The 288,358-nt window shown below is 42.2% G+C and overlaps 1 protein-coding gene across 1 annotated transcript; it reads left to right on the top strand.

Annotated features, from left to right (window-relative positions):
• The first annotated feature begins 45,081 nt into the window (after window positions 1-45,081).
• Window positions 45,082-45,711, top strand: LOC117423649 (small ribosomal subunit protein uS7-like). Its single transcript, XM_034039720.3, has one exon. It carries the CDS (start codon window positions 45,100-45,102, stop codon window positions 45,709-45,711), a length of 612 nt encoding a protein of 203 aa, XP_033895611.1. The 5' UTR covers window positions 45,082-45,099.
• Window positions 45,712-288,358: the final 242,647 nt, after the last annotated feature.

Here is a 288,358-nt window from a genome sequence, read left to right as displayed (position 1 = left end):
AGACTGCCCATGTTTTCATTCACGTCCCAAATTCTGGCCTGCTTTGCTTTTCGGATAACGTCCCAAATTCTGGACCGCTTTGGTTTTTAGATAACGTCCCAAATTCTGGGCCGCTTTGGTTTTTAGATAACGTCCCAAATTCTGGGCCGATTTGGTTTGCAGATAACGTCCCAAATTCTGGGCCGCTTTGGTTTTTAGATAACGTCCCAAAGTCTGCATTTTTGAATTCAGGCCAGTTTTTGAGATATTCTACTTAGCTGACAGCCGAGTTTCTAAGTCATGCATGCACAGTTTACCATAAACTGGACCGTTAATTCATTTAAGAGTAACCCTTAGTACATGAATCAAAGTTAATGTATTTTTTACTCTCCCCAGAAAACATTTAGGAACATGGTATACCAAAAAAAAAAAAAAAAGGACATCTCATTTGCTTATGTAATGTCCATCAATATATAGTGAGGCGTAGGGGTTTATCAGAACTTCTGGGGTTAAGAGACCAGTGCCCTTCAACAACTTCAAATAAATCCTATTGTATTGTATTAGTCAACATTTCCCTTATCTATTCCTGATAGTTTATACTGTAGGTCAGGGGTTTTCAACCTTTTTTTGAAACTGTACCCCTTTTATCTGGAGGTTTCAGGTCGAGTACCCCTTTACAATTTTTGCTCAACTGAACGGTACCTCAGTTACAATAAAATGGAGAATAATCTGATGACCCCCCCCCCCCCCCCCCGTTTATTTAATAAATTTGGGTGACAAACTGCTGGTTTAGGACAGAACAACAAACAGTAGGCTCAATCCTTAAAACTTTTAACTAGAAGTATTTGGATGGGATGCACAGAATTAAAAAGACAAGTAGTGGGTTAGGAGCACACCTATTTTTTGGAACTTTGACGGCCTTTTTTAAATTTTGACAGCCTTTTGTAAAAGTGAAGGCCTTTTGATACCCAGCATACACTGCAATACCCAGCAAAGTTATTGTGGCAATGCGCCCCGCCCCTGTGTGCAATTGTGTGTTATGTGTTGCGTGTGTTAATGTTGGTGTATAGTCATTGGTACACGGGATATAAACGGGTCTGTGCTTCACGTGTATTTAAAAAGTGTAGATTTGTATTTAGGCACGAGGAGAGCACAAATCACTTCACGTGCTGGTTAAATGTAATATGTGAGCACGGGGTTGCACAGAATTAATTCACGTGCTGGGATTCAAGTGAATAATTAATTAGTAATTGAATCCCAGCACAACAGTATATATAGATGCACATTTCTTTCAGTCGGGGTTGGGTGTTCGGTGAGTGGAGAACGGGATTGGAGACTGAGGTAATTGTAAATTATAAAAGCGAATAGTTAAAGTGTTTTCACTCACCGTGTTTGTTCGTCTGTCTGTTGTGCACTGTCTAGTCCGTTTTGTTTGTCTATTTATTTTGGCGCAAGTGCCGTGTCCAGTGTTTTTGTGGTTCAAACCTTTTATTTTTCTGTTCTGTTATTAAATGCTGAGCGCGGTCACGCCCAGTCTCTGCCCATAGTCGTCCGGGCTCTGTGGATGATGGACAGTGAGAGATGGGAGGCATATCAGGAGGAACACACCCCAAACACCTTGGAGGAAGGTGTGGAGTTTGTCCTCAGCTACCTGGAGGCAACCATAAACGGAACAGCAGCCCAGGTAGCAGGACCACCAGCAGAGGAGTACCTGCTGTCCCCATCTCCACCAGCAGAGGGTGAATGCCTGCTGGTTTTGCCTCCACAGCCCAAGCGGGAGGCAGAGACAGATAAAGAGGTGAAGGACAGGGAGGAGGAGTGCCGCCTAAGGGCCAGGCATCCACGGCGATGTAACAAGCCATCGCCGGGGTGCCTCCTCTGCGACCAGGATCACCTGTTCGCCCACTGTCCCTTCCGCAGTTATGGGGAGGAGCCTGAGCGTCCACAGCCCAAGCGGGAGGAGCCTGAGCGTCCACAGCCCGAGCGGGAGGAGCCTGAGCGTCCACAGCCCGAGCGGGAGGAGCCTGAGCGTCCACAGCCCAAATGGGAGGAGCCTGAGCGTCCACAGCCCAAATGGGAGGAGCCTGAGCGTCCACAGCCCAAACGGGAGGAGCCTGAGCGTCCACAGCCCAAGCGGAAGGAGCCTGAACGTCCTACGCCTGAGTGGAAGGAGCCCGAACATCCTACGCCTGAGTGGGAGGAGCCCGAACGTCCTACGCCTGAGTGGGAGGAGCCCGAACGTCCTACGCCTGAGTGGGAGGAGCCCGAATGTCCTACGCCTGAGTGGGAGGAGCCCGAACGTCCTACGCCTGAGTGGGGGGAGCCCGAACGTCCACAGCCCAAGAGGGGGGAGTCGGTGCGTCCACAGCCCAAAAGGGAGGAGTCGGTGCGTCCACAGCCCAAAAGGGAGGAGTCGGTGCGTCCACAGCCCAAAAGGGAGGAGTCGGTGCGTCCACAGCCCAAAGGGAGGCAAGTCGGGGCTTCCACAGCTCTGGGACCCAAGCCACCAGCAGAGGGAAAATGCCTGCTGGTTCAGCCCCAAGAGCCGGAAGGGGAGGAGTTACAGGCCCAACCCCCTGAAAATTTTTGGGGGGGAGAGGGGCAGGAGGCTGGTGTCCCCCAGCAGCCTCTATTCATGCTGCTGAAGGCAGCACGGCGCGCACCAGCCCAGTCGCCACAGCGGAGGGAGCCAGCGCCGCCAGGAGCAGAGGAGCTGCCTCTGCCTCCGCCACCTCCACCGGCAGGAACAGAGCAGCAGGAGCTGCCTCTGTCTCCGCCACCTCCACCAGAAGGAGCAGAGGAGCAGGAGCTGCCTCTGCCTCCGCCACCTCCACCGCTTCCTCCACTAGGAGCAGAGGAGCAGGAGCTGCCTCTGCCTCCACCACCACCAGGAGCAGAGGAGCTGGAGCTGCCTCTGCTTCCGCCACCGCCCGGAGCAGAGGAGCAGGAGCTGCCTCTGCTGCCCGTACCTCCACAGGGAGTACGGTGGTCGGAGCCCCAGAAAGGGGAGCTGCCGGCCACGAAGAAGGGGGACGAGGTCTGGAGACCACTTTCCTCAGCAGCAGTTTCGCTGCAGGAGTTCTTGTGGCCGGAGCCCCACAGGAGGGAGCTGCCGGCTACGAAGAAGGGGGAGGTCGGGGGACCACCTGCCCCCACAGCTTTTTCGCTGCAGGACGGGACCAGCATGCTGTCAGCCGTGCCACTACCGGCAGGGGTGCTGACAGCATGGCCAGCCATGGGCCCACTGAAGCCTCCCTTCCCAGCCCGAGACTTTGTCCTGGACTGCTGGGTTTTTAAGGGGGGAGGTGGCCGTTGAGGCCATGTGTGCTGCGCACAAGGGGGGGTATATGTGGCAATGCGCCCCGCCCCTGTGTGCAATTGTGTGTTATGTGTTGCGTGTGTTAATGTTGGTGTATAGTCATTGGTACATAGGATATAAACGGGTCTGTGTTTCACGTGTATTTAAAAAGTGTAGATTTGTATTTAGGCACGAGGAGAGCACAAATCACTTCACATGCTGGTTAAATGTAATATGTGAGCACGGGGTTGCACAGAATTAATTCACGTGCTGGGATTCAAGTGAATAATTAATTAGTAATTGAATCCCAGCACAACAGTATATATAGATGCACATTTCTTTCAGTCGGGGTTGGGTGTTCGGTGAGTGGAGAACGGGATTGGAGACGGAGGTAATTGTAAATTATAAAAGCGAATAGTTAAAGTGTTTTCACTCACCGTGTTTGTTCGTCTGTCTGTTGTGCACTGTCTAGTCCGTTTTGTTTGTCTATTTATTTTGGCGCAAGTGCCGTGTCCAGTGTTTTTGTGGTTCAAACCTTTTATTTTTCTGTTCTGTTATTAAATGCTGAGCGCGGTCACGCCCAGTCTCTGCCCATAGTCGTCCGGGCTCTGTGGATGATGGACAGTGAGAGATGGGAGGCATATCAGGAGGAACACACCCCAAACACCTTGGAGGAAGGTGTGGAGTTTGTCCTCAGCTACCTGGAGGCAACCATAAACGGAACAGCAGCCCAGGTAGCAGGACCACCAGCAGAGGAGTACCTGCTGTCCCCATCTCCACCAGCAGAGGGTGAATGCCTGCAGCTTAACCAAAACCCCAAATCTCTGTCTGTGTATTTCCTGCATCTGGTCTGACGCCACCCACTCCGGCCGTCTTTGTGACAGTTATACACTGATATTCTGACAGCACAGCAATTCAAATGAAGTTTGTAATTGGTTGTGTTCCTCAAATACACAATAAAAAGTGATATTTATAGGGTATACAGTTATACAGCGATACAGTGATTTCGGACATCTAAGAACAGGTACTGCGAGCATCTGGATTCATACCCAGAGCTACTCTGTAGCCTCCTAGGACATTCACAGATTGTTTGACACCCTCTTGTAGTTGCCCGTTTCTGCATATAAAGCAAAATGCTGTTTGTCAATCTCTCTTTTTTCTTATAAATCAGTCTTTGCAGGAATCATTCCAAAAACACTTGAATCAGTTAGGGACTACCAGTCTGACACTACAGGCCTTTAAATTGCAGTACCAATTTGCAAGTTGCTAAGTGGTTGCGTTCCTCAAATTTGCACTGCAAAGTGATATTTTAAAGAATAGGGTATATAGTGCTTTTTTTCGCCTCTGCTCGCTTTTGGTGCAAAACTATGCTCCGTTACACTCAAGCTGATACTGTGATCACAAAACACTTGGAATGGACTTAAACTGGTGCTTATGTTGCATAAATACACTACAAAATGTGCACATTTCAGGTCTTATATATAATGGACATTTTTTGGATGTATTTTGCTATAGGAAATCACGGTCGGTGGGGCGGTCCTCCTGTCATACCCCATGAGTCCACAAATCCTGGGCCAACAAACTCGCTAGTACTCTCTTTAGATGCACAACAGTCTTAGCTAAAGAAAATGGGTTCCTTCGAGTTCGTACGACCCACGACCGCCATTGGCCGAGCCTTACCCCGATGGTGTTTTTATAATGAGATTTGCCATAGGGAAGGGGGTGGTCTCCACGACCCCTGGGCCAACGAACTCAGACGGGCACTCGTTGCGTGCACAAGAGTCTTAGCTAAAGAAAGACATCGGCCATAGGTTCATACGCCACCCCACCGCCAGATGGTGGGCGTTGCCCCAAAGGGGTTTTATAATGGGCTTTCCCATAGACATTTTTCAGGGTGCTATATCTCGGGTTCCGGGGGTCGCCGAGACTTGAAAATCGGTACGGGGGTCCACCCCGGGGCCCCTGTCGATCCCTCCAATTGACATGTCCCCAGCTAGAAAGGACACCAGTTTAGACTTTTTTTGCCAAACTGGAGCTCAAAAGCTATTGGAAATGCAACCTTGACATGCCATCATGCTGAAAATGTGTACATTTGTTGAAAATGTAGCATTTGAAAACGGGTGGCTCCCTGTGAAAGAGGGCCCCCAGACATGACCCTAGGAAGTTCAACCCGGTTTCTAGGCCCCGGAGTCATGGAGATATGACCTTGAAAAGGGTCGTTTTTGGACATTTTTGACAGGGCGTATCTCGGGTTCTGTGGGGGTTAGGAACTTTTTTTTTTTGCGGCGGGGCCCCATAGGGCCCCGCACAAGAAGTCTCCATTTTCATGGTTCAGATGTCAGGATGGCTTGGCAAAGTGAATTTTTTCGTCATGACATGAGTTTTTGGGTGAACCACCACACCTGCCATAGACATGAATGAAGCTGAACATCCTGAAAATATTTTTTGCAAAGAATTGCTACTAAACTGGGCATGTTACATTCAGGCTGGTCTAGAACCCTTCGATCGGTGGTTGTAGGTGCTCTGGTTCAAGAGATATGACTAAAAATGTGTTTTTTAACACTGCCTTAGACATGAATGGGGCTGAATACCCGAAAATATATTTTGCAAAGAATTGCTACGGTGGGTGTATGCGTGCAGGGGTTGCATGGTGGTGTGTGCGTGCAGGGGTTGCATGTTGGTGTGTGCGTGCAGGGGTTGCATGTTGGTATGTGCATGTAGGGGTTGCATGGTAGTGTGTGCATGGTGGTGTGTGCATGTAGGGGTTGCATGTTGGTGTGTGCGTGCAGGGGTTGCATGGTGGTGTGTGCATGTAGGGGTTGCATGGTGGTGTGTGCATGCAGGGGTTGCATGGTGATGTGCATGCAGGGGTTGCATGGTGGGTGTATGTGTGCAGGGGTTGCATGGTGGTGTGTGCGTGCCAGGGTTGCATGGTGGTACACGTGTGTGGAGGGGAATTGGAGTGCAGGTTTTGCGCAAAAGAGGGGGGGGTGAAACGACTGGGAATGGTAGGGTAAAAGAAAAATTACTACAATCATTTATTTTCACTTTCGACTCCCAGTCTCCTTTCCCTCACTTTATGATTTTATTTTGTGATTATTTAATTATTGTCAAAATAAAGGCCTTCATCTACTCACAGTTGCAGTCTCATTTCTGTCCAAAAAGAACCTGAAACACTACAATATATTGATGGACGTTACAAAAGAAAATGAGATGTCCTTTTTTCGGAATACCATGTTCCTTCCCAAAAATGTGTTTTAATATTAGCCTTTAATAAAGGAAAACGACTGCTTTAATTAATTTTCATGTATCTATTTCAGTGCAATGTAGTTTCTTCATGTAATAAGAAATACGTTTTTTTTAACATTTACATTTTATTTCTGTTTTTTCATAAAAAAAAAATAAAAAAAAAGATTTTTGGGGAAAGTAAAAAATACTTTAACTTTGATTCATGTACTAAGGGTTATTCTCAAATAAATTCACAATCCAGTTTATGGTAAACTGCATGGATGACTTAGAAACTCGGCTGTCAGCTGAGTCCCCAAAACTGGGCTGAATTCGAAAATGCAAAGCGGCCCAGAATTTGGGACGTTATCTAAAAACCAAGGCGGCCCAGAATTTGGGACGTTATCTAAAAACCAAAGCGGCCCAGAATTTGGGACATTATCTGAAAAGCAAAGCGGCCCAGAATTTGCGACGTAAATGAAAACAGGGGCAGTCTGTATGTAAAACTGTGATTACATTAAAGATAAACTAATGTATCCTCTAACAAAACTGCAATAGTGTATACATTTTATATTAAAATATATCGCAAAAACGATTATAGATATATGCTACTTGAAAGAAAAAAGTACACCACCACAGAAAGCCAATTCTGACATTTGTGCATAACATGATAATTCATATAAAGTAATTATCCATAGTTTGTTATATCAGTACAGCGTAATACCACATTATATTTTAATGGTAAGGTTGTGGAAAGCAGATCACTCTCTCTCTTTGATCACAATGTTAAAAATGCCTGCACGCTTTTCCACTCGTGTGACGACGTATTCATGTGACAGACATGGACCAATCAAAACGCGAGACTGTTATGTGGTTCCATCCCAAAAACCGGGCCTGTGTCATACCTCTTAGTAAAAGCTAACCTAAATGAAGTATGCAAACTTGGGCTTATACCTCTCACTGAAAACAAAAAACAAAATGTCAAGAGCTGAAACAGATAAAAGGAGGATTTAAAAGAAACATTTACTAGGCAGGACTGATCCAGGTGAGCACATCACAATGTGCTACAGCTTTCCGAGGTTAATAGCGCCATTTATTTACCTGACAGAATCTTAAAGGTTGTTTAAAGGGAGGAGCAGGGAGGGGGTGTCAGTGAAGATGACAGATGAGGTTAATTAACTATACAACTGCACGGATTATAGGCAATCAGAGTCAAACACATCAGACTTTGAGGCATTCAGAGGGTGCTCAGGATTTGACAGGAAGCTTTGTGTTCGTATACTTAAACACAGGGCCACACCACGCCCTCAAGGCCTCTTTCTGGCACACAGAGCTAGGGAAATAAATTTATACCGCCCCCCCCTTAAAAAAAATAAAATTAAAAAAAAGTTAAAAGTTTGGTTGCCGGGAAACGGATTTCCACATTCCTCCGACTGAGGGGTGCTGGCAAACACCTGTGCACAGACCCTGGAGGCTTTTGGGCCTGGCAGAGACTGGTGGATTAGGTTGTTTGTTTCACCACTCAGCTGCACACAGGCATGCAATGTGTGGAGAGAAAGAGCCTAAGCAAATGATCTTCACCAACAGTGGCACTACAATGTAGTCAGCGGTAGCTGCCATTGGTGGAACATTTGTATATTCAGCCGTAATAATGCAATCACAATAGTATGCACCAATGAACATACCTCAGAACTCTAATGCACCAATGAGGAAGCTCCATTTAAGTAATCAGGTAGATCATTCAGATAGAACGTCTAGCTTTAAAAAAGCGAAATAGAAAGCAAGCAACACATTAAACAGGTAGATAAACCTGTAAATTAGAGATCGGAAATGTTCAAAATGACAATAAAGACTGTAATGCCCTCTATAGGGTTCCATTATCCAGATATACTAGCTCTACCACCGCTACGCTCCCCTGCCTCCAAAGCCCGCTCCTTCTCCACCCTTGCTCCGCAGTGGTGGAATGACCTTCCTACAGATGTCAGGACTGCCCAGTCCCTGACCACATTCCGGCGCCTCCTTAAGACTCACCTCTTCAAAGAGCACCTGTAGAACTCCTCTGTTTGTATCTTGGGACACTATCACCCTTCATGTAAATGTGCTTTATTTTGCTCTTATCAGCCCCTATTTTACTGCATTTAATCCTGTACTTCAGAATACTGTAATCTGCCAAGTTTTTAACCTGTAGTACTTTGTATTTAATCACATCCTGATGTAACTATCACTATTTAATCATATCCTGATGTAACTATCACTATTACCTGCTGTATTATTGAATTGTGGTTTGTCATACTTGAACCAAAGTTATTGTATTCCTTGCTCTTATTGTATTACTTGTATTGTAACGCTTGAAATGTTTTTGCTTACGATTGTAAGTCGCCCTGGATAAGGGCGTCTGCTAAGAAATAAATAATAATAATAATAATAATAATATGCAAAACAGAGATGGATGGGTGAATTGACAGACACCCCCCTCTATCCTCGGAAGCTGATACTCTCAATAACTAGAAATAATGCTAATACCAAGCTTCATGACAGTAGGACAAAACTTTATTATTGATATTTTTTAGTTCCTTTTAGTATTTCTTGACCTTTCAACTGGCCTATCTAAGATCCCATAATTAATGGGATAAGGCAGTCTGGTCAGCAGTGGCAGGTTCAACAGGTAAATTCAAAGCCAGCTCGGAGCCAGGTAAAGACATAGAGAAATGAAGACGACTCGATACTGAAGCAGCAGAACCGTTTACAATGATTTTATTCATCATCAAAAGTGACAGAGAATTCAAATTATAGTTAAAGCTACTCACTCTTAAATGCTTGGTCAAAATTATAGAACAACAGGGAAAAAAATGTGATAAACTTAAGAAACGTCAATACCAGGAGAAATACCAAAAATACATCTTCTTTTAACATGTAATTACTTTTAATAAAGATACTGAGATGTATAGCATATTATAAAAGACAGTTACAGATTATGAGTGTAGGCTTGGAATTTAACTTGGAATTTAACAAACCTGCACAGACTTCCAAAGAAAAAAAACAAGCAAGGGAGAAGGTTGATTCTGGGTCTCCACATTATAGCACAAATAACTGGTATTATCAGCTCCAGACATACATGTAAGAAATGTCTTTAGTCTTAAAGGGCTACATTTTCAAAGCTATTTACTCCAAATCGTCATTACCGCAATTTTAATTGAAATGTTTGAGTGGTTTATTTCAGGTTTTGTGTTTTTCGTTTCTGAAAAAAAAGAGCCAATGGGAATTTGAATTAAAGAGCTTTGGGAATCAATCCAACAATATTGAAATGAAGTGATACATAACCCTGACAAAACGTCTTGTATAAGACTGTTCCTTATAACATGTTTCCATGGTAAAAGCTGAGAACAGTGTAATAAAGTTCAGTGACAGCATGGTAAAGCATAGGTAAGCATTGTAAGATGTGGTAAAGTATATTAAAAAAATAAAAACATGGCACACTATGGTAAATGCATTGTATTACCATGGGAAAATTGCAAAATGTGGTAAGCTTTTATCTGGGTTGATTTCATCACAGGCTTCTGTTAACATTGATAAACCATTTGTGTGAATGCTCTCCTGGTTTATATCTCACCAGAAACATGTAATTGCAGCCTTATTCTGTACAGCATGGTGTACATTATTATTATTATTATTATTATTATTATTATTATTATTATTATTTAGTTGTAATTACCAGTTCCCCCACAAAAGTGGATTGTGTGACTGAGTGGAGGTATGTGCGGCTACAATTAATTCTTGTAGTGTAATTAAAACTCTTGAGTGCTTAAGGATAACCGGCTCTTAATGAACCATGACATTGTCTTAATTGTGTGTACATGAAACAGTTTATTAAACCAAGAGCCCACTTCCATCAAACATGGCTTAAAGGTCTAATGTAAAAAAGGAAACCGCGGCCCTCTCTGTCTGCCCAAGAAAAAAAAAAAAATCATGAAAGATTACTGCTTTGTGGAATATGAAACAAAATTAAAGAGGGGAGTGGGGGAGGAATTGTATCTGAAACACTTTCAATGACCTCCTCTCTGCCCCATCCATCAGCCGAACAAGCTCATTATTCTAACTAGCAAATTCTTTTCTTCCGCATTGCAACGCCATCAGCGGCAATCTGCATGCCAATTATCGGACCAGACCCCCTGATACCGCGAAATGGAAATGATCTGTCAAGGAAAAAAAAAGCAAGGCTTGCGCACCATAGCCCCAATCTCTCTCTCTCGCTCTCCCTCTCTCTCTCTCGCTTCTCCACACAGCAGTGACAAGGCCGCTTGGAAAATTAATCTACAGCAATATATATATATATATATATATATATATATATATATATAAAATAAAAGATTATAAATGTAGCTTTTCCTCCTGCTCAGTTCTAATGCTCCAGAGGGCAGGTGAAGCGCAGTTTGTGATAATTGCCAGGGAAAGGGTTTGATAACAAAGGGACACGCTCACTGAATGTTAGACTAAGGGCGAAGGGAATGGCAAAGCCGGTGCCTCTGTGCTAAAGTGCTTTCAGAGGATAGTCAAGAGCCAGGAGTAGCTATGGTGGCTACCTACGCTTTGTAGCATGAAGCGGTGCTTAGTTGCTTTTGTTTTTTTTCTAAAAGAGAGTCGTAGTGTTCTTGAATTAATTGTTTCTCAGCAAAGGGGCTGGCTAGGGGGCACACCAGGCTAATTTCTATCTACAATTAAATTCCATTTATCAAACTAGGGCTTCCCTTATAAAAGTTTCCCATAGTCCAATCATAGTAAAATATAATAAAGCATAGTGAAAGCATGGTAAAACATACTGTAGGTAAGCATTATAAAGCCCAGGGAGGTTTTGAAAAGAGATGGAATTCTCTCAGCCCGAAATCCTAACTGTGGCTGACAGAGTCCCAGTTGAAATGGATCTGATCTTGATCACCGGCTGATGGAAACGAACAAGCCTGATTTCAAATCAATGCTTTCAAGTCTATGCCAGTGGCAGATGGAAACGTGGCTCATTTCTTCAATTCAGGTGTGATGAGTTTGGTGGGCTCAACTTCCAGTGGCCATTAGGCCACACCATTTCTAGTAGACTTTCGACGGCTCTCCGGTAGTAACATACTTTTTAACGCTGCGATTCATTCAAAACTGCACACTTGCGAACTATGTAGCTAAAGGCCTCTAAATGAGATGTCAGAGTTGTTTTATTCTGGTTTGGTAACAGCATTGGGTGGGTGTTAACTTTTAAATGAAATGCTAATGACAATTTGGAGTAAATAGCTTTGAGAATCTTGTCTTAAATCTTTTAAATGCAGAACTAAAGCCTTAATTATAACTAATGAATTCCCACTGAGGTGTCAGCGTTGTTTTATTAGTTCCATGTAACCACTCAACTGTGTTCATCTCTTGTAAGAAAATGAAGGCTGTCCTAAATTCCTGTTTGCTGTAATTAAGATTATAATTCAAGCCTCATTGAAATGAATTTCATTGTCACAGTACAGCTGCTGTAATTTACCTGAGGGGGGCTGATCGTGCAGCTAGAAAAAAAAGAGATTAAATATAGGTTAAGATGTAATAAATTAAGCTTTAAAAATACATTTAGCTTTGCTACCCCTTTAAAAAACATATTTTCTTTGTTTAGAACTTGACTTGTCTGAATGTACAGCTGGTTGTTTAATGACAGGGATAAAAAGCCATTAAAGGGATGAGGACAATGTCACCCTCCAGGAAAACATGCAGAGATTAACCTGGTGCCACATATGATATTTTAAAATAAAAATATGTTTACTATAACATTTATTTAAAAATCGCAGATTTGACAACAATTTAAACGTGGCTTAGTGAAACTGTGGGACAGGATAATTGTATATTGCCCTTAGTGAAACTGTCAGACAGGTGAATTGTATATTGCCCTTAGTGAAACTGTGGGACAGGTGAATTGTATATTGCCCTTAGTGAAACTGTCGGACAGGTGAATTGTATATTGCCCCTAGTGAAACTGTGGGACAGGTGAATTGTATATTGCCCTTAGTGAAACTGTCGGACAGGTGAATTGTATATTGCCCTTAGTGAAACTGTCGGACAGGTGAATTGTATATTGCCCCTAGTGAAACTGTGGGACAGGTGAATTGTATATTGCCCTTAGTGAAACTGTGGGACAGGTGAATTGTATATTGCCTCAGAACTAGCAAGGACTTGAATAGGAAGTGGCCTTTTCAGAGATGTACTGTATATTTGGATAGACATTGTTAGTATGTGTTCTTAGTAGACATTGAAATAAACTCTCTCTGGTATGGCTGTGTAATATAAAGACGAGTCTGGTCCCCAGTGGCTCAGCTAGTAAATGCAGGGTGAGTCATGCAGTCGGGAGCCCTTGACGACTGGCGAAGCTACTGTAGGCCTTGTCTCCAGGGTCCAGTAGCTCATTAAAATATGTTGCTTAAGTTTGGAGGGTGACAGGGAGACTGGCAGTGGAAATGGAGTTCTCCCATTTACTTTCGTCTTCCGGACTGGTAAGTAGGTTGCAGTGGTGAGACAAGATAGAAAAACAGGGGTAACATAAATGGAAACTGCATTGAAAAAGGAAGCTTAACTCTTTTAGCAAAGCAGACCGTCAGGTCTCCAAACCTGGAGACAGGATTCGATCCTCATTGAAAACCTTTTAGATTATATTTAGGACGCTTAACAGATCTTTTCATCCCCTGTAAAATATTTTCCTCAATCCAATTGGTGACACAAAATATACCAGTTTCCCTGACGCAGGTGAGTAGAAGGTGTTTCTGTTGTTTGCTTTTGTTGTGTTTGTTTTTATTTAAGGATGAAGAGGCGGCAAGCGCTTTTACAGACCATTCTTCTGCCTTTTTTGTTACCGCCCCGCCCCCGTATCCTCCCCTGGGTTGTCACACTATCTACACACAAATACGCTGTATGTATGCATTTTGGATTTGAACTGTAGGTTGGCATGATGCTTCAGTATCCTGAGTCATTCATCAGCCTAGCACTTTTGTGTTCAGTATGCCTGAATGAGAGATACAGGATCAGGACAGATTCTAATTTTTAGGGAGGTCCCAGGGCTTACAAAATATAAGTACAAAACCAACAATTGACCTTTTGATCTGGAACTCATAAAAGTTCTTGCCAGTGCTTTAAAATCTGTTTTTATTATCTCTAATTAGCACTAGCAACATTATCTTGGGTCCCCTTTTTCTTGGGCAGAAGATCTATTGATTCTTGTTTGTTTTATTTCAGATAAATTCCCATACTGTAGTTCAGTTTCTCCACATGACTGCCCAAGAGGTACTTCAAATAAAAGGGGAAGAAGCTAACACCATGAATAGAGAAGGCTGACGCACTATGTGTATAATTATATCATGTTTGGGGTAGGTGTCTGTTATGAAACCATTGGGGTAGTAGGGTCAGTCCAGTTTAGTCTCTGCCATTGGCCATGTGGTTGATTGAGCTTGCTTGTTCTTTGAAAGTACTGTCCATAACATATATGCTAATTTATGCTTTAGTCATTACAGAGCAGAATACATGGCACCTCTGAGTTTCAGTGTATTCAGGCTACTGAAGACAGAATGCAGACCATTTTAATATCTGCGCTTAAATGGAGAGTTGACTTTATTAGGGCTTCACCAGCAACCTGCCACACAAATATAATGCAATACAATAGTGTTTATTAATACTGTTAAATGAGGGGTGTCCTGGTGAAACCTGATATTATTTATTTATTTATTTATTTATTTATTTATTTATTAGCAGACGCCCTTATCCAGGGCGACTTACAATTGTTACAAAATATCACAGTACAAAATATCGCATTATAAAATATCACATAACAAGTTTCAGATTCACCTCATTTTGCTTAACATTACCATCAAAAATACTTTCTTTAAAACTAAAAAAAGACCTTGAACATTTCAGTTGTCTGAAAAATGTATTCAGGTAATATGAAGTAAATCTAAAAACAATTATAATTTTGGGTTCTCAAGTTTTTCCATTATGCCCTTCATCAAATGTTGTTTTAATTTGTAGCCAGTTACACAGTACTGTGCATGTACAACAAAACAAAGCTGCTGACGTATTTCTGTTTTGCTGCATTGTGCTATATTATGCTATATTGTGCTACTGTGTGTTTTTTTCGAACATTTCAGTACTGTATTGCAACTAACTTCTCATATTAGGATTTTTTCCAATTATGTGGGGTGGAAATCAGTTGTTTGACTGTTTAATGTGTGATATTGATAATATGAAGCATGACTCCCATTATCAGGAGCTTGTCCTCAATTGACTCTCATTATCAGGAGCTTGTCTTGCATTGACTCCCATTATCAGGAACCTGTCCTCCATTGACTCCCATTATCAGGAGCTTATCTTGCATTGACTCCCATTATCAGGAGCTTGTCTTGCATTGACTCCCATTATCAGGAGCCTGTCCTCCATTGACTCTTAAATATCAGGAGCCTGTCCTCCATTGACTCCCATTATCTTCTGGACATTTCAATGTAGTGATAATAATCAAAACGTGACATTAACAGGTAGGATATTAGGTATGTTTGACTGTTTTTAAATAAACTGCAGGAAAATTGCTAAAAAATCTGTAAAAATATAAATATTGTAAAAACAGTAATATTTGCATATGAGAGACTTCAATGTACCTTATATCATTATTTACTGCAGGGTTTGTTTCTTTGTTTTAAAGGTATTGTACTGCATGTTACTTCATTGTTGTATAAATGGGTTTTCTATTTTTTCAGTCGGTTACAGTTTTTACAAAATAAGGGAGGAGGATTGGTGACTTTTTAGAACTAGACAGCTCTTCAATAAAAATCCCATTAAACCTATTGGTAGCCAATTGCACCGAATGGTTCCAGTCGGCACTGGGGCTCGTTCTACGAATGGTTCCAGTCGGCACTGGGGGCTCGTTCTACGAATGGTTCCAGTCAGCACTGGGGCTCGTTCTACGAATGGTTCAGAGACGGCACTGGGGCTCGTTCTGCAAATGGTTCTAGTCGGCACTGGGGCTCGTTCTACGAATGGTTCTAGTCGGCACTGGGGCTCGTTCTACAAATGGTTCCAGTCGGCACTGGGGGCTCGTTCTATGAATGATTCCAGTCGGCACTGGGGCTCGTTCTGCGAATGGTTCCAGTCGGCACTGGGGCTCGTTCTATGAATGGTTCAGAGACGGCACTGGGGCTCGTTCTACGAATGGTTCTAGTTGGCACTGGGGCTCGTTCTACAAATGGTTCCAGACGGCATTGGGGCTCGTTCTACGAATGGTTCCAGTTTAAGGACAGTTCACACGCATCAAGAAAATTAAGAAACAGAAAAATTTGTTTTGAATTGAGCAGCTGGTGTCAGAAGGTGACAGTTAGATGTATGCAAATGAAAAGCCCCCCTAAAAGAAGCCATTACGATGGATTATTCAAAAAGGGGAACTTCAGCGGGGCATTAATTGAAGCCTTGGCATGCATTGCTTTCCAATTACTTTTATGTTAGCCTATGGTTAATGCTATAACAATTGGTAGCACAGATGACACTATTCAACACACAGACCTGTAACAGGATCATGGAGCAAGCAAATTCAGTACAGAAAACTGAGCCCTGAGGGTGTGCAAGCCAGCATATTCAATATGTACAACACTGCATGACTAACAATTTAGTAAGATATAGAGAAAGTAGTACAGTGCCAGCAAATGTATTGCAAGCAATTCAGTACCAGGGTTCCTGTAGAATCTGTAGCAATGACAGGTAACTTTGCACAGCCAGGACCCAGACCTACGCTCCCCTGACTGTATGACGGACCCTGCATATCACACAGCTGTACCTTTACCAGGTGAACCACTCCCCATATTACTTTCTTTTTATATGTTTTTTTTTTTTTTTGCTTCCTTTCCTATGCCTGACGTTAATTCAATGCCGACTGCGTTCTTTTTTGCACCCTTTTGCAGTTGACCAGTGTACCATTTAGGCATCTACAAAAACTGATCGTTAAATTTGCTTCACTGATAGTGTCAAATAAAATACCATTAAAAAAGTCCTATAAAATGATGCTAATACATATTAGGTGCAATTTACAGTTATTCTTGTATAAAAAAAGAGTTATGTTCACTAAAGACATGTTTATGATTCACAAAAAATATTATTATTATTATTATTATTATTATTATTATTATTATTATTATTATTATTATTATTATTATTATAAAAAAAATAAACACGTTTACTATTTTAACTTACACTTTCCTTTAATCTTTTGGGTCACTCGGCTAAACTGCCATCTTTCTGCTACAGTAGGTTAGCTCTGTTTAGCCCAGGAAAGCAAAGCAACAATTTGGAAATAAAACAAAAAAGTGCTTGTTTAAATGTTTGTGCTGTACTCTGTTTTAACTGTTACAAACAGAATGCACAGCAGTTTCAGTTTATTCAGTGGGGATTGGTTTTTAAATGAGCTTTTCTCCTCCTCCAGTTGGTTCTGGGAAGTTTGAGAGGAAGTCAGGAGTCGTAAGATTCAGTACTACCCTGCAGGGAGGTTAGTGTGATTGACTTTCCCAGGAGGTATCAGGAAACAGCCGCATCCATTCAGCTAGTGTTATCTTTGAGATATCTGTGTATTCCAAATAGAAGTAAAAAATACAAGCAAAGAACCAAATCTTATAAAACAGAATGAAAGGAATTTTGTTAAAATCTAGGGTTAAAAAATAGTAAGAAAAGAAATGTTCAGGCCCTTTAAAAAAATCACACCTATATATGGCTTGTGTTCTAATATTATAATGTATCTATTTCTGTACTTGTGAAATGGTAGTTGTGGTGGGAAAATCCTAGATTTGCACCAATACTTTTAGACTAATATCCAGACATACAGGTCTAATCATTAGAAAAGATCATCCCTTTTTTTGCAGAGAAATGCTCTGAAGAGACTCACATGCATTGTTAAATGTTTGAATAATTGTACACACATTTCATTTATCTCAGTAGCAGTATTTAGATACTACTTGCCTCCTGACTGCAGAGCTTGCGCGTTAGTTGAATGGTAAGACGTTCCTCTTTGAACCGTGTGGTTTCCTGTTCGTGTCCAGCCCTTGCCATTCCATTCAATTCAATTCAATTCAATTGGATGAAATGCCAATTTATTATATTCTGTCAATATATATATATATATATATATATATATATATATATATATATATATATATATATATATATATAGTGTGTTTAAGCATAATATTAATACTAAACCAGATAACATTTAAGGGAGTTCAACAATTCAGCTTCTTTAGAAACAGGTGAGCTTTTCTTGATAATTAAGACTGTCGTAACAAAAACAGCAGCAGAATCGCATTGCACATTATGGATCTAATACTACTGTATGTAACTAAAATGTAAGCCATGTACATATTGGATAGTTTCACTAATACCTGAGAACAAGTGTTCTTAACTATTTTTAATAAATACTTCTATAATGGGAATTGTGAAATTTAACTGAATGTGAAAAATGTTTCCCCGCTTAGCTGCCGTCTGGTTTGATGGACAGCCAGCAATTTGTTGCTGAGATCTTTCAAGGTTATTGTGTGCTTGCACGAAGGAAAAACAAGCCTGCACAAAAAAATACCTTTCTATTAACAATGGGGTGCCTAGACACATGTCTTATGTGAAAATAAAAGTACTAAACTTTGTTTTCATGTTGAAATGTTGCAAAGTTCCAAAGATTATTTTTAAATATGTTACACACTGAGAAAAAAAAAAAGATTTCTAAACTATGAATTAAAGGTTGTGACAATCTGTGTAAATAAAATAACCCTTATGTTAAATACTTTTATAGTTAATCATGTTTTCCATTATTGTAACTGAAACACAGAATAAAATGAATCACAAGCAGAACATGTTTTAAACACTTACAGCTAATCACAGAGACCTGTGTGTTTCAAACTGAATTTGTTCAGGATCAGTGGATCCTCACAGTCTTCACACAGTTTGTGTGCAAAATGGGGGGAAAAAAAGGAATGTGATTTTTTTTTTTTTTTTTTTAATAATCCAATAATCCAAAACAACTGCACAATAATAACACAGCTAATGAATGCAAAATTGTGTGTAATTATTAAGTGCATTCATAGATTTGATAGTCTTTACTTTTGTTCTGTTAAATATTACAGAAAGTAATTTTCAGAAGAACATAAGAACATAAGAAAGTTTACAAACAAGAGGAGGCCATTTGGCCCATCTTGTTCGTTTGGTTGTTAGTAGCTTATTGATCCCAGAATCTCATCAAGCAGCTTCTTGAAGGATCCCAGGGTGTCAGCCTCAACAAAATTACTGGGGAGTTGGTTCCAGACCCTCACACCCTTTTTGGTTATATGTGCTTCATATTTACACTTTATTTACAATATTATTTACATTTTTTCATTAAGAAGGCTTTCCTACAGTAGACATAATCATGCAAAAAATAAATAAACAAATAAGCCTATTTGTACCTATCAATAGACCTACCGGCTTGGATATCAAGAAACATTTTTTATTTACAATACATATAGGTTTTTACAATACATCTGTGGGAGTTTTAGATGTATTTATGTATTAGTTGCTATTTATTCAGGAACACCATAGTCCACTGAGATGCAACCAGAAACACAACTAGAATTCTTTAAGGTTCTTGTTTTAAAGAAGTCAGTTGTTCCAAGCACATGCCAGTTTATGTTTGTCAAAGTCTGTTTGGGTTCAAGGAAGTAAAAGAACGATGTCTAGCACCCAGTAAAGTAAGGTGCAGTCAGGGATTTTACACTTTGGAACAGAATCTCTAGTGAATGTACATGCTGCCTTATTCTCAGAATAGGTAAGTTCCAGCACAATACAATGATGTGGATCAGAAGAACACCTAGCACAAAGCAGAGGGACCTTTGTAACAGTTATCAATTTATTTCATTTGTAATAAAATATCAGGATCTAAAAAAGAGCAGTTAATTCTGTATTCATGTAAGTATTTCACAGTGTAAAGTACTGTACCATATACTGCATGTAAGTGTATGTTAACGTACTACGTTATGCTAGAAGAAAAGGCCATTCTAAGGTATGCAGAATTCAACTGAATATACCTTTGCTCAGCATGTCTTCGTTAAAAGTAAGTTCAGATTTTTATCAGTAGATGAATTAAAGCTCAGTTTCTGTTTATTCAGCAAGACGGCAGCATGTCTTATAATATTCTACACAACACTGCTGTGTATATATATATATATATATATATATATATATATATATATATATATATATATATATATATAATGTATATGTGTGATGGCCTCATAATACAAAAAAAGTGGTTGACAATGATTTTTTTTTTCTTCTTTCAAACGCACTCTAGCTGGACCAAGTCTCCACGGATAGCAAGCCAGCTACTGAAAAAAGCAAATTAAAATCCATCCACTAATGTGTCGACTGGTAATGAAATAAGAATCTGACACTTACTTGCATTGAAATGCAAAGGAGGTGTCCCCCCTGTTACCCTAGCAATTTATCATAAAGGCCTGTGCATTTCTACTTATTATACATGAGGTACAGTGAATTATTACCAGGCTAGTCATTATAACAAACTTCTCAAAATACATACACAAAAGGGTCAAGTATATTATTTTTGCTTGCGTCTGTCTAATGGATTATCTAAATTGCCTCGAGGAGTCTTGAAAGCTGTGCTTCGCTTTGAACTTCTTTTAGTATAGAGCCTTTCGCTCAGTACATTTCTCTCTCCTTCTCGCTTGCTCTTTTTTCTTTTGGAAAAGATAGAGGTTCAGAATGATTGTAAAAAAAAAAAGCAGCTATGGAAAGTGAACTGGATATATCAGAAGGTAGGCTATTTCCAGGACTAATTCATCTCTGCCAGTGAATTCTCTAGCTTTCTTTTTCCCCTCTGTCTCCCTAATGTGGCCTAGCTCCAGCTCTGCCATGTTCACCTTGATGGAACAGAAAAAAGGGTGACTTCTTGCCAATGGGGTGCAATGAATTAGAATATGAACAGCATGGATTTTGTTTCAGCCCTCTTGCTATTGATAGTACTTTGTATATAAACTCAGGAAGGAGGTTCAGAAAGTTTTAAAGCTGAAATTCAGACTCCTCATTTGGTTCTCCAATCCTTTTAATATAAATGCGTATATATATATATATATATATATATATATATATATATAGATATATATATATATATATATATATAAAAATTATTGTTTTTAATCTTGACATTTTTTATTGATTGATTAATTGTCCAATCTACGAATCTACGATCGATTAATTGATTAATCACACCTGTTTGCCAGGGATATGAAGTAATCACTTTTAGTGACATAATCTGACATTTTCTTTTGAGCTGTACTGCCCGTCTGTGTTTCCTTCAGCCAAAGTCATGTCTAATAGAAAAAGATTCAAAATACATCAAGAGTGTATATATTACTGCAAATTACCAGCTACACTACAACCTATAATACTGAATTTTGGCTTCAAAGATTTCCTGTGGGGTGTTTGTATGTCCTAGGTCCTTGTTGAATTTTCCTCTGTCCTCAGTTGACCATGGTACAAATGTTTCAGGTTGGTTAATCTCGTTATTTTTTTTTAGTTTTTTTTTTATGTGTGTGTGTGTGAATCGATTAATTCATATTCATTTAGTCACACCTGTGGGCTTTGATCAATTAAAAGGTAATTGACCGATTAATCTTGTTTACCTGAGTGCGGTATCAAAATACGGTGCACAAAAAACAAATCTTGAAAAAGGTCGGAGGGTACATACTTCTAAAGACATTGGCAAAAGGGCAAGTGGAAGATTGTGGCGAGGTGCCCGCCCATGTGCGTATTACTGTGTTTTATGTTGTATGTGGCGTGATAATATTGTCTGTTATATGTATTATTGTAGTGGTGCACAGAGTGTGGATTATGTGGCACAGGTGATGTAAAATATATAATTGTATTTAGGCACGGGGATTGCACAATCACTTCACTTGCAGATAAAAATGGGTGTTTGTATGGGGGCACGGGAAGTGCACAATTAGTCCACGTGCAGTCTGTGTTAAGATTCAAGTGAATGATTGATTACACTATGTAACACAATTTTTGTTCCTGGGTAGTAAGTGTTATTTCCTAATTGCTTATGCCTCAAAAGTACAGAAAATGGCTATTATTCCCCACAAACTTTGCTTTTGTGACCAGGACAGTGATATTTTGAAATTTACCTATTTCCAATGAGAAAACGGGCAAATTTGTGTCTTTTCGTTCACATAAAGTCAGAAAAAAACAACATATGAATCCAAATTAACATATATTTGTACTAAAGTAATACAAAAATGACTACAAAAGATTTAGAAGTGAGTAGTTTTTCGAGATTTACGATTATACTGTAAATCACTTTCACGAATCAGCCCCCAAATGTAGTCTCCCATCATGTTCTCGTTATACTGTCCTTGGTAGCGGCGTTCAAAGTCCAGTATATCCTGGTGGAAGCGCTCGCCTTGCTCCTCCGAGTACGCTCCCATGTTCTCCTTGAATTTATCAAGATGAGCATCAAGGATATGGACTTTGAGGGACATCCTACAGCCCATTGTGCCGTAGTTCTTCACCAGAGTCTCAACCAGCTCCACATAGTTTTCGGCCTTGTGATTGCCCAGGAAGCCCCGAACCACTGCGACAAAGCTGTTCCAAGCCACTTTCTCCTTACTAGTGAGCTTCTTGGGGAATTCATTGCACTCCAGGATCTTCTTTATCTGTGGTCCGACAAAGACACCGGCTTTGACCTTTGCCTCAGACAGCTTAAGGAAGAAGTCTTGAAGGTACTTTAAGGCTGCCGACTCTTTAGCTAGAGCTCTGACAAATTGTTTCATAAGGCCCAATTTGATGTGCAGTGGTGGCATCAGCACCTTCCGGGGTCCCAGCCGTACTCATCATACTTCAAAGCGTCCAGCAAGGTCTTGATGCTGTTGTAATCCTCTTTGAGGTGCACCAAGTGAGCCAGGGGAAGAGACGGGTACTTGTTACCATTATGGAGCAGCACGGCTTTGAGGCTCCTGGATGAGCTGTCAGTGAAGGACAGTATAACGAGAACATGATGGGAGACTACATTTGGGGGCTGATTCGTGAAAGTGATTTACAGTATAATCATAAATCTCGAAAAACTACTCACTTCTAAATCTTTTGTAGTCATTTTTGTATTACTTTAGTATAAATACATGTTAATTTGGATTCATATGTTTTTTTTTCTGACTTTATCTGAACGAAAAGACACAGTCTTTTTGTTAGTCTGTTAACTTGAAAGCTTACGATATACCAAAAACTAATCTGTTAAATACAGTATTCTAGGTTGTAGCGCAACTGGTAATTTGCAGTAATATATACGCTGATTATGTATTTTTAATATGTTTCTTTTAGACATTTGGCTGAAAGAAATGCAAACGATCACTACAGCTTAGAAGGAAAGTGATTTCTTGTTATTGTCTTTCAATACAATTCCATACCACTTGCAAACAGGTGTGATTAATCAATGATCGTACATTGGATGATCAACTGAACAATAGAAAATGTCAAGATTAAAAACCCTTTATGTCTATATATTTACAGTAAAACCTGTTATATACAATTTAATTGGTTCCAGGGGTCCATCGGATATGTAAAAATATTATCTCGGAGGGAGTTATACTACACTGAAGTTGCTTTATTAACATTGGGGCATTGTAAAATAACAATGCCAGGTACAACAGTGTATCTAAAACACCAAAGTATGGCACTATACATTTACTATACAAAGAAAATCTGTGAACATGATTGCAAAGCATTGTAATATATTTCTTGCTGTGCTTTCTGAGTCTTTGTCAAAGTAATCCGTTAAGGAAGTGCGCACACAAACTTGATCGAAATTCTTGAAAATAAGATTAAGATTTATGCAGACATGTTAGTGTTGTGTATGGTTTAGACAGGACAAGGTTATCAGGCAGTCAAGGTCAAGGCCCATGACTTTCTCTACTCAGAGGTGAGAATGTCATACCTTCTGAGCCACTGACTGTCACGATGGACTATTTGCATATTAAAAATGATTCTCAGTCTTGTGTTTGAGATATATGAGACTTGGCTGTAATTGTTTGCAACATGAATAGGCCTCTCCTCATTGACAAGATGTCCACAGTGGGAAACGGTTTAATATTCACTCAAGAGTCAATGCTGATTAAAATATTCGTCTAGCATTCAGAATACAATTTATAGGAAAGGGCTACTCAATTAAGTGCATTGCCCAAATGAATGAAGGTTAAGGAAATGGCAGGCGACAGAATTACTAATGCTCCCAGTCAGAATTGATTCTCTCGACTATTAGAAGTAATTTGTTTCATGTGGAACCTCAAGGGGTTGGGTGGCTCAGTAGGTTAGCACTGTAGGTAGCGGGTTTCCACATTTTGTATTTTTAATGTCAGCAGGTTCCCAGTATTGGTAACTGTTTAACAACATGACTTCTGTCATTTTATAAAACCAGAATTAACATTAAGCTGCTATGATTCAAGTAGCATCCCTAAATTCAAAGACCAAAAATACAAATAATATTGAACTCTTAATAACAGCACACAAGTATTGCCAGGATTAAATATGACATTAGCATAAGCAACAGGAACAAAGACAGTAAGATATGACCCCATTTAAAGTTATGGCCTGCTTAGATGCCACTTCAGAACACTGTACACAAGACCATGTCAAGATGGCTGCCTATGGACTCCCGAGTGGCGCATCCAGTAAAAGCACTTGCGTAGACTGCAGGATGCACCCTGTAGTCTGGACGTCGTGAGTTCGAGTCCAGCCTATTCCTTTGCCGACCGAGGACGGGATCTCCCAGGGGGCGGCGCTCAATTGGCCGAGCGTCACCCGGGGGGAGGGAGGTTTAGGTCGGCCAGGGTGTCCTCGGCTCACCGCGCACCAGCGACCCCTGTAGTCTGGCCGGGCGCCTGTGGGCTTGCCTGTAAGCTGCCCGAGAGCTGCGTTGTCCTCCGACACTGTAGCTCTTGGGTGGCTGCATGGTGAGTCCGCAGTGTGGAAAAAAAGCGGTCGGCTGACGGCACACGCTTCGGAGGATAGCGTGTGTTCATCTTCGCCCTCCCGAGTCAGCGCAGGGGTGGTAGCGGTGAGCTGTGCATAATAAAATAATTGGCCATTCCAAATTGGGAGAAAATAATAAAAAATAATTGGCAACGACTAAATTTATAAAAAAAAAAAAAATAGATGGCTGCCTACGCTAATTTTAATTCAATCCTGAACACATACAGTGCCTACCTCCACACACAAACTTTTTAAACACAAACACCATATTTATATTGCAGTGAAATGAAAATAACTAAATGGATGGTCAAAAACAGATGCCCAAAACAGAGCGAACCAGGGACAAAAACCAATAGAAGTGAGTGAGAGGTGCAGATACCTGCTTACAGTACATCTGTAAAAGGGTTGGATACAACTTTGGGTAAATCTTGGCCAAGCTCACAAACGGGGGTGCAGTGCAAAACCTTACATTGTGTACAGCCACAGGGGTGTTTATTATTTAAGTCCATTTAATGCTTATTCAAATAATTGCATTTAAAATGTCAGAATTATATGATCATTTTAAATAAATCTTATTTTAAAAAGGTAGACTGTAGGAACACTGATAGTTGCTGTTCTAGTCTTTATATATATATATATATATATATATATATATATATATATATATATATATATATATATATATATATACAGTACCAGTCAAAAGTTTGAGTACACTTGCTGGAAACTAGTTTTTTTTCATAATTGACAATGTTTTATGTCGTATACGTTTCTGTAAATACTTGAAAATGAAAACACATGTTACAAAATACAAAACAAAACATAAGGAGTATCAAAGCAATGTTCAAGAAAATTGAAATTGTCTCTAAATCTTGGATTCCTCAAAATAGTCACCCTTTGCCTTAAAAAAGCCAGACTGGAATTTGCTAAAATGCATATTGACAAGCCACAATCCTTCTGGGAGAATGTCCTTTGGACAGATGAGTCAAAACTGGAGCTTTTTGGCAAGTCACATCAGCTCTATGTTCACAGATGAAAAAACACACAGCTAAAAGCACCCAAGAATGGATAAGAACAAAACATTGGACTATTCTGAAGTGGCCTTCTACGAGTCCTGATCTGAATCCTATCGAACATCTATGGAAAGAGCTGAAACTTGCAGTCTGGAGAAGGCACCCATCAAACCTGAGACAGCTGGAGCAGTTTGCTGAGGAAGAGTGGGCCAAACTACCTGTTAACAGGTGCAGGTGTCTCATTGAGAGCTACAGAAAACGTTTGATTGCAGTGATTGCCTCTAAAGGTTGTGCAACAAAATATTAGGTTAGCGGTCCCATCATTTTTGTCCATGCCATTTTCATTTGTTTTATTATTTACAATATTATGTTGAATAAAAAATCAAAAGCAAAGTCTGATTTCTATTAAATATGGAATAAACAATGGTGGATGCCAATTACTTTTGTCAGTTTCAAGTTATTTCAGAGAAAATTGTGCATTCTTCGTTTTTTGTGGAGGGGTACCAACAAATTTGAGCATGTCTGTATTTCAAATTTTGACTCATCGGTCCATAAGACCGACTTCCACTTCTCAAATGTCCAGTTTCTGTGTTTTTTGGCCCAGGCAAGTCTCTTCCTCTTATTCTGCACTCTTAACAATGGTTTCTTTGCAGCAATTCTTCCAGTTAGGCCAGCTTCACGCAATCTCCTCTGAACAGTTGATGTTGAAACATCTGTACTTCTAGTAGCATTTAGCTGAGTTTGTACTTCAGGGGCAGTTAATCGCCGGTTTCACAGACTTGTGACTCGAATGAACTTGTTCTCTGATTCTGAGGTCACCCTTGGCCTGCCTGACCTTGTTCGGTCCTCATGAGTGCCAGTTTCTTCAAATCGTTTGATGGTCTTGGCCACAGCAGTTACAGACACTTGCAAAGTTCTTTCGATTTGTCTTAAAGATTGACCTTCATTTCTTAAAGTAATTACAGACTGTCTTTTTTCTTTGCTTAACTGAGCATATTTTGCCATTTTCTGCTCCCTTACATTCAGGAATGACAAACTTGTGCCTATGCTACCTATATTTATAGTAATCATGGACCCTCACCTGTTAACACTAATTGGTGACAAAAGGTTAATTAGGTAACATGCTAGTTAACTCGGAGAACATCTAACAAAGACACTCTTATACTTAGGCCAGTGTTCTAACACCGTGTTATACACATTTCAGACTTTTCACTGACTTGGGCTTCAGTCTGAAATCCCCTTGCTTTGGGTGAGCATTTCATTGAAATTGACAAGATTTACATTTTCATTTAAAAAAATTTTTTTTGAATGCAATTCACTTATGATTATCAGCTTATATAAGTACACATATCGTATAATGAAATATTAAGTGTTTATAGACAAGGTGTACTCAAACTTTTGACTGGTACTGTATATATATATATATATATATATATATATATATATATATATATATATATATATTATATATATATATTATTATTTATTTCTTAGCAGACGCCCTTATCCAGGGCGACTTACAATCGTAAGCAAATGCATTAAGTGTTACAATACAAGTAATACAATAAGCACAGAGAGGTAGGATAAATCACATTACAAAACATGGCAAACCAGAGTAAACAAATAGTTAAAAATATGTATGGAGCTGAAAAGGATACCTTCAATAGACTCCAATTTAATTTGAACTTTCTGAGTCCTTGGCAGGTTAATGCTTTATACGTAAGCACAGATTCCTCTCGTTTTTGTCAAACTACATGGTTGATCTTTTAACTAGTTAGTCCTAGAAAAATCAAATAGAGGGCTTACAGCTCTTGAGGAGGCAAATCTTTGTTCTGATGTAGAGCAGAAAACATTCTTTTTGAATGACAAGTTTTACCTGGGGCTGTTAAATGATTCTGGCAAACCCTCTTATTTAAATGTCAAGTTTGCTTTTAAAATCACATTTGTGGCATAACTTGTTTTCAAGCATGTCTATCTGTTGTAATGGTGCACCAACAATGTGGCAGCTGAGTAGCTTCCAGGGAAATTATATATATATATATATATATATATATATATATATATATATATATATATATATATATATACACACACATACATACAGTGCCTTGCAAAAGTATTCAGACCCCTCACCAATTCTCTCATATTACTGAATTACAAATACAAATGGTACATTGAAATTTCGTTCTGTTTGATATTTTATTTTAAAACACTGAAACTCAAAATCAATTATTGTAAGGTGACATTGGTTTTATGTTGGGAAATATTTTTAAGAAAAATAAAAAACTGAAATATCTTGCTTGCATAAGTATTCAACCCCTGTGCTGTGGAAGCTCCCAGTTTACACCGATGAAAGAAATTGCCCTAACAAGAACACAATTACCTTACCATTGGCCTCCACCTGTGAACCATTAAAGTTGCTGTCACATTTTCTGGATAAAAACCCCACTGTTGAAGGATCATTGGTCAGGCTGTGAATCTGAAGGAAAATGAAGACCAAAGAGCATTCTACAGGATATCCCAGTGAGCACAGTTGGATCAATAATCAGGAAGTGGAAGCTGCATCACACCACCCAGGCACTGCCAAGAAAAGGCTGTCTCTCAAAACTCAGCGCTCAAACAAGAAGGAGACTTGTGAGAGAAGCCACAGAGAGGCCAACAATCACTTTGAAGGAGCTACAGAGTTCAGTGGCTGGGAGTGGAGTAACGGTGCACCAGTCAACCATATCAAGAGCTCTGCATAACACTGGCCTGTATGGGAGGGTGGCAAGAAAGAAGCCGTTACTCAAAAAGTACCATCTGAAAGCACGTCTGGAGTTTGCCAGAAAGCATGAGAGTGACCCAGCTGCGATGTGGGAAAAGGTTTTGTGGTCAGATGAGACCAAGATAGAGCTTTTTGGCCAAAACTCAAAGCGCTATGTTGGGCGCAAACCTAACACTGCCCATGCCTCAAGACACACCATCCCTACAGTGAAGTATGGTGGTGGCAGCATCATGCTGTGGGGATGCTTCTCATCAGCAGGGACTGGGCATCTTGTTAAAATTGAAGGAAGCATGGATGGAGCAAAATACAGGGAAATACTGCAAGAGAACCTGCTTCAGTCCGCTAAAAAACTGAAGCTTGGGAGGAAATTCACCTTTCAGCAGGGCAATGATCCCAAGCACAAGGCCAAAGCAACATTGGAGTGGCTCAAGAACAAAAAGGTGAATGTCCTACAGTGGCCCAGTCAAAGTCCTGATCTCAATCCCATTGAGAATCTGTGGCACTATTTGAAAATTGCGGTCCACAAGCGTCGTCCAACCAACCGGAACAACCTGGAGCAAATCTGCAAGAAGAATGGGCCAAAATCACTCCGACACATACATACTTACCCCAAAAGACTTAAAGCTGTTATTGCAGCAAAAGGTGGCTCTACCAAATATTAATGTGTGGGGGTTGAATATTTATGCAAGCAAGATATTTCAGACCAATGATCCTTCAACAGTGGGGTTTTTATCCAGAAAATGTGACAGCAACTTTAATGGTTCACAGGTGGAGGCCAATGGTAAGGTAATTGTGTTCTTGTTAGGGCAATTTCTTTCATCGGTGTAAACTGGGAGCTTCCACAGCACAGGGGTTGAATACTTATGCAAGCAAGATATTTCAGTTTTTTATTTTTCTTAAAAATATTTCCTAACATAAAACCAATGTCATTTTACAATAATTGATTTTGAGTTTCGGTGTTTTAAAATAAAATATCAAACAGAACGAAATTTCAATGTACCATTTGTAATTCAGTAATATGAGAGAATTGGTCAGGGGTCTGAATAGTTTTGCAAGGCACTGTATATATTATATATGTATATGTGTATATATATATGGTGGTTAAAGTAAAGAAGTAAAGGTCTTCTAACCAGGAGGTCCCCGGTTCAAATCCCGGCTCACTCACTGACTCACTGTGACCTTGAGCAAGTCAGTTAACCTCCTTGTGCTCCGTGTTTTGGGTGAAACATAAGCGACTCTGCAGCTGATGCATTTTTCACACACCTTAGTCTCTGTAAGTCGCCTTGGGTAAATGCTAAATAAATAAATTATATATATATATATATATATATATATATATATATATATATATATATATACACACACACACACACGTTCACTGACATCCATTTGTTTTGTTTGTTTTTAATAAGTCACAATATGTATCTAACATTTAGCAGAGCTTTCAAATTTTAATAAGGTAGTAAATATAATTAAATAAAACACGATAATGGAACGCTGTTATTGGTGACTCCAGGCTCACTCAATTATGGAGGTGGCTATTGTCTTTAACCTACCTGTCAACTGGATATTAAGCTGTCTCCTATATAAAAGTATGCCTCATTGTTACCCTCTACATCAATTCGATTTGTGCAAAGATGTTAGGCGATTACAGTTACGTTTTGTATGCTCAAAGAGTACGCTGTGCCCGAATGATATCCAGATATTTCGATGTTTACAGAATCCATTTGTTACGTACAGTGAACAGGAGTTTAAAAGGTGATATCGTTTATCCAAAGCGGCAGTGTGGCAAAGTGCCCCGCCCCTGTGTGCATTTGTGTGATCTGTGTTGTGTGTATGTATGCGTGCGTATGTAAATGTTGGTGTATAGATTGGTACACGGGATATAAACGGGTCTGTGTTTCACGTGTATTTAAAAAGTGTAGATTTGTATTTAGGCACGAGGAGAGCACAAATCACTTCACGTGCTGGTTAAATGTAATATGTGAGCACGGGGTTGCACAGAATTAATTCACGTGCTGGGATTCAAGTGAGTAATTAATTAGTAATTGAATCCCAGCACAACAGTATAAATAGATGCACGTTTCTTGCACTCAGGGTTAGGTGTTCGGTGAGTGGAGAACGGGATTGGAGCGGAGGTAAAATGTTAATGAAAAGAGTAAGAATTAGTAGTTGTTTTCACTCACCGTGTTTGTCTGTTTGTCTGTCCGTGCACCGTTTGTTTAGTGGTAGTCCGTTTTGTTTATATGTTTCTTTTGGCTACAAGTGCCGTGTCCAGTGTTTTTGTCTGTTCCAACCTTTTATTTTCTGTTCTGTTTATTAAATGCTGAACGCGATCACGCGTTCAGCCTCACCAAAACCCCATCTCTCTGTCGTTTGTGTTCCTGTTTCTGGTCTGACGCCACCTACTCCGGCCGTCTTTGTGACAGGCAGTCAGAAGACTGATTGATTGGCTGAAACCACAGCTGCAAACTAGAGGAAGAGGAGGGCATCATACTGACCCAGCACTTCAGGTTTTAATAACTCTTCCATTTTATGCCACAGAATCCTTCTTGCATGTTGGGGGGATCTGATTGCCGTGTTGTTCTCAGGCTCTTGAAGCTGATAGCGGCACTTCATGAAAGCTGCGTTTGCCGTGTTGTTCACAGGATCTCAAAGCTGATAGCAGCACTTCATGAAAGCACTGTTTGCAGTGTTCTCAGGATCTCAAAGCTGATAGCGGCACTTCATGAAAGCACTGTTTGTCGTGTTGTTCTCAGGATCTCGAAGCTGATAGCAGCACTTCATGAAAGCACTGTTTGTCGTGTTGTTCTCAGGATCTCGAAGCTGATAGCAGCACTTCATGAAAGCACTGTTTGTCGTGTTGTTCTCAGGATCTCGAAGCTGATAGCAGCACTTCATGAAAGCACTGTTTGTCGTGTTGTTCACAGGATCTCGAAGCTGATAGCAGCACTTCATGAAAGCACTGTTTGTCGTGTTGTTCTCAGGATCTCGAAGCTGATAGCAGCACTTCATGAAAGCACTGTTTGTCGTGTTGTTCACAGGATCTCGAAGCTGATAGCAGCACTTCATGAAAGCACTGTTTGCAGTGTTCTCAGGATCTCAAAGCTGATAGCGGCACTTCATGAAAGCACTGTTTGTCGTGTTGTTCTCAGGATCTCGAAGCTGATAGCAGCACTTCATGAAAGCACTGTTTGCAGTGTTCTCAGGATCTCGAAGCTGATAGCAGCACTTCATGAAAGCACTGTTTGTCGTGTTGTTCACAGGATCTCGAAGCTGATAGCAGCACTTCATGAAAGCACTGTTTGTCGTGTTGTTCACAGGATCTCGAAGCTGATAGCGGCACTTCATGAAAGCACTGTTTGCCGTGTTGTTCACAGGATCTCAAAGCTGATAGTGGCACTTCATGAAAGCACTGTTTGTCGTGTTGTTCTCAGGATCTCGAAGCTGATAGCAGCACTTCATGAAAGCACTGTTTGTCGTGTTGTTCTCAGGATCTCGAAGCTGATAGCAGCACATCATGAAAGCACTGTTTGTCGTGTTGTTCACAGGATCTCGAAGCTGATAGCGGCTCTTCATGAAAGCACTGTTTTCCATGTTGTTCACAGGATCTCAAAGCTGATAGCGGCTCTTCATGAAAGCACTGTTTTCCATGTTGTTCACAGGATCTCAAAGCTGATAGCGGCTCTTCATGAAAGCACTGTTTGCCGTGTTGTTCACAGGATCTCAAAGCTGATAGCAGCACTTCATGAAAGCACTGTTTATCGTGGTGTTCACAGGATCTCGAAGCTGATAGCGGCACTTCATGAAAGCACTGTTTGCAGTGTTCTCAGGATCTCGAAGCTGATAGCGGCACTTCATGAAAGCACTGTTTATCGTGGTGTTCACAGGATCTCAAAGCTGATAGCGGCACTTCATGAAAGCACTGTTTGCAGTGTTCTCAGGATCTCAAAGCTGATAGCAGCACTTCATGAAAGCACTGTTTGCCGTGTTGTTCACAGGATCTCGAAGCTGATAGCGGCTCTTCATGAAAGCACTGTTTGCAGTGTTTTCAGGATCTCGAAGCTGATAGCAGCACTTCATGAAAGCACTGTTTGTCGTGTTGTTCACAGGATCTCGAAGCTGATAGCGGCACTTCATGAAAGCACTGTTTGCTGTGTTGTTCACAGGATCTCAAAGCTGATAGCAGCACTTCATGAAAGCACTGTTTGTCGTGTTGTTCACAGGATCTCAAAGCTGATAGCGGCACTTCATGAAAGCACTGTTTGCAGTGTTCTCAGGATCTTGAAGCTGATAGCAGCACTTCATGAAAGCACTGTTTGCAGTGTTGTTCACAGGATCTCGAAGCTGATAGCGGCATTCATGAAAGCTACGTTGTCATACCCAATGGAACAACGAGATATTTGTACCACATTTTATTCTACAGCTGGAGTTATTGAGCCATAGACTGCACACACATCCATATTCGATTTCATAGGCAATATAAGGATCCGAGCTTCATCAACAGGCATAGCTACATGTCAATCAGTTGCCAGATGGTGTGTGACCTTCATCTTTGAATACGTAGCGTGGTTGCATGATGAGCAGGCAGCACACATGATGCGCAGATTTTTGAGAACAGCCAATTGCAACAACAATTTCAAGAAGGCGTTTATCATGGTGTCCTGTTGGCTGACAAAAGCTACCCTTCCAGGAAATATCTTCTCACACCAGTGCTAAATCCCACATCGCCTGCAGAGCTGAAATACAATAGGAGTCAAGAGCGTGTATTGAGAGAACATTTGGAATATTAAAACAGCGTTTTGCCTGTCTCATTTGGTTTGTGTACCACACCCATGAGAGCAAGCCAAATAATCATTGCATGTGTGGTACTTCATAACTTGTCAATCGACTGGGATGACCCCGCCCCATGCCTTGCCCAGGGAGATACCAACCAAACCCTGAGAATTTCAACACCGTTGTGATTGGACCTCGACCAGAGGAAAGGGAAGGACAGGCATTTCGAAGGACTTCACCATTTTACATGACGTAAGTAGCCTACATTATTTTTATACTGTACATTAAACTGAACAGAAATTGCAATAATTCAAAGAAACTATCTCATACAATAACTCAAAATAAATAACTGTACATCAAATGGGAAGTTACAGAATATTTTGTCTCAAAACTTATAAAAAGTTAAAGTAAGACTGATTTTTAATTGTCGGAGCTACGAAACGCACTTTGTGTCCCAAGTAATTCTAATTTAACCCGATAATATCTCTCCTTTGATTTGTAAGCTTTCAGCTTTATCTTTTTCAGTTGCATCTTCTCATTGTGTAACTGTTGCGCTAATTTCATTTTTAAATTGAGCTCTTTCTTATTATTTTCTTATTATTTATTTCTTAGCAGACGCCCTTATCCAGGCCGACTTACAATTGATACAAGATATCAAATTATTTTTACATACAATTACATTATTTTTTACACATTATTTTTACATACAATTACCCATTTATACAGTTTTTTTTTTTTTTTACTGGAGCTCACTGACATACAGCACACCCCATGCGTCTTGGCTATCCTCCACCAGAACCTCGCCTCTGCCCTACCCCTCTCCCTGTCTGCACCCATGTTCACCTCGTCTAACCCGGTCTCCTCAGCTCCAAAACCCACTGGTGCTTCTTCTGGATCTGAAAACTGGATTTCCTGCTCAAGGGAAGCGTCACTGTCAACATGTGCTCAATGTGTAACCTGTTCAATGTTTAATTGTGACCGTACTGCACACTGTTTTGTGTATTACGGACCTGTATAGTAGTTTGATTTTCAATAAAGGCTTCATTGCTATTACGCCTGCAAAATCTCTTTTTGAAAGGCATAGTTCTTGGTTCTGAAGATGTGTGAGCCCGTTCCCCGTCTGGTACAGGTGATAATGCTGTCTCAGTAGATGAGCGGCAGATGGAGGGAAAGTTTCCACCAGACACAAGGGAACTGCACTCCACAGAATCGCCTCCTCCCCGTTTTTGAATTGCCTACAGTAAAGTGTAGAAAAATCTATAGGGAGCTGTGGCAAAGTGGTAAGTGGTAGCAGGTGTATAGCAGGTGCAGTGCGGATACAGTAATTCCAAGAACACACAGACACCAAAGTACGGGGGAAAATGATTGATTTAATGGTGTATAATCCAATGGTCTGATGACCCGCCAGTAAATAATAAAGAGCTGGCAATACACAGTAATGAAACAAAGGGTTGCAGTCCCGCAAATAATAGACACGGTACAAAACACACACAATTAGACACACACGATCACTGTTCCAAAGTGAGTGCTCTCAGTGCTTGTGGTGAAGTACTATATAATACATGCTATTAGTGAAACAAGTGCTGATAACAATGTTTATTCGTGACGGTAGTGCAGTGGTGATCCGGTTTCGTGCTGACCCTTGGAGACAGCTCTGGATCTGTGTTTAGCCGTCTAGTCATAACAAACACAGACAATTACTAAATAGACAAACAAACAAAACACTCACGAACTCCTTTCGTTAATTATTTTGGGCAATCTCCCGGTCCTTCCAGTTTCCTCGTAGCAAAACCCAAGCGAAGGAAAAGATTTACAATTCTCCAGCCCCTTTTATGCGATTATGCATGACCCCTTGGTAAACGATGCAGCTGATTCTATTGCCTGCAGCCGCTACCTCGTTTACCTTCCAGGTCAATACATTCTCGCACTGGAGTCTCGTCTTTTTCCAGGCTGATTGACTTCCCGACCCAGGGAATGAACTGTCAGGACAACCTGTCCAAAGCCTTTCCCTTTCGCTACTTCATGTCCTCACAGGTCGAGAGGGAGATTTACAACCAGAACTCATTATATTTCCGTCACAGGAGCTCAACCCAAATATTATAAATATACGGCAATATGTATTATTTACGTATTATGCACCTTATAAACAGTTTTCCTGACTTGTTATTTTGATCTATTTTAGAGGTCCACTAAGCATCAATCAGTATCACACTCAGCCTTTCACTATTGGACTGTTTTGTGCAAGAATAAATATACAATTATAATACATGTAGATATGAGATGATTATGAAAAATATTTGGAATGGTTACATTGGAATTGTCGGTGGGTATTTCCTCTTCACCTTTATATACTTGGATGACTCGATTTGCATATGTAATTAAATTGACAGCTTTGATACTTGCTCTAATTAACAGTCTTTGTTAATATAATTATGAGAAATAAATAAGTATATACTACACAAAACTTTTAAGCTAATTGAAAATTGTTTTTTTTAACAAGATCATCCCAAAGTATGAATGCGTTTTAATGCTATGACAATGAATTTGTAGGCCTATGCAGTTACTTTTTTGTATTATTACTTTTATGTTTTACATATGTACGACTTTTTAATTATTTTATTTTTTGCTGAAAACAATTTGCTTAATCACAAATCCTTTGAACTATCACAAACTGGAATCAGTCTGTTTGTGCGTATACGCACTTGAGGTTTAGAAATAGTCTTGTTCCTCTGCTGCGTACTAAACCTGAGGATCAGCTGATCCCCAACTCCTTTGTTGCAATTGGAACTAACTTAATCCGCAGCTGGGGATGATCCAAGTACTGCAACAGCTAGTCCGCAACTTGGTACGCTTGAAACGTACTAACTCTGAATGTCTTTTACAATTGACCCATTATATGTTTATTTAATGTTGCCCTTTTATAGATACAGTAACATATATTAATTTATATTCTTTGACTGGTCCCTTTATTCTAATTTGCTACTTTTGTACATGTAAAATGTATTTGGTCAAATCTCACTTTTTGTGAAGTGATTTATTTTTCAGTGTGTGTGTGCTTGAGTGACTTATTTGGATGTTGCAACTCCATAACCAAACATTCAGTTAAAAACATAGAAAAGAGGACTATATAGTTCAAAGTGCATTCCCTAATTCATCTCCGTGGCTATGTTTACAACAAAAAAAAAGGTATCATGCTGTGGTAACAGTGAAAAAAAATAAAAATCCACTTGGCCCAGCCCTTTTTGTATTATGGCGGGTGCATACTTGCCAACATTTGGAAACTGTTCAGTGGGACGCTCGTCTCCAGGGGAGGTCAAACGCAACTTGCACATGTGAGGTGTCATACGCAACAAACACTCGTTATCATATAATAGACGTATCCACCCCAACTCAACACGACACGACCATCATGAACAGTAAACATAGACATAATGAAGCGTTCTTACCTTTTGTATAAGTTAGTGATCAGCAGATGTGTCAGCCGCGCAAAGAGCACAGCGTGTGATTTTCACTAACTACTGTGCAGAATAAATGATTTTTTTTCCATGGTTTTTAAATGATTTTTCTTCCTATGCATCGTGACTGACCTGACCATATAGGGGCTGTTGGCATGTATGCCGGCGTCACAACAAACTCCACAGTGCTGTGTCAGTGGGGTCATTGTATGGTAATTAAGGAGCAGTGGTGGCTCTGGGCCTCCTGAACTGGTGTTCTTTATTTTTTACACACTGCGAGGGAGGGTTTATTGAAGAACATTTTGTAAAATGTGCATTGAAGTGCAGTGATCTGGTGCATTCTAGGTGTCAGTTACAGTAAGTGTGGGCTGTGGGCAATTTAAGAACAGTCCTATCTCTTAACTTGTATCAATTCAATGGTGTAGCACTGATAGTTTAATGATCATCCTCCCTGCTCACCTTAGTTACCCAGTTGACATTTTAATTTTGAGTATGTCTTCCTAACTGAAAAACTCTAATGCAGGCCACACACCCATATCCAGGTGCAGCACTGTTAAATAAACAAAGCTTTAATCTAGCACAACTTTGTACAGCTAGAGAAAGATATTAGCTCCAATAAATAAAATTATATTGTCCCTATCCCTTAAGCTGGTGTAGTCTACAAATATTCTTCTAGCTAAATCGGGGAAAAAAACAAACAAACTGGTGGATAAAAAAAGAAAAAAAAATACGAAAAGCCTGTTGCAAAGGACTATAACAATTTTATTTTTTATCGTAAACTCGACTGCAGCCTCTTCATTAAACTGCTACTGTATGTTAATCAAGTTGGGGCTATGCCAATAATACTTGTCTGGATATACCAAGATTGTTGTGTATTGCTCATGAATGGTGTTAAAACAACTTATTAGGAATTGTGCTGGATAATATATATTGTAAGATTATTATTATTATTATTATTATTATTATTATTATTATTATTATTATTATTATTATTTATTTATTAGCAGACGCCCTTATCCAGGGCGACTTACAATCGCAAGCAAATACAAATACATTCAAGATGTAGTCAAATGCAGGCACAGATAATTGCATGTGGGAGTAGTGGCAGCAGTGTGGAGTAGTGGTTAGGGCTCTGGACTTTTGACCGGAGGGTTGTGGGTTCAATCCCCAGTGGGGGACACTGCTGTTGTACCCTTGAACAAGGTACTTTACCTAGATTGCTCCAGTAAAAACCCAACTGTATAAATGGGTAATTGTGTGTAAAATAATGTGATATCTGTAAAATAATGTATAATGTGATATCTTGTAACAATTGTAAGTCTCCCTGGATAAGGGTGTCTGCTAAGAAATAAATAATAATAATAATGTGAAGAACAGTTCAGTTTTACACAGGGTTTTATTATTTGCTATTATCTGCTGGCACCACAGGACCCCCGACAATCATACATGCAAAGGAAAACAAAAAGGTTGAAATAAAACAATCCACAAAAAATACTCCTGTTTCCCCAAAGCCCTGATGCAAAACGCATTGCAATCCAACAACTAAAACAATTTCTCTTTCTCTTCGCTGCAACTGTCTCTCCCAGCACTTTTATGTCCCTCAGCTGGAGGAGACATTTGCTGGCTACATAGGCTACAGGTCCTGGGCAATTTAGGCAATCAGTTAAAGTAATGTTTTTCACTTAACTAATCCTACTAATCCTATCTGTTCACCTCGATATCCGTGACTCTTCAACCTCAGTGTACCCACAACAGTATTCTATGAACATCAATTTATTGAATGGCCATAGGATATTTATTTACAGCTTTTAATATTTAAAAAAAGAATAAATATGCATTTGTATTATTTTTAAAGACTTTTATGTCTAAAATTGTGTGCCATGTTAATCGTAATAATCCACTCCATCATACCGCACATCCTGCATTTATCATTTTTAATAAAACCACATTTTTTCTGCTGATAAACCAGGAATATATTTTTTTCATGGCCTAAGAGCTAAGTGTCTGGTTAATGTTTACAGTAATAAAAATAGAGAAAGGATTTTTACTCAGACTAAAATACCCCCACCCACATTTTCAGAGACAGTCACCAGCCACACTCTAACAATTGCTATTCACAATCCTATCCCTTAATGCTTAAGACCAACATAAAAGAAGAAAATTTAAGAATATACGGATAAGCCTTTTTAGCTCTCTAAGTCTTGAGACTGGTTTATGCTTCATGAATACTGAGCAACGGCAGCCAGTGCTGTTGCCACTCTAAATAGATATTACAATGATTTCTGAACAATGCTTTTGACTGAAATATATATTTGTATGTGTATATATTAAAAAGAAGCAAACATTAGCACTTGCTGACAATACAAGTATTTCTGAAGTAGAGGGGAGAGCAAGATTACTGTCCTGCATCCAGAATACAGAAATGCGACTTTAGTGTTTGATTTGAAAGCTGTGGCGAGGAGGCGATTGGAAAGCTGAAATCGCCTGACTACAATGGCATGCTGCTGTATGTGCAGTAACAAGAGCACAGGTTAGCACCCAAACTGGAACAAATCCTGTTATTAGACAATGGACATTTAACTGATTACAGCTAAGAAAAGAATTCCATAAATCTTACCTGTCTTTTACTTCCATCTTAGGTCTTAGGTTTCGAAAGTAATATGTTATAGCAAATGTATATTTTCATTTTAAAGCTGTTACTACTTTAGGTTAAAGAACATTCTCAGTTTCTACGCTTGCCTTTCTTGGGTCATTTCACCTCATCAGTGTTTTCTGGGTCATGTTACAGAGGCTGTGTCACTATATAATCACCTGTACTTGTTGACAGGGAGACTGATAATAAGATAAACCAAGATAAACATTAATGAAGAACATTTTAACCATGCTGCTACCATGTGTGTTCAGGTAAAATTGTGCCTTCATGTGCCTTCACAGTATTAACGATTTGTCCAGTGCTTCTATACACTCATTATGGTACCATTAAACGCACCAATTTATTTGTATGTATCCGGAAATTTGCTAGTTCTAATAAAACGTGAGAAACTGGATTTAAAGCCTTGGCACTTTTGAGGCCATATCTGGTATTTATTTTTCCCATGTACACTGTGTCCTTTATGACTAGCCAGACACACCTGATTCAGACCCTTAAGCTTGTCCACTTCAGACCCCGGGACCTTTAAGCACATCCTCTGATAGCAGTGCTTAACTCCCAATCCTGGATTAGCAGGGCCTCCTCTTAAATCCCGCTGAATCACTGCCTCCCTCTACAATTATTGTGTCATCTATAATCTCCTTCTTCCCATCCATTCTCCTCTCCTGTGCTTTAACGTGTCGGGTGCTTTCTATATTTGTATTAATATTCCAGGGGGTCAGAGGTCAGCCCTAATCCCCCTGATCGGTGCGACAAGCACAGTCCCTGCATGTGAACGGCTAACAGGAAGGCAGCTGGCCCCAGAGTGCAAGACTAGCAATCTTCTTTGAATTGTGCTTTAGTAGGAAGAGCACTGAGTTTAGAAAGAGAAAGGATGTGGATCAATTTAGGGACGTAAGAAAGGAGTCAGCCAGATGATATAGTGAGGAGGATTCCAAACATTGGTAGACAATTTGATGGAAATCCAAGGGATTACGTAGGGGGTCATTTATTTCATGAAATGCTGGCCAGTTTGTTTTATTAAATATGACACTGCCCAAGTTGCACTGAATTTGAACCCTTCGTTTTCCAAGTGGAAATGCATATGTAACAGGGTGGAGGCTGGGTGCAAACTGGTGACCACAAACATGACCACAAATGTCTTAACCATTATGTAAAAGAGCTGGGCTCATCTGCATTTTTCACCTCACCAACATTTTCTAAACAAGAGTTGCTGATGACATAGGCAGCTCTGCAGGTGTCTACCTCAGCTCATCAGACACCTGGCCACCAGGGTCCACGGTAGCAGGATGAGAAGAAACACTTCCTGATGGTTTTGCACAGCCAGGACGCAAACCCGTGCTCCCTGATCGCCTGGCTTATCCTGCACACCACACAGGCATACCTATACCAGGTAAACTATTCGGGAATCTAAATACTGTATTAGTGTAATCAGTGTAGGGACAAAATATTAAAAATATTTGAACAAACACTGCTTGAAATTATTCAGAGGCAAAACTGACCATGTTCATATTCATTCATATAAAATGATTTATGATGACTATCAAAAAGATATCATGTTAAGGAATCCCATGCATATCGTCAGATTTAAATAACACACATTATTCTGCTGTACTAAGAGGAGTACAACAGCAAAAAGCTCTGGCTTCAGCTGATTTAAGAAGATTTTTTGAAACAACTAAAAGGTCTGCATTTTCTGATAGGATGGCCCTAATCCATGAAGGACCTTATAAGTTATTACAGAAACTTTTATTCTAAATTAAATATGAGCGCAGCAGCGCCGTTTTGCCCATACCATTTGTGTTTGTTTTATTTGCTGGTTTGACGGCACCACCCACACACACCACTCAAGCAACCTGATCACACCTGGCCTCATCAGATCAGTCACTCTCTCAGAGGGTGCTGGCTTCCTTCTCCCTTTGAGATCAGCGACCAAATCTAAATGCACTTTAAAAAACTGCAAAAAAAAAAAAAAAACAGCCATGATCCAGACACTGAATTAAAGGCATTCTATCTGAGTGTTCCATGGTCATCTACCGTGTGGGGCCATGGAGCTTCCTGATTGGTGGATGAAAGTTCTGAGGTCTCTAATTCTGTACTATTACATTCTCCACTCTGGTTGTGCTAAAAACAAAGTTCCACTACAGAAGTGGAGAATAATCTCAGAGCGGCATGTTTTCAACAATAGCCTTGCGAAATGACAAGCTGTCTGCTGAGAATCACATCATTGGCTGACAGCATTACCAGCAATGGAGACGCTGTGGATTTGGAACAAATATTGCACAGTGGCTCAGATACAGTGGTGGATCTTCATAACAGCACAATTTATAAACCTGATTTCTCACATGCATCAGTCCATTGCATTGCTATTGTATGTAGTAATGGTAATACTGTAAGCAGGTTAATAAATCCCCATCCAGCTGGATTAAAGCTGAGTTGAAGAGCGACGGTATTTAGACCCACCGCTGTTTAGATCATTAACATAGACTTCTCACTTGAAAAACAAGAAAGCTAAAAGTATTCTGACTATTCTGACACAAAAAACAACATAATCCTAGAATCCTAATCTATTGTAATACTGTATTTAAAGTAAACTTATTATATGAATGTAACCCAGGCTATTCTATACAGTCTATTTAAAATATTTTACTTTTTATAGTAGTCTAGTATTATCATGGTATCAATATGTGTGTTTTATTTAATGATTGATTTATTTTTCAAAGTATGGTAATTTGTATTTTTTTTAAATATTGATATTGATATGTGCATTTTATTGATTTAACAAATAAAAAAAAATGATTATTAATTGCTAGAAGTTTGCTTGCATTCCTTCTAGTGGTTCCTGAGTGATATTCAATCCGTGATTATTTATTTTATTTGATATAATAAATTGATTTGTAAGTGTCCCTGTAGTGGTTCAATGAAACAGGCAAATGCTTATAGTCAATTTCACAGAATCTTCACAAAGCATAATAATTTACTGACTGGTTAATGACAGAAAATATGGTGTTTAATGGAGATCATTTCATTCTCTAGGTAGGAAGTGCATGTATAGCACACTACCTTAGTGTAAGACATACAAGCTATTACGCCTTTCAGAAAACAGCTCTAATTTAGGTCTATATTTAGTCTGCTTGATGCTGTCATCACCATTTCAAAAGAGTGCTATTGCCTAAGGGAGCATTTATTGTTTTATTTTTTCACCCACAGAAAAGACATTAGCGAATGCAAACCAAATGTTTTAGTTCACAACTAGTTAAACAGACTTTCCAAAATGGATCAATACATTCGCCTGAGTGTGACGGGAGCTGAATTGAGATGATAGTACTAAGAATCCAGCTTTTTAACACAATGGCAAAGAAAAATACATTTCAAAAGCTGTTCAAAATTGATTTTACTTAGTCCCTTGTTGTAAAAAACAGGGGTTGTCTTCACCAAAAGAGAGAAGATGGCAAGCTACACAAACACAACCACCCCCAATCTGACTAAGCCACCGCAGGCTTGTATAGCCATTGGAAGTGGATTTTTAAAAGATCACGCATTAACAGATTTTCTCAGCGGTTTTAGATGGAGCAATCATCACTTTTCAGGTTTATAATAGGCGTTGTGAAATGCACAGAAAAAAGCATTTTGTGCATGACAATCCTCTCATAATAAGCAGAATTTGGAACCATTTATTTACATTTGTAGCAACAGAAAGCACATATTAAAGGTGCAGTGCCCCGTACAGTTTTAAAGATATAATGGGGTTTATTCAGTTGATCTGTGCAGTGGACTATCGAAATACTGCCACTGAAATAATTTGATTTGTGGGCCACCACAGCTACTATGAGAATGCAGTGTTCTGGTAGAGGGAGACAGGGGGTTATTTTGATTATTCCTTATGTCTTACAGGATCAAGTGTAACCCAGGTTTACAATCAAATTCCAGCTGTAGCACCCTTTTATCTTGTGCAGAAGATCTCTTGAAGCTTTGCTTGTTTATTTTACCTTGGATTCTCAAACAAGGGATCACACAAATACATTGAAAAAAACACTTTAAATGTTTGTTTAAAAAAGTAGTTTTTTTCAGTAATACTACATATTCTACCACATTTTCATAAAGGTGTATTTCAAAAATATGACCTTAATTTTGTTGTTTTTGCACAGAAGGACCCACATCACTTTTAAGTTTGAGAACCACTAATAACATGCATTTAAAATGGCCTCTGTCATTACAATTACTCAACGAAAAAACAGGACCCCAGCTGACCAGAAAAAGGAGTGTTCAAAATGGTAAATAAAAATAAAAATGCTAAACTGTATAGCGCTTTACTAAACTGAAAATGTACTGTTTTATACAGATCTTGCTTTGGTTTTCAAATTAAAAAAAAAAAAAAAGTTTAATTATTTTTCATCACTGTGGTGAAAAACTGGATTTGGAAACCAATGTAACATTTGATATAAATACAAAAGTAATGTATAAATATTACTATGTGTAAACAACGGTTTACAAAGAAGGTTTAAACATTGAATCTATTAAACTTAGATTTATGGGCATTTCTTGTACTGCTTCTACAACTTTACTCATTGGCTGTTGATTTCGCTGTGCTACAAAACTTTATTGTTAGGGTTAAACCTGATCCCTTCATTAATGTTGTGTAGTTTTTATATCTAAGGGACACCTTATTCATCAATGATCATAAACCTTTTAGTCAGGACTTCCCATTTAAAAACAACATTTTAATCACAGCATTTGGTATGTAGTTTGGTTGCTCGGCAGGGATTTCTGGCGAGGCCAGAAATTAGGTTGAGGTTTGGAAGGAGGTGGTAAACTGAAATGCACAGCACAGACTGACAAGAGAGGCGGTTTAAGTTTACCTGGCTTGAATACTACTGGAGGCTGACACTGATTGAAGGCTTACATGAATGTGGGAGTCACCTTAGTCCAATGTTGGCTTGACCTTTTAATTGGGTGTATTAAGTCTCCTATCTGAATGTTGCATAGCTTTGCATTTTGTAAAAATAAGAAAAGTTATTTCCTTTATTAGTAAGTGCTTTAAATGACAATATATCAGGGTTAAGAGTGTGATAAAAAAAGGACAGCTGTATATTGTATGTGTGGAATTAAAGTCTGATTAAAAATTAATTTAACCAACTTATTTTCAATCAATACTCAGAAAAAAAAAATTGAAAACCCCTCAAATAATTATTGCCACTCAAAGACGCTGAAATACACTGAAGCAACCACGTCTTTGATCATGGACACCAAACAGTCATAATGGTAAAAAATGCACTGAATTGTTTTTTAATAGTGGGTTAAAATACCTAATCACAGAAAAGGAGAGACGGCTCACTATGGTGTATTGTTTGGAGCTTTACAGAGACAGAGAACAAAACGCAATTGCAGCAGGAGAACCTTCTAAATCAGTCATTAGCACTACTTGATGAGAGTGCTATCTGTCTCAGCATTAACTGCTGCTAACGACCGCTTGTTCATCATCATCATAAACCAGTCAAAACAGAATCCTATCAGTGTCTGTGCTCTGCCCAGCTGGGGAATTGAACACATTTATGAAATAAAGCAAAGCTGTTTACAGAGGTTGTCAGGTGTGCTGCTGTGCATGGTGAGCCTATTATTTATTTATTTATTTATTTATCTTCTCCTGTTGCCCTGGAAGAGTTTAGTTCAATTAGGGGATTGCTGTGGCATGGTGAGGCAAACCTTGCTCATGGGAGCACAAAGGCCAATCCAGCTCTCTCTGTGGGATATCAGCCATGATTGTCAACTCAGTGCAGCCAGGATTTGAACCTAAAAACTCTCAATCACCTGACTCACCCTGCTATCCAAACTACAGCGTCTCAAAGTGGTTGTAGCCACAAAGATACTAATACTACATTGTAGAGACAGACAGTGTTCACAAGATGATCGAGTGGGAGAATGCCCCAGCTGCTGTGGCTGAATCACCCGAGATCAAGCTCTTTGGGAAAAGGAGCACTGATGTGCAGATCAATGACATCTCTCTTCAGGACTACATTGCCTGCAAGGTGAAATATGCCAAGTACCTCCCTCACAGCAGGGGGCGCTACGCTGCCAAGCGGTTCTGCAAAGCCCAGTGCCCCATTGTGGAGAGGCTGACCAACTCCATGATGATGCACAGCCACAACAACGGTAAGAAGCTACTGACCTGCCGCATCATGAAGCACACCTTCGGATTCATCCACCTGCTCACCGGAGAGAAACCCCTGCAAGTTCTGGTGAATGCCATCATTAACAGCGGACCCTGTGAGGACTCAACCCGTATTGGACAGGCCAGGACAGTGAGGAGACAGGCTGAGTACATGTGCCCCCTGCATAGAGTCAACCAGGCTATCTGGCTGCAGTCCACCGGTGCCAGGGAAGCTGCATTCAGAAACATCAAGACCATTGCAAAGTGTCTGGCTGACAAGCTGATCAATGCTGCTAAGGCTTCATCCAACTCCTACGCCATCAAGAATAAGGATGAGCTGGAACGTGTGGCCACGTCCAACCATTAAAACAGTTTTGTGTTCACCTGTTGTGGGTATACGATGTACAATAAAAACAGAAAAAAACTACTACTACTACGACTACGACTACTACTACTACTAATAATAATAATAATAATAACAATAATTATGGTACTACACTAGATTAAAGAAACTCTGTTTGCTTGCCATGCCTTACAGAAGGAAGTATGTTACATTTTGACTTCCTAGGTAATTTCCAGAAACATCTGATTGGGCTGCTGCTTCAATTCATCTTTCACCAGTTCCTGGCCTCATAGCAGGATAAAGGTATAACTTTGGCAAACCCTACTCCTTAACTAATCAAGACAGTGAAGATTTTCTTCTAAAGCAGGTAAGACTGGGGCAATTTCCATGGAAAAAGAAAAATACAACTCACCTTTTTCTCACTATTTTGGTAGTACTTTCGGGTTATACGGTATACCAGTGCTGCTGATGCAGTCGGTGGAAAATTTGAGCTTGCTTTGCAAAAACACTGCAAGATCAGTGTTCGAAAGGGAGTCTTTTTTTTTTTTTGAGCACCACAAAACGATCCATTTTGTGTACAGTGTGCAATACACCATGAAACTTTCACTGATTCATAAACATAAACTCGCCCGATTGATTCCCTGCTTTAAGCGAGGTTTATTATTATTATTATTATTATTATTATTATTATTATTATTATTATTATTATTATTATTCAAACATCCTCTTACAGTGCTTTTTGTTTATTTATTTTATTTATTTATTTTTTGGTCCTGCAGTTAAGAATGGAAATCTTATGCATATGCGTATGGAAATGTGTTTACCAGCGTTGCCAAACAAAACAAACATACAAAGTATTTTTTTCGAAATTATGACATGTCCTGAATTTTTGGCAGACGAGATAGTGGCATCGGAATCAGGTTTTGCAAACTGCTTGTGACTGGCAGCTGCAGACTTGGATTTCGGTAGTAGGCTACTGTCCATTTTTCTTTTTGCAACAGCTACCGACAGCACCCAGGGAACATTAACAATGCTGATGATGTCATCAAAAAGAGTCAGATTTTTGTTCTTCAACGACTCTATACCCATTCATAAAGTGCTTTTCGACAGTTGCCCGTTTTCTCAGATTATTTTATGAATAGCAATATGGACGACTTTCATTAGTTTTAAACAAAGCTCGTTTTAAGGCAGTTGGCAAGTACTTTTATGAATAGGGCCCAAAGTGTTCACAGTTAGACTTTTTTTCCCGATAGTTTTCCAGTACAGTTTCCAACTGTATGGATTGCATGTCCACATTTCCTCCAACTTCATGTTTGACTTATGTAAATTCTTGTCATTGACATTGGTCTAGAGTTTTGTTTCAAGATATTAAAAAAAAGGGGTGATGTTATAAAAAATGGTATAAAAAAAACCAACAACTGTGCTATGAAAAAATGATACAAAAAGGTCCAAGTCAAACAATGCACAATATGGGGCTAAAATACCCCTGAAATGTATTATGTAACAGGCACTACTATTACTAATGATGTACTTGGCCATTTTAATCTCCATAGTATTCTCTGAAATTATCCCCATACTTTCCAGACCCTGGGTACTCACCTACAACAGGACCTGGCCATGCTACAATAATAGCCTTGGATTAAAACATATATCCCTGTTTCTTATATTTATTCTGTACTTATTACTTATCTTACAATAATATGTTCTGTGTGCTTCTCTGTTGCGTTTCTGTGTAGATTAATTACCATGATCTATTCCACAAAAATATTTTTCAGGCAGAAACAGTATAAAAGTAGACTCTTTTTTTTTATTTTTATTTTTGTTATCCCTGGTATTGTGGTTTCTGCACAAGAAACAAAGTGGCAAAAGACACATTTTCATAAAGTAATATCATTCCTGTGGTTTACTTCTGCCTTTTATTTTAGATGTGCACGCAAGTGAAAACTCACATTTAACTTAAATAAACTCTTCAAAATGTTTTAGAAAAGGGGGCATTGTACAAAGAAAAACCACCTCACCATTTTGGTTTTCATTTATTACAGTCCCCATAACAGAAAATACTAGGATCACAACAAAACAAAACGTTGATCGCTATGCTTGACATGTACCTTGCGAGTTGGGCCTGTGTTTGAAGTGTGAAGCACACCTCCATCTGTATCCCGATTCTGACTGGCTCACCAAATCTGAAGCTGCACTTTGATCCTGTTTTTTTATGTTGTTGCTAATCCCTACGTCCCTCACATGACGTGGATTTTTGCCTTCAAATTCATTTGCAGCAATGGTCGTTATGAATATTTCTGATACTTTCTCCGCCACGCTAAAGAAAATAATTATTACTTCATAATAATGGTAATTACTCCACATTGCACTGCTAAAGTCTTCTCTAGATCAACGAATGAGCACTGACAACGTGAAATGGGTGGATATTTGTGACATGCCAAAATGAAATCTGATCAGAATGAAAGCTCAACCAATCAACATGCAGTGATTGTGCTAGTGGACCGTGTGAGTGGATGGAATACATCCCCATTGGCCAAAAAGCAGATTAAATAAATCCCGGTACCCAGTAACACACTCAAAATAAATCTTCGTACAGAGTACCGGCGAGTACCGGCAGGATTTCACCCCTGGCACCTTTCAATAGTGCAAAACAGGTTGGAATATAAAGATAGGTCAGAAAGTGAGTGGTGTTTTATTTTTACAAAACTCAAGTTGCCACAAGAGGGCTTTCTTACCCACTCTGTCCTCAAGTGGTGCTCTCCAGCTTGTATTCAGTTATTTTTCACAATGTATATGGATTAAGGGAAAACCACCACCGGAAACAGAATACAATACAACACAATACTATACAATTCACATTTCTATAGTGGCTTTGTGAACAGGATGGCTGCAGTGGTTACGTCAGACCAGAAAGGAACAAGCAGGTACTGGCGGGGCAAAGCTGAAACGCTACGGCATTCAGTTACTTTATTTAAATTATAAAACAAAAGATTTAAACAACACAACTACACAAAAGAAAAGGCACGTTGCCCAAACAAACAATAAACACTAACAAGTACCGTACTAGCACGTTTAGCAGTCGCTATTGCTTTGTGTTTACTACTATTACCTTCGTTCCACACTCGGAACCCCCTTCACCGAGTGCAGCCAAACGGCAGCTCTTTTATAATTTGTGACCGAGGGACTAACTAACGATCAATTATTATATTATCCCTCGGTCACATTCTGCACGGGTCTACAGAGTCTGCGTGACTGTCAGCCAGTTAAACAAAAATCAGTAGCTGACAGTCGCGCATTCTCACAAGGTATTTAAAATAATAATAAATACAAAACAATACCAAGGCGACGGCATCTCGCTCGTCATTGCCAAACAATAAATAATCTAATATATTATCTGTGATAAACTCAATAACTTTCTAATTATTGACTCAGAGAAACGGCACGCGTACACTTACTCTAATTAAGTGTTCCTTTATTTTTTCTGTACAAGAAGGTGCTCACGCTAGCCTGGGCGGGAACTAGAATCTGAGCAGGACGTGGCTCCCCATGACCCATGACCCCTTCAGCTATTGGAGCTGTACCAGGGATCATGTTACAATAACTCAACTGGAATAAAACGTAACTAAAACCCAGGGGACTAACTATCAATATTCCACATCCCTCCACCTCAGATTAAAACTGGTCTTGTTTTTATCTTACATTCACTTTCAACACTTACGTAGCTAGGAACAACTAAACTAACAGTCCAGTTTCTGTGGAGCTCTACGCACTCTTTGTGAACGGCGCAACTCTGGTGCCGGGGCTAATGTTGGTTCTGGCCCTGGATCTACTGCTGGCTCTGGGTCTACTGGAACCCCCTCTGTTGAAAACTCTAACTGCACTGGGTTAGGGCTGTAGTCATCTCCCAAAGGAACTTGGACATCCTCTGGTCTTTCAGATTGTGGAACGGTCGCTGCCTGATATTTCCTTAGGTGGTCTTGATGACGGCGAATCACTCTCCCATCCGTCAGTTCCACTTGGAATGACACTGGACCCACTTTCTCCAGTATGGTTCCTTGTGTCCACTTATCCTCCACTCCAAACATTCGAACATAAACAGTATCTCCTACATTCAATAAGCGAACTTTGGCGTGTTGATCATGTTGAAACTTCTGCCTAGCTTGCGCAGCTCTCACTCTCCCTCCCACTGCTGGTCTCAGCACATCAAAACACGATCGTGGTCTACGTCCCATCAGTAATTCTGCCGGCGATGACCCAGTTGTGGTTTGAGGTGTGATTCTGTAATGGAACAAAAACCTGGCCAACTTGGTTTCAATTGTGCCAGTCCTCATTTTCTTTAACCCCTCCTTTACCGTCTGCACGGCTCTTTCGGCTAGCCCATTGGATGCAGGGTGGTAAGGTGATGTTCTGACATGCTTAATGCTATTTTTCTTACAAAACTGCTGGAACTCTTCGCTAGTAAATGCTGTTCCATTATCTGTCACTAGCATCTCGGGCAGCCCATGCGTTGCAAATGTAACCCGCAGTTGACTTATGGTAGCTTGAGAAGTAGCAGAAGACATAACATGAACATCTATCCACTTGGAGTGGGCATCAATAAGGATCAAGAACATCTTCCCCATAAATGGACCTGCATAATCCACATGCAGGCGGGCCCACGGTCTGTCAGGCCACTCCCACGGGTGTAGCGGTGCCGGTGGCGGTGCATGGCGTGTGCTCTGGCAAATGGTACATTCTCTAACCTTTTTCTCCAAGGCTTGGTCCATGCAAGGCCACCACACCATACTTCTTGCTAGGCTCTTCATGCGAGATATGCCCGGGTGTGCTTCATGAAGTTCAGCAATAACTTTCTCCTGGCTTTGCGGAGGTACAATGACTCTGTTTCCCCAAAGTAAACAATTGTCTTGGATACTTAACTCCTCCTTCCTTCTAAAATACGGCCTCAGATCTTCCATCTCGGCTTCTGCTGGCCATCCACTTCTCACGTATGTCAGGACTCGCGACAAAATAGGGTCTCTTCTGGTTCCTGACTGTATTTGCCCTAGGTTGACAGGGAAAGTGGAGAGGTTTTCCAGTAACAAAACCACATCCCCTGGTGTTTGCACATGTGAGGGTGTATCCTTCAGTGGCAAACGACTCAGTCCATCAGCATTACTGTGTGTCTCTCCACTCTTGTAGCGTATCTCATACTCATAACCAGCAAGCAATAACGCCCACCGTTGAATTCTCCCTGAAGCCATCGGTGGAATCAACTTGCTCTCGCTGAAAAGGCTCATCAAGGGCTTGTGGTCCGAGCAAATAGTGAAATGGTGTCCATACAGGTACTGATGGAACTTTTTTACCCCAAACACAATGGCGAGGGCTTCTTTATCCAGCTGAGAATAGTTTTTTTCAGCTGGAGCCAAAGTGCGGGATGCAAAACTTATTGGTCTTTCACTTCCATCAGGCAGGGTGTGCGATAACACTGCTCCCACTCCATAGGGTGATGCATCGCATGCCAGGAGCAATGGTTTCTTGGAGTCGAAATGTACTAACAATTGTGATGTTAGCAAAAGCTTCTTTGCTGACTGGAAAGCTTTCTCCTGCTGTGGTTTCCAACACCATGGCACCTTCTTCTGTAGTAGATGATGCAATGGTGCCAACAGCGTTGATAAATTTGGCAGAAAACGATGGTAATAGTTTACCATCCCTAAAAATGACTTCAACTCTGTGGTATTCTTGGGCGTCGGAGCTTCCGCTATTGCCCGGACCTTCTCCTCTGCTGGGTGTATGCCCTCTGCGTCAATCTTGTGACCTAAATACTGCACCTCTGGCGCTAGGAAAATGCACTTTTGTTTTTTTAGTCTCAATCCTGCATCAGCAAGCCGCTTCAAAACTTCTTCCAAAACTTGCATGTGTTTTGACGGGTCAGGACCTGTTATGAGGATGTCATCCAGATACACGAGAACGTGGGGCAAACCTGCTAGCAGGCTTTCCAGGGTGCGTTGGAAAATACCTGGAGCTGATGACACCCCAAAAGGCAACCTGGTGTAGCGGAACAAACCCTTGTGCGTGTTGATGGTCAAAACTTCCTTAGAACTGTCCTCCAGGAGCAGCTGCTGGTAGGCATGGCTCAGGTCCAGCTTTGTAAAGGCTTGCCCCCCTGTAATGTTGGAGAATAAATCTTCCACTCGCGGAATTGGATAAGCATCCAGTCTGGAGGCCTGGTTCACTGTCAGTTTATAATCGCCACAAATACGTATTGACCCATCTGGCTTCATAATTGGCACAATAGGAGCAGCCCACTTCGAAAACTGAACAGGTTCAATGATGCCTGCCTTTTGCAATCTCTGCAGTTCAGCACTGACTTTTTCTTTTAATGCATACGGTACTGTACGGGCTTTGAAGAATCTGGGCTTAACGTTTCCGTCCACTTCAATGACAGCCTTAGTTCCTCTCAAAGTTCCCAGTTCATCCCGAAACACAACTGCATATCTGTTTAAAATGTCTTGCACACTAGTAGTTCCCATATGATACAAGTTAGACCAATCCAGCTTGAGCTTCTTCAGCCAGTTCCGTCCTAGCAAACTAGGTCCATTACCAAACACTATCAGTATTGGTAGCGTGCATGATTGCTGGTTATACTGTACTTCCACTGCAATGATGCCTATGACTTTAATTTCTTCTCCTGTATACGTGCGCAGCTTGATGGTAGACTTACTGAGTGGGGGTAACTGTTTGCCATGCCACGTGCCTCTGTACGTGCTCTCACTGATAACTGTGAATGACGCCCCTGTATCAACTTCCATTTGCAATTCTTCCCCTTGCGCCTTCACAGTCACATAAATAGGCTCTACTTTCTCTGTTTTTGCTTGGTGCATACTGTAAACAACTTCAGGTTCGTCTTCATCTACCTCCCCTTCTAAGCTATGCGTAGCTTTAGGCATCTTGGGTTGCCAGCCCCCTCTGTGTTGGCGTGGCTGATTTTTACTGCGACACACTTTTGCAATGTGACCCTTCTTATTGCAGTTATGGCAAACAGCGTCCTTGAATCTACAGTCTCTTGCAGCATGTGGCTGTCCACAGCGGTAACACATATTTTTCCCTTCACCCTGTCTGCAGTCTATCGCAGGACAACCAACTGCGATCGCCTTGTGAATCACAGGTGGTGTTGAGGCGGTCGGTTTAAGATCGTGAGCTTGTTGCGCAGCAGCCTCCATGGCTTGAGCAATCTCCACAGCCTTCTTAAAATCCAACGCGGTTTCCGATAACAAACGGCGCTGAATGCGGTCATCTTGCAAGCCGCATACCAACCTGTCACGCAGCATCCTATCCAGCATCTCCCCGAAAACACAATGTTCAGACAACCGTCTCAATTCGGCTACATAAGTTGCCACAGATTCCCCTGGCTGCCGAAACCTATTGTGAAATTTAAAAGTCTGCACAATCTCTGACGGTTTGGGGTTTTTATGCTGTTTAACAATTAAGCACAGTTCAGCAAAACTCTTATCAGTAGGTTTCAATGGCGATACCAAATTCCTGATGAGACTGTTTGTTTTCGAACCGCAAACACTTAGAAATATGGAGCGTTGTTTTCCTCCATCAGTAATATCATTTGCTGCGAAGTAGTGTCCAAGCCGTTCAACATACTCCGTCCAGTCAGTGCTCTCATCAAACTCTCCAATGCTTCCAAAAGTCGCCATTGCCGTCCGAAGTGTAGCCTGCTTCTAGGTTTTGTTTTTTTTTTGTTTTTTTTTTTTTTTTTTTTTTTTACTCCTCGTCGCCAAATGTGATAAACTCAATAACTTTCTAATTATTGACTCAGAGAAACGGCACGCGTACACTTACTCTAATTAAGTGTTCCTTTATTTTTTCTGTACAAGAAGGTGCTCACGCTAGCCTGGGCGGGAACTAGAATCTGAGCAGGACGTGGCTCCCCATGACCCATGACCCCTTCAGCTATTGGAGCTGTACCAGGGATCATGTTACAATAACTCAACTGGAATAAAACGTAACTAAAACCCAGGGGACTAACTATCAATATTCCACATTATCTAAATCATAATATAAATACAATAATAAACAAAAGGGCGGGACACTCCGCCACAGCCTTACATCCCAAGGATCCCAAACCGCTTCACACACGCAAAAAGAAACAAGAAAAACAACAAAACCATTAAATGAAAAAAAAAAACAACTCTACAACATTTAATAAAATTGAAATAATAAAGCGACAAAAGATTTTGTTTCAATTATAACATTTAAAAAAAAAAAATAAGATAAAAGGCTAGTTTTTATTAAAACGGGGGGGGGGGGGGGGGGGGGGGTGGATTGGGGGATTGAGAGACACACCCACCCCCCATCCCCCATCCCCGGTTTTAATAAACATTTATAATTTCAGTTGTAAGAATTGTGGTAAAAAAAAAAAGGTATTTCCTCACTGTTTAATTATATTATTTCTTACCTACTATAAATGTGATTATTAAAGTGTAGCTGTGCCCTACTAATTCACATTTTTTTTAAATTATTATTATTGATAGTATTATTATTATTATATTTTCACACAGGTTTACGTGGTCACCAAACAGGATTGTACATGTTCCTGTTCACATCAGTCTTCCACGAGGAAGGACCATGTAGCAATGTATAAAAACACCACCGCTACACATTTGAACTCATTACCTAATGTGACCTAATGTGCAAATACCTGTCTGCTTATATTGGATTGCATAAATAAAACACAATTTGAATACTGTATATATTTGTTGATCTAAGCAGGGGGGGGGGGATCGACATGAACACTAACTGGATTATTATGTCGTTAGAGAGCCTGTGTTTAGATCGGTAAAATAGCCCTTTGGAGCCTTCTCACTTAATAAATAAGCAAAACGTTTCTACATTTTCTATGGTCAATGAAACCTGTGAGTCCTTAACAAACAAACTTGATTTGCATAACTTTACAAATTACTCCTTATAAAAGTTACCACAGTTCATTTGCCATCATTTATCAGGCTTTACCTTACCTCCATGAGCTTTACAATGCCTGTGTATGCTTTACCATGATTTCACTGTGCTTTATTACACTTTGGTCTGTTTTTACTATGGGGAACTTTTAATTAAGGATAATTAAGCATTTTTAATATGAACTAGACAGTAATCTGATATGCTGTACATATTCACTGAGATTAGCAGACCACACATAACTGACACTATTATTATTATTATTATTATTATTATTATTATTATTATTATTATTATTATTTATTCCTTGGCAGACGCCTTATGCAGGGCGACTTACATTTGTTACAAAATATAGCATTAGAGATAAGAGCAATTATAAGATACAATACAATAAAGAATTCGAGAAAATATATATATCCAACACAATTTCAGAGATTGACCACCAGAGAGCGCTGAAGGCCCAGTTTCGTGCCCACTGTTTGTTGTGACTGTGTGAGGGAGTGTAACAGGCTGGGAGCTGATAAAGCAGGGCTCCTCGAAGGTAACATCAGATAAAGCAGTGTCTGCAACACGGGGTTTGAAGATTCCAAAACATTCTTTTATCATCTTAACTGATTCATTCTTAATTCATTCCTGATTGCCAAATAGTTTCAACAGCAAATCCTCCCTCAAGAGGCGAGACATCTGCCTTTTTTTAAAAAAAAAAATTTTTTTTTTAGTTGTTGCCAATTATTATTATTATTATTATTATTATTATTATTTATTTCTTAGCAGACGCCCTTATCCAGGGCGACTTACAATCGTAAGCAAAAACATTTCAAGCGTTACAATACAAGTAATACAATAAGAGCAAGAAATACAATAACTTTAGTTCAAGTAAAGTACAAGTTTGACAAACCACAATTCAATAATACAGCAGGTAATAGTGATAGTTACATCAGGATATGATTAAATAGTGATAGTTACATCAGGATGTGATTAAATACAAAGTACTACAGGTTAAAAACTTGGCAGATTACAGTATTCTGAAGTACTGGATTAAATGCAGTAAAATAGGGGCTGATAAGAGCAAAATAAAGCACATTTACATGAAGGGTGATAGTGTCCCAGGATACAAACAGAGGAGTTCTACAGGTGCTCTTTGAAGAGGTGAGTCTTAAGGAGGCGCCGGAATGTGGTCAGGGACTGGGCAGTCCTGACATCTGTAGGAATTAGTTTTTATTATTTTCTCCCCAATTTGAAATGCCTAATTATTTTGTTTAGCTCAGCTCACCGCTACCACCCCTGCGCTGACTCGGGAGGGGCGAAGATGAACACACGCTGTCCTCCGAAGCGTGTGCCGTCAGCCGCCCGCTTCTTTACACACTGCGAACTCACCGTGCAGCCGCTTCAGAGCTACAGCGTCGGAGGACAACGCAGCTCTGGGCAGCTTACAGGCAAGCCCGCAGGCGCCCGGCCAGACTAAAGGGGTTGCTGGTGCGCGGTGAGCCGAGGACACCCTGGCCGACCTAATCCTCCCTCCCCCCGGGCGACGCTCGGCCAATTGAGCGTTGCCCCCTGGAAGCTCCCGTCCACGGTCGGCTGTGGAATAGCCTGGACTCGAACTCGCGACGTCCAGGCTATAGAGCGCAACCTGCACTCTAGCGAGTGCTTTTACTGGATGCGCCACTCGGGAGCCCCCAAACATATTTTTTTAAAGTGTGCTCTTCACAGCATCAGTTTGTTGCAAGCCAACAGGTACTGAGTGCTGCAAGGAGCTGGATTTCATTGGTAACAACCTTCTCTCAGAGTGACCATATCAAAACCAGACTGCATTTATATGATTTATACTGTAGTGTATTTGGTATGTACAGCTTTAAACTTTTGTTTTGCAAAGAAGAATGATGGTTGTCAATATCAAACGTGTACAAGCTTCAGTTTACAACTACAGTAAAACCCTTATTATTACTTTAAAGGGGGCTCAGCATAAACAGTGACAATTAGCAGCGTACCAATAACCTGGCAAAATAAGGGTTAAAAACACTGAAGTGCTGGTATTGTTGCTGAAATCAAATGCACTACTAGGTATTGATTAAGAACATTTCCTTTCATTGTACAGTCCGTGTCACTGTCAATGTACAACACATTTCAATAACTGAAGACATAAGAAAGCATACAGATGTCCGAGTACACAACATTTAAATGCAAGACCTCTAATCTTTTATTTCCCAGTCTTATTAGGTGTGATGGAAATCACTTGTATGCTTGGGCAGTTTATTTGAGTACATTCTGTAATGTTTCCTACATGAGGAACACTGTCGTGATGCACGATTTCTGAAGTGTTTTATTTTACGTTGTGAATGTTGTTCAACAATAGTACCGTTTAGTTTACAGCAGTTAGAGTATATCTTTACACAGATTTGTAACTGTGGAACTCTAATGGGAATTTACAGCTTAGTAAGTAGCTGCATATTCCAGTTGTCATATTTTTTCTGTGTGGTTCTTGATGCAATTACTCAAATCTTGTGTGTGTGTGTGTGTGTTTTATTTGGATAAGTCTGTGTTAAAGGTGCTTTGACTATGAGTTCAGAAGCTGTTGTTTTGTTCTACTTGCCTGCCATAGACTGTAATGTAGGCTAGATCAGTCTTTATATTAGTAAGTAAACGCCATCACCACTAGTGCACAGCACTGTATTAACAGCAGAACTGGAGGATGCTGGATGGAGCTGGCTGTTTGGCTGATCTAGCCTAGTTACATTTGTATATGGCAGGCAGTTAAAATGAAGGGCAGCTCCTGAACTAAAAGCACTTTAACACAGGCTTACTTTAAAAAAAAAAAAAGCGCACAATAATTGCAAACATCATAAAAAAAGTAAGGGGGCAGTAAAACAAAGCAAAACAAAAAATAAATACTAATACCTAATAATTTGAAGCAACTTAAGCAAGTTAATACATATTGTAACAAGATTCAATTGATTGCTAATTTGGTAATTGGATTTGGTTTTTGCTCTTTTGTTATGCTTAATTCAAACAGTTAAAATGTTTATCTCTCATATTGTGGGGATGTTGTCATGAATTCCACTGAGTTTGAGTTTGAAATTCCACTTGCATAGACAAAAAGTGTCTGTTGTAAGAGAAGATGTTTTGAGAAGACTATGTTTTAGATGTAAAACATGAAAGTGCAGAACCTAAAGACCTAAATATCATTGCCAGCGATCGGTTTTCGAGAAGTACTCAAGCAAAATGTAAGTGGGCTGTAAGCTTGCCTGAACAATGGTTAAAGCCAGGAAAGAAATGCAAAAGCTGAATTTAAATCTAATGTCTGTGTAATTGATGGAGATTTACTAAGTGATGATGAAATTGCTATTGTAGGGCCCCGAATAGTATGCAGTCTTTACCTTAGAATGTAAGCTAGAAAAAATGTAGTTCTTGCTGTTTAAATGAGGAATGAAAAACTACATCTCTCAGAATCTCTCATAGCTATCCAAGATCACTGATTAACTGGCAGTCAGTTAAGCTAATACACCTGTTCGTAATTTAACAAGCCAGGTTAGTATAAAAGTGCAGGTGTCAAAGATATAGCTGCCTGTGTGAAGGTAAGGACCTGTGTATAACCCCTGAATACAGCCGTGAATACAGCCCTGTGTGCAGCTCTGAATACAACCCTGTGTACAGCCCTGAATACAACCCTGTGTACAGCCCTGAATACAGCCATGAATACAGCCCTGAATACAACCCTGAGTACAACCCTGAATACAGCCGTGAATACAACCCTGTGTACAGCCCTGAATACAACCCTGTGTACAGCCCTGTGTACAGCCCTGAATACAGCCCTGAATACAACCCTGAGTACAACCCTGAATACAGCCGTGAATACAGCCCTGAATACAACCCTGAATACAGCTCTGTGTACAGCCCTGAATACAACCCTGAATACAACCCTGAATACAACCCTGAGTACAACCCTGAATACAACCCTGAATACAACCCTGAATACAACCCTGAATACAGCCCTGAATACAGCCCTGAATACAACCCTAAATACAGCCATGAATACAGCCCTGTGTACAGCCCTGAATACAACCCTGAATACAGCCCTGTGTACAGCCCTGAATACAACCCTGATTACAGCCCTGTGTACGGCCCTGAATACAACCCTGAATACAGCACTGTGTACAGCCCTGAATATAACCCTGATTAAAGCCATATGTACAGCCCTGAATACAACCCTGAATACAGCCCTGTGTACAGCCCTGAATACAGCCGTGAATACAGCCCTGAATACAACACTGAATACAACCCTGAATACAGCCGTGAATATAGCCCTGTGTACAGCCGTGAATACAACCCTGTGTACAGGCCTGAATACAACCCTGAGTACAGCGTAAATGAAGTCTGTGATTTGTGAATAATATATTTAAAGTCAGTAAGCCGGATCAGTGGTCTGACTGAAACAGGGATCCTGTTAATGTTTAATACATCACTTACAGTAATTGATTATGTATTAGATATGTAGTTTGTAATTGATTATGTATTATGTAGTTTGTTAGGCTTATTTTCCTAAATATTCATTTCTGTTGAAATGATGTAGAAAATGTGTTACAGTATGTGAAGAATGAAGTATGGCGGTAGACTCCTTTTGTTTACCTCTCGCTGCAGTTTTGTCAATTCTATACATTTCCCTATGACTTCTGCATTTTGTGCAGCATGTGTCCCTGTTCTTACCTTTTCACTTGAAATGAAAAATTTTCTATGATAATATTTTCCTTTGGTTTGTGTATTAATCATCCTGCACACACAGTAATAAGACACTGATAACTATTGATTTCATGATACCATATTTATGTTGTATGTTGTTAAGTTGTATTTTACTGAAAACACACTGAATTAGTTATATGTTTGTTAATTGTCACATTAAAGTAAAAGAGGCTCTATTCATATAATTAAGAAATTATTTGTTCAGGCCTTTTTTACAGGTCATTTGAATTAAAGTGATTGTAGCATGCAGATTCATTTACTACATACAGTTCTCACATGTGCAGTATTGAAAAAAAGGCCCACATGTTTTAGAAACAGTTTTTTTTCATTTTATAACAGTAAATCTGGTACTACACCAGGTGAAGACATCTCTGATTGGAAACCAGGCTACACCTCCCGTGGCTATCCAACCAGCTGCTTCCCATAATGACTGACACATTTTGCATCCAGTGAAATGACCTAGAATGCAAGGCAAGCAAGCAAGTTGATAACTTTCTTTAACCTAGTGTAATACCAGGTGTCATGTTTAAAAATGAAAATACATGTCTGCTGTAATAGGTGTTTCTTTCAAAACTGCACATTTGAGACCTATATAGTGAATGAAAGGTAAGATGTATGTTTGTTTAAAGTTCATGAAACCTTTTCACAACTGTTTTGAGAGAGGATTAGAAGTATCATTTTCACTTTTCCATGCACAATTTAATTCTGTATGTGTATATGAATAGGGCCCTATGCCATCAGAAGCAAATTCTGGACTTTGAAACCCTGTACCCCTTTCAAATGTTCAATAGCAATGGTTAAGTCCAAAGAACCTAACAACCGAGAGAACTCTTTGTTTTGTGTGGAGTAATTAACATGTTTTTATTCCATTTCATTAATACCTAAGAACTTAAAATGTTAAAGGGAATTACTCAGAAAATATGAGTATATGCACAACCCTACTTTCCCATACCTCTCTGGGTTTTACAGTGCTTTCACTATGCTTTATAACAGTTTGCTAGGCTTTTACTATGGTAACCCTTTATAAGGTTACTGACTGTGCAAGGCTCCAAATCCATTATGATGTCATTGCTGGTCAATGGTTCTGGATAATAGGGTGTTTAGGGTAATACATTGTATAATGGTATTCCAGTTTTCTAGGTTTGTGTGGGAAATCCTACCTAAACGTATAGTTATTGTATTTACCAAAGTCATTGTATTTATCTTGCTCTTAATTGTATTATTACTTGTACTGTGATACTTGAAATGTATTTGCTTGCGATTGTAAGTCGCCCTGGATAAGGGCGTCTGCTAAAAAATAAATAATAATAATAATAAGTTATATATGAGCATATTGTCAGGGCAACCAAAGACAAGGTAGTGTATGGCAATATTAACTAACCTGTATAACAAAAAAAAAACTAATTTTCTAAAACGAAGGAAAACAGCAGATTGTTATCTCACAGAGATTAGTGCTGCTAAGTTTATCCTCTTAATAACCCTGAAATAAAAAAAACAACAAAAAAACAAACGTGGTTAGCTGTGACAGGTCCAATCCTTTTCAGCGCTGTGGCTCTGCTCTTCCCGTACAGAAAGCTCATGCAGATAATCTCGGGCAAAGCTTGTTTTCCTAGCCATGCTGCTCAGTTAATCTCAGCACCCCTGGCCTCTCTTTGTTTATGCTTGCATCCAGCCTTGTAGTCAGGTGAACTAATCTCTGAAAAGCATTGCGGATTATCATTTAATATTAACCATTTTCCCTCTGCCCACTCAGTGGCTTATTTTGGACAGACGGTTTTTTGTGTTCATGTCAAAATTGATCTTGCTGCTCAGCAAGCAAAGCATGCATTTGGCATCATAAGTGTGGGAGGTGGGGGTCTTCCAGGCCCAAGATAAGCCCATCCATTCTTGGCTAGTAGGAAGGCTGGCAGAATCCCCTGAGCAAGCCACCAGTTGCTTACCTGGGGCTCAGTAATCTTTTCTGGCTTGTAGGCTATGAGTATCTGCTCAACAGTAATCACATATGTGGAAGCAGTCAAGTACTTTAGTGAAGGGTTGACATTGGACTGGTATACTGAAGAATCGATTGACACTATCATACTAATATTGTTTATAATAAGCTGATTTAAAGAAACCACGGTCCCAGTCAGTCCCCATCCAGACAGAAAAACAACAAGGTGTGTGGTCTTTACCATTACCAAGGTCAGGGTCAGTAGATGTATCACTGTGGAAAATAAAAGAAACTGAACTGGTTGATATCCGGAACCTGAAATAAATTCTGGACATTAAATATATCGTGAGGTTGACTACAAATATATATTCCAGAATCTAGGCCCAGTTCACAAAGTGAATCTAGAGTAGACGCCAACAAGGCAACAAAAATGGAAAACTATGAATATTCTCATCAGTTATGGTGCTTCTAGCTTTTTTTTAAATTGCCAGCTGCAACCCAAGTTGCTATCTTCCCTATTCCTGGTAAGAAGTGTATAGACTGTCTCCATGGCTACCAGTCACATGCCCCATACTGCAAATCTATTAAAAAATCTAACTACAGCACTGTAATATCAGACACACAAAGCTCTAATGCATGAGTTGTTTAAATAATATGTTTTCAAAGTCTGTTTTTATGAATAAAAAGTAAAACTGTTCTTTACTGTTGTTAATGAAGCCATCCACAGTCCAGGAAATTTCCAGGAATATCAAACTTGATTTTATTCATAAAAAACCTCATGAGTTAAACTTTGTGAATAGAGCCCATGGTTGTATCAGTGTTACTATCACAGCGTACTGTGTTGTTGCATGGTGATATTATAATCTTAGCCCCCCAAGTCTTCCATTTGCACACATCTTCAATATAGGGTCAAATATATATATATTTTAAGAAAAGAACAAACACCCATGTATGTGTGATTTTATGATAATAGCCGCACTGACACTACTCAGTTGTATACGGAAGAGGGCAATTTTGGCAGAAGCACCTTACTCAGACCATACAAATCATTAAAACCCATGAAACCAAGTTATTTGAGTAATTTTTACATGGGGCAATGTGATCCAGACCCACCTTTACCAGATAGGTGATGTTTCCCTCTGGGGTTATTCAGATGGTACAGTGCCAGATAGGTGATGTTTCCCTATGGGGGTTATTCAGATTTCAGACATCATAAAAAGTAAGAGGATAGGCTACCAGTAACCTGGAGTGCAAAGGCTCAAGATCATCAGACCAAATGTGGCACTCCCTGGGGCAACTGGGCACACCCAGGTCTGACTGCATTCCTCACCATACATGCTACACAGTCGTCCCGTTACTAGGTTTTTTATTATTATTATTCATTTTTATGATCAATAAATCAATGGTGGAAAAGCCAGCAAGATTAACATTTAGTTAAATGACAATTACCTTTGACCAACCCAGTAGTTGCAGTACCCACAGTATTCCCCTTATAAAAGTGAAATCATGGCAAAGCATCAGTAAGCAATTTAAAGACCAGCGAGGTATGGTAAAGCATATTAATACAAATGGTAAACCAGGGTAAACTAAGGTAAATGCAAGTTCAATAAGTAGTAATCGTAAAAGACACAGTAGATAGTGTTATTTTGTGTGTTCAATCCCAGCAGACTAGACAAAAACACTGCCTGCTGGGCTTTTCAGGAATCTCTGGCACCACTGTTGGCAGGAGCAGAGGCTTCATCCTGGCAGGAAAACCTACAGACAAGGCCTTGCTGGAGCACATGCAGAGGCAGCAGTTGCACTAATGTTTCTTAGAGGGCGAATTAGACACAGAAACCAGAGACTTGGGTTGGTATGAATACTTGGAGCATTGACATTCTTTCCAAGATGGAATCTTGCTTGATCAGTTACAATAGTAATGCATCACTTCGCTGAATAGAAATAAGAAGAATTGGATTGATGTTTTATATATGTCTGTGGCAGGATGGCTCACAGTGGTGAGGTGTGGTGACGTCACGGACCAGGAAGTAACTGAATCAAAACAATGGATGGACGGGTGAAGCTGAATGCAACGGCGTTCAGCTGATTTATTAATAAACAAAACAAAATGAAAGATTTAAACAAACAACAAAACAGAAACAAAAGGGCACGATGGCCAAACGAATAAACAGACAAACAAGTAAGTAGATCTTGCTGCTCTGCTCCTGGTGGTGGAGGTGGCGGAGGCAGAGGCAGCAGGTATTCTTCCTCTGCTGCTGGAGGCCTGGGCGCTGGATGCACGGGCTCCCCCCCTCTGGGCGCTGGATGCACGGGCTCCCCCCCTCTGGGCGCTGGATGCACGGGCTTCCCCCCTCTGGGCGCTGGATGCACGGGCTCCCCCCTTCTGGGCGCTGGATGCTCGGGCTCCCCCCTTCTGGGCGCTGGATGCTCCCCCCCTCTGAGCGCTAGTTCCTCCTCTTCATAATAGCAGAAGGGACAGTTGGCAAATCGATGCTTCTGGTCGCAGAGGGGCACAACTCCGATGGCTGGCTATATCTCCCTGGGTTTCTGGCAATTAGGAGACACTCCTCCTCCCTGTCCTTCACCTCTTGGTCTTCCTTCCATCCCATTTTTTTTCCCCCTTCACAAAAAAACACTTTTTGAAAAAAAGAACACAAAAAGAGTCTCCTCTCTATCTCCCCATACCTCCTCTCTGTACACCCCAACCCTGCAGCACGGACAGCTGCAGGTTCTTATACTCTGGCCAAGGGGTTAACTAGCTGTTAATTATCATATTACCCCTCGGCCACAGTCTGCACGTGTTTGGTAAGGATGCATGACTGTCAGCTAGTTAAATAATCAGTAGCTGATCAGTCATGCATCCTCACTGGGTTTTTAAATTATAAATATAAAAAACAATAACAAAAGACGCAGCGCTTTTATCCGCGCCGCAAACAAAAATACAAATAATAATAAATAGGGGCGGGACACTCCGCCACAATGTTGAAAGAGGTGGGGGTGTCACGGGACAACCGTCACTTGGTGGTTGTGGGCACCAGGACCCAGTAGAACTGTTCTGTAGTAACCAAAATTTTACTCTGCACAGGTTTGTTTGTTATTGTGACAGTAGGATGCAGACCAGAGACCACCCTGCTCAGGGACAGACAACACAAGTACTTAATTAAAGTTAACAAGTTTTATTTTTATAATATGTAAAATAAAACCAGATAATCACCACCCACATTATAGCTAGGGTTCATAAGTAACAAATAAAATACAACCACTCCTTTGCTAGAGTGCAAAGTAGCAAGAAATAAAACACAAAAAGATAAAAAAAACGGATAGTTGTCTTTCCAGGACTAAGAGGAGGGAATCGCGTCAGTGTACTGCAACAGCCTGGACTGGTACTCTATGGAGACAAAAAGAAAAACGCTAATAAACAGTTTAAAAACACAAAAAATGCTTGCCTTCCATGGCTTTCCTTCCTCTAAATACAAGGTTAAAATTTACTGCGACTACTAATATTTATTACAAGACACCAAAACAGTACTGGCAAAATCACTACTAAAATCACATTGGCTTTAGTTATTTGTTGGAGCTCCTTACTATGCCAAACGTAGGGATAAAAAAAGGATAAACAAAATACACTAAAATAATAAAAGCACTCGGGGTAAAAACTGGATCATGAAACTAAAAATAGGGATGGTTTTTAGAGCAGCCGGATAAATGCCTCAGAATAAAAAAAAAATCCCACTGATCACTTCCCTGAACTCTGTGTTTGTCAAGCTCTCGTTGATGCTGCCCTGCAGCTTCTTCTGTCCTTTCAGACCTAGTTCCAAGCCATTCGTGTCTCGTCCCGCGGTTACTTGCAGTTTCGTTTTCATCCTTCCTCTCTCCCGCGGTTCTCTTCCATCCCTGTTCTTTTTCCAGCTCACCCGAATCGCAGCGTGTTCCTTCCCTTCTCTTCTCGTCTCGTCTAGTCTCGTCTCGTCTCCCCTCGTCTCGTCTCCCCGTCTGTTTTCACTCTGTTTTCGCTCCCCCTGCTGCTCTCCTTTTCCTGTCTAAATACAGGGATGCACCTCCCCTATTGCCCTGTTGACCTATCGTCAGCCAGCCCATATAATTCATATTGCATCCAATCCAATCACCAGTTTGCATTTAGCCATCTCAGTAAAATCTACATCACCCAGCAGCCTCTCTGCCGTCACATCTAAACTACTTCATACAGCCCTGTACCTGTACAAAAACAAACAATACTCTTTGTAAAACAAAAGCACCAATAATAATAAAGCAAAAACATATATTTATAAAACGTGCTCCAAATAATGTAAATCAAAAAGTGAATAAAAATACACACATACACAATTGGTAACATGCTCAAAAGAAAAGTGCTTAAAAAGTCTGCATGAGAGTGGCAAATTCAATCACCCTGTGACATATAACTAGCTCAAGGGAATTGGTATTTAATTATAAAACCATATATTATAAATACATTTGAAAACATTTCATTTAAAAGGGAGTTGATATTAAAAGCAGAACTTCCTCAAAACAGACTTGACATCAGAATCGTAAAACCAAGACCTTATTGTAAATAAGTGCTATTCCCTGGCAGTACCATTCTCACTTTACACAAAACTGCAAGGAAAAATATGAAAGAAAGTGTTGTACCCTGGTGTTTAATGATAGCCTAACATAAATGACATACACCTCACCCGACACATCAAGAAGTATTTAAACCACTGGAAATAGCAGCAGAAGAGGTCATGTAAAACATTTTACGGAACTGTGACGAAGTGCCCGCCCCTGTGTGTATTTTGTGTGTTATGTGTTGTATGTTGCTTGTGTTAATGTTGGTGTATAGTCATTGGTACACGGGATATAAACGGGTCTGTGTTTCACGTGTATTTAAAAATGTAGATTTGTATTTAGGCACGAGGAGGGCACAAATCAATTCACGTGCTGGTTAAATGTAATATGTGAGCACGGGGTTGCACGTAATTCATTCACGTGCTGGGATTCAAGTGAATAATTAATTAGTAATTGAATCCCAGCACAACAGTATATATAGACACATTTTCATTCACTTGGGGTTGGGTGTTCAGTGAGTGGAGAACGGGATTGGAGACAGAGGTAATAATAATAATAATAATAATAATAATAATAATAATAATAATAATAATAATAATAATAATAATAGTTAAAATCAGATCACCGTGTTCTGTCGGTATAGTTCGTTTTGTTTGTCTTTTTATTTTGGCGTATAGTGCCGTGTCCTGTTTTGTGTTTGTTTGTTAAAACCTTTTATTTTCTGTGCTGTTTATTAAATGCTGAGCGAAACCATTCGCTCAGCTCCACCAAACCACACCTCTCTGTCTGTTTATTTCCTGCTTCTGGTCTGACGCCACCCACTCTGGCCATCTTTGTGACACGTGGTGTCCTGCGTGGGATCTACAGCGCCTCCAGGACTCAGGTCAGAGCAGGAACCGCATTTTTTGGATTACAAAAGAAAAAAAATAGTAAAGCGAGGATGGGAAGAAAGAGCTGCAGGAAGCAGCGGAAGCAGCAGCAGCAACAACAACAGCTGCAGCACTCATCCTGCATGCCGGGCTGGGAGGAGGACAGCCACAACGGGGCAGTAGCCACCCCTCTACCCCCACTGCCACCGGGTTCCCCACCGTCCCGGGAGATATGGGACTGGCTGGTGCACCCCGAGGGGAACTTCGCCAGTGACCTCCCCTGGGTTATTCACACGCTGCAGATGGGGAACGATGGGAGGACTGGGAGCAACAGCACAACCCGGCATCAGTTCGTGACCTCACCATGGTGGTGCTGGGGTACCTAGCTGCAGACATGGGAGGGATGCCTTCCAGTGAGCAAGAGGGAGAGGAGCAGTCGCTGCCCTCTCCAGTACCTGAGTGGGAGGAGCCTGAGTGTCCACAGCCCAGTCGGGAGGAGCCTGAGCGTCCACAGCCCAAGCAGGAGGAGCCTGAGCGTCCACAGCCCAAGCGGGAGGAGCCTGAGCGTCCACAGCCCAAGCGGGAGGAGCCTGAGCGTCCACAGCCCAAGCGAGAGGATCCTGAGCGTCCACAGCCCAAGCTGGAGGAGCCTGAGCGTCCACAGCCCAAGCGGGAGGAGCCTGAGTGTCCACAGCCCAAGCGGGAGGAGCCTGAGCGTCCACAGCCCAAGCGGGAGGAGCCTGAGCGTCCACAGCCCAAGCTGGAGGAGCCTGAGCGTCCACAGCCCAAGCTGGAGGAGCCTGAGCGTCCACAGCCCAAGCGGGAGGAGCCTGAGTGTCCACAGCCCAAGCGGGAGGAGCCCGAACGTCCTACGCCTGAGTGGGGGGAGCCCGAACGTCCACAGCCCAAAAGGGAGGAGTCGGGGCGTCCACAGCCCAAAAGGGAGGAGGTCGGGGATGATGGCTGGGAGGTTTTTTTAAAGAACCTCGCGGCAGAGTTATGCCCTGGCTGTGGGGCTTATGGGCACACGTTAGCCATATGCCCCACCCAGTATGAAGAGGAGGAACTAGCGCCCAGATGGGGGGACCGCGAGCGTCCAGCGCCCAGACGGGGGGACCGCGGGAATCCGAAGCCTGAGAGGCAGCTGTTCCCACCTTCACCAGCAGAGCAAGAATGCCTGCTGGTTTCCCCATCACAACCAGCAGAGGAAGAATGCCTGCTGGTTTTCCCTTCCGAGGCAGAGCCGCACCAGTCCCCTGCAATAGGGGCAGAGCCGCACCAGACCCCTGCAAAAGAGGCAGAGCCGCACCAGTCTCCTGCAAGAGAGGCAGAGCTGCACCAGTCCCCTGCAAGAGAGGCAGAGCAGCACCAGTCCCCTGCAAAAGGGGGAGACTACACGCTGCTCCCACCTCCATCGCCAGGAGACTACACGCTGCTCCCACCTTCGTCGCCAGGAGACTACACGCTGCTCCCACCTTCACCGGCAGGAGCAGAGCAGCAGGAGCTGCCGCTGCCTCCGCCACCTTCACCAGCAGGAGCTGCCTCTGCCTCCGCCACCTCCACTGGCAGGAGCAGAGCAGCAGGAGCTGCCTCTGCCTCTGCCATGTCCACCAGCAGAGGGTGAATGCCTGCTGGGTCCCTGTCCACCAGCAGAGGGTGAATGCCTGCTGGGTCCCCATCCACCAGCAGAGTGTGAATACCTGCTGGGTCCCCGTCCACCAGCAGAGGGTGAATGTCTGCTGGGTTCCCGTCCACCAGCAGAGGGTGAATACCTGCTGGGCCCCTTTCCACCAGCAGAGGATGAATACCTGCTAGTATCACTTCCCCCACCAGCAGAGGATGAATGCCTGCCGATATCACTTTCCCCACCATCACGAGGAGAGGAGCGGGAGCTGCCTCTGCCTCCATCACCATCAGGGGGAGAGGAGCAGGAGTTGCCTCTCCCTTCACCAGAAGGATCAGGATTAGATGCTGGCGGAAGAACCGCCCGGCCGCAGAGGTCGAGAAGAGGGCCAACATCCGCGCCCCAGCTTGTCCTGACTCCCTGCCTCGCTTCGCCCAAGGATGCCTGCCTCGCTTCGCCCAAGGATGCCTGCCTCGCTTCGCCCAAGGATGCCTGCCACGCTTCGCCCAAGGATGCTTGCCACGCTTCGCCCAAGGATGCCTGTCTGGCATCGCCTGGGGCTGCCCGTCGCTCCGCATCGCCTGCGGCTGCCCGCCGCTCCGCATCGCCTGGGGCTGCCCGCCGCTCCGCATCGCCTGGGGCTGCCCGCCGCTCCGCATCGCCTGGGGTTGCCAGTTGCTCCGCATCGCAGCAGGAAATACTATGGCCGGAACCCCACCAAGGGGAGCTGCCGGCCACGAAGAAGGTGGGGGAGGTCAGGAGGCCTGCTCCCACTGCAGCAGTTTCGCTGCCGGAGATCGTGGGGGAGGTCAGGAGACCTGCTCCCACTGCAGCAGTTTTGCTGCCGGAGATCGTGGGGAAGGTCCGGAGACCTGCTCCCACTGCAGCAGTTTCGCTGCCGGAGATCGTGGGGGAGGTCCAGAGACCTGCTCCCACTGCAGCAGTTTCGCTGCCGGAGATCGTGGGGGAGGTCCGGAGACCTGCTCCCACTGCAGCTTCTTCGCTGCTGGTAGTACTGTGGTCGGAGCCCCACCAAAGGGAGCTATCGGCTACAAAGACAGGGGGAGATGTCAGGAGACCACTTTCCCCAGCAGCAGTTTCGCTGCAGGAGTTCTTGTGGCCGGAGCCCCACAGGAGGGAGCTACCGGCTACGAAGAAAGGGGGAGAGGTCAGGAGACCAGCATCCCCCGCAGCAATTTCGCTGCAGGCATGGACCAGCAGGCTGTCAGCCGTGCCACTACCGGCAGGGGTGCTGACAGCATGGCCAGCCATGGGCCCACTGAAGCCTCCCTTCCCAGCCCGAGACTTTGTTCTGGACTGCTGGATTTTTAAGGGGGGAGGTGGCCATTGAGGCCATGTGTGCTTTGCACAGGGGGGGGTATATGTGACGAAGTGCCCGCCCCTGTGTGTATTTTGTGTGTTATGTGTTGTATGTTGCTTGTGTTAATGTTGGTGTATAGTCATTGGTACACGGGATAGAAACGGGTCTGTGTTTCACGTGTATTTAAAAATGTAGATTTGTATTTAGGCACGAGGAGGGCACAAATCACTTCACGTGCTGGTTAAATGTAATATGTGAGCACGGGGTTGCACGTAATTCATTCACGTGCTGGGATTCAAGTGAATAATTAATTAGTAATTGAATCCCAGCACAACAGTATATATAGACACATTTTCATTCACTCGGGGTTGGGTGTTCAGTGAGTGGAGAACGGGATTGGAGACGGAGGTAATAATAATAATAATAATAATAATAATAATAATAATAATAATAATAATAATAGTTAAAATCTGCTCACCGTGTTCTGTCGGTATAGTTCGTTTTGTTTGTCTTTTTATTTTGGCGTATAGTGCCGTGTCCTGTTTTGTGTTTGTTTGTTAAAACCTTTTATTTTCTGTGCTGTTTATTAAATGCTGAGCGAAACCATTCGCTCAGCTCCACCAAACCACACCTCTCTGTCTGTTTATTTCCTGCTTCTGGTCTGACGCCACCCACTGCGGCCGTCTTTGTGACAGGAACACATTAAAAACATTAATACTAAGAAGGACAAAGTTAGAAAACGGATAATACGATAAGAAACCCCAAAGTAAGCTTTAATTAGTGATCTTAATACAGTAAAGTATAATACTTGTACAATTTACTGTCAACAATAATTTGTGAATGAAATTACTTTTAACCCTGCTAATAGCAGAACAACCCTGTTAAAAAAGTCAGTAAGTGCTGCCTCCAATGTAAGTTATTCAGTGCATGGATCAAAACACAGCCCACAAACCACATGTTATATATTTACATTCTCACTGGAGTATTCCTCTAAAACTACTCCCGTTACAGTATAAACCTTGTAATATATGCACACATTGATATTACACTGCAGTTTTAAACATATTGCTAAATTGTTTTTTGTTAACTTAACTGGTTATATTTCTGTTCTCTTAAACTTAACTGGTTATATTTCTGCATGCACAATATTATGGCCTTCCTTTACCAGCTTCAGCTTGTTCTTTTCAATATTTTATTTTTTCTTCCATTAAGCGGAGGCCTACTTGATTTGTGTGCTGATAATATTTCTTGCCTGCGTCATTGATGTACCCTAATCCGTTCCTGTCTTTGGCCAAGAATGATGTTGTTATGGTAAAGGATAATTAGAAAACCTGGGATGGACAGCGAGCACTGATTGGTGTGAAGGTAATCACACTGTTGCTGTGTGTGTAAGGGTGTGGGGGAGACCAGCCTGTGTGCTGGCAGTGTGTATGCACATTCATTTAATTTTGTAGTCTAGGCTTCCAACCAGGGTCCGAGGGCTTGTAACCGCTGGTTAGAAACATATACTCCTTCACAGACCCAACCTATTTTCATACTCTCATTCAGTTGCACAAACAAATTAGTGTCTCAATTGGGGGTACCCTGATAAAAGGTCAGCATTGATATGCTCCTTGCCTTTCCTGTACTGGATGTCGAAACAGTATGGCTGTAAAGATAAAAACCAGCGTGTTACCCTTGCGTTTCCATCCTTATTCTGATACATCCATTTTAAGGGTGCATGGTCTGTCACCAAAACAAACTATCTTCCCCACAAGTAATATTTAAGGGCCTCAATGGCCTACTTAATGGCCATGCACTCTTTCTCCACTGTGGCATATTTGACTTCTCTAGGTAACAACTTTCTGCTTAGAAACAGGACTGGATGTTCTTCTCCGTTTCTTTCCTGTGACAACACAGCCACCCAACCTACAGCTGAAGCATCTGTTTGTAGAATGAACGGTCTGGACTGACTAGTACTGGTTCTTTACAAATGGCCTATTTTAAATCCCTGAATGCTTTGTCCACTTCCCCATTCCAAACTATTCTATCTGACTGGTTACCTTTGGTTAGTTCCGTAAGGGGCACTGCTTGGGTAGCGAAATCTTTTTAAAAATCACCTATAATATCCTATTAATCCGAGAAAAGTTCTTAGTTGTTTTTTGTTGGCTCGCTGCTTACAAGAGAGTATGGCCTGTACTTTATTTTCCTGGGGTTTTATTTCCCCATTTCCCAGTATAAAACCTAGGTATTTAGCCTCTTGCAGAGCAGACACACTTCCTTTTATTTACGGTCAGCTTACTGACTCGCAACGAGTGCAACATCGCCCTCACCTGGTGCAAATGGAGACTTCCAGTCCTCATTAAAAATGACCACATCATCCAGGTGCGCAGCGGCATACTGTTGATGTGGTCGAAGTATCCTATTCATAAGGTGCTGGAAAGTTGTGGGGGCACTGTGCAGACCAAAGGGAAGCACTGTAAATTGAAACAGACCTTTGGGTGTCGAAAAGGCTGTTTTTTTCCTTAGAACTTTCTTCAAGAGGAACCTGCCAATATCCTTTTGTTAAATCTAAGGTTGTTATAAATTTAGCCTGTCCTAGTTTCTCAATCATTTCATCTATTCTTGGCATTTTTAAATTTCATTTACAGCCCTAAAGTCTATACAGAACCTAACGGTGCCATCCGGTTTTGGAACCATCACAACTAGACTTGACCAGTTGCTGTCGGATTCCTCTGTTACCTCAATTTTTAGCATGCCTTGTATTTCCTCCTTCCTGCTCTCACGTTTGGCCTGTGGGATCCTATACAGGGACTTCCTAACCATGACCCCTGGTGTTTAATTAGATTAGTTTTTCCTGGTAAATCTGAAAAAAAACATCAAATGATATGATCTGTTATTAAAGCCTGTATCTAACCCTTCTGAGTCTCAGTTAACCACTCTCCAAACAGGTTATTCCCGGATTTCCCTTTTCCGGGTCCGAGTGCGCCACAGTCTCTACCTGAGCCTCTTCCTTCCACGGTTTCAACAAATTAATGTGAAACAACTAATATGGCTTCCTCTTGCCTGGTTTAAATAACCTATAATTCACATCAGAGCCTTTTTCTATTACTTGGTAGGGGCCTTGCCATTTGGCTTAAAACTTGTGTACATGACATATACTCAATTACATTTTCCCCAGAACTGGGTCTCTCTTCCCTCTCCTTGACTATATCTGAAATTCCACGGGGATGTCTCCCATACAATAATTCAAAGGGGGAGAACCCAGTGGAACTTTGAGGCATCTCCCTGAATGCAAAAAGTAAATACGGTAGAAACTTGTCCCAGTCCTTCCCATCAGCCTGCATCACTTTTTTCAACATTTGTTTCAAGATCTTGTTGAATCTTTCCACTAAACCATCTGTTTGTGGGTGGTAAACGGAGGTCACTATTTTATTGATCTTACACAACTTGCACAGCTCCTTCAATATTAAAGACACAAAGGGAGTCCCCTGGTCTGAAATCACTTCATTCGGGAAGTCCACCTGACTGAATACCTGTAGCAAACTTTGCACTATGTTTTTGAAATTAGGCACTCTCATGGGAACTGCTTGCGGGTACCTAGTTGCACAGTCCACAATAACCAAAATGTAATGCTGTTTTCTCCAGGGGACCAATCAAGTCCATGCCAATTCGATAAAACAGGACCTCAATGATAGGCAAGGGAACCAAAGGAGCTGGTGCAGGTTTTTTCTCCGAAACCAATTGACACTCCTTACACTGACTACAGTGATTAATAATGTCTTGATAAACCCCCGGCCAAAAGAAATGATTTAATATTTTCCCTAGTCTTATGGGTGCCCAAGTGACCACTCAACTTGTGACTGTGGGACAAATGAAAAACCAGCTCTCGAAACTTGTAGGGAACCACTAATTGTTCCAACCAATCGCCTTTGTCAGTTTTGCTTACACTATATAGCAAGTCGTGTCTTATAATGAAATTTGGAATAGGTAGGCTTTCTCTAGAGTTTTCATAACAATCATCAACCTGAAAGACCTGTTCAAAAAAAGCACGTACATTTGGGCTGGGTACCTGTTCTTTTCTAAAATCTAACTGAGAGATTGGTAACTCATTCCACATCTTCACTGATACATTCCCCTGCAAGATCATCAGCCTTGCTTTCACGTTACACTCTTCATAGTGCATTTTCAACTTGGTAATTTTGTGGTCTTGGCGGTTCCCCCGTTACCAGCTCTCCCCCAATTTCGATTTCAACCAATTTGGTCTTAATGTCTCTATGAATACAATTCATACAATTGATAGGTCTTAATGTCTCTATGAATACAATTCATCCTAACCTCCTTACAGCTAGGTAAATCCAGATTTCCAATTAGCAAGGCAGTAATTAAACTCTGCCCACAACCTGAATCTGAAAGAGTTAATCTCTCCTGACCTGCCACTTCAATGGGAATCAAATAATCCCCCACTAGCATTTGGCAGGTGAACAAATTATTAAGCGTGGTGACGTAACTACAATTATCATAAACATCCATATAGGGCCTCGCCCAACTACAAACCAAGTTCTCTACCTCAGTTTTCACTTTACATTGCCTGGCAATGTGTCCCTCACCTAGAATATTGTGTTCAGTTCTGGTCACCTCGTTACAAAAAGGATATTGCTGCTCTAGAAAGAGTGCAAAGAAGAGCAACCAGAATTATCCCAGGTTTAAAAGGCATGTCGTATGCAGACAGGCTAAAAGAATTGAATCTATTCAGTCTTGAACAAAGAAGACTACGCGGCGATCTGATTCAAACATTCAAAATCCTAAAAGGTATAGACAATGTCAACCCGGGGGACTTCTTTGACTTGAAAAAAGAAAAAAGGACCAGGGGTCATAAATGGAGATTAGATAAAGGGGCATTCAGAACAGAAAATAGGAGGCACTTTTTTACACAGAGAATTGTGAGGGTCTGGAACCAACTCCCCAGTAATGTTGTTGAAGCTGACACCCTGGGATCCTTCAAGAAGCTGCTTGATGAGATTCTGGGATCAATAAGCTACTAACAACCAAACGAGCAAGATGGGCTGAATGGCCTCCTCTCGTTTGTAAACTTTCTTATGTTCTTATGTTCTTATAGATAAAGCAAATTATATCAGAATTACATCACCCCGTTTCCCAAACACAGTCTTACCCGATTCCATGGGTTCTCGGTTCTTCGGGAAGGAGGTGCACGGCTTATAACGAAAGAGCAGAGGTGCACTGCTTATAACGAAAGAGCGGCCAAGCACTCTGCCGTGGTATGTCTCTCGACAAGGGAGACCAGTTCATTTGCATCGGTGGGATTGGTTTGTCAGACTGTTTTCCTCAACTGGAAAGGCAGAGTTTGTAGATATTGGTCCATTACAACCAGTTCCAGCACTCAAGCTGATGTATGATCTCTGGTTGCAGCCAACTTCGGGTGTACCAGATCAAATATTTTTGAGTGTGGCCCTTTGTCTTTATGAAACTGACAGTTGTGGTAGCGCTGGGCTCACTCTGGCCCGAGCTAATATTTCCTTTTTCAGTTGCTCATAATCATTAGCAGAATCACATTCCAAATCCGAATAGGCCTTTTGGGCATCGCCTATTAAAAGTGGTGCCAACACCCCTGCCCACTGAGCTCGAGGCCACTTCTCCCGTTCCGCTGTCTGTTCAAAGGTCAGAAGGAATGCTTCCACATGGCCCTGTTCGGTCATCATCTGTAGGATCTGGGACGCCGGTACAAGTTCCTTTACTTGTTCTTGATGCAAACCCATTTGTTTCTGGACCAGGCGATTTGTTTCCTGCTGTGTAGCAGTGAGCTGCAACACTGCATTTACTGCTGCTTCCATTTTAGCAATTTAACAAGATAACAACCCAGGTAAGAGTCTGAATTGACCAGCAGACAAAACAAAAAAACACACACAAAAATACCCCACTTCTGGTACCACTTATGACTGATTCACGTGCTTGCAGTGTGTTGTCTTGTCTTTACTCACAACTCTTTACTCATGAAAATGCTGTAGTGTACATTTATTATTTACAAAATGAAAAAGAAAACAAAACAAAAACAAAACCTAACCCGGTTTTGGGTTCTAACTAAACAATAAACGTCCCTATACTCTATACGAAGCAGGCTAAGCTTGGTATCCCGTGCACCAAAATCACAATCACACTCGTAGTCAAAATCTGTTTCAGTTTCAGTTTCCCACAATTCCAAAAGCATTTCGCTCAGATACAAACTCCACTGTCTCCTTTACTACACCAACCCCGAGTGTTGTAAAACCCAACCCTTTTAAAGGCAACACAATTAGACAATTAACACTTTGTTAAACCCCTGATTACTCCAACTGGAGTCAACCCTGACTTCAGTAGTTCCCACAGGGTCCTGATGCCTCTATTTAAATCTATCATAATATATATATACAAACATGTATTTGAAAATGAAATGAATTATATATAATGTATTCATTTCATTTTCAAATACATGCTTATTCCTGTTGAAATTTGTCATAGTTTTCAAATCTTTTGAATCCTCCTAGCGGCTGAAGAGTTCATAATACTGGCAGCAGCATACGACAGTTACAGTAGATAACCTCTCGACTACTGAGCTTGCTCTTTAGCTGAATGGTAAGATAAACCAGTTTGCATCCAGAGCACAGCCCTTGGCTGAGATGCCAAGCCATTAAGCACGGTTTTACCTTCAATGGCTGTTGTGTATTTTATATACAGTAAATACATATTTTGGGAGGAAAATCAATTTTTTCACTGTCCCTTTTCTCTGGTGTCACGCGTTGCATTGTGTATTTTTATTTGCAAAGTTATTTAAAGATGCACTGCCTCATGACAGGCCATCCATTGAACCCTGACATCAAAACCATAAAACCAAGAACTTTAATAAGTGCTATTCCCTTGCTGTGCAATGCTCACATAACACAACAATGCAAGAATGGGAACAAGAATATTCTGGTGTTTCTCAACCATTAATAAAAATTGGCTTTGTGAGGGCTCCCGAGTGGTGCATCCAGTAAAAGCACTTGCTAGAGTGCAGGATGCGCTCTATAGCCTGGACGTCGCCGGTTCGAGTCCAGGCTATTCCACAGCAGACCGTGGACGGGAGCTCCTAGGGGGCGGCGCTCAATTGGCCGAGTGCCGCCTGGGAGGAGGGAGGTTTAGGTCAGCCAGGGTGTCCTCGGCTCACCGCGCACCAGCGACCCCTGTAGTCTGGCCGGGTGCCTGCGGGCTTGCCTGTAAGCTGCCCAGAGCTGCGTTGTCCTCCAACGCTGTAGCTCTGAGGCGGCTGTACGGTGAGTCTGCAGAGTGTAAAGAAGCAGGCGGTTGACGGCACACGCTTCGGAGGACAGCGTGTGTTCTTCGCCCCTCCCGAGTCAGCGCAGGGGTGGTAGCGGTGAGCTGAGCCTAAAAATAATTGGGCATTTCAAATTGGGGAGAAAACAATAAAAACTAATTGGCAACGACTAAATTAAAAATAAATAAATAAAATTGGTCTTTGTGTACAGGTGGATAATAATAGCTTAAACATAAACGTTGTACAACTTGTCAGACAGGTTAGGACATTTTTTAATGCAAATAGCAAAAGGAAAGTTAAGGTAGCATTTTATATTACTTAAACTGCCTTATATTAAATACCTGCAGTGTTTGTCTCTTGTTTTTTCCATTTGAAAATTAGTCCCAGTGTCTATTTGTTTTTTTTTAAAGAGACCACGCTCTTATGTCATGTAATTTTTTAACAATATATATCTAACAAGACCTCTCATCATTGGTCCATTGACTCTTGGTGTGCCTGCATCACATTAAATCGAATAAGCAAAGTGCTTGAAAATACCAAATAGACCCACTTCTTGAGTCTCACCAAGGACTTCAGATCTTTATTGTGATGGTAGCCTGCTGCTGCTGTAGAATTGCCATCAATTAGATGTCATGTTAACTCAACAGCTCTATACCATGGCTTCACTGAGAGTGATAAAGAAACATGATCATTTCAGTTGCCGTACACATGAAAAAAGGGACTTGCTCTCCCTCTCAACTTGGAATATCTCTTGGCAAGAAAGGGGATTCTAACAATCGTTTTTATCACACACAGAATATCGCACGCTACCATAATAGCCTCTTCTGCAGTTTTGATGGAAGGAAATCATTTTTGCTCAGAAAAAGGGTTTGCGCTATTTAAATCAAATGGAATAAAATGACAAACATAATAAATTCAGAACATTCCTGGTAGCATAAAGGTATTTGCAACCCACTACAGTGGGTTATTTAAAGAATGGTTCATGTTTAACACTGACGAAATTGTTTTACACATTGTATTGGCTCTGGCCCTCCCGTAAGTCAGGGAGGCAAAACTGTCAGGAACTGTTTCTCCTCATCATCATGACTGTGGGCCCTACTCCAAATGAGGGGAAAATTAGGGGGGAAATAACTGAGTACTGTAAAAAAAAACAATTATCCTTATTTTTCAAATAACTATTTACTCTAAGAGAATGTTTAAAAAGCATTACTTAAAACAGCCCATTTATACTCTAATTGACAGAAAAAAAACGGTCCTTAATGTCTGGTATATGCCCGATGAATGTTTACAGACCGAATCACACAACAAACAACTGAGATCTCAATGCCACCTATCTCAAAGAATATGACTAGTGTCAAAAACAGCACTTTTTTATTATTTATTTATTTTTTGTAGTTGAGACACTTAATATAATAACACAATCACAATGTAATATTATTTGTAATGGTGTATTTATTCCAGATCATAACAATTCAATATTTTCTTTCTTATATCAGCTGACCAAAACATGTTAAATGTACAAAAAGTTGCAAAAAAGCAGTTGTTATCAAAATGTCAGTGGTAATGAAGTTAGCTGGTGGCTCCATGTGGCAGGGCGATTGCCCTGCACATGTGGGAATTAGTGTTGGTGTAATTTTATATGTGGAAATGTGTTTATTGTGTGTCTTTTTAGAGTTGTTTTGTTTGATTAGTTGATTGTGTACAGACGGGCGTTTGACTGGAACTTGCTGCCTGCTGGGTTTGGTTGAGAGGAAGGGCAGCAAGTGATTGGCTGTGCTGGTCCTCAATCAGCAGGTGGACGGGTCTCGACCAAGTGTCCGTCAGTTTAAAAACATCCGGTTTAGATCGCTCTGGGCGACTGCAACGACATGCTACAGAGGGGAGCTATGTATACTCGGGAGGAACGACAGCTACGCAACCCTGAAACTGCAAGCGGTGCTTTTGAAGGCAATGCCCAGCTAAGGCCGTATGAAGCAGCAGGAGTCATCGTATGAATACTGGCTCATAAGTAGGTTAGTTTAGGGGATAGTGATCCTAAGTAATGTATAGCAAGGGTTACATAGTGTAGCAGGTTCCTTGAGCGGGAAGCCTCATTTATATGGCTAGCGCTCGCCCTGTGTGGCACCTTTTATTTGTAGTTTTTGTACTGTGTTTTATTTTGCCTTTTGTACAGTTTACTGTATGTGTCCTCTGTGCGCTATCATCGTTGGTAGCGTCACATGACCTGCTTATTTACTTTGTTTTATGTTAATAAATCCTGCGCTCCTGTGCTGGTGTTTCAACTCCACCTCCCATGTCTCTCTGTCATTCATATCAACGGTTACCCACGCATGTGACATGAGCACACTGTCACACTCCACCAGAACTCAAGATAAAACTAAATAAAAAAACTAGACATAGAAGTTGAACAGAATCAATGGGGGGATGTCAAAAAGGTAACCACAGAACTTTGTTACTATGGAAACAAAGCATATGAGAAAATATTTTGTATTTATTTTATTTAATTTCTGAGCACACTGAACAGTTTAGTATTTATAAAAGAGTAAAGATAACAGCAAAACGACTTTACAAATTTACTGTTTCCGACCAGGAACCAAAAATAAATAAAAAATAGCCTAAAACCTGGGGCGATCGCAGTTTTCCCAGGACAGAGTAGGTGTAAAATTGTAAAGTGAGGAAAAAAGACTGATACATAGAAGAACCTTCCATCATAAGAGAAACCACAGGACATCCACTGGAATTCAATATGCAAAATTAAGACTAATAACCAACCTTTTTTTTATTTTTTTATTCTGAGGCATTGTCAGGCAAGAAAGAAAAACAGGCAGGAAAACGAACAAGTTTAGCAAAAAAGTATTTGTATGAAAACCCACAGCACCCTAGCAATCACAACTTAAGACGCATAATGAGATTTAGATTTCGTATCCTCTTCTATTCTGCTCCAATGAATTACAGGGCCTCAGGCACTCTCAGCTGCAAATCCAAAAAGGAGAGCCAGTTTATTTATTTTTTAAACATGATTTACATTCTCAATGTAATGTATTAAAACGTTGACAGGGCAAAAGGGATTCGAAAGATGCGGTATAAGAAACTCAATTTCTGTGATGAATTGCTTGCAGCCACTAAGGTTTTTTTTTTTGCAGCGTAGAATTTTTTTTTTTTTTGTCCAAATCTTTAAAGCTTCCTTCTAATCTGCCGGCCTCGAGAGGGTGAAAGGATTTTCAAACTAAAAAAAGCATTCAATACTTGCCTTGTTGTGCTTCAAATTTGTAAATGCTAGGTCAGTAATATTTAAAATCGTCTTGCTTTCTCTTGTCTTGTTCCAGTTTTCAGACATCACGCTTTCTCTCTCCACTCCTCCCTTTCCCTGTGTGTCACACAGAACAGAATTTAAGGTTTTATTAGCACCAGCAATTGTATCACTGGTACCTATTTTCTTCCATATTTTTGTACTCATTAAACACATTTGTTTTTTGCACTTTGACTTGCTCCACCAAGTACAACATGTTGTCAAATCAAGAGCCACATTGTGGAGCTGAAGTATATGGCTAGGAGGAGCAGAAGGATTTTCATTGCTCTCTGTATGGAATCTAAAAACCTATAGTTGTGCACTTAAATTCAAATGTAAAACTTTAGTAAAGTAGACAAAATGCAAACTTACTTTTCTTTACTTTGAACAACATTTATTATAAACCTAGTTCTAGAAATTAGGTGTCATTAGTTCTTATTTACACAAGTGTCTTACCCACTATGCAAAAGAGCCAGAATTGAATGTATGGCTCACCAGTTGCATCCTCTGATCCCTCAACCAAGCAAATTTCCTCATTACACCCTGGAGCTCAAGAACAGATTCCCCTGGAGGACAAAGGTCAGCCCGGCAGGGGTCCGCTTGAGTTCAATGGACACCTGACCAGTAAGGTTCCGCTGTAGCACGATCAGGAGAAACAGTCCCTGCCATTTCTGCCTCCCTAACCTGTGGGAGTGCCAGATTCAATAGTTTTTCCCCGGTTTAGAATGTTTGATTATGTTCCCTCATTGCAGCAGTTCTCGTAACCCCTCAGGAGAATTGAAGGTCAGTGGGCGGCCTCAGATCCCACAACCAAGCCGATTGTCTCTTTATACCTTAGGCTCCACAGCAGATATCACTGAGCTACCAGACCCTGGAGTACAAGGGCCCTGCACGTGTCTGCTTTGAGCTCACTGGGCGCCTGGCCAGTAAGGGCCGCTGTAGCACAGTGAAAAGAAACCGCCTTCCTAACCTGCAGGAGCGCCAGAGCCAATGTAGAACCTCATCTCACCAACATGGCTCAGAATCTGAAACGGCAGTGCAATACTGACCCTTACATCTGCTGCTAAAACTACCTTACCAAGGCTAGAGAAGAATCCAGGAATCATTTTTTAAAAAATGAACATGGTTGTGGGGCACAGCTTTAAAGTATTTTCATAGCAGGCTTGATTGATTACAAGCTGCTGGGTTTATTCTTTTAGCTTATCTTTAGCTTGCTGTTTACTCATACACACTATACAGTACAGTGCAATTGTGTATCTCTGTCTTTGTTCATTTGAATTACAAGATCTGCAACGCTGTAATACCCTACTCTTACAACGACTTGTAAGCTTAGAGGGGAATGTATTGAACATGTCCTTAAATAATGTGAAACTGACGCTTTTGTTTGTTTCCTTGATTGCAAGGACTAGGAAAGCTTTTAACTATCAACCTATAAAAGTGGCATGTCAATGTAGGGTTCCATTGAACAGGAAAACCAGATTTATTTTACCACTGTTCCTTTCAAAAATAAAATGCATTAAAGAAAATCCAAATATTCCAGCATTACTAGAGGATGATAGTGTAAAATCAACTTAATATCACCACAATAGTGCGAGTGACAGTTTGCCATAATGCGTTCTTACAGGATTATGCGTTCATTAAACAGGTTTGCGATGCAAAGCTACTGTCAGATATTTGTAAAACACCAGCAACAGCCTCCCCTGCCCCAGTTAAAACGACTTTAAAAAAAAAAAATCTTTAAAATAGAATTTTCCATTTGAATTGTGGGCTCCAACATCCCAAAACTGTTTTCTGTAACATTTTATGTAATGAAGTCTTAATTCTCAGAAGCAGTTACAGTGGTAGACTATTATAAGGGGTTTATCAAGTACAAAATCCATTCAAATTCTCACTCTGCTTTTATCTTTTTTAGTTTTAAATTAATTTATAATAAAATAAATAGTTTTACTTAAAAAAATACATTATAATACATGCTCCAGAATGCTAGAACTATTTTCTTTTCCCCGGTAACATTTCATTTTAATCAAATATTGATTGCTAGAAGTAGTTACAATGTATAAATTATATTTTTGTAGTTTGTATTTTAAAGTGAATACCACTTAACGACATATTGTTATCAAGAAGTTTAAAATACAGACTCATATACTGTGAGTGCAAATGCAGACTATTCAGTAAAAATAGTAAGCGAGCCCTGATATTTTCATTTAAATTATATTTGAATGATGATTTTTCTATGAAAAATGAACCTTTTAAACTGTGCCTCCAAAGCAAGCGGCAGGCATGACATCCCATAACCTGATACATTCCACGATCGCCTAGCAACCACAACACAGCAAATGGCAATCGCAAGGCAGACAGTTTACAGAGCTGTGCAAGATCGAATACTGACACTTTAAATTAAATCATTAATGGAAAGAGATCATGGTTAATTTGGGTAAAGTTGTTCAGAACATCTGTCAAAAAAAAAACAAGTTAGAATAAAGGGACTAGCCATACAAAAAGATGTGATCTCTACAAAAGGAACCAAATTATTTACTAAAAAGGGTCAGCACTGTAAAGATGTAATAATGTAAAAGTGGATAAGTTAAAGAAGATGCAGTTGGAGCTTATTGCTTTAAAAAGTGGGAGCCATGTTTGTGCCAATTGTATCTTCTAAGAAATTGCATTCCCTAGTTCATCTCAGTCTCTACATGTATGCAAAGTTTTATGAAGATACCTCTCCAACAAGGAGAACAAGATTTCAACAGAATCATTCACACAATGAAAACATTAGTTTACTTACCGTAACCCTGGTTCCCTGAAAGAGAAGACGACCACCAACCAATACTCTTGGGATATGTCTGCCTTATCTAGGTATTCGCTGAGCATTTTATGTCAGAGCTGCCGATAGGCCCCTCCGTGGAGTGATGTCCTCGGTCCCGCCTACCGAGGGAATAAGTAGTCGATGGGGTCATGACCTCTAGCCATACACCACTTTGAAAATATCTCCACTTGTAAGCATATAGTGCTCTTGTGGAGGAAGCCCTACCATTCTGCAGTGTACTAACGACTGCATCTGAGAGCCCTAAGGCGGACAGACGGTCAGGTTCAGGGGCCAGACCCACAACTGGAGTCTGCCCGGTTCTGGGTGCCAGAGGGTGCCTTGCGCCTGACTGAGGAGTTCCTTGCGCAGCGGGATCTCCCAGGGCTGGCCCTGCAACAGCTGGCAAAGGTTCAAAAAAACATATTCTCCTGGGCCATCTGGGGGCCACCAGGAGAACTGTTGCTTTTTCACTCCTGAACTTCTTGAGGAAGGCAGGGAGCAGCGGTATCGGTGGGAAAGCGTACAAAAGCGCTTTGGGCCATTCATTGGCTAGTGCACTGCTTGGTGCTCCAGCATATTTATGTGCAGGGATGTCCAGTGGCCTGTCCAGGACCCGCTGGCTCCTCTGCCTGCACAGATCGCACCCCAACCCAGGTTGGACACATCTGTCGTCACCACTTGACGGCTGTGTATCACTCCATCCTTACGCCTTCGCTCAGGTGAGAGGCTTTCCTCCACCAGCGTAGGGCTTCTCAACATAGGAGAGACATGTCTGTCACACTTGGGGTGTAGCCGAAAGGCACTGAGCCACGCTTGGTTGTGGAGTAACCCCAGTTGGATGGCTGATGAAGCTGTGGCCATCAGACCCAATAGTTTTTGTTATAACACCAATTGTACTGTGAACCCTTGTTGAAACAGGGCCAGACAGTGTCATCCGACAGGTAGGCTCACATTGTAAGGGAATCCAGCCGGAGCAAGTAGACCGTACTTTGCACTGGTATTAATTGGCTCTTGGCTTTGTTGAGGGTGAGACCCAGCCTCGACAGATGCTTCGTCACAATCGCTATGTGGGCCACTGCTCCTTCCTGCGACTGGGAACAGATCAACCAGTCATCCAGGTAGTTCATCACACTGATCCCCTGCAGCCGCAAGGGAGCTAGGATGGCATCCATGCACTTTGAAAACATGCGGGGGGCTAAGGAGAGGCTGAATTGCAACACGGAAAACTCAAAGACGCTCCCCTGAAAGGCGAAGCGGAGATACTTCCTGTGCGCTGGACAAATAGGAATGTGGAATACACGTCCTTTCGGTCCACTGTTGGGACTACCTCTGAGATCGCTGTTGTGCTGGGATCCCACGTCCGGCTCCCTCCTGTTGTTGCAGGTGGGTCCGGCTGTTAGCTGCCGCGGAAGCCTGAAGGCGGTGCGTCAGGTCATCATGCGGGGCAGAGGGGATCGGAACTGTACGAGTCACCATGCGAGTACGGCAGATGCCAGTGTCTCATTCTCTGCCATACCAGAGTACAGGAGGGAGCATTGAGGCTACCTGCCGAGACGCGTTGCGTTCTCAGTGAGAGCGCTGTAGCAATTACTCTACTGCTGGTCCAAAGGTGTGGTCAGGGGAGGTAGGAGCTGTTTTTGAAGGAAGGAGCCACCTTCCCATGAGGCCGCAATTGAAATCGCATCATGGTCCTCCTCAGCAATGCTGACATCCAGTTCTGTAACATCCAGGGTGACCACCGGTGCAGGTGGAGTCAGCTCCGGGGCCGGCGTTATCGGCTGAGCTGGGGCCAGATCAAGGGCTTGAGCCTGCTGCCTGGCCAGGGGCTCCCAACGCCGCGCACAGCTCTCAATGGAATTTAGCTATGCTTGATGTCTGTATGGCCCCAAGGGTGTTGTTTAAACACTGGAGGACGTAGACCAGAAGCGTAGACCAGAAGCACTGAGTGAGGAAGAAAACAGTACTGGTGCACCAAAGAATCGGGGTGTCGAGTGCAGTTGTTATTGACTTGCTGGGGCGCTAAGCACCGAGGCACGGAGCGTCAAAGCACTGAGGGTGCTGAAGCACCGAGGCTCCTGAGGCACCGAGAGGTGCCTAGCCTTAACCGCGTGTAGTCAACACAACCCAGGGTAGCGCATAGCATACACAGGCTCAAGGAGCTGCGGTGTGTTAGACAGGAAGAAAAAGTGTCCTGGTTTTTTTTTTTTTTTTTTTTTTTACTTCAAAGGCAAAGAAAATAGAGGCTCACACACACAGCAATTGAGCTATGGGACAACAACAGTCACCATGCCAGGCGGGTGAGCTGTAAAATTGTATTATTATTGTTATTAGCAAGCACGCTGAGTAGGGGGGCTGAAATAAGACAGCGGATTCAACTCAACAGTGGGGCAGTAAAGAAAAACACACACACACACACACACACAACAGCAAAGCTGAGGGTAAAAAGAACAGTTACCATGGCAGCGTGGTGTGACAGAGAGCGAATGAATCCTAGTCAACAATCTCCCTCCTGACCTGTGAGTGCGCTGTGTAAAGGGAACAGTGTGCTCCGGACTGGATGGTTTGACGGCTCATTCCAGGGTCAGTTGGAAGTCGGTCATCCAGGAAGGGGGCGGAGGCACAATACCAGAAGTCATTGCCTTAATGCGGTAGGCGATGTGTCAGTCATGGACTGGAGGATACGTGATTGGACTCACCACCGAAGGGGGCGTGACTGAGGGTATTTCAGGGGATGTGGCCTAGCAATCAGTTCCTTCTTTATGGTACGGAAAGGACTCGTTGTGAGAACGGAAGTAATTAATAAGAGTCAGTGTTAAGTGTTTTGTTTGTTTTGCTAACTGTCTGTGTTTGTCTTTGTTGACGTCTAAATATCCAGGAGCTGTCGCTATTCAGCCAGCATCAAACCCGGACTGCACTGCACTGCACTGCATTGTTACTCACTGTTAACTGTTCACAACATCACTTGCACCCAGAGCACTCACTGTTGGACTGTTGATTATGCAAGTTTTTCAAAGTGTGTGTTCGTGTATTATTATTTCGGGAATGAACCCCGTGGTTTTGACTGGCTGTATACATCGTTGTGTATAGTCAGTCGTATTATTTAAAAGTACCAATAAAGTTTCGTTTTGACCATTGAACTGTTGTTGGACTGCTGTTTATAATCACTGCCTCACCACTTTGCCACACGCGGGTAACTGATTCCAGGGAAGTTGCAAGCCGGCAAGGCACCGAACACCATGCCGCGTGCACCAAGGAGCTATGCGCACCGAGGCACTGAAGCACCAAGAGGCAGCTAATGCATCGGTGCCTACCCTAACTGCGTGTAGTCAGCCACCTGGTCAGCGAGCAGCATGCACCAGGGGAGACACACAGGCCGAAGCCGCAGCGGGCGAGAGCTCAGTTAGTAAGAGAAAAAAGAAGGGAGAACGCACTTTTTTTTTTTTTTGAAGGCCCGATGCACCGGTGGGCGGGCCGAGGCAGCCGACGAGTTCTACTCGACAGCGGGGCAGGTTAGAACACAGCCCTGGTGGAGGACACGCGGCTGACTGGCTGTTGTTACTCATACAATGGACAGCTGAGAAAAGACGGACTGCGACACAAGCAAAGCAGGCCGAAAAAGAAAGAAGACACTCAAATGGAGCTGCTGATTCCAGCTCTCAGCACAAATGCAAGGAAAATGCAGTCGATTCAGAGGAGCTCTTTCCAAACACATTCAGGTTAGTGACACAGATTGCTTACCTTACCGTAGTGAAAGGCAAAAGAGAATGTGAGCTCCGCGGAGCAACTGCTTATTCACTCGGAAGGCGGGACTGAGGACGTCACTCCACGGAGGGGCCTATTGGCAACTCTGACATAAAATGCTCAGCGAATACCTACCTAAGGCAGGCACATCACAAAACTATTGGTTGGTGGTCGTCTTCGAATTGAAAGGGAACAAGAAGAGAATTCACTATAATCATCCTGGCCCTAGCCTTAAACCCAACTGTAACTTAATCAATATTACCCGTTACTACAAAGAAACACATAGATGTGTGTTTTCAATACCGTTTTCAAATGAGTTCTCAATACCGCATTGAATTAGCTTTGTTCTCTGGTGAAAGCATTATCTTAAGGTATTAGCTTTGACAATGGTATTGTATTGCCTCAGGGTTTATGATTGAGTGTTCCAAGTTATACATGAATTACCGCTTCCATTGTAGGATCTGCACGACACTAGAAGAAACACATATGCAGGTTATCAATTCATCCACTGGAAGATCATCCTCTTCTCCAAGTGCATAAACCGAGCATTCTTTCCTCAGGATGCTACTAGTTTAAATACTTCCCTTAACCTAATTTAATAAATAAGCATTTCAATTTTTTTACCCCTGATCATAATCCATGAAACCCAGAAGTCACCAGAGACTGAGGTTACAGGCTGTAATATCGTGTCTCAGCTGGCTGACAAGTTCAGCAGTGTGTTGTTGTGCTTGTGCTGCAGTATCCATTCACTTTGTAAATAGTGACGGTTCTGCTCAGGACGTTGCTGGAGGCCTGCAGCACAGCTGTGTTAGCAGCATGTCAGCATGACGCAGTGCCCCACGTGTTGGATATCTCTTTGTGGATTCCAAATACTTTCCCTGTCTGCAGCTAAATGCCAAATATTGCATTTTCACCGTATTGGCAAAGGATTCTTGCATCATGCTTTTGGGATCACACTGTCAATGGCTGTGAACTTGGTAAGGCCCACCCAGTTTTGATTCATTCTACTACAACACACTGACTGCTACTGCAATCTCATTTCTCTCTGTACACTGTACATATTGAGAATTACTGTGGCATTGTGTTGTGGGTGATCATCTGCTCTTCTGGGTTTTACTTAATTACACAATATATATATATATATATATATATATATATATATATATATATATATATATATATATATATATATATATATATATATATATATATACAGTATACACACACATTCATTTTTTAAAACAGAAAATAAGAAAATAAGCCCAACAAATTCCCAGCTTCAAAATGTAAGCAGAATTTAACAATTGTCTTAACACATTTTGTCTATGTTTGGTTTTTTTTGTCTTTCATAGCTGTAAATCTACCAGGTTCCCAGTTACACTATCACAACCAGTAAGAAGTAAAACATCAATACAATCAGCCTGTGGGTCTGTGAGGAAGAAGTAGAACAAGGCCTAAACACTCCTGGAAAGGGAACAGTGCCTCTTAGTGTAGTTAAAGTAGAATCACAATCATGCTGTAAATACACACAAAGAGATGCATTCGGACAGACACTGGCTCAAGAGCACACCAACACCAGAGATCATGTCAACATCTCTTTAAACAGAGACATTGGATTAGAACAGAAGATCTCATCCTGCAGTCTGTGAGTAAACTTAAACCCATTTAAACCCCCGGCTGTACATTTAAAATCAGAGCTATCAGTATGATGAAAAGGTTGACGACCATGATGTAGATCAACAGCAATCACAGCACAGTGTAGAAGAATAAATGGCAATAAATAATTTAATGTTAATGAAATAATAGGTCTGTGAAACAGTAGCGCAACCTGCTAATCTCAGTCTTTCCCCTAAACTAACTCCCAAACAAACAGATCTTACTCCTCTTTTATACTGTGTGGCTGGCGCTTGATTGACCATCAATTAATCAATCAACACCCAGTCACATTCCACACATGGATTTGGCAGGAATGGAATTAACCCCATCCCTGCCCAACTTAAATCCAACATTTTCAAACCCTGCCACAAGGCATTTAAGATTTTAGGTAATTTTGTAACTACACCCTCCGCTGCCCCGCCTCCAGAGCCCGCTCCTTCTCCACTCTCGCCCCTCAGTGGTGGAACGACCTACCCACAGATATCAGGACTGCTCAGTCCTGGCCACCTTTCGGTGCCTCCTCAAGAGACATATATAACTATATAACTGCTCTTATCTGTAAAGTGATATTTTGTAATGTGATATTTTGTAACTTTAAGTTGCCCTGGATAAGGGTGTCTGCTAATAAATAAATAAATACATAAATAAATAAAAAATAATAATAATAAACCAATGATGTGTTAGTATCATGGTAAAGTATATTAAAATAATTGATTTACAGTATGTGGAATAACTTCTTGTGTTATCAAGATGAAAAACTGTAAGAGTGATATACAGACTAATGGATGTATAGACACAGACACCCCCATATATCAGCAGAATCAAATACTCTTAATAGTAATGGTCTTTAATGGCTGGCCTTTGTCCTCCATTGCCATCAGTGTCGAGCTCCAGGGTGTAAAGAGGCAGTTGGCTTGGTCGTGGTTTCAGACGACAACCACACTGACCTTCAGTTCTCCTGAGCTGTGTGGGGGTGGCTGAGGCTCAGGTGTACACATCATTTTTGTTCACAAAAACAAGTTTTCTAGTTGATGTTGGAATGAAAATGATACATTTAGATTTGTGTATCGCAACCAACCATTTTGGGCTTTTTTGGTGGCTGGGATTTACTTATTTGTCCATACCAATAATAACTTAGAGGAATGGCAAAAGCTGAGGATAATGCAATTACATGGAGATCCGAGGATGTAATAACAGTCCCTAGTGCTGATAGGGGAAACAGCCTACTATGGTCAAATTAACTGCATGCCTTATTCACGCAATTTACAGTTTTGCAGGTCCAGATTATGTAGCAAGAAAAATCCTTTTTCCAATCTGCACCGATCTTCTTTGCTGAACAACAAACGGAAATGCATGTGGAGTGACCAGCGGCCTCTCAGTCTCCAGTATGTTTCAGTGTCAGGTTGAAAATCACAGCTAATTGTAGGGGTTGAAGCTGGCACCAGAGGGAGACAGTCACACTGTAGGTAATAGAAAGAGAATGATATTGAGAAGCATTTCCTCATCCATTGCAATTACAAGCTGCAAACAACATTCCATGAACATCTTCCTTCATTTATAATGTTTTACTTCTTCAGGAAAAGTTCCAGTCAGGAAATATGATAACCAGACCTGTGTTGTAGTAACCGAGACTTACAACACTTGGTTACTATCGCAATCTAAATCAATGTTTATTTTGACTAGCTCTTTTAGAAATTTACCATTTGCAATTTCTTGTAGGGCAACAAAATCAATATGATCATACACACCAGAGGCAACACTGATGCAATGTCACACAACTATTTTATATAACATGGATTTTTTGTATAGACATTGACTGATTTAGTTCTACAGACACGTATAGTGGACCCTTATGCACTGTCTGTGTTCATCTGTCTGTCACACCCTACATGGTGAACACCAGAACAGCCTTGACTTTGCACCAATCCTCACCAAACTTTTATAAACAGACCTATAGAAGAAACAATGTACTACAATGGCTTACTTGCACTAAAATCTTTGTATGTAACATTATTATTTATTTCTTAGTAGACGCCCTTATCCAGGGTGACTTACAATTGTTACAAGATATCACATTATTTTTTACATACAATTACCTATTTATACAGTTTTTTTTTTTTTTACTGGAGCAATCTAGGTAAAGTACCTTGCTCAAGGGTACAGCAGCAATGTCCTCCACCTGGGATTGAACCCATGACCCTCCGAGTCCAGAGCCCTAACCACTACTCCACACTGCTGCCCTATTTGTACACACAAGATAATAACCATCATGATTGGTACAAGAATTAACCACGCTGCAAACTACTAAGACACATACCAGGCATTGTCTTGTAGAACATGTTCTTTGATTGAGAGCTCTGATTGCTTAGTCCTATTTTACACACAAATAAAATAAAATCCTGTTTTCGTATCACTCCAGTATCGGCCCAACGTCACCTGGTCACAAGTACATTCAAGGTTCCACTATGTATCAAATCGCAGCACAGGTTTATCTATTGCATCACGTCCAATGTCTAACAGCCCTTGTAAAACTTCCCTACAGTAAAAGCATAGCCAAGTATAATAAAGCACAGAGAGGTATGATAAAGTACATAAAAAAATTAAAAAAAAACATGGCAAACCTGGTAAACTATGGTAAATGCTTTGTATAACCATGGGGAATGCATGGGGAAAACTGTTAAACGATCGTGCTAACTTACCGTGGTAAACATTTGAATGGTGAATTTACAAATGAGAATGGGGCACATTTGCAAAGTGTTTGCTCCTGTGATGTAATGTACATATTTGTGTAAGTCATGGGCATAAAGGGTGGAGCAACCTGCAGCGCTGAGCCTGTCTTCTGCCACACACTCACACTAAAGTGGTTCTTTGATAAACTGGATTGATAGCAAGGTTATCAACTGGCTATTCACACATTTAGTTCTGCCCAATTAGCTAGTTAAGATACTGGACACAGTCAACTGAGTTTGTCATATCGGTCACAGATAGAAGGAAGCACTGGACCTTAAAAAGGAAACCTTTTATTCAAGAGCACTGTTAGAAACTGTGGCTGGATTTACATTGTAATGATTACACTGTTATCCTTATTACATAGCAGATTTAGAGATGTACCAAGTATCTGTATGTGTGTGTATATATATATATATATATATATATATATATATATATATATATATATATATATATATATATATATATAGTGACAAAGTGGTTACATGTGTGCAGGTGCAGGAGAAGGTCATCTATAATCAGACTGACAATGATAATCCAGGTGCAATGGTGTTTTATTTTTATAATCCAATTGCCTGATGGTGAAACAGCAGTATACAATATCAATGTTAACAGGCAATACAGTGGCATGTATTGCTCTGTTGATAATCCACTGGTTGGTCCCGAAATAATACACAGTCCCATTCTTATTCCCCCACACGTAACACAGACTCAAGTCCACAGTGCGTGCTCTTGTGCTCGTAGTGACAATACAGTTCTTCAGTGATACAAAGTGTAGTGATGTTGTCTGGTTTTAGTGCTGGCCTTTGGCAACAGCTCTGGATGTGTTCAGCCGTCTAATAACAACAAGCAGTGCAATTGTTTAGACACGACAGAACAAAACAAACAAACACTCACGATTTACAACACGGTTCTCCTTCCAGTTACCTTTAACCATTGCAAAGGAACAGATCACATCACTACGTCCCCTTAAATACCGTCAACCATGACCCCTTGGTTAACGAGTGCAACTGCTCCTCCAATCCGCAAATGCCACATGGTTTCCCTTCTGGGTCGATGATTTAGTGTACCATAGCTCCGCCTCCTTTCTAGATGGCCAACTTCCACCTGACTCTGGGAATGAACTGTCGGGCCATCCAGTCCAGGGTACTCTGTTCCCTTTTCACACTGCCCTCGCAGGTCGGGAGGGAGATCTAACACCAAGAATCATTCGATCTCTGTAACAAAATATATACACATAAAGAATATACAGTAGGACCATAAGAGTAGTTAAACGGTTAAGCATATTTTTATTTGCACAAGCACCTTTAAATTCTTACAAAGAAATTGATTTAGAGAACAGGCTGACCGGTCTCCATGGTGATATAGATGAGACACAGGGCCCTCTCTGACCAGGTGATTCCCTCGAATTCCCAGATGTTTGGGTGGCCCAATCTTGTTCTTGAAGCAAGAAGATAAGTGTGTAGGAAAAAGAGGTCTTGTTAGAGGAGATAGACACAGAAAGAGAAAGAGGAGCATGAAGAAGAACTTGGAAACACCAGCTCCAATGCAACAATAATTCAACTTGGACGAAAACCTAAATATCATTTAAAGGACTTAAAAAGGAAGTATATTGGGGTCCCAGAGTGGCTCACCTGGTAAAAGCACAGCCGCATGGTGTGCATGGGATTGAAGGTAGGAAGGGCAGTGTGGTGAAGAGAGTGGTAGGCATGAACAGGGGTCTTGAATTGCGAGTGCGAGCAGAAATAGGTAGTCAGTGGAGGGTGTGAAGCAGAGGAGTAGCATGAGAGTAGCAAGGTTGTGAGAATACAAGACGAACAAAAGAATTTTGAATGAGCTGAAGGGGGCGGATAGCTGAGGTAGGGAAACCACCAAGTAGTCCAGTCTGGAGAATACTAGAGCTTGGACCAGTAGGGTGGAATAAGTAGTGAGAAAAGGATATGTTCGGTAGATGTTGCTAAGAAAGAAGTGGCAAGTGCATGTCAGGGGAGAGATTTGTTGAGAGGAGAAGGAGTGGTCAAGAATAGCACCTAGGTTTTTAGCAGGAAAAGGAGAGAGTCAAGGGATATTGAGATGGAGAGGTCAGAGGAGCGAGAGGAAGCAGAAGGAAAATAGAGGTCAGATTTAGAGAGGCTGAGTTTGAGGTGGTGAGAATGTGTCCAAATTGAGATGTGGGAGTCAAAGGAGGGAAAGGAGAGGAAGATCTGGGCATCATCCATGTAAAGGTGGTAGGAGAAGCCAAAGGAGATTAGAGCACCTAACGAGGGGGTGTAGAGTGAAGAGAGAAGGGTTTGAGCAGTGCAGCTAAGCACTGTAGCTGGGGTGCAGTGTATATCCTCTAATAAACAGCCAATTTCACAGATCGCGAATAGCACTAATCCTGGACTACCTTACCTAAAGTAACATTGGAGAGTCCAAGATTAGTGCTAATCGAGGTCTGTCAAACCATCTGATAGATTTTGGCAAGGGTGTACTAGAATCACATGACTTATCAACTGGGTTAAAACAAGAAACACAAAACCTACTGAAAAGATCAGCTATTTGAGCTGGAGTCTGCTGAGACTAGCTGATCTGACATACAACAAGAACTGTTTATTAGAAGCCAAAACTTCTGAGGATCTGAAATGTTTTGAAGAATACTTTCTGACCATTCAGTTTCAGCTTTCCTTAGTAGTTTATTTCTATGAGTACAATAGGCTTCTAAAGCAGTGGGTGTACTAAGTTGTCTAAATAATCTAGTTTAAACCAATTTTCACCAAACTTTTAATCAATTTACACCAAACTTTTAGCATATACTCCTGGCCTCCTATGTATATTTCAGATTGCATTTGTCTACAATCCTATGAACTCTTAATTTTCAACAAATATCTGTAACCTTTCAGTGAATTTGCAATTATGCAATATTGAGTACCCTCTGTATGTGCCTGCTTGGTTTTTTAATTACCCTTACCAGGAATAAAGCATTTACCAGGCAGTACATAACATACTACTGTAGCACACACATACTTAGCTCATTCATAAAGTCAAGTCAATCTTAACTGAGAAAACGTCATTTCACAGGAGTTCATCTTTAACTCATAGCTAGTCAGACTCCCCGAGGCAATTGACTGGGTTTTGGTTTCTTTAAAATGGTTTGGAGATTGTTTTTATGTCAATAATCTATTTAAACAGCAGGCAGAGCGGCTGAAGCTCAGAAGACTGGGAGACAAGAGTAAAGTTAGCCAGGCGTCTCACTTGCAGGAAGTTATTGATTTCAGCCCTCCAGGGAAACCCTTGTTTCTGTGTTTACAGAGTAAACGTAATGTGTTGACTGTTAAGCAGAGGCTTTGGGAAACTCTCTCAGAAGCACTCAAGGGAGCATTCAGGCACTGCCAAGTGGGGCTTTCATTACACGAAAGAAAGAATTGTCCATTTAATAATTACTGTAGCTGGCTGACTGGCTTGGTTAGGCCAAACTGCGAAGAGCAGTCTGTTGCTGATAATTAAAGATAATTTGTTTTAATTTTAAATCCATGGAGAAATTACAATGACATATTTAGCTGGACAACTTCAAATGTTTTGAACGTTTTGGTATGATTGTTGTTGTTTTCTTTTCATAATGTTTGCAATCATTCTGAGTGGTTCTTTTTGAAATTACTCAAATGTAGTTTTTGTATTGATTTCATTTTTTTGATCAGGTGGTTTTGCTGCTCTTCAGTTCTAGTTGCCTGCCGTAGACATCTGTAACATAGCCCAGATCAGCCACGCTATCGTTATATTAGTAAGTGCGAACACCAGCTAGAGCACTGTTGTGTATTGCCAGCAAATTAAAAGGAAACTTGAGCCAAAGTGGCGTTTGCTCTCACTTCTATAAAGACACTTTGACTGATCTAGCCATGCATCCTAAGCCGCTTTCACACACAAATGTCAGTACTAAGCCATCTCAGGGACGTCTCAAAAATTCTTACAAAAGACCCATTCACACAGCACAAAACTGTGCCATCTATGCTCGTATAATATACATAACAATTTCATACAGCCAAAGGGATCATGAGAGACCAACTTTCAAACCTGTCAGTGAACAGCTTGTTCTCATGGCAAATGGAAACCGCTTCAACAATCATAAAAAATGAAATAGTCTTCGGTTGAAGATGTGGATTTGGCTGTGTTTTGTTTGCTTTTAATTTTCATTATATTTTATTATTATTATTATTATTATTATTATTATTATTATTATTATTATTATTATTATTTATTTCTTAGCAGACGCCCTTTTCCAGGGTGACTTACAGTCATAAACAAATACATTATATTATACAATATAATGTAACGCTGTGCTGCGTCTGTGTTGTGTTGTGGGACTGTTCAAAAGCGCACTGTACCTGCAGGACTCTGAGCTCCTGTTGCACGGAGCTGAAAGCAGTGCTATGGGCTTGCAACCTAGTCCGAGAAATCTGCGTGGACTGCCCCGTGACTATGCCCATGTACAGCACACAGAATCCAGGAGACTGCTCCCCATGGAGTTAGATTGGTGCAACTTTGCACCGGCAGTGACTTCTCGTCAGTGTGGCAATGGGATTCAAGGGATGTGAGGGATTCAGGGGACTGAGGGGTGCACCTGGCCAGAGGCAGGGAGTTGACGGGTTGGGGGCTCTGATTGGTTGGAGTGTCTACAATGTTGCAACTACTGTATACTGGGGGGAGGGGGGGGGGGGGGGTATTTAAGGAGAATTTGGGTGAAACATGCTGGAGTTTATGCAAGTGTATTGGTGGTGTATAGAGAAGTGCTGAGAAAGAGTCCTGTCCAATTGTTGTGTGATCCTGACATGGGTCTAATAAAGAACTGCTGTTTGGAACCACATACCTCTTCACGGCTCTTGATTGTAGTAGATTCGCTACACTGGTGTCAGAAGCATTGGAGCATTCGAGAGCATGAGGAAAGTGACAGAGGAGGGTGCAATCAGTTAAGATAATACACCTGTTTGTAATTTAACAAGCCAGGCAGGTATAAAATGACAGGTTTCAAGGACAATAGATGTTTGTGTGTGTAAATGTAAGGACCTGTGTATAGACCTGAATACAGTGTACATTAACACAAAGTATATTAATCTGTGATTTGTGAATAATATATTTAAAGTCAGTAAACCGGATTAGTGGTCTGACTGAAATTTAGGGACAGGTTAAAGTATAATTGTACTACTTTTAACAAACGATATGAAATGCTAAACTGAAACCGCAAGCCCTTTTCTAAGTGTTACATTTGAAATATGTAATACTATAATGAACTAATTGTTGAAATGATTGTTGTGTAATAAAATAGTATATGCTTTTCTGTTGAATTATTCAAAGGATCAAAGGGTGATGTCACAGAAAGGTTTTAAATATTTATATAACGCGTGCAAGAATACATTTTCATAAACCATGTTATTTGTGCACAGCTAAAAACATTCAGCGCATCACAGCAAACAATGACATCTATGCCCATTGGTTGGTTCGTCAGAATAGACGTAAGTTTTGCGCCTTAGCTGCGCCTGTATTTCAGTTTAAGAAGTACTGTAGTTCTTTTTTTTTTTAAAAAAAACAAAACAAAAAGTGAAGTGTTTACAAAGATGTATCATTTATTTCAAACATTTTAAGCCTGATTGAGACCCTTACATTACAAATAGAAACCATCAGAATGAGACTTGGGAGTAACTGAGTCAAAGAGAATGACTGAAATCAGACCTCACATGTACCAATTATGAGGCAAGGCAACTAGATGAATACATAAATATCTTTATATGGCTTGGATACATTAAGCTTTATGATTGGCTGAACAGTAAAAACAAAGTGGGGCATATATATAATGAAAATGGACTGGAGAGAAGGGCTATAGTAGAAAATGATTGACCCGAAGTAAGACTATTGTTACCGACAAGGGGCTATAATGCCCGAAGCTGCAGGAGCTAACAATAGTCTTCCAGAGGGGCATTTAATTATCCACTATGGCTGAGCCTGCAGTACATATTTAATATATGAATCAGTCAAAAAAATAAGTGAGGCAAGGTTGGCTAGTAAATATGACATTATATATTTTGTTTAAATATAGCTGATACAGCATAAGTAAATAAATAAAAAACATGTGCATTGATGGGCAGTGTTGGGCTTGCGTCAGACGTAACGCTTGGAATTTAGACCTAAAATTTCCATTTTTGTCTCGTCTGACAAACAAAACCTTTTTCCACATGTCTGCAGTATCATCTACATGCTTTTTTGCAAAACTCCATACATGCTTTAAGATGACGCTTCTTGAGTAATGGCTTCTTTCTTGCCACCCGTCCATACAGGCCAGCTTTGTGTAGTGACTGGCTTATTGTTGATATGTGAACACTGACTCCCATCTCAGACACAGAACTTTGCAGATCGCTCAAGGTCATTGTTGGCTTCAGAGTGACATCCCAAACCAGTTTCCTGCTTGCCCGGCTGCTCAGTTTGGGAGGGCGACCTGAGGGTGACCTGGGTAGTGTCTCGGTGGTATGATGCATCTTTCACTTCTTAACGATGGACTGTGCTGAGAGGGATAATCAGCGCCTTTGAAATTATCTTGTACCCTTCTTCTGCTCTGTGCCTCTCTACCACTTTATCTCTGACTTGTTTCAAAAGCTCCTTGGTCTTCATGGTTGCTTTGTTGGATCACTATGTGAGTTGCAGCTTGAAAGTCTTAATATACCTGAGGGAAATTATCTACAAGTTAAACCACTTTGAGTACACACAGGCTGAAACCATTTCACTAATTTTGTGACCTTTTGCACCTGAGCTGATTGACGGCTGCAGTAGCAAAGGGGTTGAATACTTATGCAACTGAGATTAATCTGTTTTTCTCTGTAAGTCTTACTTATTTATATTCTATATGCAATTTTTAACTTTATCAACGTGGAGTAGTTTGTGTAGATTCTACATGTAAAGTCTAATTTGAAAGCGTTGTGGAGTACGCTCAGATGCAAACAAAATGTGAAAACTTTGCAGGGGGGTGAGTACTTCTGCAAACCACTGTGTGTGTATATATATATATATATATATGTTAACCCTTTGCGGTCCATTTATTCAGCGCATCTCAGGCGCATCAGGTCCAATTTATTTTCACACACGCAGTTTATTTTAGACACGCTGTTTAAATAGTATTTTTTTCACAGTAAAACAGGTTTAAAAGGCACTGCATATCAACAGAACACTCAGTACTGCATCTCCAGCCTCGCCCCACCCCTCGTTCGCTGTTTTTTTCAAATACCTCTTGATAGTAGTGCATACCGATAAATCATCTCCTGATCATTTGTTTTATCACCAAGCTCCTCAATAATGCGATCCAAGTCATTATTTTATTACTATAACATCTAAAAAAAGCTCTGCAAGTGTCTGTGATATTCAGAAGCAGCTATCTTGTTTGTTTATGTCTGTGTTATCTATGTGATGCTGTATTCATGAGCTACGCCCCTTTTTTTTGGCTTCTCTCGGCTCCTATCGATCTCACTCGGCCATTGAATGGTTTTCTCGGCTTTTTCCAGAGAAAAAATGACTAGAGACCTGTTTTTTGCGTCTTTTTGATGATGTCGGACAGGGTCCAACATTGGACCAGAAAGGGAAAATTGCAATGTCGGACCAGGTCCGACATAGGACCGTAAAGGGTTAAGGGAGAAACCTGGTGGTCTGGCGAGTCTAGTTTTGTCCGGCCCAATCTAGTTTCGCCAAGGGCTTCTGGACGAATCCTGGAGTTACCACTTTTTTTCAACAGTTTTCACTGAATTTTCGAGGCTAGCCTGGGCAAGTCTAGTTTTGTCCAATGCTGCAAAATCAATGCTGAGTGAATCTGGTTCGCCAGTGCCATTAATTTGGGTGAATTTAGTTTCGTCCAAAGCTTCAACATCGACCAGGCCCAACAGCCTCTGTGGAGTGAAGTTCTCTGTTTCTGGTGAGGTGCTGTAAGTCTCTGTTATTTTTCTTCTCTACTCTTGTTTTTCTAAAAGTTGCAAGTGGTCTTGTCCAGCAGCAGGTCTCATCATTCGCTTTGACGCTAGAATTTTTTGTCAAATGAGTCACATTTGCTTTGCAGCCAGCTTGTTGACTACAGGATTGCCTCTGAAGCTACCAGTGTATTTATAAGGCAATACACTGGCAGCAATGGTCAAGGGGTGTGTACTTTGTGTATGTCGTGCTTTTTATTAGTGGCTAGTCATCTGTATCTGAGATGGCACAAATAGCTTTGTAAATAAATACTTTTAATCACCTTTGCTCCTGTTGCACAAAACAACCCCACAATAAAACAACATTTATATAAAACAATGTGTTCAACAAAACACCGGTGGACCATTTAAAAAAACAAAATCTTCAGTATATGTTTTATAATGTCCAGTATAGTATCAGATGGAAATACATGTGATTCCTTCAAAACTGCACTAAAGCATTTTTTGTTTTGTGATGAGAAATACACTATATGCTTTGAGAAAACTTTAATAAATGACTATGTATAATGATAGCCACCTGCTTATTTCCAGGAATAGCTGAAGGTGTTTTTGTGAAGATTCTACACATTCTTTTTTTAACACATTGTATACAAAATAATTGTGTTCGCAATGCATTGATAAATGTTCTATTATTAGGAAATTGGCTGCTGGGTGCTCGAAATAAGTCTTACCTCGCCATTACAGCACAGTGAGAAGAAAGAGGTCACAGTGTCTAATGCTAATAAGAGGTGAGGACATTCAGAACCATGGTTAGCATTATTATAGCCCTCATGTTCAAGCAACTTTCAAAAAAATCTACCTCTTCTCAGGGTTTGGGAAAGTTGCAGAGTGTATTACAGGGTTCTATCTAGCAGCACTGTGTCACCAGGTGACTAATCACTGTTAAACTTGTATTTCTTTTCCTGATCACTTATACTATATTTAGTTTTTTTTTTTTTTTTTTTTTTTTTTATAAATTTAGTCGTTGCCAATTATTTATTTATTATTTTCTCCCAATTTGGAATGGCCAATTATTATTTGAAGCTCAGCTCACTCCACGTGGAGCACCTTTACTGGATGCACCACTCGGAAGCACCAACATATTTAGTTTTTTTTCTTAATTTTTTTCTATATACTCACCTTTGAGGTATAAACGTTTTTTTCAAAGCACTGTATGATTTATTTATTATTTCACGTGTGTATTTCTTTTTTGGTTATTTGGGATTTGAGCACTAATTGTTTTTGATATGTGTTCTATGAATCCCCATGTAGAATGCGTCCATATTAACCATTTGGTAATTACGCACTGGGACTTGATAAGGAAATTAACAGGGTTGACGGTAAAAAGGTAGCCGAGGCAAACATAAAAAATGAAGAAAAAAGGGACAGAAAAAAGAGACCATGAACCGGACGCACAGGGGGAACAGAAAAGATCACTATCCGGACGTACAGAACGAGACACAGAAGGTAATATGATGACATGCAGAAGATACGAATGAACCAAGGCAGAAAGTGTAACACCTCAAAATAAATTAACAGGAAGAGAGAAGGAAAGAAAGAACAAGGAACAGGATAAGAAGTAGAAGTGGATGTGCTGTTTTAAACTATTCAAAAGAAATTTAACCAGTTAATCTAAAAGAAGAGGGTGAGCTTTAGTTGGAAAGATTGACTTTTTTTTTCTTGTGTGATTCATTTTCACCTTTTCTTTTTTCCATTTTGCAGTGTTTTAATATTTTTTATATTGTGGTGCACTTATCGTTTTTAGGGATTTTTCTTCTTGTGGATTTTTAGTATCACTAACATATTGGATTTTGCTGTGGATGTTTTTTTTTTGTTTTTTTTTTTGTTTTTTTTCCTCTCTTCTGTCCCTACTAGAAAGTGCTTGAGGCCAGACAGGTTTGCTGGGAACCTGAGAGTCCGCGGAGACCAAACGCTGCTTTCCTGTTTCAAACATAAACGTTACTTTCTCGTTTAATTTACACTGCTAAAGCGGGACTACAGTGCATTGTGGACTGGTTGCAGTATTACTGAAGAACAGCGTGTTTTTTTGTTTTATTTCTTTCTTCCATAAATCCTAAAGAACTGGTTGCATACAAGCAATAATCGCAATACTTTATTTTTGTTGTGTTTATTTTTTTAACATTTGGGTTTTCTTTTGTTATACTTTTCTGCAGTTTCTTTCTGCATGCAAATTTTACCATGAAACTCCCTATTTTTATTTTTAATAAAAAATACAATTTTTAAATTATTTACCTGTGTCTTGTCTCCTGTTCAGTGCCTGAGGTGTGGACCTAGAGTGAAGAACTTCAAAAGAAAAAGCAAAGGTTAATGGTAAATGTTAGTGATTATAGAATATTTTATATTGTACTTGAGGTGTCTGGGAAGCAAGAAGTGGTGCCCGTAGTTTCTCCACCAGGTGGCGTAGTCTGGCTCAAAGTGATGACAACTGTCAACATAAACATTATAATTAATGGCACAGGAGGCATTCGTCGTTATATTAGACCGAATGAGAGCCATAACAACTTACTGAAACATCTTAAAGCAATCCATTGTACAGAGAGCATTGCATGTATAAAAAATAATTACCATCTGCAATGGATTCTGCTGTTATCCACTAATTACATGTCCTTGAGAAGGAAAAGGAATATTTGTTCATTGGCAACAAAGAATGTTTTTTCACTAATGTATTCATGCAGTCTTGTAGTACAGGCCCTATTCACAAGGCTCTGGGGGCAAGCACAGGGTCCTTTATGGTTGATAAAGGATTGTTTCATTAACCCTATCTGCATTTTCCTTGAGTGCATCTCCATCTATAGGTGTGGATTTCTTACAACACGCTAGTTGAATAAAACTATAGAAACATGTTAGAAAACACTTCAACAAGGATCTTTTGCAGCAATTTGATGTGAGAAGTCGACATGTATTTACTCTATTACTCAACTTTTGCAAAGGAACAAGATTTTCTAAAAGAGGAAGAGGTGACTCATTAAAAAATGGTTCATGGCTGAGTTTTTTTTACAAACTTTTGTTTTCAGGGTGTGGTTTTTTCCATTGTTATCAGAGTCTTACTAATGCCTGTATGAACCTTTTTTTTGTTACACATCACTTTCACAGGTTATTTACCTGTATATTAACCCAATCAATGTCAATATCTTGAACTCGGACATAATACAGTCTACAGTGTGAAAAACAGCATGACACAAAAAATGCACCACAGTATAGGTTAGAGCTGCACAAGCTTGTTAGTGTTCGACCCGTGAATAGGCTCGAGTCTTAACCTCAAAAGCTTGATACCGATAAAAAAAAAACTGAAAAAAACACCTACAATCCTTTTTTTCAACTGCAGAGGACCCCTGGAAAGAAGGGTTAGTAAAGAAAACATAGGTCAATTAGTGACAACTGATAAAAATTGATGATGCAATAATCAATAATACAATATACATATACCTCTCATATATATATATATATATATATATATATATATATATATATATATATATATATATATATATATATATATATATATGACAAAGGGTGCCTTGCCACAATTCGGGACCTTTTCACTGTCATCTGTGGCCCATTTACTGGACCACAGATGTAATTTGAACAGGACAGGGCCTGTATATTTATTCATAAAAACAAAACAAAACAAACAAAAGCCTAAGTCCTCAAAGGTGTACTAACTAAACAGAGTACCGTCCCTGACTGACCATTGGGCAGTTAAGCTGCTTACCGATAAGAAACTACAACACACAGTACATATAGTACTTACTTTACATGCCTGTTTGGAAGCAGAGCACACAGCCTTGTGCTTCCTCCAACTCGGCAGCCCTGAATTAACAAACTGTGAGGCTTATATGTATATATTTATATTGTGAGACAACAGGGAGGGGGTTAAAGCCTCCCTGAAGAAAAAACATGTGAAAATGCACCTTTGAGTTAATTGTGTTTTGGTTTATTGTTTAATTGTTTCATGTAATTGTTTAACTGTTTTATTGTTTAATTATCCCCTGCACCTGGGCGGTAATTGGGAATTGGGACTAATCTCACCGCTTGGTGGAAATGAAAACCCCTTGTGGGAGGAAACCTCTGGTCTGATGGAGAGATGGCCCCCACTGGGCATACTAGAAATATTTTGATGGGATGGTTTTTCAAAACTTTGGTTATCCGATTTCCGCATTTGATTGAGATTATATTGCGAAATTAGGTTTTTCAAAATGTCAACATGCGATCGGGATTACTTCAATCGTGATTAAATGTTGTAATTGAGTTTTTCAGAATTTAAAGAAGAGATCAGATCCTACTGTGAAGGTGGATTTCACTTTTAAATAATCATAGAACATAAGATATTTTGTTTGATTTTCGATAGAATAACAGAGATGTAATCGAATCAACCAGAGAGAAAGTTCTTTATTTATTAAAACTGCAGTGCCAGAAAGCAAACTTGCAAATTATTATTATTTATGTCTTAGCAGATGCCCTTATCCAGGACGACTTACAATTGTTACAAGATATCACATTATTTGTACATACAATTACCAATTTATACAGTTGGGTTTTTACTGGAGCAATCTAGGTAAAGTACCTTGCTCAAGGGTACAACACCTGGGATTGAACCCACAACCCTCCAGTCAAGAGTCCAGAGCCCTAACCACTACTCCACACTGCTGCCCTGTAACTAGTAAATGTAACTAAGTTAGGAGGCCTGTTTAGTTTACAGTATTTTACAGAAAAAAAACGATGTGTGCCCCCCCCCCCCCCATTCCAACATTCAAGAAAATAAAATACACACGGTGACTGACGGCATGTACTGGATATTTTTTGTTTTTCATTCATGTTTTCTTTTGTGTTGACTTGTTGTGGCAACAAGCTTGAGTGCATCTCAAACATCCTGAATGTAGACGAGCTGAGGATGCAGGGGAAAAAATGCAGCCATGCTCCACAGCTTATAGAGCTTCAGGTTCAAATTTGAGAAACAAACACCATACAAACAGTGGCAAAAGCTTGAAAACTGTGCGAGTGTCAAAGGCTTGTATGAATTTCAGATGAATGTGTTCACTGCAGCTGTAGTACAGGTAGGGTAATACTGAATTCTGACCACCTAAAGAATCAAACATATGACAGAACAGTACTTGCACGAAAGAAATTGAACTTTACTGAAACAAACAAGTAGCACAAATATGTACTTGTAGGCTTCTAGATGTCCACTATGATTCACAGTCCAGCTTCGAGTATGTTTTGTTGAAGCGTACATCCTTCAACCCCACTTCCAGTAGAAATGCCAGAGTCAATGCCACAAGAGCCTACTCTCGCCTGATTGTAAGACTCGCCCTGCACACCACACAGCCGTGCTTTTACCAGGTGAGCCACTTGGAGCCATTCTTGTTTGAATTAAACTAAAGAAGATTTTTATGTGTGTCAAACAAGCTAGCAGCTCAGGGACAACTGTGGTTATTGAGAGATGGATTCATCTGAGAGCCGTCAGCAGAAAAATGTTGGAATTCAAAATGTATTATAAAATAAGGATGACAAAAATGATCTCAACGTATTATTGAACAAGATAGCTGAAGGTCATTCTTTGAAAATAAATTCATGTTGTAAATTTTTAATTAGTTTACCACAGGTTGAATAGCACCTAGATAATTATTTAAGCATTCTACATGTTTTGCATTCAAATTGATTGTTTTTTAAAAAGAGAATTTTCTTTTTATTAATGTGAAGGACAGTTATTAATGTTGTTCTTTCTTTTGGAAATGAAAGCGCAAGGAGGAATACAAGAGCCTTTTCAAACTTTCAGCCAAGGTTTTAACAGAACATGTACAGCAGGAACCAGTAGTTTCTTTGTGCCAGTAATTTCATTCTTGCCCTGATGCCCCTTGAAATGAAAAAAAATGACTGCCCTCTGCAATGCATTTAATTACATGGCATTGATAATGAAACTCGGTCTTTACATGCAGTGTAATTTTGTTGAAGTTTTCAAGGCAGGTAGTAGCTAGGGTTCAAGGTAAATAATACCAAGCTTATAAAGAAACTAACTTTTTTAGTAACACTCTGGTTTGGTGCATTCAGCTATCCATAGCATTTCAGTCCTCCCCTTAACAAAATGTGAACTTACTGAGGACTGTTGTCAGTTTTGATCTTTAAAATGTGAGATCAGGGTATAAAGACCACCACAGAATTAAGGCTATTTCTTTCCAGTCCTGATTTGCTCCTATTGACAGCAATATTAAGGCTACCCCTGTAATCAGTATTAAGACCATCGTTTCCACTGCCAAATATGTCAAACCTCTGTTAGACCAACATGTAGTTTTTATTTGTATAAACCTTTTAAGAAACAACATGTAACTTTGTAATTATATAACAAATCTAAAAAGAGAAGTTAGAAATGAACTGGTCTGCTTTCAAACCACTCTATGACGAAGCAGTTTTCCTAAAGCTGGGTGTGGCAGGGCAGAAGCCCTGCTACTGTAAATAGTGTGTGTGTGGGAATGGAAGGTTAAATCTGTCCCTGCCAGCAATCACAGGTGTGGCCACTCCCCAATTAGGTAATTGAGCACTAATTAGAGAGTGGCCACGTGTATATAAGGAAGGAGAAATCATTTGTCTGGTGGAGGGAGTAGGCGTGGCGTGGCGTGGCGTGGCGTGGCATGGCGTGGCGTGGCCTGGCCTGGCCTGGCCTGGCCTGGCGTGTTTTTATTTTTTTTATTTTTTTTAAAATTTAGTCATTGCCAATCAGTTTTTATTATTTTCTCCCCAATTTGAAATGCCCAATTATTTTTAGGCTCAGCTCACCGCTACCACCCCCTGCGCTGACTCGGGAGGGGCGAAGATGAACACACGCTGTCCTCCGAAGCGTGTGCCGTCAGCCGCCCGCTCCTTTACACTCTGCAGACTCACCGTGCAGCCGCCTCAGAGCTACAGTGTCGGAGGACAACGCAGCTCTGGGCAGCTTACAGGCAAGCCCGCAGGCGCCCGGCCAGACTACAGGGGTCGCTGGTGCGCGGTGAGCCGAGGACACCCTGACCGACCTACCCCTCCTTCCCCCCGGACGACACTCGGCCAATTGAGCACCGACCCCTGGGAGCTCCCGTCCACGGTCTGCTGTGGAATAGCCTGGACTTGAACCGGCGACATCCAGGTTATAGCGCGCATCAGCAGATCAAGTGACTGCAAATTTCAACCTGGGGCGCGAGCAGCCAGTTTCATCAAAAACTGTCCGCTGAGAACTCCACAGAGCGGGATACCATAGTGGCCCAATGCCCTATTAAGTGACTTTACATTGGTGTTTCCATTTATTTGTCCGCTACCTGTATTTTAAATACATAAAACATATTTCCCATATATCTCATATATTTTTCATATCTAGAAAAGGGGCCAATTTTAGTGTATTAAAAATGTATAATAATAAATTGATAATATATTTTTATTATATTCTATTTAATTCAAGAATGATGTTTGGGAAAATATAAGTATCATACATTTCTTATTATATATTACATTTTTTATTTTTTTCTGTATGGGTAATACTGTAGTGTCCCACCTTAACCCTTTGCAGTCCATTTATTAAGTGCGCGTCAGGCGCGTCAGGTCCAATTTATTTTCACACGCGCAGTTAATTTTAGACGCGCTGTTTAAAATGTATTTTTTTCCAGTCAAACGGGTTTAAATGGCCCTGCAAATCAACAAAGCACTCACTAGACTTCTCCAGCCCCACCACACCCTTTCGTTCGCTATCGCTTTCATCTATGTAAGAAATAAATAATAATAAAAATAATAGTCGTACATACCGATCAATCATCTCCGGATCACTCGTTTTATCACCAAACTCCTCAATAATGCGATCTAATTCATTATTTTATTACTATAACATCTGAAAAAAGCTCTGCAAATGTCCATGATAGTCTCTGTGCGCTGACGCACTCAGCCAGCTTGTTTACTATGACTGCCTCGTTATCTGATACCTGATACCATGTATGCCTATTCATGAGATACGCCTTTTTTTTTTTTTTTTTTTCCGACTTGTTTCGGCTCCTGTCGCTCCCACTCGGCAATTGAATGGTTTTCTCGGCTTTTTCCGGAGAAAAAACGACTAGAAACCCGTTTTTTGCGTTGCTATAATGATGTCGGACCCAGTCCGACAAAGGACCTGAGAGGAATAATTGCAATGTCGGACCCAGTCCGACAATGGACCGCAAAGGGTTAAATATTATTTTCTGCCAATCCACTGTGAAAAAGACAAAATGATGTGTTTATAGAGCAGCTATGCAAACCCCAAAACACACAGCAGACAGCACATCCCTATACATGAGCCTACAAAATCTATGGTACCTTTTCTTTAGAGCATGTATAAATAATTGTACCTGGGTCTAAGCAATATTAATAGTTTAATCCGCAAGTGAATCCCTCCTTGTTGTCTCACTGTGTTTAATTTCTTTCGTTTTCCACTGTGACAAACATATCCGACATTTGCTCTTGACTCATCATGATATCAATAATATAATATTATTAGAGAAATAATAGAATGCAATGTAATTATTTGTTGTCGATATATAATCACTGGACAACAATGAATTATTAATAAAAAAAACTAATGAATACCGCCGACGGACGCCTTGAGACTCTGAGGGCGAACAATTACATCACTTAGCAACCGGCACCAACTTCGTTCTGGATCCGGGTAAGAAAAGAGTCATGATTCAAAAATGTATTTTATTTGCTTGTGAAGAAAACTTTGATGATCTTATATGTGATTATATTATGTGTCGGGGGGGAGGGGTGTCAAAAAGTGGAAGACATAATGTCATATAGATTGCCTGGGGGGGGGGGGGGCAAACCAAGGTCTGGAGGGGGCAACTGCCCCATAGCAAATAACACCCCTGATTTTGCTCCCCTCGTGTCCAGTTTGTTTGTTCCAGTTTTTTGTATTTATTTATTTATTTATGGCGAGAAAAAGGCAATTAACAAAGGAAGACAGACAGACCATTATAACCCTTAAAAGAGTAGGTCTTTCCTTTAGAGAAATTGCAAAGAAAGCCAAGGTGTCAGTGAGTACAGTTTCCTACACCATCAAAAGGCACTTGGAAACTGGAGGAAACTCTGACAGGAAGAGGTCTGGCAGACCCAAAGCCACAACAGAATCAGAAGACAAGTTTCTGAGAGTCAACAGCTTGCGTGATAGGCAGCTCACAGGACAACAGCTTCAAGCACAGCTTAACACTGGTCGAAGTAAGCAAGTCTCAGTTTCAACTGTGAAGAGAAGACTTCGAGCTGCAAGTTTGACAGGTCGAGTGGCAGTAAGAAAGCCATTGCTAAGATGGCAAAATAAGAAAAAGAGGCTTGCCTGGGCCATGAAGCACTGCCAGTGGACTACTGAAGACTGGAAGAAGGTCTTATGGTCCGATGAATCAAAATTTGAAATCTTCGGTTCATCACGCAGGGTTTTTGTACGCCGTCGAGTAGGCGAAAGGATGGTTCCTCGGTGTGTGACACCAACTGTCAAACATGGAGGAGGAAGCGTGATGGTCTGGGGCTCTTTTGCTGGATCCAGAGTCAGCGACTTGCACAGAGTGAGTGGCACCGTGAACCAAAACTGCTACCACAGCATTTTGCAGCGCCATGCAATACCCTCTGGTATATGCCTAGTTGGTCAGGGATTCATCCTACAGCAAGATAATGACCCAAAACATACATCCAGGCTATGTCAGAACTACCTTAGAAGAAAAGAACAAGACAGTAGGCTTCAAATCATGGAATGGCCAGCACAGTCTCCAGACTTAAACCCCATCGAGCTGGTTTGGGCTGAACTGGACAGAAGGGTGAAAGCAAAGCAACCTACAAGTGCAACACATTTGTGGGAACTTCTGCAACAGTGTTGGGAAGAACTTTCCGAACAATATTTGATTTCCATTGTAGAAAGAATGCCACGAGTGTGTTCGGCTGTTATATCTGCAAAAGGTGGCTACTTTGATGAGTCAAAAATTTAGATTAAATTTTGTTAAGCAAAACGATTCCATGATTTCTTATTTGTTTATTTGTTCTATGCTTTAATTTCAGAGTACATTGAGACATTAAACTGCGTAAATTTCAATAAAAACTGGAAAAATGGAGGTGTTCTAAAATTTTTGACCGGTAGTGTAGCTCAGTTCTTTTTTCTTTTGTTTCTCCTACAATGGTCTGTGGCAAAGGGGTTTGTAGTGCAGAGGTGATGCGGTGCTCAGGAATGATAGAGACAAGACAGTTCACGGTGAAAAAGCAGTTCTTTATTTGCTGACAAATAATAACACTATGTAACACAATTTTTGTTCCTGGTTAGATAGTGTTATTTCCTAATTGCTTATGCCTCAAAAGTATTGAAAATGGCTATTATTCCCCACAAACTTTGCTTTTGTGACCAGGACAGTGATATTTTGAAATTTACCTATTTCCAATGAGAAAACGGGGGAATTTGTGTCTTTTCGTTCACATAAAGTCAGAAAAAAACAACATATGAATCCAAATTAACATGTATTAAGAGATTCTCGCAACATTTTTCATATATGATATATTTTTTCAATAACATTGAAAATTGTAAAACATTTTAAAATTAAAAACTTTTACAATTTTAAAAATTTTTACAAATTTTATAACATAAAATTCCGAGCAACAATTGTCCATCTTACCTTCCAGAGTTTTTTTGCAGTGCTCACAGGTGAAATGAGGTGCCCAGGGTTTGTCTTGATCCCCAACAGGCATGCCGAAATATGCCTTGTAGGCCTCACACATCTTAGGAGATGCTTCCACGGAGTACATTTTTGCTCTTGTCTTGATAAATTGGCCGCAGACATAGCAAAATGCGTGTGCCGGATGCTTGCAGCCTCTTGATGCCATCTCAGAAAAATGCAGATATGTATCCACTTAGGCAGCTGGAACTAAACTGAACTGGTGGGCTTAAGGCCCCTGTATTTAAACTACTATTTATATTACTGGAAAGTTCTAGAAAGTTCTAGAAGTTACTCCAAGTTTACTCAGCACTGAATCTATCTGGAATGTTCTGGAAAATAGGTAAATTTCAAAATATCACTGTCCTGGTCACAAAAGCAAAGTTTGTGGGGAATAATAGCCATTTTCTATACTTTTGAGGCATAAGCAATTAGGAAATAACACTTACTACCCAGGAACCAAAAAAAAAAAAATTATTACACGGTGTAATACCTGGCTCTACACAACGATGTGTATCGCTCAGGCAAACCACGGGGTTCAGTCCCAAAATAATAATACACTAGTCAAGATACATACAAACACAACACGGTCAGAAGTCCAGAGTGAGTGCTCTTAGTGAAAGTGGTGAGTTACAGGTTTATTTGTATACAATGGTGAAGTGGAGTCTGGGTTTAATTGCTGGTGGTTTAGCTACAGCTCCCGGAGGTTAGCCTTCTATAATCACAAGCACAGACAGTTAGAAACAAACAAAACACTTAACACTCACGATACGCTTATCACAGTCTGTTTCCTTTCTCGGTCATTCTCATAACCACATCAAAGGAACAGATTACATCGTCACATCCCCAATTATACTCTTAATAATGCCCCTTGCGATAGCTAGTTCAGTCACGTCTCCTCCAATCCATGACTTTAGAGCGATGACTTCGGGCGTTGTGACTCCGCCCCCTTCCTGGATGACTGGCTTCCGACTGACCCTGGAATTAACTGCCAGACCATCCAGTACGAGGCACACTATTCCTGTTATACAACACCTTCACAGATCGGTAGCGAGATTGTAGACTAGGATTCATTTGCTCTTTGACACATGGTTTAAGGAGAAACATTTTATTTTAGATTCATATGAGAAGAAAACAAGATTATCAAGCATTTCTTAGCGACGTGAAAGACAGAAATGAGCAGTACATTTTCCCACTCGGATGACAGCCATCAAAATAGGCAGATCATCCGTTAAGTAGAAACGTTTATATAATTGTATACAAATACACAGGTAGGCATGAACTTGGTTCCTATTATACTGTTATTCAAAGAAATATGTTACTCAGTCATTCCTGCCATCTCTGTAAAGACACTGTGTAATACAGTGTTATTTTTATTTGCCCATTCACAATATAGTTTGTCATTTAGAATCACTTAAATTATTATTATGATTTATTGTGATCGCTTGTTTTTGTTTATTCACTATCGAATTATCGGCATAAAGTGTGTGTGAATATTTAATTTGTTTTGTGTTCCTACCCCTGCACGTGCCTGGAGTGAATGATCCTGCTGAATTTTAGACGGTGGAGTCGATTTCTAGTGATTGCCAGCTGTACCCAGAGTGGGAGCAAGATGGCAACAGAAGCATTGATTGAATCAATTTCCGCTTGAGGCTTACTTAAAACAACAAACCAGGTTGGAAGAAGAGAGAATGGAGAAGGCAGAAAGAAAAGCACTCCTGTGCTTTGTGTTTGCTAGCGTTTGTTTGTTTGTTTGTTTGTCTGTTTGTGTGAGATATTGAGCTACCTTCAGTCTTTTTAATTCTGGTTTTATTTTTATAAATCTAACAAGCTGCAGACCATGTGTCGCCAATGGCATATTCATTATTACTATACTACTGGACTTTGTTACGTGAGCAAGGAAATACTGTCTGTAACTTAGTATAAAAGTTCTGAGCTATAAAGGTCTTGTGTTAAAGAAAATGGGTTGAAATTGTAATGCTGCACAAACAATATGTTTTGACGCGAGTTTGATTATTCTACTTTATACAGTGAAACTGAGGCGCACATGTTGTCTAATGAATAATGTACAGGAATTTAGAATGCGTTAAAACTAAACTGGAGGTACTTTAATTAATTATACAATCGACTTGTAAACTGAACAAAACAGAACTAAAAACTAGTTTTGAGAGTACAATATGTTTTATTGGTAGTCCTTTGTGTATTTTTGTGATTTTTAAATGAATGTTGTATGTAAATGGTAAGATGATCACAGTCCCAGCCTGTTTAATGTGCACTGTTTAATTGATTCAGGAGGGAGCTCATTTGGGCTAAATTGTATTCCTGGTGTCCTGAGGTGTGTACTGAGTGCTGCTACCTGTAGGGGAGCAGGAGCTTTTCAGTGTACCATCCTCTGTACAATAGAGGGTTTGGTGGTGATTTGCTGGTCATGTAAGCAAAAAGCTTAGTCAATGAAATGGCGCCATTCAGGTAAGGGGGGGGGGGGGGGGGTTTGACTGGTGGTGCTGTGCTTGGCCACCTAGGGCCATTCCAGCTACAAGTGCTTGTGTGTCCCCTCAGGATATCAGGACCCTAGTCATTGGTGTGGGTAGTGATTGGTGCTTTTTCAGTGTACTAATTCACATGAGACTGCTACTATGTATTATTAGTGATTGTTGTTACCTATTTTAAAAACTATGTGGTGTTATTAATGATGATTATTGATATCTATTGTAATAAATGCTAACGGTTAATTGACCACCTTATCGACCACCCAGATTTCGTAAGTTATATTATTTCAGGACTCAATGATGGCTTCCCCACTGGTATTTTAACTCTCCCTCTGTTCCCCATATTTGAAGTAATGTAAGATCTGCTCTAAACAATGCCGCTGCAGTTGATCCTTTGCTCAAGAAAGAGACTTCCAAAGGTTTCATGATTGGTCCATTTAATGTACCCACCTTCCGGTCATTCCACATTACTCCACTGGGGGGGGGGGGGGGGGGGGGGGGGGGGGGGGGGGGGGGGCACGATTCGCAAATATTCAGGCAGGAAAAAGCTCATTATTGATCTCTCCTCACCTCAATCAGGTTCTATTTCCAGCTTCAACGACCTAATTCCCCCTGATCAGTTCTCTCTACACTATACTAGAATAGATGATGTCACTATCCATTTCATTAAAATAGCAGGTCAAGGGGCATATCACAGATGCATTCAAAGTTATGCCCATTCATCCTTCCCAGTGAGTACAATGGAAACAGCAATTATATTTTTCAGTTCGCCTTACTTTCTATTGTAGAAGTAGCCCTCACATCTTCAATTCCCTATCTGAAGCATAGTGTTGAATTCTCCTAAATCATTTCAAATTACCATTCTTGTTACATCTATTAGACGACGTTCTATTAGTGGACTTTAGTGACTAGCCCCCTGCTCGTTCCATTGGTATTTTGCAAACTCGGAGTTCCACTATCAGAGGAGACAACTTTGGGACCTACCACCTGCCTGGAATTCCGCAGGATCGAACTGGACTCCAAGAAAATGGAAGCTTGTCTCCCCCAAGACAAACTGCACCGAATTACATACGTTTTAAATTCCTATCAGGACAGGAAATCTTGTACACGAACTGCTCTCTCTATTGGGTCATCTTAATTTTGCTACAAGGATCATTCCGCAAGGCCGATCATTTGTGTCTTATCTCCTGAAATTAGCAGTCAGTATCCAAACTGCATCACCTTGTTAATATCAATGCTGGATGCCGGGTCAACCTATCGTCCCGCCTCCTCTCCAACTGGAAAGGCATTTCCTAATTCTACAATGACTCAATTACCTCTGCAGATTCTCTCGGTTTCTATACTGATGTTGTCCCCTCTCGGGTCTTCGTTGGTGTCTCAGGTTCCAAGTGTTTCTAAGGGAATTGGCCCCTTGAAATTTCGTCCCTTCCCTCTGCAGAGCAATCTTCAGCTTTATTTGAATTGTATCCTCTTATTGTTGCGGCTGTCATCTGGGGGCATCAATGGTCAAAAAAGATCATAACCTTTAATTGCGACAACCTCTCCACAGTAGCTATTATCAATAAAGGCAGATCTTCTTCCCCCGCCATTATGAAGCGCATGCAAAAGCTCACTTGGGTTTCAGTGCTGGGGAACTTTAGAATCAAAGCAAACCACGTCATGGGTTCAAAAACATAAATCGCTGACTCTCGTTTTAATTTTCAGAAATTTCATGCACTGTTTCCAGGAGACCCCCTACCGCATCCATGCCCAAGGTTCAAGGACCTTATCCTGTACTAGATCAAACATATCCCAACAGATCTCCGAATCAGCATACAATCTCATGGAAAAATCAGTCTCACAAAGCACCAGAGTCGCTTATAATACAGGGTGGCATTCTTACATCAAATTTTGCTCCCTATCACATTCACACTTTACTTCCGAATCTTCCATCATAGAATTGATTACATATTGCTTCGCAAAATACACTCTCTCTCGCTCCACCATACGCCAATACTGAGGTCTACAGTTCCACACGTTTGCTCAGAGTCAATATCCCTCCCCATCATCTCTTCCTGGGATACAAATGCTGATCCGTGGGATTCACCGGTTCGCTTCCAAACCTTCATCTTCCAAGTTGCCTATTACAAAGGAAGTCCTGGAATCTATGATCCCTGGAATCCCTCCGTTCAGGCTGAGATGCCCTTTTGGAAGCAATGTTTGTTTCGGCCTTCTGAGGGTTTCTACAATGTGGCAAAATTATTTCGACCCTTCTGAGAACCTCTGCATAGGAGATCTCCATCGTCAATCTCAGGTCATGTACATTTAAAACATTCAAAATCAGACCGGGAAAAGAAAGACTTATATGTTCATTTATCAAAAACTCATCATATTAATTGTCCTGTCTCTGCTCTTTTCAGCTATCTGTCAATGCTTCCGACATCCAGCAATCAGGACCCCCTGTTTTCCACCCCGGACGGGAAAGTAGCATCCAGGAACTGGTTCTGTGACCACCTTCGTCTTTGTCTCCTTTGTGCTGGCCTTCCTCCTGACAACTACTCCGGACATTCGTTCAGGATCGGCGCTGCAACTTCCACTGCTTCCAGGAACATTGCTCCACACCTAATCAAGGCTATGGGGAGATGGACTTCAGGCGCATAAGAACGCTACATTCGAAAGAATGTCTCTGACATTCTTTATCGGTGCACACAACTCTATGTGACTAATTTTGAAGTATTGAAGTGTCATTTTACAACCCGGAGGAAGAGTAACCCTCGGCCATGGATTCCCTAAGGTTTCCCTCTCTCTAGGTGAGTAGGGGGTTTGTCCTTACCTTAGCTGAGTGGTTTGGATCTGCAAGGTGGGGGAGGCTTAGGTGGCCTCGTTCTTTTGGGGTAAGGTGGCCAGAGTGCCACTTGTCCCGCCGCTGGCATAAAATACATATCATGCTGTCAGTATAGGGTAAGGTCACAGTTCCTTGAACCAGGCTAGGTTCAAAAAAGTAACCATCATGCAGTATTACAAGCAAGATCTCTATCTCATCTTGCATTGCTGTTGTGCTGGATGACTGGTCAAGTGCATAGTTAATTTACAACGTACTATCAAGGGACTTGCCCCGCATGTCTCCCTAATCGTGAGCCGGGTGGTTAACTGTGCAATCAAATGGTGACAGACTATCTTTTGGGGAAGGTGGCCCAAGTGCCACTTGTCCTGCCTGCTGGCCGAGTCACTCAATCACTGTATTGCATTCATCATAGTTCGGCCAGCATAGGGGCAACTATCGAGCTCCAGTGGATAAGGGCATGGGCCATATTATAAACGTGAATGTATTATGTAACTGTCTGCTATATGGTTGTTTATATCAAGCATAGCTTATTTCCCTCTTGTCAACCGTCATGTTCATGTGCCACCAGACATATCTCTTGCCAAATCAATGCATTGTCATTTTCTCACAAATAAGAGGATGTCTCCTTTCTGAATAGGATGATATTCATGAATGACTCCAGATTACCTTCTTTAACAAATTAAGCTTGCAATCTTTTTAAGAAAATGTTTATTTACAACTTCTGAACAATTTCAGTAGAGCACTTTTGTTGAAGGGCATTAAAATACTAAAGTGAACCCTTAACAGGGAAGGTTAACAGAAAATTACTAGCTGTCTGTTTTGCTCAATGCACAGCGGTTTCATTTTTATACACTATTTAAAAGCTATCTCCAGGAAGTAATTTCTGTCACAATGGGTAAGACAGCAGTTATGACACTCAGGGAATATATACCCTTTTGTGTAGCGGGCACCCAACCTTACCAAAAACACAACAGAATATCAAATTCAGAGTATATAACGCTAAACATGCATGAATTCTCTCAAAAACTGTAAAGAGTGTGTGTTATTTTAAAAACAAATTACAGTAGTTGCTCAATTTGTAGATGCTTCAATATCCAATTAAAAGACAAAAAATGTGGGTCTGCAATTGGCTCATCTGGTAAAGGCACAACTGCATGGTGTGCAGGGTGATTCATAGTCAGTGGAGTGCAGATTCACATCACGTGCAAATTTGCTGATGTTCACTGAGCATCGCATTGTCTCTCTGGCAGTTTACGGAGGCAAAACTAGCAGGGACTGTTTCTCCTTAGCGTGCTACGGGACTGGCTCTTGTCCCCCAGAGTCCTGTAGCACACATGTCTGCTGTCAAGCTCCTGGATATAAAGAGGATGCCCACTGAACTTCAGTTCAGCTGTTGTGGGTATTGCTGCGGTGAGGGAACATAACGACTTTCCTAACTGGGGAGAAAAACAGAAGTAAATAACAGGGTATTGGGGTAAAGATGGCTTGTGGATGACATCAGACTAGGAAATGAATGGATAAACACAACAGGCAAGTACAGAAAACAAAACACTAAACACAAACAAAACAGCACGGTGGCCAAAACAGAAAACCAAACAAGTACCGTGCTGGTGTAAAACCATAGTAATTGTTATTTATCTTATTCTTCTAAACTCAGGACTCACCTCTCTCATTCCGCCTCTAAAACCATCAACAACCTCAAGTGCGAGAACCGTGATTCTATGATGCAGCTGTGCCAGGACTTGATTGCTAATCATTCAATATATCACTGGCACAGTCTGCAAGTGAACTACTTTGCACATTACCAGTGCCCAAATACAAATATACATTTTAAATCACCCGTGCTACATAACCCAAACCATACTGCAAAGCATACGACATGGTTTATTTAGATTTCCAGAAAGCTTTTGACAAAGTCCCGCATAAAAGATTAATTCTCAAACTGAACACAGTAGGGATTCAAGGAAATGCATGCACATGGATTAGGGAGTGGTTAACAGGTAGAAAACAGAAAGTACTGATTAGAGGTGAAACCTCAAAATGGAGTGAGGTAACCAGTGGTGTACCACAGGGATCAGTATTAGGTCCTCTGCTCTTCCTAATCTACATTAATGACTTAGGTTCTGGTATAGTAAGTGAACTTGTTAAATTTGCAGACGACACAAAAATAGGAGGAGTGGCAAACACTGTTGAAGCAGCAAAGGTCATTCAAAATGATCTAGACAGCATTCAGAATTGGGCAGACACATGGCAAATGAAATTTAATAGAGAAAAGTGTAAAGTATTGCATGCGGGCAATAAAAATGTGCATTATAAATATCATATGGGAGATAGTGAAATTGAAGAAGGGAACTATGAAAAAGACCTAGGAGTTTATGTTGACTCAGAAATGTCTTCATCTAGACAATGTGGGGAAGCTATAAAAAAGGCCAACAAGATGCTCGGATATATTGTGAGAAGTGTTGAATTTAAATCAAGGGAAGTAATGTTAAAACTCTACAATGCATTACTAAGACCTCACCTAGAATATTGCGTTCAGTTCTGGTCACCTCGTTACAAAAAGGATATTGCTGCTCTAGAAAGAGTGCAAAGAAGAGCAACCAGAATTATCCCGGGTTTAAAAGGTATGTCGTATGCAGACAGGCTAAAAAAATTGACTCTATTCAGTCTTGAACAAAGAAGACTACGTGGCGATCTGATTCAAACATTAAAAATCCTAAAAGGTATACAGTGCCTTGCGAAAGTATTCGGCCCCCTTGTACTTTGCGACCTTTTGCCACATTTCAGGCTTCAAACATAAAGATATGAAACTGTAATTTTTTGTGAAGAATCAACAACAAGTGGGACACAATCATGAAGTGGAACGAAATTTATTGGATATTTCAAACTTTTTTAACAAATAAAAAACTGAAAAATTGGACGTGCAAAATTATTCAGCCCCTTTACTTTCAGTGCAGCAAACTCTCTCCAGAAGTTCAGTGAGGATCTCTGAATGATCCAATGTTGACCTAAATGACTAATGATGATAAATAGAATCCACCTGTGTGTAATCAAGTCTCCGTATAAATGCACCTGCACTGTGATAGTCTCAGAGGTCCGTTTAAAGCGCAGAGAGCAGCATGAAGAACAAGGAACACACCAGGCAGGTCCGAGATACTGTTGTGGAGAAGTTTAAAGCCGGATTTGGATACAAAAAGATTTCCCAAGCTTTAAACAGCAGTGTGGCGTAGTGGTTAGGGCTCTGGACTCTTGACTGGAGGGTTGTGGGTTCAATCCCTGGTAGGGGACACTGCTGCTGTACCCTTGAGCAAGGTACTTTACCTAAATTGCTCCAGTAAAAAAAAAAACCAACTGTATAAATCGGTAATTGTATGTAAAAATAATGTGATATCTTGTAACAATTGTAAGTCGCCCTGGATAAGGGCGTCTGCTAAGAAATAAATAATAATAATAATAATAATAATAATAATAATAATAATAATAATAATAATAATAAACATCCCAAGGAGCACTGTGCAAGCGATAATATTGAAATGGAAGGAGTATCAGACCACTGCAAATCTACCAAGACCTGGCCGTCCCTCTAAACTTTCAGCTCATACAAGGAGAAGACTGATCAGAGATGCAGCCAAGAGGCCCATGATCACTCTGGATGAACTGCAGAGATCTACAGCTGAGGTGGGAGACTCTGTCCATAGGACAACAATCAGTCGTATACTGCACAAATCTGGCCTTTATGGAAGAGTGGCAAGAAGAAAGCCATTTGCTGTGTGGTCCAGTGGTTAAAGAAAAGGGCTTATAACCAAGAGGTCCCCGGTTCAAATCCCACCTCAGCCACTGTCTCATTGTGTGACCCTGAGCAAGTCACTTAACCTCCTTGTGCTCCGTCTTTCGGGTGAGACGTAATTGTAAGTGACTCTGCAGCTGATGCATAGTTCACACACCCTAGTCTCAGTAAGTCTCCTTGGATAAAGGCGTCTGCTAAATAAACAAAATAAAATTAAAAAAAATTCTTCAAGCCACCTGGGAGACACACCAAACATGTGGAAGAAGGTGCTCTGGTCAGATGAAACCAAAATCGAACTTTTTGGCAACAATGCAAAACGTTATGTTTGGCGTAAAAGCAACACAGCTCATCACCCTGAACACACCATCCCCACTGTCAAACATGGTGGTGGCAGCATCATGGTTTGGGCCTGCTTTTCTTCAGCAGGGACAGGGAAGATGGTTAAAATTGATGGGAAGATGGATGGAGCCAAATACAGGACCATTCTGGAAGAAAACCTGATGGAGTCTGCAAAAGACCTGAGACTGGGACGGAGATTTGTCTTCCAACAAGACAATGATCCAAAACATAAAGCAAAATCTACAATGGAATGGTTCACAAATAAACATATCCAGGTGTTAGAATGGCCAAGTCAAAGTCCAGACCTGAATCCAAATACTTTCGCAAGGCACTGTAGACAATGTCAACCCAGGGGACTTCTTTGACCTGAAAAAAGAAACAAGGACCATGGGTAACAAATGGAGAATAGATAAAGGGGCATTCAGAACAGAAAATAGGAGGCACTTTTTTACACAGAGAATTGTGAGGGTCTGGAACCAACTCCCCAGTAATGTTGTTGAAGCTGACACCCTTGGATCCTTCAAGAAGCTGCTTGATGAGATTCTGGGATCAATAAGCTACTAACAACCAAACGAGCAAGATGGGCTGAATGGCCTCGTCTCGTTTGTAAACTTTCTTATGTTCTTATACAAAATAAACAAAACACACACATGGGGGTTACCCTGTCACACATCTCCCCCCTTGTGCGCAGCACACATGGCCTCAAATGCCACCTCCCTCAAACGTCCCAGTCATAGTCTTGGGCCAAGAATGGAGGTGTTAATGGGCTCCTGAGCCATGTTGTCAGCGGCAATGCTTGGTGATGGTGGCTACTCCATTAGGGGCAATTCTGGCAGCGGAACTGCCAAGGCTGGATCCATCAGCGGTCGCACTGTGTACTCTGGCAGTGATGGTGGCACTGGCAATGATAATGCTGCCCTGTGACAAAGAGAGAATGAATTCTTGTTTTAGATCTCCCTTCCGACCGGTGAGGGCGTTGTGGAGGAGGAGCAGGCGGAGCCACGGTGCGCAACGTCATCAACCCAGACGGGGAGTGCTGTGGCAATCGCGCATTGGTCAACGGCGGTTGCCCGCGCTGCCCAATGGGAACGGGACGGAGCGTACAAAAGGGGGCGTGGCCCGGGGCTCTGTTCCTTCTGGCAAGGTACTGCGTGAGAGACGGTGAGAGAGAGAGAGAGAAAGAAAGTAAACGGACGGAGTACAAATAACGAGGGGAAGGGAAATAAGAAGGAAGGTTGTGTGGCACGGAGGTTCCCTGTTAACCCCTTGTTTTATTTCACCCATTAGAGCACTAACGGGATGCTCCGGAGCGAGACGGGAGGAGCGCAAACCCGGAAGTGCTACACTGATTCCGCCCTGTGTACCTTGGGGAAAGGAGGAAGGACAGACTGTTGTTTTTGTTTTGGTTTATTGACATTCTTCGTTGTTTTGGTTTTGCCAATTTCCCCCTGTTCTCTTTGCTTTGTGGTTGCCGGGTTACACATCGTTGTGTATCCCGGCTCCATTATTTTTTCTGTTGTGGCAAAATAAAGCTGCGGATTATTATAACTAAAAACCGGGACTGGTCTCTTTTATTCTTCCCATCACCCACTCAGCTACCTGTCACACGCCCTCACAATGGGACACTCTGGCAGTGGCAGCGGTGTGTGGAGGTGGTCTCCTCACCTCTCCCCCCTTCTATGTAGCTGGCGGTTCTCTTTTCTTGGGCTCTATCCCCAGAATTTCTGGCAGCGCAACTGCTGCTGCTGGACAACAAAACAGGGCGGTGGCAAACTGGCCTCCCCGGACGTTGCAGGCTCGGCAGCCCTAGGCGTTGCAGGCTTTGCAGGAGAGGGTAGGAGCTGACTCAGGAAGTAGCTTCAGCTCCTCTGGTGGTGATGGTGGGAGCAACAAGTGGTCGCCCCCTGGCGGCGGCGGCGGGATCAGTGGGTAGTCTCCCCCTGCTGGCAAAAGCAGGAGCTTTGGACGTGCCTACTTTCTGTGGAGGTGGAAGCAGCAGGTCGACTCCCATATCTGCAGCCAGGTAATGAAACACCGTGGCTGCTATGTCTGGGAGGGACACTGGGCAATGTTGCTGCTCCCAGTCTTCCCACTGCTTCCCATCTGTGGCCCACAGTAGGTTGATCGCCATTGGGATTCACCCCAGGGTCCCTCATCCAGTCCCACATCTACCTCGAAGACAGTTGCTCCTCGTGCTCCACTCTCGTGGGCGCTGGATGCTCGGGCTTCTCCCTCCTGGGCGCTGGAAGCTTGCATTGGCTTTTTCCCCTTCTTCCTGGGATGGCCACTCCTCCCCTTCTTCCTCTTTGGTGCAGGTTGTTGAAGGGGCCTGTGCACGAGGCCGCACACGGTGCAGTGCCCAGGCTCAGCACGTGAAAAGCACAACTCTTCCCCCTTTAGGCAGATGAGGCAGGTGTCCTGGTCCATCTGCAGTGATGCTACAGCCTTCAGGCGGATCCACTCCTCTGTTGTCTCCACCTCACCTCAATTCAGACCTTCACGCAGAGGGGGTCTTCCCAGGGGCACACGTCCGGGAGGTACCCATGCTCCGAACATGTGAGGCACCATGCAGCCCCTGTGGCTTTCAGCTGCCGATGGTGGTCTGCCATCGCTCCATATACTCTCCCATTTTTATATCTGCCATTCTTCTTCTTTAAAAACTCAACAACAAAAAATATTAAAAACAAAAACTGTGTACCCGCAGTACTTATCCTGGCCTGAGTCTGTGGAGGTGCTGTTATCTCACGCACTGACACCATATGTGGTAAGGATGGCTTGTGGGTTACGTCAGACCAGGAAATTAATGGATCAACACAATAGGCAAGTACTGTGGGGCGAGACGCAAATGTGCTTGTTTCTTTATTAAATAAAAAGGTTGAAACAAAACACAAAAACACAAACAAAATGGCACAGTGGCCAAAACAAAACCAATCAAGTATCGTGCTGGTTTTACAGCATGATAGCAATTGTTATTTATCTTATTCTTCTAAACTCTCTAACACCCTCAACAACCCCAAGTGCGAGAACTGTGATTTTTTGATGCAGCTGGGCTAATCATTCAATCTAGCCCCGGCACAGTCTGCACATTAACTACTTTGTGCATTACCCATGCCCAAATACAAATATACTTTTGAAATCACCCGTGCTGCATAACCCAAACCATACAAAATAAACAAAATACACCCAGGGGCACGGGGGTACTCCATCACAGGCATACTAAAAAAAAAAAAAAGACAAAAAATATAGTCCATTCTGCAGATTTTGCTGCAAATTCATCACCCCTTAAAGAATAATCATACAGGAAATCATGCCATTGAATCAGTGACGTCCTGGAATCCCATGATAGCCTAACACCCTGCTGACAATGTTATGTTAGGTGTTTCGATTTTTTGGTCTAACCCTGTATGCGATAAAAAGGCACCGGAAATCGATTTTTTAAAAAGCCATTCAAATGTCAGCTCAGTGCTATTTAAAAAGCTTTTGTGTAGATGATAGTGCCCTTTAGAAATATAGTGTAACCAGGTCCCAGCCTCACATTGTTGAGTACCTTATTCTATTAGCACTATATTAGCAAGGTCAAGGCAGCTGAATTCCAGAGAATGAATATGTTTAGAAAGTTTTTATGGCATTTTTTCTTGAAGACTAATTCTTTTTAATGAGGCTCTTTGTGCTCAGGGCATCATGACATCTAATCGTTTAATTATGTATAAAAAAAATATTCTCAGAAGACCTTGACAAGAACCTGCATTTCCTTCTAGTGTGGATTCTGTTTAGATTATTATTAATCATTTTTAGTAACTATTCTAATATTTGCCTGCTTCTGAAAAGACTCCCTAAGGTGGATTTCTGAAGTGAGGTGGTTGGAATAATGACCAATAATGATGGGCAGCTGTAACTTAATTTTTCTCTGAAACAGTGTTTTGCAGAGTTGAACATACTACTGTAAAGTTTCTAAAACCACCTCACTTCAGAAATCTTGCTTTTTCAAGGACATTGGTTGGTAAGTCTGGTAAATAATGATATATGATATATTGTAGATCATTGTGATATAAATAACCCTTTTTACCTATAAAGTTACATGTTTTGCCTTTACTATTCCATTTGGACCTGAGAACCCAAATGATTTGGCATCGCACTGGTGTGGGGCATGTTCTTTGGTCCCTTGATTACTCTAGAAGGCCAAACAAATGCCGTACTTGAGCGTTATTTGCAAACCAAGTCCATCCAGCAATGCTGCACTTGATGGCAGTGACTACTTTCAAGACCAAAGTCCACCATCCAGGATTCTGCCAAATGTTTTAAGAGCATAACTGAGACAGCCCCCAATCCAGCTGAGCATGTTTGGGATAGATTTGCACAACAATATTCGTCATCACGTCCTCTGCCTACCTCTCTTAACCAATTGCATGAAATGTTAATAACTGAATGGATCCCTTGAGACACCTTTCAGCACATTGTGGAGTCTATGCCATGTTGTGTCAATGCTCAGAGCAAATTGTGGCCCATCCTGACATTAGGTACAGGCCCTAATAAAGTAGCCAATCAAGGTATGCTCACTATGTTTTTACAAGGGTATAGTGCAATGCACTTGTTACGAGGGTAGTGCCAGCCATGCCATATGAAACTTGGCATCTAACTGCAGTAAAATAAGTCAGTCAAGTAATTATTTGATCAAGCTCAGTATTTTTCCTTTCCCTTTGCTCTGCTCTGTTTTCTCTTTGTTGCTTTTATGTACCAAGAAGCTTATCCCTCGCCGTGTACATTAGAAGGCTCAATTAGGTGCAGCAGCTGGCGCTGACCTAATCGTCCCCTTATTTTACATTTCTAATGAAGTGTCAAGGCCTGTGCTGTATTTTCGACCACATGAAACATGCCGTATCACTGTAAATCAAACCCATTAGGATTTAGAGAGGGATCAAAGCACCCAGCTTTTATAGTCCTTCCGTATTTAATCTGCCATCTTCTGCAGTAAATTGTCCTTGGTTTAATAGTTTATGATGGATCTCCACCTGTCAGCTAGGATGTAATTATTTTGGAGTTAAATCAAAGGACATCGCCCTTGCAGTGCCGGCTAATATTTTAATCACAAATGCTTTTGCATTAAGAATGTCCCCTGTATATCGGAGCTGAGGAGCATACAATATGCGTAGGAGTGGATTATAAATGTAGCAAGTCCATCTGACCTTTTTGTGAAAAACTCTGGAGGGTTTTGGGGAGGGTAGAAAAGGTTAAACTGTTAGCTGCAAGCATTTCTGAGGTCATTTTCTTCCAGTTTGCAATATTATTTCAATTGAAGCCATCATGAAAAAAGGTTTGCAATACAGGGGGTTAAGATGACCCCTATAAGGGGGGGTGGGGGGTATTGCTCTCACTGAGCTCCCCACTATAGCTCTTTTGATTTAGTGTAGTATCTCTGTGACAGGATGGCTGGGTGGATAGAGTAACTGCAGGTTTTAAACGGTGGGGCGCAAGTTTATTAAACAAAAATAATAAAACAAAACACAACTCACAGAGTAAAATAAAGGTTGGAACAAAATATTCATCTACCACAAAATTAACCAACAAAAATAACCCTCACCCAAGCAGCGCTATCACGGTGAGGTTGCAAACAAACATTCAGGAGCATGTGTCTCTCCCAGGCAGTTTCCAACAGAGCTCCTGCCTCTCTTAAATACCATGTGGCCAGGGTTGAGTGACAATTAATAATTCAATCAACACCTGGCCACATTCTGCACATGTATTTGGCAAGGATAGGAATTAACCCTATCCCTGCCAACCACCACCATAAACACACCCAAAACAACCAGGGCTGGAATCTTAACTTCAAGCCCTGCCATAGCTAACACATACTTTTTATTCATATTTGCACATTTAATATTTACACATAATATTTACAAACTATACATTTATTTACAGGTGCAGGGCTTCTGCCCTGTCACAATCTCATGGCTCAATGGTTTTGAAATGATAACAATCTTTGCTTTTACCAAAGTAGTCTTTGGTAGAAGCAAATACAATCAAAATGCAACAAAATTGATTGTTTGAACACGACATATGTTTAATGAGCAAAGACACACTGACTATGTGTCTACATGCAGTCTGGCTAAACCTTCTCCATATTTTTATTAGTCTCTTTTTTAATGTCTTCACTACTATTCAGTCTGCTATTTTATTTTTGTATTTTTTGGTATATTCTCTGTTAGTAATATTTTGAAAGTCTCTAGGTCAGTGTGCAACTTTCCAACTTAAAGAACAACATCAAGTCAGTCTACCTGACTATTTCTACCATGCTATCAGAAGAATCCGAAACAATGAGGTTAGTTATTAGAACAGTGAGTTATTTGTTTATCAATGAAGGTTCTTATTCATTAAGTATTTCTAGTGATTGAGTATCCTGTTGGATTCTGACTCTCCTTGGATAAAAAGCGGTTTGCTGTTTAATTTGCCCTTGATCTGTCGCTATCTGTATCTATATGCATGTTGTATGTCTCTAAGAACTCCCTGGTCATTGGTATGACTCTTAGTAAAACCAGATGGACAGCTCAGATTGAAGCAGGAAGGAAGGAATAGAGAAACATGCAGAACACACATCATATTAAACAGGGTTACTATTCCTGTGGTGGTCCACTTGAATTCATTATGAATGTGTGGCAATTTAAAAAGCATCTAATCTTTAGCATTTGTTGTTCAATCCTATAAACCTCTATTGGAATTCATATGGATTTGCGGCCACTATTTGATTTTGTTAGGCATATATAAATGTTTAATTGATACACAATTACTCATTTATTAAAGAGTTACATGTTAATAGATATGTCAGTAGAAGAGGATGTTTGATTATCTTAATGATGCTAATTATTGCCCAGTTAATATAAAATGGGAGCATACAGATGTGTCTAATCGCAGGACTACAGTCACCAGCACTGGCAATCCAGCGCATTTCAAGAGAACTAAATTGATCACAAATTTGAAAAAAAGGCTTCACTCAAAGAGCCACATGTCCTGCCCTTTATCGCAGCTCGCATTCACCACTGCTAAAGATGATCCCAGCACTTTGTATGTTGTGTTTATCCCTCGAAACACCAGCATAAGCACTAAAAGGAATTTAAAAAGGCCACTGCATTACTTTTTCTCATTTTTGTCTAAATGCTGACTCTGTACAGAAAAGAGAAATGGTTATCTTGAGGGGGGAAGAGAGCTTGTTTCTTCTCCAGTTTTTCTCAGGCCTGTGTGCTCAAGTCTGATTGGAGTATTTTAATAACTGGCTGATTTACATGCAAAGTAAAAAAAAATGCACTGATTTCTCCATCCCATTTCACAAATGTAGTGTTCTTTGCTTGATCTGGCTAACTTCTGTGTCCGTTTGTCAATTCAGCAATAGGCAGTGCTGCTTTAGATTGATAAGAACTGGTGGTAGTTTCCAGCTGGGCATGATAGCTGATTCAAAATAAACTTTGTCTGTTTCACACTAAAATGCTAAAATGTTGTCTGCAATTCCAATGGAAATGTATTTTATGTAGATTAAACCAAACCACTTTTAAAGTATGACCAAGGATGTGTAGTGAAGATGTGACATTTTGTGTCAAATATTTTGCCTGCTTTCTCTCCTTCAACTTGGATTTTCAGCCTACCCTTACTGATCTACAGCAGTCACCTTTAATACCTTTTTTTAATTTATTTATTAATTTTGAGTGTAATTACATTCCCTTACAATTCCCCACAACTGTTCAGGAGGACTAAAGGTCAGATGGCGTTCTCTGAATCCACACCCAAGCCAATTTCCTTGTCAACACAGGAGCCTGAGAATGGAAGTCGTTGAGATAATGCCTCTTGGAGGACAAGGCCCAGCATGTCTGCTTAAGCTGACTAGGTGCCTGGCCAGTATCATCTGCTGCAGCACGGTGAAGAGAAAAAGTTGATTATGATCCCCACAATGCAATGCTGGAAGAAAGGATTCACTGGAAGAAAGGTTGAAGGTTGGCAGCTCATAAAAGCACAGGAGTTTTATAAAAAATGTTCGTCAATTCCACTTGAGTATATAAGTAGAGCCATTCACTGTAGAGTTCAGACAGGTGAGAGAGTCTGTGGAGAACTACAGTTAAGGGTAGGGTCAGAATTTTTAATACTGACAGAGTGCCAGCTTTGGACAATAGGATCCAGGGAAGGAATCCAGGTTGTTGAAGAAAAGATGGCTTAAAAAACAACAAAAACGAACAAGTTCAGAAAGGGGTTGCTATGTATGGAAATTTTGTAGCTGCTAAATATTTTTCAGAATCTCACTCTGTTATAGGGCCCCATTTACTAAAGGTTCTTATGCGATAACACACGTGTTATCCAAGGGTAAGGCTTGTGCTAGATAATCCCTTATTTATCAACCACGATAAAGCGCGACATAAAGCATAAGAAGTGAGTTAGTATGCATGCCTTATAAATAACACGATGGGTACATTAGCATTTCCTGAATATGCAAAATGTATGGCGATGTATTCAAATGAAGTGGCATGAGAGCACTAATGAGGCTAATGATATTCATACGATATTTACTAAACTGTGCTAACCATGAAACACACCTTAAGCACAGATGGAAAGCAGGTGTTACCAGCCGAGATCCGTCTTAAAGCTGTCTGTCAGCACAAGGTACAGCTATATGCATGTAGGATACTACACATCCGAAACTCTGCAAATAAGACTAATTTTAAAATAAATGTGTTTATATACTAAAACGCACATATAATAGCCGAGTGCATAAAATAAAGAAAAACAACTTTTGGACAGAAATACGTCTACATACAGGTATATTATGGGTAGGGACCTGCGGAAATCGTGAAATTGAGAGGTCACCGCGAAATTCACCTCTTAGGGGCCAATGCATACAAACAAATACGGAGAGGGAAAAAAAAGAAAACTTGTTTAAATGAACTACTGCACAACGCAAGTGATGCAAACTACGCGTCTTCCTTCTGTAGATAGCCCTTTTTTATTCCTTCGTCGTCCCGTGTGCATTGCACTTAAGCAAAAAACAAACAAACAAAAAATGTCCACAAGTAACATTTACAAAATAAATTCTCTAAAGCAGTTAACGTTCTTGTTTACTATTCAAATGACAAAGTTTTTATCAGCCTATCAGTGCGTCTTTACTGCTTTTATGTGATCTGTACTGTGCAGGAGGGGGCGGGACAAAGTTGGTGCTGAATTGTTTTGATTTAGGTTGCTAAAATCTAGTTTTCAGCATTGGAGGGAAAATAGTAGAAATGGACGACAAAGAAAGCAAAGTATATTTCGGCTGATGATCGTTTCAAGATATTTCCCAAATAAACTACATGGAGACTGAGGTAATTGTTTTCCATATCTTAATGTGTATTTGGAGAAAATACGATCGATCGCTATTTAGCTTCAGAATCACACATTAAACAAAAGGCTACTACAGAGGCTTCTGAACAGAAAGTAAAATAAACAGCTTTCAGAAACCAAACTGGAAAGTCAGCCCAGACAAGAAGTATTCCTGTCTGCAAGTTAAATCAGTACTAAAACGATCCAGCACAGCCACCTTGCTTCAACCTGCTGCTTACAGTTGGAATTTTAGACCCGAATAGCCACGTCTTCTTTGTTTTGACTCGGTACTATTAAAATAAATTATTGGATGGGACAAATAACATGACAACGAACGTGCTGCATACATTAATTGACTTTATTAAAGTATTCCAGATGCCCGCCCTTGTGTAACCGAGTTTTTGGGCTGTTTCTAATCGATTTCCACATCTGTATAAGTAACTTGGCAAAGCTTTGCCGTAACTTCCAACCAATTCAGTGGATGCAGACGTGCAGTCTCATATGGGCAAGTCAACTGCAGGGGGATGCTGCATACTCGCCTTTAACAAATGACAGCACTCTGTTTTAGTAAGGAAGCAAGTACCACTATTTTTAGGCTTTATAGTGTTCTGAAATACAGTCTACTTGGGTTTATTTAATGTTTAAACATGTCCGCGAAATCCTAATTTGATTTCGCAACATAGTACCCGTGAAAAATACGTAAGTTTACCGCGATTTAAGTAGACCCCTAATTATGGGTAAATAAAACTGTACAAACAAAATAAATAACAGGACATTGAAAATATATGTGTTTATGTAGCCTTGTGGCAGTTTCCTGGTATACTTGCCTCAGACGGTCGAGGAAAACACACAAAAAGACTGAAGTCGGGAGATTGACGTTGTTACGCCGACACAGGCGCACGGGATTTAATTAATAAACACAAACAAAAAGGAAACAATAATGTCATGTAACGCTACCAGCAATGGTAGAGCACGGAGGACGGTACAAGAATGAACAAACACTAAAAATAAAACACAGTATGGCAAACTATAAATCAAAATCTTAGGGATCGCCATGTTTTCATAATGACGCTCCGGTGAGACACGCCCACCTGCCCTGCTGGAACAGGTGATTGCTTTCAGCTGCTGTTCCACGCAGGCAGGTAACGATTCCAAACGGAGCGTCATCACAATTGAATAATTCAATTAATCTATTTACACAAATCCATATTTACAACAGTTAATCTCAAAAATACAAATATACACAATTCCCCATGTGCAGGGCTTCCGCCCTGTCACAAGCCTATAGGCATAAAAAGCATGCAAAAGCTTACTATGCAAACAAACAAACAAAAAAAAAGACATAACTGTGTGCATCCAGACATAATTTAAACACGGTCATATGAATAAATAAAGGAAATTGGGTTTACAATCACAACAGCACATAATACCAAATCATGAAGTGTTCTCCACAATTACATACCTGCATACATCGCTCTTTTTTCTCCACACGATTTGGGCACAGCTATACCATTGCATGTGTCGGCTGGCACTGGGGTCGATACCTTCTGCATGCCTGCTTTTACTTCTGTACAAATAATTCTGTACCTTCACAGCGTAACCTATTTGCACTTTTCTGTAAAAAATGATTCTTGCTACAATAGATTATACAGTAGGCTATGTACAGTATAGTTACTCCTAGTTATTATTACCTGTGCATTTCTTGCAATTGGTGTCTGCGAGATCCACGTTGTAAAACATGTGAACGGCATTTCAAGGTACAGAAATGCGTTGATCGCTGCAATATGCCACCTGGTCTAAATGTCAACTCCATACTTTTTTTGTATTCACAGTTTCATTAATGTAGCCTAAGGGCTGCAGACTGATCTAATCAATGATGGATAACTTTTTATTTATTTATTTTTGCAATCCTGCCTTTCAAACGCCGTTCTATTTAATACATATATTTAGTAAAAGTCATGAACTGATAACTGTGTATCTCAATCTCTGCTCCTTCCTTTATAGTCAGTGGCCCCTATGTCGTCATTTTGTTAAGACGCGCCTTATCTTCTGTGATAAGGCATGTCTTAATATTCTAATGATTTCCATAGCACGCGTCTTAATAAGCGGCATTCACATTAGTAAATACCAACTTATTTATAGTTTTAAGACGAGTGTTACGGGATTGTGTTAACACGCGTTTTATGCCTACTTTTAAGAACCTTTAGTAAATGAGGCCCCTGGTGCTGTTTGTGTTGTTTGTGTAGTGCTAGAAGTGAACAGTAGGTGGCGATGGAGGTAAACTCAGAGGCAACATGTGCCTGGGTCTGTATCGAGATATTTGCCTGGGTCTGTATTGAGATATTTAGTGAGACAGGTAAGGTGTAGATACTACTGTGACTTCTTAGAAGAGGTGACTTGTTGGCATCAGTAGTCATATGCTGTTTATTGTGACAGACAGAAAAAAGCAGCCCTTTTGGTTCACTGTAGCTCACAACAGAATATGTCAGCTAAGATACTGTACATTCCAGCCTTAGAATTATAGAACACATGATTTGTTTGTCCACACACACACGCACACACATATAACATTTTGATACTCATGACCAGACTGTGCTTAAAGAAACTGTTAACAAATAGCTTATTGACATGTTAACAGATGTACATTTTTGTGACTGATTAAAATAAACCTATTTATCAACTTCTGAAAAGAGCCATCTAAAACTGTACTACAAGCATCAGATCCCAAACCAATGATATAATTAACACAGGGTTATATTTGTTTAAAGGCACTGCTAAATATGTTACAGTAGTAATGTCATGCAAATGTTTATTTTATAACACCCTTTAATTCATTTATAGGTTAATGTAATAACTAACACAAAAAGATAGTTGTTAACATGCACGTGTGATTTTAATAAACCTACTAACTTACCACAGCTGTACGTAATGTTTAAGCATGCTGTCTTATTATGCGCTCCATACTAGGGATAGCACCGCATCTTTGCCTAGAAAAGTGACATGAATAAATAGTTTTTAAAAATCCAAGCTGTTATATAGTGCACAAAACAGTACATTCCCAAACATAGCACAAGACATTATGAATTGCATTACATGATATATTCAGATTTCTTAAAGTGGCGACTACTCCATATATTTGAGTATCTTTCCCTGAACAATTCGACTTTTAATTATTATTTGACTCTTAATTATTAGTAGTGATTCTACCCCTAGTCCATACATGCTTTATAATGTAAAGCTTTCTAGATATTTTTTAATATAAAGCTAATATGTTTACCATGTACAATAAAATAAATTTACAGTATGTTTGTTTATTGAAATAACATTTAAATGGATTTGGATATAAAGGAATATTTAGTCAATATTTATATGTTTCCATATATTACACATACTGTACACTGGTAACACTATACTGTCAGTAATTTAAATGTAACTTACAGATTTCATATTGAATTCATATCAGTATCAGTTTTACTTTAGGATCCATTCAATGACTCTTTGTTGTATAAAAAAAAAAAAGTCAGGTTAAGTATGAATTATTGTTTACTCCATTTGAATTTCATTTTAAATCGTATGCTCGTTCATTTGTAATTACATTTTAATTACGGACACTTATTTTACAGTAGAGACTGGCAAGCTCATCAAGACCTGAGAAACTGGATTGAAACCCAGGCCTCAGGAAGCAAAACACATGAAAGGTTAGAGTATTAGGCCACCGCAGCTGCAACTTTATTTGAATCCTGTGTCTGAGATTTGTGCATGATACAAGTTTACAAGGCAGCATTTTGATTGCAAGGGAGATTCCTTGGCCGCAGTGGACTGAAAGGGGGTAAAGAGAGAGTCTCTTGCTTAGATGAAAAGCACGTACCATTAAAAGGCCGTTTTTACAGCATGGGAGGTAGACGGGGGAGTACAAACGTATCAGCTGCACAAGAAAAGCAAAGTGCTCAGTTTCATCCCAGCCTCCTTTGTCAACACAAACGGGGTCACCTCAGTCAGAAAAAATATAATAATATTGTAAACCATACAAGGGCTGAGACAATAGTGGGCTGGAGATAAACTCTCTTTTTTTATCTTGTTCCTGTATACAGTTTTTTTTCTCTGTGTTACTTGCGTTTTCCTTTTTACAAGGGGGAGAAAAGAACTATCGGTGGTTGTTATTAAAAAACATACAAACAGATACACACACACACACACACACACACACACACACACTTGAGAAATGTTTTAATTATGTACAAAAGAACACGGTTGATAAAAGAGGGAATTAAGCCGAAATGCTCGCAGAGCTCTTGGAGGAATTTGGCCAAAAGGAAAGGAGTTGATTGCCTCTCCCCCTGTTACAAAAAAAAAAAGAAGCTTGCAACTTCAAGCAGTTTTTTTTAATCAGCTAAAAAACATATGTGGCTTTGCTGCTAAGACAGCTTGCCGAGGAGCTGATAAATGCCTATCACTCATTTGCATACGGTAAAAGCTAGTCTTTAATCAGAACCTCTAATCCCTTATGGTATTAATGATTTTTTTTTTCATATAGTATCATGTTTGCTAATTCCGAAGTGATCAGCGTCTTGTATGTGCCTGTTTTTTTGTGCTGGCATAATGGCCGAGTTGAGAAGTTCTGTTATCCTACTTTGGCACATAATTAGGACTACAAAGGGACAAATCGCTCTGAATGGGTCTCACAAAGACAGGCTTTTTTACAGAGCCCTATTTAACAGTTGTGCGGCTTGAAAAAAGAAAAAAAACAGGGGATCCTTGGCATCTGAAACGCACGACGGCATACATAGAGAGAGAGAGAGAGGAGAGAGAGCAAGCAAGAGAGAGAAAGAGATAGAGAGAAATATCAAAATGTACCATGTAATTAAAACGTCTATCACGCCACTACTGGTATCAAGGCGGTGTGTGTTTTCGAAATGACTCTCTAGGCTATAAAACACTCCATTTAATTCAGCTGTTAAGCACCTCGAAAAGTACTCAATTCCTGCCTCTTTTCTGTTTATTTAATATATATAATCCCCCTTCCCCGCTATGAAAAAAAGACGGAACAAGTCTGAAAAAAGATGTGGTCTTCACTCTAGCAAGGATTACACTCTATCACAAGACTCCTTTTTTGAAAAGAAAATCAAATCCCTGATTTAAAAAAAGAGAGAGGGGGGGAGAGGTTGTATGTGCAAGAAGAAACAGAATGCCATCTAGGTATACATGCGGCTTGATTTATACAATTCATTTGGGCCATTACTTTTCATTAAAGATCAAATGAAATGGGTACTTACTTACTAAGAGGCCTTTAGGGAACTGAATTGCGAAGAAGAAAGAAGATTAAACTTTACATTCAGCCCCAAATTTAATTCAGAAGTAATCAATCGCATAATGGGCCAGCAACTGTAGCCGGGTGATTGAAATGAAATTACCATATTTTTAATCTTAATTTTCCACACTGTTTATCTGACACTGTCAATATAAAATACAAACAGATAATGAAATAGCATTATATTGACACTACAATCATCTCTTGAGCAGCCCTCAGTGATTAAACTGCTGGAATGTTTGATTACATTTTGTTGGCTGACATTACAAATGACACGGATGCTTCGCCGAGACTTGCTGCCGGCTGCTAAATGAGCCTATCCATCAAGACGGCCTGGCAGCTTCTCTCTTTCCAGTCGATAGTGGCTGCCAGAGGCCCGGGCACCCTTCTGTCAAGGCGTTTAGCACCCGGAGAGGGGAGGGGGGTGAGAGGGAAGAGGAGGGAGTGGGGGTTTCATTCAGGACTCCCAGCTCTTCTAATAATGAAATGAAAAAAGAAAAGTCAGAAAGTCTCTAAAGCGGTTTTTTTTTCTGTTTTAATGTCTCTCCTTTCAAGGTCCAACCTCATTAATCGTACGGGAGAGCTGTCTATGTCCCGTCCCCAGCCCAGTAAGTGAGTGGGCCTGGAGAGCAAGGGCACCTGATTTCAGGTAAATAAAATGTGGGGAGTAGAGATCAGTGATATATGAGGTAGCTTCTTCAAACAATCCTGAAAAAAAGTTCTGTGAATTATATTAAACAATAGCCCCTTTTTATGTGTTTATTAATCTAACTTTCCCAATTTTACCCACAGTGTTTCACCAATCTCTCCAATTACTGTATGTTCTCTTGCCACAGCAGCTGTCCCCACTGCAAGGCAGAAGAAATGAAGGTCACCGGACGTCCTCCAATCCCACAGCCAAGCCAATCATCTCTTTCAACAAGGGAGCTCGCGGAGAAGAACTAGCCCCTACAGATTTTGCCTCCCGAACACGCGGGAGTCCTATCTAGTGAACAGGTATTTATGATTACATTTCTTCATGTGTTTCTGGAAAGACAATTGGGCTGATCTAGTCTGAGTTACAGGAAACTAGAACAGGGCAGCAGCTCCATATTTGAGTAATTGTAATAAGAGGACATACTGCACAGTAGCAGTTTATCTAATGTTGCATTTTAAAATATTTTCATATACTGAATAAACATTAAATAATAAATGAAGAACCAACATATTTTCAGCACAATAAAATCAGTAATATTGGTAATAAAATGAACAAGATGTAAGAACGTCGATTTCAAAGCATTTGTTACATTTCAGCTATCAAGATGGTGGCTTCTCATCTTGTATTATTAACTTTTAGTTTATAGTTAAAGATGATTTAAAATGGCCCTTAGTCTCAACAAGTGTTCTGGACTTCTATTGATTGACAACTGTCCAGATTCCTTCAAAGCAATTCAGAGAGGTTCTCTGAGGATCTCACAAATGAAAAGACAAATGGCTGCTCCTTCCAGTTAGTAGCAGTTTTAACTTGAAGTGCAGTGTTTCTTAAGGACCAATTCAATTAGTGTTTTTGCTGGAGAGGAACGTTGAGGGAGTTCCTGTAATTAACAAGCGAATGTGCAGCATCACTGATGATGCGTTTATTGAATCTGAAGGAATAGCTTGACATATGGAACAGTGGTGTTTTAAATATACTGTATACGACAATGCATACGTTATACATATGGTCCAAAGATTGTATTATTAAATATCTTATATGCTCTCTGTATAAGTTAAGCAAATATATTTATAGATTGTAAAAATATATTTAGAAATATATAAAATGGCCTACGAAAAACTATAAAAGAAGCCAGCAACTACCTAGAATACCATGAATATCAAATATGTTATGCATATAAAGGTTTGATACACAGCTGTGCTCTATGATTTTCTCAGTTCCATTGTGACCATTATCCAGTACAGCTGAACCAGTTTGCAGAATTGTGTATGTTTACATGCACAAGGAATTACATGTCAAACCAGTTCGGAGGAATCAGGATTGGAGGAGTCAATGCTTCTGAAACTGTGTGCACTTGAATCAAATTGCACCCAGAACCCAATTCCAGAAACTGCTTTACATGCACAATATAGAGAGGATTTGAGGATTCCTTCCTAAGACACCTGATTAGATTGTGCATATAAACACAGTATATAAGGCCGTGCATTGTTATCAATGGAACCGTGAAAGAAAGCATTATCCTGTTCAGTAAGTAATGCAGAAATAGCAGCTCTTTGATAACCAATTTACACCATGAACTGGCAATGATCTGTTTCTGTCACTGGATTTAAGTGTCTGAATAATGCAATTGTCACTCATTGATAGACTGGTATTGATCAGAGACAGTTGATTGATCTTTTTCTCTTTTGGTCCAATCTGGCGTTGTTCTGCTGTGTTAATTTGGGCTTTGGCTCCACATTCCTTCTACGGTTGTATTTTCTTTTTAGAATAATCTGATTGCGGCTCAGCGAGTATTGCTCAAAATAAATGAATATTAAAATACTAATCATTAATATAATTAATATCCGCTATGTAAAGTTATTTACTACTTACTGTTATGGTATAAAATGAACCACTATCTTTCTCAGCCCTGGTTACATTTCAGCCAAGACATGTCCCTGTACGGACATTACATCCCTTGTTTAATCGTAAAAAGAGAGAATAGTGAGTGTTGGAGTGAGTCTGCAAACACACCCTTGAGCAGTGTATACTCGTTAACAGAAACTGAAATTAAACAAATTGAAATGGGGAATAAATGGATCCATTAATAAAAAAAGAAACTGGAGAGGAATTTGGAAAAAAATGGAAGCCTTACTATAAAGGAACAATAAAACCAAAATGAAATAGAAATGATTATACCACGAAATGTATTACTAGCAAGAAAAGAAAAGATATGCTGCTTTAGTACAGTAGGACATTAATGTCCTGCAAGCGTGCAACCTCAGTGTTGTGGCCACAGTCAAACATACAAAGAAAATACTGGATGCAGTGTCTGCCACATACCCAACTTCTATAGCAGCATCTGCACTGGAGTTCTCTATCAAGACCTTTACCATCTTCAGACTAAACTGTAGTGCTTTATTTACCTTGCATATGTGAACACTTATACAAAATGAATAGGACTGTACAGTGCTTTGATTTGAGTTTAGGCTTCATTGGTTCAGAGCAGTGACTATAATTCTTTATGATTAAAAAAAGGGTATTGCCGGTCTCATTATACCTTCTTTTTGGATAACATTGTGTGTGCAGTCCTGCATTGTCCCTGCGTACAGCAGGGTTGGAGTCTGATATTTGAATGTTCTTCAAAGCAGGTATTCCATTTTCTTTTATATTTTTTAATATTGTAACATCAAGAAAATTCAATATGTCAAAATTGTAAAGTAATATGCGAAAACAACCTTATTAATATGAGAAAATAGCCTTAATATAAGGTATTACTTTGAAGCAGAGAAGAGTACCACTAATTACTGTTTTACCAACTCCATCTTACTATGCTGTTACAGAATTTCTGACCTCTTGGATGAGCAAGACCAGCATAACCCAGACATTTGATTAATGTTCAGACAATCTTACCCGATGGTATTTTCATGGCTCAACCATGAACTATTAACAGGGTCACCCCTGTTTGCCCTTCATTCAGCATGGTTAACCATTGCCAGACCATGTTAAACTCAGGGGGTGTTCAGATTAGGATTCAAGTGCAGAACACATGTCACAAATCCACATCACAAAACCACCAGCCAAAAAAAAAACCTGCATTTTCCCGCAGGCATCCTTCACATACAAATGGACCCTTTTGGGATATAATATCAAGTGTTTGATGTGGACCTTGACAGCTAAAGGTCTTAATGTATAGCATAAAGGGTTGCTCTCTATTTCGCAAACTGGACAAGTGCTCACATGTATTTAATGTCCTGTATTGAAATAAGCAGAGGCAGCTGATCTATAGCCAGCGACTGGAATCGCTCCATGATGTACACCGCAGCTCATGAGACTGTTTAAAATGTGAATATTGCAAACACTGTATTTATGAATGTGTTTTACTGAGAAAAAATTGAAAAGTAAATCACTGGCTTGAAAATAAAAACGTGTGCAGGAATTTTTAAAAGCAAGACACAGAGAGAGGCATTTAATAGGGCTGTGAAAAGAAATGTTTCTCTTCAGATGAAAAGGGTATTAATAAGCAGATCATCTCACAAGTGCAGCTGCTCCGCAAAATATCAATTTTCTAGAATATATTGCTCATGTTACCTCACCTAACCTCCTTGCTGACTAAACATCATAGTTCCTCTCAAAAGACAATCATCTCATGTTCAAATGTACTGTACGCATAGGGCTCCCGGTTTTCATTCTATATATTGAGCCAACTCTGTTTCTTAATTAAACTGTTGGGAAAGCGATGATTGTGAAACAAGATCACTTTTGTTTCTTCTCCTATAACTTGAATGAGACAATCATTCTGTTTCATTGATAATGTAAAAAAAAAAAAAAGAAAAAAGGCAGACCCTTATTTTTAATTGAGTTCAGTGAAATTGTTTTTCCGGGATTTCAAATCTTAATGTCTTGTTGCAAAAATGTTATAACCTGTTTTGCAGATAATAGTTTCCTCTTAATTCCGATTTAATTAAGTCAATGTAACTTGACTCGCTGTTTGCATTTGGTTTAAATTATAGATAAGGAGCTGTCTTTTTTTACATTGTCAATGAAACAGAATCACAGTCTCAATCAAGTTACAGGAGAAAAAACTCCAGTGAACTTGTTTCACAATCAACACTTTTCCAAGAGTTTAATCGAACTAAGCCGCCTAAAAAAAGGGACATAGCGTGATCAGAAATAAAAACTGAAAACAAAGAGCTTTATGTATATAGAAGTCTGTATCGTGCAGTGGTAAAGTGAAAAGTATTATTAGACAATACAAGTGAATTACAAACTCTGCTTTATATAACTGTAACTGATCTGTTTCATAACTCGGCCCCTATAAATGTTTACCATTGTAAAACTATAGCAAAGTATAATAGAGCAAAGTGAAAGCACAGGTAAGCATTGCACATCTCAGAGAGGTATGGTAAAGGATATTAAAAAACATGACAAACCAGGGTAAGCTATGGGAAAGCAGTAACGGAAAGCATGAGCAAACTGCAAAATTACTGTGGTCAACTTTTATAAGAGATGGCATTTATACAACCAATCCTTTTTTTTATACAAGATGCTGAAAGCAAGGTTATATATTTAGACTATTTTACAGCTCCTTTAAAACAATTCACCTCTGAATGTTTCTTCACTTGAGTGTTTGTACTATCAACATACAGTGTGCCCTGTAATGAATTGGCATGGCAGCCCAGTGAATTGAATGGAAAGGAAAGGAAAGGCCTGGATGTTAACTGCCAACCATATGGAAAGATGAATGTCATAACATTCAAAGAAGAGGAAGCTCTACAGTCACTTTAAATATTTATTGCTATCAATATTATTTGTTGAGAAAAAGACAGAATGAACTTGGGGTGTGTCTCCTTTGTTATATGCCCCTTGCTAATGCGAGTTGGTGGTGTTTCATATTAAGCTTAGTATAGTGTGCTATCCTCTATGTACAATAACTGCTGTTTTTTTGAGGTCTACTCCAGTCTTCAGCTAATGTATTTATCATGTTGTTTAGATTCACTTTGTATATCATCCAGGGGCCCATTTCATAAAAGCGATTTGTGACGATTCGCAATTGCAAGCACCTTGGGTTTCATAAAACTTTCGCAGGGCTGCGACATCGCCAGTTTTCACCAGGAACCTGTGACTGCCAGCTCCTGGCGCTCGTACTACTTGCTCGCTGTGTACTTACCTAATCGGTCACTGCGCCTTAAAATTGATTACCGAGTTATCGATTTCACTCATCGCAGATCGCAAGCAACAGCACTTGCAAAGTGGTTTATGAAACTCACGCAGATACGACATCTGCAACGTCGCAACCTCATCGAAACTACATCGCAATCGCAGGACTTTTATGAAACTGGCCCGTTTTTGCCTTCACATCCTGGGGACTTTTTAAAAGAGGTCTAAAGCACACCTGTAGATCTCTCAGAAACATGTACAGTATTCTCTTTGCTTACAACTGGTACAGCAGAGTGTAACCATTAACCTGTCCCCTGCAACACTCAGTCCTCAGTGGATGTAAGAAGCACCACATTCTGAGTGTTGTAGGGAGACAGGTTAAGATTACACTCGGGTGTACCAGTTGTGTACTTAGAGTGAAAACATATCTACAGAGGCAACAGGGGTGCTTTAAATGGCCCCAGGATGTGAAGACTGAAGCAGACAAGGACCAAGTTGCTCTTTAGATTCCATGGTCATGTTAAATGTGAAACAAACCTTGAATTAGATTTCTTGGTCCTAGGTGTAATATAAAAAACAAACTATTTATTCAAAATGTTTTGTTCTGTAGGATCCACAGTGCCAAATCGGGCACTACTGTATAAACCAATACCAATAACCCACAGACACAGGGAGCAGCCTCTGGAAGCTGATTACAGGTTTATAGATCTGGGTGGCCCTGACCTCTGAGATCACATGCATTTGACAGGAAGCCCCAATGGGCTTTATTCATGCCGACCCCGTCATGACCCCATCCTAGTGTTACACTGAACCACAGCTTATGTAGAAAAAAGGCAGCACCATCAGCTTTGGGTCAGGTTATTGGACATTGGTGAGGGTTAGTTCTTGCAAACTCCCCAACATTGTATATTCAATTCATTTACCATAAGGTGGGGAATTAATCCCAGTCTGATTAAGGGGTGATAATAGTTTAGAGTTTAGAATGTATCCAAGTGTTAAACATTTAGGATGTAATGTTTAACAAACAGAAGTACATGTACAATGTAGGCCATTCATTTCAGATGCTGTATTTCTTCACTGTATTTTCCATATACAAAATATGACCTTGTTACAAGAAATCCCCAGTGTCCGGTCTGTAGTAAGGTATCTCCATGATTATGGCTACATTTTATTTGGCTGCTGATTGGCATTAATAGCAGAGTTTCACTGTCAAACTATTTGCCGTTGAGTTTCAGCTGTTTACTTTCCTCAGTGAAGCCACTGGTTTTTGATAAACAGGGTTATCAAAGAGTAAAATTGCCTTAGCTCTGTTGTTCCTCTGATTGCATTATCTGAGACGCCAGGGAGGTTTTCAATAAAAGAACAGCTCCCTCCTGGGAGCTGTGGCTGCTCATCACGGAGCCCCCTGATAAATCAGCCAGGTTGGCAGGCATGACTTTCCAGAGGTAGGCAGCATGTCTGTGCCACACTTCAGGGGCTGCTGTTGGCAAGCTGCAGGAAATACAACTGCACTGTGCTCCAAAATCTATCCCTTTTGGTTTTCTTTCTTTCTTTCTTTCTTTTTTTTATCTTTCTCTGGTAAACTGAAGGAAAGTGTTTGCTCCAGTCTGTAATTAACTTTTGAAAGTCAGAGAAGTTCATTGGCCCTATTCATAAAACAATAAGGATTTTGAAAGTCTTTATAACACTCTTCTATTAAACAATTCTTTAAAAAACAAGAATACAATCCTAAACCTCTCAGAAACAGTTGAAAAGGGTTTTGTGAAGAGGGTCCATTGTTACAAAAACTGAGATACAAACAACTAGATTCAGGGTTTGCGTGATGCCTTTGTTTCTTTTCCAAAGGTTCCTTCCATCTACTCGACTCCAGCAGAGTTTATGATTGACAGCCGGTTTCCTAGCTCCCGATTAGCACTCATTTAGGACCTTCTGTTTCTACCACTGACACCCTGAACGTGCCTTATAAAGGTTTACCGCAGTAAATTTACACGGTATTTTTGCAGTTTTTCCATGGTTATACTATGCATTTACCAGTTTACCATGTTTTTAAATATGCATTCTGATGCCTATCTATGCTTTGTCATGCTCTCACTATGCTTTATTTCACTTGCTATGCTTTCACTTTGGTAAACTCTTATAAAGGTCTGGACTCAGGGCCGTCATGTCTTGGCAGTCTGATCACTGTGATATATTTGGTTACTTAACAACTAGCTTGATAGTAATAGTTTACTAATGAATTAAGAACTGTTTTTATTTGTATTGATGGTTAGTTTATGTATTGTAATCTGCTTATAAACTTACTAAAAACCTTCATACTAACTTTACTTTGGAGACAATTTATTAAAGTAAAATTGGTAATATACCAGATGAGCATTGATGGGCTAAATGGCTTCCTCATGTTCTTATTATATACAGCAGAACTCCTGGAACAGCAAGGATAGAATGGCATATTATGTACCCCTATTTTATTGGATTACAAATTGATTAACTAACCATAACAAAACATTTTTGTTTACATGTTAGGAAGCCAGCTATCAACAGTTAATAAACAAAACAATTGAACAAAACTTCCTTTAAGAACTTTCCCCTTGAAAAAAACACCTTACAATTACATGGTCAGCAAAGGACATTATGAAACCGTATAAAAATACATCATAAATTCAAGATCACTTCTGTTCCAATCAGTTATTCAGCTTTATTACTCCTAATAAAAGTGGTGATTTATTGATCGCCAAGGCATCTAGCTGATAAGGTCTGGGTAAATGTTTAATCTTCTGTCTCTCTGTTTAAATAATAATAATAATACAACATGTTGGTGCAGAATTGTATTTTAGGAGGGGGTTGAATTACAAGCAACGGGGACCGTCTTTTAAATAAAAAATAACCAAGAGACTGGGATCTGGGAGCAGAGAAAATTCATTAAATGTATGAATTTAATTCATGTTACCAGCCTTTCCCCTGCAGTGTTAGGGGTTAGAGAAGATGAGCTCCAAAACAGCTCTTAAGAGACCTTTGTTTGTTGAACATGACGACGCTGCTTTCCTCCCTCATCTCAATCCACAACCCTGTCCATCAGCTATAACCTCTAGGCAACTGTACCTTCCTCCCTCCCAGTCTCTCATCTCAAACCACTAAGCTATTTTGAGTCCCAGTCCCTCAGCTCTAACCACTAGGCCTCTGCCCCTCTCACAGTCCTTCAACTCCAACTACTACACCACTTCTCTCCCAGTCTCTCAGCTCTAACCACTAGGTCTCAATGGTTTCCTACCATTCCCTCCTCTCCAAACACTACAGTACTGTTCTTCAGCTCTAACCACTAGGCCACACTGTCTCCCTCCCAGTCCCTCAACTCTAACCACTACACCACACTGTCATCCTTCAGATCTGACCACTGGGTCTCACTGTCCTCTTTCCATCCCTCAGCTGTAACCACTGATCGACACTGTCCCCCAGTCCTTCATGCACTTTTATACTGTACTTAGGCCAGTCTGTTTCCCAGTTCTAATCTCTTAGCAATATGCTGTGCTGTCTCCCAGCTCTACCTGTATTCACATGGTCATATTGCTTTCCAGTCCCTTGTTCTAAACACTGTGAGGTACAGGCAACAGTGCCCCCTAAAGCTGAGCCATGTCAAAACCTCCCCCTCCCCATGGGTTAGCAGTCAACATCTCGGCCCTAAGAAGCGGTCTCATTTTGACCCGAGAAGCCTCCTAGCAACAGTTTAACTGGGTGCTCAGCAGCCTCCAAATCTCATCTAACACTTGTGCTCACTGACCCTACTTAACTCCCAAATTAGACCACAGCTTCCTCTGGACCCACAAGAAGAGGCAGACAGAGCCTCTAACACCAGCTCCGGCCCTCACCCCCTTCTCTGTGTGAGGGGAGTCAGACAGAAGCACACGCGCACAGCCCTATTGTCTGAGCCGCACAAGAGCCACAGATGCAATTCTCTGGAGACTTAGAGGAGGTTAATGATATCACAGCCTGTTCAAATAAATAAATCATGGCTAGTCAGGAGTCGGCATAAATCTTCGCTCAAACGGCGATTTGCAGGAGCAAGCGCCACCAGTTGCTAATGATTGCGTTTTACGATTGCCCGAGGGGGGGAAGGTTCGGACAGAGATGAGTTCTCTCTCGCTCTCTCTGTTTTTTTTACTACCTATTCTAATTCACTGCTTGTTTTGTCAAGGGACATTAGCAGTCTGACAGGCGTCTTGGGGGCGGTGGAAGGACATCTTTAGTGACAGAGGTAGTTGTTACTCATTTGTACGCTCCGGGCCTGAGATGATTGTAACAGACGCACGTCAAAGACAAGGCACAAGATTGCTCAGAGCTGCAATGAAGAACAGAAACACTAAGGGGTTTACCAGTGACTCTTGCTCTTGCTCTCTCTCTCTCTCTCCCTCTCTCTGTCTCTGATACTTACTGTAGATGTTAAGGCTGCATCTATTTTACAACATGTAAAATTAAACTTTGAGCTTCTGTTCTGTACAATATCCCTCAGACTGATTTTTAATTATGGAGCTGCTTTCTATGTAAACTAGGTGCAATTATTTATTGCTAAAACTGTATAAAATGCCCCAAACAATCAGCTACAGTATCATTACCACAGTTGTTGCTTGTTTTGTTATTTTATTTTTAAAAGCAGCTATAAGCATAGTGGCAGCATAATTATTATTGCATGGGCCATTTTGGACCAGGTTTATCAGTACTCGAATTATGGGACAAAAAGTGTGTATGAACTCCAGTATGTAAATCAATATATACCAGGATGCACTATTGATAGAAAATCTAAATATTTGTCTGTTTGTTTGATTAAAATATTTAGCTTTATTAAATTGAAGAAAAACAGATATACTTTAAAACGTCTTGTATTTTACTGTTAGGTCGTTAAATAACTACCTTTTCAATGCTAAAAAATGCAGGTTTAAGGTTGGCAACATTGCAGCAAACTGATAAAAATGCATGCAATAAATCAGCCACCCTCACCCATTTTTCTTGCTTGTATGACATTTGTCTGGATCATATAACATCCAACAATGAAAAAGACCAAAAAACTTGGGGAGTAATTAAAAAGAAAAGGCCAGTCCTGTTGAAGCAAATTAATATCGCTGAGACAAACGGCTATGAAATCTTACAAAGGAAACAGTTATAGGGACGCTATTATTTTCATGCAAAGTTGAATGGATTGTCTAAGTTTGACCTACCTGTTACTTTCACGTTGTTACAATGATTAAGCTTAGCTTTGGTAAAATTCAGCGAAACTTATCTCAAATTAGTCTTCGTCGTTATTATTTTCTGATTAATATTGTATAATTGTAACAGGGTAAACTTTCCTTGCACTTTATTTTTTTTCTATTTAAAATGATTTAAGATATTTAGTTTTTTCATTGCACTTAATTATTTTTTATTGATATGTTTTGAAAGAACGTGTTAACTTGTGTAAGGAAATTGCAGGGTTAATCAGTTAGTTCAATTGTGTGTAGCAGGATACTTAAACTAAAGCTTGATTACGAAGAACAACAGAGAGCTGGGAGGACATTCAAGATAAAGAGCAGGGACCAGGGGCGTAGCTAGGAATGGAAATTTGGGTGGGCCCCAACTTAGGGTGGACGAGCATGTACCAAAGGTCTGACGTCACAGGAAACAGTTTACATTGCAAACATGATTTAACAGAGGTTGTGCTAGCCTTTCAAAATGTGCATTTTTAAAAAGCATACCATCTCAAAATCTGTGTTTTCAACCATAAAGCTGCGTTTTTTAATATTGCATCAAAAGTTATATTATTTTCCTATGCAACTGTTTTATTCTGCTTAGGTACCCCTCAATGCTGTGCTCCCCTTACTTGTTTGACTAACCGCCCTGTTACATAATATCAATGATGGAAATGTTATTTGCAAACTACTGGATTTGTCATACTTTATTGTGACGGGTACACCTTGTGTGTATTTTGTGTCATTTTGTATTGTTTGGGTTATGTAGCACGGGTGATTTAAAATGTGTTGTGGTTGGGTGGTTTACCGGTGGTCTGGCAGAGGTGAGCTTAGCAGCTTGTCTCTGCCAGACAGCTGGTGAGACCACATGGTTGGCAATTAGTGATTATTGACAAATTGACTGTTGGCCATGCAAAGTAAAAACCCTTGTGCAGAATGTGACCATCTCCAGTTTGATTCATCTGTTGCTAATCTGGAGATGTTCACATGTATAAAACCTGCAGCTTTGGCTGAACGCGGCTGGGTTGTTCAGAGGAGGAATGAGACAAGTAAGAACTGAGATACTGAAAGTAAACAATTGCTACTCATGCTGGCTGTAAACCAGCACGATACTTGTTCACTGTGTGTTGTCTGTTTGTTTTGGCCATCATGCCTTTTTGTTTATAAAGTTTTTTGTTTAAAGTACTATGTGTGTCCATTTCCTGGTCTGATGTCACCACAAAGCCATCTTTTTTGACATTTATTTATTAAAATAAGGTAAGAATGCCACATCTCTTGTATTACGTTTTTGTGTAATATCAAGGTAGTAAGCAAAAAACATCCTAAGGATTTAAACGCACTTCCTTCTAACCTGTATTATGTGAAAATAAATGACAAAACAAACATTGAGGGGACACTTAAGAAGTAAGGGGACTGGGCGCCCCATAATACAAGCACTGCTTTTAATGGGCCCTGTTCACAAAGCTTTAACATATGAGCTATTTCAAAGTCGTTTCTTTTTTTCTTTTTTTTTCTTTTTTACAAATAAAACACAGATATTATAACTATTAAACTGTATTATTTTTCATGTTTACTCTTTAAATAACTCACAAGTTGAAGCTTACAGTGCACCATGCAACCAACAGTAGAACCCAGTGTTAGAAAACTCGTGTCAAAGAGATTTGGCACAGTTTTGCTGACTTAACCTTTTGGGTCTCAGTTTTGTATTTTAACAAAAAAATGCAATTACTATTATTATTAGTAGTAGTAGTAGTCATAGTAGTTGTAGTCGTAGTTTTAGCAGTATTATTACCTTGAATTACATGAGTAATTACAAAACTATGTAGAAATCCTAAATCCCAGCACAATGTGTAAACACAGAACACTCTGTTTGAATGTAATCGTGCATAATTTGTATTTAACTAATCTGATTTTATTTAGACATGAATCAACAACTAATCAACGTTACTACAATACTGAAGTGTGCACGTGTTACCTGTATTAAATGTGTTGCACAGTTTAGAACAATACAAAACAGTAATGGTAAGTACCTAGATAATATAATGTCGAGAATATAAATACGATTTTTGTATTCATTAATGTGGTTCTGAAACAATGGCGCCATCCAGGGAAGGAAAGTGTTAAAATCTGCCTGGTGTTCTCAGTGCTGGGTGGGAGGGGTTAGTTATGCAAATGAGGCTGTGTCTGAGAAACATATTGCACAGGACAATTAGATGGCAATTACTAGCACAGCTACTCCTCGTGTATGAGTTATCTGTAATTACAGTCTTTAACTGATTTCTATCAATAATCAATGGCCACACACTCCTGGCAAAGCTCAACAATTAAGAGAGAGAGAGAGACAGAGCGAGTCCTTGAACAACATATGGGCATTCTGTAATGGGTGCTTATTTAAAAATGTTAAGGGAATTTGCCTTCTATAAACACTTCCTTACCTCTCATTAGCATGACATCACTTCCACATCACAAGTTCCTTATTGTTTCCCCCTATTTTTTTTTAAGACTTCTTTCATTTTATTTTGACTCTGGCCTTTCCTTTCCTGCCACATACATCACTATAAATTCACTTCCTTCATCTAAGTGTTGAACAGGTGCACACAACTATACTTCATTTTGTTTGCAAAGTCATTACTTGTATTTTTGTGCATCATTACATCAGTGTTACAGTGCTGTGGCCAGACACATTTTCTTACCCTTGCCTATATCATCTACTTCATTTAGTGCAAGACAGCAGGCAATGCATTTTCTGTATGACGCAATCTGTGCAGAACGTCCTCTTGGTTTAGGCTACTGGAACTGTATATTCTTGAGTAGGGTAAATAAGGACAAACTCCCAGGCTTCACACTGCATGCAATGCATAGGACTGATACGGCATAGATACAGGTTCCTAACAGGCTTCTAAATCACAGTGTCTTAGTTCAATACTATTTCTGTTAGTGCTCACACATGTACCTTACCGCTGTGTTCCATCTCTCCCTCTCATGCATGCAGTATCAATAAGATCTTGTGATATAAAGAGCACAGGATCGAAACAACACCTCCATTTAAACCATTCAAGTAAGAACCTTCCTCAGTTTTCTTTCATATCTTAACAGACTACAAAACATTAGGAACATGCAGTGTTGGATGGTTGATATTCATAAGCTTGGGCCCTTTATTAATTATTTAAAAAGTGGTGGTATTTAGTTCAGCCGTTGTTTAGATCAATTGGTAATAACACTTGTTGATGCTTTATCTAGCGATGCAAAAATTACAGGAACATTGAGCTACAAGGAGGTACAAGTAGTCTTAAATATTACGTTTATTATATTGTTTAGGTCTTCCCCTTTAAATTGCTAGCACTACAGTCTCTTATGGGTGTAAACAGCTTTAACTTAATCAGCCTGTATTGATCTTAGATTGCAGCTTGATCTGGAAGGTCAGTATGCTGTGTACACTTCTATCACAGTGCAATTGTAAGAAAAGCAAGTCAAACCATTTAACAATAAGGATATAGGAACATAAAATGATTGAGCAAATGCATTCAAATATACTGTACATGCTTATATATAATTAGATAGAATTGGCTTAGGTTTCTTTCACATTTAAGCACAAAATGTATCGACTACAATTCCATGGATTTTGTCCACAACCTGAGTGTTTACTGCTGGCCGGCTTAATACTGAGACATGGTGCTTCATAAGTGTCCTACAGCTAAGAAATATTATATTCCTTATTACAGTACCTTTCACAACCAGTAGCAATCAGAGACTGTATTCATTAGCCATATTTTCAACCCTTAAAATAATGAATAATGAAACTTAGAGTAAGTAGTGGGGTTCCGAAGAATATACCGTTACACGTCCCCACTTGTTGCTACAACTGTTTAAATAACGTACCTGTAATTTTTCTTTTCATTGTTAACATCCGGACACATTTTTACATTTATAACTTTAAAGTCTGCTTCAAAGCTCTTTTCAAAATTGCCTCTTTATTGCACCAATTGTGCAAGGATCATTTCCCACGTTGTCAAACAGGTAACACAGCAACAACGATCCATGATGTGGTGTGGAAAACAAAAGCCTGAGCGCTTGTTATGTTTGGTTTTTTTTATCGCTCTTTTCCTGCAGTGATTTAGAGGACAGATCTCAAACCCCAGTGCACTAGAGCGGCCATTTTGAAAAGAGCTTTGAAACTTTAAAGTATAAGTGTAAAAATGTGTCCGGATGTTAACAATGAAAAGAAAAATGACAGGTACATTATTTAAACAGTTGTAGCAACACGTGGGGACGTACAACACTATATTTTTCAGAATCCCACTCACAGGCTGACAGACAGGCGTGATCAACACTTAAGGGTCCCCATTTTTTCAATGAGGATCTTAAAATTGCCTGATTGTTAATAAAATGTAATGCATATGTGTCGGCAACCAGTTTAACATAAGCCTCTTTCATACTGGCATGCTCTGCCCAGGTCGGACCCTACCCAGTGTCACGTGTGTTGGCTAGGCGATTTCACACTGCCTTTTGAAGAAACAGGGTCGACCTGGGTGACAGAAGAAAGTATGCAATGCCCCAGAAGCAGCAACGTTCACATGACCACCCTTTCATCTGTTCAGGCTTTTAAGATGGCGTGCTTGTTACGGACGCTTCCGTCCAAGCTTCTCTGGAGTGAATCGTCAGCCCAAATGTTGATTAGAGCGAATGTTTCTTCATCACTCAATGCCATTCCTGCAGCTGGCTAAACAGAATTAACAGAAATAGCTTGCAAGTGAAACCTTTACACAGGCGTGGCTGTTTGTTACTTTGTTCACTTAAGAACGCCCATCGCGCATTTTGTCTTGCTCGACCAGAGTCAAAGGGTGTCAACCCACATCCTGAGGATTGTGACCTGGGTAGCCAGAACCCGAGTCAGGACCCAGGTAGAAGCGCTTGTGTGAAAGGGGCTTAAGTGTGTTTGTATCTGAGTAAATGAGTGAAGAAGTGAGGTAGAGAAAGTGACTAATTAAGCAATTGAGTGAAAAGCAAGTTCATAAACCAGAGGCGAGAATACTAAACTCAGTATTTCATCAGTACTGTGTAGAGTATGCTTTAAATAGCATTGATGTATTAGTAAAGCGTTTTTACTAGAAAATCACTTGCAGACTCGCTCTGAGAAATGCATGAGGAACATAGACTGAAAAAAAAGTCTCTAAGGATCTTTCATTTCAAGGTGAAAAAGAAGTCAAAACATAATAACAACGTCATAGATCAAATCTTAAATATATTAAGCAGGGAAGGTAAAGAATACAAAGTGAATAAATAAAGTCATTACTGAGGCTTAGAACACAGGCACCAGGTTTTCGCTTTTATCCCGCAATAACAAAAAGAAAACACACACACACACACACACACACACACATGCACAAAAAGAAAGGCTTTTCTTTTCTTTAAAATACTGCATTAGGTCTTTTTCCCGCAGTCAGTTTTGATAGTTCAAAGCTAGCAGTTCAATAAATAGCTAGAACTGGCACATCTCTGTTCTTGCAAAAAGAAATCAATGTTAATCCTATTACTGGCGGTTATCACCTAGCCCAGAAACGGTGGCAAGTAAGAAAAAAAACTGAGATGTCAAAGTAGGAAGGGGAGAGGGAGAGAGAGAGAGAGAGTCACCCTTCATTCACTTTCAAAAGCAGTTTTGATAATTTACTTCTGTTGAGGAAGCAGTGCGAAGGAGGGGGCACGTTTACTGATGTTTTCTCACATAATGCTCGGATCAGACCCTGCTGGTGTAAGCAAGATGTTCTAGGCACAAAACATCATTTTCTGAATGTTCACAGTGCTTAGCAATCCTCTATCCCGGAGTGCACTGACATATGCCCCCTCTCTTTTTCTATTTTCGTCCTTCTTGTCCTCTCTTTCAAATGATCTGTCTTTGACCTTGGGCGTCAGATCAGGTGGGGGGGGGGGGGGGGGGAGGGTTTGTGCACTCTGGTCTACCAATATTTAAAGGAACGGTATTCTGATTTTTTTTTTAATTCAGTAAAAGAAAAAAACAAAGTCTTATTTTGGACTTACGTTCCCAGTTTTCTAAGATGAATATATAAGCTTATTCCTGCTTTTATTATGAAATGTTTCTTTAAAATGTGTAATGTTTGTGGGTTACCTTTTTTTAATATTCCCCCAAAAATGTGATGGTAATACTAAGCAAAATAAATCTGAAATAGTGGGATATCCCATTTTTCTAGGACACCCCTAAAATAGTGTTCTTTGTTTTTGTAACCAATTGTGTGGTTCATGGGGCAGTAGAAGGGCTTCTCCCCTTCTTCTTTCAGATAGCTATTAAAACCCCAGTTCTCTCCCTGTCTGGGCCATTTTTTTCCTCCATCCTCCCCTCCACCACCACTGCAACTGCATCTCCCTCTAGGGCAAGCAAAGCTCGCTGCTCAGCCTTAGAGGCAGAGCAGCACTGGGTTCTCAGTGAGCTGGGGGACCCCTGGCCAAAACTCAGTAAGATAGCCAGACAGTGCTTCACTCACTGCCCAGTGAATCAGTGTTTATTTTTGGTGGTGAAAGTGTGGGGGAAGATTTGCCTTTGTTTTTTATGTGACATGAACAAGGTAGTCCAACATGTCCTCAAAGCATGACTTGCAAACAGAGATTTCTTTAACCCAGTGTAATACACCATATCATGTTTTAAAAAGACATAATGTGTGTTTCTTTCAAAACTCCACATCTGAGACCTATGTAGCAAATGGAAGAGCACAACAGGTAAGACTGATTAGAGCAGGGCTTCTCAAACTTGGTCCTGGTGACCCCCTGTGGCTGCTGGTTTTCATTCCAATCCAGCTCTCAATTAGTTAACTAGACCCTTAATTGAACTGATCATTTGCTTAATTAGACCTTTTTACTTGTTTTCAGCTCTTGAACAGTGTCACACCCTACATGGTGAACATGATAACTGCCTTGATATTGCACCAATGCTCACATATTGCATACTGCTATAATTCAACAGCTCTTTCTTTTATACAAATATTTGTGCATGCACTTAAATTGGATTTTATTTTTTTGACTTACCAACACAAATAATTGCATATTTACTTACCACACACAAATAACTTGTTTCTTCTGGAAATGTTCTAAAGCTGATTTATATCTTCTGTAGGCTCCAACCAACACAAGTTTTCACCTTGACTGTTTTCCGTCGAGGTGTTTTTTTTTTCTTTTTCTTTTCTAAGGACACAAATGACCCCATTTGAATGCGGCCCATTTGATATTCCTGCAATAAATTAGAGGGCAGAGAAACGGCTTTAACATGTAAAATAGCAGTGACATGCTAAATAATGAGTCAGGACGGAACTCCGTTTCCTCGGCGACTGGGCTCTGGGGTATTGCTAGGCCGAGCAGCTGCTTGTTTTGCCTCGGTGGCTTGTGTTCTTCTGTGCTGAGGTGGTGCTGGCGTGGGGGAGCAGGAAGTGAATATGGAAATGACATTAATAGACGAATGCCGAAAGGTAGATTACTGCGAGTCACCTCCTTGGCCTCTGTTTGAGTGTTTAGGTAGACGAACAAAGTAGGAGAGAAATTATTTATCAGGGAAATTGCTCTACTTATTGCTCCCCAGCGCGAGGCGGCCTGTGTGATCTATTATTCTTCTTCGCTTTTCCCAAGTGCTCATCAAGGTGAGAAAAGGAAGTGCTGTACTGGGGAAAGATTTAGGTTCCACTCCACACCCCAGACGCTGCCTTTGAATACTAGCACACTACTCTTCAGTATACAGGAGTGGCACTACAATGGTTCTGTACTGATGGTACATTGCTTAGGTAGAATGGCACTGCAGTAGGAACAGGTCAGTGATGTCACAGTGGACCACTAAACACTGGCAGTCCATTACAAACCTACATCAGTGCTAGACAGACAGTGTGATACAATATAAGAACTGCTATTCACATTGCATCGCCTGAGAATATGTTATTCAGTTGACTAAATAAAAGTAACCCGATAAAAAGAACCCTACTAATTCACCTTGACTATAGTTTTAATTGAACAAAACAAATGGCAAATAAAGACGAATGCATGCTCGCAAATGATTATGCCTTTAGATCCATTAATAGCTAGTAGGTGGGTGTTTTCATTGCTGTCTTATAATACTCTGCTATTGTGTTACTGTGTAAGACTCACAACCTTACATGAAAAACAAATATCCATCCATACAAGCGCAGGAAGTGGCTGCAAATTTACGCTTTCAGGTTAAACTTAAAATAAAATCAATAAAGATTTTATCCAGCTTTTTTTCAACCTTGATATTGAAAGAAATCACCCATGATAAATAACAAATAAGCTTTCCATTTTAAATATAATCCAATTTAAAATATTAATTAAAACCTTTTTTATTAGTTAAGGGCATATGACTGATTCTAATGGTCATGACATGTTACAAATGTACCCTGGTTTGAAGTCTCATTTCGCATAGCGGAGGTGCCATAGAGAGAGCAGATTATTTTATTTGTTGAAATGAATTTCAATTATTTATCAATGATTGCCTTTCTTGCCCTGTTACACACCCGAGTATAAAACAACACATTTCGATGTGTTGTTTTATACATGTTGATAGTACCCCGGTCGGCAAACCCAATCTGCAAGAGTATGTCAGTTTACTTGGTTTAAAACCCCAAATCAGACTCCCCACGTATGATATAATACCACGCATATGAAGCGCAGGTAACTTTCCACATAATTTCAATGGAAGTACAATCTTCTCCCCGCATACTACAGGAGCCCACTTAGATTCATGTCGTCTGTAATGTGAGTAATGGAAACAGGTTAAATTACCAGAGGCAAAGTAAAAATAAATAGCAAAACTGTAAAAGAATTTAAAATTTATATACAAGCAGTATATGTGCTTTACATGTGTTTTTATCTTGATGTGAAACAAAACTAAAGATTATTTCCACTGTACTACTATAAACCCCATTTAAGCCTTGATTTTCATAATTCTATAGAAAACAAATACAGAAATATGGATATTTGAACATCGCTGCATTTGAGTTTCTTGCATCATTCATTGTGCATTCTGTTGATCTTGAGTAGCGATCATAAACATTGGGACATACATTCCGCCTTTTTAGCAGCAGCAGATGATTTCTCATAAACTACTCTGTCATTTTAAGTAAGCATCTCCTTGCTTACTAGGCACCTTTCATTCGCAAGCCTCACCTAATTTAGCAGCGTTTAAATCTTTTCCCTGTGTTGTTGAAACTCCTGGTTGCAAATGTCTTTTATTGAGTGCTGAGTCTGTGGTATTCCTAGCCTGCTCATATGTCTGCTGTAGTACAGTATGTCCGTAGGTTTATCTTGTAATTGCAGAGTGTATTAATTTTACTGTATTGATGATGTGTGTGTAAGCAGACTGGGCTGCCTGTGTTTCAATCTTCCAGCATGGTCTATTAAAATAGCTCATGCATTTTCCCTTGTACAGTAGTTTAAAATATATGTATGTTAAATTTTGATAAAACATAATGAAATTACATTTTTCAATAGTAGTGCGCTTTAGAACATACAGAAGAATAGAAGAGAAATCGATATTTTGCCTGGTGTATTTTTAGCGGGGTTTCTAGAATGTTTGTCTTTATGTTGTGGTGACATCACCTATCAAAGCAGAAATTGATTTTAATGGAAATATTTAAATGTAAAATTGCCTCAGAACCACAGTGAATCAACCCTTTAAAAAAAGTAATTTGTAATAAAATGTAAGAATATGAACAATATATTAGTATAAATGAAAAAATACCTTATTTTCATTTAGTGCAAATTACATATTTGAACAAATAAACTCTTGTGATGTACATATTTTGGAAATTCTCAGTGAAATGGTTTTAGGAATGCTGTAAAGTTGTTTCAGTGTTATCTTTGTTTATTTTTTTCGTGTCTAAACAATTGCACTGCTTGTTATTATTAGATGGCTGAACACATCCGGAGCTGTTGCCAAAGGCCAGCACTAAAACCAGACAACATCACGACACTTTGTATCACTGAAGAACTGTATTGTCACTACGAGCACTAGGGCACGCACTGTGGACTTGAGTCTGTGTTACGTGTGGGGGAATAAGAATGGGACTGTGTATTATTTCGGGACCAACCAGTGGATTATAAACAGAGCAATACACACCGCTGTATTGTCTGTTAACATTGTTATTGTATACTGCTGTTTCGCTATCAGGCAATTGGATTATAAAAATAAAACACCATTGCACCTGGATTATCATTGTCTGTCTGATTATTGATCACCTTCACCTGCACACAGTTAACCACTTTGCCACATAGGGGTATAGTGTTGTCAGACAAGCCCTACAGGTGAGCACTACAAGGTATGACAGAATTACAGCCACTGAACGTAGAAAGCTTATATATATAAATACATGTGCTCCATTTCGTGGATACTGATAACGACATGATGTATAATATTGCCCAGTACACTAGGCCTGATACACCATGTCTGTTACTGATATGATATAATGTGCTGCAATGGACTGTGTTCATTGGTTGTGATGCCATGTGTAGAGTCTATCTAACCCTTTTACAAGTGTAGCTGCCAACGTTGTCATACTAGTCGTACAGTACACTCTTTCTGCATTGCCATTGAAGATCCTTTCGGAAAGCTATATTGTAGTTAGCCAACTTTTGGTGTATTCCTACCAATAAGAACATAAGAAAGGTTACAAAAGGGAGAAGACCATTTGGCCCATCTTGCTCGTTTGGTTGTTAGTAGCTTATTGATCCCATAATCTCATCAAGCAGCTTCTTGAAGGAACCCAGGGTGTCGGCTTCAACAACATTACTGGTGAGTTGGTTCCATACTCCTACAATTCTCTGTGTAAAAAAGTGCCTCCTATTTTCTGTTCTGAATGCCCCTTTATCTAATCTCCATTTGTGACCTCTGGTCCTTGTTTCTTTTTTCAGGTCGAAAAAGTCCCCTGGGTCGACATTGCCAATGGCAGCCTCATGTCATTGTCAGCACTAGGATGCGTTTGCCAATGTTCAAAACTGTACTACATTACAAAAGGTGTTCTTCTGCTACCATAGAAACAGTTGGATTATAGTTGCCTGTAAACATTGAAAAGCATTTGGGAAGGCTATCCTTGTACCGTGTTCTTACCCATGTTAGCCCTATCCCATTGTAGATGCCCAACCATTTCCCTATAGCACAGACATGTTGCTTTGTCATTGTTTGCACAGGTCTTTGGTTTTTATTCTATTCAGGTCTTTATTCTATTCAGGACCAGCCTTGAGAGGCCTGTACCAGCCAGCTCTTTTGCATTCAGTGCCCCCACGAAGTGCTCCAGACTTGCACGGTACTTAAGTGTGATTAATAAGGTATAAGGACAGCACAGATAAACCAGAAGCTGGCAGTGGTTGGCTTTTCCTTTCTGCAACTCTGCTGTGCTAGTGAGCGAGAAAGCAAGTTTTATCAGGCTAGGGGCTCTGACCACCGGAGGGTCTTCTGATGAAGGGGAAATTACAGAGTGCAAATATTCACAATGCACCCCCCCCCCCCCCCCCCCCCTCTTCCCTCCGCACAGCCGTCCCTCTCGCCTCTCCTGTCCTCATGTTTATCAGGTGCAAGCCACTGTATTTTGATGTCAATAAGCAATTTTTCTTGCCTGGTCTGCTGCCTGACCCCTTTAATCCATCAATATATTATTAGAGATAAAGTTTTGTGGACGCCTGCTGCAGTCACAAGATAAATGACATCTCTGAAGTCACGCATTAAAGACTAGATTAAGGCCTTGTGACTGTGTCTTCAGTACTCATCTCCGCGCTTCTGTCCAACCTATCACACTAAGTGACAAGAAAGAAAAATAATGAACTGAGGCAGAAAAAGCAAAGAGATATTTTTTACACACAAACTGCATCTGTCTTCAGCCAGGATTAGGGTGAATTAAGAACTTGCTGGAGAGAAGGGAAAGAAGAGGGGAGAGGGAGTGTGTGTCAGGGAAAAAGGGTGTTTTTTGTCGTACATATTAAAATGTAAAAATAAATAAAAAAAATGTATGTTTATTTAATGCACAGTGGGATGCACAAATATTAGGACACAACCAATGAACACTGATATTAGTCAAAATTTGTGTCAAATGTAAAGGAAAAGTATTTTGACACGTTTAGTTCCATGCTATCTTAATAGGTCACAAACATTGTTAAATTTACCTTTCATTTCCTTGTTCCTAGTCATGCTGTCTTTATTATTATTATTATTATTATTATTATTATTATTATTATTATTATTATTTATTTGCATTTTGTATTATAATCTATCTGATGTGATGAACATTTGTGGGCAAATCTTTGCATTGATGGTGGTTACATCTTATATTATGCTTGCTGCAGTAAACGTGTGTGACACTAAATAGATTCATTAATGCCATTCAAAAGTTAGCATTAAACCGGTTTGCATTGTGTTTTTTTTCTATTTCCTTACAATTTTTGAATAACAAAACAGGATCATTTTTATTTAAATCGGTTGCAGCCGATTAAAAATAGGTTTTAAATATTGGCTTCAAAATTGACGTACGGTTGTCTAATACAATTCCGTTCTCTAAATAATAACTAGATAAAGATGGACATACTTACATACTGTCAGTGTTGTGTTATGAAGAAAAGATATGAAGGTAGAGTGATGGCCATAAGTATTGACACCTTGTTTTTAATTTCAACATTCTTCCTCTTAATAGCACACAATAAATGCTGAGTTTGATTAAAAGCTTTAATACTGAAGCAGGCCCGGCACCAGGAACTACACTGGGGGGTGGGGCGGGGGGGGGTGGACACCATGTGTTCTGTGGGGGCTTGTTTATGATGTCACAGAACCCCTTGATGAAATGCAGTCCATACATTACGTGTGTGTGTATTCACAAAATGTTATATACACTGTTGTGCAAAAGTCTTAGACATGTTGCATTTTTCTACTCTGATGCATTATGAGCATCAACAGGAATTGACAACAGAACTGGCAAAAGGCACAGGTGTCGTTGTTCCATAGTCCAATTTCTGTGTTCTTGGGCATATTTTAGCCTTGTTCCCCTTTCTTAACAGAGGTATTCTTACTGCAACACATCCAAGTCCTGATTTCAAGAGTCACCTTCGTACTGTTGATGGATGGACAACGACACCTGTGCCTTTTTGCCAGTTCTGTTGTCAATTCAAGGTTTGTCTTCTTTCTATTCCTTAAGGATATTATCTTCAAGTATTGCTCATACTTGTTAGACAAATTTCTGGGTCTTCCAGACCTGGGTTTGTCAATTACAGGTGATGTTTCTCTGTGCTTCGGATACCACACCTTGAAAATCAAGTGATGCGAGTTATTTCACTCAATGTTTTTCCTTCTTTATGCAAGTCAAGGTTGTTATAATAGTAGAAAACACTAGTGGAGGCTTTGAGTAAATTGTTCATGCTCATAATGCATCAGAGTAGAAAAATGCAAATTGTCTAAGACTTTTGCACAGCAGTAAATTTTTAACATTACTTCCCTTGATTTAAATTCAACACTTCTCACAATATATCCGAGCATCTTGTTCGCCTTTTTTTATAGCTTCCCCACATTGTCTAGATGAAGACATTTCTGAGTCAACATAAACTCCTAGGTTTTTTTCATAGTTCCCTTCTTCAATTTCAGTATCTCCCATATGATATTTATATTGCACATTTTTATTTCCTGCATGCAATACTTTACACTTTTCTCTATTAAATTTCATTTGCCATGTGTCTGCCCAGTTCTGAATGCTGTCTAGATCATTTTGAATGACCTTTGCTGCTGCAACAGTGTTTGCCACTCCTCCTATTTTTGTATCGTCTGCAAATTTAACAAGTTTGTTTACTATACCAGAATCTAAATCATTAATGTAGATTAGGAAGAGCAGAGGACCTAATACTGATCCCTGTGGTACACCACTGGTTACCTCGCTCCATTTTGAGGTTTCTCCTCTAATCAGTACTTTCTGTTTTCTACATGTTAACCACTCCCTAATCCATGTGCATGCATTTCCTTGAATCCCTACTGCGTTCAGTTTGAGGATTAATCTTTTATGCAGGACTTTGTCAAAAGCTTTCTGGAAATCTAAATAAACCATGTCATATGCTTTGCAATTATCCATTGTCGATGTTGCATCCTCAAAAAAAATCAAGCAGGTTAGTTAGACACAATCTCCTTTTCCTAAAACCATGCTGACTGTCTCCCAGGATACTGTTACCATTTAGGTAACTTTCCATTTTGGATCTTATTATAGTTTCCATAAGTTTACATATATTAGAAGTCAGGCTTATTGGTCTGTAGTTATCTGGTTCGGTTTTGTCTCCCTTTTTGTGGATCGGTATTACGTTTGCAATTCTCCAGTCTGTCGGTACAACCCCTGTGTCAAGAGACTGTTGCATGATCTTGTTTAGCAGTTTGTAAATAACTTCTTTCATTTCTTTGAGTACTATTGGGAGGATCTCATCCGGCCCAGGGTATTTGTTTATTTTAAGAGCTCCTAGTCCCTTTAACACTTCTGCCTCTGTTTTGCTAAAGTTACTTAAAACTGGATAGGAACAGGTTGAAATGTGGGGCATGTTGTCCGTATCCTCCTTTGTAAAAACTTGTGAAAACTAATAATTTAATAAATATTTGCTATTTTTTTACTTCGTCTGTGATTTTGCCATTTGTATCTCTTAGACATTTAACCTCCTCTTTGAATGTTCTCTTGCTGTTATAATATGGAATTGGTTTTAGCCCCCTTAGCAATGTTCATGTCTATCTCTCTCTTGGCCTTTCTAACTTCCTTTTTAACTTGCGCTTGCAGTTCCAAATACTCTTTATGTGTACTTTATTTTTGTCCCTTTTAAAACGCTCTGTAAAGTGAATATTTTGCTGAATATTTTTTTAATTGATCTATTAAACCATTTTGGCCATTTTGTTTTAGATTTAGATGTGTCTACTTTTGGGACTCTGTGGATGTTTTCTCTATTTTACTCCAATCTACTTCTGTTACTATCTGTTTCATACCTTCATAGTTTGCTTTTCTAAAATTGTAAACCGTAGCTTTAGTCATTACTTTTGGGGTTTTAAAAATCACTTCAAATGAGACCATGTTGTGGTCTGAGGTTGCCAATGGTTCTCTGACCTCTGTTTTAGTTATTTTGTCTTCGTTATTTGAAAAGACTAAGTCAAGGCATGCCTCCCCTCTAGTCGGTGCCTTGACAAATTGCGTTAGGAAGCAGTCATTTGTCATTTCCACCATTTCAATTTCGTCCGTCGTGCTCCCCACCGGGTTCTCCCATTTTATATGGATGAAGTTGAAATCCCCCATTAGTATGGCTTCTCCTTTGCTACACGCATTTCTAATGTCATTGTATAACAGATTATTTTGCTCAGAGTCTGAATTTGGCGGTTATAGCATGCTCCTATTATTATGCCCTTTGAATTTTTGTGCATTATTCTGACCCATATTGATTTGGCGTTGTTTTCTTCGTCCAGATTCAACACCTGGGCTTCAAGACTATTTCTTATGTATAGCGCTACCCCTCCGCCTCTTCTGTCCAGCCTGTCTTTCCTATACAGTGTGTACCCACTAATATTATACTCATCTCCATCACTCTCAGACAATCAAGTTTCTGTAACACCTATCACATCGTAGTTACTTGTTAGTGCAGTAGCTTCAAGTTCTAACATTTTGTTTCTGAGACTTCTAGCATTTGAATAAATACATTTAATGGCTGTCTTACCTGAGTTGTTGCCCTTGTTTTGATGTGGTCTCACTTCTGTTTTAGAGTCAATGGAGCCGTGTCAAAGTTCGCTCTTTTTTGTAGATTTGCGATACATTATTAAAATGTCTCAAACTTTTGAAGTTCATTTCGCTGTAGCCGAATATGTCTGTAATGAAATGGCATAATCGGCAAATGATGACTGGACTTCATTATTAAGGAAAATTGTGTTTTTTGAGAACAGTAACGTATTTGACGCATGCACAGAAATACAGTGTGGACAGTACCTAACTGACCGTTTTCACAGCTATTTTACTGTGATACAGTAGCAGTGCAGCAGCAGGAACATTTCGACAAAGGAGACACAAGCAACATTGAAGCAACATTTTAACAGAAACTGCCACATTTATTCAGTGGCACTGGAACAATTTTTAAAGTGGGTGTGCTGAAAGCTGTAACCCTGGTATATGATGGAAGCCATGCAAAGCCAGAGAGTGCTGTCACACCCCCAGCACCCCTAGTTCCAGCGCCCCTGCATTTATTGAACAAAAACTTAGGAATTGCAAATCATAAATATTTCAGAGACTACGTAGGATTATGGTTAAAGGTTAGCGTTACGATTAGTTTCACGGTGAAAAAAAACCCTGAAATATATATTTACATAATAGGATTGATGTACTTGGAGATCACATAAAGACATGTAAAAAGCCTACATTTCCAAGCAAAGGCAAAGTACAAATACTACCTGTGTGTAACTACACTTACCGCTCATCATCTGAGGGAAATCTAAAAAAAGAAATTGAACCTTTTTTCATAAATTCTTTGCAGTTAATGGCAGCACAGCGTTTCGGCATTACTGCAACATGGGGGGGGGGTTACTAATCGAAGTTTTGAAACAAAAAATGTGTAAAAATAAACAAATAAATAAATATCTAAATGTGTAAAAATATGAATCACTATTTTGTACAACTGTTTTATTCTAGGTTTATGAATTTAATTATTATTATTATTTGTTTATTTAGCAGACGCCTTTATCCAAGGCGACTTACTGAGACTAGGGTGTGTGAACTATGCATCAGCTGCTTAGTCACTTACAATTACGTCTCACCCGAAAGACGGAGCACAAGGAGGTTAAGTGACTTGCTCAGGGTCGCACAATGTGTCAGTGGTGGAGGTGGGATTTGAACCGGGAACCTCCTGGTTACAAGCCCTTTTCTTTAACCACTGGACCACATAGCCTCCCTATCTCTTTATTATTGTTATATATTTACTTTTCCAGGGCCAATTAGTACGTGGTTATGAGGACCCTCTGTATGTGTGTGCGCTACTTTTTCTCTTCCTAGAAACTACTCTGGCACTTCCTAGTATAACCCTCCAGTTATTTAATCAAATTCATCATTCAGTTGAATGCAACTTGCATTTAGGGGCTGAATAATTATATAGCCCTTAGTTTCTTTTAGTTTTTTAACCTTCAAAATAAATATTATTGAGATGGTGAACTTGTGTAGTCAGCCACTTAGAGATACTTCAATGTAAAGACTACAGAATAAATGTCTGTATAGCTTGAACAAAGGATCCAAGGTCTTAATGTTAAGCACAATTATCATTGGCATATACTTTACATCCTCATCACTGAGGTTTGGCTGATTCAGACACCTCAAGCGCACACAATGCCCCTTTGGCTTGATGTACAGCCTGGATTGTGCTCCTGTAGGAAATATTAATAGACAATTATGAGAATCTGAACTAATTCTTACAGACACCATCAGTCAATTAATTTTAGTCTGTCTCCAGTTATTAAATTCTGAAGGTTCTTCTTTTCTCTTTTAAATTGATTGGAATTTCTCCCTTATTCAGACTGAAAGAAATTGAATTTTTCTAATTATGCGCCTTGTTACAATAGAGTCCATTAGATTGATTGTACAAGGCTATTACAGACTTGTATGCAGAAGTGTTTTATATATATAATATTGATACAGTCTTGTTATATACAGGGGTTGGTCTCCAATTTAAAAAGCCTGCCATAACACTGTCAACAGGGTCTGAGTCAACTGAACGTCTGCAAGGTGACCCAGGGCCGGTGCCAAAGGGGGGGCTTAGGGGGCCATGCCCCCCCTCCCAGTTCAGATCTCACATTTAGATAAAAAAAAAATCTATGACAAATCATAAATAAAAGTTAAACACAAAAATCAAACTATAATATGTGTTGTTTCTGGAAAACTACATATTTTTACAAATTAGTGACATTTTCTAGTCTGTGTATTTCGACGGCAAAGTCATATTGCAGCGTGAATTGTTGTGTCATTTCCCCAATGGGTCGTTTTGTTTATTTATTCATTTATTAAGTAAATGCGCCTGGTAATTTGTAGCTTATTTAAAAAATAGATGTTATTTCCAAAGGAGATCCACTGGAGGATAGTGCTATACACCATTATTTCTGCACCTCTGTTTTTCCTACCAATATGAGAATTTTCTAAAGCTTCAAAAACCACGGCGGGAATCTGTCTGCTAGTTTGGTTCAGTAGTTATTCGGACGCTTTCTTTGCGGTGGAATGATCTAAGAATTCATATCAATTTTCCAAAGACCAAAGTGTTGGATCATTTAAACTTCCACCAGTTAGCTTTCCGCTTGCTTCAGAATGGTCAACATGAATATTCGACTGTATAAAACGAGACAGCACTTCAGATCAAATCACCCTTACTTTCAACATGGATCCTATGTTATTAGCAGCTGCTATGATTGAGGAAACCCAAGAACAGTCAAGGAGAAGGAGAGTTTATAGGCTGCGTCATTTTAGGCAAAGAATAAATGTTTTGCATTTGGAAGCAGTGGCGCTGGAACAATTTTTATAGTGGCGGTGCTGAAAGCCATTGAACAAAACTGTAACCCCTGTGTATGCCAATGTTAAACATGTTAATGAAACGTTTATCTATTTAAGTCCATGCTACAATGTTTACAACATGCTTACCATAAGCGTATCCTGTTATGATTCACTTAAATACTGCAATTTATAAATATTTACTTGTAAAATCAGGTTGAACAGTTGTATTGTAATTACAGTAGTCGTTGACAAGGACAGTCAGAGGGCTCCAAAGGTTCACTTGTGCTCTGGTGTCATGCTGATTTATGTTTTCATAAGGGACATCTAGCGCATCCAGAATGACACTCTGTATGGGTGTAAATATCAGACTTTTTAGTAAATTCTCAGCTGCACCACATGCTAAAATCAACTTGTCACAAATTCTGCTAACTATAGGGGTGCTGCTTTGTTATTTAAAGAAAGTAGGCATACATACACCGTTTCTCATATGAAGAGCCGTCTCAGACAAAAGTGTGTCAGGGCAGAGAGAGATTGAAATCTTTTTTTTTTTTGCCTATAAAGTTATGAATGCACATCCCCTGGAGAGCGTATAGCGCCTATAAATAAATTTGTGGTATGCTGTCCTCTATCACCCACAGAATCGGAGCCAATGTGAAATGTATATGTGTATACAGTCTTCCTACATGTTTTATATTTTTTATTTAGTGGATAAGGTAAAACATTACTTTTTGGTTCTTGGTGCGTCTAAATAAATAATCATTACTTGAACAAGATGTAATTTTGAAAGCAGCTGCTTTACAATCGCACTTTTAATTTAAAATATTTCACAGTTAACAACCTAAATCTTTTATACGTAGACAAATATTGCTTCCTGGTGTACTTGTACCCTTTAATTTCAATTTAAAAATGCTGTAATTTTATTGTAATTGTTAATGTGTAATTGCTTCTGACTTCCAGAGTAATGAATGGCAATGATCATTTGTATTGGTTAATGTGAGTACATTTGCCAGTATATTATATTTGTTTTATGACAATTTACATTTGCTTCAAACAATCTGTTAAGATTAAACTGCTGCATTGTCCTGCAGTTTTCTTATCAGAGTACATAATCTGTTTGAATCTTCACCCCATCCAAACCACAATTTAAATAAGGCAACATTCAGCATGAATCTGAATAAAAAATTGGGTTCAGGCTCAACCTTGTGTTCCTCTCCATTTAACCATTGTGGAAATCTGGGCTGCAGTGTGGAAGATTGTGGGGTTGAGCTGCTCAGTGTTTAGAATGATTTCTGGGATGCAGTGTGTAGAGCAGTGTGTTTGCGTAGCTCAGTGGTTAGAGAAAGTGCTGGTCTGCAGTGTGGAAGGCAATGAGGTTTAGCTGCTCAGTGGTTAGAGTGATTTCTGGGCTGCAGTAGGGAAAGTAGTGGGTTTGAGTAGCTCAATCTCAAATTGAGATTGAAATTCTGCATTTCTGGAACCCATATACTATCATTTTTCACCTTTAGATTCAATGGCACCTATTCATTCTAGAACTAAAAAAGAAAACAATAATTTTCAGTATAGAAGTCAAATGTAACATGTTAAGCGACAGAACAGTGCAGAGCATATATACCTGTTCCACCCAGTGAAAAGTAATCAAGGTTCATTCAATGTTCTATTATTCTACTCTGTGGTTTTTGTGCTCAGCCTCCTTAAAGGTTGTCTACTTCCAATTCATAGTTATAGCTGGCAATGCCGTTCATTACTCTGGAAGTCAGAAGCAATTACACATTAACAATTAAAATAAAATTACAGCATTTTCAAATTGAAATTAAAGGGTACAAGTACACCAGGAAGCAATATTTGTCCACGTATAAAAGATTTAGGTTGTTAACTGTGAAATATTTTAAATTAAAAGTAAACATATTGCCCCCGTTTTGGCCTCTTTATACTGGCTCTAGGGAGCTCAGGGTGAGCTGGAATTGCCTGGATGGATGGCAGAGGAGGAGGAGAACGCGCTTTCAGTAGCGTCCTCCTGGGGTGAGGACTCTTTCCCCACCAAGGTGGAGGAAGGAGAGGAGCCTGTGCTCTCTGCTGAGGCAGAGCCTAGCTCTGAGGTTGCCTCAGAGGCTAGTGTGCCCCCGCTTCACACTGCAACCTTTTTGCAGGTCGCTTGGACGACAGCGGCTGAGCCACGGCATTCCGTGTTCTGGACGCAGGCTGCTGCTCCCCACCCTCAGCCTTTCCCAGTGTTCCCCGATTTCATGGAGGAGGTGCGTTCCTCCTGGGATCATCCGGCCTTGCTTCCTTGGAAGGCACGGAGAAGCTGGGCCTGGCAGGTTTTCCCCCAGTGGATTCCACCATTGCGGCCTTGGTCAAGGCTCTGCCGGTGGGGGGCTTACCTAAGGACCCTGCGTACCCAAACCCGCAGTGCAAGGTCACGGAGACGCACCTGAAGCGGGCTTATGCAGCAGAGGCACAGGTGACCCACCTAGCAAACACGGTGGGTATCCTGACCGCCTGTGTGGATGGCATGCTACGGGAAGCCCTGCTCCCTGAGCCGGTGGCTTCCGAATTACACCTCCTTTCAGGCACGCTGCTCCAAGCCTTGTGGTGCAAGCCTTGGCTCGCATAAAGCTATGGCTGTCAGAGGCGAGGGTCCCTGATGTGGCTGTCACAGGCGAGGGTCCCTGATACGGTTTGGGAAGGCGCAGGTCGATCTCTTCGCCTCGGCAGAGACGACACACTGCCCCCTGTGGTACTCCCAGCCTTCCTAGAGAAGGTCCGGTTAGAGAAGGCGACAGTTCTCCTAGTGGCCCCCCGGTATCCCAGGAGAATCTGGTTTTCGGCTCTGTGCCAGTTCCTACAAGGCCAGTCCTGGGAGATCCTGTGGCATCCGGAACCAGGCAGGTTCCTATTATGGGTCTGGCCCCTGAACGAGACCGCTGGTCAGCCCTAGGGCTATCTGATGCGGTCATGGGCACGTTGCAGAATGCTAGGGCAGGCTCCACTAGGTCGTTATATGCCTATAAGTGGAGATACTTTCAGGACTGGTGTCTGACTAGAGGTCATGACCCTGTATCTTGCCCTCTGCCAGTAATCTTGCAGTTTCTGCAAGAACTGCTGGATGCCGGTAGGTCAATGTGACAGTGTAACGGTTTCCCAAAATTTATGGAATACTGTCAGAAAAATAAATAGATTCTGGACCCAGTTCAATTAACCAACAAACAAGTGTATTGTACAGAAACATTAACGATGTAGATACAACAATTACAAGTGACCAAAAATAACCCCAAACCAAACACCCCACAAATATACACACAGGCCCAAACAGAATAGTCAAGTTGCTGTAGCTCCTCAAATAGAAAAACAAAAAACTAAAATAATCCAAAATCTAGAAAAAAAGATAGGTTTGATCTCACCAGGTCTGATGAAGCTGTTAATGTAGAAAGTCCTTGGTGTTGCTGCCCATCCAAAACAAAACCAGGAAACAACAAAAAAAAAATATTTGTAATCCAGCGGAAAAAGGAGGAGGATTGTCAGCAAACTATTCTTTAAAATGTGTTTTTAGTACTTTTAATACTTTCTTTTTCCTAAAAGGACCTTATAACCTTTTATTTAGTAGATAAATTTGGTTAAAATCAGAGAAGCCAGAAACCTAACTCTTTTACCAAACACAGAACAAACACACACACCCTCCCCCGATGACCACCTGACCTTAATAAAGGAAAAAAAGTGAAAAAAAACAGGTTTTCCTAATAATTTGGCCACCTGTGGATAGTCCTGGAGGCGGAACGGAAAGGTACTGGAGCCCAGTGGCTCCTCTTAAAGGGGTGTTACACTTTATTTATTATTTTGTTGCTTTTCTCATTTACAGCTTTCAATTCAATGTAACTGTGTTACAACAGAAAGAGAATGAATCTTGGTTATGAATCTACCTCCCGATCTGTGAGGTTGCTGTGCAAAGGGAACAGAGTGCCCCGGACTGGAAGGTCTGACTATTCTAAGGTGGAAGTCAGCTATCTAGAAAGGGGGCGGTGCCACGTTATACTAAGTCATCGCCCCAGAAAGGAAGCGATGTGGCAACCGCAGATTGGAGGAGAAACGGTTGCACTTGCTAACCAAGGGGGCATGACTGATGGTACAAAAGGGGACGCTAAGTGATCTGTTCCTTGTTTATGGTTGAGATGAGCCTAAAAAGGCTGAGAATAAAGTTACTGTGAGTGTTCAGTGTTTGTTTGTTTTGTCAAATTCTAATTGTACTTGTTTGTTATTATAGACGGCTAACATGTACCGGGAGCTGTTGCCAGCACCAACCCAGACAACACTTCACCATTGTACATGGATTAATTGTATTTCACAACTTGCATGTAAACCACTCACTCTAGACTTAAGATTGTGTGTGTCTTTGTGTGTCTTAATACTTGTATTATTATTTCAGGACTGCAACCCGTTGTTTAGAAACAGTGTAATACACATTGCTGTGTATTGCCTGGGATAAATCTGTTTGGATCGTGAACTTTGTTTTCTGTCTTCTGTTTCATAATCGCATCACTTCTACACCTGCACACTGCAAACCACTTTGCCAGTCACCTTCTACTTTGAAGGTGTATCTGGGGGCTATTTCTGCGTGCCATGCCCCCGTTGATTCTGTATCTCTGGGTGCGCATTTCTTGGTGACCCATTTTCTCCAGGGTGCTCGGCAATTACGACCTCCACGGAGGGACATTCTCCCCTTGATATTGTGCTGGAGCCTATCAGCAGCTCTGACATAAAATGCATAGTGAATACCTACCTATGGCAGGCATAACCCAAAAGTTGGTGGTCGTGTTCTCTTTCAGGGAACCAGGGTTACGGTAAGTAACCTAACGTTTTCAAGTCAAGACTAAAAAAGCACTTTTATAAAATGTCTTTCTAAGTTGGTTTTAATGTGACTTTAAAATTGCTGCTTTTGTATTATGTGTATACTGTTATTTAAATCTGTTATTTAAATGGTCTGATTTATGGCAGTTGTATGTGTGTCATGCTATACAAATGCATTGTGGTTTGTTCTTTTTTTCTGCTATGTACTGTACAGTGCTTTGCGATACTTTTGTATAAAAAGCGCTATATAAATGCAAGAAATAAATAAATAAATAAATGTTTGGACTGATATACAGGCAGTGGGTCAACTTGAAGGCTTGTTTAACTTGAATAATGATCTTAATTGCAATAATAGTAGTAATAATAATATTTTCATTATTATTATTATTATTATTATTATTATTATTATTATTATTATACAGATTGTGGATTGATTCAAGCTGTAATTCTTTTTGGACGCACAGTGGCAGGGTTTCCATGGTTTCTCATGCTATTTTTTTGGTCATACCTTTTGGATAATTTGGGTTTCCATGTAGTTTTCTTTTAGGGAGAGAAATTCTCCTTCCAAATACAATTAACCTAATTAATATTAAAGTAAGGGAGGGTATGTTTCAGTGTTTCTGTCTGAGTTCCAATTTGCTCTTGCATATCTACAGATATCGTACAGCTTTCTTAAACTGGATTTACAAGAAGTGTTTTGTTGAAGCACCGCTAGTGCAGCCTGCCTCATTTGGACAACAAGAAATATAATAAAAAAGCACAGGAAACAAACCAAAAACCCAGACATTGCATTACACAAATACAAATATATATATATAAATCCATAAAAAAGCACTGTGTACTATCCTTGCATTATTTGCTAAACATTTTTTGACTGCTTATATACTGATTATGAATCTATTATACACGTACATATAATAATATACACACGTTTTCCTACAGAACCAGTCAAAATGTACAGTACACTTTGTAAATTCTGGTAGTACATCTACAATAGGCTACCCTAGTCGCCCACATTTCCCACTACATAATATTCTTATAATAATAATAATAATAATAATAATAATAATAATAATAATAATACATTCCTGAATCTGAATTCCACAGGGACAGTGCAAATTGGAAAGATATCACACCTTTTATTCCCAGTTCAATCACGTGCAACACAGATTTGGATAACTTCTGTTTAGTTACTTTCTTGATTGAAGCAGCAGGACCACTATATTATTATTATTATTATTATTTATTTCTTAGCTGACGCCCTTATCCAGGGCGACTTACAATTGTTACAAGATATTACATTATTTTTACATACAATTACCCATTTATACAGTTGGGTTTTTACTGGAGCAATCTAGGTAAAGTACCTTGCTCAAGGGTACAGCCTATTTAAGGGCTGGTAACAAACTGCGCCGGCTGCCTATTGGCAGCCGGTGAAAAGATTCAGTTTGGCTCCCCCTAATCAAAAGGGGGAGCCAACAAAAACCGGCCATTAACTAACCCAGTGATGATTTTCCTTAAATTAAATGTTCAAAACAAAGGGGGGGGGGGGTGGCACAGAGCACGCCACCCAGAGCCCACTGGTCGACAAAAGCCGTCATGTCGCCAGTGGACTCCGCGTCGGTGTGCTCCAACGCCACCCGGGAACGAAGGAGGGCCCTGAACATGGCCCCACAGTCAAAGAGACCCTCCCCGGTGATCTTACGCTTCCTGGTCTTGTAGATGGTAAGTTTGCCAAAAGCCAGGAGCAGATTCACCAGGAGGTCTCTCTTCCTGCTGGAGCCACGAACAGGGTACCCGAAAATAAAAAGGGTGGGGGAAAAATGCAGCCAGAACTGCAGCAGGAGGTTCTTCAGGAACAAAAAGAACGGCTACAGCCTGGCGCAAAGGAGGTAAATGTGGAACACCGACTCGGACTCACCGCAGAAAGGGCATGCGGGGTCCGAGTCGGTGAAGTGACGCAGGACCTCTCCTGACGCGAGCGCTCCGTGTAGCACCCTCCATCCCAGGTCCCCAGCACCTCTGGGGACCAGCGGGGAGTACAAAGCCTCCCACTGGGGACTCTCGCCCTCCGGGGGTTGGAGGGGCTCCTGCCAAGCGGTGTCTCGGCGGGAGACGAGGGCGAGGAAGTGGAGGGTGTGGAGCGCCATCGCGTACAGGGTCCTCCTCGACAAGGAACAAAGGGGGGTCGAGGAGAACTGCGAGATCCTGCTCAGGTGATTCTCGAGGGGAGGCTGAGGGGGAGCCCGATCCTTTGGTTTGATCAGCAGGACCGGAGAACCGGGGGTAGGGAGGGACGATGGCTCCCCAGTCCTGAGGACCCCCTCGAGATACCCGACAGAGTCTGGGTGCAAAGCTGCTTTGCACTCCCGGATCGCTCTGCGGGCCGTTCTGAGGGTCCCCCAAGTCGCCCTGGCGACCAGCGACTCGGGAGTCAGCCACGCCGAGCGTTGGTGATCCAGGAGATCCCAGACTCTGGTCACCTTGGCCGAGATCAACAGGCTTCGCACCGCGGGGGATTCCAACGCCTGCGCACCTAGATGGGGGTTGTGCAGCAGGGGCTCCAGAAGGAATTCCTCCCCCTCGGTCGGAACCGCGTCTCGGCCGATGTCGAACATGCTCCGGGTCTTGAGCAGGTCCCTGTAAAAGACCGGCAGCTCGGGGAGACGGATCCCCGGGAGGTCGAGCCAGAACAGCTGCCGGTCGTAGCCCAAGCGATGCAGCTGGCGCAGGAAGAGGGAGGCCAGCGCGCACCACTGCGGGGCCGGGTCCACGTACAGGTATCTCTGCAGGGTCTGGAGGTGGAAGGTGTGCACCTGAGTCCTGATGCACACCAACCCTTGTCCCCCCTCGGCCAGAGGGAGGCTCAGCACCCCCGCAGAGACCCAATGCTTTCCGGCCCAGAAGAAGTCCGTCAGCTTCCTCTGGACCCTGGCCACAAACTCAGGGGGCGGGCTCAGGACGGTGAGTCGATGCCAGAGCATCGACGCCACCAGTTGGTTGATGACCAGAGCCCTGCCCCTGAAGGAAAGCACTTTCAGCAGACCCGACCACTACCTCAGTCTTGCAGCAACTTTGTCCTCCAACTCCACCCAGTTGGCTGCGACCGAGGTCTCCGCGGGGCTCAGGTGAACTCCCAGGTATTTGAAGCTGTCCGCGCTCCACTGGAACTGCTGGAGCGCGGCAGGGAGGGAGTCCACCCGCCAGGGGCCTACCAACAACCCGGAGCATTTTGTCCAGTTGATCTTGGCAGAGGACGCGGCAGAGTAAACGCTCTGGCAGCTCCGCATCCTCTCCAGATCGACCGGATCGGAGGCCACTAGGAGCACGTCGTCGGCGTAAGCCGACAGGACCACCCTCGTGTCCGGCGCGCCGAGCGCCGTCCCCGTGAGCCTCCTGCGAAGGAGGCAGAGGAAGGGCTCGATGCACAGTTGTCCGGACAGAGGGCAGCCTTGACGTACTCCTCTCCTGAAGGCGAGGGGCGCGGTCAGGGACCAGTTCACCTTCAAAAGGCACTCGGCAGAGGCGTACAGCATTCGGAAGAGGCCGACGAACCTCGGCCCGAATCCGAATGCCCGCAGGGTTCCGAAGAGATACTCGTGATCCACCCGGTCGAACGCCTTCTCTTGGTCGAGAGACAGGAAGGCGACCGACCGACCGGTCCCCCTGCAGTAGTGCAGGAGGTCCCGAACCAGGAAGATGTTGTCGAAAATTGTCCGGTTCGGGACCGTGTAGGACTGGTCGGGGTGGATCACGTCTGCCAGCACGGACTTGAGCCTCAAGGAGGCGGCCTTGGCCACGATTTTATAGTCCGTGCATAGCAGCGAGACCGGGCACCAGTTCTTCAGGCAGCGGAGATCCCCCTTCTTGGGCAGGAGCGTGATCACCGCCCGCCTCATCAAAAGGGGCATCTCCCCGGTCTCGTAGGCTTCCGCCAGGACCCGCGCAAAGGCGGGCCCCAGCAAGTCCCAAAACTTCTTGAAGAACTCCACGGTCAGCCCGTCGATGCCCGGCGATTTGTTATAGGGCATCTGACTGAGGGCGTCGGAGAGCTCGGCCAGGGTCAGCTGGCCCTCGAACTTGTCCCTGACGCCCTCGCCGACCGTGGGAAGCCCGTCCCAAAGAACCCTGCACGCGTCGGTGTCGACGGGATTCGGAGAGATGAGGTCAGAGTAAAAGGCTCTGGCCCTCTCGTTCACGCTCTCCGGATCCGTCAGAAGGGAGCCGTCATCTGCCAGAAGGCAGGTGATGTTCCTGCGGTCTCCCTTCTTTCTCTCCAACGCGTAGAAGAAGTGTGAGCCGCGGTCCATCTCCCGAAGGAACTGGATCCGCGAGCGCACAAACGCCCCCCGGGACCGCTGGAGCTGCAGGTCCCGCAGGGTGCTCTTCTTCTCTACGTACGCGCTCTGCTCGAGTGGGTCCCCGCGAGCCAGGCGGCTCTCCAGATCAAGCAGCTCCCTTTCCAGCCGCTCGATCCGTGAGTCCCTCCGCCTGCTCGCACCCCTCGTGTACTCCTGACAGAAGATCTTGATCTGCGCTTTCCCCACGTCCCACCACTGACGCCACATGGGGAAAAAGTCCCGGAAAGACCGCTCAAAGCGCTCGTCCTCCAACAAGGCGTTGTTAAAGTGCCAGTAGGCGGAGGCGTGCCCGACTGGCACCAGGGCCATCGCCACGGCCACCAGGTTGTGGTCCGTGAACGGCGCCGGCCTGATGTTGGAGGAGCGAACGCAGTGAGTGTGATTCCTGGTGACGTAGAACCTGTCGATCCGGGACTGAGACACCCGCCCCTCCCTCACCCTGGTGAAGGTGAAGGCGGGGACGTCCGGGTGATGCCAACGCCAGATGTCGACCAGAGAGAGCTGAGCGGTCAGCTCTCTCAGTGCTGCCGACGAGAGAGGGTAGTGTTCTTGCCCTCCAACCCTGTCCACGGCCTCGAGGTTGCAGTTGAAATAACCCCCGAGGACCACGCACTCGTCGGCGCTGATGTTGTTCATGTAGGTCGACATCCGGCGAAAGAACTGGACCCTCGCCGGACCCGTGGACGGTGCGTACACATTCACCAGGTGAACAATACTGTCGCCGTCCCGGATCCGGTGGTGTAACAGACGGCCCGGCTCGACGTCTACCACATCGAGTACCATGGGAAGAAAGGACCCGGAGAAGAGCGTCGCCACTCCACAGGAGGTGCCGGTGAGATGGCTGAACGACACTCTCCCCCCCCCCACTCCAGAAGCCAGTTGGCTTCTGTCTCTGGAGTCGTGTGGGTTTCCTGCAGGAAGCACACAGAGTAACCCCCTTTTTTCAGGAAGGAGATTACCTGGGCCCTGCGGAAAGGGTCCCTACACCCGTTGACGTTCACGGTACCGATGTGATACATGATCTTCTGTCAGGAGTTGTCGGTGACGCTCACGGGAGATCCTGAGCTATCCCGAAGCTCACCAACTGGTCGTGTAACTTTCGGGCCCGAATGTGCACGTTCGAACCCGAAGTTTTATTGGCGTGGCTGGCCCTGAGGAAGGACCTCACAGAGGTTAGGATCCTCTGGAAATCCCCCCATTTGTCCAGGGCCAGCTGTACCTTGTCCCTGCGGTGGACGGTGGCCTCCAAGAACTCCAGGAGATCCGCCGCAGGGATGTCAGGGAGAGAGACGGACGGAACCTCCGAGCCCACGCTGCCCGTGGACTCGGTATCCTCCTCCCTCAGCTCTCCATCGCCCCCCTCGCGATGGTAAAGCACAACGCACTCCCGTTGGTGGGTGAGGGCGTTGCGCCTTATTTTGAGCTTCACCAGTCCTCCCTGCGCCCCACCCCCAGGGGACGCGACGGGAGAGACCGGCGGAGGGACCCTCGTGGGGACCGTCTGCACCCTGGATTTCGGGGGTGCAGACGGTCGCTCGACGTACGCCGCCGAGCCGGATGGTTTGGTCCCCACTCTGGGTCCCTCCTTTGAGGTCCGAGGCACGGTCTCAGGCCCGTCCTCTTTCCTCGAAGGAAGGGGATCCACCCTCTCGGGTCCTTCCCCTCCCTCCCCTAAAGAAAGGGGATACACCCTTTCGGGTCCTTCCCCTTCCTCCGCATCAGTCACCGGGACCGCCTCGGGCGATGGTTCCCCCCCGACGGACGTGCAAGGGCCGGAGCCCTCGTCGCCGCCGGAAAGGGAAGCCCGAGGCGGTTGTTGTTTCAGGGGCTCCTCCCGCGCTCCCTCGGTGACTGGAACCGGTCCCTCGATGCTGGGTCGGGGACCGGTTTTTTGGCCCCGTTGCACTTCGGGGAGGGGATCTACCTCGAGGGCACCACCTTCTGCCCTCTCTCGTTCTTCCCGCGTTGTCTGCGGAGCCCAAGGCAGCTCTTGTTCTGGGAGGGGTAGTTCTTCCTCCCCCTCCAGCCCCTCGGCGGGGGTTGTCTGCATGGGCTCCGCTTTATCCGCGGAGCCCATGCCTGCCTCGGGAGCTGGTTCCGCCGCCCCCTCCTCGGCAACACAGGTTTCAGGACCCGTGTCGCCCTCGGAGGAAGGCGGTGCCCGAGGCAGGTGTTCTGTCGGGGGCCCCTCCTGCGCCCCCTCGGCGACCTCCGCTGCGGCCGGCCCCTCGGTGGTAGAGTCGGGGCCGGCTTCCGAGGTCTCTTTAGTGACGGGGAGGGGATCTACCCGAAGGGCTCCATCTGCCCTTGCGGGTTCCTCCCTCCCCTTTGGCCTCTTGGCGGGGGCCTCTTCCATGGGCTCCGCTGTTTCTTCCGTGGAGCCCCGGACCGCCTCGGGGGATGGACCCTTCTCCCCCTCTGTGGCATTACGAGGGCCGGGGCCCTCGTTGCCGGTAGAGGGGGGACGCCGAGGCGGTCGCTTTGGTTTTAGGGGGCCCTCTTTCGCCCCCCCGGGGACCCCCACCGTGAGGCCTGCGCCTTCCTCTTCCCCCTGAGGCCGCCGGAGGCTGTCCCCTGCCCTGCCACGGCGACGGGGAGCCCACCTCCGCCAGCGCTTCTCTCCTCGCTCTCTGGGGGGAGGAGGTGTTTGGTTTTACGGGCAGCTTTGCCGCCCTGCCTCGCGGGGGGTGCCGTCGAGGGAGTCCCTTTCTCGGGGGCGAGGTGGACTCGGAGGGGCGCGGTGCGGGCGCGGGTGGCTTTGCGCCCTGCTGGAGCTTGGGGCACCTCTTTTTCTGGTGCCCCAGCTCCTTGCAGTGGTAGCACCGCACCTCCTCCGAGGAATAAAAGATTACATAATTGGCCCGTTTTTAGCTCCCCTAGGGCCTGAAGATGGGGCTTCAGGAGGTCGTCCTTCAAGAAAGGTGGGACGTTAGAAAGGACGACCCTGCTGCCCAACCCCTCCAAGGGTTCTATGGGGAAATACATTCCCCCGACGGCGAGACCCCTCTCAATAGCGGTGTTCGTGGCGGCCTCAGATTTGAGAAAGAAGACAGCCTTGCCGTTCATCTTTGAGGCTGCCACGATGGTCGATGGTCCGACCACCTTGGCCATGGCTTTCACCATGGCCTCTATTGAGGGGGTGTCCTTCAGGAGGCACCTGACCCCGTGCCTCCTGGTCATATTTTTAAAGGGGGCTGCAGCCTCCCCTGCAGCCACCTGTGCCCACTTTTTGGGGCCTGTGGAGCTTGCCCACTCATTATTTAATTTTTATTTGTTTATTAAAAAAACAAACAAACAATAAATCAAAATAAAACAAACACAATTGCACACCCCTGAACTCCAATAGTGCAGGGGTACACAGAACACAAAGTTGTTTTTTTTGTTTTTTTTAATAATTAAATAAACAAAAAATAAAACAAACAAACAAAAATTATTTATTTAGTTTTAAAACAACCAAAAATAAAAATTCACACACCCACCCCTGCACTCCAATAGTGCAGAGGCACACACACACACACAAAAAGAAAAATAAAACAAAAAACACAAAGGGTAGGCACAAGGCAGAAGTAGGGGATTAAAACAAAATAATTTTTAAAACAAAAACTAAAACAGTGTTATGATTTTAAATGATTTTAAAATAAACTAAAGAACGTGCTCTTTAATAAAAAATTAAAAAGCAAAGGAAAGAAACTAGTTCAAAGGAAGTAAAAATTAAAAGAACAAAACAAACAAAAAGAAAAAACAAGCCAAAATGGCTGCCCTCCTACACTTGCAAACAAAGCAAGTGTAGGAGAACAAAAGAAAAAAGAAATAAAATGTGTTTTAAGACAATAAATAAAAGTTTTTTATAAACAAAAAAGGTGCCCTGCTGCTTTAGAAAAAAGATAAAATAAAAAGATTATGAAAATAAAAAGTTGAAAGCACTGTTTTTTTAACTTTGAGCAGGAGAAAATGACTGTGCCAGCTGCCTATTGGCAGCCGGCGTACCAGCTGCCTAATGGCAGCCGATGAAAAAATACAGTTTGGTGCCCCCTAATCAAAAGGGGGTACCAACAAAAAACTGTAAATTAAATGTTCAAAACAAAGGGGGGGTGGTGCAGAGCACGCCACCCAGAGCCCACTGGTCGACAAAGGCCGTCATGTCGCCAGTGGACTCCGCGTCGGCGTGCTCCAACGCCACCCGGGAACGGAGGAGGGCCCTGAACATGGTCTTACGCTTCCTGGTCTTGTAGATGGTAAGTTTGCCAAGAGCCAGGAGCAGATTCACCAGGAGGTCCCTCTTCCTGGTGGAGCCACGAACAGGGTGCCCGAAAATAAAAAGGGTGGGGGAAAAATGCAGCCAGAACTGCAGCAGGAGGTTCTTCAGGAACAAAAAGAAGGGCTGCAGCCTGGCGCAAAGGAAATAAATGTGGAAAACCGACTCGGACTCACCGCAGAAAGGGCATGCGGGGTCCGAGTCGGTGAAGTGACGCAGGACCTCTCCTGACGCGAGCGCTCCGTGTAGCACCCTCCAGCCCAGGTCCCCAGCGCCTCTGGGGACCAGCGGGGAGTACAAAGCCTCCCACTGGGGCCTCTCGCCCTCCGGGGGTTGGAGGGGCTCCCGCCAAGCGGTGTCTCGGCGGGAGACGAGGGCGAGGAAGTGGAGGGTGTGGAGCGCCATCGCGTACAGGGTCCTCCTCGACACGGAACGAAGGGGGGTCGAGGAGAACTGCGAGATCCTGCTCAGGTGATTCTCGAGGGGAGGCTGAGGGGGAGCCCGATCCTTTGGTTTGATCAGCAGGACCGGAGAGCCGGGGGTAGGGAGGGACGATGGCTCTCCGGTCCTGAGGACCCCCTCGAGATACCCGACAGAGTCTGGGTGCAAAGCTGCCTTGCACTCCCGGATCGCTCCAGAAGGAATTCCTCCCCCTCGGTCGGAACCGCGTCTCGGCCGATGTCGAACATGCTCCGGGTCTTGAGCAGGTCCCTGTAAAAGAACAGCTGCCGGTCGTAGCCCAAGCGGTGCAGCTGGCGCAGGAAGAGGGAGGCCAGCGCGCACCACTGCGGGGCCGGGTCCGCGTACAGGAATCTCTGCAGGGTCTGGAGGCGGAAGGTGTGCACCTGAGTCCTGATGCACACCAACCCTTGTCCTCCCTCAGCCAGAGGGAGGCTCAGCACCCCCGCAGAGACCCAATGCTTTCCGGCCCAGAAGAAGTCCGTCAGCTTCCTCTGGACCCTGGCCACAAACTCAGGGGGCGGGCTCAGGACGGTGAGTCGATGCCAGAGCATCGACGCCACCAGTTGGTTAATCACTAAAGCCCGTCCCCTGAAGGAAAGCACTTTCAGCAGACCCGACCACGACCTCAGTCTCGCAGCCACCTTGTCCTCCAACTCCACCCAGTTGGCTGCGACCGAGGTCTCCGCGGGGCTCAGGTGGACTCCCAGGTATTTGAAGCTGTCCGCGCTCCACTGGAACTGCTGGAGCGCGGCAGGGAGGGAGTCCACCCGCCAGGGGCCTACCAACAACCCGGAGCATTTGGTCCAGTTAATCTTGGCAGAGGACGCGGCAGAGTAAACGCTCTGGCAGCTCCGCATCCTCTCCAGATCGACCGGATCGGAGGCCACCAGGAGCACGTCGTCGGCGTAAGCCGACAGGACCACCCTCGTGTCCGGCGCGCCGAGCGCCGTCCCCGTGAGCCTCCTGCGAAGGAGGCAGAGGAAGGGCTCGATGCACAGCGCGTACAGTTGTCCGGACAGAGGGCAGCCTTGACGTACTCCTCTCCTGAAGGCGAGGGGCGCGGTCAGGGACCAGTTCACCTTCAAAAGGCACTCGGCAGAGGCGTACAGCATTCGGAAGAGGCCGACGAACCTCGGCCCGAATCCGAATGCCCGCAGGGTTCCGAAGAGATACTCGTGATCCACCCGGTCGAACGCCTTCTCTTGGTCGAGAGACAGGAAGGCGACCGACCGACCGGTCCCCCTGCAGTAGTGCAGGAGGTCCCGAATCAGGAAGATGTTGTCGAAAATTGTCCGGTTCGGGACCGTGTAGGACTGGTCGGGGTGGATCACGTCTGCCAGCACGGACTTGAGCCTCAAGGAGGCGGCCTTGGCCACGATTTTATAGTCCGTGCATAGCAGCGAGACCGGGCACCAGTTCTTCAGGCAGCGGAGATCCCCCTTCTTGGGCAGGAGCGTGATCACCGCCGCCTCATCGAAAGGGGCATCTCCCCGGTCTCGTAGGCTTCCGCCAGGACCCGCGCAAAGGCGGGCCCCAGCAAGTCCCAAAACTTCTTGAAGAACTCCACGGTCAGCCCGTCGATGCCCGGCGATTTGTTATAGGGCATCTGACTGAGGGCGTCGGAGAGCTCGGCCAGGGTCAGCTGGCCCTCGAACTCGTCCCTGACGCCCTCGCCGACCGTGGGAAGCCCATCCCACAGAACCCTGCACGCGTCGGAGTCGACGGGATCCGGAGAGAAGAGGTCAGAGTAAAAGGCTCTGGCCCTCTCGTTCACGCTCTCCGGATCCGTCAGAAGGGAGCCGTCGTCTGCCAGGAGGCAGGTGATGTTCCTGCGGTCTCCCTTCTTTTTCTCCAACGCGTAGAAGAAGTGTGAGCCGCGGTCCATCTCCCGGAGGAACTGGATCCGCGAGCGCACAAACGCCCCCCGGGACCGCTGGAGCTGCAGGTCCCGCAGGGTGCTCTTCTTCTCTACGTACGCGCTCTGCTCGAGTGGGTCCCCGCGAGCCAGGCGGCTCTCCAGACCGAGCAGCTCCCTTTCCAGCCGCTCGATCCGTGAGTCCCTCCGCCTGCTCGCTCCCCTCGTGTACTCCTGACAGAAGATCTTGATCTGCGCTTTCCCCACGTCCCACCACTGACGCCACGTGGGGAAGCGAGATCGTCTGCCGTGCCAGACCGTCCAAAAGTCCCGGAAAGACCGCTCAAAGCGCTCGTCCTCCAACAAGGCGTTGTTAAAGTGCCAGTAGGCGGAGGCGTGCCCGACTGGCACCAGGGCCACCGCCACGGCCACCAGGTTCTGGTCCGTGAACGGCGCCGGCCTGATGTCGGAGGAGCGAACGCAGTGAGCGTGGTTCCTGGTGACGTAGAACCTGTCGATCCGGGACTGAGACACTCGCCCCTCCCTCACCCTGGTGAAGGTGAAGGCGGGGACGTCCGGATGCTGCCAACGCCAGATGTCGACCAGAGAGAGCTGAGCGGTCAGCTCTCTCAGGGCTGCCGACGAGAGAGGGTAGTGTTCTTGCCCCCCCACCCTGTCCGCGGCCTCGAGGGTGCAGTTGAAATCACCCTCGAGGACCACGCACTCGTCGGCGCCGATGTTGTTCATATAGGTCGACATCCGGCGAAAGAACTGGACCTTCGCCGGACCCGTGGACGGCGCGTACACGTTCACCAGGTGAACGATACTGTCGCCGTCCCGGATCCGGTGGTGTAACAGACGGCCCGGCTCGACGTCTACCACATCGAGTACTGTGGGAAGAAAGGACCCAGAGAAGAGCGTCGCCACCCCACAGGAGGTGCCGGTGAGATGGCTGAACGACACTCTCCCCCCCCACTCCAGAAGCCAGCTGGCTTCCGTCTCTGGAGTCGTGTGGGTTTCCTGCAGGAAGCACACAGAGTAACCCCCTTTTTTCAGGAAGGAGATTACCTGGGCCCTGCGGAAAGGGTCCCTACACCCGTTGACGTTCACGGTACCGATGTGATACATGATCCTCTGTCAGGAGTTGTCGGTGACGCTCACGGGAGATCCTGAGTTCTCCCGAAGCTCACCAACTGGTCGTGTAACTTTCGGGCCCGAATGTGCACGTTCGAGCCCGAAGTTTTGTTGGCATGGCTGGCCCTGAGGAAGGACCTCACAGAGGTTAGGATCCTCTGGAAGTCCCCCCATTTGTCCAGGGCCAGCTGTACCTTGTCCCTGCGGTGGATGGTGGCCTCCAAGAACTCCAGGAGATCCGCCGCAGGGATGTCAGGGAGAGAGACGGACGGAACCTCCGAGCCCACGCTGCCCGTGGGCTCGGTATCCTCCTCCCTCTCCCTCAGCTCTCCATCGCCCCCCTCGCAATGGTAAAGCACAACGCACTCCCGTTGGTGGGTGAGCGCGTTGCGCCTTATCTTGAGCTTCACCGGTCCTCCCAGCGCCCCACCCCCTGGGGACGCGACGGGAGAGACCGGCGGAGGGACCCTCGCGGGGACCGTCTGCACCCTGGATTTCGGGGGCGCAGACGGGCGCTCGGCGTACACTGCCGAGCCAGATGGTCTGGTCCCCGCTCTGGGTCCCTCCTTTGAGGTCCGAGGCACGGTCTCAGGCCCGTCCTCTTCCCTCGAAGGAAGGGGATCCACCCTCTCGGGTCCTTCCCCTCCCTCCCCTAGAGAAAGGGGATACACCCTTTCGGGTCCTTCCCCTTCCTCCGCATCAGTCACCGGGACCGCCTCGGACGATGTTTCCCCCCCGACGGACGCGCAAGGGCCGGAGCCCTCGTCGCCGCCGGAAAGGGAAGCCCGAGGCGGTTGTTCTTCCAGGGGCTCCTCCCGCGCCCCCTCGGTGACTGGAACCGGTCCCTCGATGCTGGGTCGGGGACCGGTTTCTTGGCCCCGTTGCACTTCGGGGAGGGGATCTACCATGAGGGCACCACCTTCTGCCCTCCCTGGTTCTTCCCCTCCCTTCCGCGCTCCGGAGACCAATGTAAACGCGGGCTCCGCAGAGCCCGCCGCTGCCTCAGGGGGTGTTTCCTTCTCCCCCTCCGCGGCAGCACGAGGGCCGAAACCCCCGTCGCCGCGAGAGGGAAGCCTGAGGCAGCTCTTCTTCTTGGGGGGGCTGTTCTTCCCCCCCATCCGACCCCTCGGCGGGGGTCGTTTGCATGGGCTCCACGTTGTTCGCGGAGCCCACGCTTGCCTCGGGGGCCGGATCCGCCTCCTCCCCGGAGACGGGAGCCAGAGGCAGTTCTTTTAATGGGAGGGGTGGTTCTTCCTCCCCCTCCGGCCCCTCGGCAGAGGTCGCCTGCATTGGCTCCGCGTTATCCGCGGAGCCCATGGCTGCCTTGGGAGCTGGTTCCGCAGCCCCCTTCTCGGCAACACAGGGTTCAGGACCCGTGTCGCCTTTGGAGGAAGGCGGTGCTCGAGGCAGGTGTTCTGTCGGGGGCCTCTCCTGCGCCCCCTCGGCGACCTCCGCTGCGGCCGGCCCCTCGGTGGTAGAGTCGGGGCCGGCTTCCGAGGTCTCTTTAGTGACGGGGAGGGGAGCTACCCGAAGGGCTCCATCTGCCCTCACGGGTTCCTCCCTCCCCTTTGGCCTCTCGGCGGGGGCCTCTTCCATGGGCTCCGCTGCTTCCACGGAGCCCTGGACCACCTCGGGGGGTGGTTCCTTCTCCCCCTCCGCGGCATTACGAGGGCCGGGGCCCTCATTGCCGGTAGAGGGGGGACGCCGAGGCGGTCGCTTTGGTTTTGGGGGGCCCTCTTTTGCCCCCCCGGGGACCCCCACCGCGAGGACGAGACGTGTGCACTTGCGTGCACACGTGGGAAGACGCGCTTGCGCCCGTCTTTTCCCCCTGAGGCCGCCGGAGGCTGTCCCCTGCCCTGCCACGGCAATGGGGAGCCCACCTCCGGCAGCGCTTCTCTCCTCGCCCTCTGGGGGGAGGAGATGTTTGGTTTTACAGGCGGCTTCGCCGCCCTGCCTCGCGGGGGGTGCCGTCGGGGGAGTCTCCTTATCAGGGACTCCCCCTGACCCACCGCCAGATGGTGCGGCGGTGGGCTTCGTCTCCCCCCGCTTGGCCTCCCCCGTGGACCTGGCCGCCACCTTCTTCTTGCGGCGGGCGACCAAGGTCCATTCGGCGGCCTTCTCCCCCGGCGCGCTTTCAGGAGGCGCGGAGGGTCCGGCCACCTCGGGGGCCTTCTCTCCCTTTCCCCCCTCAGATGTTCCTGGGAGGGGGGCGGGTGCTTTTTTGCCCCCCTCTGTGGGCCTCTTGGAGGGCCCCGGGGGCGAGGTGGACTCGGAGGGGCGCGGTGCTGGCGCGGGTGTCTTTGCGCCCTGCTGGAGCTTGGGGCACCTCTTTTTCTGGTGCCCCAGCTCCTTGCAGTGGTAGCACCGCACCTCCTCCGAGGAATAAAAGATGACATAATTGGTCCCCTGAAAGGGGACCACAAAGTTGCCCTCCACGGCGTCCCTCCCCGCCAGGTGGATGGTCACCTGGCGTCGGAAGGACAACACGTGGCGGAGGGGCTGGTCTTTGCACCCTAGGGGGATGGGGTGGATGCCCGTTTTTAGCTCCCCTAGGGCCTGAAGATGGGGCTTCAGGAGGTCGTCCTTCAAAAAAGGTGGGACGTTCGAGAGGACGACCCTGCTGCCCAACCCCTCCAAGGGTTCAATGGGGACGTATATCCCCCCGACCGCGAGACCCCTCTCGATAGCGGTGTGCGTGGCGGCCTCAGATTTTAAAAAGAAGACGGCCTTGCCGTACATCTTTGAGGCCGCCACGATGGTCGATGGCCCGACCACCTTGGCCATGGCTTTCACCATGGCCTCTATCGAGAGGGTATCTCGGAGGAGGCACCTGACCCCGTGCCTCCTCGTCATATTTTTAAAGGGGGCTGCAGCCTCCCCTGCAGCCACCTGTGCCCATTTTTTCGGGGCCTGTGGAGCTTGCCCACTCATTGTTTAATTTTTTTTTTTATTTGTTTATTTAAAAAACAAACAAACAATAAATCAAAATAAAACAAACAGAATTGCACACCCCTGCACTCCAATAGTGCAGGGGCACACAGAACACAAAGGTTTTTTTTTTTTTGGTTTTTTTTTTTTGTTTTTTTTAATAATAATTAAATAAACAAAAAATAAAACAAACAAACAAAAATTATTTATTTAATTTTAAAACAACAAAAATAAAAATTCACACACCCACCCCTGCACTCCAATAGTGTAGGGGCACACACACACACAAATAAAAATAAAACAACCAAAAACACAAAGGTGTTTTTTTTTTTTTTTTTTTTTTTTTTTTAACAAACAAACGTATCTGTTTATTTTTTAATAAATAAACAAATACAAAATCACACACCCCTGCACTCCAATAGTGCAGGGGTAAAAGAAAAATTCAATAAATAAATCAAAGTTTAAAACTAAGCAATAGTTTTAAACTTAAAAGAAAATCAAAAAACCAAACAAAGGGCCAACAAAGGAGCACACGGCCTGTGCTCCTTGCCTGCCCTTCCCCCACTCTGCACAAGGCAGAAGCAGGGGATTAAAACAAAAGTATTTTTAAAACGAAAACTAAAACAGTGTTATGATTTTAAATGATTTTAAAATAAACTAAAGAAAATGCTCTTCAATACAAAATTAAAAAGCAAAGAAAAGAAACAAGTTTAAATGAAATAAAAATTAAAAGAACAATACAAACAAAAGAAAAAAACAAGCCAAAATGGCTGCCCTCCTACACTTGCAAACAAAGCAAGTGTAGGAGAACAAAAGAAAAAAGAAATAAAATGTGTTTTTAAAACACTAAATAAAAGTTTTTATCAACAAAAAAGGTGCCCTGCTGCTTTAGAAAAAAGAGAAAATCAAAAGATTTTGAAAATAAAAAGTTGAAAACACTGTTTTTTAAAGTTTGAGCAGGAGCTCACCTCACATGCGTCTGCTCTTGCTCAAGGGTACAGCCTATTTAATGGCCGGTGAGAAAACTGCGCCAGCTGCCTATTGGCAGCCGGCGTACCAGCTGCCCGAAGGCAGCCGGTGAAAAAATACAGTATGGCGCCCCCTAATCAAAAGGGGGTGCCAACAAAAAACTGTAAATTAAATGTTCAAAACAAAGGGGGGGGTGGTGCAGAGCACGCCACCCAGAGCCCACTGGTCGACAAAAGCCGTCATGTCGCCAGTGGACTCCGCGTCGGCGTGCTCCAACGCCACCCGGGAACGGAGGAGGGCCCTGAACATGGCCCCACAGTCAAAGAGACCCTCCCCGGTGATCTTACGCTTCCTGGTCTTGTAGATGGTAAGTTTGCCAAGAGCCAGGAGCAGATTAACCAGGAGGTCCCTCTTCCTGGTGGAGCCACGAACAGGGTGCCCAAAAATAAAAAGGGTGGGGGAAAAATGCAGCCAGAACTGCAGCAGTAGGTTCTTAAGGAACAAAAAGAAAGGCTGCAGCCTGGCGCAAAGTAAATAAATATGGAACACCGACTCGGACTCGCCGCAGAAAGGGCATGCGGGGTCCGAGTCGGTGAAGTGACGCAGGACCTCTCCTGACGCGAGCGCTCCGTGTAGCACCCTCCAGCCCAGGTCCCCAGCGCCTCTGGGGACCAGCGGGGAGTACAAAGCCTCCCACTGGGGCCTCTCGCCCTCCGGGGGTTGGAGGGGCTCCCGCCAAGCGGTGTCTCGGCGGGAGACGAGGGCGAGGAAGTGGAGGGTGTGGAGCGCCATCGCGTACAGGGTCCTCCTCGACACGGAACGAAGGGGGGTCGAGGAGAACTGCGAGGTCCTGCTCAGGTGATTCTCGAGGGGAGGCTGAGGGGGAGCCCGATCCTTTGGTTTGATCAGCAGGACCGGAGAGCCGGGGGTAGGGAGGGACGATGGCTCTCCGGTCCTGAGGACCCCCTCGAGATACCCGACAGAGTCTGGGTGCAAAGCTGCTTTGCACTCCCGGATCGCTCTGCGGGCCGTTCTGAGGGTCCCCCGAGTCGCCCTGGCGACCAGCGACTCGGGAGTCAGCCACGCCGAGCGTTGGTGATCCAGGAGATCCCAGACTCTGGTCACCTTGGCCGAGATCAACAGGCTCCGCACCGCGGGGGATTCCAACGCCTGCGCACCTAGATGGGGGTTGTGCAGCAGGGGCTCCAGAAGGAATTCCTCCCCCTCGGTCGGAACCGCGTCTCGGCCGATGTCAAACATGCTCCGGGTCCTGAGCAGGTCCTGGTAAAAGACCGGCAGCTCGGGGAGACGGATTCCCCGGAGATCGATCCAAAAGAGCTGCCGGTCGTAGCCCAGGTCGTGCAGCTGGCGCAACAGAAGTGACGCCAGCGTGCACCACTGCGGGGCCGGGTCTGCGTACAGGAATCTCTGCAGCGTCTGGAGGCGGAAGGTGTGCACCTGGCTCTTGATCCACACCAACCCTTGCCCTCCCTCGGCCAGAGGGAGGCTCAGAACCGCCGCAGAGACCCAGTGCTTTCCGGCCCAGAAGAAGTCCGTCAGCTTCCTCTGGACCCTGGCCACAAACTCAGGGGGCGGGCTCAGGACGGTGAGTCGATGCCAGAGCATCGACGCCACCAGTTGGTTAATCACTAAAGCCCGTCCCCTGAAGGAAAGCAGTTTCAGCAGACCCGACCACGACCTCAGCCTAGCAGCCACCTTGTCCTCCAACTCCACCCAGTTGGCTGCGACCGAGGTCTCCGCGGGGCTCAGGTGGACTCCCAGATATTTGAAGCCGTCCGCGCTCCACTTGAACTGCTGGAGCGCGACGGGAAGGGAGTCCACCCGCCAGGGACCTACTAGTAACCCGGAGCACTTGTCCCAGTTGATCCTGGCAGAAGAAGCGGCAGAGTATACACTCTGGCAGCTCCGCATCCTCTCCAGGTCAACCGGGTCGGAGGCCACCAGGAGCACGTCGTCGGCGTAGGCCGACAGGACAACCCTCGTGTCCGACGCGCCGAGCGCCAACCCCGTGAGCCTCCTGCGAAGGAGGCAGAGGAAGGGCTCGATGCACAGCGCGTACAGTTGTCCGGACAGAGGGCAGCCCTGACGCACTCCTCTCCCGAACGCGAGGGGCGCGGTCAGGGACCAGTTGACCTTCAACAGGCACTCGGCAGAGGCGTACAGCATCCGGAACAGGCCGACGAACCTCGGCCCGAATCCGAACGCTCGCAGGGTTCCGAAGAGATACTCGTGATCCACCCGGTCGAACGCCTTCTCTTGGTCGAGAGACAAGAAGGCGACCGACCGACCGGTCCCCCTGCAGTAGTGCAGGAGGTCCCGAACCAGGAAGATGTTATCGAAAATCGTCCGGTTCGGGACCGTGTAGGACTGGTCGGGGTGGATCACGTCTGCCAGCACGGACTTGAGCCTCAAGGAGGCGGCCTTGGCCACGATTTTATAGTCCGTGCACAGCAGCGAGACCGGGCGCCAGTTCTTCAGGCAGCGGAGATCCCCTTTCTTGGGCAGGAGCGTGATCACCGCCCGCCTCATCGAAAAGGGTATCTCCCCGGTCTCGTAGGCTTCCGCCAGGACCCGCGCAAAGGCGGGCCCCAGCAAGTCCCAGAACTTCTTGAAGAACTCCACGGTCAGCCCGTCGATGCCCGGCGATTTGTTATAGGGCATCCGACTGAGGGCGTCGGAGAGCTCGGCCAGGGTCAGCTGGCCCTCGAACTCGTCCCGCACGCCCTCGCCGACCGTGGGAAGCCCATCCCACAGAACCCTGCACGCGTCGGAGTCGACGGGATCCGGAGAGAAGAGGTCAGAGTAAAAGGCTCTGGCCCTCTCGTTCACGCTCTCCGGATCCGTCAGAAGGGAGCCGTCGTCCGCCAGGAGGCAGGTGATGTTCCTGCGGTCTCCCTTCTTTTTCTCCAACGCGTAGAAGAAGTGTGAGCCGCGGTCCATCTCCCGGAGGAACTGGATCCGCGAGCGCACAAACGCCCCCCGGGACCGCTGGAGCTGCAGGTCCCGCAGGGTGCTCTTCTTCTCTACGTACGCGCTCTGCTCGAGTGGGTCCCCGCGAGCCAGGCGGCTCTCCAGACCGAGCAGCTCCCTTTCCAGCCGCTCGATCCGTGAGTCCCTCCGCCTGCTCGCTCCCCTCGTGTACTCCTGACAGAAGATCTTGATCTGCGCTTTCCCCACGTCCCACCACTGACGCCACGTGGGGAAGCGAGATCGTCTGCCGTGCCAGACCGTCCAAAAGTCCCGGAAAGACCGCTCAAAGCGCTCGTCCTCCAACAAGGCGTTGTTAAAGTGCCAGTAGGCGGAGGCGTGCCCGACTGGCACCAGGGCCACCGCCACGGCCACCAGGTTCTGGTCCGTGAACGGCGCCGGCCTGATGTCGGAGGAGCGAACGCAGTGAGCGTGGTTCCTGGTGACGTAGAACCTGTCGATCCGGGACTGAGACACCCGCCCCTCCCTCACCCTGGTGAAGGTGAAGGCGGGGACGTCCGGATGCTGCCAACGCCAGATGTCGACCAGAGAGAGCTGAGCGGTCAGCTCTCTCAGGGCTGCCGACGAGAGAGGGTAGTGTTCTTGCCCCCCCACCCTGTCCGCGGCCTCGAGGGTGCAGTTGAAATCACCCTCGAGGACCACGCACTCGTCGGCGCCGATGTTGTTCATATAGGTCGACATCCGGCGAAAGAACTGGACCTTCGCCGGACCCGTGGACGGCGCGTACACGTTCACCAGGTGAACGATACTGTCGCCGTCCCGGATCCGGTGGTGTAACAGACGGCCCGGCTCGACGTCTACCACATCGAGTACTGTGGGAAGAAAGGACCCAGAGAAGAGCGTCGCCACCCCACAGGAGGTGCCGGTGAGATGGCTGAACGACACTCTCCCCCCCCACTCCAGAAGCCAGCTGGCTTCCGTCTCTGGAGTCGTGTGGGTTTCCTGCAGGAAGCACACAGAGTAACCCCCTTTTTTCAGGAAGGAGATTACCTGGGCCCTGCGGAAAGGGTCCTTACACCCGTTGACGTTCACGGTACCGATGTGATACATGATCCTCTGTCAGGAGTTGTCGGTGACGCTCACGGGAGTTCTCCCGAAGCTCACCAACTGGTCGTGTAACTTTCGGGCCCGAATGTGCACGTTCGAGCCCGAAGTTTTGTTGGCGTGGCTGGCCCTGAGGAAGGACCTCACAGAGGTTAGGATCCTCTGGAAGTCCCCCCATTTGTCCAGGGCCAGCTGTACCTTGTCCCTGCGGTGGATGGTGGCCTCCAAGAACTCCAGGAGATCCGCCGCAGGGATGTCAGGGAGAGAGACGGACGGAACCTCCGAGCCCACGCTGCCCGTGGGCTCGGTATCCTCCTCCCTCTCCCTCAGCTCTCCATCGCCCCCCTCGCAATGGTAAAGCACAACGCACTCCCGTTGGTGGGTGAGCGCGTTGCGCCTTATCTTGAGCTTCACCGGTCCTCCCAGCGCCCCACCCCCTGGGGACGCGACGGGAGAGACCGGCGGAGGGACCCTCGCGGGGACCGTCTGCACCCTGGATTTCGGGGGCGCAGACGGGCGCTCGGCGTACACTGCCGAGCCAGATGGTCTGGTCCCCGCTCTGGGTCCCTCCTTTGAGGTCCGAGGCACGGTCTCAGGCCCGTCCTCTTCCCTCGAAGGAAGGGGATCCACCCTCTCGGGTCCTTCCCCTCCCTCCCCTAGAGAAAGGGGATACACCCTTTCGGGTCCTTCCCCTTCCTCCGCATCAGTCACCGGGACCGCCTCGGACGATGTTTCCCCCCCGACGGACGCGCAAGGGCCGGAGCCCTCGTCGCCGCCGGAAAGGGAAGCCCGAGGCGGTTGTTCTTCCAGGGGCTCCTCCCGCGCCCCCTCGGTGACTGGAACCGGTCCCTCGATGCTGGGTCGGGGACCGGTTTCTTGGCCCCGTTGCACTTCGGGGAGGGGATCTACCATGAGGGCACCACCTTCTGCCCTCCCTGGTTCTTCCCCTCCCTTCCGCGCTCCGGAGACCAATGTAAACGCGGGCTCCGCAGAGCCCGCCGCTGCCTCAGGGGGTGTTTCCTTCTCCCCCTCCGCGGCAGCACGAGGGCCGAAACCCCCGTCGCCGCGAGAGGGAAGCCTGAGGCAGCTCTTCTTCTTGGGGGGGCTGTTCTTCCCCCCCATCCGACCCCTCGGCGGGGGTCGTTTGCATGGGCTCCACGTTGTTCGCGGAGCCCACGCTTGCCTCGGGGGCCGGATCCGCCTCCTCCCCGGAGACGGGAGCCAGAGGCAGTTCTTTTAATGGGAGGGGTGGTTCTTCCTCCCCCTCCGGCCCCTCGGCAGAGGTCGCCTGCATTGGCTCCGCGTTATCCGCGGAGCCCATGGCTGCCTTGGGAGCTGGTTCCGCAGCCCCCTTCTCGGCAACACAGGGTTCAGGACCCGTGTACCTTTGGAGGAAGGCGGTGCTCGAGGCAGGTGTTCTGTCGGGGGCCTCTCCTGCGCCCCCTCGGCGACCTCCGCTGCGGCCGGCCCCTCGGTGGTAGAGTCGGGGCCGGCTTCCGAGGTCTCTTTAGTGACGGGGAGGGGATCTACCCGAAGGGCTTCATTTGCCCTCACGGGTTCCTCCCTCCCCTTTGGCCTCTCGGCGGGGGCCTCTTCCATGGGCTCCGCAGATTCTGCGGAGCCCCTGACCGCCTCGGGGGATGGATCCTTCTCCCCCTCTGTGGCATTACGAGGGCCGAGGCCCTCGTTGCCGACAGAAGGGGGACGCCGAGGCGGTCTCTTTGGTTTTTGGGGGCCCTCTTTCGCCCCCCCGGGGACCCCCACCAAGAAGCCGGTACGTGTGCACTTGCATGCACACGTGGGGAGGCGTGCCTGCGCCTTCCTCTTCCCTCTGAGGTTGCCGGAGGCTGTCCCCTGCCCTGCCACGGCAACGGGGAGCCCACCTCCGGCAGCACTTCTCTCCCCGCCCTCTGGGTGGTTGAGGTGTTTGGTTTTTCGGGCGGCTTTGCCGCCCTGCCTCGTGGGGGGAGTCTCCTTATCAGGGACTCCCCCTGACCCACCGCCAGATGGTGCGGCGGCGGGCTTTGTCTCCCCCCGCTTGGCCTCCCCCGTGGACCTGGCCGCCACCTTCATTTTGCGGCGGGCGACCAAGGTCCATTCGGCGGCCTTCTCCCCCGACGCGCTTTCAGGAGGCGCGGAGGGTCCGGCCACCTCGGGGGCCTTCTCTCCCTTTCCCCCCTCAGATGTTCCTGGGAGGGGGGCGGGTACTGTTTTGCCCCCCTTCTCTGTGGGCCTTTTGGAGGGCCCCGGGGGCGAGGTGGACTCGGAGGGGTGCGGTGCGGGCGCGGTTGGCTTTGCGCCCTGCTGGAGCTTGGGGCACCTCTTTTTCTGGTGCCCCAGCTCCTTGCAGTGGAAGCACCGCACCTCCTCCGAGGAGAAAAAGATTACATAATTGGTCCCCTCGAAGGGGACCACAAAGCTGCCCTCCACCGTCTCCCGCCCCGCCAGGTGGATAGTCACCTGGCGGCGGAAGGACAGGATGTGGCGGAGGGCCTGATCCTTGCAGCCCAGGGGGATGGGGTGGATGGCCGTTTTCAATTCCCCCAGGGCTTGCAAGTGGGGCATAAGCAGGGCATCCTGTATGAAAGGTGGCACATTCGACAGGATGACCCTGCTGCCCAGCCCCGCGAGGGGCTCAATGGGGACGAACATGCCCCCCACGCTTAGACCCCTCTCGATCGCGGTGTTCGCGGCGGCCTCCGATTTTAGAAAAAATACGGCTTTCCCGTACATTTTGGAGGCCGCCACGATTGCAGATGGTCCCACCGCCTTCGCCATGGCCTTGACGAAGCCCTCGATCGAGAGGGAGTCTCGCAGGAGGCACCTGACCCCGTGCCTCCTGGTGATGTTCTTGAATGGGGGGGCCGCTTTGCTGGCAGCCGCCTTTGCCCATTCTTTGGGGGGCTGTGGTGTCTGCCCACTCATTTTATTTCTTTTAGTTATTTTATTTAGTGCTTTGTTTTATTTATTTCGTTTTTATTTTCAAAACACAAATAAAACACACACACACACACAGAGGACAGACACACCCCTGCACTGCAAAACAGTTACCAGCGCAGGGGTACACAAAAGAAACAATCAAATGTATTTATTTATTTATTTTTAAAATAAAGAAATAAAATAAAATAAAAGTACAAACACGCACCCCTGCACTCCAGTAGCACAGGGGCACAAAATAAAAATCAAAACCAAACAAAAGAAGATTTTTTAATAATTAAATAAACAAAAAAATAAAGCAAACAAACAAAAATTATTTATTTATTTTTAAAACAACAAAATAAAAATTCACACCCCACCCTGCACTCCAATAGTGCAGGGGGCACTCACACACACAAAAAGAAAAATAAAACAATCAAAAACACAAAGGGTTTTTTTTTTTTTTTTTTTTAAACAAACAAACGTATTTGTTTATTTTTTAAAACAAATAAACAAATACAAATCACACACCCCTGCACTCCAATAGTGCAGGGGTAAAAGGAAAATTCAAAAATAAATCGAAGTCTAAAACTAAAAAAATAGTTTTAAACTTAAAAGAAAATCTAAGGGCAAACAAAGGAGCACATGGCCTGTGCTCCTTGCCTGCCCTTCCCCCACTCTGCACAAGGCAGGAGCAGGGGATTAAAACAAAAGTATTTTTAAAACAAAAACTAAAACAGTGTAATGATTAAAAATGATTTTAAAACAAACTAAAGAAAGTGCTTTAATAAAAAATTAAAAAGCAAAGAAAAGAAACTAGTTTAAACGAAGTAAAAATTAAATGAACAAAACAAACAAAAGAAAAAACAAGCCAAAATGGCCGCCCTCCTACACTTGCAAACAAAGCAAGTGTAGGAGAACAAAAGAAAAAAGAAATAAAATGTGTTTTTAAAACACTAAATAAAAGTTTTAGTTAACAAAAAAGGTGCCCTGCTGCTTTAGAAATAAGAAAAAATCAAAAGATTTGGAAAATAAAAAGATGAAAACACTGTTTTTTGGACTCAGAGCAGGAGCTCTCCTCACACACGTCTGCTCTCGCTCAAGGGTACAGCAGCAGTGTCCCCCACCTGGGACTGAACCCACAACCCTCCGGTCAAGAGTCCAGAGCCCTAACCACTACTCCACACTGCTGCCCACACTGCTGCTATATGGTAGAATCCCCCCTCCCTCCCTCCCTCCCTTCCTCTCCCCCAGTCCCAGAAACACAACCTCCATTTAAATGATGAATTTGAAATGATCGGTTAAAAAACCAACACTGATGATAAACTAATGAATCACAATCCATATTAATCACACCGGCGATACAGAGAGATGAATGGAAATGCAAAGTTCTACACAAATGATAAAGTGGTAACAATTCAACGGCAGACAAGGAGAGTGAGGAAATTACACTCTGAGCTTCATGCATCATTACTATGGATATTAATATTTCACTCCTTGCAACAGCATTGAGAATCATAATCAAAATTCATTACCAGCCAACCAACATGATTAAATATAACAGTCTCTGAGTTCAGAGTCTGCTCCGAGGCCCAGAGCTCACAGGACGGGGTGATCCCCTCCCCCCATGGCTTTTAGAAAATGAGGGTTTAAATCCCATCCTTCCCAGGTGTCAAAATAGATGCTAAAGCTCAGCTCTACAGTAGCTAACACAATGATTACATACATTTACCTGCCGTGCATTTACCTTCACTTCCTAAAGTCATTTCAAAGTGTGTTACAGGTTGAAAGCATGCCATTTAACAGGGGAAGCAGCTGGTTGGTTAATGAAAGAAGGTTTTGAGGGGTTGGGGAAAATTTAACTTATCAGATGAAACAATCAAGGAAGTGCAACACTACCTGTAAGCTTGGCTTGCAAACTGAGATGTATTTTACCTAGATTAGTACCAAGTATCATGTTTTAAATGAAAACACATGTTTTCTAAAACAGGTTTTCTTTCTTTCAAAACTGCAACTGAAATATTGTGGAAGCTACAATCACTTTAAAGTAAGGAGCTTCAGTGTCATTGTATTTGTTTCACTTTCCCATGACTTGTTATGGTGTCTGTAATTATGGTTAATTAATGTGCTCTATTGATCCAATATTGAGTTATTATTTTCTCTATATCTCTTAACCTATCTGTGAGCTTGTCTATGCTTCCTCGTTCTATTGAAATCATGTGACAACATGTCCTTTCATCTTGGCTTTGAAGCTGCATTGGCTCTTTAAAGAACAATTCGTTATTCATCTTATGCAATCATTTTTTTTAATTCACTTTGCATAATTTTCTCAACCTGGTGAGTTTACAGTTGGATGCACCCCTGTGGCCTCCATAGAGCTCCTAGAATCATGTCTAACCTCCAGGTACATCTGGTATACCAGTGTGTAACCATAACCCTTCTCTCTGAAACACTGATGGAAGAAGTATGTGGAGACCCTAAAAGAAACGCATACAATTCTTTGACAAATGTTTTGACTAGAAATCGAATATTAAATATAAAACACCTTTTATATTCGGTATTAGTTCCTGAGTACAATCTCAATTTTTGTGATTCTGAAAGAGTTATACATCATGTGTAGTGTGTCTTATTAAAACATTTTGCACAGTTTGAGCAGACATAACCTGCACCAGATGGCATCTCTTATAACAATTAGAGGCACCCCACACATAGTGTATTAGTATGAAACATAAAGAGAGTCATCAATAATTGATACAAACCCACACACCCGATCAGGTTTCATGCACATTTAAAAAGAAAGAGAGAGGGGGGGGGGGGCGTATTGTTACACAGACACAAACGCCTCCTGTAAGTCTGCCACATTAACATGGAGCCCATCCCTTCTCCTTGACTCTCTAAGTTTGCCCACCTAAGAGCACACTAAATCATTGATTCCAATACTTACCTGTATGTAGGGTCTAGTACCTAGCTGCCACAGCCATTCACATTTGTTTTTTGAAATGTTCATTTGTTTTGGTTTTATGTTGTCCTGTCACCTCCCCATAGGGGTACCCCCTTCTATTTGACTCTATTAGCCCCCATGAATTGTGGGTACCCAGAGTGACTGCCGTGTGCGCGAGCGGATGCGTAAAGAGAATGAAAGGATATTATATTTTTTGTATCTGTCACTTTCTTTCTATCTCCCATATGACTTCTTAATCCATCTGAATGCGTAGAAGATAATGTTTTGGGTGAAATAACATAAGAGGAAAGATAGACTCCCAAGGACCAGTATCTTTATTGCTTGGAGGATAAACGGATTATGTCAGCCATTTTCTGCTGCTGACAGCTTTTCTTATTAACCGATTTTATTTTTAATCTGCCGAGGAAGAAATGCGGTTTTATGTCACAATAAAACGCTGGTCACATCTAATGCTGCCCTCAAACAAACAGATTTCTGAAATCCTTGCTGAGAAATTTGAAATAACTTTAAAGAGGTTTTTTTATGGGAGGAGGGGGGATAAAGTCTTTATCCAGCTGCTTGTTCAACTATGCAGTAAAAAGATTTTAAAAGTCGTTCACAGTTGTATTTCTTTTATTCTGTTTTATTTATTTATTTATTTATTTATTTTGCTGATCTAGGTTGGAAAAAAGATCTGCGGCAATATGAACTGTATGTGGAAATATATATTAAAAACTGCAGTGGATGCAAAGGAGTGATGTTAATGTGAGCGGTTAGCAGATTCATTTCGAATGGTATGGATATTTGAGCAGAGCTGTCATTAACCCCAGGCCTTGTGAAATGAAGGCTCTTCATTTCATGCTCTGGATCTAAGGCTTGAATTAGCATCAGCCCTGGGCGGCTAAGTTAGTTACTTGCTGGGCAACTTTTCAAGAAATACATGACCTGACTGTGGTGTGGCTTGAACCCATATCTTATGTGTGTGCGGTCCACTCCACTTTAACAGTTAAGCTACAGTTAAACTTCCAATGTAACCCTTTAACTGACACCCACAGACACCAGAGGATCTGCTTCACTCCAGATTATGATTGCTGGCATCAAAGGAAACACATTTCAACATTTTCTTCCCTTTATAAATGTTTACAACCAATACTATGCATTTATCATGTGTTTAATACGCTTTACCACATCTGGTCTTTATAATGCTTACCTGTATGCTTTACCATGGTGTCACTATGCTTTATTACACTGCGCGATGCTTTCACTAGTGGGAATTTTATAAGGGCTGAGCAGCAATGTAAAAAGTATGTTTTAAACAACATTGTCTTTACAAGTCAATATAAAACAGAAATGCAGACTATCGTAATACACATTTAAAGATAAAAACAACTAGCTTCCAAAATAACATCATTAGTCTTACCTGTCGTGCGCTTCCATTCGTTCTGTCCATTCACTTTTTATCGCTGCTGATATTTCTCATAGGGGCGTGTTTTAATGAATTAAACTCATCAAAAATAAAAATATAGAAGTACAAAAGAGAGTTATTAATTGAAGCGCATCGTGGGTGAAGGAGAATTGCTATAAAGCCCTCCACATCGGAGTTCTCAATAGTTTCTGGTTCTGGTTTGATGAAGTCGGGCCCCCAGGCTATCCTATCCTATGTGCCTCTCTAAAGCCTCTCCACATCAAGCCTCTTGTCTTTAATCACTGCACCATGTGGAACTTACAATACAAGAAAAAACAGCACAATCCCATTTGTATTTGCTTAATAAACTCCCACTGAATCAGTTCATTCAAAATTCTTTGGGGATAAAAAATTTGAAACACCCGCCATAACATTGTCAGAAGTGACTTCAGAGAAATTGTATTGGTGTTGTAATCTGTAGTGGAGGCCTATCGATAGAGGCATCACTTTGAAGACTTGGGAAGCATCAGCCATTTGAAATCTTGGGTATTGAAGCACCTGCCAACCAAGCCTTTCCTGTCTGTCGTTCTGTCCCATCATCACTTAAACTGGCTTACCACAGGGAGATGCAGCTTTTATATATTAGTATATAAATGTGAAGATCGACACAAAAGTATGTGTTATATTGCTTGTGTTTCCATTTAATTGTCAAACCCTGTATTTGGCTAAAAGTAACAACTTCTCATTTTTAGCTTTAAAATGATAAATGTGCCTTCACAAAACATACAAAATTGCACCTGCATTAATCTATTGAAAACAAAAAATGCATCCCAGTAAAATATGTATTATGCTAGGAATGTGCCTGTGTGTTTAAAATAAGAAATCTCCATAGAAATACCCATTAAAACAAATCTGCTTGCAATAATAGAAAAATCTTTTAGTAGCCAACAAGATTCTATTTTTTTTTTTCCCAGAGCCATCAGAACCAGCAATTCCCTCCAAAACTATACTATCTTTACGTCAGATGGAAAATATATTTTAAACAGCGCATTTATGACTGCTGCATTTTAAAGGGGTCTTATCAGACTGATCTGATATGTATGTCCTGACAACTTGACTTGGGATTCTTAATATATATTCTTTAAAATAGGTATGTCTATATTTAATGTGTTTTTCTTCTTTCATGGCAGGACTGACAACACTTAGAAAGAGGAATATGGGAAGGCAAGAGTTTGTGGTGAGTGACAAAAATGATATGAAATTCAGGCACAAATTATGGATTCTGATGGATTCTGGGGTTGGCTTCGATATTATAATTACAGAAACGTATACATGAGTGTTATTTTCCACTGGAAAATCACAAGCCCTAGTAGGCATTTTAAATGTGTCAGTAATTGGTCCACACAAACTCCTGCTAGTTGATAAAATATATATTTTTCGGAGCTAGCTGGAAAGACTGGAAAAGACAGATAAATTGAAGCATGTACACAGAACACATTCTGGACAGAATGTCATTTAAGCCAAAGTATATGACAATCATGTTCAATTTTATACTAAAATATGATTCCTGTCTGGGTGTCTGTTTGCCTGCCATACCATTCTGCGCTTTCTATGCCAGCCAGAAACATGAACTTGTTGGCTTTCCAGTTTGCTTACATTCCCCCAAGATAGTTTTATTGAAGTCTTCCTGTATCACATGTTCCTGCTACTAAGTGCAATGTAGTAGGTTAATGTCACCTTCAAGCTCTTTGCATGACAACACTAGGATTTTTGTGTAGTGGGTTCACAAACCCTATAACCTTACCCTATCCATACTACATAAATAATGCATGATCATCACATTTAAACGTGATTGTGAGCGAATGGCAATTATGTGGTTTCTAGGAGTAGCACCGAATAGTCAACTCATTATTATTATTATTATTAATATTATTATTATTTATTTCTTAGCAGACGCCCTTATCCAGGGCGACTTACAATTGTTACAAGATATCACATTATTTTTACATACAATTACATTATTTTTTATACATTATTTTTACATACAATTACCCAGTTATACAGTTGGGTTTTTTTTCTGAAGCAATCTAGGTAAAGTACCTTGCTCAAGGGTACAGCAGCAGTGTCCCCACCTGGGATTGAACCCACGACCCTCCGGTCAAGAGTCCAGAGCCCTAACCACTACTCCACACTGCTGCCCCTCGGATAGTAAAATGACAGTCGTCCTCAGACATAAATACATTTAATTTAAATTTCCAAGCAATTTTTAAATATAGTGCACAAAAAAGCAAAATGTACAAACTGTCACAAATACAGCTCTGGCCAAACGTTTTGCATCCTCATATAGAATTGAATCATATTGCTTCATGAAGTCGAATGAAACCTGCTGAATAATGTTACGTTAACATATTGAATTACACACCGCTTTGTAGTTTTACATATACTTAACGAAAAACTGAAAAAAAAAAGAAAAATGTGACATTTTGAAATATAACATCATCATTACAATTTGTGACATTCGGGTTTTTTTACGAGGTGAGTAGTCGACTATTCGACTAATCCCACTCTGTCAGATTAGCAGGCATTCCACCCTGTGTTGATTGTGTATTATTTGGGTATTGTGGGAAGGTATTGTGGCTGTATATGGATGAACTTTCCAGTTTTCATTGTCTGGATGTTCCTCATTCCTTTCAAATCATGTGACAATATGACCTTTCTTCAACTGCTGAATTCACCTGCTCTCACTATTGAGCAAGAGAAATGTAAAACAACAAAAAAGTGAAGCTATTTAGCCTTTAATTTAAGGGCTTGTTTAGTTGTTAAGTAATTGTTTTAGTACTGCACTTGGTGTATTTCCCTTTTAGAGAACAATGTGAGAATCTAGGCTTTTGTCCATTGTTTATCACCAGTCTGTAGTTCCAAAATTGTCCACCATAGCCTGGTGGCAGCACCTCCCCTTCTACCAGTTGCCTCTATTCTGAAATGCTCAGTTGCAACAGCTGGTGGAATGCGTGTTCCATTTGAAAGAGAACAGAGAACAGGAAGCCAATTACAGCTAAATGAATTGATTTATTATTAGGGTTAATGACTGTATGTATTTACAGTTTCAACAGTATGGTATCGCTGCTATAGATATGAGCTACTTTTTTCTTCTCAAAATCTTACTGGCAAATGACATTGAAGTGTCGGTTGAACTCTTAAAGCTAACAAAATAATTCAAGTTAATCTTACCTAACACGTATTGACATTACTGCATGGTGCTCACATTTTCAATTAGAATAGAAAATCTAATGTAAAAGTGTATTTTTTTTTAATCTATTAATGAACACATTTGACAGAAGTGTCCTCTTTGCTGATATGTCATTGCTGACCATATTCTGTACAGCCATTTACTGTACATGAAGAGCACACATGAAGAATGAATTAAGAATCACAAGAATCACACTGCAACAGGAATAGAGGAATTCCCAGAGGTGAGGCATTGAAATACCAGTAACACTTTAGTTTAGGGATCCATTCTAAGTGATTATAAACCATCTATAAACATGTTATTAATTACGCTTTTAACAATTCACTACAGAGCATGTCAGTCATTGGAGGAAGCAGCTCGTTGGTTAATGACAGGGCAGATGGCTCTGAAGGGGTGGGAACAAATTCACTATCCATGACCTTGAAAGTGCAAGACTATCTGAAAGCAAGAGACCACTTTAACCTGGTGCAGGACCGGAGAGCGTGTTTTAAATATCCAAAAGTAGACATTTGAGACCTATATAGTTAATGGATGTGCATCCTGGGGAATTGTTATGTCAGCTGCAATCCCTTTAAACATGTTCACTATTAGCTTTGAAGCAAATGTACTTTAATACAATTGAGTACAGCTATGGCCAAAAGTTTTGCATCACCCTATAGAATTAACTCATTTCGCTTCATAAAGTCGAATGAAACCTGCTGAATAACGTTACATTAACATATTGACTTACATACTGCTTTGTAGTTTTTAATATACTTAAGAAAAAACTAACAAATTGATAAATGTGACATTATTAAACCTAACATGATCAAAAAGTTTTAGAACACCTCCATTTTTCCAGTTTTTATTGAAATTTATACAGTTTAATGTCTCAATGTACTCTGAAATTAAAGCATAGAACAAATAAACAATTGGAAATAAAAAATAAATCATGGAATCGTTTTGTTTAACAAAATTTAATCTAAATTTTTGACTCATCAAAGTAGCCACCTTTTGCAGATATAACAGCCGAACACACTCGTGGCATTCTTTCTACAATGGAAATCAAATATTGTTTGGAAAGTTCTTCCCAACACTTTTGCAGAAGTTCCCACAAATGTGTTGCACTTGTAGGTTGCTTTGCTTTCACCCTTCTGTCCAGTTCATCCCAAACCAGCTTGATGGGGTTTAAGTCTGGAGACTGTGCTGGCCATTCCATGATTTGAAGCCTACCGTCTTGTTCTTTTCTTCTAAGGTAGTTCTGACATAGCCTGGAGGTATGTTTTGGGTCATTATCTTGCTGTAGGATGAACCCCTGACCAACTAGGCGTATACCAGAGGGTATTGCATGGCGCTGCAAAATGCTGTGGTAGCAGTTTTGGTTCAGGGTGCCACTCACTCTGTGCAAGTCGCCGACTCTGGATCCAGCAAAAGAGCCCCAGACCATCACGCTTCCTCCTCCATATTTGACAGTTGGTGTCACATACCGAGGAACCATCCTTTCGCCTACTCGACGGCGCACAAAAACCCTGTGTGATGAACCGAAGATTTCAAATTTTGATTCATCGGTCCATAAGACCTTCTTCCAGTCTTCAGTAGTCCACTGGCGGTGCTTCATGGCCCAGGCAAGCCTCTTTTTCTTATTTTAGCAATTGCTTTCTTACTGCCACTCGACCTGTCAAACCTGCAGCTCGAAGTCTTCTCTTCACAGTTGAAACTGTGACTTGCTTACTTCGACCAGTGTTAAGCTGTGCTTGAAGCTGTTGTCCTGTGAGCCGCCTATCACGCAAGCTGTTGACTCTCAGAAACTTGTCTTCTGATTCTCTTGTGGCTTTGGGTCTGCCAGACCTCTTCCTGTCAGAGTTTCCTCCAGTTTCCAAGTGCCTTTTGATGGTGTAGGAAACTGTACTCACTGACACCTTGGCTTTCTTTGCAATTTCTCTAAAGGAAAGACCTACACTTTTAAGGGTTATAATGGTCTGTCTGTCTTCCTTTGTTAATTGCCTTTTTCTCGCCATTATGAGAGCAATATACTACTTCCTGCAGTACAATACTGTCCAAATAATGCTTAAGAGGGTGTAGTAACACAGTCTGTTCCAACACTGCTTTTATACAGACAGAGGGTTTGTAAGTAATCAACAAAAGTTGGGACACCTGTAGAAATTGTTAGCATCAACTTTCAAGGCTTAATTTACTTCCATTGCTGCAGAACAGCTGTAAGTTGTTAACCCATTACTTGTTCCCTGAAAAAGGCCTTTTTGTATAACTCTGAAATGTACATTATTTTTCAGTTTTTGGTAACCTAAACTTTTGTTTTTAATCTCTGGCAGTTTACCGCTTACCTTTGTATCATTTCAGGTTATTCACTGGACTTGAACTGCTTAAATTTCAATAAAAACTGGAAAAATGGGGGTGTTCTAAAACTTTTGACCGGTAGTGTATATATATATATATATATATATATATATATACATATATATATATATATATATATATATATATATATATATATATAGCTTAACATCATAATTGCTATATTAAGAAACCTAAGACAAGAGACCTGAGTAGCCCAAATGTTCGCCACATTAACAAAAAAATAGCTCATGAATTCAGCTACACTGACTTATATTAATGGATTAGATTTACATTAGCTGCAACAACTTATTTGGTTTTAACATAAATCGTGAAATTGAGAGGTCACCGTGAAATTCACCTCTTAGGGGCCAATGCATACAAACAAGTACGGAGAGGGATAAAAAAAGAAAACTTGTTTAAATGAACTACTGCACAACGCAAGTGACGCAAACTACGTGTCTTCCTTCTGTAGATAGCCCATTTTTATTCCTTCGCCGTCCCGTGTGCATTGCACTAAAGCAAAAAACAAACAAACAAAAAATGTCTACAAGTAACATTTACAAAATAAATTCTCCAAAGCAGTTAACGCTCTTGTTTACTATTCAAATGACAAAGTTTTTATCAGCCTATCAGTGCGTCTTTACTGCTTTTATGTGACCTGTACTGTGCAGGAGGGGGCGGGACAAAGTTGGTGCTGAATTGTTTTGATTTAGGTTTCTAAAATCTAGTTTTCAGCATTGGAGGGAAAATAGTAGAAATGGACGACAAAAAAAGCAAAGTATATTTCGACTGTTGATTGTTTTAAGATATTTCCCAAAGAAACTACATGCAGACTGAGGTAATTGTTTTCCATATCTTAATGTGTATTTGGAGAAAATACGATTGATCGCTATTTAGCTTCAGAATCACACATTAAACAAAAGGCTACTACAGAGGCTGCTTAACAGAACGTAAAATAAACAGCTTTCAGAAACCAAACTGGAAAGTCAGCGCAGACAAGTAGTATTCCTGTCTGCAAGTTAAATCAGTACTAAAACGATCCAGCACAGCCACCTCGCTTCAACCTGCTGCTTACAGTTGGAATTTTAAGTTAAATTTAAGTAGACCCCTAATTATATGTATCTAACCAAAGCATGAGTATTCAATGTGTTTTCTTGATTAAAGCACCCAATCTGCACCCCTGTTATTACTGTGATGGTGTCTACAAACGGTATGGTAATTCAAGGACATTAAGACCCTAGTGAGCAACGGCTGTCAGGCATCTTGGCTCATAGGCAAGGGGGAGCCGGAATGGTCGCCAGTTGCCAAACAGTTAACAGGTGCAGCTGGGGGGGGCTAATTAAGCCTGCGTAAAAGCAGGTAGACAATGGGAGCGAGGGGTGATGGTGATGCTTGAGAGTGTTCTGCCAGGACAAATGAAGAAAAGGTAGGCTATCGGTTATTCACAGGGCAAAAGTGCTGATATCAAAGTTCCCTGATATTCATTTAGGGTAAAAGGAAGGTGTAGGTAGGCTTGTTTGTTTTGTTTTGTTTCAATTCTGTGCAAAATATAAGTGTGCCACCATGCACTTAAACGAAATGTCCGCTATTGATTTTGGTGCACCCACACAGTGATACAGACAATATCACAGTACAGTACAGCTTCCTGCTATCTAATCACTCAGCTCTATGCTGTATGTCAATTTCAAACCAACAGTGTAGCTGCAATGAGACCCGGGTATTAAGAGGAACCCGTGGTAAAGCTTTACCGTCTCTGTTTGAAGGGCTTGCTTTCAGATAGTCACCTGGAAATTGAAATTGTCCCCACCCCTTCAGAGCTTTCTTTCTCGTCATTGACTTTGACCCCGAATATGCTGCTGAGGTGAAATGACCTAGAAAGTAAAAGTTGATTCCCTGGAAAGCAAGGCAAGCAAATTGAGAACTTTCTATTACCTTGTGTGATTTCTTTTAGAAACTGCACATTTGAGACCTGGTGACAGGATAGCGCCCCTGGCAAGGCTGTTATTTACCAGGAAGAGACCCATAGACAGAAGCTGCAGGTTAAAGCACTTTTGCGCACGTTCAATAATAATAATAATAATAATAATAATAATAATAATAATAATAATAATAATAATAATAAAACAACAAACAAAACACAGTAACAAAACAACAGAGGCATGGTGGCCAAAACAAACAGTTAAACAAAACCAGACAAACACTTTAAACTATACCCTGTAACATACATCCCCTCATGTGCACGGCCACCGCCCCCATTAAAATACCAACCACCTCCCCTCATGTCTATCTTTCCCTGTAGGGATCCTTGTGGGAGTGTCAGTCCACCTTCCGGCACCTCTGCGACAGGACCGAGAACCGGCAGCAGGAGATCTAAATGGGGTGGCAGGGGTGACTGGTCATTTAAGGGGGCAGTCCCATTTCATACCCCATTTGACAGGACTCTCCTGTTTTTTGGACACTTCTCCAAGACAACTCTCAGGACAGATTTTGCTCAAAACTCTACTGTTAAATACCTTTATGTCAGCAAACCTATAATTTCTGCAAAAGGCATGTACTGTCTGTGGTTACTGCAATCCCCATCTGTACCTAGCAGGGTTTAGGACCCAGGGGGCCCTGCGGCTGACATGCATTCAGTGCATGAGGCAAGCTCACATAGTTGACCATCTATGACGGCTGTGCGTGCGATAGCCCTCCTCGTCCAGTTAAATATATATATATATATATATATATATATATATATATATATATATATATATATATATATATATATGTTGATGCAAATTTCATGCTTCTTGGTCCACAACATATTCTCACATAATCCTAAGCAATGTTGGAAAAACGGAGATCAAGAAAGTTACATATGCAGAAACCTTTACATGTTGTGACGAGTTCAGCAAATCTACTGGTAGACATGTTCCCATGTGCAAAGTATTCCGTAGGAAAGGTCACACAAATAGTGAAAGAGTTTTTACTACAATTTCAACACTGCTTTACTGACAGTTACTGTTTTTCCCATCAAGTAGACAATCTATTAAGTAGTAAAGTTTCTCCATGTTTTGTTCATTTTTTGAAAGAAAAAAATAATACAGAACTTAAAAGAAAAAACAGTTTGTAAACAATCTGATTATTTACATTTCTGCAACGTTAATTGTTTTCTTTTTGTTTTAGAAAAATAATTTTCAAAACTTCCATTTGAGAGAATTATTTATAAATCTAATATATACTGTATTTGTACTCAAATGAACTCGAGTCTCATCTGAAAAAAACATGTCCCGTCATAGGAAAACTTTTTTAAAATTTTTATTTAGTATGTCCAATTATAATTTTTTCTCCCAGTTTGGAATGCTCCATCGCTTTTCCCCTCACCCACGAGAGTGCCAGAGCCAATGTGATGCTCGCTTCAGAGTCCCCAGCGAAGACCGGCCTACTTCACACAGCCAGGATGCGAATCTGCACTGTACGACTCACCCTGCACACCACACGGCTGCACTTCTGCCAGGTGAGCCACTCGGGGGACCCCCAGGAGAGCTTTTTAAACCAGGCAACAAACACTCTCTATAGCAGCGGTTTCAAACTTCGCGGTACTGCGACCCCCCCCCCCCCTTCTACCAATAAAAATGACTTTGCGACCCCACTGCCCTGTGTTACTGCAGAATAGTTAGTATTGATAAGTAAAACATGCATTACAAGGCAATATCAACAAAACTATAAAAAAAATAACATTATAGACTTAGGCTGTAGAAATGATGTTGGTGCCACTATTAATGGCAGCCAGAAAGCACGACAGTAAGTCAGTCCCAGTACAATCTCACATGGCAGAGGTTAGAGGCGAGGGCCATCACTCAGTTGCAGGTCTCTCTTGTTGAATGTAATCACTACATTGAAGAGGCAGCATTAAGCAACAGTTATCAGCGGCTAATGACCCCTTCATCAATCTGCACATTAACAGTCTGACACTCTGAATGTCATCTATTAATGCAACAAGGTGACAGCTGAGAGCAGTTACATGGACTAGTAAATAAGACCAATAACCTGTTAATACTGTACATGAAGTGTCTCTAATTACTCTGTATTTATATTGTAGTTACTTAGTACATACGTGTGTACTTACACATAATTAAAAATTTTCTTATGCCCAGTTACAATGCACTTAATGTGCAAATCTTTTTGCATGATATATGAAAGTACACAATTGTATCAGAAAAGGGTTAGGGTTATATCATGCAAAAATATTTACACATTAAGTACATTGTAATTATGTGTAAGTACACATGTAAAGTGTTGCCCAGAACCCATAGGAATATAATATATAGAACATGTCTTTCAGTCAGGACAACCCTTGCAATTTAAAAACAAGGTATTCTGTTAGAGAATTAATACGTTTAACATTAGCATCATTTTGCTTATGCCTTGAAATTGTATTTGACATCTCTCAGCTGGTGCAGAGATAGGCAAGGATGTAGTTTGACTGCCAACCTCCCTGGCTAGGCAAGGTAAACTCAAACTCACAGCTCTGCAAAGTGAGCTAGGTTTAAATGTACCTGGCTTGAATATTATTGGTAACCGCTACTGATTTAAGTTGACATGAATGAAGGGGGAGGTAGCTCCCTTGTCCAATCTCTGCTTCATTTTTGGAGATGGTTGCACATATTTACCTGCCCATCACATAGTCATATTTGCAGGTGAATTTATAGTTTCCTGTCTGAAACTTTGCATAATTTTACATTCATTTTGTTTTAGTCTTCCAATTGCGAGGATGAATAGCTTGGACTTCATCCAGTCTGGAGACTCTTCATGGAAGGCTCTGCTGTACCACAAGCACTTTGTCCATGACTCGCATACATAAATCAAATCAAATCAAATTGTATTTATATAGCACCTTTCATACAAAAAGGATCTCAAAGCACCGTACCAGACACAAGGAAAAAAAGTCAAAAGAAAATACATTTGTAGAGAGAAATAGAGTAAAAAGAAAACAAGATCAAAAATAAAAATAAAAAAATGGTATAATATAATATTAATAAGATAGAAGTGTACACATTTTAAAACACAGTTATAAAGTTGAGACACAAGAACAGAAAACACACGTTCATCAACACTGGTTTGTTTTTTTAGTCATTTACAAAAGCACCACACGTTTTCAGACTGGAACCCTCATTTCTCATACATCATACAGTATGTGTCGTCTTCTGTAACGTAATGCCTGCGAGGTTGTCAATTAGTATAGTAAAAAGTCTGCACATCTTTATAGAACTGTCAAGAATATAAGGAGTCTGATTCATAAGAACATAAGAACATAAGAAAGTTTACAAACGAGAGGAGGCCATTCAGCCCATCTTGCTCGTTTGGTTGTTAGTAGCTTATTGATCCCAGAATCTCATCAAACAACTTCTTGAAGGATCCCAGGGTGTCAGCTTCAACAACATTACTGGGGAGTTGGTTCCAGACCCTCACAATTCTCTGTGTAAAAAAGTGCCTCCTATTTTCTGTTCTGAATGCCCCTTTATCTAATCTCCATTTGTGACCCCTGGTTCTTGTTTCTTTTTTCAGGTCAAAAAAAGTCCCCTGGGTCGACATTGTCTATACCTTTTAGGATTTTGAATGTTTGAATCAGATCACCACGTAGTCTTCTTTGTTCAAGACTGAATAGATTCAATTATTTTAGCCTGTCTGTATACAACATGCCCTTTAAACCCGGGATAATTCTGGTTGCTCTTCTTTGCACTCTTTCTAGAGCAGCAATATCCTTTTTGATTCATAAGCTTTAGGATGATGTTTTGTTATTGAATGGGTTCAGTCTGGATTGGGACTATGAGATAGATAGATAGATAAATAGATATGCATTTTAAATTTGAATTCTGTTTCAACGATTTTTGTCTCTGGCTTCACTGCCTATGGACTAAACAAATAAAAAAATATGTAGTAAAAAAAAAATAGAATATGTAGTAAACAAAGGAATTATATTTTACTACAATTAATTGTGAGACCCGAGCATTTTATCCAAAATGATACCTTTGGAGTGTGTCTTTCTTGAAGTTCACTGCATCAAGGCCCATTCTTTAGCAAAATTGTGTCCCAGTTGTTTTCCCTCCCCCTTTTACAGGACTTTTTAAAAGCCTACTTTCTTCACTAAAAAACATTGCCCTTTTCAATTATGATTCCCCCCATAGGCTCTCAGTGAAAGAGAAAGCCTTCCTTTTCATCCCCCCCCCCCCCCCAACCTATTTCTCCCTTCTGCCGGTTTATGCATGAAACACACAAGTAGATTGAAAGCATTCAGTGGCCATTCAGCCTAAGAAGAAAGAAGATCCTCAGAGCTTTATTAGATATGAAGATCTACAATAAAAATCAATTTCTGGCCTCTTTATGCAGTTTAAATGACAAAGCGTCCGCCCATTCAGCAGGCATTGTGCGAGAGGAAAGTAATTCTGCAGAGCTGGCGAGACAAGAGCTTGCTGTACTTCCTGACCTGCGATTGCAGATTCCAATATGATACAGACCTCCAGAGATAATGGCTGGCACTTAATATCATCTGTGGCAAAAAAAAAAAAAAGTTATCTGATATCTTTTGGGGGTTAAATGGCTTCATGGGCAGAATTTTAAACAGAAAGTGGAGAAGGGGGGCTGAGCATTAGGAAGCTAAATCCGAAAAAAACAAGTAGTCTGTGTATGATGGAGGAATAGGAGGCAATGTGGCCAAGGGGTTAGGGTTTGGGATTAGATGGGTCCAGGGTACATTATCTGATAAGTAGACTCCTTCTCCTTTTCCAAATCATATACCTTCAATAACAGGGCACAGTACAGTTTCACTAAACACATGTCACAATGGCTCACAATCATAGCACAGCCTGCCTAAATGACTAATTCTATTGAAGTCAGAAACTGATAGAAAGTCTCACCTAATTGACTATTTTAATTAAAATCCATGATTGTATAAAATTAATTCCACTGCATTTTTCATGTAATAGCTAGAACTAAAGGACTAGAAGATGCATTGAATATTCTTGGAGACAAACATCTTCCTTACCTGTAGAAAAACCCTGACTTTACAAATTCTTTGTAAGTAAGGATGTTATGGGGTGTATTGACTCCACACAGATACTAAGCACATTATGTAAACTGTTAAAGAATTTGTATGTATTTAAATGTGGCACTGTACAAGTTTACGTGGCATAAATTCAAATCTCTACAACTAAAGGAACACTGTGGCTCTTTAGGAAGTGAAAATATAAGTTACACCATGCTTTGTTGAGAGCCTGATTGGTCAGACAATTTTAGGTAATTTATTGATAAGTGACCTAAACTGGGGGTATTTACCCCCAGCTGAGGCTGGATAGCAGTGAAGGGGTGTTGGAGTGAGTGTCACTTGGTGTAAGAAAAAGTAGGCCTTAAAGCTTTTTGTGATAAGCCCTAGTTTTAGGTTATTTGTGTGGTCTATCCTTGAGCTCACCTGGCGAGTAGGGTCCTCTGTGGCTGAGAAATAGGGGACCCCAACTGCATCCACCTTAATAAAAGTTGTCATAATACTGATGTTTGTTTTAACAGTATTTTTACATATCCCAAAAACAACTCCAAAAATTAAAGACTTACTGATTAGGTTCTGTGCTACTGAAAATGACAATAGATATAAAAAACGGTCTTCGGATCAAAAACTGGCCAATCACAAAGCCTGTACTTTTAGTATTTTTCTCCATTAAGTTTTATATGAGATGTCTAATATGAGATGAGGAAGGAGATTAATTTCTATGACTTGGTTTTAGCAGAGATTGTGTTAAGCAGTGAATCTGGTTCTACAGCTCTAGACACAAAAAAGGGGATTTAATCTGCTTTAAAACGTACATAAATAAATGTACCTTAACTGATAGTTTAATATATTTTATATTTCTACATGTCTACACATTGGAATTTAGAAAAGAATAACTTTTTCAGCTTCGGTAGTCCTGAGTGAATAATTGTCTTACCGGATCTCATTTTGGAATCTTGCATTCATTCAAATTCAGTGGCAGAATGACGAATCTCACGGTTTCAAATTACACCACATTGTTAAAAAGATGCAGAGCTTGATTTAAGGAAAGTAATTCTCAGATATTCACTATTGAACATACTGATGAACCTAGTAGAGTGCTGTTGTTATTTCGCCCCTTCGGGGTCTCGTGGGTTATTTGGCTATAGTCACTGGTAGACTACAGTACTCTGTGAGCGTTCATGGCATATCATATATATATATATATATATATATATATATATATATATATATATATATATATATATATATATATATATATATATCACTTTTAAACACTTACCTGCAAAGGCAGTGTATTATGAACACAATTCCTTGGTATGGGTGTGTGAGTTGGTTGGCTGCAGTGGTGATGTTAGACCAGAAACACAAACAAAAACAAGTAATGGCAGGTGAACCTGAGATGCTCAGTGTTTTTATTAAACAACACAATAATAAAGAATACTTCTATATAACAAACAAAAGGGCATGATGACCCTAAACAAAACAAACACGACACAGAACATTAACAAGTAAGTACATAGTATGATAATTTATATATTTGTACAGACTCTCGTCTTTCCTCTGACACACTCCAAAGTGCAGCCAAAGCTGCAGGTCTTTTACATTATTGCTGAGGGGTTAACTAGCTATTAATTTTCTTATTACCCCTCGGCCATAGTCTGCATGAGTTTATTAAATCTGCGTGACTGTCAGCCAGTTAAATAATCAGTAGCTGACAGTCACGCATTCTCCCGAGGAATTTAAAACAATAACAAATAATGGTATCATAACAGAAATATACTAAGGGGCGGTACACTCCGCCACAGGATGGTTACAGACCAAACCCTGAAACAGATCCCAAATCTGGGTGTTCAGAGAATGACTCAGGACCCCTTATCAGGAGTAGAAGCCCAGTGTGTCATTCCTTTAATATCATGATTCCAACGAAAAGAGCAGCCCATGCCACAGTGCTGTGGAGGTAATCTTCTGAATTTAATAAGCAATTCAAGAGAGGTTTCAGGTACATCCTGAATTTGGATTCAGCAGCCAGCTTGATAAGCGCTTAAGACATGCTTTAAAGGTATGGGCTTTCTTTTATTACCGGCACCGATATCAAAGTACAATGGAAATCTTATTATCAAATGTCAATCCTTTAGGGGGAGAAATGATACCAAACTTTACTAGAAAATACCCTTTCTTCTCAAGGAAATATTTCACTATCTTCCCACTAGTATACAGTGTTTAATAGATATTTTGTTATCAAGTTTTTCATTTCTTTTAGGATTCCTTTGTATAAGGTATTATGTTTTTACAGCATACTGGCCACATGCAGCCCAGAAAACAGTGCACCATCGAATACAGTTATATAAACATGATGTGTGAAATAATACAGGACCACTGATCTGTATTATACAGTGTCTAAGTTTGAAGCATTTCACAACCAGATCTAATGCGAAATCTAAGTTCAGAATTTACTTCTGAACTTAGATTTCGCATCCTCTTTGGCTGTGCCCAGAATATAAGTACCTAAAGAAGCTGAAAGAGGCATCACTTCTTTTTTATGGGCCCAATTATTTTACTCCTGTTTCTCTCCCCAATTTCAAATGTCTAAATGTGTTTGCTCAATGCAGCAGTCAATGAAGTTCAGTGGTGTCCTCCGATCCCACAACCATGGCAATTGGATCTTTACATCCAGGAGTTTGAGATTGCCAGTTTTGCCTCACAAACCCACAGAAGTGCCAGATCCAATACAACACTTTCTCTGGAATCCTCAGCGAAGACCGTGGACTTTGCACAGCCAGGTCGTGAACCTGCACTCCCCTGACAGTATCTTACTCTGCACACCACGCAGTTATGCCTTCATTGGGTGAGCCACTCGAGGATCCAATTGCGTGATTCTTTTCATGCATTAGAAAAACAGTTTAATAAAAAAAAACAAAAAAAAACAAAGGAAACTGAAAAAGTCAGCAATGTTTCATCCATCATATCAAGGCCACAAGACTTGGATGAGGTCTACAACCTCCGATACTTATTTGAAAACAGAACATTTGCCTTCTCTGACACTAAGATAGTTTTAAGAACAAAGAACTATAGCAACAATGTCCCAATATGACACTGCAATGGGGAACCACATCATTGTGGAAACAGAAAACAAATACCTTATTAACTAGTGGAGGCTTTATCGTGCCTGGGCACCACACTTCCCTAGATAATACCATTTGAGTCAATCTGTTATTTGTATTTATTTATTTATATATTTATTTATTTCTTGAAACCACAAAAATTGACACTAAAGGGATTACCGAGTTTAGGCTTGGGATTGCCAGCGGTAATAGCCAAAAGGCGAAAAGAATATGAAGCCGGGATAATGCCAAGTAGATTGCTTGTGCAACTAAGGGAGAAAGTGCTTGCATAAACAGACTTAAGGAGATTTGTGCATTGCTCTACTTATCACCTGCATTCCTTAGTGGAGAGAGGGGGACATAGGAGGGGGCGGGGGTTAGGAATCATGGTGGAAATGACACAAGACCGTAACTGCCACTGATAATCCTACTTAAGAGAAAAAGTTAGGATCAGATCAAGAACTCTAATGGGCTATTCGGCACACAAGCCTTTTCATTCCCCCTTTTTTTAAAACAAATCAAAGCGGGTATTAAGGAAAAGGGTTCTCCCCAACACTTCGCTGGAGGCACAAGCTAATCTGCACTTTGGAGAAGCGAGGTTAGTTAAGCATCGTAATGGTCTTCGAGTCCTGTGATAATTAGCCTTGCCCTGAAGGGATCTCTGTTGAGCCACTTGGGTCTTGAAATGGAGCTGTGATTCTCTGACGGGGACTAATCCTTTTGCACACAATGAGGCTGAACTCATTCGCTGAGTAAACATTTTCTCCCATTACGCCCCTGCTTCTTTCTTTTGTCCTTAAAGGTCTGTTTCTTCTTTTTTCTTGTGAAGATATTTATAGAGCAAGGCCCCTTTGAGCTTGTACTGAATGCTCGTTAATAAACAAAGTCCCCCTTCTAGTAGCGGAAACTACTGGTGCCCTCCAACAAGTTTTGGGACAGATATGCAGAACAGAGACTGTTAAAAACAAAAAACAAAAAAGATGAATGTATCTCTGTTTTCCTGTGTTTCTAGCTTTTTTAAAGGGAAAGGTTACACCAAAAATAAACTTGATTTCAACCGAACTTTGATTCTTTTTGCCCCACAGATTTTTTAATTAATCTGAAATGTATTCAAAGTTAAAAAAAAAATAGTTCTGTGTATTCAAGTCATAGAAGAATCTAGACTAATCCATAGTGTATATCTGGGGCCTGCCTGCCTGCCTGCCTGTCTTTGTCTCTAACATTGTACCATCGTTTATAACAGTGCCCTGAGGTGACTATAGCATTGTTTCATTACACAAAAGGAAGGCATCACACTCCATTTTCATAATATCTGATTTAACTAACATTAGTCATACTTCATAGATGAAAAAATGTAGGGATTCAATAATTAAATCACTCATAATATTTTTGATAAATGCTGTATAACAAAGAACTAGAAATAGCTTGTGTCATTAGAAATTTAATAAGAACACTGCTGTTCAGGGACCAGCCATTAGAAACAGCTGCCATGTCTATAGGGGTCTGGACCACCATGACAATACAGCAGGGTGTTTATGAACTGAAGGGATGCATGTCACAGGCATTTACATAAGCGACTGGAAAAGGAGATCCACTGGACAGATGACTTTATATCCATTTGTTTCTCACAGATATTGTGTGGCTGTGGTTCTTTGAGCTCTGTTTTGTCTATGCCCCATCTGGTGGATATCTGCTGCTACTACACCTACAGAAGGATAACCTGATTCATATACTGGAACTTGGGTCATTGTTTCGAGCACTGAAAATCTGAAAATAAATGAATATCTTAAAATGCTTGATTTTAATCTACAATGCTGAATGTTATTTTTATAAGTTGTACATGAAAGTCCAGTTTCTGGTTGGGAGCAGCGAATAACTGGTAATAACTGGTAAAGCCCAGTAAAAGCATGGAGCAGAATGGTACATTTCTAACAAAACAAACAAAACAACTTTAGAAGGGATAGAACAAGGGTAACAGGGTGGAGGCTGGGCACAAACCAGCAACTAAACACTGCAAGCTAGCATCTTAACCACTGTACAAAAGAGCTAGGCGTGTCTGCATTCATGGTTACAGAGCTTTTAACCCCATCTCACTGACAGGGAGCAGAATCCATAATAGCAGTGCAACACACAACAGTGTGTCTTTTATGGTAACTAGAAAAACATTGAAAACCTATTAAACCTTTTTTTTTTGTCTAGCTGTTTGCTACAAAGTACAGAGGATTACCAATTCCACAAAGTGACATTGTCTAGCCATTGTATGACTTGAATGCAAACCTCTGAAGGCATTTATAATAAACTGGGCTGGTGTTAGCTGGGCTCCAGACCTGGATTTGCTGGCAGAGATAATTGAGTACAATCTTCAGATATGACAGCCTGTCAGTGAGATTAAACAACAAGTTTCAACAAGTATTACCTGGGGATTTATAAAGCATGGACAGCGATAATGGCTTTTATTGTGTAATGATATCCACTTCTAACTTTGTTACTGTCATTTTAAAAACTTCAGTATCAATAATAACTCTTTAATTATTTTTACTTGTTTTAAAAGAGGCCTTGTGGGCGTATTTTAACAATAACTGTTTTTAAATTACATTTCTCAGTAAACATAACAATAGTTTCACAAGTGTCATTACAAATTTCCAGGCAGAAGATTAGGATCCTGGATTTAGCAGGGTCTCTTATTTTATAATTCTAGAAGTCTGACACATTTGTTATCTTAAAGGACTTTATTTGTTTATCAGGTTGTCGTGGTGACGTCTCATGTATAAGCAATACTTGACTTCAAAGAAAATATTTCAAAGCCAAACCACAGACCCACCCCCAATGTAATGTGTTAATTATAGTAATGTGTTTAACAAAATAGCAGAGGGCGTTTTAAACAAACATTAAGGGTAATTAAAGAATATTCTTGAGAAAAAAGAGATGCTTTTCCTAATGGTTGATAATGACCATTAAAAAACAGCCTGGAGAGGTGTGGTGTCTTCTGGGAAATAAAATTATTGGCAAAAAGGAAGTTTTCTTATTATAGTTTTCAAATTTATTCTCAAGAAAAGTAATGAATTGTTTATCCTAGAAGCCATTGCAACTCCTCCATACTTTGGGCTGAATGTATAATGTATGTGTTCGTAAATACTCCTCTTCGTGGTACAGGGCAGCAGTGTGGAGTAGTGGTTAGGGGCTCTGTACTCTTGACCGGAGGGTCGTGGGTTCAATCCCAGGTGTTGGACACTGCTGCTGTACCATTGAGCAAGGTACTTTACGTAGATTGCTCCAGTAAAAACCCAACTGTATAAATGGGTAATTATATATAAAAAATAATGTGATATCTTGTAACAATCCCAGCAATCCAAAAACTTCAGCCCCAGTTTCCACGTCTTGGCTATCTATATCATAAGACCTTCTCCTCTCACTGATTCTGATCCTCCAGAAAGGTTGTTTTTCCCCTTTCGAAGATCTACTGATGGAAACCCTATAACTTACTACCTTCTTCGGATTCTTGAGATGTGCCGAATTTTCAGTTCCATCAGTCTTCCCTTCCCTCTGCATCCTTTCCAGCGATATTAGCCTAGTACCTGAATCCCACTTCATCATCCTCCTTCGCACCCCCAAAAACAGACTAATGGTGCCAAGGACAATTCATCCAACTTTAACTCCATGGTATGCCCATATACATCCATGTCAAGATACATTTCCCAGAAGAAACCCTTCCTCCCATTGGATCCTCTTTTCATCAACAATTCATGCTCAGTGGTAACCAGGCACTGGTTCTCAACCCACCTAGCCACCTTCATCTCTGGAGCAAGGCTACCACCTCAATTCTATACCTCCCACTCTTTCAGGATTATAGTAGCTGCATCAGCAGATAAAGCTAATGTCAATCAACATCTTAAAAGAACATGGGGCACATCGTCAGCAGTAGAGGACTACATTTGTTCATCAGTCTCTGACATCACTGCAGCCCAACAAAGAATAATTAGCATGGCCGGACTGGGAGGCTATCTGACCACTAACTAAAATGTCACTAACTACTCTGTTTGTCTTGTATGTTTTTTATTCTAGTATACGTGATGCACGGCACGTCTTTGTTCGTCCCACGGGTGTGGGGTTCTGCGTGGAGCTCGGGGTCCATCTTTTGGGGGGTAGTGAGATTCACTTCCCTGACCTTGGGTTGGACTCAACACCTGCAAGCCTCCGTTGAGGGAGGATCTCACCACGAGAGTCAGAGGGGACCCCCGCCATACTGTGTATCAGTGCAACTAAGCACTCTACTTCCCCTCACCGAGATGAGGCTCTATTCTAATCCTCTTAATCAAATTCAGGACTCGGCCTGCTCATCGCTCTCAGCGATCGAGTCCCAAACTAACCTAACACCTTACCGTTCCTTCCTCTTTCTGTCGACATGCTCAGCGAGCTGGACATCTATTATGAGTTATTATGTGTTTTTGCCTTGTAGGCAGCGCCTCTTCTCAGTAAGGCTCCAGCGCGACGAGACCCTTCCCTGTTCTATCCTATCCCAGGGGGCCGCTCAGCGGAAGAATTCCAAGCCTCAAAGATTTGGCCCCTGCTGACCCCGTGAACTGTTATCTATCAATAAACAAGCCATATTATAACATTTTGTACATGTTATTCTTTGTGTTTGTTTGTTTAAACAGCATATTGGAATTATAGGTACTGTATAGCATTGTGCAGATATACCAGTGGTGCTACTTGTGTTTGTACTTAATAAATGCTCAGTTAGTAAATATTCTGCATTTTGGTTGAAACACCTGCTCAATTTGTGGGCTTACTATTACAAAAAGAGGAACTTGAAAAAGGTTGAACAGTAGAAATTAGGTTTCCCAGAACTTCTGAGCAAATCAATATTTAGTTTCGCTGCGCTCGGCAGTTCCTCTTTGCCTTTACCCCCAAAGTTGGGTTTTGGGTCTATACATGTAGCAGGTTTATATTACTGAATGTGTAGGCTACTATCCTCTCCCAGCAACTAATAGTGTGTGTTTTGGCAGCAGAAATTGCTATACTTAATGTTTTTGTGGCTAAGATTCCTGTCAACAAGCAGAGACAAAGACAGTCAAGTGCGTTTAAACCCTGAATGTGTTTGGAGAGTGTGGTTGGATGACTGTGGTTTTGGTGTTTAGACAAATATACATAAACATGTACAGTATGCACACATATGGACCTATGACTCATGAGTTTTTTTTCTAACATAATATATATATATATATATATATATATATATATATATATATATATATATATATATATATATATATATATATATATACAGTACTGTGCAAAAGTTTTATGCAGGTGTGAAAAAATGCTGTAAAGTAAGAATGCTTTCAAAAATAGACATGGTAATAGATTATATTTATCAATTAACTAAATGCAAAGTGAGTGAACAGAAGAAAAATCTAAATCAAATCCATATTTGGTGTGACCACCCTTTGCCTTAAAAAACAGCATCAATTCTTCTAGGTACACTTGCACAAAGTCAGGGATTTTGTAGGCATATAGTCAGGTGTATGATTAAACAATTATACCAAACAGGTGCTAATGATCATCAATTCAATATGTAGGTTGAAACACAATCATTAACTGAAACAGAAACAGCTGTGTAGGAGGAATAAAACTGGGTGAGGAACAGCCAAACTCAGCTAACAAGGTGAGGTTGCTGAAGACAGTTTACTGTCAAAAGTCATACACCATGGCAAGACTGAGCACAGCAACAAGACACAATGTAGTTATACTGCATCAGCAAGGTCTCTCCCAGGCAGAAATTTCAAGGCAGACAGGGGTTTCCAGATGTGCTGTCCAAGCTCTTTTGAAGAAGCACAAAGAAATGGGCAACGTTGAGGACCGTAGACGCAGTGGTCGGCCAAGGAAACTTACTGCAGCAGATGAAAGCAGTGCCATCAGCTCAGAATTGGCAGAAAACAGTGGGACCCTGGTACACCCATCTACTGTCCAGAGAAGTCTGGTCAGAAGTTCCCTTCATGGAAGACTTGCGGCCAAAAAGCTATACCTCCGACGTGGAAACAAGGCCAAGCGACTCAACTATGCACGAAAACACAGGAACTGGGGTGCAGAAAAATGGCAGCAGGTGCTCTGGACTGATGAGTCAAAATTTGAAATATTTAGCTGTAGCAGAAGGCAGTTTGTTCGCCGAAGGGCTGGAGAGCGGTACACGAATGAGTGTCTGCAGGCAACAGTGCATGGTGGAGGTTCCTTGCAAGTTTGGGGCTGCATTTCTGCAAATGGAGTTGGGGATTTGGTCAGAATTAATGGTCTCCTCAATGCTGAGAAGTACAGGCAGATACTTATCCACCATTATCCATATCCATCAGGGAGGCACCTGATTGGCCCCAAATTTATTCTGCAGCATGACAACGACCCCAAACATACAGCGAAAGTCATTCAGAACTATCTTCAGCGTAAAGAAGAACAAGGAGTCTTGGAAGTGATGGTATGGCCCCCACAGAGCCCTGATCTCAACATCATCGAGTCTGTCTGGGATTACATGAAGAGAGAGAAGCAACTGAGGCTGCCTAAATCCACAGAAGAACTGTGGTTAGTTCTCCAAGATGTATGGGCCAACCTACCTGCCGAGTTCCTTCAAAAACTGTGTGCAAGTGTACCTAGAAGAATTGACGCTGTTTTGAAGGAAAAGGGTGGTCACACCAAATATTGATTTGATGTAGATTTTTCTTCTGTTCACTCACTTTGCATTTTGTTAATTGATAAATATAAACTATTAACATCTATTTTTGAAAGCATTCTTACTTTACAGCATTTTTTCACACCTGCCTAAAACTTTTGCACAGTACTGTATGTGTGTGTGTGTGTGTGTGTGTGTGTGTGTGTGTGTGTGTGTATATATATATATATATATATATATATATATATATATATATATATATACTGTATATACACATACGTAATATACACTAATAAAGCAAACGTGTATAATGATCCCCCATATTGCTGTTTAGTATTCCTTCACAAATTCTTACCAAAAAAAAGAGGTTTATATATCACATTCAAGATAAAAACGAAATAAAAGCAATACGATTTTGTCCCCAAACCCCATGATACAAACAATCTTCATACATTACGCCCATTATTAACCTAATCCCCCCCAGCAGAAATGAGGTTCCTAATCACTATGAATTACGTTTCATAAAGCTTCATAGCCGCCACCACAGCAGCGTTTCCTAGATAGAACCAATGGTAAACTTTAATATCCAAAGCACTGCATGCATGAAATGATGGAGCAGCATAGCCTGGTAACCACAGCTCATGTTCTAATGCTGGGCGTGGGTAAATATTCCCTCTTAACCAGGCACTGTTACTTGATTAATCCATGTAGAACTTGTAGCAAACAAACCATGAAAGCTCTGTCTTTAACAAGGTAAGATAGTGTTCCTATTTACAGACCAAAATGATGTAATGTCTTATATAGTCCTTTTATATCTGTGCACATGCTTTCAGTGTCTCTGCAAAGAGGAAAACTAGGATACAACCTGAACGCAAATGTGCATAATACTAGAAATATGTGTCACAGCAAATTGATTAAAAAACTGAAGTAAGTTAAACATGGACCTGTAGTACTGCAGTATAACACTTGGACCTGTAGTACTGCAGTGTCACACATTTTAAAAATCACACAGTTAATTTGGGGGTTGTCAAAGCTCTCTGTCTTTCTGTTCCTATGTACACACAAACATTACCTAATGTCTTGTTTAATCCTTTTATATTGTGTTCACATGCTTTCAGAGTCTCTGATACGTGTGATACAAACCAAATGCAGAAGTGCATGAGAGGAATATGAGCAACAAGAAGCAGTTACAAACTAAAAATACCATAAAAACATAAACTACAAGTTTACAATAATACACTAATGTGTCTCTGGCATAGGAGAATGTGAGACTGTGGCAGGGCAGAAGACCTGCACAGGTAAATAAATGTATATGTGTAAATATTATATGAAAAAGTGTTTGTTAGATATGTTGTTTATGGTGTCTTCGTGGGACACCATAAAGTGCTTCCGAGAGACTCGGAGCAGGGCTGCAGGTATTTATTTTTATTTTTTTGTGGAAAAAATAAATAAATAAATAAATAAATAAATACGTTTTTTGTATTTTGTTTAAACCTTTTGTTTTGGCCCTTGAGCTGCGTATTTTGTTTCTGTTTATTGTGTTTGTGACTTGTTTTGTTAAACCTTTTTATTTTGTGTTTATTAAAAATGTGCAGCAGCGCTTAAACTGCTGTTTTACTGTCTCCGAGTCTCTGTCCACCCAGCCATCCTATCACAGAGACCAACAAGCAATTGTATAAGATGTAAGATTTACACGAGTCATTTAATCAGTTTTATGTTAAAAAAAAAATAATAATAATAAAGAATTGAGTATGTGTGATATAGTTGGGACCTAAATGAAATAATCAGGCCCACAATGGCTTCAATCTTTTTTTTTTTTTTTTTATTAAAAGCTTAAGGGTTATGACTAAAAGGATAAACCATGCTTTTGAATCCTTATTTACATTTAACCTGAAGCAGTTGATTGACAAACGATCACACCCAGACTGAATTATCTATACAAACGATTTCCCCGTAGCTGAAGGGCTGCTCCCTCTCTCAAGATACAATGTAATTGGAGACTGTAATAGAAAGCTAGTCTGGTTGAGGGAATTACCCAGAATCGGATGTTTAAAACAATGTGAGCGGTTTTGTTTTGGTCGCCTGAGGTGTCACAGTAAAATTAACAGAGACGGATTCCAAGTGGAGATGTGGCTGGATATTGCATTGCATCAGTAAGTAGTCCCTTATAAATGTACAAAACACATTTTAGATGGCTTCCAATGTAATTTGTTCTATCAGGATTTGGCTGTGCAGTTTCAGAAACAGAAGATACAATGCAGATACAATCTCTCCAGCAGCTAATGCTTTCAGCACTATGTTTCCATCTGCCACTGGGACTGACTTGAAAGGGTTTTGAAATCAGACTGGTTAATTGCCATCAGCAGCAGATTGAGATCAAACCATTTCATTTGGGACCCAACTCGGATAGCATACTGGTTGATCTTGAACTTCCCAACTGGTGTTGATGGTAGGGTATTATCTACAATGTTCAATGTGAGGAACATTTGATGCAGGTTTTAAATATGTTGGATGAACATAAAGGCTATGCTTACATTATACCATCAGGGACATGTTTGAGGTTGGTAATTAAGTAGTAAGTATACAACAGTGTGATATTTACAGGTGATCTTTGACTTTGTGGATTGTAGACTGCAGATGGAACCGACTGCAGCCCCATTTTGACCGAGATGAGATTGAGTTTTACAGACTGGATTCATGGTGCAGATGGCAATGTGGCATAATATCCCGCTATCCCAAATTGTCTTTAGATTGTTTATGCAGTAATGCATGTGAAAATGTGTTGTTTGAATGGGAGGCCTGACAATGTTGGAAGGGAATAGAAATCCACGTGCAGAGTGTGGTCAGGCTAAATTGGTTAATTGAACCTGCCACATGAATAAAAGCACATTACAAAGATCAGTTCAGGAGGACAACTACAAAAAAGTACAGCAGTTGGTGCCCTCTAACATTTCACTGGCTTCCCATAAACTCTTCTTGAAACAATCATGATCAACAATGGTTCCAAGGCTTACCAAATGGGAGCCATTCTCTAAAGTCTACAGGTTATTTGATAATTACCTGCCCATAGTCTGGGTAGCCCTGAATTGAATTCTATTTCTTACTTTTAGATCCCTTGTCATTTATCCCTGTAATTAAACATATTTCAGTAAACATTCTTGAGCTTACATCTTTTGGAATTACCTGTTTCATAGTAGACTCTATATGCAACTATTTCAATGTACTAAAGACTTGAAGAAATGCCTGTGTAATGCAAACACATCTTTATCTTGTAATTGTGGAGTATATTCATTACACATTATTATTATTGAAGTGCAAACAGTTTGTATTGTAAGTGGTTTTGTAATTGTAAAGGCTCATGTATTCTTGGATTAGTTCAATGTATTTATATTTCCTTTGGTAAAAACTGTTGCACAATTAAAATAAAATATATAATCTACAGAATTCTACACCTTCCTAAGAAATGAATTTAAAGCTATAGTGACATATAAAGTTTCCTGGTTATGCTAGTTCGTTTTGCTTTTGGAAACGGGGACCATAAGTGAACAAAAACATAATGCATTCCATACGCTATTACTTCCAATCCATTCTCTCTTCCTCCTGATAAAAGGTGAAAAAAATGCAACATATTGGAACATTGTATCTTTCAGCTCAATTACAAAAGTCTGATGTTTTCTTCTTTTATTTTGTGGGTTAAATATTGTAAATGAGGTATCCGAGGGTCTCGCCTGGCATGACGCATGGTGTGCAGAGTGAGTAATACAATCAGGAGAGTGCAGGTTTGTGTCATAGCTGTGCGAGATTGGTATTCCACATTGAGTTTGAGGTAAAATCGACAATGACTGAGTCCCCTCACCATGCTACAGTGGCCCCTACTGTCAAGGCTTCCCATGAGCTGAAGGGCTGGCTATTGCTGTCAAGCTCCCGTGTGTGAAGAGGCGATTGGGAATAGAGGACGCCCCTTGACCATCAGTTCTCCTGAGCTGTTATGGGGAGGGAACAAAGTGGTCCAAAACTGGAGGGAAAACATAGGGAAAATAAAGTTGGGCACTACAAAAAAATTATATATAGTAACATGAAGGAATAATGTACTAGATTACCTTACAATTACATTAGAAATGACAACTAAATGTCAAGAAAGAAATATTTTTATGGCCTCGACCTTACACATATGTGCCTGTGGCCAAAAAAAGTTGAGGACTGCGAATGAATGAATGAATGAATTGAACATAAATGTTTCTGTTTTAGTACTCCATTGGGATTAGGTACAGAATTAAGGTGGGGTATGCTGTTTATTACAACCACTGCCACCGCAGGCTACTTAACCAAAGCACTAACTGTGGGTCTCTGTAATTGTGCTCTGCACTGAGTGAAGAGATGGGGATTAACAGCAGGACTTGATAAAGGGGTCAGAGGTACAGAGTGATTATGTGTCTGTGTCTGACAGCAGCAGTCTATTACAGCCCTCTGGTTACTGGGGTGTGTGTATGTGTGTTGGGGGTAGACTTGATGGATAAGGTTAGCATTGCTATCAGACAGAAACATCACAATCAACCCGTGGGCTCACTGCATCTCTCTGTCACCCCTTTGATATACAGAGGAATGGGATTACAGTTTGGACCGGTCCTGGGGCACTAGAGAAACCTGCCCCACATTAAATGATTGCTTTCCAAAACTATAAATACCATTAAATGAAAGCTACTCCAGCTGCTTTGCCACTGTAAAAATGGCAACTTTACATCTATTAAAGTCTTTGTTTAAGCTTTACTACCAAGTTACATTCAATTATTTATATCATCTAAGAGAACTGGTACAGTGAAGATATATCGACTTTGGATGGTGAAATGGAAAAAGTATCAACATTTTTTGTTATATCTTCAGTTTCAGGGAAAGAGCTGTTGAATCCTGATCTCTCTCTCAAAAAAAAGCATTCAATTATTTATAAAATGTGTTTTTAAAATGTTTTAAAAGGGTTTAACTTACTGTGATACAACAGGCTGCTGTTGAACACTCTGACTTGGCACTACAGTACCAAGCACTGTTTTGTTGGGACACTTCACAAAATTACAACTACCTAACAAGATCTAGAAAGACATGGCCTGAAAACAGCAGTAGATCACACATGGCTATAAACTTTATTGTATCAGTAGAACAATGACGAGAGCTTGGGACATTGAGGGAATGCAGAGCTTGTGTTGGTATCCACAACCCCTTAGATTGTGTTGCCATTTGCCTCTGGGATTGACTTAAAAGTGACTTCAAATCAGATTTGTTCATTTCCATCAGCTGCAGATCAGATCCATTTCAATTGAGACTCTGTCAGTCCCAGTTAGGATTGCTGGCTGGAAGAACTTGCTCTTTCCAATTTAGCTGATGGTGGAAGTTACCTAATGCATGTCCAGTGTGAGAGGTGGGTTTAAAATCTACGGTTGCAGATAAAAAGATTGGTGGATTATTTTATAAAATGCAATGATATAAAAATGTGATGAATACACAATGTCTGGGTGCAGATTGATTTGTAGATTGCAGAATGCAGATGGAACCAGCTGCAGCCCCTTTTTAATATTAGAACGAGATGAGCTGCACGAGTTTACGAGTCTTTTTTTTTAACAATAACGTTTTCTCAATGAATATATTATATTATTAGGTATAATAGTCTGCACTTGTCAGTTGTATTTAAAAGGCTTTTGTGAAGAAATATTTTTTGCCTCTTCCTATTAACTGCAACGCACCAGACTGCTGTAATTTCCAGGGTGTTTTACGGCAATAATAAGCCGTGGGGCAATCAAAGCAGTCTTTCTGAGCCTTATCATTGAATAAGGCTAGGGCACTAGAAACAACAAACTGTATTCCTACATGCCAGTTTTTATGATATACTGTACTTCAAAAACCCCATTATTTCTACGATAACTGTGCTCCAGGTGACGAACCACGGTGTGTGTTTTTTTTGTAATTTTTCTCACTGTGTGCACTGTGGACTGTTTTGTTGAATCTGCTGTACTGAAACCCTTGATTTTATTTTGACTGCACTATCTGTGCTACCCCACTGCACTTTCACTAGCACTGTTGAGTAGGTCCCACCTTAAGCATACTGCACGATCGGTGATTGGGTGAGCAAGGGGAAGGGGTTGTATAAAGGGGGTGGCTAGAGAACCAGGAAGAGGAAGCACCAGGGAGAGCCTTGGAGCCTTGGAGCCTTGGAGCCTTGGAGCCTTGGAAGGACGGTTCTCTGAGTAAATGATATTTGGAAGAAGGATCTAAGAGTGGCGGTGTGGAATACGAACGTGAGCTTTGTAACTTTTGGATCGTTTTGGATACAGGTAATACAGCCATTTGTTTTGGGACTTTGTTTTCTTTATGGTTGGATTGGGACTGTGTTTTGTTTATCTTTGCCACAATTGTTTCTTTTTTGGCTGTATTGCCTCTCTCCTAGTTGATAAATTGCACCTTATTTGACTCTACCTGGTGCATAACTATTATTATATAAAGAAGGAAGAGACGGACGGTTTTATGAAAAAGGTTTGTTTTTTAACAGAATTTTTATTGATTGGATACAAGTGTGAAAACTATTTGGAGGCCGCACCACGGGCTACGTCGTGGTAGCCCCGGTATTTTCTTTTTGTGTGTGGCACCTTGTTGTTTTATGTGTTCCCTCTTCGTGCAGCTCTCCGAGATTGGTGGACCAGTGGGAGGGGGCTGCCACCTGGGAGGAGGAAGGAAAGAGATAGTGGCATAGTATTGTGTGGTGGTGGTGGACTACTTACCGGGATGAACGCAGCAGGCTTGGTTGGGGCGATAAGGTACTGGGAACCGAAAAGACATAAGCAAGGGGGCTAGTATTTTTGATTACATTTATTTGGCAAATTCATATTTAAAGTGTGCAACTGGGAGGAGTCCAACAGCTACTTACCATGTGCATTGTTCCGAGGCACCACTAGGGGCAGTTGACGATGGCGATACTTACCAGTTCCCGAGTCTAGGAGAGAGTAGTGGTGATGCGGGTTCCATCTGGGCTGGGGAGACAAAGAGGTGGAGACAAGCAGGGGCGCAAGTCCAGCTAAAGGGAAGTAACCAGGTTTGCTGGATTCAGGAGGAATTGTGAACTTGCTTACCTGTATTTCCTCTTCCTGAAAGCTACTTTTGACCTTTCTCCCCTCTCTAGAGTTGGCGGCGGATTGGAGGACGGTACCGGCGACAACGATCTGAGGTAGGGACGATGGGGGGGTGCGTAACTAAGAAAAAATATGTTAATAAAGAGAGCTGCAATATACTCATTTAAATATGTGTTGCGTCCTCTTAGTGAGATCTCTAGCATTGCGAGAGTCATGCAACATTGGTTCGAATAATTAATGAAAGGCAGTTTAATCCCATCAGATTCTATAGTGGGGCCCTGTGGCGGAGTGTCCCGCCCCTATTTATTATTATTTGTATTTTTGTTTGCGGCGCGGGTAAAAGCGCCGCGTCTTTTATTGTTATATTTAAAAACCTCGTGAGGATGCATGGCTGATCAGCTACTGATTATTTAACTAGCTGACAGTCATGCATCCTTACCAAACGCGTGCAGACTCTGGCCGGGGGATAATAAGATAATTACCAACTAGTTAAATCCCTCGGCCAGAGTATATAAACCAGCAGCACTCTGCACTCGGGGGTGGAGTGTTCGAGAGTGGAGAACGGGAGAGAGAGAGAGGAAGAAAACAATTGCTAAAACGTGCTGGAGTATCCAGCACGAAACTTACTTGTTTGTTTATTCGTTCGGCCCTCGTGCCCTTTTGTTTGGTGTTTTGTTAAATCTTTTGTTTTTGTTTTGTTTATTAAATACGCTGAGTGCACCAGCACTCAGTTTCAACCGCCCATCCACTGTTTTTGTTTGAGTTACTTCCTGGTCCGTGACGTCATCCACATCACCACTGCGAGCCAGACTGCCACATATGGTGTCCTGCGTGGGACAAACAACGCCTCCAACAGCCGGACCAGGAACAGCAAAGGAAGGTTTTTTCGTGTTCGTTTTTTCAAATAGTGTTTTTTGTGTTTGAAAAAAAAAAAAAAAAAAAAAAAAAAAAAAAAATGGATGAAGTGGACGCCTATATGGAGAGGTGGCATGCGCATCAGAGGGAGTTGAAGGAAGGAGGGGCTACATGGTGCCTCGCCTGCCTGGAGTATGGGCACCTCCCTGAGGTGTGCCCATATGAAGACCCCCTCTTTGTGCAGGCCTTTGATCGAGGTGAGGTGGAGACTGCGGAGGAGTGGATCCACCTGAAGGCCATACCATCGCCGCAGGTGGATCAGGAAACCTGCCTCACCTGCCTCAAAGGGGAGGAGTGGTGCTTTGCCGTCGGCAAGGTCGGGCACAAAGCACCCGACCAACCCCCTCCATGGCAGGAGGTGGAACTGCTGGTCCCGAAGAAGGGAAGGAGGGGCGGTGCTAAGAATGCAAAGAAGCCCGCACGTCCTGCGCCTGAGCGGGAGGAGCCCGAACGTCCTGCGCCTGAGTGGGAGGAGCCCGAACGTCCTGCGCCTGAGTGGGAGGAGCCCGAACGTCCTAAGCCCAAGAGGGGGGAGTCGGTGCATCCACAGCCCAAAAGGGAGGAGTCGGTGCGTCCACAGCCCAAAAGGGAGGAGTCGGTGTGTCCACGGCCCGAAGAGAGGGAAGTCGGGGCTTCCACAGCCCTAGGACCCAAGCTGCAGTCCCAAGAGCCAGAAGGGGAGGAGTTACAGGCTCAACCCCCTGAATTTTTCTGGGGGGGAGAAGGGCAGGATGCTGGTGTTCCCCAGCAGCCTCTATTTATGCTGCTGAAGGGAGCACGGCACACACCAGCCCAGCCGCCACAGCAGAGGGAGCCAGCACCGCCACAGCCTCCCTCTGAGTGGCCAGCATCCGCCCCATCGCCTCTGCCTCCACCACCACCAGGAGCAGAGCAGCAGGAGCTGCCTCTGTCTCCACCACCACCAGGAGCAGAGCAGCAGGAGCTGCTTCTGTCTCCACCATCACCAGGAGCAGAGCAGCAAGAGCTGCCTCTGCCTCCGCCACCTCCACCAGCAGAGGGTGAATGCCTGCTGGTTCCGCCTCCACCGTCGTGGGAGGACTGCTTGCCCCTCCCACCTCCACCAGCAGAGGGTGAATGCCTGCTGGTTCTGCCTCAACTGCCGTGGGAGGACTGCTTGCCCCTCCCACCTCCACCAGCAGAGGGTGAATGCCTGCTGGTTCCGCCTCCACCGTCGTGGGAGGACTGCTTGCCCCTCCCACCTCCACCAGCAGAGGGTGAATGCCTGCTGGTTCTGCCTCAACCGTCGTGGGAGGACTGCTTGCCCCTCCCACCTCCACCAGCAGAGGGTGAATACCTGCTGGTTCCGCCTCAGCCGCCGTGGGAGGACTGCTTGCCACTCCCAGCTCCACCAGCAGAGGGTGAATACCTGCTGGTTCCGTCTCAGCCGCTGTGGGAGGACTGCTTTCCCCTCCCACCATTGCCATTGCCTGGGGATGGCTGTTCTGCATCGCCTGGGGCTGCCTTTTGTTCTCCACAGGACACAGGGTACGAGGGAGAAGTGGAGCTCCCGCTGCCGCCTCCATGGCCAGGGGCTCCCCTCCCGAGTTCGCCTTCCGAGGGTCCGCTGCGGCTGCCGTCGCCTTCCGAGGGTCCGCTGCTGCTGCCGTCGCCTTCCGAGGGTCCGCTGCTGCTGCCGTCGCCTTCCGAGGGTCCGCTGCTGCTGCCGTCGCCTGGGGTCGCCAGGGATCCTGCTTCGCCTGGGGTCGTCGAGGGTCCGGCTTCACCTGGGGTCGCCAGGGATCCTGCTTCGCCTGGGGGCGCTACACGATGGCCGGAGCTCCATGAAAGGGAGCTGCCAGAAATGAAGAAAGGGGGGGAGGTCAGGAGACCAGCTCCCCCAGCCGCACTTTCGCGGCTGGAGATCATGTGGTCAGAGCCCCACGGAGGGGAACTGCTGGCCGTGAAGAGGAGGGGGGAGGTCAGGAGACCAGCTTCCCCAGCCGCACTTTCGCGGCAGGAGTTTGGGTGGTCAGAGCCCCACGGAGGGGAACTGCTGGCCATGAAGAGGAAGGGGAAGGTCAGGAGACCAGCTCCCCCAGCCGCACTTTCGCGGCCGGAGATCATGTGGTCAGAGCCCCACGGAGGGGAACTGCTGGCCGTGAAGAGGAGGGGGGAGGTCAGGAGACCAGCTCCCCCAGCCGCACTTTCGCGGCAGGAAATACTGTGGCTGGAGCCCCATGAAGGGCAGCTGCCAGCCATGAAGAAGGGGGGGGAGGTCAGGAGACCAGCTTCCCCCGCAGCAATTTCGCTGCAGGAGAAAGGGTGGCCGGCCATGAAGAAGGGGGGGCAGGTCTGGAGACCACCCCCAAAATTTTTTTGGCCAGAGGAGCCGGCCGGTGCGCGGGCCATTGGAACGCTACGGCTGTTTGGGTGGGAGGAGGACATCCCACCGTGGCCGCCACCTTTGGTCCGCTGCTGCCCCTGTTCCTGCGCCGGGACTGCTAACCGGGACTTTGGGGACTAAGGGGGGAGGTGGCCGAAAAGGCCATGTGTGCTGCGCACAAGGGGGGGCATGTGTGGCGGAGTGTCCCGCCCCTATTTATTATTATTTGTATTTTTGTTTGCGGCGCGGGTAAAAGCGCCGCGTCTTTTATTGTTATATTTAAAAACCTCGTGAGGATGCATGGCTGATCAGCTACTGATTATTTAACTAGCTGACAGTCATGCATCCTTACCAAACGCGTGCAGACTCTGGCCGGGGGATAATAAGATAATTACCAACTAGTTAAATCCCTCGGCCAGAGTATATAAACCAGCAGCACTCTGCACTCGGGGGTGGAGTGTTCGAGAGTGGAGAACGGGAGAGAGAGAGAGGAAGAAAACAATTGCTAAAACGTGCTGGAGTATCCAGCACGAAACTTACTTGTTTGTTTATTCGTTCGGCCCTCGTGCCCTTTTGTTTGGTGTTTTGTTAAATCTTTTGTTTTTGTTTTGTTTATTAAATACGCTGAGTGCACCAGCACTCAGTTTCAACCGCCCATCCACTGTTTTTGTTTGAGTTACTTCCTGGTCCGTGACGTCATCCACATCACCACTGCGAGCCAGACTGCCACAGGCCCCCACCTTTACCCCCAAATAAAAAATGTGCTTCTATCAAAAAGCTTTTCGTAATCATACATTAGCCCCTCCCATGATATGTTGTCCCAACATAAGAAGGTGTTGTGGTTTAAAAATATACAGTAAAATCGCACACACAAACATTTATAGTTCTCAATCTATTTTAAATGTGTAAATCATTGTGCTGAAACAATACTAATGTGTTTTGGGTAGGCTACACATTCCAACATGTAAAGATAAACCTGTACAGTAGGCCTAAACAGTACTGTAGTAAAATCAAATGAATACCTAGTGCACTTTCTTTTTACTTTAACCTGTAGGCTACCGGTAACACAAAACAAAATATGCTGCTGCACTGTACACATTGGTACTAAAGACAAGTCACTTAACCTCCTTGTGCTCCATCCTGCGGATGAGATGTTAAATCAGTGTCCTATTGTAAGTGACTGCATATAATGCACAGTTCACAGCCTACCTCTGTAAAGTGCTTTGTGCACTATGAAAAGGTGCTATATAAAAATAAAGATATTATTATTATTATTATTATTATTATTATTATTATTATTATTAACTTGGGCTACTTAGCAGCCTAGACAATTAACACAAAATAGATCATGGTGCTGCATTGACAAATTATACTTACAGGAGGACAGTCAATTCTCATTAATATGAATTTCAAGGGACCAGCAACAAATGTTGCATTACACCACTAATTTGTATTATCATGAGTAGCCTATAAGCCAAATGTATATTGTCAATTTTTATTTAAGTTAGTCAGAGCTGCAGTGGTAAATTGTGCACAGTTACAAACCACCTGCACATTAATAGAATAAGTGTGTTTCCTATTCCTATACAGATGTTCAGAATGAGCTGGAGGGGTTAGCGGCACATGTGTGCAGTTGATTGCTCCCAACACATTGGGGAAAGCAGAACTGTCATAAAAATGTGTTTTCAAGGCTTGTAAGTACACCCTGCTTTTAGGGAAAAATAGGTATTTGGGTGTCTGTATCAAAAACATATTGAGCTCAACTGGCAACGCACAAGAAAAAGCGGGCTGGGAAATGCCAGCAACAGCTACCACAGTCCCCTGAAAGGACCCAGAGGCAAGATAATGCAGGGTGGACAATAGTTTGACCACTGCAGGGATAGCATGGCTTCTCTGGGTGACAGGTTCCAGGTCATCTTTTAAGTCAGACAGCAGCTCAAGAATTATGTGGCTTCTCATCCTATAAATCACTTGGTCTTGCTGAAGACAATGTCTCCTTCTTGCTGCAATCACAGTGGACATAGAGGATAGTGCATACTGCCTTTTAAAGGTTTGCTAATTGCGACGGTTCAAAACATACTTTCAAAAGTTCTTAACAAATTGATGCAATTGTAAGTGTCGGAATTGCCGACAGCTTTAGTACATCTCATTATAATATTTAAGAACCCTCATTTGCACCATCACTACCCCCTTTTTGCGAATGTATACAGGTACACCCATAATTACATATTCATCTAAGGATGAACTTCAAAGAAAAACTGCTGCCACAAAGCATTCCCTAAAAAGTCGCTAACAGCATTGCGCTTGTTTAGTACATTTCACCCTAGACTTCCAACTTGTTTGCAACGGGTTTGCAGCTATTGCGACACTTTATTACATCTACCCCTGAGTATTTAAAATCATGAGGTGTCAATACGTACACCGTACAAGAGTATCCCTTTTATATAGAGAGTAAATGAAGTTAACATTACTAATGCCAGGCTAGTGTTAGACATAGCAGATCTGTGTGCAAGAAGGCAATGGAATGACTCTCCACTATCTCCAGAGAGAAATCCTAATCATTGACAGAAATGGCAGAATAAGCGAGAATTGGACACACTTTTACTTTACTCCCCCCTGGTAGGAGCACTATTTATTCATTCATGATGTTTTCAACCTTCACCTCGTGAACGCATGAGCAAGTAGGAATTAAAGCTGCTGGAGTCAGGGTGCTTGCTGCGAGAGGATCACTCGCAGTGACCTGCTTCCTCGCCTCATCTGCATGTGCATATATTTCTCACTCCACTGAGGGTTCCACTAAGGAACAGCTATTATACTCCCAAATCTTTTTTTTTTTTTTTTTTTATTATTATTATTTTTTACCCACATATGTTACAAGGTAGCAATGTTTTATTTTTAACTCTTCCTGTGCTCTTCCAGTGCTATTTCTTCAGCAAAAGAGCTAGGTTTCAAATGTAGTCAATGCAATATAAAAATGGCCAGGACAAATATCCCTGACATGCATTGTGGAATCTATTTATTTGTGTTATTTTTCAAGAAACTCAAAATTAGAATTGTCAAGCTCATCCAACTATTAAACACTCTGTAGTGCTAACTTTAGAAATACCTTCATTGACTAACATTTTGACTAGTAGTACTTTTCAATGTCTTCAGCAATGAAAAAGACTCCTAGTCAGAATGTTTTTTATTTAATTTATTATGTTTATTTTAGTATTTCTATACACACTTTTATAGAGCAACTCTGCACAGGTCTGAAATATCACACTTCGATAATGTAGCTGTCTTGGTGTTTAGAATCACTCTGTATATCATTTTCTGTTTCAGTCATTACATCTTGGTGGCTGTTTAAAAAGTGATAAGCACCCCTGTGGCCTCAATAGAGCTCTCAGAATCATGCCTAACCTCCAAGTTCATCTGAGTCCCCCTACAAGACTCGGCAAACTAAGCATGTGCCTAGGGCCCAAACTCAAGGTGGGGCCCAAAACATTTATGTGCCTCAATTGGAAACAACTTCACTCTCTGACATTCAAACCGAGGCATGTGTCCCAAAATCAAATTGTTCTTACATGTGTTTCGTAGATTTCTGTACCCCATTCTTGCAACAAATATTGTAAATAAGACCAAATTCTGTGGCAAAATAAAATAGCACATTTAACACCACTGATTTTGTAGATATACAGTACGTTCAGCCTCCCACGTTGCTCAATACACAAAATCTGTGATTAAACTTTTTCTTTCTTTTAAAACACATTTTCATTTTATTACATGTAAATACTGTTTAGTTTTTTCAACTTCATATGGTGTTCCTAGTTTGTTTGAACGGTTGCCTTTTTATTCAGTAAATCAGGAAAAGTCATTGTCAAGCTGTGCTGTAGGATTTAAAGTAGGCTTCAGTTTTTTTCCGGTTTTATTCTGAAATTTGTTTAGCACATCCCCTACAGTTTAATTTCCTGTCGTTCATAATAACTTAAAACTGAGAATTATAGCTGTTGTAAAAGGGTGGAGGGCTAGTTATAAAGGCTATAATGTATATAGAGGTGTGTGTGGCTATTTGTTCAGGGGTAAGGGGCCCGCAAGTGTATGCTTGCCTAGGGCCCAGTGATGGGTTAATTCGGCCCTGGATGTAAGAGATATTGTTCTCATCGATGTACTTCTTGCATCCATTGGGGCAGTGTTGAAGGGAGAGAACAGAGAGAAAACATGTTGAAGAGCTCTATAGAGAACACCAGGATGCAATGACTGAAACAGAATACATAATTTTAGATCTGATATATCAGGGTGTTATGTATTGAACAGACTGAACTAAAAGAAAAAAGAGACTGCTTGAAATTTCAAAAGAACAATCTTCTTTTTATTTTGAGGACTTCTGGCGAAGGCAGGAGTGTAGCTTGTCTTGTACACAGCTTCCGTTTTACTACACTGGTGTTTCCAGAAACTTCCACAGCTTAATTAACATAACTGTTCTAAAATGTATCATTCTATTACATAAACAGCCAATAGAATTGTAGCAGGGCGAGGTCGGTGCTGGCTATCTGACGCATGCATGATATTGCAGGGGAGGGGGGTTGTGAGCCCATGGGATCCACCTACCAATCATGGCAATGACACAGAGAGGGTTGGGGGAGGGTGTGTCATCTCTCTCTTTCTGAGTGGTCGGGAGGCGGGTTTTGGGGGGGTCGCTCGACCAATAAAAGTGACACTTTGCTGTTCCCTCGGTCATGCCCTTCTAGGAGAAACAACAGCGGGAGCTCTGTTCGAAAACCTGGATTACAAACTATAACAGAATGTCAGTGTCTGGAAAAAGAGAAAGCGGCAAGCCACCCTGACGGAAGAAGAAAGCCGCTGCACAGAAACAGTGTACTTATTTCCCCGTACCCCTAGTGGGACATTATTAGCTTAACTGTAGGAAGTCTGGGCAAACCAGTGAGTGTTAGTGAGGGACCAGCAAAGTGTCTCGGAAACCCGAGCCGTATCGGAGAGCGGAGGCTGCGGGACGCTGCAAGGAGCATCACCTTTTATTTGTAGTTTTGCTACTGTGTTTTATTTTCCTTTTTGCTTTCACCTTTGGTTATGGAATATTATTTTCAGCACCTGTGAGTGCAAACTGAACTGTGTTAAAATATAACATTGTTGGTAGTCACTGTGTGCTACCCCATTTACCGTTGTCGGTATTTGGGCCATGGCATAAGAGCGACCTCTACGGGAATAAATAAAATGGTGCACCCCAGCGGTGTTTCAAAGAAACTTTCTGACTCCGGTGTCCAGTGAATTCCCCACACCCTCTTACTAGAATCAATATACGTAGCACCCAAATTAGGTGAACACCCAATGGTAGACTCAGTGCTTAAGGTACTTTTCAATGATATATATATATATATATATATATATTGTAACACAGCAGGGAGGGGGTTAATCCTCCCTGCGTGAAAAAAACATGTGCGAATGCACATTTGTTTTAATTTAATTGTTTTGCTTTATTGTTTAATTTAATTTGTTAATTGTTTGATTGTTAATTATCCCCTGCACCTGGATAGTAATTGTAAATTAGGACCAGATGACGGGTATAAAAGAGAAGCAGTCAGTCTGCTCAGGGCTGCTGAGGAGAAGGAGGCAGAAGGGGGGCTTTGCTTCCAAGCAGTTGTGAAAAAGATGAGAAGTAAGTTTAAAGAAGAGAGTGTGTTTTTGTGTTTAGCAGGTAAACGGCTTAGCCATCGTGCCATATAGTGAGGTTCCTGCGTGGTTAGTTAGTGCTCAGTAGAGCTAGGTGTTTATTTTGTTTATTTTATTTTGTGTTTGGTGAATTAAAAATAGCGCGTCAGCGTGTGAAAACTCAATTTCCTGTGTCTGGGTCAATTTTTAAAAGGGCAAAGAACCGTGAGTGGTGCGAGAGTGGGCGCCCCCAAAGACCCAGAAATTTAAAATAGACATGGATTTTAAAGATTTGATTGAGAGGATCAATAGGAACACCGCTGCTCAACAAGAGCAGTGCAGGAAGTGGAGACAGGAGTTGGGGCTGCCGGATCCAGAGCCGACGGAGCTGGACCTGCTACTCCAAAGGTGGGAGCAGGCAGGGGGTGCCCCGCTGACTCCAGCCCCAGAGCCCAGAGGGGAGGAGCTGCCGCTCCCAGAGCCCAGAGAGGAGGAGCCGCCACTCCCAGAGCCCAGAGGGGAGGAGCCGCCACTTCCAGAGCCCAGAGGGGAGGAGCCGCCGCTTCCAGAGCCCAGAGGGGAGGAGCCGCCACTTCCAGATCCCAGAGGGGAGGAGCCGTCGCTTTCAGATCCCAGAGGGGAGGAGCCGCCACTTCCAGAGCCCAGAGGGGAGGAGCCGTCGCTTTCAGATCCCAGAGGGGAGGAGCCATCGCTGCCAGAGCCATCGGTGGAAGTCAAGGGGGAGGACGTGCCGTCACCCCTGCAAGCCAGTCTGGCGTTGCCGTGGGAGGTCCCTTGTCCTGGCAGTGTGGACACTGGGCAGGAATGCCCAGACCTCCCTCCGCTTGACCTGGTTCCCAGGTCGCAGTACAGCCAGGCAAAGTCGCCTGCCTGGTCCCTTGCTCCACTCCCCCTGGAATCCCAGACGTTGCTGCGCAGGAGGAAGACGTCACTGCGCAAAAGGCAGACGTTGCTGGCGCTCCCCCTGCTGGTTGCTCCGTTCCCCCTACCTACTGCTCCGCTCCCCCTGGAATCCCAGATGTCACTGCGCCGGTCCACAGCCACGCGCCTCTGCCTGCCAGTCCGTGGTCCTGGTCACCGGCCTGCGCTGTGGTCGCCCTGGACAAGTCGTCTGGGTCCCTCCTCGCCGGTCCTAGGTCCCTCCCTGGAAACCCCGGAGAGACCAATCCACCCTCAAGCCCGCCCGTGGAAGAGGGCGAAAATAGACATTTCTGGACTTGAGTGTGGGTGGTCTTTTAAGGGTGGAGGGAGGTGGCCGTTGAATGGCCGGTGTCTTAAAAGACAAGGGGGGAGGGAAGTGTAACACAGCAGGGAGGGGGTTAATCCTCCCTGCGTGTAAAAAACATGTGCAAATGCACATTTGTTCATTTAATTGTTTTGCTTTATTGTTTAATTTAATTTGTTAATTGTTTGATTGTTAATTATCCCCTGCACCTGGATAGTAATTGTAAATTAGGACCAGGTGCAGGGTATAAAAGAGAAGCAGTCAGTCTGCTCAGGGCTGCTGAGGAGAAGGAGGCAGAAGGGGGGCTTTGCTTCCAAGCAGTCGTGAAAAAGACGAGAAGTAAGTTTAAAGAAGAGAGTGTGTATTTGTGTTTAGCAGGTAAACGGCTTAGCCATCGTGCCATATAGTGAGGTTCCTGCGTGGTTAGTTAGTGCTCAGTAGAGCTAGGTGTTTATTTTGTGTTTGGTGAATTTTAAAAATAGCGCATTAGCGTGTGAAAACTCCATTTCCTGTGTCTGGGTCAATTTTTAAAGGGGCAAAGAACCGTGAGTGGTGCAAGTCTGTTTACAATATATATATATATATTGTAACACAGCAGGGAGGGGGTTAATCCTCCCTGCATGAAACATATGAGAATGCACATTTATTTGTTAAATGGTTTATTGTTAATTATCCCCTGCACCTGGTAATTATTGTTAAATTAGGACCAGGTGCAGGGTATTTAAGAGAGGCAGCTAGTCTGCTCATTGCTGCTGAGTAGAAGGAGGCAGATGGTGTGCTCTGTCTCCGAGCAGTAATACTGAAGTAAGTGCCGTGTCAAACCTGTGTGGTTTTAGTCTGTGGGTTTTGTTTAGTGGGGAAACGGCTTAGCCATCCCACTTTATAGTATAGGTGTTCCTGAGTTTTAGTTAGCGCTCCGAAGGAGCTAGGTATTTGTTTTTGTTTTGTATTTTGTTTATTATTTGTATTATTAAAAGTGCGCGGAAGCGCTGAACCCCAATTTCTGTGTCTGGGTCTATTTGTAAAGGGGCAACGAACCTGAGTGGGGGCAATTCATCACAATATATATATACAGTGCCTTGCGAAAGTATTTGGCCCCCTTGAACTTTGCGACCTTTTGCCACATTTCAGGCTTCAAACATAAAGATATGAAACTGTAATTTTTTGTGAAGAATCAACAACAAGTGGGACACAATCATGAAGTGGAACGAAATTTATTGGATATTTCAAACTTTTTTAACAAATAAAAAACTGAAAAATTGGGCGTGCAAAATTATTCAGCCCCTTTACTTTCAGTGCAGCAAACTCTCTCCAGAAGTTCAGTGAGGATCTCTGAATGATCCAATGTTGACCTAAATGACTAATGATGATAAATAGAATCCACCTGTGTGTAATCAAGTCTCCGTATAAATGCACCTGCACTGTGATAGTCTCAGAGGTCCGTTTAAAGCGCAGAGAGCATCATGAAGAACAAGGAACACACCAGGCAGGTCTGAGATACTGTTGTGGAGAAGTTTAAAGCCGGATTTGGATACAAAAAGATTTCCCAAGCTTTAAACATCCCAAGGAGCACTGTGCAAGCGATAATATTGAAATGGAAGGAGTATCAGACCACTGCAAATCTACCAAGACCTGGCCGTCCCTCTAAACTTTCAGCTCATACAAGGAGAAGACTGATCAGAGATGCAGCCAAGAGGCCCATGATCACTCTGGATGAACTGCAGAGATCTACAGCTGAGGTGGGAGACTCTGTCCATAGGACAACAATCAGTCGTATACTGCACAAATCTGGCCTTTATGGAAGAGTGGCAAGAAGAAAGCCATTTCTTAAAGATATCCATAACAAGTGTCGTTTACAGTTTGCCACAAGCCACCTGGGAGACACACCAAACATGTGGAAGAAGGTGCTCTGGTCAGATGAAACCAAAATCGAACTTTTTGGCAACAATGCAAAACGTTATGTTTGGCGCAAAAGCAACACAGCTCATCACCCTGAACACACCATCCCCACTGTCAAACATGGTGGTGGCAGCATCATGGTTTGGGCCTGCTTTTCTTCAGCAGGGACAGGGAAGATGGTTAAAATTGATGGGAAGATGGATGGAGCCAAATACAGGACCATTCTGGAAGAAAACCTGATGGAGTCTGCAAAAGACCTGAGACTGGGACGGAGATTTGTCTTCCAACAAGACAATGATCCAAAACATAAAGCAAAATCTACAATGGAATGGTTCACAAATAAACATATCCAGGTGTTAGAATGGCCAAGTCAAAGTCCAGACCTGAATCCAATCGAGAATCTGTGGAAAGAACTGAAAACTGCTGTTCACAAATGCTCTCCATCCAACCTCACTGAGCTCGAGCTGTTTTGCAAGGAGGAATGGGCAAAAATTTCAGTCTCTCGATGTGCAAAACTGATAGAGACATACCCCAAGCGACTTACAGCTGTAATCGCAGCAAAAGGTGGCGCTACAAAGTATTAACTTAAGGGGGCTGAATAATTTTGCACGCCCAATTTTTCAGTTTTTTATTTGTTAAAAAAGTTTGAAATATCCAATAAATTTCGTTCCACTTCATGATTGTGTCCCACTTGTTGTTGATTCTTCACAAAAAATTACAGTTTCATATCTTTATGTTTGAAGCCTGAAATGTGGCAAAAGGTCGCAAAGTTCAAGGGGGCCGAATACTTTCGCAAGGCACTGTGTATATATATATATATATATATATATATATATATATATATATATATATATATACACAATCGAAGTAGCCTTGGTAGTAAGTTGAACAGTGCCAATAAGATGGCAAGATGACATACCAATGGTCTAATTGACTAGCAAACTATGAAGATCCATTGTTTGATATACAGTAATCCTACCAGCTAGAACAAGGATCTCCAGCTTCAACTGTGTGGAATGTGTATAGTGACACTAGGAATATAGTTTTTAGCCATTCACTAAACATTTAAACTCAGGGACATCAGCCTCTAAATGCATTCAGTATGCTTTTCATTTGATTTATTTCTTGAATGATTTATTTCAGTACATTCTGTCTTGCTTAATGATTGTAACTGCTGTTAAAGTTTTAAACACACAATGTTGTAGTTTTACTTTCATTGAGATGGGTTAAGTTTAGGTTAGATTGTTGGATTTTGCAGGGTGTAATGCATGATCAATAGTGCATTATCAATTTGAATAAGTCTCAATAAACCCAGAATCGTGATTTACAATTGTTTGTACGTTTCACATCAACAGAAGTGATGCAGAAATTGTGCAAGTTCATTTCCTGTAAGCACATGTCATTCCTTTTCTAATCTTCTATTGAACTATGGTACCGTTAGACTATGTTAACTATCACCCTTTATAAAAGTTTACTGTGGTAAAAGAGCACAGTCATTTCACAGTTTTCCCAAAGTTTACCAGGTTTTTTTTTTATTTGAACACTTTAGCATACCTTTCTGGGCCTTACAATGATTACCTACGCTATACCATGCTTTCACTATGCTGTAGTACACTTTGCTTTTACTGTGATAATAAAGGTAAAACTTTTTTCTTCATAACACTTCATCCATAGCTTTAAAAACTAAATTCCCACCAGTATATAAAAGGAAAAACAATCTGTGCTGTTACAGGACTGCCAAGTTTCAACATGCACAGTAAGAGCTCTTAAATTACCCAATGTTTTCTTTTCTTTTTAAGCGCTTTGTGAATATGGCCCTAAGTCATGTAGAGAAATGTATTGGGCGCCTTCACTAGTGCGGAATACAATCCTGTTTCTTGCACATTGTTAGGAACGCTGCATGTAAGATATATCATAAGTATCTGTTTCTTCTCGATATGCAGATCTTGTGATGCTGTAGTTCATCCATAACGTTTAGACTCCAGACACTGATAAAGACAGGGTGGACTTTGTTTTAGTTTTCCCTTTAACTCCTGCACAGGAGCAAGCAGAGGAGCTCATGGGCCGACTAGCGAGCCCCAACCACGAGTGGGGAGAGATTGCCATCCTTTTATCTGTATTGTTCAGCAAGGGAGATGAAAGGAAATGTCAAGCTAAAAGAATGTAGGTTTGACAGCCCTGGGTGTTGTATTATCTCTTCACAAGAAAAAGAAGAGAAAGCAATCAGGCTCTCTCCTCAACGTCTCTCCTGTTCAGAATGACCCCAAACACTGATAACATCACCTGCAGCACATTGCCGATTCTCCACAGTGCCCTTTGTGTAGAGTCCCCAACTGGGCAGGGCAAGCTTGGGATCCTGGAGCAACAGACAAGGCCTCTCAAGCAGACACACAGGCCATATTTATCTAGAGGTTATTTCCGCAGTATTGATCCATAACACAAATCTAAACTGTAAGGTAAAACGTTTTGGCTACGATTTGGTTTTGGTCACTTAATTCGACTGTTCTCCATAGTTGTTCCTGTCTTGTACTGATGTGCCACCTAACTGCACATCACTTAAAATGTTTTTATGACTTGCCAGTTAATAGTTTTAATGTTGCCTGCAGTAATAGTAAATGCTAATAATTTGAACTAAGAGTACTATTTGTTAGTATATGTTATGATATTACCCTGTAATTTTCCACTGTAATTTTGCAGTTTTCCCATGGTTATACTATGCATTTACCATAGTTCACTATGGTTGGCCACACTTTTAAATATACTTTACCATACCTCTCATGGGCTTTAACATGCTTTATTATTATTTATTATTATTTATTTAGCAGACACCTTTATCCAAAGCAACTTACAGAGACTAGGGTGTGTGAACTATGCATCAGCTGCAGAGTCACTTACAATTACGTCTCACCCGAAAGACGGAGCACAAGGAGGTTAAGTGACTTGCTCAGGGTCACACAATGAGTTTGTGGCTGAGGTGGGATTTGAACCGGGGACCTCCTGGTTACAAGCCCTTTTCTTTAACCACTGGACCACACAGTTTATTACACTTTGCCATGCTTTACTATAGGAAACTTGTATTAGGGTAAGAGTTGGAATACTTAATTATCTGTAATAACAAGCTACACAAAACGAAGATTTGTATAGGCATATTCTATACAACATTCCTAGAATGCCTAGAGGACCACCACACAAAACCTCTTTTGTTTCCTTGGCTCCCATGCCAATGAAGTTAGAACCCCCACCATTACAAAAAGATAACTGCACAACTACAGGTATTTCATAAAGTATTAACAGCTGGTGCAGCAAACTGCCCTCTTCAATTAACATCTTGGCAATCCTATTTTGGACAAGTAATTAGAGATGCCAGGAGATCATTGTAGTTTTATTACAATAGAGACTCCCTGTTATCACTACCTAACCTTGAGCGAGTCTGTTGTACTCGTCAGTGGAAGTATGACACCACAGGAAATGTGATATAGTGTTTTAGATGGCTATATCCTGAGGGTGCCCGTTTCAAAAAGAATAAGCTGACAGATCTGTTGCATGTTTCACTTTTTTTAAAGCAGTGATATCTCAGCTAAAACATCTGAGTAAAAAAAAAAAAACGGTTCCCTGAAAGAGAAGACAACCACAACAGTACTTTTGGGATATGCCTGCCGCAGGTCAGGTATTTACTGAGCATTTTATGTCAAAGTTGCCAATAGGCCCTCCGGGGAGTGACGTCCTCGGTCCCGCCTACCGAGAAATTAACTAGTAACTCCGCGGAGACCACATTCTCATTTGCATCGAACCCGCGAATGATGTGACCTCACAATGTTTGTTGGTCATCTTCTCTTTCAGGGAACCGGGGTTACATCCGTAACCTATCGTTCCCTTTCAATTCGAAGACGACCAACAACAATACTTTTGAGAAAGTATATCAGAGCCGCCACAAGGGAGCGTGAGCGGACAGCAGACGAGGGACGTCTTGCTATCACTGAAGTAATTTCTGTGGTGTGAGTGTGCAGCCTCAAGGACCGTTGTGTCTAATGAAGACATGGAGGGATCTACCACATTGAGTTGGTAGAACCTGGTGAATGTATGCGGAGTAGCCCAGCTAGCCGCAGTACAGATGTCAGTCAATGAGGCACCTCTAAAGAGGGCCTATGATGTAGCCACTCTTCTAGTCGAATGTGCGGCCACTATCCCAGGTTGGGGTAGGCCAGCAGCAGTATATGCAGTCGAAACTGTGTCCACAATCCAGTGGGACAGCCGCTGTTTCGAGAGGGCTTGATCCAGGGTCCTTTCACCATGACAGGCGAAGAAGTGGTCAGACTGACGCAGCGCTCTCGTCCTGTCCACATAGCTTCTCAATGCCCATACCGAGCAGAGGAAATTCAATCTCTGATCCTCCTCCGAAGCAAAAGGAGGGGGATGGAAAGCTTAGGGAGGAAAGCAGGGATCGTGCGCAACGATATCCTGTTTCCATCATCCCAAATACACATACAGGAGCTGTGCACTAACAGAGCCTGAAGCTCACTAACCCGCTTAGCGGATTAGAGGCCAACTAAAAGGCTGTCCTCTAGAGAGATAATTCAACTCACATCACTCGGGGAGGGCATCCTTTCTAGGAGAACGTAGCCGCCGAGCACCCTTTAGAAAATGGGTCACCAGAATATGAGCTCCTGGGGAAACTGAGTCAATGGGGACATGGCATGCAGATATAGCTGCCAGGTACACTTTTAGTGTAGAGGGAGATATGCCCTCCTCTAAAAGGTCTTGCAGAAACTGTAGGATAGTTGCTATAGGGCAATAAATGGGGTCATGACCTCTGGTCATACACAAATTTTGAAAATGTTCTCCACTTATAGGCACACAGTGCCCTCGTGGAGGATGCCCTGGCATTCTGCAGTGTACTGACTACTGCATCTGAGAGCCCTAAGGCAGACTCCGCGGACTCCTCTGTCTGCCCAGACCGCACCCCAACCCGAGTTGGATGCGTCTGTCATTACCACCTGACAATTGTGGATTACTCCCATCCTTACGCCTTCTTGCAGGTGTGGGGTTTGCCTTCACCAGCGTAGGGCTTCCCAGCATACGCGAGACATGGTCAGCCAACGGTGTCTGTCGCGTTTGGGATGTAGCCAGAAGGCATTGAGCCACATTTGGGCCGGGCGCATGTGGAATAACCCTAGTGGGATGGCTGATGAAGCTGTGGCCATCATAACCAACAGTTCCTGACATAACACCAACTGTACTGTGGATCCCTGTTGAAACAGGGCTAGACAGTTCTGAATGGCGGCCACTCTGTCGTCCGACAGGTAGGCTCAAATTGTAAGGGAATCCAGCCGGAGACCCAAGTAAACCGTACTTTGCACCGGTGTTAATTGGCTTTTGGCATCATTCAGGGTGAGACCCAGTCTCGTCAGATACTCTATCATGATCACCGAGTGAATCACTGCTCTCTCCTGCGACTGGAAGCAAATGAACCAGTCGTCCAGGTAGTTCAACACCCTGATCTCTTGCAGGGGCTAAGGAGAGGCCGAATGCCAGCACGGAAAACTTGAAGATGCTTCCCTGAAAGGCGGAGGTATTTCCTGTGCACAGGACAAATAGGGATGTGAAAATACACGTCCTTTAACCTTTGTCCGGGTAACCATGGTTACCGGTGGGCAACAGTGCCTCATACTGTCCCGTACAGAAGCATGGGAAGGGTGCATCGCAGCCACCTGTCGGGATGCCTCCCGCTCTCTGTGGGAGTGTTGCAGGATCTCCTCCACTGCTGGCCCGAATGTATGGCCTGGGGAGATAGGCGCGTCCAACAGAGCCGATTTGTCTGCTTCCGGAACCCTGGCCTGAGACAGCCAAAGCTGTCTACGTGCCACTACAAGCCCTGCCAAGCTTCTAACTAAGGCTTGCCTCTGTAAGCCTGAAATCTGGAGCAGCATACCTGACACTAGGCACAGCTCTGAGGCTATCAGCTCAGGGAGGGGCACTTTCCGCAGGATGCCATCCAGGTAGGCCGTTAGGAGACCTATGGTGTTGGCCAAGCACGTTACCTGCACCTTAGCTACGTAAGCCTTCTTGAGGTGGGCCTCTGTGATCGTGCATTGGCCATTAGGGCATACAAGGTCCTTGGCCAGGGCCGCTATGGTGGAATCCACCGGCAGAAACTGCGCTAGTCCCAGCACCCCTGCGCCTTCTAAGGAGGCCAGCGGGGCTGCATGCTTGGAAACGCATGGTGCCAAGGCCGGTCGGTGCTAGGAAGATACCAGGAAAGGCTGGGGAGTTGAAGCTTGCGCCGGTCTGAACACAGACTGGTGGTGTTCAGGTGCTACCTTCCAGGGAACCTGGAGGAAGTTGGAGGCTCGCTCCATGAGTGTTCGAACTGAGCTTGACGGAGGGGTAACGTCAGTCTCTGAGGCAATTGCATCCTGGTCCCCTTCGCTCATCGCCTCGTCTCGATCCGAGACGTCGTCGACCACCGGTAAGGGCGGGGACGGTACCGGGGAAGGTGCCGGAGGTGGCGCTGAGGCAGGCACAGGGGGCAGACCCTGCTGCCTAACCAGGTACTCAAGGACCTGAGCCATCTGGCCCTTCAGGTCCGAGATGTCCTCCACCTGCCTCGCTTACTGCTCCTCGAGGGAAACCATGAGCGGCTACGGGCTCGGTGGGCAGAAACCTGTGCACAGGGAATACCTTGCGACGGGCTGGAAGGCAGGTGAAGAATGAGGGAGGGTGGGGCTCCCAATGCTGCAGAGGGCTTAGCTGGGGCTCCCAACGCTGCAGAGGGCTTAGCTGAACTGGCTGATGAAGCCGCCCCTGTGAACTCTGCCTGTCTTCTGTGCAAGGTCCGAGGCTGGGATGCTGCACAAATTGAGCAGAATGCTTCATCGCCTAAGACAGAGGAGGCGTGCTGCATCCCCAAGTACTTAACACACAATAGATGCTTGTCCTGTGGGGGAAGCATCCCTCCACAGGACGTGCAATGGTGGAACTTGGACATGGTGCTGCCCGGAGACTCTGCAGTAGGGGTGTCTGAGCCCCGATGCATCAAGGTCTGGGAAGGGGCCGAGGGGCTAAGCACTGAGGCACTGAAAGTATCGATGCACGGGACATCCGTGTTCCAAAAACGCTGAAGCACCGAGGCATCGAGGCTCTGGAGCACCGAAAGTGCCAAAGCACTGATGCACCGAGGCTCTGAAGCACTGAAGCACAGAATGCACTGAGGGTATCGATGGAGGAGGTGTATATGCACCGAAGCGGCGATGCGCCGATGCTCTGGAGCACCAATGCACTGAGGCTCCGAGACACCAATGCACCAAGGGCCCCAGGGGCGTCGATACAGGGAGCGATTAAGCACCAAGGGCACCGATGTGCCGAGGCTCTGGAGCACCGAGAGTGCCGAAGCACCGAGGCGTCGAGCCCTAAGGCACCGAATGCATTGAGTGCACCGAAGGCACCAATGCAGGGAGCATCTAAGCACTGAGGGCGCAGAAGCACCGAGGCACTGAGGCTCTGTGGACCTGGTGGCACTGAAGCACCGAGGGTGGCGAGCGTCGAGCACAAAAGGCGCTGAAGCACCGAAGCACCAATGCTCTGAGGCACCTAGACACAGAGAGAGACAAAGTACAGATGCACCGAGGCCCCGAAGGTACCAAGGGCACTGTAGGCACCAAGCACCAGGGGCATAAGCACCGTGGTTGCTGGGCCGGTGTCTAGTCTGGACTGCGTGCAGTCACACAACTGATGCAGCACGCAGTTTGCAGCGGTGTGGAGCACTGCCTACAGACAGTATAAGCCTGGCCCGTGGGCAGTCACACAACCGGGGCAGCGTGAAGCTTACAGCGGCATGGGGCATGGCTACAGACTTATACACAAAAAGAGAGAGACAGAAAGAAGAGACATCTTGTCAACATGATGTGAAAATTATGAGTGTCTGTCACAAAGACGGCCAGAGTGGGTGGCGTCAGACCGGAAGCAGGAAGGAATTCAAACACAGACAGACGGTGATGGTGATGAGCTGAGTGCAATGGCTGCACTCAGCGTTTATTAACAAATAAAAGGGTTGTAAACAGCACAAAAACAGGACACGGCACATGCGCCAAAATAAACAGACATACAAAACGGACTAACACTAAACAAACGGTGCACGGACAGACAAACAGACACGGTGAGAACAAACACTTTACGTTTACGATCTTTCACTATTTAGTTTCTCCTCTCTCTCTCACCCGTTCTCCTCTTCCGAACACCCAACCACGAGTGACTAAAAATGTGCCTATTTATACTGTTGTGCTGGGATTCAATTACTAATTAATTATTCACTTGAATCCCAGCACGTGAATTAATTCTGTGCAACCCCGTGCTCACATATTACATTTAACCAGCACGTGAAGTGATTTGTGCCCTCCTCGTGCCTAAATACAAATCTACCTTTTTAAATACACGTGAAACACAGACCCGTTTATATCCCGTGTACCAATCTATACACCAACATTAACACACGCACGCAACATACAACACAACACACAAATGCACACAGGGGCGGGGCGCATTGCCACAGTGTCATACATACCAGGCTTATCCAGTTCCTTCGAAATGGACTCCCATATATTGTCTTTCAAAGCTATATCTTTATAATTGTGATGCCCTTTGTCATAAAGCTCTGGGTATTTTTTCAACGACAAGTATTATTATTTTCTCCATCATTTTTGAGTTTAGTAAGGATGCGTGACTGTCAGCTAATTAAATAATCAGTAGCTGATCAGCCACGCATCCTCACAAGGTTTTTAATTTTACAAACAATAACAAATACGCGGCGCTTTGATCTGCGCCGCAAACAAAAATACAAATAATAATAAATATATATATAGGGGCGGGACACTCCGCCACACTGCTGCAACAGTGTTTGCCACTCCTCCTATTTTTGTGTCATCAGCAAATTTAACAAGTTTGTTTACTATACCAGAATCTAAATCATTAATGTAGATTAGGAAGAGCAGAGGACCTAATACTGATCCCTGTGGTACACCACTGGTTACCTCGCTCCATTTTGAGGTTTCTCCTCTAATCAGTACTTTCTGTTTTCTACATGTTAACCACTCCCTAATCCATGTGCATGCATTTCCTTGAATCCCTACTGAATTCAGTTTGAGGATTAATCTTTTATGTGGGACTTTGTCAAAATCTTTCTGTAAATCTAAATAAACCATGTCATATGCTTTGCAATTATCCATTGTCGATGTTGCATCCTCAAAAAAATCAAGCAGGTTAGTTAGACACGATTTCCCTTTCCTAAAACCATGTTGACTGTCTCCCAGGATACTGTTACCATATAGTTAATTTTCCATTTGGGATCTTATTATAGTTTCCATAAGTTTACATATAATAGAAGCCAGGCTTATTGGTCTGTAGTTATCTGGTTCGGTTTTGTCTCCCTTTTTGTGGCTCGGTATTACGTTTGCAATTCCCTAGTCTGTCGGTACAACACCTGTGTCAAGAGACTGTTGCATGATGTTGGTTAGGGGTTTGTAAATAACTTCTTTCATTTGTTTGGGTACTATTGGGAGGATCTCATCTGGCCCAGGGGATTTGTTTATTTTAAGAGCTCCTAGTCCCTTTAACACTTCTGCCTCTATTATGCTAAAGTTATTTAAAACTGGATAGGAACAGGTCGACATGTGGGGCATGTTGTCCGTATCCTCCTTTGTAAAAACTTGTGAAAAGTAATCATTTAATATATTTGCTATTTTTTTCTTCATCTATGATTTTGCTATTTGTATCTCTTAGACATTTAACCTCCTCTTTGAATGTTCTCTTGCTGTTATAATATTGGAAAAACATTTTGGAATTGGTTTTAGCCCCCTTGGCAATGTTCATTTCTAGCTCTCTCTTGGCCTTTCTAACTTCCTTTTGACTTGCATTTGCAGTTCCAAGTACTCTTTCTGTGTACTTTGTTTTTGGTCCTTTTTAAACGCTCTATAAAGTGCATTTTTTTGCTGAATATTTTTTAAATTGATCTATTAAACCATTTTGGCCATTTTGTTTTAGATTTAGATCTGTCTAGTTTTGGGATGAATTTGTTTTGCGCCTCTAGTACTACATTTTTAAAAAAACAGCCATCCTTTTTCTGTGGATGTTTTCTCTATTTTACTCCAATCTACTTCTCTTAATCTCTTTTTCGTACCTTCATAGTTTGCTTTTCTAAAATTATAAACCTTAGCTTTAGTCATTTTTGGGGTTTTAAAAATCACTTCAAATGAGACCATGTTGTGGTCTGAGTTTGCCAATGGTTCTCTGACCTCTGTTTTAGTTATTCTATCTTCGTTATTTGAAAAGACTAAGTCAAGGCATGCCTCCCCTCTAGTCGGTGCCTTGACAAATTGCGTTAGGAAGCAGTCATTTGTCATTTCCACCATTTCAATTTCGTCTGTCGTGCTCACCACCAGGTTTTCCCATTTTATATGGGGGAAGTTGAAATCCCCCATTAGTATGGCTTCTCCTTTGCTACATGCATTTCTAATGTCATTGTATAACAGATTATTTTGCTTGGCGTCTGAATTTGGCGGTCTGTAGCATGCTTCTATTATTATGCCCTTTGAATTTTTGTCCATTATTCTGACCCATATTGATTCGGCATTGTTTTCTTCGTCCAGGGTCTCGGCCTCATCCAGTGGGCCAGGCAGCAAGCCTTCAAACCAAGTTATGTTTGATGCTAAATGAATGTGTATACATAACATACGTCTGTGTATTTTTGCATACTCCCATTTCACTCAATAAATATTTGTACTAAAACATGTTGTGATTGGTGTTTGTCCCGAACTACTGAAATACATGTTGGTAAAAAGCCTCACAATCACATCATTGTGTTCTAAGTGCATGTTATAAATATAAACAAAATCATTTTGTGTGCTTAATTTCCCTGTATTTTTAAATGCATTCCATTTATGGTATTATTATTTATTATTCCTGAATTTTTGAGAAGTGACTAAGTAACATTTTTTAAGCTGGTTTTGAAAAAAATGGTACATGTGTTAAATCTTTACAATTTTCCGTCAGTGACATTGCAAGTTTAAGACACCACTCTGCTGAATTATAAGTAGAGTTGCTGCATGGAGACATGACTTACAATTTAACTTATGAATAGGACATCTATTGGATATATATGGTATTTCTTCCCATGGCACATCCAGGATGGAGCTGGGTACTGGTAACCATGAGATTTACAGCCCCATTGATATGTACTGCCTTCTCACAGTCTGGAGATGTGACTAAGGGTTAGTGCTGAAGACTTGGAGCCCTAAGACCTGACTGCTGATAAGGGGGTTGAGTGCTGGGGGCACTTTCAGGTGTTTGGAGCCATGTAGTGGAAACTGGGTGAGCTGGCCTAGTTGTTAGAGATGTTTCAAATATGTAGCCTGAATCCAATTAGATTTGTGCATGTAAATGGGGTACCTAATGAAGACTAGCTGAAAGTCCGCTTCAGTTTCCTATATCTGTGTGCTTGTTCTGTGATGCTAGAATACACTAATGTTCAATTCACTGGGGGCTGAGCTGAGACCTATTCAGCAGCTCAGTCTTGTTATAATCATCCCAACAAGAATTAATGACTTTGTTTAAAAATGCAAAGCTAGATTTGCTAAATTGTTGTTTGTTTTTAGTCACTGCTTTAAATCTTTACCTTAGAATACTGGGTATGTGTATCAGTAGCATCTCAAGCTGAGGTCAAGTAGACAAAATATTACATTTGAAAATACATATAGACCCTATTTTAATGATTGAAACAGATATATTATCATTTAAATCAACATTGTGAAAAGCATTAACCTCAGCGTTTATCTACTTGCCTTTCCTTATACTGTAGTTTTACTTATGCGTGATTGTTTGAACGTGATGGAGGAATCCTCTTAACTTGAGAAGAGACACAGAACCAGGTGCAGTGTTAAAAATGCTGGTCTACTTGACTTCCAAGAGTTTTACCTCATCTCAAGTTTCGACAACAAAATAATGACAAAAAAGAGATACTATATAAGCAAAAGGAAGCGTTTGACCTTCTATTTCTTTTCTGATTTCCTATTCAACGCCTGCACCTCTCTCTCGTTCTCCTTCCCCTTTCTGCTCTTGCCTTGAGCCTGCATTGCAGAGACTCTTTCGGATGGATAAATAGCACGATTGGGCTTTAATAGCCTCAGACCCAAACAGCGAGCGATAAATAAAAGAAACTTTCCATTTATCTCTGGGAGAAAAGAGTTCCTATTAAGGTCCCCGTTGCCACAGGCGAATTCTCTTCTTCACAGCCTGCTTTCAAGATTGCTTGGCTGGTTCAAGGTGCTGTCGAGTGTTCACCAGGACAATTACACATGAAGCCCCCCCCCATCCCCTGTGCAGGCGTCGGAGGAGATGCTGCAGCTGATAAGGTTGGAGGGGAATAATGGGGAGGAGGTAGGTGATAATGGTCTGCTGAATGGCTGGAATGAAGTATCATTGCTTAGTGCCTCGAGACAGACACAGCTGCTAATGCAAGATTTTTTTCCCCCCATCTACCTTGCATAATAATATACCTAAAAAATACTGAACATGCATTTTCAAGAAATTACTTTTATTTTGCCTTTGGGGGGTAATAGTCTTTAGATAACCTTTTACTTGAGCTCTTTTTCACATCTACAGTGTATGTGTGGATGTATAAGGGATGAGTGGATGGTTAGTTGTGTTGCTTCAGTGATGTTGGTGGTTTCTGATTCATCAAATGATAATCAATGATGATAAAATGGACATCAATCATTTTTAACTGTGATACTTTACATTTAAGTCCTTTACAAAATGAATTATAATGTGTATTAATTGTGGCAGCTGGGAATTATTTATATATGGGCTTGGTCACGAATAAATAATGACAAAAAATAAATGTGTGGGCACCTCAAATTACTTGTATGGTAAAAAACATCATACAGGTTTGTGCACTGGTGAAGACTGCACAGGGAGCATTGGCTGTGGCATTCCTGATTGATAAGGCTGGGACTGTTGTTCCTGGCCAGGCACCTGCTGAGCTCAAGCAGTGACCTGCACTTGGCAGTAGCTCAACCATTGGCTTGATGGTGGAATTCGAGGACGCCCACTGACCGTCAATACTCCTGAGCTGTTGTGGGGAGTTACAGTGATTAGGGAACATAGTTGAGCATTATAAATCAAATAAACAAATATTAAATAAATCAAAGTGTTCAGAAAACTTGTGTTCTGTAGATTAAAGAGTAAGTAGTGGGTAGATAGCAGACGGATCAGAACGCTCTTGTAAGTAAATGAAATAAGTATAGGTTGTTTTAATTGTAAAGTGAGTTATTGATAGTTTGATGATGTAACGTGAGCGAGTTTTGTTTATTTAACAATTTGCCTAATTGCAGCAGGGCGCGGCTGACTCGACTTAGAATAATTTTCAAGCCATTGTCTGAGGCACACAGCTCTTGACCTGCAGGGCATTATATAAGCACTGATGCTAACCTAGTGTACTAGCACTCAGCGCCAGCTCACCAAAGGGCCTCATCACCAAAGGGCCTCATCACCAAAGGGCCTCATCACCAAAGGGCCTCATCACCAAAGGGCCTCATCACCAAAGGGCCGGTAGTCTAAACTGTGGTAGTCCACTCGAGGACAGGCCAACGTGGACTGGGTGCAAAATCTTCTATCCAAGCATTGAACGTGAACGCTCCAACTCCAGACCAGGTTTGCATACACTTCTTTATTTTCTTTTTATTACTTAATGCTCTCGCTCCTCCTGTACCTGTCTGCACCACCCTCTCCCATAGCCATTTCTACTTCCTTTCCTCTACTCCTCCCTACCATGACTAACTTTAATATCCCTGTAATCCTCTCCTCTCGTTCCTGTCCTCTGACATCTCTCTGCCATTACAAGTCTAACTCATCTAACCTGATCTTACTGGCTCTCCCCCTTTCCTCTGATCAGCCCCCCCACCACGCTCTCTCTGGTGCCCTCTGGAATTGTCACTTGGCTTCCATCAAAGCTTTTATCTCTGTCTTTCCCTCTCACCTCTCTCTTAACTTCCTAGTTCTCACTGAAACCCTGATAGCACTACCACTCCAGATGCCCTTTCCTCTCTCTCTGTCCTGTCCCACTCTCCTCACCCCTCTGGACGGGGTGGGGGAACAGGACTTCTGCTCTCTCCCTCCCTGCTCTTTTCTGTCCCACCTGCTCCTCTCTCTCTGTTAGCACCTTTGAGTTTCACGCTGTTGAAATCACCTCCCCTTGTTGCCTCCTTCTCATTGTTCTCTACTGCCCTCCTTGACCCCTCACTTTCTTAATGAGCTTGACTTCCTCCTCTCCTCACTCCCCTCTCCCTCCACTCCTGTTGTTCTATTAGATGACTTCAACATCCACCTCTCCAACCCTAACCACTCTGCTGGATTTCTTCCCCTCCTTCACTCCTTCACCTTCTGTCTCTCCCCCCCCCCCCCCCCCATTCACACAGTGGGCCGTCAACTGGACCTCATCTTCACTAAGGACTGCTTTCCCCCCGCCCCCTCGGTCATTCCTCTCGACATCTCTGATCACTACTTTATCTCCTTCTCTCTGTCACTCCCATCCCTTCCTATTCCGCCGCCCCCCTCTGTCACCTTCCGTCAAAACCTCAGTTCTCTCTCCTCCTCTGCTTCTGTCTCGTACCCAGAGGCGGGTTTGTCAATTTTGTGGCCCCAATCAAAGCTCAGTTTAGGGGCCCCTCCTTCTCTACCTGTCATGACCATTTTAGCGTTACCACACACATCAGTGTCTGCCACAGTCCTATGTCATTATAAGGGTGGGCTACAGAACCGACAGTGCACTTGAACTAAGGTGTTCTCATGTAAGTTAAATAGGAGAGTGAAAGACATTTTCTTACCTTCTAGTAGCTCTTGCTGCAATCAGAATCTAACCATCCTGGCTTTGACTTCAGCAAAAGCTTTGATTATGTCCTCCATATTCAATGATCTCTGGACTCTCTGCTCAATAGAGATCATTGCTAAACCATTCAGTCTTTCCTGGGACATGGTTGACTGCAAGTATGTTTTAATCAGCTTCAAGGAGGAGAAACTCCTCTCACATGAGGCAACAGTGACGGGCAAAGTCAAGAGTAAACGCAGGGCAATGCTCAAATTGCCATACAGCTCCAACAGATTCTCCTTGTAGATGTAATCCAGCATTTCTGCTGGAGAAGAAATGTGACCTGGAAAAGCAATGACAGCTGCCCTCACTTCAAGGACCAAGTCCTGGCTGTCAATATCCCCTAGTGTCTGCTCCAGGTTCCTGCATGACTCCTCCAGTGTGTCTTCTTGAACGGCTTTCTTCATGTTATCTGCTGAATATAAAAATCCAAACAAAGAAAAAAATTGGTCCACCTGTGTGAACCTCTCACTGACACTATTCAGTGTCATATCAACCAGGGGAAGGAAAAAATCTTTCTTAAAGCGCTGTTCTGGTGTGAATTGAGTTTCCTCTGTGCCCTCATAGAGGAATTGGCGAGTTGTTCTTCTCTGTCTCTCCACTGGGAATGTCATGTCTATCTGCATTTTCTCAGCTATTTCTCAGCTATTTCTCTTGCATCTATCTGGGTTGAGGCAAGTCCACCATCCCTGTATTCCTGGAGAAACTGTTTAACACCATCAGTCTCCCTCTTCACTGTCTCAATTGACACACTGGGGCTTTGCAGGAGTTTGCTGACGCGGTTTACCTGATACAACACATTGTACCAGATCACAACACAGAGAATGAAGCGCCATGTTGTCAGCTCCTTACACAGGCTCTGTGATGAAGACAATGTCTCCCCATCCTTCTTCTCTGTTGCTTGTTCACTGAGTGCAGTTAAAGCCTCCACCACTTCAGGCATTTGGTAGCAAAGTGCTTTCACACTGTCAATGCGGCACTCCCATCTTGTTGTTGACAGACTTTTCACTGTGAGCTTCACATGATTTTGTAGTATTGACCAGCGCTGTACTGAGGAGCTGAAGAGGTTGTAAAGGCGCTGAAGTACAGATGACTTGGCTGCATCAGCCACAACAAGGTTTAGTGTGTGACTGCTGCAGGGAACACACATTGCCTTATTGTTCAGTTCCAGCACTCTTTTCTGGACCCCCTGCTTGTGTCCCATCATATTACTTCCATTATCATAGGATTGCCCACGACAGTCTGCAAAGTTCAATTTCAAGTGGTTCAGCTGCTCAAGGAGGGTATTGCACAAGCCTTTTCCTGTGGTGTCATCAACACTGATAAACCAAACAAAGTGCTCTGAGATGAAGGCCCCCCACAGCTGACTCACAGTTCTCATTTCAAAAATGCTTTAGTTTCTCATAGTTATTTTGCCTTCCATATCCTCATTTGTTTTCAATGGCACACCAGTCTAGGCAGTGCCTATTGTAAAATAGAGAACAAATATCCCATCCAGTCATTTATTAAAAGATGTTGATTATTTCTGAATTCAGTGGCTATCTATTCAGTGATATCATGTTATTAAGTGATTGCTGTTAAAATGGTGCCTGCCCTGATTTGTATTTAGGATGGTACACCTGCAGGGATTGCCTGCTTTTCTAAGTGGGAGTGCAAACCCTGGCAAACCCAAACCCATCACATATCCGCCCTAAACATTTATCCGCCATGATCAATCTCTTCAGCAATGTTAGTTTATTATTGAACAGAGAGGATTAGTTCAGATATTGTAGATCTTACCAAAGTTTTTGTACACTGTGTTGTATGTGCTTCGTGCACAACCATTGTTGGTAGTGTCACGTGAGCTGTTCAATGTGTTGATCTGTAAATAAATCCTGTTTGCCTGCGGGGCGTATCAACTTCAACCTCCGTCTCGATCTCCTGCCTGTCACTCTGCAGCGTATGCACGCACCCACACGGCAGACAGCTACTCTTTCACATGCATTAATACCCTGTATCTTTCTAAACAAGGGATTTAGGGGAGCTCCCTAATAAAAGCTGAATCTCAAAACAATAATTGTGTCAATATAATAATTGTTACAGCTGTGTATAATGGTATTTAAAACAGGATTCATTTATCCAACTTTTTACACATCCGCCCTTACTCTGGTCCCACTGCAGTCGGATACGCGACGTATTACTATAGTTATTTCATGTTTTAGAGTTTAATATTGTTTGTATTAATTTTCACAGGAGGCTGATTTTGCCTTGCTCTTCCCATGTTTCTTTGTTGCACTTTGTATTGTTTGACGTATAATTTATGGATTATTTAATTTGTTTGAGATTAATAGTGGAAGAGAGTGATAATTTCTTATTTTGGTAAGTTTAACTAAATATCTGTAAGAATAAACTAGCCTAAATCAAATCAAGCATTTTAGGTTTTTATAAACCCAATGCTTTTCTCCCTCTACTTCTGATCTCCAGTTGTTTCCTAGAAGAAAGGATAGATTTTGAGGTACCACTGTTAAAGCACTTGTATAGCCAGTGACTGTGGGAAATTCAAAGGGGGGTCTCGACAAATTGTAATAAAAATGCACTGTATGGGTGTCAACTTTTCTTTTTTAATTGATCATTTTTATTGTGATAAAGAGAGAGTCAGTTTTGTAATGGAATGTCAATGAAGTTAATTAACTAATAACATTGCATTCAGACAGGGGTCACGTTTTCCTGTTGACTTTTCTGTGTGAATCTAAAGGACTGTCTTCTGCAATCGTCACTGGACTCAGCTTACGACTGGTATTTAGGTTTGGAAATAAATACGGCCACCACACAGGAAGCAAGGATGAGGATGTTGGCTGAGGAATGGATTTTGTCTCACTGATGGCCCTCTGGTTTGTAGAGCGCTGGAAACGTTTCTGAACTCAGACAGCAGTTCAAGTAACACAGTTTATGTCTCACTCCAAATCTCAGAACAGATGAGGGACTCTAAATGATGTGTACTATTATAAGCCCAACAGGACATTACTCCTGTCTGTTATTTTAGAAATGCCCTTTACTACAGGAATCCAGAAATCAATGGCTGCATGGAACATGGATGTAACTCATGGGATGGGGAGCTCGGGAGAGATACGCTGACCCACAATTTGACATGCTTTTGATGTTATTATTTAAGTAGTGTGACTAAAGTACAGGGAAAAAACAAAAGATATAAGACATCCACATCTATAACTGAATGTGTGCCAATATATTATGAATTTTTTTCTAATTTTTTTCACTAATACCAGCCATTGAGGAAATGATTGCCTGTCTTCCTGAACCTTAATGAGCCTAGAAACACCATGCCATGATTCATTTCGGTAATACACAATGAAGCCTGCCGATTCTACTATTTGAAACGATTTTGAATTAAAAAGAAAAAGAGGGGAAAAAAGCCACTGTGCATAGCCTCAGGATGAATAGAAGCCGTTTAGTTTTCAAATCGGCCTTTCCACACTCGGCTGAACCTACAATGAAGTTGATAATTGAGAAGCAAGACGGCTGGATCAATACGTCTATAAAAAAAATTGGGGACCCAGGCTTATGTTTAATACAGTTTAACTGATATTTAATATTTTATTTTCTTTTGTCCATATTAAAATACTTCAAAAAGAATTCTAATGAAGTGGAAATTAAAAGGAGTGTAGATTGGGGTTGGAAAGAGAGGACTCTAATCCTGCTATCTCTTAATAATGCAAAGTCTCTTTTATTTTCTGAATAAAAAGCGGAATTAATCCAGCACTGTGAAGCTGTCCTCTCTTCTTACTGTTTAAATAAATCCCCCTTCGAACATTATACGCGAGAAGGCTGTCGTTGGCATGCTGCCAAGCTCTGTGTCAATTCCCCTCTGCCTCCTTCTTTCGTTTCCTTTTTTTATTTTTCTTTCTGCCACAGTGGGGCCTGTGAGGTAACCACCTGTGAGGCCCCAGATCTCAAGAACTTGTTCAAAACTGTCAGTGGGATCAGGGGAGACCACTTTAGAAAAAGGACTGGGAGGCAGTGTGGTCCAGTTATCGGTGCTGAGTGACTGGGAGGATGTGGCCTAGTTATCTGAGCTAAGAGACTGTGAGACAGTGAGGCCTAGTTGTTAGTGATGACAGACTGAGAGACAGCATGGCCTAGTTGTTAAAGAAAAGGGCTTGTAACCAGGAGGTCCCCGGTTACCCTTGTCCTTGTCCACCGTCGGGTGAGATGTTGCGTAAGTGACTCTGCAGCATAGTTCACACACCCTAGTCTCTGTAAGTCGCCTTGGATAAAGGCATCTGCTAAATAAACAAATAATAATGAGATCCTGTGAGGCAGTGTGGCCTAGTTGTTAAGGAGAAGAGCCTGAGTGTAGCCTTGTAGGGAGGAGAGACTGGGAGACTGGGAGGCCTAGTTGTTAGAGATCTAAAAATTGCCATTCACAGTAAGTGCAACCTTGCTCCAACATCAGATTTAGCTGTTTGAGAAAATCCAACTTTGCTGTTTGTTTTCTTAGTTAACCTGAATTCTAGTGTTCTTTATTCAAAGCTACACAAGTGCATAATAATAATAATGATCAGAAGAAATAGTCTAGATCGCGTGATCCCAGAGTGGCTCACCAGGTAAAATCATAGCAGGTGTGCAGGGTTAGTCATACAGTTCAGGGAGTGCAGGTTTGCCAGTAGGATGTGCTGTATTTAATAGAAACAGTGCCTGATAATTTTGTCACCTGCGGGAGTGACAGAGCCAATGCAATGCTCTCCCTGGACTCCCAGAGAAGCTCGGCAACAGTTGCAAATCTGCATTCCCCTGACTGCTTGACACCCTGGACACCACAAGGCTGTGCCTTTACTAGGAGAGCTGCTCATGCTGTCAGTTTTTTGCGTTTTATTGTTATTGTATCTAAAAAAGATTTGGGTTGATTAAAGCCAAATAGTTTTATATAAATATACAAATTAAATTTCATCAAATCAAAATGACTGTAACCACATCTGCTTTTACAGTTTAAAATAATGTAAATATATTTTATTAAAAAGACTTATACATGGCACATATTTACCTGTGTGCAAGTCTTGAAAGTCGGTTTAGCACGACAATCCTGCATGTTAAGCCAAGCACACACAAGCATTCCACAGTTGTGGTTCACACTACATAATCAACGTTATCTGCACAAGCAGTTTAGATTCAGATTCACTGCTGTCTGCCTGCATTTGAAAATATCTCTTTGTACACCTCTCCCCAAGGACTTGGCAACATTGTGATCCCAAAGCAAACACATCATCACAGGCTGAAAACAGCATTATGCACACTGTTGTCTTTAGGGTGTTGGTTTTGTTGAAGTTTCATTGACTATTGCACATTTCATAAATATGCAATTACATAAACAACATTGTTTAAATTGATACATGTATTGCTGTTGTTAACGCGGCAAAATTACCCCAACCAGATTCTAATAGGTCCAGCAGTAAAATGAACAAAAACAGCATGCATTTCTGTTCCAATGGCAAAACTACATACATACACTCAAACATTTCGTAATTTGGCATTCAAAGGGTGACAGCATGTCAATATTAAATAAAATAGAATTGGAATCCTAACTTCTTTTAAATCTTTTAAAGGAACATGAACTAGTGCTGCTGAACTGAGATGTAATTTATGAATGTTTTACCCTTCTTCAGTTGCTGGTAATTTGGGGACGCTCCCTCTTCAGCACTGAAACTTGAGTGCACTTTTTTCTGAAGGAATGTAATATAGAAATAATTTAAGTTTGTTATAATACCTTTCTAATAATAATAATAATAATAATAATACACTTGTTGTTGGTCATGTTGTCAAGTAGACATTGCCATCATCAGTGTTGATGAACCTCATTCAGATTTCTAGAGCATTTTACTGCTCTGGGGAATTACCTTGGATTGTATTAACCATCTATTTGTGGTGGTCCCAGGATTGCCATTAAGAAGTAGTTGATAGTCCAGGTAGATTTTAGAGGTATTGATAATCAAATCAACCCATAATTTCTTAAAAGTTCTTTGCAGTGCTGTAGGACTCAAGACCGGTCTCAAGACCAGATTTTAGAGGTCTCGTCTCGAACTCGACCTGTCAGGACTTGGCACCTCAGGACTCGATGTCTCAGCTGAGACCATAGAACAGGATCCAGTCAAATTAACCTTTCACACAACTTCATTTCTTGCACCTACCAGTTTGCAATATAACGTGTCTCTGTTATCTTTAACACAATCGCTTACAACCAAGAGTAAATAAAATCATATTACAGATAATGAAATATAATGATCCTTTTCATTGAATTACGGTCCTGGATTAAATGCAGTCTACACCCCTGCTACATAGTTTGTGCATAAATCCTGCAACCCGAATGTCCTTGATTCTAGTCCTAAATAATATTGTTTAAATTAGCAAGAGTCCACCTATTAGTATGTTCACCACGAATGCTAGTGTTCCACAATTATATTGGTAATACAATATTAACGTCTACCACAGTAATTTGTATGTTTCCCTTTTAGCTTAACTAACTATCATTTACAGTCTGTTCTATCAGAGGTCAAATATAAAGAGAAATCAATCTGTCATCATCTGCGCTGTATGATATTGGTTTGGTGATGCACATAAACTAATATCCCGCCTGTTCCTCTTAAACATATTTGTTTATGTTATATTATTAACCCTTTTCCAGATCTAATACTTCAGCTACAAACTCTCAGCCAAAGAAATCACAATGTATTTCTATTTTTATTATCATCATTAGCATCTGCTTTGTTATTTGAATAACAAGTTAAACTATAAATTGCAGGCAACTTGAGACTTCCAAGCTACTTCTGTGACAAATTAGTCAACTTGTAGCCAAAATAATCTTATACATTCATTGTATTCATAAGTTTGGAATTATTCTAATAACTTTATTTTATTATTGTTTAGGTTGAGGTTCTATGTAATGATGTTAGTTTTATAGAAATCTGGGACAGATTTAAAAATCCAATTCAGCCGCCATACCATCTATTGTCTGATTAAACCGTGTACCCTACATTTGTTTTCCCTCTGCACTAAAAGTAATACTTAAGCATACGGCGATATGGTTATTCATATGTCTGAATACGTTTTAATACAGTTTAGCTAGTTATTTACATAGCCTACTACTTCTGTTTATTTGAATATACAGAAATCAGTAGCCTAGTATCTCTGGTCTTTTATATCGCAGGCTTTCGTTTCAGTAATGTCATGCACAGTCAGTCACAATTAAGGGGATTCTCACAAATATTTTGGAAAGAAACGAACACTGAGTGATTTCACATCACTGATTTGACACAACGTAGGATAACTGAAGAACAGTTAAATACAGTACATTGTATTATAAAACATTTTTATGTTATACGTGTATGTGGGACATGTGAAATACGGGGGTTATGGTTGGTGGATAAAATAAGAGTTGGTTCTCCGACGCCCCACCCCTCTCAAAGTTCACCAGCCACCACTGATTATTATTAGTGCTAGTACTAGTAATTATTCTCAATTATTGCTATCCAAATATCCGGCAGTTACATTTTTGCTGGACTCGAAGACTCAACTTGGACTCTGTCCTATAAGGACTTGAACTTCAGGGACTCGGACAGTCCTGGTCTTGACTCAGACTTGGACTTCAGGGACTCGGTCTTGGACTCGGACTCGGACAGTCCTGGTCTTGACTCAGACTCGGACTTCAGGGACTCGGTCTTGGACTTGGACTCGGACAGTCCTGGTCTTGACTCAGACTTGGACTTCAGGGCCTCCGTCTTGGACTCGGACTTGGACAGTCCTGGTCTTGACTCAGACTCGGACTTCAGAAACTCAGTCTTGGATAGTCCTGGTCTTGACTCAGACTCGGACTTCAGGGACTCGGTCTTGGACTCGGACTCGGACAGTCCTGGTCTTGACTCAGAATCGGACTTCAGGGACTCGGTCTTGGACAGTCCTGGTCTTGACTCAGACTTGGACTTCAGGGACTCGGTCTTGGACTCGGACTCGGACAGTCCTGGTCTTGGTCTTGACTCGGACTCGGATACGATGGACTTAACTCCAGCACTGGCTCTTTGTAACATTTATATGTAAAAATAATGTGATATCTTGTAACAATTGTAAGTCGCCCTGGATAAGGGCGTCTGCTAAGAAATAAATAATAATAATAATAATTTTTGCTGGACTCGAGGACTCAACTCGGACTCGGTCCTATGAGGACTCGCTCTTGACTTGGACTCAGACTTCAGGGACTCGGTCTTGGACTCGGACAGTCCTGGTCTTAGTCTTGGACTCGGACTCGGATATGGTGGACTTGACTCCAACACTGGTTCTTTGTAACATTTTTGATTGAGTATTTTTGGAAGTTCTGGATGAAGCAAAAAAGCTTAAACAGCTAAACAGCCCTCCATTAAAAATATCAATAAATATACGTTTTAAAAATGTTAAATGTACCATGAAATGGTGGAAAAATACCAACATGTTTTTGCTATCACAGTACTGGAGAATGCGCACAAGCAACTGACATGATTAGGTAGTTGGAGAAACTTGCATTTTAGTCCATTTTCACCAACCTGTGTCCCTTGTCCTAATGCATGAAAAAAAAATCAGCTTCTCTCCAGTTGCAGAGAAGCTGCCCATGCACTGACGAGACCTGTTAAGAAGTGAAGGACTACAGAAGACACTGTGGAAAGCTGATGAGAATGTTGCTATCGAAAGCATGGAAAGTATGACTGTCATTTGATTAAGTGAGAGTTGACAATCATTAAGTGTGGGAGGGGGGTTCATTGTTGAAGTTTAGTTTTATTTAATAAATACATTATGTGCTTCTGTGTCAGTGGTATTCAAACCTGACACAGTCAATACTGAGGTTCCAGGATTAACCAATGCAATGAAAGTGCCTACTAAGCTTCATAAACTAAACAGTATTTCCACTACATTCTGAACTTCTGACTGAACATTAAATGCAGGCAATCCTCTCAAATATAAAACATATAAATATAAATTAATTGATTCATATAAATGCCAGATAGCATTTCTCAATACATGGTTGCCATTGGAATAGAGATTTTTTTACAAAGACTGACCCTGTTTGGAGTTTCTGTTGCCTCCACTAGTCCTCCACAACACCAGTCCTGGTGTCGACTCCTTGCTCGCTCCAGTGCTAGCACTAAACTCCACAACACCAGTCCTGGTGTCGACTCCTTGCTCGCTCCAGTGCTAGCAATAAACTCCACAACACCAGTCCTGGTGTCGACTCCTTGCTCGCTCCAGTGCTAGCACTAAACTCCACAACACCAGTCCTGGTGTCGACCCCTTGCTCGCTCCAGTGCTAGCACTAAAGTCCACAACACCAGTCCTGGTGTCGACTCCTTGCTCACTCCAGTGCTAGCACTAAAGTCCACAACACCAGTCCTGGTGTCGACTCCTTGCTCACTCCAGTGCTAGCACTAAACTCCACAACACCAGTCCTGGTGTCGACCCCTTGCTTGCTCCAGTCCTAGCACTAAATATCTCTGACTGCAATAGAGTATGAAGAACAAAAGTTGGAACAACAGAGGCTGCCCTTCATGCTCACATCTGCTATTATCACTTAATCAACGCTAAATGATTGATTTAATGACAGACGTTATGGCAGCCGTGTTTATTTTTTGTTATTCAAATGCAGAGGGTCCCCCCTCCCCTGAACAAGTCTATCTACAGGAACACACAGGCTGGTTATGGTAATGACTCGTGAGAGCCTCGCCCCCTGGGGATCTCCATTATCTGGCAGTGTTAAGGAGGTTGGCCCCCTCTACTTCCACTGATAAAACCAACCATTACATGCTTGTAAACAACTGGGGCAGATGGAGGCTGTGTAAACAGAGAGAGCACAGTGGCACAGGGCAGGAATCAACGCTTTTAAAGCCAACTGTCTTGACCTGCAGGAGATGGGGTTTGAACTACTACTCCTAATACAGGAACTGAACTGGGGACTGGATAGCAACTGAAGCTTGCTTTACCACCATGCTTTTACTATGTTTTACTACACTGTGCCACGTTTTACCATAGTATACTACCAAGTTATATTAGGGAAGCTGATGAAATCTCTCAAGTTAAATAGGCTTTGAAAGCAATCAAGGGTACAATGATATGCAAAGCATCTCCAGTATTTTTTTAAGGACAGTTTTTTAAGATTATTTATAAAATGACAGTGTCTTAGGTTAACCAGTGCTTTGTAAAATGATAATACAATCATAATCTTCCCAAAATCGGTTAAACCTGATTACTTGCTCTGCAAACTTAATTTACTTTTAAAAAAACAATCTCTCCCAACATTCCTTAAAACAATTCTTAAAGCTTTGTGAATAAGACCTGTTGTATTCTGATTGGTTGAATGGGCCACCAAACCCAAACTAACCACCAAACACAAGTGTGTATTAATCAACAGAACAAACCACCACACATTTGTCAAAGTTTGACAGAATTGTCCCAAACTATAGCCAGTGCCATTGTCACACTATCATGGGCACCAAAATCAAACTCCTTATGCATCTAATAACATACTCCTTGGTGGCACCCAGCGCAATCCCCTCCTAACACACCACTGCCTTCATCAGGAGGATTAGCTTCGTCTGCTTTACTCTGAAGTCAGTAGAGTTGTCAGTTTGACTGACGGCTCTCCAATTTGCCAGTTAAATGGCTGCTTTCTGTCAGCTGTAGACTGACTGGACCTGTCAGTGATGCTGCCTGCCCTCCCCGCAATACTACTGGGGTCAATGACTGCCAAGGGTAATGGTGGCTCAGATGTGGAACTCAGTGTGTTACCTGCAGTGAATGTGATCTCTGAAACCTTACTCCAATACTGTATGGTGGCACAGCACAGCAGTGACAGTGGAGCGATAATACCAGACCAACGTCAGTGCAGCATTGTCGCTGAGTAAACAAATCTGATTGCTCTGCCAAGTTACTGTAGCCAGCCAGCTCGAAAGTATGATTTTTTTTTTTTAAATAAGCATAAAACGGATGACTCATACTATATAGTACTGATAGCCTTTCTTTACTTGTTGCTTGAATTTGGAGTTGAGAATCGTATAATAATTTTGCTTCGAGAAATGCATTGTGTAAATTACACGCCAGTGCCAGTGTAACACTGAACGCTGTTTAGTGCCAGCGACAGGAAAGCACGGCCACTGGTGCACGTAGTGACTGCAGCCAGTATTCAAAAATTCCCAGATACACTAACCTTGATGAATACATTATTTTACACTGTGTGTTCAGTTATTTACTTTTTTTATTGAAAAATTATAACACAGGTTGTTACTGATTTTTGTCACCCACATTTTAGCCTTAGAAAATATCATGTTTACCTAAATCCTTTGCTTTGGTAAATTACATAATCGAGGCCTATAATTCTAGTTCAAAGCAATATTAGTGCCTTCTTTGGCATCCTCTAATGAAGTGGTACATGCTCTACAATTAAACAACTATAAGCATATTTGTACAACATTTACCTGGAATCACAGTACATTTTGCAGTTTTCCCATGCTTTTCCCATAGCTTAACATGTTTTGCCATGTTTTTTTAATATGCTTTATCATACCTCTCTGTGCTTTGCAATGCTTACCTATGCTTTATCATGCTTTCACGGTGCTTTATGCTCTTACTATAGGTCACCTTTAGAAGGGAAACACCTTGATAAATTGAATCCAGGGTGTGCTTCAGCCGTAATCAACTGCAGCTGCAACTGTGATCAGGTAACCAGTTTAGGCTTCAGGCTATTGTATAATTAACTGAACAGCAAATATTCTTCATGACTTGTCTTAAATTACAGTATAATTGATTTAAAAACAGCAGTCAAATGTTACCATATATTTCTTTGTGGCAGCTTGTTTTAATTTCCACTGACAACTATTTCAATTGAAGTTCATGTGTTCTGCCTGCTCGAGACCTGTTGATTAGAGACTGTGTGGCCTGCGTAGCTCTGCTGTAGGAGATCCACGGCTGCTTGATCTGTTTTGCTTGTTTCTTAGCCACACATGCTGTAAAATGTTTCTACTGATGGTTCCACATTCCTCACACTTAGATCGCCAGGTATTTTGAGATGTGATATCCTGATAAATGTATTTGTATCTCTGAAAATAGCTTTTACAAATAGCAGTGTTGCAGTCACCCTTTAGTGTTTACTTTCTGAAAAGGTACATATCCTTCTCTTATCCAAAAAAGCTGTAAAACTAGAAAACATGTTTTTGTGAAAGTTGCTGGCATCTCCACAGTCAATTGAAACAGACACCACTCTTCTACATGCTTGGTATCTGCTTGCCCTCTGAGTAACACAGTGCCACCTACTGATTGAAACTTACTGTACCACTGTATTGATAATGAATGGATATTGATGATCTTTGCCCTTCAATCTCGAAATCATAACTGTATAATGGTGCAAATAGGCATATGGGCTTCTGTTTAGGGGGTGCGCTTATACAGTACATTAGATCATGGGACTATTTTAGTGTTGGAAATAAATAAATAAATAAATCTATTAGAAATCCAATTACATGGTTTAAATGTGGTTGAATCTTCCTATCACAACTCACCATGCTGTGGTTTGATAATGTGCTATATATTTGGGACTAGTTCTTGCTACGCCACCTGGAGTCAGTTCTCTCATGTGGGCATCGCTACTGTAATTATTGGAATATATCACACACCCTGTGTATAACAGGTATGACTTCAGTACATCTGATGTATAAAAGTTTCCCATAGTAAAAACATAGCAAAGTTTAATAAAGCATAGTGAAAGCACGGTAAAGTTAAGCATTGTCAAGTCCAGAAAGGTATATTAAAACATATTTTTTTAAAACAGGAGAAAGCATGGTAAACTATGATATATGCAAAGTATAACCATGAGAAAAAGCATGGAAAAAATTACCATGCAAGTTTACTGTGTTAAACTTTTATAAGGGAGCACCTCTTGTATACAAAAATGTGATGCTATACTATATAGAATACTATTATCAAGAACTTCAAAAGTTATGTTTATGTTGTTTGCAATCATTCTGAGTGGATCTGGGTTCTTCTGTTCCCATATTAAGTTCTAATGTTTCTCTAAAACTGCCCTTCCTGGCTTTGACCTGAAAGTAGAAGGGGCTGGAAGAGTTGAATGGTCACATTGACACATGCAATGACCCAGGCTGTTCTAGCCGAAGCTCAACACAGTTCAGTCAAGTAAAGGCAGATTTAGAGAATCTGACGATTACTCAATATTGGAGCAACAGGACCCAGTGAACTCAGAATGACGGTGCAAACACCAAAAATGAACTGTCAGCTACATAGAACAGTGTTGTGCAATTCTATTAGCTATATAGATCTCAGATGTGCAGTTTTGAAAGAAACACATATTATAGCAAATATGTATTGTCATTTTAATATCTGGTACTACTTTAGGTTAAAGATAATTCTCAGTTTCTCTGCCTTATTCTCAGGATATCGCTTACACTTCTTAGATCATTTCACCTCAGCAGTGTCTTCTGGATCAAAACACGTTACTGACTGAAAGCATGTCAGTCAATAGGAGAAGAAGCTGGTTGGTTAATGACAGGAAAGAAGTCATTGAAGGGTTGGGGACAATTTTACACTCCGGGTGAAATGACCAGCTCACAGCATGGCTTGAAAGAGTGATTTTTTTAACCCAGATATCATGTTTTAAAAATACATGTTTACTGTAACACATATTTCTTGTAAAATTGCACATTTGAGACCTATACAAGAATGCAAGTGCATGGTATTACTGTTAGCTACAAATACTTTAACTATGGTAAGGTTGTAGCCATTTTAACTAACATTTCATATAAAAAATAAGAAGTCATTGAATCTAGAAGCCTTCCTCACACAAGTAATAGAGATCTTTTAAAATATATCTTTATCCATTTTTATAAGTAAAATATCCCTGACAAATGGTTGAATATCGGTGTGTTTATCTATGAGGAATTAGAAATGAGTAAATGACAGCTACTTACAAGAAATAAATAATAATGTAATACAATATTAATTTACTCAACTTCCAGACTGTGACCACTTGAGAAGGCAGCAAAGAAAAATAACTCATATAAAAACACAGAACAATGTCAACTCTATGTGAAAAGAATCTCTGATAAAATCATCTATTTAAACAAACCTAATGCTTCACTGCCTGTCGTGGCTGCATTTCATACATAAAATATGTTCAGTCACTGATAGCGCCCTTATCTTAGGACAGAAGCAGACGAAATTTGCAGCCCGTGTGCTACATGGAATTGTTTGTTGAGACTGATAGTGGCACGCTTCCAGAGATGAACACATGATTGCATCTGCCTGTCAGGCAGACAGGAAGGGGGAGAGTTGCTGGGGCTGGAACGGGAATAATGCACCCATTGCAAGTTTGTTTGAGGGATGAAAGAAAGAGCCAGGGATGACACAAGGCTGTCTACTGTAAAGAAAAATCCCACGACTGCCACCAGTGGACACTGCTAAGACTTGTAGTGATTGGAAAGGTTGGTTAATCCAGCCCAGAAGGCAGCCTAGAAAGTCCAGACATGTGCCTTGTTTCCATTGCTGGGCGCTACAGGCTGGCTGCCCATGGCTAGCCACCAAAATCAAAAGAGTGTTTCAGTGCTTTTTAACAAACCTGGCCAACCTCGGAAATGCTCGGAAATAAAAGGGAATCTGGTTAAGAAGGAGAGCACAGCCAAAAAAACAACCAGGCTTTGTCCTTGTGTTTGTCATGAATAAGACTTCAGACTTTTGTCTTATGTGCTGAAGCAGGAAAAACATTATTCAATGGACTATTTTAGTAGTCACATGCATCAGACTATACATACCATAGTTCCACAATTTCATTCTATAATATACTGTACATTATAAGTTAATATGCTGTGTGTAGGGTGTCTCTTGTTGTTCTAAGACGTCAGTTTTATGTTAAATGACATACCTGTACAGCTACAAAAGTCATGTTAATACTTTTCTGCAATGTTTGCCATCATGACTTGGTGCCTCCTTGCCTGCAGGTCAGTCTTGTTTTCCTGCCAATGCTATCAGTTTTATGACACTCCCCAGCACACCCACTTTTATTCAAGTTCACAGTTAGAAAGCGCTGGTGGAAATCGAGGTTGGATATTGTTCTGAAGAAAGCAATTGTACTTTAGCAGGAAAGTACAGTTTAAAAAAACAACCCAAAAAAAAACCAAAACATAGTAGATAGATTAATGCATGGTGATTTAACTAAGATAAAAAGGTGAACTTACCTTTCACATGCCTCATTGTTCCCAATGTTCTTCAAACTAATAACTAATCTGAAACAAGTTGTATTGAAGAAATAACTTAATGCTGCTCATTTATACATTTAAACAAAATGTATTAACATAAATGTGTTCAAATAGTGTTGTATAAAGACAAAATTAATTGGCATCGTGGCCCATTTAACTGAATGGAATGGCAGGGACTGAACGCGAACCACAAGCTATACGGTTCAAAGACGCTCTGTAGCTCTGTAGTCAAGAGGTCAGTACATGTCTTATGCTGATGTCAGTATGATTAACTACATCAGCTACTAGGAGTAGAAGTTCCAAATATAATTGCTATTGTAAAACATAAGTGGATAGAAGTAAAGTGACCATAAACCAGGTTTATTTAGAGATCAGATACTCCAATGCACTGGGAATGCAGCAGACCCTGCTGAAACCCTGCAGGACCACAGAGGGTAGGTTTGCCATAGTTTATCACCGAAAGCTGTACAGTTTCAACTTTCAACTCTGCTGTCTCCAGCTGCTTTAGGACAGTATAGAAGGCAGGTTGAACCATCAGAGTTTAAAGGTGATATCACATGATTTCCCTAGAACGATGGCAAAAAAAAAAAAAACACAGGCCTGCGAGCAAGATAGCAGCCAGTACGTCAACAATAAAGAAAAATATACAAATCGGACTATTATAAGCAGAACACAGAACCACATAAAAAGGAACTAAATTCAACATGTTCTGGGATCTGTGAAGATCACACAGTAGACAGGACATTCAGAACACCTCATTTGAAGCACACTGCACAAAGCAAAACAATCACATCAGTGGCCTGTATGAATAAATCTGAAATAACACTCTGATCCGGTTTTTTTTCAGTATGCTATGGCATTGCCTTCCACCTTTCTGTATGCCATCTTCTATTTTCATAAAAAAGACCATTTCTGTAATCAGAGTCAGGTTTAATGTCTTTCTCTCTCCATGTGTCTCACAGTAGCTCCCAGTTCAGCACCATCTCTTTAGGAACAGCCATACAACAATTTCACGCTGGAGCAATCACAGTGTAATCTTGGAGCATGCAGATGCAGTTCAGCACTTGACCAGGTGAGCTTTTTAGTGCTGCTTTAAATCAGGGTAGAGCTGCTCATGTTTATTAATTGCCTTCCGTATCTTCATCACTTGGCTGGCCAAATGCTAACAATCACAAAATATATGTATGTATGTATGTATGTATGTAGGTATGTATGTATGTGTGTGTATGTATGTAGGTAGGTAGGTAGGTAGGTAGGTAGGTAGGTAGGTAGGTAGGTAGGTATGTATGTGTGTATGTATGTATGTATGCATGTATGCATGCATGTATGTATCTATCTATGCATGTATGCCCTCTGCTGCTAACTTTATTAGCACCTATACTTAATATCGGGCTGGGGCATCGTTTGCACTGATCACAGCCCTGATCTGCACCATGTCGTGCCATAGACTCCACAAGGTGCTGGAAGGTGTCTCCAGAGATCCATTCAATCACTACAAAAAATACAAAAACATGTAGCTTTAGGATATTTTAAATAAATGACCCTTAATCAGTTAGTAAGCATGTATTGTGTACATCATGAAATACAGTCAAACACACTTAATATGACTCCTGTTCATGTCACCCTCCCTTATTATCACCACATTGATGAAATATCCCGGGCTGAATATAATGGCAGTCGATGGGGACAAGCTTCTGATAATATCACTTTGGTTATGATCACACGCCGGTTAATATCACTCACAATTAACAGTCATACAAATGATTTCCACTCACTTAATATCACTTTAGGAAATAAAAGCCTAAGATGAGAAGGTTTACAGTTAGGCACATTTTTGTACAGTATGTGAATGTTCTAAATTCAAAGTACAGCAGCACAATATAGCATACAGAACACTGCACTGTGTATGTTTACAGCTTTCTTATGTTTTTAATTATTAAAACAATGTACAATGTAATAGACTGTATACTGAAAATACATTGTATTAATGAACCTTATTGTAATCAATGCAATACCTAGTACTATACATCAGAACAGGCGTACTTGATTTCTCAACATTTTTGCTTTTAATGCTTATTTTGCCAATTTATTGGACACCTAATAAAGTGGACTCTGCTTAATGTCCCTTTGATTTGATATTAAAAGGGTTCGACTGTAAATGAAAGGAGGCCCCAGCACTGTAAATTCCCCAAGGCTGAGCTCTTCTTGATGGAGAATAAACCTGCACTTGCCCTGGAAACATAAACCGTCAGTGCAAGACATGTGAGTGATCTATAGTTTTTAGTTCAACAGATAGTCAGGAAGGTTGCAGAGATTAATCACATATGGGGGCTTAAAAAGCAGCAAATTGTGGCCTTTCTTTAGCACGCTTGATAAGGATAAAATGAAGGAAGGCTCCTTATCTGCTGCTGCTACCCATAAATCACTGGGGCCTGTTCCTTAGCTCTGGTGATTAGTATCTGCATTCGGGAGCTAGGGAGATCCCAAAAGAGTCCCACAAGCATGCCATTTGTCTTAGTTATTCTCTTTCTGTGTGGGGTTAGAAGATAGATTTAGTCTATTTAATTTATTAAACATGAACCACTTTGTGTGTGCTTGTGTGTGCGTGTGTGTGTGTGTGTGCGTGCGTGCATATGTTTGCATGTGTGTGTTTTGTTTGCTTGTGTGTGTGTGTGTTTGTTTGTTTGCGTGTGTGTGTTTTGTTTGTGTGTGTGTGTGGTTATAAAATCCAATTAGTTATTGCTGTTACCCAGCCTACTTTAAAAAAGTGACTTTAAAAAAGATCACTGAGGGACAATCAGTGGTAAGCCTTTAAAGCCCATGTTTTTCAGTATATATACCTGTTCTTCATTTTACGCCAAAACATTGAATTTTATTCAAGTCATCATTGCAGAAACATATCTGTTGTAAAATGGAGGGTCAATTATCCCACACAATCCTTCTGAACTGGTAGTACATTGATAATACCTGGGGTACCCCTTGCACACATGGGATGGATTTTTAATAAAAATATGTTGCATTTATTTTGAAGTGGAGGCAATTATCTATTCAGGGATAACAAGCTATTTAGTGAGGGAGAGGCCTGGGTGGGGAAACTGGGCATTAAAAGTTCCACCCCTAGTCATTCTACATTTATAAAAATGTATAGCATTTTGAGGTAGTACTGAACTTGTGAGATGACTTGATCATTAAATTATTCTGCATATATTTATAGGAGATGATTAGCTACTCAGGGATACCAAGCACCAAGAAAAAATCCATCTCATCTCATTCTAATATCAAACTATGACATTCGTTCCGTTTGCTGTCCAGCTACCAGGCGTTGCACAATGGTCAAAGATCAATTTTGAATTGTTTATATTTTTTTAGCAATAAAGAATAACCTCAGTCCTCACTGTCAGATCAATTGTCTCTTTTCACTCACTGAACATGAATTTATTCCTGAAAACTGTTAATTTATTCCTGACCCCCCCACCCCCCCATATCCACCTTGGCTACGCCCTCACCCCTTAGCCCCCCCACCCTAATTTTAGAAAGGCTCTGGTGCCGTTGACTGTCTTTACTCTGTGAACCACTTGGGGTCCAAAGTCCTTCATCCATATTGAATATTTCCTTGTGTTTTAATTTATCAGCAGTTCTGTCAACATGTTTATTTCTGCAGCAGTGGATTACCACATGTGTTCTATGTAATATTGGTTACATCCACTTTCAGGTCAGGTTACTGGAGGAAAGACAAGTTTGAGGGGCCTTTTGAGGTCACAGTGGTGCATTTAACTTCAGAGGATGTGAAGACTGAAACAGAAAATGATATAAAGTACAAAGTGACTCATTAAGAAAACTGTGATATTGCTGTCACGTACCAAGTAGCTCTTTACATAAAGTTTGAGTCTCTTACAAGTTATATCTTTCATATAGTGTAGCCAGCTTGGGGAGAGAAAGTTTGGGAGTATGCTGTCTCTACGAACAGAGCACTATAAAGGCAGGCCGGTCTTAGGGAAAGAGCCCAACAGGCTGCAGATTAGGGCCTGAGTCTATCTCTGCTTGTAAATGAGTGGCTGGGCAGTGTTGTAACTGGTAGGCCAGGGTATTGGAACAAGAAGCTTAAGATCCTATCACAGTTGCAGTGCCTTCTGGCAGTCTAAAGATTATTAGCTCTGGAAAGTGTTGACAAACAAGGCAGGCTTCATTAACCACTAACTATATGGAAAGCCAGTGGCCCTGCGACCTGTAAACACTGGGTTAAGTGACCTCCAGGGTTTATCGCTACAAATGCCAAAGGTCTTTAGTAGATCTCTTTAACCGTTGGCTGAGTAATGGCTGGCTCCTCCGTGGTTAGCGCACTTGGCTGCAGGTCACTGGATTACAGACTCCACCTTCGGATAACCTGACCTGTTTAATGGTAACCTAGATCTGTTACATCTTCCCTGATTAATATGTTGTGTTCTCTTTCTCTATTGCTGTTTCTGCTTTGATCATTATTTATCATGCTTACTACCTCTCCAATCATTCCTTAAAGATTGAGATTTTAGAAGTGAGGTTTTAGAAATGACTACTTGCTGGTCCCGGAGTGATTCACCTGGTAAGGCATGACCATGTGGTACACAGGGTGAGCCATAGTCAGGAGAGTGAAACATCATGATCTGGTTTGTACAAAGTTGCAGATGTTCTTCAGGTGTAAAAAGACGGCGGTGGGATCGGAGGCTGCCCACTGACCTTCAGTTCTTCTTAGCCATTGTGGGGAGTTGTTGCAGTGAGGGAGCATAATTGAACATTCTAAATTAAGGAGAAAAAATGTACCAACAACAACAATAAGTGTGGTCTCGCTGGGCTTCGTTTTGATCAAGTTGGGAAGTTGCAAGCTTGTGAGATGTTGTAGAAAAATGAGTTCAATAGAGATGAGTTTAAAATACAGATGTACTGCAAAGCAATGCTGAACATGGTTTGGTAGTATTACCCATATAAATGTATTAAATTAATTTTAGAAGTGATTTTTCAATAAAATGTGCTATACTCTTCTTTACATTTTTTTTATAATTGCACCAAAGTGTTTTCTCTATAGCTGAATAACTGAATGTTGTGTGACTGTAAATTGCTTAATTGTTTGAACTCATACTACTGGTTTCATGGACACAAATTAGCACTAGCCTTGAGCTTCCTTACCTAAAGTAACATAAGGTAGTCCAAGATTAGTCCTGTGAAACCAGCCGTTAGTCAAAGAACCTTAAAGCCTACAAACAAGATTGGAATCACAGCAATAGAAACAGAATGACTGTTAGGTGATTGTATGTTTTATTTTGAAAATACACTTCATTCCTTCATTTCTTCAGTGTATGATTTATAAGTGCTCTCTTAATTAGAACACAATCAAAACAATACAAAGAGAAATACACTATTCTTCATTGACCAATGAGAGTATATCCTAACCAGAACGGTCTGTGATCTGCCTCTGTTTTACAGCCCTGCTCTGGAAGGCTAGATGAAACAAACCAGAGAGCAAGCAAAGTTATTGTTCAGTGGTATCTGTAATTGTGATGGAAAGGATTATGTAGATTTCTTAAGCCTCTCTGACAAGACCTGTCTCAAACAGCATGGGTGATAGAATAGGAATATGTGTCAGTTTGGGGCTTAGTATAATGTTCTTCCATAATAAGGTAATCACCAAGACTGAGAAAGCTTCCTTTTCTGTCCTGCCAAGGATATATATGTAAGAAAACACAACCAGTCTCTCTGCACAGAGACAGGGATGCATTTGTCCTGTGTTGTTATATCCCTTGTTGAGATGTGTTCCCTATAGACTATTGTGCTGTATACTACAAGCTGATATCTACTCCACAAGAAGTCACGAGTGGCTTTGCTCTAACCTTGATTGGGTGATTCATATTTCTCTTAAGTATATTTGTGACAAGATGTGAGTGGTGGGGTGAAATAAAGGAATGTCCAAAGAATAATGTTCTCCCAAAACATCCGCATTTATTACAAAACGAATAATGATAATAAACCTCCCCTCTACCAGCAATGGTATCGGGGGGAACAAGGTAGGTTACAGTCCTGAAATAAACAAAGGTACACTCCAAAACCACAATCCTCCGTGCATGAAAGTGTGCTCTCTCAATCCAGGAATGGTGGTGAGTGTCTTGTGCTGTGTTGTGAAGGATGTGCTCAGGGGTGGGTGCTGGCTCCGTAGCTGCAGCTCCTGGTGTCTTGATCCTCCTCTGCAAAACACAACGAACAAAGGCAAAACAATAACAAAAGCTCCAGCTGTCTGTTACGTTTCAGCGCAAGCGGTTGTACTGATGTAGCTGCTTCCCCTTTGTACCACTAAACTCCTCCCTGCAATCAACCCGTCACCGTGGTTTCTCCTATCGTTGTCCACCCTCTAGCTGATTGCAATGGAGTCCCTCAGTGTACGAGCAGCTACGTGCTCCCCTTAATATCGTCATCTTCGGGTTTCTGCCTACCATTGAATCTGCCCTTCTAGGAGAAAGCACGCCACCAACCTTACATAGGTCAGGAGATCTACAGCTCAAATTCCTTAGCTCTCTGTCACACATTTCACCCCTCTGAGTGATGCCTCTAAGTTCACCAATGGACCACTTCTTTGAAAAAAAATCTGCATTTTGGTGCTCCTTACCTGTACGATGTTTCACAGTGTCGTGGAAGGGTTGCAACGGCAAGATACCACAAGTTATCCAGGCGTAATTGTCCTTCATCATGTGTAACCACCTTAAAGGGGCATGGTACGTGACAAGAATGAGGGAACGCCCCAACAATAGCGAAGGGCGTGAGTGGCCCATTTGATGGCCAGACACTCCTTCTCAATGATGAAGTAGTTAATCTCCCTCTGAGTCATTTTGCTCATATAAATTATCAAGTGTTCAACTCTGTCAACTTGTTGAGAGGACCGCCCCTAGACTAATCTGGGAGGCATCAGCCTGGAGGATGAACTCTTTACTGAAATTTGGTAAAATAATGGCTGGGGCTTGGCATAGTCTCCTCTTAATCATATCAAATGCCCCCTGACATTCCCCCGTCCACTTAACTATTTTTGGAGTCGTCTTTTTGGTGAGCTCCACCACAGGGTTAACTATGGTGGCATACTCGGGGATAAAGTGACGATAATAGCTTGCTAACCCCAATAGTGATCTCACCTGCGGCTTGGTTCTCAGGATTGCCATTTCCACCAAAGCCTAGACTTTAGAGGTGATCGGCTTTATCTGCCCATTACCCATAATGTAGCCAAGATATTGGGTCTCTTGTTTGCCAAATGCACACTTGCCCAGATTAGCCGTCAGCCCCGCCTCCTTAGAGACTAGACTGTAAGACGACCGAAAGTCTAATAATATGTTCTTTCCAGGTAGAGCTAAAAATCACCATGTCATCAATGTATGCGGCGGCATAATGTTGATGGGACAGTAGGACCTGGTCCATCAGTCTCTGAAACGTGGCCGGGGCTCCATGCAATCCAAAGGGCATGGTCAGGAAATGGAACAAGCCATCTGGGTAGAGAAAGCAGTTTTCTCTTGCGAGCTCTGAGTAAGTGGAATTTGCCAGTATCCCTTTGTCAGTTAGTTGAAGAGCTCGTTGACCTGGGGCATGGGAGATGGAGTTGACCTTTCTAAAATCCACACAGAACCAAGTGGAGTCGTCCTTTTTAGGCACCATCACTATCGGGCTGCTCCACTCACTCCAGAAAGGCTTAATGACTTCAAGCTAGAGCATATCCCTCACCTCCTGGCCGACAGGGCGCCTGTGGCTCTCCGGGATCCAGTATGGTCTCTCTCTGACCGTGACACCTGCTGGAGTAATAATAGCATGTTTAATAATATTAGTTCTACTGGGCAAGTAAAAAAAACATCACCTAACTTTTTCACCAACTCGTGGACCTCACACTTCTGATCAGGAAGAAACTGTTCCCCCATCGGAATGTTAACTGTAGCTGGTGGTTTGACAGAGGGGCCAGAATCCTCTTCTATACTGTCATTAGCTATAAACAGGGCCTCCCTTTCTTTCCAGTGTTTTAGCAGATTAATATGATAAATTTGAGTTTTATTCCGGTGATCGGGTTGTCTAATTTCATAAATTACATTACCAATTCCCCGAATCACCTCATATGGTCCCTGCCACTTAGCATACAGTTTAGATTCTGAAGTAGGAAGTAGCAACAGTACCTTATCTCCTGTTTATTGTACTGTTGCTCTTGACGATGGTGAGACTGTTTTAAGCTCTTGTGTGCCAAACGACCAACCAATTCCAAACAGTCTCATAACATTATTACATATTTAACTATATTTTTAGAACTTTTCCTTTGCTCTTCCCATCCTTCTTTTACTACATCAAGGACACCTTGTGGTTGTCTCCCATATAGCAGCTTGAAGGGAGAAAATCCGGTCAAACTCTGAGGCACCTCTCTCATGGCAAACATCAGGTAGGTAAGGAGTTTGGCCCAATGTTTCTGCTCTTGGTTGACAAACCGCTTCAGCATCTGCTTTAACGTCTGATTAAAGCATTCCACCAGTCCGTCTGTCTGTGAGTGATAAACGGAGGTCCGAATGGACTGAATTTTCAGTAATTTATACAGTTCCTTTAAACATTGAGACATGAAGTTCCATGATCAGTCAGGATTTCTTTCAGGATCCCTACACTCATGATAATCTGTACTAACTCTTTTGCAATTGCCAATGCATTAGTAGATCTCAATGGTACTGCCTCTGGGTATCTGGTTGCGTAGTCCACAACTACTAAAATATGCGTATATCCAGAGTCAGACTGGCTCAATGGACCTACTATATCCATAGCAATGCGTTCATGGGAGATATTAACCAGGGGCAGTGGGACCAGCGGGGCTGGACGAACCTGCCCCAGTGATACTTGTTGTCATTCCAGGTATGCCGCCACATTTCGTGCTACCTCACTATAGACTCCTGCCCAATAAAATCGAGTATCCGTTCCTGAGTCATTTCACTACCTAAATGTCCTAAACAAGGGTCATCGTGAGCCAACCACATGATCTCACTCCATAAAGACTGGGGAACGAGTAATTGCTTTACGGTCTGGCCTGTGCTCGTGGTTGGGATACCCTAGACCAGTGGTTTTCAAAGTACGGGTCGCGACCCAATACTGGGTCGCGGAAGAGAAGGCACTGTGTCGCTTGCAAATTTAAAATATAAAAATGTTTTTCGTTAGTTTTAAAATAATATTACACAATAATATTAAAGTCGGACGAATTACTTATTTCCGGTAAGATTTATTTGTTTGCAGAGAGTTTCATCTTACGCACGACGCACTACACATGATCACAACGTAGCAGTTTCGAATGTAGCTAATCACACCTAACGACGTAACGTGACTGCATTCTGAATCGAAAACACTGTCAGTTTGTTGTTGCTGGGTAACTGACTGAGAATGGATCGTTTTGTTATCAGAAAAAGAAGTTCGGAATCAAATCCATCTACGTCAAATACAAGTGTAAGTATGCCGCCCGAAAAGGAAGTTCTAATTCTACTAGTAGTACTAGTATTACTGCCAAATCGACGTCTGAATCACCAAGTAAAAAGAAAAATAAATCATGGACGCGACAGTATAATGATTCCTATTTGAAATTTGGTTTCATAAATTGCGCTAACGCAAATCAGGATCCTAAGCCCCAGTGTGTTGTGTGCAGCGAGGTGCTTGCTAACGAAAGTTTGAAACCATCAAAACTGAAAAGACATTTAGAAACGAAACACGGGGAACTCGTGGATAAGCCTATCGAGTATTTTCAACGGAAGCAACGTGAGTTAAAGTTATCAGCTCAAGTTCTTAATCGCTCAACTACCTTGAATGACAAGGCACAATTGGCTTCATATTTGGTTGCATACCGTGTGGCAAAAGAGAAAATGTCTCATACAGTGGCCGAAAAACTTATTCTTCCAGCATCTCTGGATATGGTGCGTACAATTTCCGATGACAAGTCTGCAGAAAAATTGAGAAGCATTCCTCTCAGTGACAACACAATGTCTCGGCGAATATGTGACATTGCAGAGCATTTGGAAGCCCAGCTTATTACTCGGTTACAGTCAGCCGGGGATTTTGCTATCCAACTTGACGAGAGTACTGATGTTTCAAATTGTTCAGCACTGTTAGTTTATGTGAGGTATGTGTGGCAAGATGACTTTATGGAAGATTTGCTGTGTTGTCTGGCTTTACCAACAAATACAACAGGAGCACATATATTCGGAGCGCTGGATGACTGCATTGTTGGAAAATACAAATTGAATTGGGCTAATTGTAAAGGAATAACAAGTGATGGTGCAGCTAATATGACAGATAGAAAAGCGGACTTGTGAAAAGAATATCTGAGGCAGCTGGTAATGATGTTGTTTGGAATCGCTGTTTCATTCACAGTGAAGCTTTGGCATCCAAGGGTGTTTCCCCTGATCTCATGGCAGTACTGAAGGAAGTAGTGAAAATTGTTAATTTCATTAAAGGAAGCTCGCTGAACAGCAGGCTTTTTGAAGCATTCTGCTCAGAAATGGGAGCGGAGCACACTCATTTACTGTTTCACTCTGAAGTACGGTGGCTGTCGAGGGGCAGAGTACTAACAAGGGTGTACGAACTCAGGAATGAGATTCACATTTTTCTGGTAGAGAAACAGTCTAACTTGGCAAAGTTGTTTAACGATGCCAGTTGGTTAATAAAGTTGTCATATCTCGCTGACATTTTCTCAATTTTAAACAAACTCAATTTGAAGTTACAAGGAAGAGGCAATGATTTATTCCGACACTGCGAGCATATACAAGCATTCCAAAAGTCGTTAGTACTGTGGCAAGCACAACTAAAAAGTAATCGTCCCAGCTACTACATGTTCCCAACACTGTTACAACACACTGAGGAGAACAGCATCAGTGAAGAAAAAGTGAATGACATTAAAAGTGTCATAGAGTTACATCTCGCTGCTCTGTCTGACAGTTTTAGTCGCTACTTTCCTGCAGAGGGGTTTGAAAATCTGAAGGAAAAGCTTTGGGTGAAAGATCCTTTTGCTTTCGAAAATACTGAATCAATAATGGAGCTAAACTTGATGCCTGAGCAAGAAAACGAGTTGCTGCAACTCACCTGTGATAGCACACTGAAAACACGCCACAAGTCATTACATTTGTCATCGTTTTGGATCAGTGTTTTAAAAGAATATCCACTGTTAAGTAAGATTAGTGTTCTATTGTTGCTGCCATTCACAACAACCTACATGTGCGAACTGGGATTTTCGACTTTGACAAGGTTAAAAACAAAAGAAAGAAACCGACTCAACAGCGCACCTGACATGCGAGTAGCGCTTTCATCCTGTGATCCAGATTGGAGTGAGATCATGAACAGCAGGCAGGCCCACCCGTCACATTAGGTAAGTAAAACTTATCTGATCGTCTTTTTTTAAAATGTTTTATTGAATTTAAAAATGTTATACAAGTAACGTCAATGTCTAATTTTAATTATTACTTAAAGTGAAGCGGTTAAAGCTAGCATGTATCAATTACCCAGGCTTTATTGTGATTTTATGAAAACTAGTCAGAAGATATTATTGTTTTGGGTCGCGGGGTTAAGTGTTTTTCCTCCACTGGGTCGCGAGAAAAAAAGTTTGAAAACCACTGCCCTAGACAGCAAATGCCTGACTACATTGCGGTGAGGATATGTGAGCGGCCGGTTGCTGTCGACCTCCTTCCCCTCAATAGACTGAACCTGCCCTCAGATGTTAGCCAGCGTGGGGTCATTTTTTGGTTCCCACGCCAGGTCAACATCTCGCCCCCAGACTTTCGGTATAACAAGCGGCCTATTGTAGCTTCAGCACTAGGCATCTCAGTAACCTGGCCCTGCAAGTCACTCTGGATCCCAATCACCTTTCCCTGACATTTATTAGACATGGAGGAGTCTCCCACCAAATCCCAACCTTGTCTCACTGATGTTCCCTCCCAGCATTCCACCCTTTGCTCGTGTTTTGCTTTCTTTGGGCGGAAGAGAAAGTGGAACAAATCAGAGTGCAGCGGGAAAATGTTACCAATAGCTTACCCTGCTGCTCCCATGGTCTTACAGGAGATTGGCTTTACTGTTTTAGTTACCGTTACTTCAAAATGTGTCCAGTCTTGACCTAAAATAACCGGTCCTGGACTACCTAATGTTATTTTAGGTTCAGTAATTCTAGATTAGTGCTAATTGGGGGCTGTGAAACCAGCTGTAAAAAAAAATAAAGCGTTTATGATTTTCGGAGTATATTTTAGTCTTTAAAAGTAAGCAAAATTCCAGGTTTGATCTTATTTTATTATTTAAACGATGGCTGTGTTTAGCTCCATCGCTGTTTGGATCAATTGAATAGCCCCCATATGTGAACAAAGGGGAAAAAAGATTTAAACAAAATAGAAATTCAGAACTTCAAGCCCTCAATTAAATTTCTGTGGTAAAACTTAAAAATAAACCATTATTATGGTATTTAAATGTTACTGAAAATGAGCATAAGAAATGTTTGAGTGTTTTGGAAATGCAGCTTTCTGTATCTAAAAAACTATGTTGTGGGCAAACACATTTATTAAAAAACTATTCATGCACAACGTCTTTAAAATGATTGGGATTATTATTATTATTATTATTATTTTATATATATATAGACTAAATGGAATTGCTTGAATGTCATTGAATTTCCAAGGATTTCTTCTAGTGTTTGAGGGGGTAGGGTTGTATGGAGCATATAAAAAGGAGACTAAATGAGTTTTAAAAAGTCAGCCTCACTTATGCATATCTTAAGGAAAGGGGATGCAGTGGGCAGTTTTTTTTCCCATGTCATCTATTTATTGGCCTGAAAAGGCAATTTTGCAGCACATTAGTAAAGAAAAGAAACAAGATAATTGCTAAAGAATGGATGCAAGGCTTTTGAGAATATAAATTTGACCATGAAATGTGGACTTGCAATTAAATTGGTCTAATGAAAAGCGTGCGATAGAATGTTTCTTATTGTGGCTTTGTGTGAATGGCAAGTTAAATTTGCGCACCAGTAAAATGAATGTTTAAATTGGATGCAATTGGAAATGTGTTCACACAAAATGTGTTTATTATCAATAAATACCACTGTAGCAATGTGCATAAGGTGCTCCCCCTTTGTATCACTAGAGTCAGGAGCCATAGTTTTGCGACCATGCTATTTGTTTTCCAACCTTTAAAGAGTTTGGGCCAAATGGGAAGCAAGAACCATGCCACTTTATAACCCATTCCGCTGTATAAGGGGGCACCGTTTCTTGACTTTTAGGGATGTATTTATTGACTTTGTATTGTCATATAATTCCTTCTAATCACATCCTATGTGAAGTGCTCCTGTTCAACAAATATTTTTCGAGCGATAAAATATTGGTTGAACTACCTGGACGTCTGGTTGATCTGTTCCCAGTCGCAGGAAGGAGCAGTGGCCCACACAGCAATTGTAACGAAGCATCTGTTGAGGCTGGGTCTCACCCTCAACAATGCCAAAAGCCAATTAATACCGGTGCAGACTACGTTTTACTTGGGGCTCCGGCTGGACTCCCTTACATGCAAGTCTACCTGTCACACGACAGAGTAGCTATCGTTCAGAAATGTCTAACCCTGTTCCAACAGGGTGCAACAGTACAATTGGTGTTGTGTCAGAGGTTACTGGGTCTGATCGCCGCAGCTTCACCAGCCATCCAGCTGGGGTTACTCCATATGCGCCCGATTCAAACGTGGCTCAATACCTTCCGGCTACATCCAAAATGCATCAGGCAGCGTTAGTTGACCATGTCTCGCGTATGTTGGGAAACCCTGCTCTGGTGGAGGCAGCCTCTCACCTACGTAAAGGTGTAAGCATAGGAGTGATCCACAACCATCAAGTAATGATAACAGACGCATCCAACTTGGGTTGAGGTGTGGTCTGGGCAGGCAGAGGAGTCATGCGGGTCCTGGTCGGGTCGCTGGACATCCCTGCACATAAATGTGCTGGAACTGCGAACGGTTCACCTCGTCCTTCACCATTTCCTTCTGGTGCTTCAGAGCAGACATGTCCTTGTCCGCACGGACAACATGTCAGTAGTAGCATACATGAACCACCAGGGAGGACTTCGGTCCCCAGGGTTACACCGCATACCCTTTCGGCTGCTGATCTGGGCACAGAAACACTTGTTATCCCTGCTGGCTGTTCATCTCCTGGGAGTGGTGAATTGGGTGGTGGACCTCCTTTTGAGGGAGGGTCCTCACCTGCCAGAATGGAGGGAAAAGGCAACAAAAGGCCCCCAAACCTTTGCCAGCTGCTGCGAAGCCAGCCCTGGGAGATCCCACTATGCATGGATCTCCTCAGTCAGGCGAGAGGCACCCTCAGGCATCCAGAACCGGGCAGACCAACTGTGGGTCTGGTGCCTGAACGGGACCATCTGTCCACCTTAGGGCTCTCAGACACGGTCGTTAGTACACTGCAGAACGCTAGGGCCTCCTCCACAACGGCGTTGTATGCCTATAAGTGGAAATATTTTCAAAATTGGTGTATGACCAGAGGTCATGACCCCATTTATTGCCCTATAGCAGTTATTTTACAGTTTCTGCAGGACGAGTAGATCCCCCTCTACGTTGAAAGTGTACCTAGCAGCCATATCTGCATGCCATGTTCCCATTGACTTAGCGAACTGTTTTCTGAAAGGCGCTCGGTGGTTATGTTCTCCTAGAAAGGACGTCCTCCCCGACTGGAGCCTAGACATGGTATAGGAGGCTATCACTAAGGCCCCTTTTGAGCCTATACTTTCTATAGAGTTGAAACATCTCTCTATGAAGACAGCCTTTTAATTATCCATCACCTCCGCAAGTGGGTTTCCTCCCTAAGGTGGTTACGGCTTTCCACGAATTAGTTAGTGGAACTAGAGGCTTTCCATCCTCCTCCCTCTTCTTCGGAGGAGGATCGGAGATTAAATTCCCTCCGTTGGTTTGGGCATTGAGAGGTTATATGGATAGGACGACAGCGCTGCGTCAGTCTGACCAACTCTTCACCTGTCATGGTAAAAGGACCCTAGGTCAAGCCCTCTCGAAGCAGCGACTGTCCCACTGGATATACTAATGCCGGCCTACACCCACCTGGGAGGGTGGTCACGCACTCTACCAGAGGAGTGGCTACATCATAGGCCCTCTTTAGAGGAGCTTCATTGACAGATATTTGTACTGCGGCTAACTGGGCTACTCCGCATAAATTCACAAGGTTCTACCGAATTAATGTGGCAGATCCCTCTATGCCTTCACTAGGCACAAGGGTCCTTGAGGTTGCACGCTCACACCACCAACATTAGTTTGGAGGTAGTGAGACATCCCTCGTCTGTTGTCTCCGCTCACGCTCCCTCACGACGGCTTTGATATACTTTCCCAAAAGTATGGTTGTTGGTCGTCTTCGAATTGAAAGGGAACGATAGGTTACGGATGTAACCCTGGTTCCTTGAAAGAGAAGATGACCGCCAACCTTGCAAGGTCGCATTACTCACGCTTGTGGGTTCGATGCAAAAGATAACGTGATCTCTGCGGAGTGACTACTTATTCCCTCGGTGGGCGGGACCGAGGACGTCACTCCCTGGAGGGGCCTATCGGCAGCTTTGATATAAAATGCTCAGTAAATACTTGACACAGGCATATCCCAAAAAATATGGTTGTTGGTCGTCTTCTCTTTCAGGGAACCGGGGTTACATCCGTAACCTATTGTTTGTAGTTGTTAGTTATTACACATGTATACCATGTATGTAACACTTCATTATATATTTATTAAGCTTTTAAAATTACGATAGAACTCCCTAACCCAATACACAATTTGTTTATAATTGTTCTGTGAATTCCTCTAATCATGCTGGATGCATTTTCTCTGGTACTCTTTGCTCGCCTCTGCGATAAATAAACTTAACAGGATTAGAAGTAGCCACAAACAATATTCTAAGAATATTCTAAGAACATGAATACAAATGTGTGAAGGTGAAAATCCCCCCCCCCCCCCACAAGTGTCTTAGCAGGAAATGTTAATGAAGAGGGATTTTCAGACTTAGTAACCAGCCAGATTTAACTCACCTGTCTTTGTAAGGATCCCTGGTGATCCCTGGTGTGCAGGGTGAGTCATACAGTCAGAAGAGCGCTGGGATTCCAGAGGGAGGCACATTGGCTCTGGCGCCCCTGTGAAGTATGGTGGCAAAACTGTCAGGAACTGTTTCTCCTCATCGCGCTACAGCAGATCCTGCTGGCCAGGAACCTGGTGAGCTCGCAGGGACACGTGGAGGACTGGCCTTTGTCCTCCAGAGGGCTGTAGCTCGTTGACATCCGCTCTGGCTTGGTCATTGGATAGGAGGATGCCCACTGATCTTTAGGTCTAGTAGGCACATCTGATGAAAGAAACCAATTGAATTTCTGCTGATTCATAATATTCTGAATATAATCACAATAAACACTATTGGAACCCTGAGAATGTGCATTGTTTTGTAACTGAACTGCAAAGTCTCCTGGACAGAACAAGGTAAAAAAAAAAAGGAGAGCAGAGTGAGTGAGAGGAGGCCCAACAAAAAGTTCCTCTTTTTAATTGTTTTCCATGTGAGAGTGCCTGTTAGCAGCTTTGTCCCTGTGAAAGAGAAAGAAAGCTTGAAATGATAGATACGTTATCGTCAACGTTAACGGTTAATTCATTCCAAAAGAAATATCTGTCAGCGGAAAATAAAGAGGGGAGCAAATTAAAGAAAGAGAATAAAATCCGGAGTGACTGACACAATTTAAAAAATGGTATCTCTTAGCCATCACAGAGCGACTTCTCAATGTCACACACAAACACCTTTCTCTCACAGTCCTTTTCTTTCTCTCTGTCACTTTCTCCCTGTCTCTCTCTCCATTCCTTCTCTTTCTCTCTCTCTCTTTTTCAGAAACAGTCCTCATGAATGATTTATATGTGTCTTGTTATCAGCAGCGATTTCTATAGACCTTAGCGCATTCACCAAGACATTTGCGGCATAATTGTTAATTTTAATGCCATTATAGCTTCAGATGGTGGGCTAGATTAGACATGTATTGCACAATTAAATGAAACATACTCAAGAATCACAATGGGCTTCCGTAATTATTTCAGGCCATTAATAAAATAGGCATTAAATTATATTGGACACAAAAGAGAAGTGAAATAGATTTCCATTACAACCACAGAGGCTGAGAGAAGTCATAGATCCTGGCTCAATTCACTCTCAAATTAATTGTTGTCCCAGCCTATTTTCACACAGTGGAATAAATGAATGAAAAACAGAGGAAAAGAAATTGGTGGTGGCAGGGGTGGGGAGAAAGGGGGGGGCATGTATGAAGAGACTGTGATAAAAAGCTTTTGTTTGAGGGCCCATAATAACCCTTCATTGAAAGGGGGGTTGTGGGGATGCATTGGTTTCTATTGGTCTCTAAAGTGAAGCAGCCTCTGGGAGCCTAACATTAGGAAACCTTCTTGATTTCTAATCACTTGCTATTTTGAACCTTTATTTTATAGCGAGAATGTTGGATAAGGGTCTGTACCATACATGCTGGTACAGCACCAGGGACGTGGATTTTTTAATGGGCCCCCAACACAAACACACTGCCCCCTCTCCCTAGGCCTCACTCTATCTTATCCTTGGCTTCCCTAGAGCAACTAATGCGTACTTTGATGTCTGCCTACCTACAACTGATGGGTTGTCAGCACTTTCAAGTGATAGGTGGGTGTGCTGTTGTTTACAGAATAGACTGGTAACGCATGACATCTCATTCCCTGGTGACAATACCACAGACCTCAGAAAGGGAGGGATTAACTAACTTAGATTTTTTCTAAGTCATATGGGACAACATTGGATGGCATAATGGGGCTACTCCAAATCACTGCTTTTTCAGTGCATCTCTGAAGAAGTCATTATGGCTGTTAAAACAAAAACTAAAAATAAATAAAAATTGAGAATGATACAGACTGCTTCGTTAAATAGTATTTCTAAGTAATTTTGTTACTATTTTTGCAGCTTTTACCTTCGAGAAACAGCCAAGCCCAATCAAAATGCTGAATGATTATTTTAATAATCTAAACAGCAGTGTATCAATAGCACAGCTCTTTAACTGTTTATCAGAGCTAGCATCTTACTGGCCACACAGCATGTCAATCATGAGGAGAAGCGGCTGGTTGGTTACTGACAGGAAAGAAGGCCCAGAATGGGGTAGGGACAATTTCACTCTCCAGGTGAAATGACCCAAGAAGTGCAAGATAATCTGTAAGCATATCTTGCAGACAGACAGATTTCTTGAAATGTGTTTAGTACCAGATATATCCTGTTTTAAAACAAAAAAACATGTGCTTTTTATAGCACATTTGCTACCTATATAGTGAATGGATGTCCATAGCGGGGAAAATGTAAGGATGTGTTTTTGTTAGCTAAAATTACTTTATTTGGTTTTAAAAGACTATTGGAAATAAAGTACAGTCCAAATAGAAAAAAAAAATCTGATATGTAGCCAAAGTGCAGTCTTGTTTTCTCTCTTTTTTTATTTCTTTGCTACTATTCAAGTATTAAATGTTTGACAGGTGTGCTCTATATTAATCCAGGGGTGATTTACTAACCCACTTATTAACATTAATAAATATTTTGCCAATACAGTAAAATTAGACCAGTTTCATACATTGTACTGTTTTGATCATTAAAACATTTTAGAAACCGCTATTCAGTATTCTGATTTGCTTTCCCAAAAATAGGTCTTTTCAGAGAATATCAACTCATGTACATTCACTGATGACACATTTCTAATGGAATGAAAAGCTATATATTTTGAAGAGAAGTCATTTATAAAGGAGTTTTGCTTTACTTCTCTGTCTTTGTCAAATTGAATATGTAGACATCTCCCGTAACTCCATTCATCCCACCTTGTCCCAGACCTCTGATCAATGCTGAGCGAGACCTGCCTATTCATCAGCATGTGTGATAATGACTGTGATTGTACGAGCTCCTCATTGTCTTTTTGAATAATGTACTGATTGCTTATCTCCAGGTATGTATAACAGTACTAACAGTCTTTGTGTGACTTCAGTGTAATGACAATGCTGGCAGGCCGCTGCTTGTAAACTGTCAGTCGATGGTAATTGCCCTTATCACCTTTCTGATAAAAGGGGTTATTAATCTGAGCATTGTTCACCTGAAAGCTTGATAACATGTTTGCCATGGATCTATTGACTGCTCTCAAATAACAGCAAACTGTAAGACTGGGATGCATTGGGAGTGTTTTAGGAACAACTTAATTAGAGTCCAGCCTGTTTAATATCCATCCTGTTAATGTCACCCTCCGCTTATTATCCCCACATTTAAATATTATAGGACTGTTCATCCTTTTGCTGATATAAAAACCCATGAAAGGGCAAGTCATTACTGTAGGGTCTGTACACAGTAAATAATATTGCTTAGGATCTTTCAGACAGCCTGTTCTGAATGCTGGATGTCACAACGCATCACAAGGAACCCCCATTCATGACATCAACCGTGCCATATTCATTCTCTACTGTGCTTTATTCTACAATTGACATCATCTGTTTGAAAAAAAAACCCAACCAGAGGAACCTCTCAAATTCCCTTCAGCTGCAAAATGAATCTAAAACATTGACATCACAATCGGCCACGTATCACATCCATTTACCAGATGATTAGAAAGAAAATGAAGTAAAATGTTTTAACAGTCTATGAGCAACAGAGCAGTATATACTGCTAGCAACTGTGCACATTCTTTCAGCCTTCACTTTGACTCCCTCATACATTATCCTAATATAATCCTATAGTATACATACAATTTACTGTAAACGTGGCATAATCGTGAATTCACAAATAAGGGAGCAGCATACAACAGTAAGTGACTGAACGAAAAGATTACAACTGAAAAACTGCTGCTCAGCAACGAAAAGCCTTTGCAGTCAATGCAGAATTGTGCAGAGGGTGCTCAGGTTCTGCAAGTCAAACATCCAGTAGTGAATGGAGTCTTTTTAGTGTATTCCTGTCAGTAAAAATATGTAAGATGTATGTAACATTCCTATTTTAATTATATAAAGAACAGTGGTATTTAGATCTGCCATGGTTTAGATCAATAGACTCCATTGACTACTAAAATATTTGGTTTTGTGTGTACTGGTTTTCACGCAATCATAAACTCGAATGTAATAAGAAACACTTCTTCTCATGCTTTGTATTCCCACAACACTACATTACCCCAGCCGAAACGTTTGTCTACTTGATTTAGTTTGTTATGAGTTTTATTCAGTAAATCAATCTTAATAAATCTAGCATGGCTGTTTCTAAAGACTGCTTGTATAAGAAGAAAAATTGCAAATCGAGCCTCCACAACTCACACAGACTAAAGTCTCCGAACACAATAAGGTCTTCGAAGAGTTTTCTATGGAAAAAAAATAAGAATCAAAATATTGTAATGCAAACTATTGTTTTTTTTTATTTTTAAACGGTTAACTTATTCCAAGACTTTAAGCTTTTAAATCTTTTAATTGCTTCTCTTATATCTTTGCTTTTTATATCTAGCAATTTGCACCCCAGTATTTCTGGATACCTTTACTGTGTAAGCGGTAGCTCAGTTGTGTGAGCAATTCTGAGCTGCCTGCACGACCTTCTAATCTGGTCATGTGCCGATTTGATCTACTTCCACCCCGCAGGAATAAACTAACCCTGGATTTCATCAGTGATTTATAGTGTTGGGGAATACCCTAGGAATTCAGCAAGCACCTTTACCTTTTTACAGTGGCTGAGAAGTACATAACACAAACAACCTAAAACATTGCAAAGTGTAAAATAAAACACACACACACACACAAAAAACATAGGCAACAGTCTTGTAATGCCAACTCAGAAAACAAATATGTATAATTATTCTTTAGCAGCCAGGTGGTTCTCATTTATTATTCTTAACTGTGTCTTGAAATGCCTTTTTTAAATAAGAAAATGCATATTTGACAGTGTATTATTATTATTATTATTATTATTATTATTATTATTATTATTATTATTATTATTATTATTATTATTGCTGTTGTTGTTTTGA

The sequence above is a fragment of the Acipenser ruthenus genome, chromosome 17 (assembly GCF_902713425.1).
Source record: "Acipenser ruthenus chromosome 17, fAciRut3.2 maternal haplotype, whole genome shotgun sequence".
Classification (NCBI taxonomy): Eukaryota; Metazoa; Chordata; class Actinopteri; order Acipenseriformes; family Acipenseridae; genus Acipenser; species Acipenser ruthenus.
This window is presented reverse-complemented; position numbering and strand designations above follow the sequence as displayed.

What these genes read in the sequence shown, in the direction of transcription:
- LOC117423649 (XM_034039720.3), top strand. Translation starts at nt 45,100, where the DNA reads ATGATCGAGTGGGAGAATGCCCCAGCTGCTGTGGCTGAATCACCCGAG.